We start from the raw sequence: 288,358 nt of genomic DNA on the forward strand, positions 1-288,358 counted from the left end.
GACTTCCATGTTTTGACTGACCATGTCGGCCACGGTGGCCAACACAGGAGTAAAACAAAAGCAGAGGGAGAAGGCCTTTGGATTCATTTGATTTTGATTTGTGTTGTGTCAGGAATGCAGACATTTTATGCCTGTTGTTCACTAAAGGCAGCCAACTTTACCTCATGGCTCAGATATTTGAGGGTAGGCAGGAGGAGAACATGTTCAACACTCCCACTATGAAGCCGTGTGTTCACTATTTGTATGTTTGTGCATACGTCCGATCTGTCAGTGGTGACTTAAGGCACATTTGGTCTCCAGTAAGTGAATATGTGTGTACAAGTGTTGTTACCTCTCAAGACCCTCGTGTGTGTGATCACATCTTGAGTTTCCCCGTGGAGGTCCCCGGACCTGATACTGATCTTTATTTTCATAACTGCCGCTAATGAATGCTCCCTTCCAGTTGCATGCACATGCACGGTTAAAACTCTCCCAGTTTGTTGTGCCTGTCACATTTATGTGTTTGAGTGGGTTTTATACAAAGCTGTTTAAATTTGAATCTATGTGTGTGTGTGTGTGTCTGTGTGTTTGTAACGGCAATATTATAACATCTATTTGATCTCAGTCACAATCTGTGTGTGTGTGTGTGTATGTATGTGTGTTTGTGTGTTTCTTTCGCTTTCTCTTCCCCGGTGGTGGTGATGGTGGCAGTGGTGGGATTTTGGAGTGGGTGTTTGCTCCCTTTCAACAGTCTCTCACCATGGCCTCCTGCCTCCTTTGTCTTTTTATAGCCTCCTTCTGGGAGAAGCTGCACTCTCCCCGAATGCAACACAAGCCAAAACACCTCTCAGTTCCTTCGCCAGAACCTGTTACCCAGGGAATACTGCTATTCCTCCCCTACTTTTCTAAACACACCTTCTCTCATCTCTCACTACCCCCCACCCACCCCCCCACCTCCGCTCCTCTCTCCACCCTGGGCTGGACACAGATTTTTGTTTTTGGAGCATGAGTATGAAGGTGATATGTGAATCATAGTGTTACACTTGAAACTCAAGCCTCGGGTAAGTTTAACCTCATGTGTTCCTGAATTATTACTGTCACCTTTCAGTCATATTCATTTCATCACCTTTATCTGGTAGTGGAAAGAATGTGGATCACTCCTTACACTATGAAATCTTTCAGACAACTTTGATGATTTATCCTAAAAGTATGCTGACCAGTAATGGGCTTTATACTACAGTCTTCCACATGGTATTTTTGTTAGCCCCCCCATCATTGTTTTAGAAACAGATTTTCTCCAAAATCACATTTGCAGTGTGTTTGCTCAGTATGAAACTGTGGTTTCAAGGCCATTTTGATGTGGATGAAACATACCAGGAGGTACTGAATATACCACTGTATTCCTCATGATTCCTTCTTTCCTGACATGTTAATTTAACTTCATTAGGGTCTGTGTTCACCAGGGCTTGTTTTCTTGAGGTATGTCTATGTTATATGCCACAATGATCTGTTTCTGTTGACCTGGTAGGGCTTACATCAGTGTTACTTCCTTGAAGTTACCTTTCAAAGTACATGCTGTCATCTCACCTTGTAAAACTGGGTTGTCTCCCCTGAGCTCGTCCCCTGGTGGATCTGTGTCACTGTAGCAAGAAGGAAGCTGTGACTGTTCTCTCAAAACTCTTCACCCAGCAAAAATGTGAAAGTCTGGATAATGCCAGCAGCACTGTGCATTTCATATTATAGCACTGCGAGGGGGCAGCGGTCCAGACGAGCCGACTCTGAGAAGAAACTCATGACATCGTCATTCTTTCAGTCATTAAACAAAACTTGGGATCATCAGTCTGTTTTGATTGGTAAATTGAGAATTTTGTCTTCAGCTCTTGCTAGAGATGGACATGAAATTGGTGGAAATCCATGGTGAGTTAATTTTCACGCAGTCTGATCAATTGTAGTAAATCAATCAAACAATAAATGAATTGAATATTGTGTCTTGGGAATCGTCAGTGATATAATAGAGTCTTCCAGGAGCACGTCTGTCAGGTGTTTTCCTCTCTTATTAGCCACATAAGTTGTTGCTTATTTGTTATTTCACATGTCTACATTTAAGTAGACACACCAAGTACATATTCCTAACCCTCTGGTCTCCTTCCTGTCTCTGTCCCTCACCACACACACACACACACACACACACACACACACACACACACACACACACACACACAGCCCTGTGTGGCATCACACATACAGGCATGCCACTGCACTGACATGGTCGTTTGTCTTCTGACCGCTGTGGCATATGGAGGGGGCTGGCACTGCACAGATGTCCACTAAGTGCTGATGAAGGAAGTGAGGAATGGATGGGCTGGGGCTAAGAGGATCTTTACCGGTGCTGCTGGAGCCTGGTACAGCTCCACCCTGCTGCTCTTATTAACTTTACTGGGCTGAGGAGGGAGGGAGGTGATGAGGAGATTGAATAAAGTATGTGCGTCCAGATATAAGCGAGTCTGATTTGGCCTTTACGCTTGTCCTCCCTTACACTATGAGTGTGCCTGCTGAAGTTCTAAGCCCCTTTCATGCTCATTCTGCGATGTCTCCAGCATCGTGCATTGCATAACAGAGGCGTGAGGTATAAACTACACAACCCCAATGAGCTGTTCCAGTTGTCCCTGTTAGACAGATGCTGATCTGCTGCTGTTACCACTTCGGCTGCCGCTTTAGAGGTGGAACTATCAGTCCAATTCTGTCTCTGTATACTTCTATCCAGGCGGCGAGGCATAACCGCAGTGTAATATTCCCGCATTGAAAAGGCTGTGTAAAAAGGGGCTCTAGTGTATGAAGGAGAAGGAGGGTGTGGATTAAAGTCGTAGGTAGCGCAGAGAGAGCCTGAAAAGAATAATTTGCAGCTTAAGGCCAATAGCTTCAAAGTCATGAATCCTCATGGGTGAGCCAGCCAGGCTCTGAACCTGTCAATGGTAACTTACTCCTAGGATAGCACGCCAAAGACTTCAATAATGACATCACCCAGGCATGGAGGTAGAGGATAGAAGCTGGGGTGGGGTAAAGGAGAGCTGAGAGACAGGCCAGCTTTCCGGGGTGCGAGCGAGGCCCTTCAGAGCACTTTGAAGTCCCGCTTGACGAGGGCTTTGCAGCTGCCTGATACCGGCCATGTTGCTTTCTGCATGGATTGGCCACAGAAGCCACCAGGGTAGCTTATCAGATTTATTGAGGCTTAACAGTTGACGTTCAGAGTGTGTGTTAGTGTGTGTGTGTGTGGAGGAGAAACCGGGTGAATAGGGAAAGGGTCATCCCTTTAACAATCCACTCGTCCCAGTTAATTTAGACAGCGCCCTTGGGTCTGACTGTGAAGAGGCACCACCCCTCACTAGAGTCCTCAGGACTTGAGCCCAGACAAGCACTTATGTAGCTTCTCACACAATCTTTTTTTTCCTTCTTCGTCTTTGTTTAATAATGCTGTTGTGGTCATAGTCGTGAGGTGGAATTAAATTGGACAGGGCTGTATTTATCTCCCCGTGTAGACCTACTGTATTGTATACTATTGACAACCAGATTAAATTCTCTTCTGCCTAATACAACAGTCTGCCTGCATTCAATTGGTAAGTTCACCACAAACTAATAGGATGTGGATATGTTACCTTGAATCGCAGTGCTCTTGGAGAGAAAAGTGCGCACCACAATCTCGTCTTGTCAGATTTCCAAAGCTAAGGTTTCAGACACACACTTCAAAGTTCCTCTAATGAGTGGAAAGCTCCTGCACGACATTAAGGGGTGCCATTTTTTTATTGCTGAATTGTATTTCACAAGCCTTCCCTTCCATGTGTTAGCAAATCATTTTCACCTCCAGCACAAACAAACAGTGAAATATCGCCTATTGTAGCAAGTATCAAAGGCAGCATTTGTTAACAATAAAACGCTGGTTTGAAATGACTCCAATCCAGATTTTTTTGCTCAAATGCAGGCCAACATTTTTTTTTATGCCACAGAAATAAAAAAAAGTAAAGAAATGTCTTGAAGAAAGTAGGCAATATATAAAGCATGTAAAGAAATCGCCAAACAAGCCACACGTGACATATTTAAGTTTCATTTAATTGCTCAATTGCGCAAATGCTTTGTTCTTGCTGCTGTCATATTTTCAGTTAGTTTTTTTAACCTGTCGTTTGGAGAAGTTGGACCCCATTAAAGGCGTATCGAATTTGGGACATGCTTCCCGGCCTCCGTAACAGATATGGAGAATCGATAAGAGCATTACAAGACTGTGACAGGACGCGCCCCCCCCCCAAACCACCACCACCCACCCATCTCCTCTCATGTGTAAGAGGACGGTTGTGTGACACTAGGTCTTGCTCATGGTCCTGAGATTCTATCCAGAACAGATCTCATCATCTGTCAGGTGGCGTAAGCAAGCATTCACCCTTTAATGACTCAGCGGGCAGAGAAAGGTGACTGTTCCTACCAATTTAAATGTGTAAAGCCACCGATCTAAAAACATGTTTGTGTGCTGTGTTTCTGGCCCCATCAATGTCTCCACAGTCTCCCTCAGCATCAGCACCAATTCCATTTAGGGATAAAAAGTCAAAAAATCTCTCCTTGACTCATTCCCAGGTGGTGTTTGTGTGAGAGAGAGAGAGAGAGAGAGAGGGAGCGGAATAGTTTAGCGAGACATTCAAAGAGACGGAGAGGATAAAAAATGAGCAGTGGGGTTTGTTCTGGTTCAAGATGCATTGTGTCTGTTGGCAGCTTGTTGGGCCAACATTGTTTGACGTTCTACCCCTAGTGCGTTTGTGAGCCTTTGAGGGCTTTATGGCTCGGTGTGACTTTGCCGCCAATAGGTTCCAGATGCCGCCGGTGTGGGAACCGGCGAGGAGAGTGAAAGGGGAGACAAGGAAGAAGCATAACCAGGTGTGACCCATTGCAGTCTGGGATGTTCTCCATAGATATTCAGACTAATATGCATGTGTGTGCATGTGTGTGTTGAAGAATTTCGGGCTTTTTCCTATGTTTTCAGTCTGACCCTTGACAAACGGACAGGTAGACAGAGTTGTGGAAACACGCAAACACTTTTATAAACACTCTGTATTCACTGCATACTTTTCTATTCTTGCAAGTAGCCCGGGCAAAGACCCTCTGCCAAGGCACGGAGTTCATGGTTTGAGGTGCACTGTTCAGCACATTCACTGCTGGCATCAGTGAGGTCCAACATATGGCAGCACTCTGAGCCTTCAAGCCCAGCACTGGGGCTCCGAACAGGACCTGCCAGCTCCACAGTGGCCGACTCTCAGAGAAAATTGTCAGCAGGACCATTTAAGGTCCCAAACCACAATCACTGATAAATGTCTGAATTTCTCTATGTAATTACCTTCAATCTGGTGTCCCTTTTCCAAGAGGCCAGGGAGGAAACAACAGAGTAACTGATGGGAGGGGAGGGGGAGCAAAACAAGAGAAAAAAGAATTGCTCTGCCTGCTGGCTAAATTAGGTATGGTGGTGTTGTCTGTGATTTTAACAGAAAAAAAAGAGTGTGGAAGAGGAGGGAGGAGGTGGAGTTGAGTCAGCCTGTTTCTCATTTAAGAAAAGGTACAACGTAGGAGAGAGGAGACCTACATCACCCGTATCACTAACTACAATATGTATATCAGTTTATATCACTCATGGACCTCAGAAGAACAAAAAAAAAGAAGTGAAAAACAAAATATTATTGGAAAACTGAGAAGTGGACAATGTCTTGTTGTTATTATCCTAACTTGATTCTCTTAACACATCTGCTGAGCCAAACCTGACTTTGACTCTAAATGGAAAAATGTAAACACATTTCATAAAAAAAAAAGTTGATGGGCTGATGATTTGTACCAGTTTTTCAGCTCACCCATCTGTATAAGCTCATAAAAGAAAAAAAAAAAGGTTAAAGTGGTTTCAGGGATTTTGGATGAGCTTGTATTGCTGGAGGGATGTCTTCCAGATCTGGGTTGCGATTTCATGGTTTTCGACCTACATGATTTAAGTACCATTTGTTTTCTTTTGAGGAATTGAAAGTTCTTAGCAAGAAATATCTTTCTGCTTATCTTGATATTGTGGAAAAAAAGAGTGAAAATCTAATTGAACAACGATGTGATGAGCCTTCTGTCAGCTAACTGAGGAGAAACTTTCTCTGTGCTGTCGTCCTCTAACAGACCTGTTCAAAAGTGTGTTGTCATAATCCCTTCCTTTTCAATCATCATCTGCAAAATAACCCCCCCCCCCGCTGCCACACACACACACACACACACACACACACACACACACACACACACACACACACACACACACACACACCTGTCTCACTTTGAGGGGTATAAGGGCCCGTTAACCTGCTCGCACAGGCCACTGGCTCGGCTCGCCAATTCCCCGCCTCTCTGTTTAGATTATTTCCATGGAGGCGGGTGACTCTCTTGTGTCACTGATAAGAGCGCAGTAGGGTGGTGGCAAGAGGGTCAAACCACACCGGGAATACAAACTCAGGAAAATACCGGAGAAATATCTTCATCCCCTAGGAAAAAAAAAAAAAAGTACTTTTCCCCCCCAAACTTCTTCACCATGGCACAAGGCTATTACACTGATAGAAATTCTTCTCCCTCCCCGGCAGTCTGGCCCTGAGTACGCGAGGGGCCAGAGTCTTAGCCACATCTCAAGCTAATTTACAAAGATCCCGAATTATTCTCTTATCTTGGGCTTTAAAGGTTGTAAGGTTGATTAACAAGGCCCTGTCCTGTTTATCAGTTTGGGGCTGGGTGTGGAAAATAGCCTGCGATAAGTGCACAGACCATTAAACATTCTATTTCCCCTAATATTTGTCGGCAACCATCTGCTTAACTGATCTCCCTTCACTTTAATTAAAAGGGATTCCCGTCTTGTTGGGGTCATTATGTGCTGGCGGACGCCAGGAGAGGGTTTTGTGATGAGTTCAGCGTTCCCTCTGTCCCTGGGTTGCCAGAGGGCTTTTTTCATCCTCCCTTCCACCCTCTTCTGAGTTAACCCCTTCTTGTCCCGCTGCACTTGCACCTTGTTATTTAAGCGGACTTACTAAATCCACAAATTCTAAAAGAGATCCAGCTTGTGTGTGTGATGGTGCAAACTTTTCTCTTCACTGGGGAAGTGTATAGATATTCACACTATCTCCCTCAACTGCGGGGCATGAGACTCCGGCTGTAATGGTTTGATTTGCCCAACACTAGTTGGATCGATGCGGCTGTTTACAGTTTCTCCCTCTCTCATCCCTTTTGTCTTTTTTCTAATTTAGTGTTCCCAAACCATGGTCAGGGGTCTGAGTCTGTCTGCTGCGCTTGCATCTTCGCCCTCCTCCCCACTCTCCATCACTGTCCATTGATGTTTTCCCCCTCTTTCTTTTCTCCTCTTCCTCTCTCCTTCCTTGGTTGGGCTTGGAAAAAGAGCTGCATGCCTCCACACTTCTGGACAAGACTGATGGCTCGTCAATAGCATTAGCCAGCATTGCAGGCCTCACTGGTGTACAACCGAATCAATAAGGCCCACTAAAAAGTCTTATACATGTATGTGGTCCATCCCAGCCGAGGCTTATGTTACCACAAATTAGTTTTTATAAGAATTCAGGAATCACCATCGATTTGAATCCTTTAATTAGACATTTCCTCAGGAATTCACTAACATTTCTCAGTACTGCTGCTCACAGTCATCCAGTCTAGGTCAGTGAATACCCTCACCTCGAAACGTGCCAGGTCATACATGAAAACGTACATGTTTTGATTCAGCAGCAGGGATAATGTGGTACCATGTTCTTTTAAGCATTTCTCAGATTTTTCTCTTAATTCAGCTTCTTTTCACTCTAATTATATTGAGTAATTACGATCAATTAGTTCTCACTGGAAATGGATTCCTGCCTTTAGTGCAGTGTCTGGATCATGTGTGCGTGCCTGCCTGCCTGCCTGCGTGTGTGTGTGTGTGTCGTGCTTTACAATTGTGTGGCACTACTTGTGTACCTGAAAGTAAAACCAAGAGATTTTACTGGAGTTGCAGTTTCTAGGATGTCAAGTACGTGATTGGTATCCAGGATCTGTATGTGTACAGTCTTCATGATGATGACGCTGATCTCATTCATGTAATTTTTTTCAGAAAGTACCTTTTTTTTTAAACAACAGAAGGTACCGTAGAAATAACACTGTCCAAAGCATTAAGACCATTAACCTCCTCCAGTTAATGTCCAGTCACAAGTATAAGTCTAGTGAACTGTGCTGACATATCACATAACCTCAGTAAATGTCACTCTTTTGTTCATTTTATTATAAATATGTGCCCTTAGAGGAGAAGTACTACATGATGGTGTATTATTACTCTACTTAAAATGTCATTCTAGTTCCAGCATGTGATTATGGGACTCTGACAGTGAATTAATTCCTAATCTTAGAAATGGGTAAGGTCACATAGACCAGCAGGCCAGCTGGATACAGGGATCGACATTGTTGCCCCTGTTAACCTCTTGGCCCTCTCCCGCTGGCAGCGGTCTCTCCAGTGCAGACACAACAAAACATGTCCCGGCTGTGTCTTTTTGTCTCTATGAATTCCTCTTCTGCAAAGATCTCTGTCTCTCAAGGGTCAGTGGAAGGCCAATATATTGGTCAGGCCAATCAATGGGGTGCCGCAGTGAGAAACACGCTCCCTTATGTAGCCGGGAGGTCATTCCAGTGACGTACAGCGCCCACTGCCTCCCTAGTGAGAGATCGCCACCAAGGGAGGAAGTGTGTGTGTGTTTAAGATCTCTGAGGACATCTGGGAGACAGGGGGGTATCTCTTACTATCTCTGCATATAATCAATACCAACCAGCACTGTTATGCTGAAAGTGTGTGTGTGTGCGCGTGTATGTGTCATGACATCGGATCAAGGAACTGGCGTGTGACAAAGAGGAGTGGTGTCTAATTCAAGGTCAGTAAGGTCTATGTCACTCCTTCACTTTCAGCGAGGGGAGGGGGGAGGCATTATGTTCCTGTTGGTTACCAGAGCAAACATGACATCCATGCTGGAGCACATATCAATTTGTAACTCAACCCCCCCCCCCCAACACACACACACACACACACACACACACACACACACACACACACACACACACACACCCCTGTCACAGCAAAATGATGTCAGCACAGGTCACTTTTTTACAAAATGACCTTTTGTGTGCCTGTTGTCATCATCATTTTGTTCTTGTTATGTACACAAGTTCAGAGTTATTTTATGCCATCAAAGAAAAGAAAAGTGCTTTTCTGACACAGCACAGCATTCATAACATTATGACTTCTTTATTTTTTCCTTAACTGTATTAGAAATGAAGACTTTTTCACATACATCTATTCTGCATGTAGCCTCAACTCATGCCTTCACAGGTACCTTTTCAGTAATTTAATTTAGGCATATGATCAGACAAAAGCACTTCATGTCCTATTTTTCCCTCCTTCAATGACCAGCTTACTAATTTGCTAACATCAGCACTACCGTCTCCTCGTGCCCGTACATCTTTTAATAAGTCTATTAATCTAATCGTCCACTAATTGGTCAAGATAGCCATTTCCCTAATGATTTTTATCACAGGGTAATTAAAGAGCCCTGAAAAACCTGCTGAAATCACAGACTCTTGTTAAAAATGGCTTGATTGACACATTGTTCCTGTGCTCTAAAGAATAGCGTATTTTCAAGATAATTTTCCTAATAAATGTTATTTTTAAAAAAAGCAAAAACCCACAGCCCTGAGCAAGAAAATAAAATGTGATGACAAAATGCCAGTGACTGATAAATCTTTAATATAAAAATTGTACAAGAATTCTGATACAAATTACAAGAGGTATTTGGACAAAATATGAATAAAATTCCATTTACATCCCAAAACCCTTATGCATTTTATGCAAAAACCATAGAGAGTTATGATACAGAAACAAATACAAGAAAGGCAAAAAAAAAAAGGGAGAAAAAGAAACAAGAGTCTTTTCAAAAGAGGACCTTTTTTTTCTCCTCCTGTCTGCAAATGGGAAACATCTGTTTAGGTAACATACAGTATTCGTGAGGCTTCCGAATCACCACTTTGACACCATTGTGATACAAGCTTCTCTACTTTCCTGTGCGACTATGTAGCCATGCAACGCTGCTGAGGGCCAGTGCTGTAACACTGGCAGACAGACACAAATGCATCGGATACACAAAAAACTAAAATCTAAATTCATCAGGTCCTCAAGCTTATTTAAACTTTTAAAACTGTAAAATATGATTGGCACAATGGAAAACGTTACAGTCTGAGCAATATGAATTTACAGTTTGTTTTTCTCTCAAAGGATTGTTGACATTTCACAGGTTCCAGTTCAAATTAATGACGTTTTTTTTTTTTGTTTTTTTGTTTTCCTTTCCTTTAAGACACATGAGACACATGAGACTGAAGCATCTATACAAACCTACGTTCGTGTGTTTCTCTGCATATTTCTCCCGGTGACCCATCAAGCTTTTGAATCCCACTGAGCTACATTAACCTTCACATGCAGTGTCATTCACTCGCTCACTCGCTCGCTCACTCGCTCAGTGGTGTGAAGTAAAAAAAAAAAAAAAAAAAAATCAGACAGTGATTAACAGGTCAGCCGCTTCAATCTTTTACCCCTTCTCCCCTCTGTGTGCCAGGTAGAATTACAGAATAATTGATGTCTGACGCTCTTCTAATCAAATATTAAAGATTCACTCCAGTAGTCTGGGCCAATAAGAGGCTCTAAGTGACGGGTTCCTCTGGACCCTCAGCGTGGTCCCTAGGTTTCACCATGCACCTGGGCCCCTGTGGTTGGAGAAGTAAGAATGACAAAGATTGGATTGAGGGCTTTCTCAAAGGAGAGAGGGTGTGTGTGTGTGTGTGTGTGTGTGGGGGGGGGGGGTTCGATGGTCATTTCTCAGAGTAACGCAGGGCAGGGCGTAAGGGGGTGAGGGCTGGCTCGATCACTCTGTGGCAGGCAATCAAGAAGAAGCTGGAGATCCTGGGGAGTCCCAAGCCTGCTGCTGCTCTCTCTTCTCCCTAGACTTGTTAAGTGACTGCCGCAAGGCTCCAGCCAGACAACTCCCTAAACCTCCTTTCCTCTTTTGACAGTCCTTTGCATTTATTTTTTTCGTTCTCAGCTCTATTTCCAGTCTCTAACAGCTCTGCTGGCATGACCGGCACCATGCGGAACTTTAGACCGTAGTTTATGAGGTAACAGAAGGGTGTTGTAAGGGAATCTCTTTTATGGTATTCAGTTTCCTGCCTGTCTCATTGAGAGGTTATGCCCTGCAGTCGCTGCTTGAGAAATGGGCAGCGATGAACAGAACATAAAGAATGTCAGAGTCTGAAGCTTGTCTGAAGTTTCTATGCAGCGCATGTTCTGATGACTTTTGATATGTTGTGTATGCACAGGGTGCTTCATTCTCAAGAGTTTAATGGCCTTTTTGGCAGATTTACATCATTTAATCTTTAATTAGCTGTTAAAAAATGTTGGATTGGGATATTTAGAATGAAATATGAATAATAAGAGTGTTCCATGCCTGGCTCAGTGCTAGATGGCACCATTCTCCATACTGGAATGTGAGCTCAGGGGCTGTAATGTTAACGTTAGATGCAGTTTCATTTCCTGTGGTGAGAATCTATTTTTCTCCATCACTAGAGGCTGAAAAGTCACCAGGCTTCTTGTCTTCCCTCCTAGTGGCCTGGAAGCCTAATGTAAGTGTGTGTGTGTGTGTGTGTGTGTGTGTGTGTGTGTGTGTGTGTGTGTGTGTGTGTGTGTGTGTGTGTGTGTTTTATATGGCCCTGTGTTAGAGAGACAGCTGTCAGCAGGGTTCCTGGACTCGCACTTTTTTATTTCTGCCAGAGCGAGGGGCCGGGGGATTGAATGAGTGAATGAGGCAGCAAGCGCCTCAGTGAAACCCGCTCCTGGGAGCAGGCAGGGGTTCCTGTACTCAATTTTCCCTTCACTTGGGATAAACAGGCAATTACCCATCCCTTTTTCCTATGCCATGGCCATCCAGTGAACTTAAGCATGCACTATTAGTGTGTGTCCCTGTAGGACCTGCGCTGTGGGGTGTGGAGGTGGTCAGTGAGTGGCGGGTTGAAGAAATGGGTAAGACAGTTGTTAAATGACTCTGCTCAGACAGACAAAAGAGGGGAAAAACTGAATGGAAAAAAAGCTGAACTGAAGAACCGGTGACAGTGATCAGAATAAGCACGCATGCAAAACTGAATTAGTCCAATTGAATTGTTTTAAAGCTCCCACTCTCTCTCCTTCTTGTTCTCTTTCTGTCAGTGTCACCATGCTGTCAGCAGGCTCGGTGCCTGGCAGTGTAACGAAGTGACAAGTGAGTTATTAGACAGAAGGAGCTGGAGAGGCAGGGACGCCTCCAGGTAATGGAGAAGCAGCACATTTTAATGATCGTTGCTGTCATCCTTTCCTCCCTAGTCAGCCTTCCACCTCCGCAACCTTTCCATCAGCCTCAGCTCTCTGTCCTGTACTCTTATCTCTTAGAGGACTGAGATATAGGTAGAGTCATTGTTTTTTTTTTAAAAAAAAAAGAGTAAAAAAAAGTCATGAAGGTTTTTTTTTTTTTTTAAACTAGAATAGGTCATGTCTGTACTGCAAAAAAAAAAAAAATGGCTTTAGCAGAAACAAATTCTGGATGTGAAGAGTAGTGAATACTGTACATAGACCACACCACATAACACTGCATATTTCTCCTTCTGTGTGTAGCACCAGTCAAAGAAGACAAGATCTCCTTGTATAGTAACACATGGCATTGCTAATACATTGACAAAAAAAAAAAAAGCTGAACATGTCAATTTCTATTCTTTTTTTTTTTTTTTTTTTACAAAAAATATTCTGGACAAAAACATCTCCATGAGGTTACATCACCCAATAAATACCCCGTCCCTTGGCTACTTTGACCAGTGGAACTATTTGTACCATAAGACAATTCATGGACATGTTTAAAAAAAAAAAAAAAAAAAGAGCCAGGAAATAGCAACATTTTTTTTCATAGAGTACATTTGTAACCCACACTCAGCAATGGAAACTGATACCTAAAATATCACAGCAAAAGATTTAAGACTCAAGTGCATCATATCAATCCAATGGGGCATGATTTAAGTACAATGTTATACAGAGAAAGAGCGAACGCTTTTTGGTCACAGTTGAAGGACTATTTTCCTCTTTTTTCTCTCTGTTTTCTCCTTCTTCTTTTCAATCCATGGAACAGTCAGGATTCATTAAGATGCCTTTTAGTAAGACAGAACATCACTCCTTGCATTGATAGCCTTTTTTTTTTTTTTTTTTTTTGGACAATGTCGCAGTAATTTCATGCTTTAGACACATTAGTTACCTTCCAAACCTCCAATCTAAATATTTGCAAAAAAAAAAAAAAAAAGAAGAAGAAGAAGAAGAAGAAGGAATTAATGTTGAAATCCTTTGTGAAACAGCAGTTTAAACCTGTATTCATTTTGACACTTTTCTCAATATCTAACTTGGTGATGGGGGCAGAGGGGGTTCAGGGGTTTTGTTAACAGAGGACATTTTTCTTTTCTGTTTTGGTGCAAAAAAGAAACTGGCACAAGTATGGTTGAAGGTACTGTCATTTCCCCTGGCACTCTAGCCATCAATGACCCCCACCCACCCCCAAAAAAAGCAACGCCTCAACTCACCATTGCAAAAGTCCTCACTATAATAATATTACACATCCCCTTGTATAGATGCAAAGTGCAAAAACTGAATTGGTATACTTAAGCTCATAAACATAACAGACAAAAAAAATCAATAGAAATACAGAGAATGATATCAGTGTAGGAGCCTAAAAGAGCATGCCGGCAACCTCTGAATATCTAACAAGTAGATAAAACAAATCACATGATATTCTTTTTTTTTTTTTCTTTCCTAGGACTCTGTTTAAAATGTGTTTTTGAAGCTAACATAAATGAGTCAAGCTAGTAAGATGCTACCTCTTTCTTGCCTATAGCTGGAAGTATTGTACTGGACTGTAACATAAAACCATAAGAGAGAAAGAGAGAGGGGAGGGAGAGAGAGAGAGAGAGAGAGAGAGAGAGAGAGAAATGAAGCAAACAACCATCAACACAACTCTTTTACACCAAAAGCCTCTTGGGACATTATTTACAAATGAAGCTATCATGCTTTTGTAAGGGGTTCATTTAAAAGCTATCATTACACAAATACAACAAGAAGATTTTCTCTTTTTTTCTCAATACTATCATTTCTGCAGGCAAAGTCACAAATAAGAGTTTGAATAAATTCTTTGGAGACGCACATGAAAACAAACTGGGGAGAAGTTTGAAAGGAAAGATGGAGGGACTTATGAAAAAAAAACAAAACAAACAACTGGAGTTTTATTATAAAGCAAACTCCATGCTCGAGAGTGTCATCCTGTTCTTCCAAAGAAGGAAAAGTCAAATGTCACAATAATAAACTGTATTTAGAGTCAATGAATTTATAGAAGGACATAGGAATGCCTTGCAATGACTTAACAGAGGATGGGCAGGGGGGCTTACAGGCATCTAGCCTGTATTTGAAGGCCCTGGGCTGGGGTTAAAAGCTAATTTGAGGAGGGGGCGATAAAGGGAGGAGTGGGCAAACTGACAGGAGGATTGAAGCGCAAGTCATTTTTAGTCTATTATTGAGGAGAAGGGAATGTTTTTATGGAGGTTGGGGTTTTGAGAGTGTCGGTTACGGCTGCGCACAGAGCTGAACACCATATTGCAACCGGGGATTTTACACTTGTGCATTTCGCGCAGGTGCACAGTCTTGTAGTGCACACGCAAGGTCCCTTTGTTGCTGTACATTTTGTGGCAGATGTTGCAGAGGATCCCGCTGCTGCCATCATTACTGCCCCCAGTGGACGAAAGGAGGAACGGTGAGGAGGAAGATTCCAAGCCCTCACCTCGTCCTCTTATTTCTCCAGTCTCATCCCGATGCCTCCCATCAGCCCGCCCCTCAACACGCTGGGAGCAGTCCTCCCCCTCACTGTTGCCCTCCTCCTCCTCCTCTTCTCCCTCCTCCTCCTCCAGGTCATCCAGTAGGATGCCTTCATCACTGCCCTCGTCTGACTCGTGCGAAGAGTGGACGCTGCTGCTGGACTGAACACTGGATGTGGTGCTCAGGTCCAACACCACGTAGTCGTCTGGTTGGCCCCGGGAGAAGCCGTTGCTGTGGTGGTGTTTAAGTTCTTGGTTGAGAGGGTGGTGGAAATACTCATTGCGTGTGGGGGAAAGGGCGTTGTGGCTCAGGCCGATGGGCCCGAGACTGGCGCCTCTGAAGCCCATAGGGTCCAAGCCCATGTGATGCCCCGCATAGATCTTGGCCAGTAACTCGGCACGAAGGTCCTTGGGCAGTGGCGTGAGTTGGGGGTCCAGGACAATGTCGTCCAGCTCTTTGGTCAGCAGTTTGCGGTGCAGGTTAATGTTGGAGCTGTGCCTAATGTGGAGAAATAGTCATAGTTAATGAATGCTGCTGTAGGGGGGGGGGGGGGGGGAATTCCAAATATAAAAAAAATCTTCTGCATATGTTTAATCATCTCTTTCATTTTCATTCTTCTCTGGAAATGTACACAGCCAGGGGTTTTCAAAGTCTGAGAAGGTGGGCCTCCCCTTCGAAAAAGCCTGGAAGCTTCCAACCCCACCCTCCTTACATTACTTCTAGTTTCATTTATGGATGCCATAGTCAGTCAAGTATTTAGCCAAGCTTAACGTTGCTGTTTTACATAGAGGACACCAAAGAAAAAGAAGAAAAGACAAAATTCCCCACTAAACTTCTGCCTCTGTCTTTAACCAGGTCACATAGATTTATGCTGTTCTCCAAGATGTCCTTTTTGACAATAATATTTCATTGTCTCCATTCCTTTAGCCTCTCCTGAAAGTGTCTGGAAACCCCCTCGTGAGGCCCACCTTACACTTAGAAAACCTCTCAGGCCATGAAGATTCAAGCTACATGTGTAATTGTTATTACTATTAGATACGCAAATGGTCACATGGTTGTGGAGAAATAGACCCTGAATCTCTTCTCAGAAAAGTGCACGAACGTAGCACACAGAGAAAGAGAGAGAGTGCATCCTGCTGGTGTTTACTGCTGTCAGCATGTCTGCACTGCACAGGCCTCAAATCCAATAGACTCTGACTCAATTAAATACTCCACCATATTGAATGGGAGTTTATCAATTGATTCGAGCTGTGGTAATGTGATAATCGAGGGGAACTGGATAGCATATTAGCACTAGGCCCTGCCAGCATTATCGCATTTGTTCCCTATTGGAGGTGGCTTAATCGAGCACTTCAATGAACATGTCTTTATGTAGCTCTGGATTTAATTAAGATGGGCATTTTTTCCCCAACACAAGGCAAACTGTATCACACCATGTGCTACAGCTGATGAAAGAAACTAAGTAACAAGTGCCATGCGAAAGCCAGGATACGATTAGTGAGGTTTTCAGCTAGCACACAAAGCCATGCTAAAGGATGCAAGGTGAAATGGGCCGGAAAAAATCGAATTCAATGCTTTTTCACTCCAATTTCACAGTTGCCAAGTTATACGAGGGAGAAAAGGGACCACCACCACACATTTCATGATAAAACTGCATAACATAGAAAGGAAACAATATGCAATATATGTCGCTTAAGACATACACAACGTCCACTTCTCTCATTTCAGGTCAGCACTTAAATCAAATATGCAAACACGCAGTGCCTTTAATGTGAGGGGTTTCCATGCAGGGAGGGCACATGTGTGCATAACAATACAAAAACAAAACAAAAAAACAAAACAAAACAAAACAAAGGGTCATCCTTATCAGGATGGGCAAATATGGAGTCACAATGGATAGTAGAGCTTACCAGCAGTGGCAGGGTTGATGCAGTCAAAAAGGGTCCCTTTCCTTTAATTATTTACTTCCCTATCCGACATTGTCCTGCAAGAGGTAAAAATACATTCATTTGAGGGACCCTTTTCTGTGAACCAGGCAACCAGGAGCCCGTCCACTCGAGCATCGTCAGCATTGAGGAGGGAGAGCGTGGCCAATCGATTGGCTGTGGTTGTCACTGCATATGTGTGTGTTTTTACGTGCTTGAGTCTGTTACTGTGTGTGTGTGTGTGTGTGTGTGTGTGTGTGTGTGTGTGTGTGTGTGTGTGTGTGTGTAAAACCAGAAAATATACTACATCCATACAGTGGGACTTTGATCAAAAAGCCTACATAAATCCTTTGTTCTTTTTTATCTTTTGATAGTAAAGCTGCACCCATATGTTGTTAGCTTATGGCTAAAATATGGGAGCCATGATTTAAAGTCTGTGGTGTTGTATCCCAGCCCAGTCAAATACATGTGTGCCTGCCTGACTGTGAGAAGCCAGCGTCGGGTGTTAAGTGTGTAAAGAAATGGGTAAAATGTTAACTGCAGGGATACCAACCACCAGGCTTTGATGTCACTCAGAGAAGCCATAGATTTGTTAACCCTGAATTTCAGGATGCTGTTGATGATGCTCAGGTAGGCAGGTCCTTTGCAACATGTTTCCATCTCTATCAGAACACCTTCTCACTGCTAATAAGCTCTAAATTAACCATTTTCTAGCTCAGATTTAAGACATTAAGGTCAAACATGCTAAATGTCATGCAGTAAGTAGTCTGTGCTCATTGTTACAATATTAAAAACAGTATCTCATGAACAACATTTATCTGCTCAGAACAAAATAGAGTCAATAATATTAAAAGCTGCGGAGGAGGAAAAGAGCCACATTCTGATGATTTGCAATGTTTAAACCATGTGTTGGCACTTAGCTAAACAAATCAGTAGCACACACACAGACAAACACACACACAGTTGATATTATGCATGTATCCCTTCATTTATCAGACTTTTTTTTACCCAATCCCCTCCATTTTGTCAACCTCCATCACTTAACTTCCACCCCCACCCCCTCCACCAAATCTATACCCTCCCTTCTTCTATCTCTACCTCCCCGTTGGCCAGTAATGTGGCTGGTGAACCAATTTGACAGTCTCATCTTCGCCCAAAAGATGGGGGAGGCCTCCAGAGAACCCATTCTTGACTGTGCAGAGGAGGCAGAGCACGAGTGTGCCTGCCTGTCCCAACCAGGCGTTAATCATCTTTAGGTTCATCTGATGGCCCTTGCCCTTGTTTGTGTGTGTGTGTGTGTGTGTGTGTGTGTGTGTGTGTGTGTGTGTGTTGTCTAAATGACTCATAATGTGTAAATGAGATAGAAGACTGAGCGGTATTGAACTGACACCAGTGGTTCTTTGTCTTTCCTGTCATTTGGGGTGTGTTATGAGGTTTCGGGTGTAAGTGGGAGGATGAGAGTTTGGTAACATTTATCACTCTCTTTCACCCTAGCTGCTATTATGTATATCTTTGGACTAACAAAGGCTGCAGTGATTTGAGGAGTAGAATTATTAGGGTTAAATATGAATTAAATATCACATACATGCTTGTACAAATTGTAATATACTTGGAATTACTTGAAGTGTTACATTTAATTAGAACTGTGTTGAGGGCAGTGTGCTTGACTAATTGGGCTTGTAAATGTCATTCCTTTAAGAAAATAATAATTCCCCTTATTCTAACAAAAATACTTCACACAGAAATTGCAGATGACTCACCAAAGGGATGAAATATTCCAAGTTTGCATGTTTTAATCTTTTTTTTTTCTTTCTTTCTTTTTTTTTTTTTTTTTTACTTTGAATGGTTAACATATTCTCTCTATAAGCAGCATGCCCTTCATAAGAGACAGTAAAGAAATACAATATAGTAAGAAACAAACAGAGGGTTGATTGTGAGGCAGTGGAGCCATGCCCACATGCCGTGAGGGGACTGAGGGAGTCAGGGAGGAGAGGAAAGAGACTCTCCAACATAATTAACCTTCACTCTCTCCGTTTGCAGTGGCCCATGCAGGGACCACGGGATGCGCACTACTGCAACATGGGAATGTGGAAGAGGGAGGACACCTAAAGTTCCAGTACGGACACAGTTAAAAAAAACAGAAGGTGATTAAAATGTGATAAATTGGAAATATTACTTTATATATATATATATATATATATATATATATATATATATATATATATATATAACTGCAATGATAAATGGGTCTAATAATGGTATAATTACTGGTACATGTGCCTTTCCAGCAGTTAATCATGCAGTGTCTTCAACACTTCTGGTGATGCTGCTCGAACACCTCAGTAAATATGCAATCATTTACCTCTGTGAGGCAGACGGCCAGGAGGCTAGGAGATCCCCCCCCCCCCACACACACACACACTCTCTCTCTCTCTCTCTCTCTTTCTCATGTTGGTCTGTTTTTCATTCAAAAACATACAAGTATTGCACACTTGCTCAAGTGCACATTACATTATGTTCTACTGTTTTCCTGGAGTATGGGACATTCATGTGCACATTTTTTAGTGTGTGTGTGTGTGTGTGTGTGTGTGTGTGTGTGTGTGTGTGTGTGTGTGTGTGTGTGTGTGTGTGTGTGTGTGATGTGCTTGTCATTCTACAGTCTTACACTGTATTATACTGTAACTTGGGCATCTGTTGGTCAACTAAGCAACACGGTCTTCATTTGGATGCAGGAGCTTTTTGTCCATGATATGTTTATATGCCTTTGAGTAAAAGGGGGTTAAAATATCTAAGAATCTATTAATTAGCTGAAACAAAAACAGTAAATAATTACCTTCCACTTATTAGATTGAATAGGGGTTCTTATTTCTTAGAGAAGCAGTGGAAAGCGCTGCTTATTAATAACACTATTGGCTGAAACTCAAATTAGGAGAATTAACTCATTTACATTGAAAACATTATTTTCTGAACATTTCTTTGTATGTGCATTTTCTTAATCTCATCAGACCAAATGGTCTTATGAAAACAACTAAATTACATTCCCATTTTATTGCTACCATTACACTCAAACATGCATTATGTCATTAGAGGATTATCCAGGGACAGATTTGATGAGAGCCCGGCTTGTGTATTGACTCGTCTCAAAGCCCCAGGATTGCTCTCGCTATGCAATGTTCTTTTTTTTTTTTTTAGTTGTTTGTTCCATTTGAGTCAGCAGCAGAGTAATATGTCCCATATGTTATCAGGAATTTATCCCCCACAGAAAAAGTATGGAAACAATACTGTGCTTAGGTCTCACCCACCCAGAGCTGCTCTATACATCCCTGGCTCAGTGATACATGTTGTTCGCAGCAGCAATTGTTTCTCCTCGCAACAAAGTTATCTCTGCCCCCCGTATGTTCTCCCACTTTTTGTGTTTGAATTATGTTGTTTCTCATCATTGAGTTAAACTGTCTCACACACACACACACACACACACACACACGCAAACACACACAAGCTGGCACAGTGTGTGAGTGTGAGTTCATTTTGAGGTTTTACCTTTCCTCCCTGCAAACTCGGATTCCTCTCTGCCTTTCACCTCTTCTTAATGACCTGATTTCATATTTATGGAAATACACTTTCCCCACACCATCTTTTAATTTTCAAATGATTTTTTTTTTTCTATCGTCTGTTTCAGGGCGTACTCATGATGTCATTGCAGCAGATGCCAGTGTATCATGTGAACAACAAAATTGCATCAGTGGAGCAAAAGGCATGTGCACTTTCAAGAATTTAACTTCCTAATTCCTTCCTGAAAAAACAAATAACTGAGCAGCAGCTGCTTTTTCCAGTCGTGCTCTTGCCATGTGTGAGCAAGTTTGTGAGAGGATTATTCTTTTGCTTCAGTTTACAAAGCTCTGTGTGACAACCACGGAAATCATTTATCATGTTAAATTTATGCACACTATCTTCTTGGTATTTGAACACTGAGATAAGCAAAAGTCATTTCTGATATCAAACAACTGTTTAACAGCAGTCGTGGGACCATCATTAAGAGGTAGTTTGAATACAAGAGCACATAAATTGCATTCTCTCTTATCTGTTTGTATATGCAAGTATCGGCGTGCATGCACGTGTTTCAGCAGTCATGCCTAAGGCCTTCTAAAGCCTCATCTAAGGAGGTGAGGGTGCTAACAAAAGACAGTATTACACCACATACTATAATTACAGTACCAGTCTTTTTGCTCAGCTGTGTCAGGTAAACAGCAGGTTTGCACCTTCACTAATGCTAACTTCTGCTCTGGTTCCCATTTTTCCCTCCCACATCCATTCTAATAGAGTCCCCGAGTCACCCGCTTTATGTACATGTTGCTAATGAAGAAACAGCGATAGTAACGGATGCAATGTAAAACAAACCCCAATATAATAAAAGCTTTAGATGGAAGTTGCACTTGTGGAGAGGTGCAGAGCCAAGAGTGTAGATGAGATTAAAAAAAAAAGATTTGTTTGCAGATTGGAAGCTTAATGTGAATTGTTCCCTACTAGAAAAGTGTCATGGATGGGTACGCAGTGTTGTTTTTACCATGAAAAGCAGAATGAGTAAAGCAGCTGGGTTCTATTAAAGAGATAGTGTAAACCAGAGAGGTGTTTCTTAATCTTAGTGTAATACCAGTTCTGTGTATTTTAGCGATGGCAGCACAAAATGTACTTTGCTGTTTCAAGGGACATTTCCTTCCCGTGTCGGGTGACTAAATACCAAAGTTGGTTACATGACTGGCACAGGGATATGAGTTTCTGTGTCAGCAGGACTGAAATATTCATCCTTTATATAGCACTATATAAAAAATGGTGAAAGAGAAATTCTTTTCATAAAGCCTGACTGAATGCTGGCCAATATAACACTTAAAGGTCACTCCAATTATGCAAAAACACTTGTTTGTAATCCTTAGGGAGCCTGCGCTTGCCCAGGGCACGACTGATGTTATTTACCTCCAACTGGTGTTGTGGCATCAGGCGGCTCTCAGTGCTGCTTCAATATATATTCTGTGGAATGAGTGTGTGGAGCAGATATGTGCTAACAAGCCCAGGTGAGCGTGGCTAGCCTCACCTCCTAATGCGCTAATAAATGCAGTGGTTTGACAAACCGCTGTCTATGTAAATGTATGCGCCTTCACCTTTCAGTGACAAGCTGCGGTTGTGAGGGCAGGTAAACAAAACTGCAGCTGGAGGCTTGATGGCTACAGCCTGCTGCATGTCTGCATGCATGTGTATGTGTTTCTCATCCTGACACCCTCCTCCTCTGAACATTGATTTGACAGGGAGCAGATGTCTCTGAATCATTTTTTCCTGTTCTATTAACTGCCAGATGTGAAGTGCTAGCATATCCAGGTAAACGTAAAACAGTAATCAAATACTGTAGTTTAATTGTATTGAAATGACCAAAAAAAAATCAAGTTTCTGCTTAATTACACTGTTATGATGCTTTAGAAAAACACTGTGTACTAAGATAAACAGCATATTTGTGGATTTATAGAGTGCCACTTTTTCCAGGTGGAATAGATGATAAAGATTGAACCAAACATTTTCATTCAACCTACCTGCTACTGTTGGAGTTAGATTAGAATAAAATGATCTCATACAAAGATGTAGTACTAACCTGTCTCGGCTCCGCCGGGAAGGGAAAGCAGCATTGCAGCCAGCAACAGTGCACACATGCATCTCTTTGAGGTGCACATTCTTGTAGTGCAGTTTCATGCTATAAGAGCTCTTGAAGCTCTTTTTACACACATAGCAGATCTTGGGGTCCGGACTTGAGCATGGGTCTCCATCTGGCGAATGAGAAGTAGGGAATTTGGGTGGGCTGGCACCGTAGCCCATTGAAGAGATGAAGCTCTCGTGCAGAGCAGCCATGCTTGCAGCAGCAGCAGCTGCCGCTGCCATGCCTCCATTATAGAGACCGTACTGGCTCATGCAAAACATGTCGTAAGTAGGATCATTGAGTTCTTCCTTGATCTTGATAGGGGCTTGATTAGGGGAGGGTGAGGAATGGCTCTTGCCTTCCATTTCCTTTCTCAAATGAGCTTCCTCACTCCCCTCATCATCCTGCTCCTTCTCAAGCCCCCTTCCACCCTTGCTGTGTTTCTGCTGTTCCTCCACATCCATCAGCTCATCACGGTAAAACATCTTGGAATCAGAGGTTTCTGACTCATTTTCAAAGTCTCTTTCATGGTCCTGGTCCTCAGAGGTGAAGCTATCCATACAACGTAGCTCACTAGAGCCTCGAAGATCCCCCCTGCTGTCACTACCAGTCCCTTCCCGACATTCATCCTCACTTTGTCTCATCATACCTCTCAGAGCTATGCCAGGGCTCATCTCATCCTGGCAGGGGGACTGCTGCCCACTACCACCACTGTGGTTCCCAGTGCCACTGTTGTTGTTGCTGTTACAGTTTCCGTTAATTTTGATGTTGTTGTGAAGAAGTGATGAGTGGTGATGGTGGTGATTGTGGTGGATGTTATCGTCATCATCCTCATCTTTGTCCTCATATTCATCTGCCACATCAATAACTTCCTTCTCAATTTTCACCGGCATACTAGATTTACGAGGCTTCTTTTTGGGTGTGGGGTCACTGCAGCCAGTATTGTGGTCCTGATTGGTACCAGGTAAAGGTAAGCAGTGCGACATGGGTCCTGCCTCTGACACATGAACATTGTTGTGCGATGCCACAGCTGCAGCCAAGATCTGCTGCTGCTGGTCCATCAGCGTGGTACTGTTGGTGGTAGTGGGCAGAATTGGGCTGGTGGGCAGTGACACTGGAGGACTAACTAGGTCTGCAGGGGACAGTAGTGTGCGGTAGAATGGGGGCACGGGCTGGACTGGCTGCACTGACTTCAAGGAGGGGAACACCAGTGGGCTTTGCAAGGGTGACTGAAGCATAGGATCCACTGGAGGAGTAGTGAAGCCAAGCGGTGGCCTTCCAGGGCTGGTGAGCGTGAACCCTCCATTCTTGGTGCTTGAGATGACAGGTGTACCAGAGGTCGAATTGGCACGGATGAGGTCCTTGTCACGGTTGTTGCGCAACATGGGCATGTGCAACCGTGGATTGGGATTGGCACTGTGACGGTTACGGCTGCGTAGTGAACTGAAGACCATGTTGCAACCCTCAATGGTGCAACGGTGTTTAATCTTCAAGTGTACAGCATTATAATGTATCTTAAGTGTGCCTTTGTCATAAAAGGTTTTGCCGCAAGAATTGCAGCACACGCGACCCTTCCGTGAGGTGGCTCCCATGCGGCGCATACGATGCATCTTAGAGGAAAACGAAGGGTGGGTGATAGTTTTAGACTGCTCTTCCTTTACAAAGTGGTGGTGAACCTGGTGGTCACTTAAGTTGTTGGATTGCTGAGATTGATTTTGGGAATGCTGCTGACTCTGCTGCTGAAGCTGTGTCTGTTGCTGCTGTTGTTGAGCCTGCTGGGTGGAGGGGGATGGCGAGATGGGGGATGCCCTGTTGTTGGGCTCTGTTTTTGGTTCAGTGTTGTTGTTCATGGTTCCAAGGGTTCCACGACTTGGACTCTGGCCTGTACGGAAAGGTGACAGGGATACTTCTGACTCACTGGTCTCCACCTGTTCAACCTGGTTAGGCAGGCTGGGCTCCCGCAGCCGGAGAGCAGATTGCTCCATCGGCAGGCCATTGGGAGGCAAGCCAAGCATGGGGGCTGAGACCGGGTTGATATACTGGAAGGGCAAAAGGAAGGCAAGGCTGTTGGGGATATTCTCAAAATGGTGAATGCTGGATGGGCTACTGTTTTCCAGATGAGTCAGGAGCCCCGGGCTGCGGGTTCTGTTGTTGCTTTCTATGAATGTCCTAATCCCGGAGTCTGTCTTAGAGGAAGGAACTGTAACTGCTTGACCTTCCTTCTCTTGAATGGCCATCAGCTCCACAATAGATTTGGTTTCACCAAAGCGCAGGAACTGCTGCAGGGTGATGATCTCCTCTTCTCGGGACATGATGGTCCAGCGGTCAAGCACCTTGCCTGCAGCATCCTACATGCCCCAGAAGAGACAAGAGAGGACAAAAATACCAACCATTATTGATTGTGCATAATCAGTGTGGTCAAAGGAAAAAGAGCAAGGGTTAGTTTGTAAGGGCAACTTTTGTGCCTATTAAATTCAAGGACCCCTGGAGCAACAAGAACAGAGCTTTGTCGTAAACCTCCCCCCTCCACTTTTCCCCATCCACCTCTCACTCATTAATTTTTTTCCCAATAAATCTGCCCTACAAAGATAATTAATCACACGGTCATGAGAATAGTAAAGAGATTAGTTTTGTCCAGCAAACAAATTTAAAGTAGTGAAACAGGGCTTTTAACAGGTGTTTGGCACTCCGCAGCCTTGTTAGAGATGTGAACTCTTGCCGAGACTCCCTATGTACACAAAGTTTACCTAGGGAGTCAAAGAAAAATGACAGAAATAATAGAATAATTAATGGAAGCCACTAATCATGCTTTTATTGTCTGGCATTTTTCCACTGTGTTCTTCTTATGTAAGATTGTGAAATTCCTCAGGGAGGAAAGGGCTGCTGCAGAAAAACATGTTTTTTCAAGGTTATGTGGAACTGGAGTTCCTTAACCTGTGTATTAATACACTTTTTTAGCAAGATTTAAAAAAAACAAAAACAAAAAACCTTCTTTTTTTTTAACCATCGATTTTAATCATATTTTCATGCACATAAGGTACTCTGTCTGAATTTGAATTAGTTGACAGTGGCTGGCAGTAAACAGGGGACAGAAAACATTCTGACTACAATCGTTTTCAATTATTGCATTTTTGAAAGGCTTGGGAATGGCCAGATACAAGAAACCATAATTTCGCTGATAGCTGAAATAGAGAACTACTTGGCTGGTGTCTTTCTGAGATGTGCTGCAAATTTCTGAGAAATAAAACTTTTGCAAATCCACTTATCATCAAAAATCTTGAGATGCTTCAGTATTCTGGGAGAAGAATATTGGCAAAGCTTTAGCATAAAATTTGCGGTTGAGTCACTAGGTTAGAAGCTCTGAAGGGTTGACCCAGTGTTCTCTTGTGTAAATCCATATCTCCTTCTGCTTCACACGTAATGAAATCATCCTCACACTGTACACTAATGTTGTTATAAGATTTTATGGGTAGAAAAAAACAGAAATTTAGTCTTAATGTGACTTTTCACACACACAGCTTCCTTGGAGACCAAGCACAAGTGACATCAAGGGAATAACACAAGCGATGACAATTAGTCACAGTGAACTTGTAACATTTCATATGTAGTCATAGCTGCTGGCATCTATAAATGATAAATGGCAACTCTGGTGAGTAAAAAGCTGTAAAAACCAACATCACAAAGCACAAAGGGCCTGTAAGGAGAAAACAGAAGATAAATGTTTAAAGAGAGACAGCAAAAGAGAGATAGAATAAGAGAGACACAGCGGAAGAAGTGCAGAAAAACAGAGAAAATAAAAGTGTGAGGGATTTCATATCATGCCCTCAGATATACTGGAGAAGTAGATTCTTCTGAGACGAAACATCAATAGTCACTGGGGTATTTGTTGTTAAATATACATTAAAAAACATTTTACACTTTCATTCTGTGCGCGCTCTGGAGTTTTTGCCTGGAGGTATGACTTAAAATTCTAGCCTGGGCACTATTATTTCATACTCCACAGCCATCTGGGCATTAGTACTTTCATTTGATTTAGAAAAAAAAAAAAAAAAAAGGAAGAAGAAGCAAATTAGAAAGTGAATCTTTAAATAGTTTTACAACTAGAAATGTTCTAAGGAAATTGTTATTGTAAGAAGTGGATCTTTCAATATTTTTAGTGACAAAATGAGTTAATTTGTGAGTGTTACACATGTAGATGTACGAGGATAGCCAGTAATTACAGTGCTTATAATAAGTGTGTAAAGACTCTAAATGTAATTGATGTGTATTTCTCCCATGAACAGGGTATGTGCTTTCTGTTAAGGAGTACATTTAAATAGAGAATACTTGCATTTTGTGGATGACTGGAAGGCTGTGGTAAATTTATTCTAAGCCAGTATAATACATCTTAATATCAATTTACTAAATGTTCAATTTGTTAAGATGGAAAGATATATCAAGAAATTGAGCTATGACTCAGATCAACAAGCTCTCAGGGAGCTTTAATAGTCAATGTTAGGAATTAGTCATAACCTGTACCATTCGTAAAATCAAAAGATAAAATTGTAAAAACCGGAATGGTTTGATGCCCTGGAAATCCACACCAATTCATCATTTCTTTTCTACTCAGAGCCTTGTTTTTCCAACTCCATCCATCCATGCATCCATTTTCTATACCGCTTATCTGTTAAGGGGTGGGGGGGTCAGAGCCTATTCCAGCTGACATTGGGTAAGAGGCGGGGTTCACCCCGGACGGGTCGCCAGTCCATCACAGGGCCATCAGGAGCAATTAGGGGTTCAGTATCTTGCTCAAGGATACTTGGACAAGGTCACTGGGGGAAGTGAGGATCAAACCAGTGACCCTTCGTTTGCTGGACAGCCACTATACCTCTGTGCCATGCCGATTTTTTTCAACTCATGCAGCCAAATATACACCATAATATAATGATGCAGGCCAGACTTCAACCTCTTCACTGGAACCAGTGTGAGAGAAGGTACCACTTGTTCCCTGGTCCTGGTCATTTTTGCTGGGAATTGAGTTGAAGCAAAGTGTCTACGTTCATGTAAAAACTGCTCTATAAAAGGACGTGAGGAGACGTAATTCATCAAGATTCAACTTCAAACGAGCCTTTAAGATGTGACCTTTTCCTTAAAGCAAGCATTTATTACACCACATTTAGCATCTCAAAATATCAATGATGGATTCCAGATAACAATAATAATAATAGTCACACAGGAAAAGTGGTTATGATCAAAAGTGAAGAAACTATGCATTGACACACTTGTTGACAAATACTGGCAGTAATGACAGCATGTCTCACAACTCTGCACCCCTGCATTGGCTTTGTGATGCTGTGAAAGAAACAAATAAGCCATTAGAAGCGCTTTTACAAGTAGGCACTCATCTTCCAATTAGCTTAATGTGGCCCTCTTTCCTTTATATTTTCCAGCCGTGCCCCACCTCTTCTTGTTCACTCCCTCCAGTAAAATCTCATCAATCCTCCCCTCCCCCTATCTCCCCCAGTGCTATGACATATTAGTCTGTCATTATGCATCCCAGAGTCCTTTAAACAATACAGCTAAACCTCTGTTTGCCAGGTTAATGACTATTAGCCAATAATTACAGCAAAGAGACGATGGGGTACCCACTTTATCTGGTGGACAGCCTGCTGCTGTTAGTTTATTTTATCTGCCAGCCTCCATGTCTCTCAGAATTAATCTAGCAATGGCTGTATTTATTAATCTCTCTGCTGCCGCAAAGCATTCTTAATTCATGGACATCTCCATTGCTGGGTGCTGTTTAGTGGGTGTGAAGCAGTGTATCCACCTTGCAAATTGCTGACAATGAGGACGGGCAAATGATGGCCTTGTCATGGGCCGGGGCACAACTGTCAGTAAAAAAAACAAATCAGGCAATTATGCAATTAGTGGGCATGTGCTGGGCTGTATTCAGACCTTCACTGTTGTTAGTTTAATTAGTATATATGAGATTAAAAACATTACATGTATATTAGCAATCCTAATCTGTGTGAGTCTCTCTGGTAAGAAATGGAAAGAGGAACGTTGCAAGAAGTAAAAATACTGATATGTTGCAGTGACCTCTGCCTGAATACAGTAAGTCCAATACAATACCAAAGCCAATTTTTTTTAAACATTATTATATGTTGTGCAATACTGTCATCAAAATAATCTCACAATTATGTTTCTTTACTTGTTTACACATAGTTCTGCCCCCACTTATGATCTGAGTGTTCTGTGAGGACATGACCTGTAACACCAGTGTGGTTCTGCTGTTACAGTAAAAATGGGTCATAATGGTGAAAGATTCTGTCCCTCCATTCCGTCTCAGTGTATTTTTACACAATGCCGAGGCGTAGTAACACTGCTTGTATTGAGCAGGTAGCCATGGACTTTCTGCTATTTAATTTTCATGCTACAGTGTAGGAACAGAGTGTACGATGACAGCTACAATGGCTCCACATCAACATAAGGGCAGTTCAAGCGATCGAGAGTCAGTACCACTTGCATTAGGGATGATCTGTTCTCACTGTGGCAAAGTGAACCATGGGAACCACATTGATTCGCCAATCACCTTGCAGTGAATGCGATCTCCACCAAGCCTCCAGGGAAGCCTCATTGATCTCCAGTCCTGCTTTCAGATCTAGTTCCTTAAAAAAAAAAAAAAAAAAGATCTGCTGTATCCCTGTGTTCGCCACTTCAAGGGAGGTTAAGCAGGAGTTCCTTGTGATCTGAGAAGGTCTTGAACCTTGGTTCTTCTTTTTCCATATTCTGTTTCTCTCTCCATCCCATCTCGGACCACATGAATAATGCAGAGGATCTAGTGGCTAGGGGTGCCACGGGGGATGGGTTCACGCAAAGCTCACTGCCTGGAGCCATCACATCAGAGGCCAAGAGCTCCCAAGACACATACTGTTCCACCATTGGTTCCCCAGTGGCAGTGCAGAGGTCATGTGTGAGCAACCAGCTCTGCTTCTTCCTCTGTGATGGACCACAGGGAAATCAGTAGCTACGTCTAGACGTGGGTGGAGGACATTTGTAAGAATCACAGAGGTTAAAATTTGCACCCTGTGATCATGGTAAATACCTTATTCAGGCTCTGTGCTTCAAAAGAATTAGTTACTTTTGGCTGTGACCCAACAGCTTGTGTATCTTGGATGGTTTGACACTTTGCTGAACTGATGAATATTAATTCATCTGTACAGCAAGATGACAGTGAGCATATTCTAAGAATTAATGTGGCCACTGTAAAAAAAAAACAACAAAAAAACAAGTTTTACAATCATCAAGAACAGGTTCAATCTGGATTCAGTTGAAGGCATTGATGCAAAGTGTTCAGGTCTAAGAATTTGTCCACTTGTAATTACGTTTAGGTGCTGACCTCACATATTTAGGTCCATAACCACTGTTCTCTTTATATGATTCCTTGCTAATTTGTGTTCTCCACAAACTTCAACATAAATGCCAAGTACAACCATTTCAACACTGGAAAATAAGAAGTGTATTTGTAGTGAGTATTCATGACTCACTTTAAACACATTGGAATATTCACTTAAGAGCTGGCATATCAGTGAGAGTTGTTTTTTTTGTTTTTAATCTTTTTACAATAAAACTTCAAAGGAAGCAATCGTCAGTGCCACAGCAAATAAACAAAAAGATTTATTACCAAGTTATGTTGCTGCATGGGTAACAGATATTACACAACTTCGTTCCTATTTTATGTTTTTTTTGCTAATCTTTTTTTCTTTTGCATTGGAAGTATCAGATACATGAACTAAATTTTACAAATACACTTGGACAGGTTTTAAGCACTGTTAGAGAAAAACCCTCCTGTCATTTATGTCTGGTTAAAGAACATGTGTAGCCTCATAGTCACAAAAGCTAAACCTGCCAAAATAGTAACACCTTGCAGCTGATGTGGAAAAATACAAGCAGTTCTTTAAAGTCCAGCCAGATCTCTCTGCACAAGCTCATATTCCTGATTACAACTTGGACCAGATCTCTACAAGTTTGATTTTGACTTCATCATTTAATTAACAGCCAGGCAAAGGGCACTGCCTTGGTCAATAATGCGTGCATCAATGCCAGAGAAAGAGGGCTTGCTGGCCTCTGGTGTGAATAAATGTGAAAGAGCCACAAGGCTGTTTCACTGGGCTCGACGCACAGATCAACCAACAGGGTGCAAGATAGCCTGCCTTCACCTCTCAACCTGATTTAACTCATGGCTGTGGTTAAAAATTCATGACTGTGTGTTAGTTGTTGCTAAGGGGACACTAATCGACTGGAGTGAGATTTATAGTGCAGTGGAAGACCATGAGGGGGGTCGGGGGGGTTATTATAGAGGATTTTACCACAGATGGGTGAGTCACATCCCATTTTCCAGGTGGCCTTAGGTAAACAGTCCCAAGTTCTTTTCCCACTGTTACTACGAACAAAAGAACTCCTGATGCATCTGACCCCCCTGACCTCTATCACCACCCTCTTTGTCTTAAAGCTGTCTCACAGTATCTTTAAAAATCAGAAAGGACAGTCGTTTGGCCACAGCCCAGCAGAGATGCAGATGGGGCGGCACATGAAAGCCTTTTCAGGCCCCAGTGCTGTGCACAGCAAAGTCAGTTAGCCTCTGAGTTCAGAACCTCTGCAGAACCGCCTCACGGCACTTCCATGTGAGCATTGTCTGCTCTCAACTGATGTATCGATTGCCTGTCTCCTTTCACAGAGCATAGACAATAACGTTAGCTTGCCTCACCCAACTGTGCGAAGGATCTGTGGTCATGTAAAACTCAGTGGACCTAGCACTGAGCTAGAGGGAATGCCTCCGAGAAACAGGGCTGGAGCGAGCACAGCGGTGAGGGAACGCTTGATGGTTCACATTAATTGAGGATGATTCGTGTGATCTGCTGGGTCTGGATGCACCAGCCAGGTCTGTCGTGGGCCTGGGAGACAGATGTGGGTGCTCCCTCCAGGGCCAGTCGAGAGCAGTGAGGCGGCTGAGAAATTGTCTGTCTGTCCAGTGTCTCTCCGTGTTTGTGTGTGTGTGTGTGTGTGTGTGTGTGTGTGTGTGTGTTGGGGGGCTGACAACCTGGTTTTCTCTCCCTCATACATCACGTCTCCTTTGTCTTGATTACTATTTTGGCAGGAGGCCGGTGCAGAAAAGGTGCATTAACATATGCTCACAATTTGGCAACAGAGCTACATGTTTGTACTGTGTCTCCATGTAGCAGACATTTCTATTCCTCTGTGGTGTAATACCTGCCCCCTATCACATTTTGTCCCCAGGCTTGTAATGACGAGCACAACACAGTCTTTGGTGAGTTTCACTGCTACAAAAAAAAAGAAGAGAAAAACAGAACCTGATATATGTATGGAACCCTTACATAAGATATTCCACTTTCAGAGAAACTTTAAGAGCTGTGAATATTTCTCTTGATTTTTACCGGTCCTCTTAACGTTCACACTGTGGTTCAGACTGTCACTCATACTGATACTGTACTATCTCCTACACATCACTGCAATGTCACAAAATGTTAAAATGTTCCGCATTTTTCCAAATGCTCTACTCTCTGTGAAAGGCTGCTGTGCCCTGGTTTGGTCCAATCACATTCAGCAAACCATAAGCGTCAATTTTTCCATCTGCATTCTGCAAATCAAAGGCAGAGTGAGGCGGGTCTTTGCTCCATCAGGAAATTAATACAGAGTGCTGTCATTGAGCAGTTATGAGTCAGAATTGGCACTGCAGGTATGCTAGTTTTTCTCAGCAGCGAAGACATGCGAATTAATCTAAAATGTCATGTTCAAATAAAAGAGAAGCCAGTAAAATTTACCAATTCAAAGAGCAATGAACTGAAAAATATGTTCATCCTCCCACACACCTCAAAAGAGGATTCTGCTGCATTGATTCTTTACTTTGCACCACAGACACAACAACAACAAAATAGTTCAGGAAAGAAAGAAGTGAAACCATCTTATATATCTAGAAATATTTCTGAAAACATTCTATATATACCTGGATTTTTTTTTTCTATAAATTAGGTTCCAAAAAACAAAACAAAAATTCCAATCTTACAATTTTAAAGCAAACAAGTAAAAGAAGAACCCTCCATCTGCAGTCCTATTTATTTTTTTGGTACTTCCTCAGCTCATGCGCGACTCCTCCATCATGTTTCAATGAAAATGAGTTTGTGTAATCTTGCTGACAGAAAAACTGCAATGGCAACGTAATCTCTTTGGGCTGAGTTTTATGTTGTTTTTTTTCTTTGGAAGAATCTTGTTGTGGTTTAAGAGTTTGACTGACCTTAATAAACAAACTTCTTATTATATTGAGCATTTTCTTTGTGCACCTTTAAGATTTGTGTTTCTGCTCTGCACTCAGTCAAAATAACCCTCACATCACTTCCATGGTACTGGGTAAATGGAAATAGATGTGAATTGATAATGGATGATAGTGAAGCTAAACCTCCCGAATCATTGTGTATTGGTCTGGCTGGGAAACGGATGGAGGTGACAGTACCACACAGACACACCGCATTAGAGGAGCCTTTCAGCTTCCTCCTGTGCTTTTGCTTTGGAGCATGCAAGAGGAAAGAGAATAAGCTAATGGACTCTTTACTTAATGTGATCAGAGCCATTATTGACATGCTGCCAGGAAGATGCAAGACCATTAACTCTAGCGCCCCCGCCCTCTCTATCTTTCTCTTTCTCTCTCTGGTACCTCACCTTTATTCAACAGTATTTCACTGCTTGCCTAACTCACTGATAGAGCGAAGGGCTACTCTGGTCTGGGAGTCGTCAGAGGAGTCTGTGTCTGCCATGTTAACTCAGGATCAGACTGTTGGGGCAACTGGTGCTGCTCAGAACCTGGCAACTGTATGATGTTAGCTTTTGTTAGCATGGAGTTAAATGAGGACCAGACACCAGTGAATGCCGAACAGAAGCTCAGATTTAAGGCCGTTTGTTCTGATAGTTTAATTGGGTCGGCAACTCATTCAGTACCCTCAGCCTCCATTACTCTCTTTACATGCTTTTCCTGTTTTTTGATACTTAGACTTGTTAATAAAGCATGAATACGTGTTTTTGAAAGTTAAAGACATTGTGACAGACTTTCAGTTTAAGTGTGTTTCCACTTACTTCACATTCTGATTGCCAACAGTACTGAAGTATTAAATCCGGAAAGCAAAATATTGAATCAGGAAAGCAAATTTCCAGTGATGAACAACACCTGACTGGTTCTCCATGTGGGGTTCAGGGACCACTGGAGGTCCTCAAAGGGGTTCCAGGGGGTCTTCATAAAATGTACCCGTTCTTAAACATCAGCCTAACTTCATTTACAGGGGATTGCAACAATTACAGAATCTAGATGAATTAGTGTTGTGATCATAGTTTGAAAAAAGCAAATAAAGTAGGAATCATAAAAAGTGAAATAAATTAGAGTTTGTTATGGACAATGTTGAAAATCACAGCATCAGTGTGTGCTAGAACATTGTTACTTATCAGAGTCAAATGGTGAACTGAGCAGGTAAAACGGTCCCAAATTACAAGCAGTGCAATCTCCTTTATTTTTAAACTGCCTCGGTGGAATTGCTGCCTGGCATGTAAGTTGGTTCATTCATCTTGGAGGCGGAGGGGTGCCAGTGTGGCTGCAGTGTAATTTACACCATCCCATCCTATGTGCCAGAATACATCTATCCCTGTGGCCCGGGGGGCTCACATCGCCGGCGGCCCAGAGGATGTTCATGTTTATGTGTGTGTGAGAGTATGTGTGTGTTTATGATCATGTGGGTACAACAGGAAGTGGTGCTTGGGTCTCTCGGGGCATGGTTCCAGGTCCCTGGGCCTGTCTACTGTCATAAGTTCCAAAATGGTGATTACTTGCTGCAAAAATAAACACCATTACCATCTGGTACTGCCTCTTTGTAATGTAACGTATACACCGAGAAAAGCTCTAGACCATCAAAACACACTGAATGGAGAACAATAACAGAAAAAAAAAATCAAATCTTAACTGTAAAATTTGAACACACTTTTGATTCCCTGTACATCTCCAACAGCGTCTGCCATGCATTAACTCAGATGAGTAGCTTTTTTCATTTTGAATATTGAAAATAAAACAATATTCAAAACATACAACTCTGGATCTGTATGAGGGGGTAGAAAAAGAAGAACAAAAGATTTACTGGGACGTATGGTGAAGAGAGGTTGGATGATGGGGGTCATTCAAGACTGTTTGAGGCTTTGCAGAGCCAGCAGATGTTTGATCCATCCACAGCACATCTGGTCCACAACACACTCAATCTATTTCACTCCACTTCTCATTTTTGGATATTCATTGTTCCACATGGTCCACTAAACTCCACGTTCCCCCCTGCGGCCCACAAATATTCATTCACCAACATTCGTACACAATCAGATGAGTGTAATTTCTAACTGTTGTTCTGCATGTGATTCGAAGTCAACTCAAATATTTGGCCCTTATCAAACATCTGTACTTTATAGTCCCAAAACTGCAAGGAAGTCCTTTCTTGAATAGCTTTAAAATTGTAACACGCAGCAAGGAACTTCAAACCTAGTGGCACTCAGTAGGGAAATGAAAGCTGTCATTCTTATTGTAGTGAGCCCTGTGAGGGTCATACAGTCTTTAACAACTTCATTTTTTTTCTTTTATTGTTGGAAACAGAGAGGGGTGTGTACTGCACAGGTTTCTGAATTCTGGACTGAAACGTGACGAGAGGACTGTCAACTCCCTGTAACTCGCCATGCAACTTCCTTCAATAAATGTCAACTCTATGACCCAGCAGCAAATCCCTGGCAGGGTGGGTGGCTCTGTCAGCAGGCCCGGTAGGCCACACAATGTCTGGGCTTGGCCTCTGTGACACGAGGAAGCAGAGTGAACCACTGCTCTATTTGTTCAGAGAGGCAATGCAGAGCCACCTGGAGGATTAGGTTGAGGATCACCAGACAAAAACATGACCTGTGTTTTGCTATCAGATGTTGGGAGCTCACTTGTTTTTGTTTGTGCTTCTGTACAATGGAGTTTTGTCTCAAAGGTTGTGTGATGATACATTAAAAATCAAATGCTTGGCTGAATTTGAGTGCAATTGAATGCATTTGTACATGTAGATGACACTCTCAGCACGCCCCCCTTGTAGGCCTATGTGTAATGCAATCTTCCTGTGTTTGTGTCTGGCCTGTTCTTACAGTGCTGTGCAGTGCAACGTTATTGATCCATAGCCTTGTGGTCTACAGGGTTCCTGTCAGTAAACCAAATGAGCAGGAGCACCAACTATTCCCCCTATATGCCCTTTGTAGCGCTACAAGCTAAACAGCCATCACAGAAACTCAATACAGGCAGGCTGAGCCCTGGTCGTAAGCTAGCAGCAGTACCCGACAAGCTCCCACGAGGCTCTAAGTCAATTTAGTGTCAGTGTAGCATCTCACCTCGTGGACCTGTTGCTAGCCTAATATGTCGCGCTAATACGTCTCTCTATACAAATTACAAGACTGGCTGAGGATCCCAGATGCAATAAGTATGGATTAGCTAATGTGCAGCTTCTGTCTGCATGGTGTTAGGATGGCGGAGGAGCTCGCGGTAGTGATAGCTTCTGACAGGGTGTCTGGCTGTGGCCTAGAGGTGAGATGGGGGCATACAGACTTTTGGGATCTCTAAGGAGCTCTGGGAAATAAAGAAAAAGAAGAGCTGCATCGAGAAAATGATTAGAGGAGAGAGAGAGAGAGAGATGGAGAGAGTGTGATGAGCTGTTAATGCTTTTTTCCCTGACTATTGAGCAACCTGGCGAGAGGCGTTTGGGTTAAAGGTCTTGAATACCTGGTCGGCTGTGTGTGAATCAAGTGATTTGTATTGTAGTTGCATAGTTTCCCTTGAGTGAAGGCCAAAGACATCTGACAGAGGAAGGATGGGAAAAGGAGCAGCACTTAGAAACACAAGAAAAACAAAATAGCAGGAGAGGAGGTGAGTGTGTGGTCAGACGAGGGCGTAATTAGGAATCATGTTACAACTAAACTCTATATATTGATTGGAGATAATTCACACACACTATATCTTCCCCTTTGCCAATGCACATACACTGTAGGTGATTTAATAATTCATGATGCATATAACTCTAGTACATTGCTACCCTACGCCCATTTACAAGCTCATGAATGCTTGATTTTGAGGCACTGTTCAGAACAGACAAAGGGACTAGTATTAAAAACACATGTTTGATTATTATTTTATCATAAAATGTTAAGTGTGAAGTAGTTTTATAACTGACAGATCATATAAGAAACCCTTACATGCAGAGGTCATGCTTGCCATTGGCAATCCCTGCAGGCAGATGTGGAGTGTGTGCCAAGAGCCTCCTGAGTTAGTAGGCCAGCGTGCCCCTCGCTCAGTGCTGGGCACAACTTTGAGCTGCTTTGATGTATGTGTGTGTGTGTGTGTGTGTGTGTGTGTGTGTGTGTGTGTGTGTGTGTGTGTGTGTGTGTGTGTGTGTAGTGAGAGGTCAGTGAAACAGCAGAGGGACTGTGTAATACCCTGACATGCCTGTGGAAAAATACAAGGATCCCTCTCACAGAGGCTGAACTAAAGGCTCAGAGGACCAGTTAGTGTGTACACAGTTTCATGCGTACTGGACTGTCAGGCTGTGTGGCGATACAGATCAACACAAAAACGCCACACATACAAGCATTGCACCGACATATGATTAATGTGCATTGCATAATTGAGTAATAAGTTTTTTTTTTTTAAAAACCTGGTCACTGTCATGAGCTTATCATGTAAGTTGCAGCACTGAGCTTCAATACCACACACACACAAGGAAACCCCCCCCCCCCCCCACACACACACACACACACAAACAAGGCTGGTAAATTTTACATTAACAAAAACAATTTTCCTGTTGGAACAGAGCTTTGGCGAGGAGCGCTGGCTCTCTATTTTGCATAATTGCACCATACATTTCCTTTAGTCTGAAGGGATGTTGACTCCTAAACAACGATGGGAACCAGGTCTGTTGATAATTCGATCTTGGCAGGATTACCTGCTGCCACATGTTAGCGAGGCAGGAGTGTGTCTGTGCACGTGTGTGTGTATAAATGTCTTCATTTCAACAGTGCGTCGCCTCTTGAGAAAAAAACAAAACCAGGGTGAATAAGAGGACATTAAGCATATGAATTAGCCACAGGTCTAATGTGAGCTGTGTGAAACAATATGCAACAAAACAATAGTAGACATTTCATCTTCTTATTGTCTAATCGCCCATCTGACTGTCTCTATATTTCCCCTCTTAACCCTGAGATACTCACTAATAGCCCTCACAATGGAATTATTTACAACCCGTGGCAGGGGGGCAAATGGGTCAAATTGTGTGTGCGTGTGTGCGTGCGTGTTTGTGTGCACTTGCGTCCCTTGCAGTCAGAGTGAATGAAAGGGAATGATGGAATCATTGAAGCACGCAGTGACTGAGAGAAGACGAGAAAAGAGAGGGGGACTGAAGGAGGTGCACTGAGTGGTGCTTGCTAAAGTGAAAAATCATGCCATGGTGCACAGGGGCCCCGGGTTTGTCCACTGGGAGAGGTGACTACATCTATGCTGGCACTCAAGTGCTCTTAAATACTCTATCCTTCGCTGTCTGTCTCCCCTCTGGCTGCCTCTATCTATACCCCCCACCTCTCTCTGTCCCTCTTTATTTCTTCTCCAGCTCTCATAGGTCCAGTACAGGTACAAATGGCAATTTGCTGTACAAGTCCCTCAACATGTTTGTGTCTGCAAGTGCTTGTCCCTAACAGCATGTAAAATAAATAAAAAAAGAAAGTATTCACATATTGCTTCACAGAATACAAAGGACTCCTGAATAGAGATGTCAAAGTGCTATGAGGAACGACTGCATGGTAACAGTCGTCATCCAAATGTCTTCATCTACATCTTACAAAGTATCTCATCATGAGCTGGCGTCATTATAATAAGGATTTCGTCTTTTTTTTTCTTCTTTTTTTTGTTCCTGCTTATCCTGTTTGAATATGTATCAATAACAAGTGTTATTAACGTATATAACAGGAAAAGTCAGTGTAGTAAGTGACTGACGAGACGGGGAAAAGAAGGATCGTTTCACAGTTTCACATTCTGCTCAGCCCTAATTGTGTCATGTTGAGACAAAATGCTCACTTCTTGATTTAGCCCCACTAAATCAAGAAGTGAGCATTTCGGAGATGAAGGCTTGTCTGTGTAAAAGGAATCAACAGTGCTGCTAAGTGTCACCTGCTGGGGTTAACCCTGCGGTTGCCAACACGTTCAGAGCATAGAGATGAAACACAAGAGCAGACGAGCCTTTCATTCTCACACCTACAGCTACAGCAGACTTTCTGTCAGCGGCACAAAATTGTGTGTGTGTGTGTGTGTTTGTACAGGGGTGCCTGCATTGTAGACATATTTCCCCCCTCTAATTAGCACAAGGGAGTCCTGGGGGCAATCAGAGTTGAGGTTAATGAGAGGGGGAGAGAGCGGAAGGGAAGAGGTAGGGGAGCAGCAAGTAACGCACACCATGGTGCACTGGTGCTACATTATAATACACCCTCCTTATCACGCTGTCACCCTGAAGGGGCATCAACCTCACGGCGCCCACATTGATGTGTGGGCATGTGACATATCACATGTGTGTATGATGGCTCCTTTTTCTGCACCCCTACCCATTTTTTGTATCGTATTATCGCTCCTCATGGCCCAGATGTGACACCATGTTTCCCATATCAGAGAAAATTGGTACACGGGAGAGAAAAAAAAAAAGGGGAGCAAGACAGAGCTGCCACAATGTTCTTGGCATCTGTCTGTTCTCAATTGGTGTGCGGCGGCGCTGGTGGGAGAAAAGCCACTCGACCAGATGTCATCACTGCCCGGGCCAGTGTGAGTGCTGACTCACACACTGAGCCAGTCTCACCAGGATAATTCATCCTGGCAGAAAGGCTCACATTACAAGGGTTTGATTTATATTGCGGATATAATATAAATGATTTTGAAATAATTTAAATCAAAAAGAATTCTATTGGCTTGATGTCTTTGCTCTCTACCCATAGATGTTGCAAAACATCTAATGGCTGCACATTTTGGGCTATTTCCAAAGCTTTACATAGTTGGATTTATTTTATTAATTTCTTTTCATCAATGCACTCTACTTCTCACCTAAAATACTTAGTCTCAAATAAACGGCACATTTTATTTTTGTAAGTAATAATATTGAGATTTCGAAAAAATTATTCCTTCTATTAATATTATGGCATTTTAACCTTAATTAAAAATAAAGAATATTGACCCGCAGTAAACTCACTGAGAGGAAGCGAAAGTGCACGAAGTGAAGCACAAATACAAAGCCCTGCAAAATAAGACATTCTGGTAAAACCCATCCTCAGTTGCACACCAGAGCCAATATGTGGATTAGTTGAATCGTTTTAATTCAACCTCTTTTTCTCATCTTTATCTGTTTTTATTTAAAAATCAATGCACAAATGTTAGTACAGCTAATTTCATCTCCCCTCTTTTCTTTCTGTGCATCTGTCTGTCAGCATCATATCACACTCCCACGGGCATTGGGTTCCCTTCATCTCTGTGTCTTGGTGACCCACGGCGGACAGAAGTGGCTCATGTGGCTGTACATGATGTGATTGGGGTGGGGGGGAGAAAAGAGGATCCTGAATTATTAAAAAGAGTTCTGCCATTAGAGACATTTATACAGTAGAATGATTCAATCACACTATAGCACAGATATTCACATCATGCTGACGTATACACACACACACACACACACTGACCACTGACCTCCTAGCCTCACACTAAACATTTTCCAGGAACAAATGACAAAGATTTAAGTCAGTGCTGGTGAGGGAGTACACAATTAAACAAATCACTGCTTTCAGACATTTTCAGGTTATTAGTGTTAAATTTTAACTCCCCTTCATTTTATACTGTCTCAACATTGCCAAAACAGGCCTCAAAGCTCACTGTCATCCAAGCAAAACATTGCTTTTGCTCAAAGATGAAAGCTATTGGCTGTGCATTTACCTCGCTTTTTTTTTGTCTGTCACTATATCATGTCACATAACAAAAACAGAGTAATTTTCTCCCGCATTTCTGTGCAGAGCTACCTTTCCCCTTTCAGTCTTTTGGCTTGTTTTGGTATCTCTCACCCGTTAACAATAACGCTCGGGGCAAGCACAGATGTAAGACATAACAGCAAGGAGAAGAAAAGACGAGCGGAAAAAGATAGAAGATTAGACAAAGGGAAACAGACGGGTAACGCTGCTCACAAGCATCACTTGTCAATTTACAGCCGTTGCTCCCTGAACCGCACTGTATAAATTTCCAATGTGACATCCGTTTCTACTGCTTCCAAGCCGACGCAGACTCAGTCCCACCAGATCTCCTCCCCAGACACGTACTTGGAAACTTTAAGCACAGACATTGTGCCAGATGTAGCCTGCCTTTAGTTTTATTTATTAATTTTTTCAAGTTTTGAAATGATGGCTTTTTTTTCTCCCTGTATAAGAATCATTGTGGGAGGAATGAGAATGGATAGGGTAATGTCTCACAGGAGCGCTGCTGTAGTGTATTTGATGTGGCCGCTGCCATGCACTCAGAGCACATATGTGGACACACATTGACTCGCACGCATGCATACAGGCACACACAGGAGCATATGATAGTAAATCACGGGTGTGATGTGTGCGTGAGTGGGTTGAGAATGAAGAGAAGGGCCAGAGAACACCAGGGAATGTTGTGTAGCCAACGGATAGAGAGAGACCGAGCCTGAGTGAGAGGAGCTTGGCACTGCTCATCTCTGAGTGATGGCGGTTCTTCAGTTTTGAAACAAGGCCTCAAGAGGAGGATGGCTGAGGGGACCAAAGGAGAAACCTTTGCTGGGTCTTGTGCCAGATTGATTTTTACTTCGTATAATTTCTATCTTAATGAGATCATTTGAGCCTGAACAAGCCTCTGTGCATCTTGTAGTCACGTTGCTCTTAACCTGGCAGAGGACAATATACAAGACAAAGTGTGTTCCAGTAGAGCTCCAGCACAGCCTCCCATCTCGTTCTTTTAGTCATTAACCAAAGTTCCAGACCATGGGTGAGTGCTGGAGAGTAAATGAACTCAGATTTCACCCTCACCTCATGCTAATGAGGTTAGCATTTGCTTGATTCTTCCACCAGAGGTGGACACCCTCATCATGCTGCCCCTTATTGATGAGGAGTATTTGTAAAGCGTGTCATACCTCACTTCCACATACTGTACAGATGTCTGGTGTCTGTAATTTAGTATTTCGTAGACTATACCCTCGGGGACTGATAGAATCTTTCGCTGATTAACCTAGGATGAGAAGGTGATTTTCTCTGGGTTTTTTTTTTTTTTTTTTGACAGCTGGCATGTGCAATATCCTCATGTACGTTGGCCATAGCAGAAGAGGTAGCTGTTGCTTAGCTCACGCCTAACCTGTTAGTTTGTTAAAGCCAGTGCAGTGTTCACCGTCTATCTGAACTCTAAGGCTAAAAAAAATTAACAAAAACAAAGGAGCTTGAATGAATGGACTGAGAGCCATGTAGAAATACAGAGTAAAACATGACTGCAGTGGACAGAAAACATATAATATGATAAATCACACTCAAACTGCCTTTTTCTTTACGCTTTTGATTTTGCACTAACACAATAATTCTTCACTGCTTTTTTTGAATTATTGACAAGGCAAGTATATCTGACAACTAGCAAGCTAATCTTACAATTACATCCATATCCAAATAGCTCTAATGACTCTAGTCTCATATGAAACAAGGTGTAGGCCTTGTAGCCAGCAAAGGAATCTGCAAAGAAAACACAGTCTCACAAGAGTTTGAGCTGAAGCGCTTGCACTAATACAAGATTGCGTTATAAGTGCAACACCTGTTTCGACTTAAAAAGTAGAGGCCAGTAGCAAGATTAGCGAAACATGCCCATAAAGGGAGAAGGCGGCTGCACTTACACTCTGATAACAACAGAAAAAAAAGTGACTCCATCCTGGGTTTATTTCAAAGAGCTAAAGGAATTGATGTGGTCATAATGCTGTGGAATTCATTCCACTGGTACACAAAAGCAAACGTCTGTCTCCAAGACAAGTGCCCAAAGTGTTCTATTTTTAGCTTCTTTTTAAATTAACCCACTGCTATATTTTAGAGTTACCAGCCAATAAATAGGGAATACTTGACCCTTAAACTGCTCCAACACTGCAAGTAGCATAGACATTTCAGTCAGTCAAAGCTTTGAGACTTGTTCAGACTTGGGAATCTGGGAAATCAATGGAATCCACAGAAATGTCTTTCCTGAGGGACATTAGGTGTGCAGCTCACTGTGCTAAGGAGACTTGATCTTTGAGTTTTTACTGCAGTAATTAGGTTTGTCAGCTTGGCAAAGCGAGAAAAACGCTTTGTAGTGTGTCACCTCAGTGGGCTGGATTTTTGTCAGGGATCAAGTTCAAGACAGAACAGCCCGTGCCTAAGTCAGCCGCACTGCCTGACAAAGCTGTGATTCAGGGCTTAATGTGAGACACTGGAGCTGGCAAAGTCATTGTCAAATTGTCAGGGGCTTTCACACATTGTTTAGTGACTTGCTGTGATTATATCGTCAGATCATTCTGAATCTGCACGCTAGGACGGCTGGTGGCAAAGATCTTGTCATGAAATCAGAGTGGGGTTTAACACCTCTCCCTGCCAGTCTCCTGTAAAGCAGCCAACGGTGTTAAGAGCTGCAACACTGGCAAATGGCGGTGACACACAAACCTCTGAGCTGCTGTTCCAAGAACTCTGCCCCGCAACTGGCATTACATAAACACAAACTACACACACACATACATACAGCCACGCGACTGTGGTCTCTCAGTAATAGGTTTGTACCTCTCGGGGCCTTGCACTGAGCGTTCCTGCTCTTATCTTTGTTTATGTGGAGGGTAGATCATGATGTTCGGCTGTGTGTGAGCGGCCGTGCACAAACTCTTGCAACAAGGTTGTTAAAAGTGCACGTGTGTGTGTATGTGCGTGCGTGCGTTTGTGTGCTTGTGCTGGGGATGGGATAAGGCAGCGCCTAGCACCAAACCACCATTTGGCACGCAGCCTTAGATGCTGATGATGATAGAGAGGAAGACTTAGTGGAGCGCATACTTGAACTCACACATACAGAATAAACCAGAGGTTTGGTGGAGACAACACACAGAAGATTGTGCCACAAGTATTTAGTGGTGCATGCGTCTGAATGCGCATGTTTGTGTTTGTGTGGTTGTAAAGACAGAGTGTGTGTTTGTGTGTGCACGTGCACGCACGCTCACTGAAGTCAGTCACCTGTAGCAGTCTATTGATCTTCCCTCTTTAGACAGCTCTGCTGTCCTTGTTGATTACTCCCCTTGCTTTGTCTCATACACTCACACACACACACACACAAACACACACACACACTTACACTTTACCACCTTACATTGACTTACATTATCTTAACCCAAATATCAGTTCCTATCGGTTAATTGAGACCAGGTTTTTATCCCCCCAACTCACACACACACACACACACACACACACACACACACACACACACACACACATTGAAGTTAGTGTTCTGAGAGGTTATAACTCTGCATCTCTGACATCAAAATCTAAGACCAGCAAAGTCTTGGAAATGCTGCTGGCAGGCTGAGCAGTGAGTGCTGGACCTGATGTATCATTCGAGTATTAAACCATCATTTCTGGTGACCCTATATCATATCCTGTCTACGCCTGCGGCACTCAGCCCACAGTGGGTAGTGTGCCAGTGACAGCACGGCTCACTCGGTGGTCCCTGCACTCAGCCACTTACCCATTTAATAAGACAGTCTTTAAGAGGACGGAGCCAAGCACATGCACAGTTTTCCTTGACTTTTACAAGAGCCCTTTTTGTAGGAGGCCCAGAGGCTGGCATTCACCGAGGCTGACTGTGTATGTGTGTCTGCTAGATATCCATTTATTCATTTATTACGACTATTAGTCCCTTTCTCACTCTCTCTCTCTCCGGCTCTCTTTCACCTTTGTGAAATTCTAATAAACAATCAGGGTAGCACCATGCTGAGATGCCCTGTAATGGGCTCCTAATTAGCCACTCTAAACACAGAGAGCGCCTGCTTCACGCCTCGTTTTCTGCACTCATCTGCACAAAACTGGATGAATTGATTCCATTTGTGTGCCACTTAATGCACTGATTGTTTATTGGCATGGCTGGGAATAAAAACAAACAAACAAACAAAAAATGTCTTTAACCTTGCAATGAATCCTAATATTAATCAGCATTAAAAGAGCCTAACTTACAACTCTGATGTTTCTCGTTGAAGTACAGCTGTGCTTTCACACTGAGGCCTGACGCCACCCCCCCCCACACACACACACCCGCCTCCACCTCTGCCCCTCAACCCTTCTGTCCACCTCTCTTCTCCTGTCCTGGTGAAGTGAAGCCAGACCAATTGCTAGGGGAGAGGTAGTGTCTCTCTTTAGACAGAAAGAGCGAGAGAGAGAGAGAGAGGGGGGGTGTGTGAGGTAGTCATAACTTTCTCCTCACACCTGCATGACAGGTCATCCTGCTTAATAAAGGCACTCAAGCTCAACACGTCAGAGAGAGAGAGAGGATAACGAAGGAGCAGAGAAAGGTGAACTGCTGCTGATGCTGCTGCTGGGTTTGACTTGTTTAAAAATTGCCAAAAATATAAGGTTGTCAATTTAAAATAAGGGTGCACTGAAGTCTAAAATGAGACTTCCTCAAAATGCATCTTTGTTTCTCCCACTAAGACAGTTTTTCTGGTGTTTTGAAACTTTAATCTTTTGCAAAATAATGACATACAGTGAAAGAGGGCCTTCCCATCTTCTCTTTGAGTCACTGTCAGTGTCACATCTTATCAAATTCATGAAATAATGATTTCATCACACGTCTCAATTTAAAAACAGTGTCTCATTTGTTTCATGTTGTGCACTCGCTTGTGTTTAAACACAGTCTGGATGATCAATGAGAGCAGAAGCAGATGATGCTGCAACCATAAAATAATGTTTCAGTCAGCCAGGTTCGGTCTTTCCCACCCCTCACCAGATGTTGGCTGTGTTACATAGATGTTATTTGCCAAGTTAAAGGGAAAAAAAAGAGTTGGGGCAGAACAATTTATTGAAATTTTATTGAAATCGCCATATAACCAAATGCAATATCCAAATTGCAGGGATACAATTTTTTTTTTTTTCGCTCAAGGCTGAATTTGTGTCACCACTCGAAATGAATTATTCCGGCGCTTCAGAGATATCCCAGCTCCCAGATTTTCAAGCTTCTTTGTCTGATACCAAACTCTGCCAAAATCCCAATATCATTTTGTTATGTTTTAAATGTAATTCATTCAAATCATGCTGCAATAGCAGTCAAAATAATTGCAATTAGAGGTAAATTTTTCTAAATCTTTCAGCCCTGTGGTTGTTTATGATTACAAATGAAAACACTGGACATAAATATTTTCCCAACCAAGTAGAATTCAGACAGCTTTTAGATGCTGTCTGAGGCTCCATTGTTTCTTGCGTTCCGTGATGTGTTCCAACAGGTGTCTCAGTACCGGTGTTGGTTTACAGTTGAGGTCATTTAACCTTTTAACTGTCACCACGCAACCCACAGAGACAACCCTGGCTGTGTCCTGCTGCCAGTGACACCTGGAGAAACACAGGAAGTCAAACATACCTGGAACCTTTGGTGAAAACTTGAGAGGCACGGTGCAAAACGCAACCACTAAAGTTACCAATTCCGTGTGTTTGTGCGTGTGTGTGCGTGCGTGTGTGTGTGTGTGTGTGTGTGTGTGTGTGTGTGTGAGGTCCTCAAGTGTGTGTCACGCTCCTCTCCCTCCACCAATCTGCCTAGCTCATTTCCTCCACAGGCTGCCTCCCCGCTACTTTATGAGTGAGAGCTTCTACAGCTCTCACCTCAGGACACACTTGAGCGTCTAAATGTTTCCATTTGTGGGGGAAGTGACACACATTCACTCACACCGCAGGGCACCTACCCATAACTAAGCAGCTCACATACAAGGAGCAGTGAATCAGGAATGTGATTGCTGAACATTTCGAGCACTATAAATGGGTGGGTGTATTTTTTTGAGGGATGTTTCCACACTTTCTCAAGTGGTATTTACAGTATATCTATACTTTCAGCAGTTATATTAGGCAGCAGTCATAATGTGGGGGAGCAGTTCAAAATCTTTTTGTTCTGTATCATTCTGTTCCTACTTCGCACCAGATTTCTTATTTTTGGTGCTGTTATTCACTCGGTTGTGCTATTTCTCTCCACCTCTGAGAGTGTCTCCAGTCCCAAATCACCGTTTATACTACACTAGTGATTTCCGCCAAACTCCCAAACAATTCAGTGTGACAATCAATGAGGGGCAAAAATCTCTGGTGCAGATCGATATAGCGGGATGCTGCCAGACAGACCAATGCTACACAAGATCAACACCTTCCCACACTGTCATTAGTGTCACTGACCTTGAAGTAAAATTCAATTTCCCTCTGCAACAACAAACCCTGCTACTTCTGAAAAGCCACTTCAGAATTCGGAATCCATTTCCTCCTCCCAGTGCAGGCGAGACAGGATATTATAACTTATGAAAAGGATATATGGAGCAAGGGACATAAAGAGAGGTATTCTGTTTGAGAGGGTAATTATAACATGGCCCTTTTCTGAAAGAAAAAAGGCCAAAGCCTTTTTTTTTTTTTTTAGGTAAATAAAAATTCCAAATAAGCAGGCTGGCAGATTCCCAGTTTCAATTAGGGTGCAGGGCTGACTATGAGAGCCTCACATGCGTGGGGGTGGGGGTGGGGGTTTCAGCAGCACCAGGACCTGTTGAGTGAATTCTCTCAGGGCATGGACACTGGGTAAAAAGAGAAAGGCAAATGTGCAGTGAGAGGACAAGAGATCCCATTACACTGATCAGTGTAGCACATATCACATGGAGGAGGAGGAAAAGGGTGTTCAGAGGGGATGAGGAGAAACGGGGCCCCATTAACACAGGCAGAAAATTCTTTTTTATTGTAATTATGACATGCCAGCAGACCATAGAGGGCGAGAGGGAAAAATAACTGCCGGTGGCCCCTTTCCCTTTACTTAAATTTGGAGACACACCGAGGTGGACAAAGAAAGATGCTTTTATCACATACAGAGTGAATGTGAATGGAAGAGGATGTGTGGTGGGGGCCATGGGAAGAGATGCAGCCAGTGAATCAAACCGGCATCTTGGATAAAGCTGCAGGATTGGCTACTCGACTTTGAAGTCAGCCTTATCATGGGGATTTGAGAGGGAAATGTAAGAGGGTGGCACACATACTGTGTGTGTGTGTGTGTGTGTGTGTGTGTGTGTGTGTGTGTGTGTAGCCTAGCTGAGCATGGTTTGATCAAACCCTTACAAGGATCCCATGGGAGCCTCTAGACCTGACCATGTATGTTAAACATATCATTTTCACTTCCAATGTTTGCCCTCCACAGCATGTCAACTCCCCAATCAGATTTTATTAAAACCCCTGCACACACACACACACACACACAAACACACACACACACACACACACACACACACACACACACACACACACACACACACTCACACGCACGCGGGCCTCTTACTCCCATATGTTTTTGGTGTGGAATATTAATGATCTTTAAATATGACCATATAGTGGCTCACCCACTATAAAATAACATTTTGAAATATACATGTGGCCACCAAGCATGTAATGGATGCATTAAAAGGGCTTCCAAATGTGGTGTAATTACCTAAGTGTCTCTTGAGGAGAATACAGTCGTACGTATTGGTGCTTTATCATCTTCTGTGATCCAGCATCTTAGACCACCGTGCACTTAAAGCCTGCTCTGCCTGTAAGAACGTCCATGTCCAAATTTTAATCTATGATTGCTAAATTAAAATAACACTGTTCTTACAAACAGGTATAAAATTTGTCTTCTGTTGGCTGTAAAAAGACCAGGATGAAAAAGTGTATTTTATGTACCAGGGTGATGGTCTCACTTTCAAACAATATAGATAAATGAGACAACAGAGAAGATTAGGTCAGCTAACGCCAGAGTACACACACTGAGAAAACATCCTTTTCCACTCATGACAGAGATGAATGACAACAGTGGAGATATTGCGGAATATTGCACGTTGAGCTTCAGGAGGGGTAAAAATGACAAAACACGTGCAGGGGAGAGAAAAAGCAAACTGACTAAGAACTGTGAAAATAAGATGGAGTTAGAAAGAAAGACAAATCATGCACCTGCGAAAACCTCATGTACACACTGACATGGAGGGTACGATCATATGGCAAACAGCAATATCTCCTGCCATGCCTCCGCCGTAAAAAGGATCAGCGGCCATCAGTGCCACCTAAACCCTTTCACAGCCAAGTAAACACAAACCCTCCACTTAACAACATCTGCATCATCCACGTCTTTAAAACTAGACAGCCAACTTAATTTCATGTCACTGTTTATCACTATTTTATTTATCATATTCAACTGGCAGCTGCTTGTGAGGCTTTGAATATTTGGTAAAAAAAAAAAAATCTGAATTCCCCTCAAATCCAATATAAGGGGAATTATTTCCCAAATTCCTGCATACTATGTAACCTGCTCATAACCTTGCTTCTCCAGCTTGAATTCATTTGAGGCTCGGGTTCGGGATTCAAAAGCGAGGGAGTGAGGATTTGGCATGGGCAGGACTTGTGTAAGGAGCTTGCTGTGAGCTTTGCAAGCTGTGAGAAAAGTGACAGTGAAGAGGCTCATAATTTCTGCAGCATATACATCACTCGCGCGATTCTTTCTTGATGGTGAAAAAAATAAAGTTTCTTGTTTAAAATGTGTTCTCAAAACTTTGTAATGCCAACTTGATGAAAATGTTGAATGTCTCTCCAATTTTCAAAGTGACCAATTGAGAATATAGGATATATTGTAAATTAACTAAGAAGAATAAGGATAAGACACATTAAGGAGCACTAAGAAGGACAAGTGTTTGCGTGCGTGCGTGCGTGCGTGCGTGCGTGCGTGCGTGCGTGCGTGCGTGTGTGTGTGTGTGTGTGTGTGTGTGTGCGTGCGCGCATGCGCATTGTATGTGTGTGCAAAGGGGGTAAGAATCACCTTGATTCAGTACACCGGCCCTCTTTGAAGTGCTTGGAGGCCTGCTCGGCCAGCAAAGAGCAAATCCGAAAGCCTTCCAGCAAAAATCGAGCCTGACCTCCCCACCAAATCATAACCATATGAACGTAAGAATTTCCACCTTAAGAGAATACTTTCTCCCCCGTCCATCTCCCAGGGTGAGGCATTAAGTAGTGATAACAGAAAACAGGTTCTGAGAGAGAGGAGGAGGGTTGGGGGGTGGGGGGTTGAGGGCTCTGGGAGGTGATGGAGGGTGGAGAGGAGGACAGGAGGACAGGAGGAAAATAGGGGTTACAAGTGTGCCATATGGAGGAGATTGGAGAGGGGATTGTGTCCAACAAATGTTGTTGCACAGAGCCTGACTACCTAAAATGGAAGTTTCTCAGGCGAGGATCAAGAGATATGGTGACCTTCACAGTTGACAGAGTGAGAGACTGAGCGGGAGAATGAAGCGAGGGAGAGAGAAGGAAAAAGACCAAAATTTTGACGCAATAAATACCTTTCCAAACCACTATAGAGGAAGGGATTGGTACGGCCTCAGGACCCACCTGCAACTGGAAATGGTTTCCTGTCTTACACTAACACTGTTGCACTCCAATCCATGTAATTGCATCTCATAATCCACATGTGTAAGTACACATGTACAACATTACAGGATTTTTTTTTAAAATAAAATCACAGGCCTCCAGCAGTATTCCAACAATAAAAAATGCTCATTAGAAAAACGATATATTTACCAAATAAGAGGCTTAACATTTCAGCAGAATAATTAAGCGTATTAATAATTCATACACACCTCCATGTCCAGGCATGTACCACTGAAACAAAGTCTATATTGGAGGGCTGTTGGGGTAGACGAGAGCGATTTTGTGGCTGTGTGTGTGCCTGATAGTTTGAATAAGCATTCCTCTGAGTGTGTGTGCAATTAGGGTTAAGACTGTTTGTGTGTGTACAGTGTGTGCGAGTGTGTGTGTGTGTGTGTGGTTGCGTGGTGGTGGTGGGAGTTGTTAGCGGTTCCATCTGGGTCTCCTGGAAGCCGTGTGGAGTCAGGAAAACCACATCTCATAAAAGCGGAGGCAGCCCAATGTTCTACAAGGACAGAACATTACTGAGAATGTCGCTCAGGAAAACCCTGGGCTTTAGCCCATATGTTGGCTGCAAAGGCTCTATCTTTCTCTCTCTCTCTCTCTCTCTCTTTCCACTCATTCTCTCTCTCTCTCTACTTATTTTTCACTTGGTAAGGGATAAGAAAGAGGAAGACATAATAGACAGTGTGGAGTGTGGGAGACAGAGGCTGAGAGAGAGAAGCCAGCACTGATAGCAATTCCATCTGTCTGTATTGAACAGAGGAGTGAGCAGTGACAGGCTGTGGGATGGGTGGGGCGGGTGGTGGGAGGGTTGGGGGGGGGGCATCTGGTGCACATTGGCCGCGAGTCTGTCTGGAAACAACCATGGGAGAGGAGAGAGGGATGAGTAGATGGAAGGAGGGAGAAAAGGATGAAAGGCGAAAGGAGCGGGGAGGTGAAAGTCCTGCCAAAGCGAAGGGCAAGGAATCCTGGCTGGGAATAAACGCGTCTGTGTTGCTCACATATTGCCTTGGATTGAATTTGAAGTAAAAGTTGTGTGTCTGTGTATATTTCTTTAGGGGGGGGGGGGGGCGTAGGGACAATTAGCTGAGAATTAAAACAGTGCAAAGGCCATAAACAAAACATTACACACATAATTTTCTGTCGTCAGTTCGGTGAAAAGCGTATGGCTTCAATTGTGGGGAGTTTTCGGATTAGAACCTCAGCAACAAAAAAAAGCCTTTCTCTAATATCTTTTTCTTGTACTTGAACTCTCTTAAAAAAAACCTGTGTGATACTGTGAGAAATACTATACAGATTTAGATTACAAATGAAAAAGTGCCATTGTTGGTAATAGTATTTTAGTTAGCTGTGTTTTTTTTCTTGGGGCGGCTGTGGCTCAGGAGTTAGGAGACGGTCCTCCACTCACCTCACCACTCATTTCTTCATGTGTTCCTTCCATTGTAATGTCACATTCGCAACTTCCTCTTCAGAATAATTGCACATGTAATTATTCATCCACTAATAATCTGAAAACTCACTTCTGTCTCTGATGTGCATCAGCTATCAAGCATTATTTTCTAGCTGGCCGTATTTGCCGTGTGGGATTTTTTAAGGACAAGTCTCCTTGTGGAACACTTTACAACACATAAGCCAGACAGTGGTTAGGGACATTGCAAAGGTCATTAAATAACTTTTAAACTATAACTCTTAAAAATGTGATGACAGGCTCTTCTAAATTGTCTGGCAGCAAAGGTACATTTGCAGAGAACTTTAAAAAAAAAAAAACCCTCCAGACTCATTACCTGACTGCTTGGATGTGCAGTTGTATGCATTCATTTTGTGAATCAGAACTGAGTTGTGTTTTTAAAATGCTCTAAGAACGTGAACTGAAGGCAACAAAGTCTACAAATAGTTTTGAGAAGGATAAAAAGAGACTGAAAGCCAATCATTTATTTTAATGCTTATTGATGCCATGTGTAATTCCTCTTCTTTTCTTTTCCAAATTTAAATTCCAAACACTTGATAAGCCATTGAGCTTTTAATGATATTGATTGATTTCTTCAGTTTGAGGAGGCCCATTACGAGGTAAATTGCAAATTGTAAAGCATATTTAGTCACACCTGAGTGATGTATTTACTTTAGTTCTGCTGTGCGCGGCAGGCAGAACGTAGCAAGGCAAGGCTGAGCTCAGGTGCTCAGTGAAGAACGCGGTGGCGCTTTTACCTTCACCGCAAAGAGCATGGACTCATTAGAGCAGAGTTGGTGATGATGGTTAATTAGCGGGAATTAACACGAGGTAGCGGGGCCATTGAGACTGCGCTTGTAAGGCATCGAAATGTGTTGTGAAAAGGGCATTGAAGATATCGGAAATATTCAGAACCAAACCAGATGAGTCCTGTTGATCCAATCCTGCAGTGAGCTTAACGCACAAAGACACACACGTTCCTCACGACGGCAAAGTTAGACAATCGCGCTAAGAATATGTGAGGGTATGAAGCAGGTGAAGTACACAGTTTGGAGCAATGCAGCCACCTGTTTCTGTAAATTAAACATTCATTAAACTGACAAATGTTGAAGAGTACAAGGTATTTGTTTATAGGGGTCTTTACTATGTGTTTGTCAGGATAGATGTGGGTTTCTGTATGTTTGGTAGAATAGAAAATCGCGTTTTCCTTTTCTCTGAAATGCTTACATTCAGAGGTCGGGCTCCAGAGGAGCTGCTGAGCTCTGTGGCGCATCACTAACACGCAGGACATGTTTAATCCACTGCACACACATACACACACACATACACACACACGAGACACATTCCTCTCAGCCCAAACTCTTGTATGTCATTGTGAGTAAATATCAAAAGAGAGCATGATTTCAAAACAATGGTTTGCTTTGTAATCGTGTCATTTTTGTTTCATATGTCATTAAAACTACTGAAAAGATTATTTTTTTTAAGTTCTAAAAAAAAGGTCAGTGAAAATGAAGCATTTGGGCAACTGACTGCAAGGGTTATGGTGAAGTAATTATCACCAAATAATGTCACTTGACTTCAATGTCAGACAGATAACTTATTCTCTATTTCTACAATACTGCTCTCCTTATTTTTGCTCTCATTTAGCGCAGCGTAGTGGTGGGGAACACACTCCTGACACAAAGCGTAGCCCGGAGGCTCGGGGAAGATGATTGAATTTCATAGCTACTTACAGGCTAATAGGGCCATACAATGACTACTTATTGTCCTTAAGTGACTGGCTGTTTCTTCGCGGCCGCAGACCCTTTGAAGCCCTTCTGAGGAGATCTAGAGGATTTAGTCAGTAGCGTGACATGAGGCTGAGTGGTTGAGCAACAGTGCTCCCACCAGCTGACTATTAGAACCAGCTGATAAAGAGACAGAGGATGTATCTGTGAGAACCACAGTCCTGCACAGGAGACCAGGCTTTCTCACACTGAAGATCTGGAACCTTTTTTTCAATGAAAAAACTAAAATTGGAATGTTTTTTTTTTTTCCCAGAGACTTTCAACCAGAAAAGAAAAAGAAACTAAAAAAAAACAACTGAGATACTTTTAATTGTTAAATCAAGCTAGAAATGGAAATATCTTCTCAAGTGTGAAGTTTTGCTGCTCTACTTTGTTTTATAGAATTTAATTTTCAGTTTTAATCTCCAGCTGCTCTAAAACTCCAGAACATATTTGGTTGTTTTAATACCACTTGAAGTTTCATGAGCTAAACCTTAAATAAATGAATCAAAATATAATTATAATAATAATCATAATAATACCGATAATTGTTATTTACAGCACCTTTATTTAATTCTATTGGATTTTCAGGAATAAAAATTAAGAAAATTGCTTAATGTAAGAATATAACATGCCAGTAACACTGTGTAAATTGCATTCCAAATTTCATACTGAATTTCTTTAATATTCCAGGTTTTCACATATTTAAATTTAGACATTATTTATTACTACGGATCTGAAATGACACACCACGTTTAATTTTTTATCCAGTGTTAGCAACAGTTACTATAAATGCAGTAAATATTACAAGTTGTTATTTCATGTGTGCGCGCGCGCGTGTGTGTGTGTGCGTGCGTGCGTGCGCGTGCGTGCGTGCGCGTGCGTGTGTGTTCTTTAAGAGAAGAAACCTGGATCTGCGAGTGTTTTACTCACAGAAGCTGTTTCCACATACAAACCACCCTATCCTCACCATGCTGTTCCACTTACACTCTTGGAACACCAAACCATATATGCATACTGCATAAGCACACAACAGACACACACTAACTCACAAAGCAAACCACATGCACATGTTCACTCGCTCTTAACTAATTCATTCAGGAACACTTTGGGTTTCAACACCAAAACCTCCGTATGTTTGATTGAGAAATGTGTCTGACTGCAATTATGTCGGAGGGAGGGAGGGAGGGAGGGAGGGAGGAAGTGCACTACAGTGGTTTTATAGTTTGCTGGCATGACATTTTTCTCCACTTTTTTTTTTATACCTTTCCTTCTCTTGCGGAGGGGCATAGTGTTGACAAGGCAGGAAAAGGGGGCAGACTGAAGTAGAAGTAACAGCAGGGAAAATGTGAGGAAAATGGATGGGCAATGGGACTGAAGTGGCCTTGATTGTCACTGTTGTGTTTTTGACCCATACTTCTTGAAATAACTGCAGCGCCGGAGAAATTTGTAGATACACTTGGTGTGAAAGTAATGGCAGGGATCACTGTGAACATTATCCCCACTTTCTAAAACAGTGGAAAATTGCTGGTAAATATAAATGTAGCTGGAGAGATGCATTAGCGGGTGAGCACAGAAGCCCTAATATTTGGTCTTTGACATTTATACTAAACCCACATGATTCTTTACATGTGTTTAGCATGTGTGTGTGTGTGTGTGGCTCACTGACCTGCAGAATGTAGCCCCTGACATAGTCTCGGAGGGTCCACCCCAGACCGTGCAGGATGTGCAGCACCTCTTCTTGCTTGAGCACAGAGAAGAGGCGGTCCAGGAGGATCTTAAGTCTGACAGGTACGGCCTGGGTGCCGTACAGCATCAGGCTGCTGATGTCGAACACCACATTGGACTGGACAATTTCCACCTGGGTCGGGTGGTAGAGGTGCTGGGTGCTGAGCTTATCCAGAGCTGGGGTGGAGGACCAGGACCAAGGTGACAAAGGGAGAACGGTGGGGAAATACACAGACACAGGCAGGCACGGTTAATGACTCTTAGGAATATTTGAGAAAAGAGAAAGAGAAACCTTTGCTGGCTAGTGCACAGTCAGCACTGGCTGATAATAACACATTTGTCAGATAAAAGCAATGACATTAACGTAATCATCTGACAGTCTTTCAATTTAATCTAATCTAGCGCTCTTCCACATCCCACTGCCCCTGGATCCCTGCTTTTATTCACCTTTTCTATCTGCTTTTTCTTTTTTATTTTAACATCTCAGTTTAATTTCTTCTGTAGTGGCATTATTTACATTAATGTCTAACTTACTTTATCACACTGAAATGGCGTGACACTTGTACGGTTGGTTTTCTGTATTATTCCCTGCATTTGTGTGATTTTTAATCAGTCTTGCCCATAAAATTCAATCTAATCGCTCTTTAAATGACATTGCAAGTTCAGCCGTGTGTTTTAAGAGCATTGTCCTGTTAATTTTCTTCAAAAGGATTTTTTTATCAATTAAAAACATCCCTCTTTTCCACGCATGAGATGTAGGTTCATCCGCAGTGTCTCTTACGCTGTGTCCACTCATCACTGGATACTGCAAGTTATGGCGTGCGTGTGCGTGTGCGTGTGCGTGCGTGCGTGTGTGTGTTTGTAGCCTCCAAGGCAAAAATCAGGGCAAAGTAGTCAGCCACTGCTGCTCAGTAAGCTTTATTGTGAACAAAAGGTCGATTTTGTTAGTGCCCCTGTATTGCAAACTCAGTCACCACTTCCTCCTGGCTGTCTGTCTGGGTGACACCTGGTCGGCTCTCTCTTCCTCCCTCCCTCCCTCCCTCAGTCTCTCTCTTTTTTTTAACCTCCCTCCCCCTTTCTCTGCCTGTCTGGGTGACACCTGGTTGGGTCTCTCTCTGATCCTGGGACGGCTTTTTCCTGCTGACGAGGGCTTTGCCTGACAACACAGCACAGCCAGACACGAACATAATAAAAAATGAAGAACTACTTGTCAGAGTCCCTGCCAATGCTGACATGAAATGAAAAGTGAGGGAGAGGAGAGATGGGTGCCTGACAGTTCAGAGGGAGAGGTTAAGAAATATTCAATGGGGTCCTGTGCGAATCGCTGAAGGGCCCAAGGCCCGCTCTTGTGCGGACGCAAGCCAAACAGGTGTTTTCTTTTATCTTTTCCCCCTCCTCTGTCTCTTTGTACTTTCTTGCTTTCTTTCCCCTTTTTCTTATACCCGCGTTAAAAACTCATAAGGTGTGGTCTCCTGCTTCTCTATCTGTCTTGTGGTTGTTATTTTTTTATCTGAAGTACAAAAACAAGACTTTGAAAGCAACAAAAAAAAAAACTACAGAAGCAAACAAAAATACAAAGTTGCTTTTAATATAGGAAAAGAGTAGCAACCTTCACAACCACAGATAGAACATACATTCTGCAGTTAATACAGAGAATACAGTGTACTGTATATGGAGATATGTAGGTCACGAAAGCAGGAAGACGCAGCTCAGGGTCAGTAAGTTGATTCTGTTTTTTACAAGCAGTACTGCCCGAGATTATCTTGGAAAAAACAACTTTTTATGTCTGTTTTTGCACCTTTAATTATACAGCATAAAAAAGCTAAAGAAAAAGATACTCTTGACTTTAAATTTATTTTCAGAAATACTGACCACGGAGGTCAATCTTGCGTTGAGGTCACATGAGTATCACTGCCAACAATCTCGACCTTGGGTCTTTTCATCGGGCTGTGATTGAGGAACAACGCAAGGACAGAAGCCTCCTATATAAACTGAGATTAGGTTACACACATCAATCAAACAGTGAGCCGTTCTTACCGTGAGCTACCCATCCGTGTTTGCATTGGTCACATGTTCGTAGGTGAATCTTCCCTGGCTGGAAACACTCACATGTGCAGTTCACCAGTGTGCAGCGAATGGCCTGCAGGGACAGAGGACAGAGAGACAAATCCAGGTCAGTCACTGCTCGGGCACGGAAAGAGACATGAATAATAAGGAAAATAAGAGAAACTCTGAAGTCAAAGGCTTCACTGATGACAACCATCAAAACTAACTTGTTTTACAAATCATATCAGCATGTGCAACTCCTGCCATAACATTATCTTAAACTCCATCAACCCTATCAAGCAAATTGACTCACGACTTCTTTCACGCCACTGCGTGAATCTGCTTCTTCATACTATCATTTAATTTACCAAAAGTTCATGTGAACCAACAAAGGACTTCCCTTCCTGAAAGCACAGAAATGTAACTTGTTTGACTGAGGCTCAATTACTCAGTGCTGGAGCTGCACTTATTCTGACCCTGGAAAGCTTTTAGCAGTGAGAGGTTAAGTGTCCAGACATGATGAGGGCATCTCAGTACAGCATCGTCTGCTGTAGGCGAGCGCCATCACCAACAGCTGTATAAAAAAATAAAACAAAAACGCAGGTACACTTTACAGAAGGTCATACGATCCTGTTTCACACTCTTAAAACGGTGACGAACATGTACAGTATGGAGAGAATGTATGATATCCACACAAATGAAAACAGCTGTATCATCCAAATGAGTGGAGCAGCTGCAAGCTGTAAATTTCACACTGACATGGAGAAACAAGACGAAGGAGTAAAAGGGGTGAAAAGAGGAGTTAAAAAGAGAGAAAAATAAATTACAAGCATTAATCTTAATAAGCATTGGCTGCCCCTTGTTTAGCAGACATTTTTTACATTATCAAGATAAATTGATGACTAAAGATAGTAACACTTTTGCTCCGTAAACTGCCCAAAAGGGAATCTGCTGCTGCAGTAGGACTGGTGCAGCAAACCTTGCTTATGCAATGAAAATATTTCCCTCTTTAAGCGCAGAATTTATTATTTCTATATGATAATATTGTGTTTCCACTCTAATGCCTTTAGCCCTCTAGAAGATTTTGAAGTCTTAACTGATTCTTTGGTGAGACCGCAGACATCACCACAGATTTATTCAATTTGTATTATTTTAATCAGTTGATAGGCAGGAACAAACATTTAGCATTTATTCTAAACACTTTTCCGGCGGCGATGCCAGAGACTCCCATCTCACAGAAACATGTGTGACTACAAACATGGTGGTAAACTGTCATCTTCAGCCACTTGCAGTGTGTTGAATTCACTCCATCCATTCCTTCCATCGGTGTTCTCCTCTAACAACAGGACTTTAGACATAAATATGAAACGCGGTCTGATGTTTGCTATGTTACAGTGAGAAAAGTGAGAAACTTGGCTTTGTATTTACATTTGGCTAATATTGAGTTACCTTAATTCTGACTGAAGGTATTTCTAATTTTTTTAAAACTGCAATGAATAAAATTTCACAGGAAATAATTTTTAAATTCAGTCATTTAAGGCAGGAAATTGGGTGCAAGAAAAGAAGTGTCAGCTATTTATTTAAGAAATGTCCATTTTTTAAAGAAATATATGTAAAGACAGAGAGAGAGGAAGAAATTGATTACAAAGAGTGTTTGTTCACGCAGACAAACTCAACTTATCAAAGCATTTATGAATTTACAATCTGCCATCAATGTGCTGTCTTACTCTTGTGCTCCTAGAACGATGGTGTCACAATACCGTGACACCGACGTGAACACTCACGTCAAGGGTCAGAGGTTGGAGTCCAGGTCTGCGCTTGCAAACTATATTTCACAATGTCAGAGTAAGTCAATCGCCCTATAGATAGATACACACACCAAAACACACTACTGAGCTAAAGTGTGTGTTCTGGTGTGAAACAGCAGCGAATGCGGATTAGACCAGTAGCCGGTAATTCAGGATATGAAATGCAGCTCACTCATAATCTACTAAGGGACCATAAAATCTATCAGAATCCCCCCTCTTTGCCCTAAGGTGTTGTAAACCAGATTAGTAAATGGAAATGTCAAAGTGAACACGAGCTAATCCAAGATTAAACAAAATTACACCACTTCTAACCATGTCACCTCTCAGTTTGACACCCGGTGAGACAGGAGACAGAGATCATTTGACTTCACGCCATTTTTTAAGCTCTCCAGGTGCGAGCACAGCAATCCTTGCAGTGTGTGAGGATTATGCACCATGTGTCAGATGGAGTGTGCATGTATTATGCACCGAGCTTGACGTTCTTATCCAGGAGAATGTGCAATAAGGGTTCCCACAAGGACACTTTTGCAGCAGACTTGGCTGTTCATGAGCATTCACAGGCCGTGGCTGAGGTCGAACCTGTAACCTTTTCCAAACAGTAGACTCAAGATGCAGATTCCTGCTGTGTCCTGACATGACTTCAACTGTACTCAGAGAAATATTTGCTGTAAAAAAAAATAAAATAAAAAAATCTGTTCACTGTTTTACTCTGAATTTATAGGATGTTTTTATGAAGCAACATCTATGTTCATAAAGTTGTTTTGAAATAAATTGCTCCTCACATTCACATGCAGCTTTCGCTATTGCCTTAAAGTAAAATTCCCACATATACTGTAGCCCACAGCCTTCTCATTTACATTTTACTCATTTGGCAGCCACTTTTTATACAAATGAGGATCAACATTCATGCTTGACGAGTAGGAGAACTTGGCCTTATGTTCTAAATCTATTCAAAAGACCAAAGCACATAACAAGCATGTAACTTATGGCGAGGGATGCATTCAAAGTGACACGAAAAGTGTTTTCTCAATATTCAACTTGGGCTATTTGGTCTTCTTTTCTGAACCCTCCTTAATTTTTAAGACTCATATTTGAATGGTATTGCAAAAAAGAAAAACAAAACAAAACAAAACCAGTAAACTCAAATTTAGAGCAGGATTAAACAGACTTTAACACACTGGTGTCACACAGCACGGCCTCTTCTCTTAATTACCTTTATGTGCTGCAGCACTAACAGCAGCAGACGGAAATAAACAAATGGAAATATCAAATGCACCTCTGCTGTTTACGAGCTGGGGTCTGACAGCTGACAAGATAGTTAAGGGGCGTCTAATACGGCAATTAGAGCGTGGCACTGTCTGCGGGGCTGCTGCTGTGACAAGGCGCCCTCTAATCACTGACTATTACGCTGGCTAGCAGTACCTCTCATATCTGGCCCATTAAGCAGACAGCGGCATTAAACATTACAGCAGCAAGCCCCCTCAACTGAGGAGGCACTGACGGGAACGAGGAGGGAAGGGTGTGTGTGTGTGTGTGTGTGTGTGTGTGTGTGTGTGTGTGTGTGTGTGTGTGTGTGTGTGCGTGCGTGCGTGCGTGCGTGCGTGTGTGCGTGTGTGTGCGTGCGTGCGCGTGTGCGTGCACGCGCACATTTCTTTGGATTGATTTGTGCATTGTTCCACATTCAGTCAATGAGAAGAGTAACAGAAGAGATGTTTGGCATCAAAACTGATCTTATGCATTCAGCTGAAAGAAAACAGAAGCATATACTATAGATGTGTCATAGATGGCCATTAAAATGTCTGTGTGTGTGTGTGTGTGGGTGTGTGCGTGCGTGCGTGCGTGCGTGCGTGCGGTTTTTCAGAAGAAAGAAACACTGTTTTTATGATTCTCACATACTCAACTGTCTCTGTGGCCAGTGTGGATATACATTGCATTTGGCCGTGGTTTAACCTGGCCTGGGTTTGGTCAGGGACAGCTTGGGCCTGGATCCCACTGCTACACTCGCACATATTTGTCACAGCAGGCCGGGGGAGGAGGTTGTGTTATCTGAAGCTGGGCCAGATACACAGCATTAGTCACTGTGCTAGCGTCTCGCCAGGGTTTCCTCTTTGGCTCACAACTAGAAGACGACGGTGAGGAAAAGGACAGAGGTGTGTGTGTGTGTGTCTGTATGTGTGTGTGCATGGAGTTTTTAAATCACCAGAAAAATGAGCAGCAAGAAAATAAAAGCTGAGAGAAAAATCCAACAGTGATTTAACAGCTAGACATTGTCGTAGCTGCTGCTTTACAGCATTTGAGGTTCAGAAAGTATAATTGTGAGCTCTTATCTCGCTCAAGTGTGTGTGTGTGTGCGTGTGTGTGTGTGTGTGTGTGTGTGTGTGTGTGTGTGTGTGTGTGTGTGTGCGTGCGCGCCTCACTGCTGGGTTTTGTTTAGCTGGAGGCTTGATGTTTCATGGATGTTTTGCTTGGCTCGTAGTCCTTGTCCCAGCCCTATTGTAAACACTTCCAGTCAGCAATGGCCACCATCAGACTGGGAAGGACTTTAAATTACCAGAGTGTTAGTGGGACAGATGAGTTGAAGAGCAGCAGGAAGTAGAAGCTTCAGAGTAAAGATGGTTTCAGCTGTTCTCTCGCAGTCGGCTCAGAGAAGATTGTAAACAGACAGATGAGGAAACAGGGTGCATCGTCCAGAATCAACGCCTGTACATGCAACTCAACAGCAGAGACACCACAGAGAGGAGGATGATCCTTCACTAATATCCTGCACAACTGTATTCCTACACTGACATTTTTAAGGCTGACATTGTAATTATATGCCACTGAAAACACCAGTTGCCTTTCTGTATCCACTCTCGACAGCGTGCCAGCCCAGACAGCTGCTGGATGCTGGGTGGGTATTGTTCCTCCTACTTTAATTGAAACCTTTACCATGTTCAACACACTGCCACAGACCACATTTCTTGTTTGGTGAGTTAAGCAAAAGCCGAGATTTAAATGAAAACCCCGTGTGCATGTGTGCGCCTCGGCTCTGCAGCAGCAGCTTCAGATTTAAATTTGTCTTTGCTTAGGGTCGCTGTAAAACACTGGGAGCATCTTGTCCTCTCCTCCACCCACAAGATATTATCTCATCCATGAGTTAGCTGCTGAAATGCTGTCAATTTCCTGCCAGAAATGTGCAGACAACGTGTATAGGAAAAGAGCCACAGCAGCTTTGCGTGTCATAAAGCCGGCCCTGGCTCCGTCAGATAGATCAGGACTTCACGATGTCCATATTGGAAACAGGTGACAAATAAAACATGCTGAATTAAGAAAGTCTTTGTAGTCAGGCAAGCACGCCACAAAATACAGGGGAGCAAATACCTTATGCCAAGGCTAATTTTTGCTTATTTGATTTGGATTTGACTCGAAACAGGGCTTTCTTGCCTCACAAAGTGGTACAAAGTAAACAACGATTAATAATTTGTGCACTGACCTCAGCGTGAAACACCATTATACTGTACAGGGGTAAATGTACTCGACAGAGAAAGCTTGTGTCTCTAAATCCCCGCAGTGTAAAGTCTGTCCTCCTTGTCAATTCTGGTTTTGAGCCCAGCGGCTGGCAGTCACAGAGCCAGAGGTCCCTGTCCTTTGTGCAGCTGTGCATCTGGGCTTTGACACGGGGCAGAGCGACCAGAGCTATGCTAATGGGAACCAAATGGGGCGTGAGTCCCCGGTGGATTACAGGAGGAGAAGAAATGCATGTGTTTTCATGTATTCATGTGGAGACCTGGGACCCCTTGCTTTTCTTCCTTTCTTTCTTTCTTTCCTCTCCTTTCTTTAAGTCAAACAAATGGAAGCAGCTCGGTCTGCTGTTTGCACGCACTCTTAATTAATACCCTTTCCGACTTTCATTGTAGGTTAGAGGATATACTTATCAAAGGATTGCAAAAATAATGTCACAATGTTTCCTTTTCGCCCTTATTCCAGGTGCATTAGTAGCACTTAACCTAAACATCCAGGGAAGATTTAATTGCGATTTGTTGCTGTTGTTTTTTTACATAGTAAGTCTAGGACAACGTGAAACATAAGTTTTCGAGATTTTTTTTTTTTTTTTTTGCAGGAGCTGGCCTTGTTGCGCTTACATCTCACCAGTTTTCACGGCAACAAAATGTGTCCTGATGCAGCTGCGTTAAGCTGAAGATAGAAGCAGCAGGTGTAGCTTCCAACACGTCCCATTTACATTGTTTAAGAGAGAAATCTGTTCTAGAAAAAGTTATTTTACTTATTTTACATGGTACCCTTTGTTAGCTTGTTTGCAAGATGAAGTTGTTCCTGTCTTTTGGTGTATGACTTAAATGACTTCCACAGGCACATTTACACCAACACCAATGTGATTACCCAATGAAAAAAAACAAGTAAGGGAAATTTTAGCTTCCAGCATTTTTGTCCTTCCTCGCAGGGAGTAAATCTTCCCATGATGAGCAAAGCCCCCCCCCCCAAATTCAAATCCGATCAGTGACGAAACTCTCAGTCCGACTCTCTCACATGATAAATCTTGGGGCCTGTGCTCCGGGGCAGTCATGCTTGTTTATGGAGCGGACGGATAACTGAGCCAGCTGGTTTAGATATTGTGAAACAGAGAAGGAAGGAGAGTGAGAACCGTGTCACTCCGGACCAGAAACATATCGCTGTGATCTCACTATCATACACCACAGTGGAAGTCAGTGCAGCTCATAAAGATGGACAACTGCAGCACACTGGACCGACACCTTCAGTTCAAATATTCTGAGCACCAAGAGAGAAGCGCTTTCTCCCATCCTGTGTGTAGAGTCGGGTCCAGGCTGAAGCCCCTGGTCAAGGCCCCTGGCCCTTCTCAGTTCTCCTCAAAGCATTTTCCCAGCCAGAGATCAAACCATCTGCCCAGTGACAGACCTCTGAGTCCACAGACACAAGGCCAAGTTCAAAGACGGGTGCCGAGGGAGGCAGGAGGAGAGTTGGAGAAAAAGAGAGAGAGATAGAGAGAATGAAGGGATATTTGGTGAAACGCTAGAGAAGTGAGATAGCAGGGGAGCAGGGAGGGGAGTGGGGGGGGCGGGCAAGCAGGTGCGTCAGGAGGGTGGGGAAGAAGTGTTGCAGCAAAGGTGGAGGAGGCAGAGAGAAACTGATGAAGGGAGGAAGGACAGTGCTATACTTACACACACACACGTACACACAATATAGATAGATAGATATACATTATATACATACATTTGTGTGTGTGTGTGTGTGCGTGTGTTACCACTGAGCTGAAGGAGAAAATGATTATTATTGTTTCCAACAGCTTGACTGATACTTGTAACAGGATATATCGCGTCAAGACATGGAGCAACAAAAAAAAATGTTCGAGGGAAAATATGAGATGTCAGTTTGAAAAAGTTTATTTTTTCTCTTCGAACTCATGTTCATTGCAAATTTTAAGTGATGAAAAGGTGTGCCAGTGTTACTTGTTAACAGATCAGTTATATTGCTTGTTTCTATTGTTTCTTCTATTTTCTTTACACCTCCAACTGATGTTAATATCAGCCTCAAACATCCAGTAAAGCTGTAATATTTATCATCAAGGTTTTTCTTGATGAATCAACTGGTATATGAGTGAGAAATGAGAGAGTCCAAGGCGGCCTCGTCTGGTCCAAACTTACTTCCAGTCATATGAGCAACAGAAAAGTGTATCACACTAATATTAGATGAATTAGCAAGAAGCCGTTTGGCATTTTCACTTCAGTATTAAGTCAATCAAACCCCCAAATTGTTCATTTGGTTTCTCGTGTCTTAAGAAAACACAATCAAAGCCAAGAATCGCTCCATAAGTTGTAAGCCTTCTATTGTTCATGGACACGCTCCCTTATCACTGGGCCATGTGGACAGGAAAGAGAGGACAATAAAAGAGCCCATTGTCGTCAGTACATACTGGATCTGCTCTAACCTTCAGCCTAGCGCAGGGAGTGACCTGCCCCAGATAAGGACAACTCCCTGTCACACCTGACACCTGCACTCTCTGGCCCGCTGAATGGCAATATCAGAGAAACGGCCGGCACTGGAACACCGCTGTCTAGAGACCTGAAGGAGTGACATGACCACACAGTGCGACCAGACACATGTTTGAGCGAGAGAGGAGAAAAATGTAGTGTGGGAGTTTAAAAAAAAGGGGGGGGGGGGTGAGAGAAACCAGAGAAGTGCATGTGTGTGTGTGTGTGTGTGTGTGTGTATGAGTATGAACTAGAGAAGGCGACCAACATCATCTGCTCTTTACTTCTCTCCCCATACACAAGCTAAAACAAACACTGAGTACAGCGCTAGCCTAGACATATTACTGACCCCTCTCTGCAAGGGACATCTCCATGGTGATTACTGGTTGGCGTGGGCGGTGGGACACATACACACACAGAGTCACAAATACCGGCTTGACAGCAGCGTGACGACAGGAGGCCAGCACTGCAGAGACTAGCCCCCCCCAAATTTGACATTTAGTCATCACACTCATCTACAGGGTGGGACTCTGCCTCCTGAACTACACACATGCAAGCGCCCACACACTCTCCCACATCCCCTCTAATGCAAACACACACACACACACACACACACACACACACACACACACATACACCCACATTCACATGCAGTGAATTCCCCTACTCCAACTAGCTTCCAGCCAGGAAAATCTTGGAAGCGGTCCTAGATTTAATCTTGCCAATAGCTCTTTATTTTCTTTGACCATTCTTAATGTAAAAAAAAAGGAAGAAGAAGAAGCCTGGACTAATTGTGTGTAAGCAATCTCCAAATTATGTATGTGTTTTTTACACCTAACACTACGGTAGACAGATTGGCTGCTATTCAAGACACACGACCGGGCAATAATATTTGTTTCTTTCCTTCGAGTTTTGTTCAAACAGTGTGTCAGCGTGGTGGTTTACTTGTAAACACCTGGGCCTGCACACTCGACAGCTGTGGAAATACACAACTATGTATAAACTATGATGAATGAGGGATAATTGTTCTGTTCAGATTATTTGCAGCCAAGTGCCACATTCAGTTGGACCTTTGCTTATTTGTTGCATAAACAACGTTTCGTCTATTAAAAAAAAAAAAAAGGAAAGAAAAGAAAATATCCATAAAGGTGACAAAAAGAGTCGTTGTTATTTACAGATATTGAAGATAATTTACCTCAGCCAGCATTGTGAGAAGACTCTGGAGTCAGTTTTGTAGTCTTTGTATGTAACACTCCAAGAAAACACTGCACCCTCCATTAGGTTATACAGTCCCAGTCGGTGAAGACACAGAGAAATAGGACAGAAAAGACGGAGATAGAGACTGGGAGGGGAGGAGGGAGACGGAGAATTGAACCAATGGCTACAATACTGCAATGACAAGTGTGTGACTCAAAGACACTCAATGAGAAATACTTGTGTGTCTGTGTCCGTGTGTGTGTGTGTGTGTGTGGAAAGGAGGGAGGGAGGGAGGGAGACAGCACACCAAAGGAAAGTCCATCTGGGGGTGTTTTTTTGGTCTTTATCACTCTTACAAAGTTCACAGATAGAAGAGCTGAAGTGGAAGCTAGACGCCGTTCCAGAGTCACAGGTCACAAAAGATGAGGGTTCAAACAAGTGTAGGGGAGAAAAAAGAAGAGAAAAAAAAAAGGGACAGAGCGTAGCGTGAGGAGAACAGTGACTAGCATCGGTGATTGCCATTTCTGCAATCGACCCGACCAAATTGGAAATTCCCTCTCAGGAACCCTCCAAGTCCACTTCATTTGGCTAAAGCCAGAATCCTTATTTCTGCAATTATAAAGCTATTGACTAATTCGACATATGTTAGCATGTCTTCCAGCCCTTGAGTGCTGGTGTGCCATTGAGTCATTAACTTTGACAAATTGTGACAGACGTTTTTATTGCCACCCAATCATGAGAAACAAGACTGTGGCAGAGGAGTTAATGAGTGGCATGTTTCTCCTCTTCCCTCTCTTTCTCTCACTCCCCCCTACCTTCCCCACCATTTTGCTTTCTCTCTTCCCCACCCCTTCCACTTAGATTCCTGCACCCCCCCAAAATCCCCCTCACCCCTCCATATTTATAATTTTACCACATCCTAACAATAACACGGCCGGTACTCAGCACAAAACATGCATACCCTGGCCTAATGAATCTCATGTCTTTACCGCGGTAAAATGGCCAGTAAGTACTACCAGCTGCGACACTCTCACTCTTTCTCTCCCTCCCTCTCTGTCTCTCTCTCTCTCTCTCTCTCTCTCTCTCTCTCCTTGGCAGTGGCATTGAGCTCAGGAGCGCAGGGGTGGTGGTGGGGATGGGGATGGGGATGGGGGGGACCAGGCAGACACATCTGAGTGCAGCTGGACCAGGGAGAGAGAGAGGGAGGGGGAGGTTGAGGGATGAGGAGGAGAAGTGGGGGAGAAAGACCGCAAGTCTCCGTGTTTCCAGCTGCCTTTCTCAGGGGCTCGGTTTTCTCTCCCTCCCCTTGGTTTTTTCGCAAGGCCCTTCTGGTCCCAGGTTACTTGAAAAATCACAAACACACATACAGAGGGACACACACACCACACACACACACACGCCCTGATCCACCTCCCCTCCATCCCTCACATTCGGCCATCTTTGTTTGGACAGGGCTCAGGAGTTCCAGAAAAGCTCTCTCAGATGTGCTGAAGTAAGGGAAAAACAAAACAAACTGGCCCTCACACACACATACTCAAAATTTATGTGATCGCATAGACACCAACAAGTACTCACACCCATAATAGCGTGTTGTAAGAGCTTCGCACTAACACACATGAGCCATTTCACATGTGGAAAAGCCAAACTACCAGATTTAGCCAGAGAAGAAATTTGCAAAGAAAGAGAGAGAGAGAGAGAGAGAGAGAGAAAGAGAGAAAAGTACATTTTTCTTCATGGAGGTAGGCAGCCTACCGTTGAAGGCATGCATTCTTTTACACTGTGTGTGTGTGTGTGTGTGTGTGTGTGTGTGTGTGTGTGTGTGTGTGTGTGTGTGTGTGTGTCCCAATCCTGGATCACAGCACCACGGCAGGCCTGAAGCATACCTCGACATGTGTTACCTCTTTGTAATATTGACTTTGTTATAGCTATACGAGTGGGAGAGTAGAGCCAAGAGCCCGAGCCTTGCAGTAGTGGGGCCCCTGAGTTCGCTAGAAAACAAATACCCGAATGAGCCGTGAAAACAGAAAACACAGTACCACAATATCAATCTATAAAAACAGACCTTTGCATTTTCACTCTTGATATTCAGAATAATATTTCTGAATTCATGTCTGCAGCTTACAAAACTGTGGGATTCTTGGCCCGACTTCCTGTTACACCGGACCACGTAAAGGACAAGAATCCTCATTTTCTCAAGCTTCCTGTTTCAACTCTCTAACAAAACTGAAATCTCTCAATATCATCAATTGAATCATTAACAATTATTGTGACAACATGTTACTTAGTCAGGCCAGAAAAACAAAAAACAAACTGATATGATATTTTTCCTGCAAAATAATAAGGGCAGATGTCAGGAACCGTCCAATTTCAGATGACACAAATAAAGAAGCTGTAGATGAAGGGAAAGCACATGTTTATTTGATTGCTTTGCAGAAATAAAAGATTGATTATCATTTTCTTCTTCCCACTAGTGTGAATCCCATCTTATCTCCTTCCCCAGTGATGAGTTTGCTTATACATTTGAATAATGAAGGCAAGTCATTTGAATATTCCCTCTGTATTTAAAAAAAAAAAATGTTTTACACGATGCAGCAATATTAGCCATGTTAATTGGGCTCTTTGGACTTTCCCAATAGAAAGGCTAAATTAATTACTTATGTCGACAAAATGTCAGACACGTCGATCTAATAACTACATCTGTTTCCAGCGGTGTTTTATTTTTTAGTGTCGCTCGGTGTGTGTGTGTGTGTGTGTGTGTGTGTGTGTGTGTGTGTGTGTGTGTGTGTAAACTTAAAAACACTTGTCCACCAGCCTGCGATAGTTCTAATGAACGAGATGGGAACAATATGCTTTGACATCCTGCCCATGTTTCATGGGTGGCTCTTGAGAGTCCTCCAATATCCATCCCCTCTCCTCATACTAATCAGCCGCTTTGCTTTTGACTGTTTGTGCTTGCTAAGTGTCTCATGCGTGTGTGTGTTTGTAAGTGCGTGTGTATGTGTGTATGTGTGTACACACTCATCTTTTATGCTCAAACCTGCCACCAAAGTCCACTTTGTAATTAAACTTGTAAGAAAAAGTAAATTATTTGTAGGACGTTAAGTGTGTGTTTGTGTGTGAAATGTGTAATGTGATCATTAATGTGTACCCACCACCACAGAGGGCTTTGAAGTTCCACTTTTTTAGCTTTTGGCTGTTTTTCAGTCTTGAAGAAAATCTGTATCAGCGCATTTTCCTCAAGTACGAATAAACTAAGAGTTTGGGAGTGGAGGCGATGGGGAGAGGAGGATGTGGAGGGTGTGTGAATGTGCGACTATTCGGATGGTGCAAGTGTGTGTGTGTGTGTGTGTGTGTGTGTGTGTGTGGATGTGCACTGGTGCGCACATGCATTTGTACAGAAGGCGAGCGCTAACAGAGAGGCCTGCTGATGCCATGTTTCCGACGACCCCTTGAAGTGGAAATGAGATTCCTCGGTCTCCTCCGTTAACTAGTCCGTTCTCACAAAGTCAGCAAACTCAGTCGCCCCTCTGAAGTAACGCCGGCACCCAGTCATGTGGTCAGCATGCAGGATGAATCCAGCACCAGACCCTAAGACACCCAAGTCCGTCCGATTTCATTTGCTTTGTGTTCGATGTGTGCAGGTCTACAGAGTGGAGGAGGGGCGGCTTCAGTGTCTTCTGGTGTCATTTGTCTAGACATTTGTAGCTTTCAACACTAAAGGTTAAAATGGATAAAATCAAATCTATAAGACTCTCAAGTCGTCACACGAGGCTCCACCACCCTGTTCGCTCCAGAAGCTGAACTGAATACCAAAGCAATGTTGTTGTCTCCTTAAAATGTATATTAACTTCCCCCAGCTGTGCTGCCTAACAGTTTAATTTAATAATGGAACCATTTCAGTTGGCACGAATTCAGTGAAGTTTGCAGAAACATTAAAGTCTCAAGTCGTAAGTGTGACAAATTAATATTTTCATTTCTATGAAAACGTTAAAAAATCTATTGATTATTTGAATTCAATAAATGCATATATGTCAAATATTTGACAACTGAACATTATTTTACCCAGACTGAAAAAAATAGAAATAACCAATAATTGGAATTCAAAATATTTATAATTATTTGCTGAAAGATGAGCACAATCTCAAATTTGTGATCTGATCCGTGGATGTGAGCCTGACACAGATTTCTTGTACATTTTTTTTTTGGTAACCGTTCTCCTGATTATGTTTTCTTATAATATGTGTATGCATGCACCTCATGCAGTCTGCACACATGCAGGCTGCTGTTTGAACTTGTATGACCACCTGAGGGTCCATCCCCAGTCGTCCTCGGAGCGGGGAGCGACAGCTGTACGGTGATGCTCTAGCGATAGGCATCATCGGCTTGCTGGAGACTAATTGGTCCACAGCGCTCCTCTGAGTGGCCTCGCTAATTAATTAGAAAGGCAGTGGAGCTGAAATTTTTAATCAGGACACCAGGCTCTCCAGCAAGCGGGGGGGGTGGAGAAAAAAAAAGACACATCATCCCATCATTCCATGTAATCCACCTGACACTGATCTCCCATGTTGTCATATGAAGTGTGCTGTGTGTTTAGGTATTCAGATGATCCGACAAGGGAATAAGAAATATATTTATTACAGCGCTTGTTAAATCATTTTAATTATGAGGAATTCCAAAACGTGGTGTCCTAATACAGTATGCATATATTACACGTTTCGTCCCCTAGAGAACAAAATTAAGAGGCCCTTTCCTGTCTGAGTGTGTGTGTGTGTGTGAGTATATATATATATATATACATATATATATATATATACAGTAATTGTGAACTCCGACTTTTTTTTGTGGCAAGCTACAGATAATAAGTGGTAACAAATATGTTGTTGCTAATCTGGAAGAGATGAGTGTTCAGACTGACGGATGTGGCCATGTCTAGCTTCTGCACACACCTATTTTTTTATTTTTATAATCCCTTTACAAAGCGAAATATTATATTTCCGTCTTCTCCCCGTCTGTACTTAACTAATTAAAAGCAGTCACTCAAACCGACATGCTCCATCATATTGAAAAGAAACTGTAGAAATCACAATCTCTTAGAAAAATAGTCTCTGGGTTTTGTGTTTCTTACACTGAATAGGGAAAAAATGACTCTGAGGACGCACCACTGTGGGGGCACATTTAGGTCCCAAAGCTGCATACAGCACACCACAGTGATTTGTGGTTAAGGGCCGAAGTCTGGGAGGAATCAACCAGAGACCAAAAGACAAGAGGCATGCTAAAATGAAAGCTACGCTGGTCAGCCACTTCACACAGGAGACAAAGGAAACAACATGTGTTTATCATCGCACTACTGGGATTACAAACTTACGCCGCTGCCTTGAGTTACAATAACAGGAAAATCGTGCTGTACGGTCGTGAATCAGGAAATACTCATCAAGTTAACACATCGATAACAAGCCAACTGTGTAATAAATACATTCTAGTCAGTGGGTGAGCTCAGTTTTTGAAGTGTTAGATAATTAAAGGAAATGTATACAGACACACACACACACACACACACACACACACACACACACACACACACACACACACACACACAAGCACCTTAACCTTATCTGGTGACATACATTATCTGTCTGGTGTCCTCATATTTGGAACCACTTTGTCCAGCGCTAATCAGCCAACCCGTCTTATCAGCTCGTTGCCTTGGCCAAAATAAATACGCACCTCCTCTTTATTGCTTTGTTTTCACAGGTCATTAGGGGAAAGAGAGAAGACGCATTGATTAGTTTTCCAGACGACTGGATTATTGTTGTGTTATGACTATCATCATTAAGTTTCATTAAGTTGTTCGTGTTTCCAGAAAATGAAGATGTTGCAGGAACGGCTGGGTTGACTGAGGAGTGGACGGCGTGACATACTAATCAGGAATGTGAGATGTTTGTTTGAAGTGGTGAGATGTCAGTCAAGGGCGCCAAAGATGGAATGGAGAATCCCACTTTTGAAACTACATTGAAATGAATCACTATGGTTTTATCATTCATAGTTTTCATGCTGGACTAAATTCCTAATTTTTTTGAAGAGCATAAAAGAAAACATAAGAGCAGCGTAAGTCCCAGTCCAGGTCCTTGCAGTTTGCTCTTAAGCTGCATATATGCTCCCAAAGCACAAAGATTCTGGCTCTGTCGCAGCGTTAATTAGCATGTGTTAGCTAGTTATTCAGAGGGCGGCCTTGTGTAATGTGTACTGAAGTGGAGTAAAATTCTGGGGCAAGGACTGTACTAATGGCCCTCTTCCTCCCTACGGGGACCCTCCCTGCAGCTCTGCACGTGCTGGCATCAGTGCAGCCACGGGGCACCCACAGGGCTGCCACAGCACCAGGGGCAGAGGTGGGCACTTGGCTTGGCTCGCATCATTTTCACACAGTGCTGCGCTCAGTGTGTGTGCTGCGCAGCGATGTAACAGCAGGTGACAATGACACCCGCTCGCACACACACCAATGCATACAGGCAAAGTGAGAGTGACGTGCAGGCTAACAGATTCATCAGCCTATGAAATAGTTCAGACAGCTGGGGCCGTGGCGCTAGCTAGCTGCTTGGCATTTGCGACTGCATTATTTACAGGAGGAGCCGGAACATTAGCAAGCTCTTTGGCACTTGGTTAGCAGGCGTAGGTGGTGAGCACCAGCGGCGGGTGAGTGTATCTCTGTCAGTGTGAGTAAACAAACAGTGGGGACCTGGTGTGACAGAGCGAATGGCGTGGCATGCGAAAACACATGCACACAGACACATGCAACTCATCAGGGAGCCAAAGGACAGTGGGAGAAAAAAGAAGAGGGGGGGGGGGGTTGTCATCCATATTTATAGGGCCTTTCTAGCGTTTGTCCCCAGGCCAAATTCTGTGACTATACTCAGCTAATGTCAGAACAGCACTTAACCAGGCATTTCCAGTATGTCATGGGCAGTGGGGAATACAGGAGCAAGGCAAGAAACATAGAGGAGGAACAAGGATGGAAAACAAACAAGGTGAGTCTCTACTGCACCTGAACAGATCTTTAAAGCAGCTGAGAGAAAATATCACATTCTTACACAACTATCATCGCTATATCGGCTCCTGCTGCAACTGTGTGCCTCTCTTTAAATCTATGTGATACACACATTTCATCATTCCTACTCATTCTTCTTTTCCATAAAGGACAAAAAAGTGAGCTGTCCTGATTATCTTCCTTTGCACTTTATTTGATTGCCTTCAATTTGAAGTGAGAACAATGGAGCCCAGAAAAGAAAAAAAAAGGATTCGCTATCGACACCAGTGTTGACATTCTTGTTGGCATGTCATTACTTGAAAACACGCCCGGAATTTCATGAATGGTCCGTTTAACTTTGGTCACCTGTCCCCAAGTTTATCATGTGTCAGCCGGGGCATTTGCTGGGCACACTGGGGGAGGCTGAGGGGGGGCCTCCAGGCTTCACAGGCATGCCCGATTTCACCACAGTCACAAACGGCATGATACCCCCAAAGAGAGCTGACTAAGTGGGTAAAGTAGCTCCTTTTAGCACGATCTGTCATTATCTCAATTGGCACGTAATCGTTTTGTGTAGCGAGATCCATTATGCATCCACTGAGAGCAAGGGCTAATTACGGAGGCTTACATTTATTCATTTGTTTGCTGCCAGTTGTCCTACTATATTTTTGGGGAGGTGCAATAAATTCCAATGTTTCAGTGTTTTTAAACGGTCAGAGCACTCAGGGTGATGTGGTAAAAGCCAAGGTTCCTTTTGTGCTCCCAAAGGAAGTCGACAATCAACACGAGGCAAAAGATTGAGATGTTAAACATCCCAGTCACTGTTAACACTTCACAAACCAGGCAGAATAATCAAGAATACACTGGTGCTATTGACTGATTCACGTCGTGTGTGATATTACTAATACACTCTGCAAAAGCATGAAGTTGTACTTTTTAGAAATGGTGCTCTTAGGGCACTGGGAGGTGAGTATTGACAAGACAGAAAGAAAGTCGAGACAGATGAAACAGATTCATTAAGTTCGTGCAGTATACGTGTGTGTACGTGAGTGTGTGTGTGTGTGTGTGTGTGTTTGCACATACCAAATGAACGTTGTTAATCTTGATCAAAGGTTCTTTCTCTCCTTCAGTCAGTAAGGATAATACTGCTAAAGCCCATGGGTTCAACACACACAGATAATGAAAGCAAGTGTAATTAGCAATTAGATTTGACCAAATTAAGGCAAAAAATCTGCATCAAGGCCACTAAACATTATTATGGCCAAAAGGTGTGCTTAGTATGTGTGTTTTTGTTCCTTAAAGGCGTGTAGAATTAAGAGGATTGGGAGCAGACAAAGATAAAGGATGAGGAATTGTTCTTTTTCTTGCCTTATTTTGTCTAATGACACCCTCTCTGCATCTTGTGAAACTTTTTTTTTAATCATTACGCTACTTCTGCTTTATCCATAATTGACAAGTCCACATCATTAACAAAGCCACAAAGTTTATAGACAACCGTGTTTCCCAGGCTTGGCAGTCGAGGTGAGACAGCCACTTAAACCCCCTTGCACACATATTATTAGCATTACCATATCTGGGCCTAACTGCAGCTTTGGGGAATAATGTGCGTCAGGAGAGTGTAAAATTAGAACCAAAAGCAACACTGCTCTTTAAATCCACTTTCCAAGTCCCCACTTCCTTCCTTATAGCCAAGCTTACTTACAATGTCAAACACTAATAAGCCTGCTAATTCAATTAGGACTTTGCTTCTTTCAAATTCACAAAAAAGAGACTATGTGAATAGAGTCCTACACAGAATTCTTCATCATAAAAAAGTTTGCCTTTATTCATAAGCTTCAGTGTACAAGAGAGGGAACTTACTGCTGAGCTTGTTAGCAAAATACCCTGATCTAAGGGCGGGAGATGTGTGACTAAAGCTGGGTCTCTAAAGTGTCTGTCACCCTGATCTAACCCGCGGAGAGCTCTTTGTAGGCTGTGTTTTCTCTGTCTGTTTCTGTAGCTGCGCTGCCGAGTGACTGGGGATGAGCCCCGCCGTGTAGCTGCAGGTGACAGGGAGCCCTTTTTTGTTGTCAAATCCTGACGGAGCTTCCACATGAAAAACATTTCACTTGAGCGCTGCTTCTGCTGTCTTTCTCTTCCTTCCTCTCAGTCTCTCTCTGTAGATCTCAAAGGCTACAGCAACAGCACGGATACCAAGCCAACGAGTCAATCTCTCTCTCACTCCTTTGCTCCCTCGTTTTCTTTTTGTTGGGCTCTGCTGAAGTACTTCCCACCTCCCTCTTATATCGTCTCTCTTCTCTGACCATGCCCCCCCCACCCCCCACCCCCTCCGGCTTATAGAGCTGAGTTGGATCTCAGGAGGAAAATACAAGTCAAGCCATTGTCATTTCAAACAGCGTGATAACCAGACACTGGGCTGCCCACTGACAACTCAGGGGAACTGGCCCTGGCTTTGCCTGTTGGCTTCACTCTCTCTCTCTCTCTTGCTTTCTCTCTCTCTTTTGCTTCCTGCTCCTACGTTTTTCTCTGAAAGAACCCCCCCCCAAAAAAAAACACACCACCCCCCCACCCCCACCCCCCTGCAGGAGACTGTAGCCAGTTGTTTGTTACTTGCCGCTGCTGTGTCTTGCATCTGCTCCTCTCCTCTCTCCTCTCTGTGCCGTGGGGGGCCAGGGGAATAGTTGTCTTCGTGCATGTACCAAGGTCAGTGCTCTCCACATGACAGTTCCCTGCCTCTCGACAAGGCGGGAAATCAATACTTTCGGACTTGTGGCGCTGCCCTCAGTGTAACAACAACACTGTCCAGTGTTCAGGCACCTGACACATCACAAGCTACCCCCCCCCTCCTCCCCCCTTCCTCCCTCCAGGCCCCTACCAGGGAACCCATTCCACTCTTACTGTGTTTCTCTTTAACACACCTTTCCTTTCTCTTGTCTTTATGTTCAGCATGATTCTATAATGTCTCCTGTTGCATTATGAGCTGTGAATCTATTGATACATGTGTTCTGGAGAGGGAGCGTGTGATGTATGCAGAGATCAGAGACAGTTTATCAGAGACGACCACAGGGGATCTAATAAATGAGAGACGTGCTAATTACAGAGAAGCAGAAGATACATATACACAAAGAAAAGCTGAGCCAAGGGCGACATTTTTAATATGGCACTAAAGCCTAATATGCCTCTGTATGCTTTTTCATTGCCAGATCGACACTCAGACAAAAAGAGAAAACACTGGCATCCCACACCGATTGTTAAGCTTGCCTCTTGGCCTGCCTCTATGACGAGAGAGAGAGAGAGAGTGAGTGTGTGTGTGTGTGTGTGTGTGTGTGTGTGTGTGTGTATGTGTGTGTGTGTGTGCGCGCGCATAAGGCCAATTACAGCTCCCGTCCTTCAGCAGTCAAACAGAGTAAAACTCCCTCGCTCTCGCCCCATGTGGAGAGGAGCCACAATCGACCTGAGTCCCCCCGGTCTCTCTGAGGGACACCAACAGGCACACACTCAGCGCATTTTGTGTTTGTTCGTGTGTGTGTGTGTGTGTGTGTGTGTGTGTGTGTGTGTGTGTGTGTGTGTGTTTGTTCGTGTGTGTGTGTGTGTGTGTGTGTGTGCGCGCGCGCGTGCGCACGTCTGGATGTCCATCAACAGGCCCATCTCCCCTCATCCCCTGGCTTGTTCCCTTGGTTCAGCTGGAGTAAGGAAAATGCATCAAATAAAACAGCCACTTTAATGAATTAGATATTGAGCTGTTCATTAAAAAAAATCAAATTCCCTGAAGTCAGCAGGCGAAACACAGTAACAGAGTGTAACATGGGGATGAGCGCGACTTCTTTAGAGGAGTCATAAAACACCGGGATGTGATGACTTTACTGAATGTTAGCCAGAAATGTCTAATGTTCAGGAATTAGGTGACTGGAGAACAATGTATTTTCTCTTCTTCCTAGTTTGCTGTACTATTACTCTCTTTAGTGGTAAACCTTTAGATCTGTGATTGGAATCCAAATAAATGAAAGCAAAAAAGGGGGGGCTGGTTGAATTCTTAGTTTGACATGAAGAAATCCCTGGCAAGAGTAAAATTATACATCTGTGCAGGAAGATATCTGTTTTTATTGGCCAAAACTTCAGGTAGTACTTAAATCCAGCAGCCTCTCCCAGCACTGCTGACTATTAGGGTTTCTACATGGACTTAAAAGACAAGAAACATGCTCCAAAGCACAGATCATTGCCTTCTGGCAAAGAAAAATAAGAGCTGTGAAAGGCCACTCAAACAAATGGCAGCCACGATCACTGATAAAGATGGAAATAAGGGATGTACTTTTTTCCTCCTGTGGTTTTATCTCAAGCCAGCCACCATCAGACCCATTTGATGGAGAGATTTAAAGGATGCTGTCCTCGCTCTCTCCTCCTCCTCCTCCTCCTTCTCTTCCTCTTCTTCTAAACAACCACATCTCCTTCTGTTTTTTTTCTCTCACAGTGACAGCCTTTCTCATGAATTAAAGGAAGAACCCATTGATTTTCCCATTGCTTAAATTTGCAACTTAATCCCACAGATATGTCTAGAACGTACTGCCCTGTCAATAGACGGCACCGCCACTGACGACGAGCAGCCCTGGTGCTCGCCGGGAGACGAGGAAGAAATGGATGACAAGACAAAAGGAGCGGAAGAGAAGCTAGCTTAGTGGTGAGCACCGTGGTCTGGCCATGGGCTCCAATTCTACAATGCACCGCTTGAAAATGTATGTTGACGGTTAACACTGACTCGCATGAATTACCACAAACACAACACATCATCGAATCCGGCCACCAGGGGAAGGGCAGAGAAGCACAACCCTGCCATCTTACAGCTTTTGTACGCTTTTGCAAAAGATTCAAAACACTCCACAATCTTTCTGTTTATAAGGCTAATAAACCAATCACCAACCTACATCTGTACAGTGTAACCAGCCTGCCTTACAACGATCAAATATCGTTATATAACGAAAAGCCAACACATGGAAATAAGTTGTCTGGAACTGAGATGGAAAAAGCACACTTGTCCCCTCTGAGTGAGGGGTTTGAGGAAGTAACAGGATATCACAACCTTTCCCCACGAGCAAACAAGGCAAAGAGCCCATGCCCTAATTCACAGTAAGCACCATAATGTTCTCGTCTGACTTCTAATGTAGTCTATAAATCTACTCTGCTCTACATCAGTGTAATGCTCGGTATTAATAGCCTGATTTGTACAATGAGCGCACAGAGCATTGCTTTTTTATCTCAACACGTACAAGATGAAAACAAAGTCATTATTGAGAAACGTGGAAGAATAACTGGACTTAGTATAGAGTGCAACGCATGATGACCCTTCCAGAATTCACTCTTCTACACTCCATCTCTGGTTGTAGCTCCTATCCCATAAGCCTCTGGGGTGGTATGGCTCCTTGCCAGTAGCCGTGCTGTTGTTGGCAATGGATTTCCTTTGTGGCCTCAGTACTTACTTGTGTAGGGCATAACATGATACACATAAAGGCCGACAAGAGCACACCAGCATGCGTTATCCCCCACACACACACACACACACACACACACACACACACACGATCGGCTGTGCGCGCACATCAACACACGTAATTATGCACAAAATCACTATTCTCACCACTCATCCAGAGAAGACCCGCAGCCTCAAAGGAAACAAGGAGGGTAAAAAAGCACAATGTATCCTTGACGGGTTCATCTGTTTCCAGTTTGGTGCAGATGCTCAGGTTTTATTGCAGCAGTCTAGTATTTCATGGCAGATTTAGCCAGTGGTTTGGTTCTCCGCTCACTACGGTTCTTATGGTGGCACATCTCTTGTAAATTGTGGCACACCAATAACCGTTTGTTCCTTGATTCCAGCATTTATTACAATGAAAACACACATATACAGTGGAGAACATGGAGTTAACAAACAGGTAACGGCTGGATTAGATATTTGTCTTTTTTGTTGTTGCTTCGAACAAGGCTGCCGAGGCTGGAACTTGATATATAAATGATCACATTTACTATGCTCCTCTTGTAATGGTGAGTAGTAATATTTTTGACCCCTGTGGTCCCTATGTCAACACAGTGGGTCTCAAATTTTAAAAAAGACACCACAGGGTTTAAGAGTTGTCCCACAAAGCAACTGCTCTGATTTTGAATGACCTTTTATTGATTGTTGTGTTGGTGTTAGAAGGCAAAGTTGCAACAGTGCTGCTTATCGCATGTCCTGCTTTTACAATGACAGCATTGTATTTGCTGTCTTGTTTTTGTCCTTGATCGTCTGTGGCGTACACGAGCAGAAAAGGTTGAATCTGAGATTGTGGTTTGTGGAGAAACTTAACTGCTTTTTTTTTAAGCATTCAAAATATAGATATATGTAATGATTTAGTGTCTCTAATCACAACATGGTGGTGGCACAACATGAACCCAGCTCCCTCATCAGAAACACAGCTGACTTTCACACGCCACACTCATCTCACTCTCACTCTCCCTCACACACACGCGCGCACACACACACACACAAAATCTGTTTGCCCCTCTTTGTGTGTCAGTGCCAGCAGCGTGCAGGCATTGCCTCTCCGTCTCAAGACACAAGTGTAGCGTTGAGTGTCTCTTAACTGGCTCGTTTAGTCCTGATGGCCTAAATGATTTCATCACTATTAATGACAGGGACCGTGCTCCCCGTGACGCGTTGCCAGATGCTCGGGGACCACTGTGATTCCCGTTCACTTCTTCCCACACGCACACAACCAACCTCCTTTGCTCATCCCTCCTTCTGTTCACTTTAATGATTGTCCTCCACATGCCCCCTACCATCCTATTCTTCCTGTTTTTCCTCATCCGCTGTGGCCTCCTATGGATAGTAAAACATGGTGTAGAGACACAGTGTTGGCACTTGCATCACATGAGTGCAGGGTCAGTGCACTGCTACAACGCTCAAGGCTGTAACACTGTTAACAAGTCATCCAGCCAGCTCGGAATCGTCATGCATATCTATACCAAGTGCTGAGATATGCAGTGAAAAGATTTCCAAGAACATAACTTCCCTCACTTTTTTTTTCTCTGGGCAATTGAGCGAGCCAACAAATCAGCTATCAGCCCAGTTCCCGAGCTACTACGGAGGTCGGAGGTCAGGAAAACAAGGTCAGCTGGCACCGGACCAGGCTGCACTCTGAGGTCTTCCCTCCAAATGGAATCAAAAGACTTTGATGGCTGCGAGCTATTGCACCAGCGTGCCACATTTTTCATTAGCTTCATCACATGAGTTAATTTGGAGACAGATGCACAATCTCGTCGTGATGCATTGATGTGATTTTCATTCATCTAGATAATGAAAGTGTAATTTTGGTCTCCTTTTTTCTTGTTTTCTCTTTTGTCTAGCTGAGCTCCCTCATATTAGTAAACTGTGTGTGTGTGTGTGTGTGTGTGTGTGTGTGTGTATGCACGCGCACACTGCTCATTGTGACCTCCAAGCTTCGTGAAATTCACAGAAGTTGCACAACATTAAATAAAAGATCCCTCAGTTAAAAAAAAAAAAAAAAAGGTGCTACACAATCAGAGGATGATTTTCCAATGTATACATTTATTGAAGTCGAGCATATGACTGCAAAAAAACCGAGGAATGCCTCCTGCAACATGTGTTTTCACTGTTGTAAAGTGCAGGTACAGCTTCATCACATATCTGGCCTTTGGACATACTACAGTCACTGATTGCTGCTTTTAAGAACTGCCAATTGTCATGCACTGGTTTTTGTTTCACGGAGAAACTGGACTGTAGGTGAAAAGGAATAGGATTCCCTTTTACCTGGAAAAAAAAAAGAACATTAGAACTATTTTAGCAATCCTCGCTGCCAAAGCCTTTCACTTTGAGATGGAACGTATATGCTATTTTTCAGTTCAGCTGGCAATTCGAATAAAATGGAGTATGTTCATATTGTTCTGGATGTAACCATGTGTTTGTGTGTGTGTGTGTGTGTGTGTGTGTGTGTGTGTGTGCGCGTGTTTGTGTGTGTTTGTGTGTGTGTGTGTGTGTGTGTGTGTGTGTGCCTGTGCATGCAGTTATAATTTCCCAGAGCTTCATTGATTCAGATGCTCTTGTCTTCCCAAGAAACAGTGTGAGGATTATGCCTTTAAAACGAGCTTTCTCATTGCAGATATTAGGTCATTAATTTCACAGGCTTACATATAAAAATATTGACTCTTCCCAGACATCCCACTATATCCCCAGTTCCAGCCGCAGCCTTGCAGAAATAAATCTTTTCAACTATGCAACATTGATATGCCATTGATTTATTAGTTTGAGGATCTAATAAATAAGCAAATGTATTGAATTTTACTTTAATTACTTAACTTCTCAATTGATTTTTTTCTCTTTTTTATGGGAAAATGTTTTGCATTGTATGTGCTGTAGCAGAACATCCCATTATATCAATAAAATATCAATGTTTAGTTTGATTTGTGTTCATTCTGTATCTGGATTCCATTTATTTTATCTAGAAACCACAGTTGACGTGACTTAAAATGTGAATGCGACACCACTTTTTCTTACGTCAGGTCCTTATGAGTTCCATTTCACTGAATGATGCATCTCAATGAAATGCAAAAGCAGCCATGACACAGTTTTTCTTAGAAGCCTCAATGACTTGTTGTTCTTGTAAATTAAATAAAGCTCTGAATCACTGTGTAGACGAGGGACCTTGAAGAGCAAGACTCAACATGTACAGTAAAATTATCCAGGTCGCACACAGAGACACAAAGAGGCACGTAGTCTCAGAAACAGTCATCCAGTGGGTGGGAGATGGGCTCAGCTTTATGTCCCTACATAGCGTTCATGGGATGGGCAGGCATCAGGGAAACAAAAGAAGCAAGGAAGACAGAAAGAGCAAAGGTTGTCACAGGCTCGTCGCAGGAGGAGGGGAAGGGGATAGGTGGAGGGTGGAGGGGAGGGTACGTTCCAAACGCTCACATCTGTTATTCGTTTGTCCCGAGCTGGGAAGAAAATAGCAGGAAGCGTTCTGGTGGTGGCGGAAGATGAAAAGACAAGAAAATTGAATAAAAAAACATGTGTCGCACATGCACTGTGGCTGATTGGATGTGTCCCATGGATTATCCCCAGGAGGCGCTGCCAGCTTGTAAAACATGCGGCGCCCACATACGTACACGCACACATACACACAAGCAAGAAGATTCCCCCTCATTCATAAAACAGCTTGGCATTCACTCCTTCTCTGTCTACATGGCAGAGAGTCAGTGTCAGATCTACGCCTGTGGCCCTGACACACTGGTGTCTAACCGAAAGACCCACTTTTGTTTTGTCCATCATGACACTCGCTGCTGTTACAGCTCCAACTGCACAACTTCATTTGCACTGAAGCACTTCAGTCCAGCAGTAAAAGCTTGTGTTTGTTCGTCAGACTAAGTGGCAATCTTTTTTCTTTGTTCATTACAGACACACAATTTGTGTTCAACAGATGCAAAAAAAAACCCAAAAAACAGATGCAACAGTCATCGAAAACACGACACGACAACGTCAAGTGGCAGCCATTAAAAGCTCGTCACTCGCCCACAAGGTGGGACCTCCCATCGTTAACGAGCTGAAATGTGGCGGGACACAGACAGGTAGGAGTAATGCCCCCGCAATTATGCAAAGTGCGCGTGTGTGCATAAGTCTGTGTGTGCGCACGTGGGTGAGAGTGCGTGCGTACATGTGCCGTGCCACTTAGGGCCCATCCCACAGCTCATTAACAGTAATAAGTGACTGCTGCCACTTCTTTTTTTTGTCAGTGGGGATGCAAGCCAATCAATAGGGTCATTTAACATCATAACGGCTTACCAGAGCACATTATGGCACTTGTTCATGGCTTGGAATGGCTGCCATTAGTGGCATAGCCAGATTAGATAAGGGCTGGGTGGGTGAGGGGTGGGAGGGAGGGTGCAGATGGAGAGAGAATTAAAGAGGAGGAAAGAGAGAGGTGGATCAATAAATGGATAGTTATGGAGATAACATCACAACAGGGTGTCTGGGAAAGGTAGTGTATTACAGACTCCTGATTTTTTTTTTCCTTGTGGGAATGAGCTAAAGGTGGGTGTGTGAGGCTGTGGAAGGTGTGTGTTTGCTCTTACTCTGATGTGTACGAGCACTTGTCTATGAATGAGCCCATTGAGTGTGTGTGTGTGTGTGTGTGTGTGTGTGTGTGTGTGTGTGTGTGTGTGTGTGTGCAAAATCTGAGCATGAGAGTATGAATTACACAGCAATCTACTCTCAAATCTGCACCGTGCTGCGTATATGCACACCCGCGCGCGTGTTTGTGTATGTGTGTGTGTTTGTGTATGTGTGTGTGTGTGTGTGTGTATATATATGTATGTATGTGTGTGTGTGGGGGGGGGGGGTCTGGAGGTGTGGAGTTGCTTGCTTTACTTTGGCATTTGCGTGTGCAATCCTATTTAATTACAGATCAGGCTTTGAGGCTGAGGCAAACAGTGCTATAATTACAGGAAACACCTCCTTTAATATTTTATGGAAATCTACTCTGTGTGTGTGTTATAAGTTGCACGTATTTATTCAGCATGAGAGGAAAAGAAGAAAGAAAATCGGCAGAGAAAGAGAGACGTATGTGACTATTTGTTGTGAATGACTTCAGGTTCTTTCCTCGGGCCTCCTCCCTTCCATTCCTCATTTACTCTTCACAGTCTCTCATTTCAGATTTGTGTTTCCAAATGGGTTCGCTAAATGCCCCCTTTTTTCCCCACTTTTGAACAGCTCGCCCCTCAAATATTTATACTCCCTTTTACAAGGCCAAGAGACAGAGGGGTGAAGAAAAGTGGGAAGAGACTTAGAGCTATCTATTAAAGATGAGCAACATCTCAAATGCATAAAGAGCGGTGATGAAAACACTTAGTGCGGGAGGGCAAGGTGTAAGCCACGGCTAAATGCTAACAGACGCAGTAAGAAGGAGGTTTTACTTTTGATTAGCTACAAGAGAGAGGGAGCGGGGAAACCAGATGATGTAAAAGGATAAAAAAAAATAGGGAAGTGACTTAGCAAAATTAAAGCAATAGTTCTTATTTTCTGCAGATTTGAAATTAATCTAAATTAGCTTGTCTATCATAAACTACTGTTTTCCAGTTTTCAAGAAAAATCTGTATCAGCAGCAGTAATGCCATCAAATAGAATCTAGGCTGAGGCCAAGATGAACACATGTTCCTTCGCAGGTTATGCGACACATACACATGCAAACACACACTGGTGATATACTAACAGCCTAAGACTAAGCCAGTTCCCCCTACAGTGCCTGACACACTGGGGGACTGGGAGCAGGCTTCACTGGTAGCATGCTTTACTACTCTTTGATATGCACCAGTCATTAAAAATAGATGGCAAGCAATCATTACAGGCATCAGAATTAATCTAATTAACCCAGCGCATAGGCCACTCTGGTATGGAGAGGGGGGGCATTCTGCAAACAGAGCCACCCGGCCACAAATACAGTGTAAGCAGAGAGGACAAGGATGCTACGGGGCTGTGGGGAGGTGTTGGCGGTGGTGGTGGGGGGGATAATCCGCCTTGACTTATTAATACGCGCAAACAAGATTTAGCTCCTCAAAGCAAACAAATGAACCAAGTGCTGAGAGGGACGGGGAGGGACGGGGGGCAACATGGAGAGAGCAAGAGGAGATGAATTATTTAAGCCTGTGTGGACCGTACACAGAGCTGCAGCTACACGGGGTAAAAATGAACACAGGGCCAGATGAATGTGTGCTCCTCAGTCTGTAGTTGCTCCTTTTGTAATGTGCTGTAAAGATGTATAACTGTACTTAGAAACACTTTGGGAGCTGCAGCAGGTCCAACATGGATCATAAACTGCTGATTAGTTAGCACCTCTCAAACACCAACAACATTCAAACACCTTCTTATTTAAATAGGTTGCAATAAGGGTCATTGTGGACGGACATGAGACCCTCCATGGAGCGCTTAGTCCACCTACCCTCTCTGTCTTTGCCATGGGTAATGGCCGCTGCAAGGGGGTATTATGCATTACAAGCATGGGAAGCTCACAGTTTTTAAATGGAAGCTAATGGCTTTCAGGCCCTGTGCTCAGCTGAGGACGTACAACTACAAATCTAGATTGCCTAGAAAACATTGCACGCATATGGTCAATGAATGTAATCTTTGAAGTCTGGTTTTCTTGAGACTTTTTTATGAGTTTGAAAGTTTATCAGATGCTGAAACATGAGGTTGGACGCAGGACTGGTGAGCGCGCTGTAGGAAAAGTTGAACTTTTTTTCACGCTGCATTTCTATTATGGTATTTTCATTTTTCGTCATCAAACAATTTTGTGACTTTGTTTATGTGCTCTCGACGTGTATCTGTCCATCCTGGGCAACGATCCCTCTTTTGGGATTCTCCCAGGGTGTTCTTCCATTTTTTTTCCTGTTAAAAGGGGATTTTGGGTGGCTTTTCCTCACTGGAGTTGAGGGTTTAAGGACATCCATAAAGCCTCCTATAGATATGCTTTATAAATAAGATTCTGATTTGATTTGACTTTAACACAGTGTCTGCCCTTTAATCCAATGATATCTTCTTCGGCACTTTTTTAAATTTTAAAGTGTGTCAACATTAATTTCAGTGGTTTTCAGGACAGAGGTGGTGGTCCAGTTTTCTGGCCTCTGGCTCAGCGCAGGGCCAAACACTCGCCTCTCGTGGGTTTGTTGGTCATTCTTTCATCCCGTCTTCTCTAATGCTAGCAAACGGCCATTACCATCTCTTTGATAGCCGGGGTCCCAGCTGTGTTCAGGGGTCTAATACCCCCTCAACCTCTGCTCCATATCTACCCCTCCCTCCTTTATCTATCTCTTCATCCCTTCCTCACACTTGCCGGTGTCACGACAGAGAGGGAGAGCTGATACCCAACCTCAGATGACCAAACTGAGAGAAGATCAATCAAAATTACCAGCTCAGCAAACAAAACCTGATGAGGAAAGAAGATCAAGTATTACTTAACACACGACTTCACTTTTGTGGCTGCAGTGCATCACACAGGATTCTTATAAAAATATAGCAATCCATAACCTCAGAATCATGATACAAATAGAAGAAAAGAGGGACTTGCACCATGGGTGGTTACCATGTGAAATCTTTTTAGCTATCTAAACTTGGAATCTATAAATCAATATGTAGAATTTGCTAAAAAATAAAGTGGTCAGATACCAAAGAAATCTCCCTGTCACCCTCCAGCACATATTCAAAACACAGTCTAGATCTGTATGGGATTGATTTTTATGAATAAGATAGGATTGAGTATAACATTGCACACCAGGGGCTTTGGCTTATTCAACAGATTTAAGTCAGAAAATATGAGGAGGAAAAATGGAGACGAGGTCGGAGGGAGAGAGACACGACTATCTGTTTATGTTTGAACAGATGGTATCACAGGGAGTCAAGTGCAGTATATTTTTCAAAATGAAAGCTGTTTCTGCTGTTGTCATTTATTGCTCTGTGTATACACACACACACACACACACACACACACACACACACACACACACACACACGGAAAAAGAATTAAGAGAACTATATAGGTGGACTGTAACTGTAGGTGCTGCCGAAAGACACAAGCCAGAGGAAAACAGAGAGACAATTTCAGCAGCACCTCACTCGCACAAGGACATAATAGCGCTGAAAGCAAAACGGCTGAATGAAACAGGAAAAGTGTATTTCTTGGAATCCACTTACACTCAAATTACAGTGACATTCTTGGCAGCGTTTGCAGCACACGGGTAACACAATGTACTGTAGCAAAAAGAACTTTTGGGACACTTATCAGTACTAAACGACACCAAATATGTTAAAAGAAAATTCACAGCAATAGAACAGAAAAAAAAATCCAGGGCCTGTTTTCTTGGCTTTATTTGAATCCAACTTCTTTGATATTTATTTCTGTTTCTCCCTCCTACTCTCCGTCACCAGGTTAAGTTACAGACATGAGGTGAAGGAATGAGGGAGGCAGAGTGGTAACATACGGTACCATGAGGAGTGAGATGCCGGTCCTCCCTGACATGGCGTGCACTGAGCAACAACCCCTTCATGGCCCCTACAGGCACACACACCCAGCAAACGTACGATATATATACAGACCAATCTGCCAAATACAAGCAGATGATATGATTCCATTCTCCCGAGTGTACACACACGGTAGATAAACACACACACACACACACACACACACACACACACACACACACTCTTTGCTTCACTTCCTTCCTCCCTCCCTCCCACTCTGCATGTGTCCTGTCATATCTCCTTCAGCCCATAATTGTCCCAACTTATGGTGTTTCTTCCTGCAAGCCACAGTTTAGGGGAAGTGAAATCCTTCTAAGTGACTGTCACAATGCATCAGCCTCAGGCGAGGCGATGCACACCCGCTTGCCCCCACACACCCCACCCCTTCACTCCACCAGTCCCCCTGGCTGCCTCCCTCCAACCGTGCTCGCTATCTCTCACTTTAAGTGTTTTTCTTGCTGAGATGCTCCACTTGTGCTTTCACTCTAACTCTCTCTCTCTGTCACTCAGTCTGTTTTTTTTTTATAATGCGGTCACCATCCCATCACACTCTGTTCTCCGACAGTCACTCCTCCTTTCGCTCACTTTCCTGTCTTCACCCTGCATTTAACCTGAAGGGAGAGCTGTAGTCACAACATCACACTGCTGTTAGGGCCTGCCTGAGACCTGCTCTCCGCACAATCCCTGTTCCCCTGACTACACTGGCTGACTTGAAGTAGTTTCCTCCCATTTCCTTGGAAGGGACAATCGCTCCTTGACACACTTTCAAAGCACACACACAGGCAGAAGCTAAAGGGGATGGGTGTGTGTGTGTGTGTGTGTGTGTGTGTGTGTGTGTGTGTGTGTGTGTGTGTGTGTGTGTGTGTGTGCGTGTGTTCTCTGGACAGCCGAGGGAGACCTCTGTTGTGACCTTGGCATGTCACAACCCTATGATGCATGTGTCACTTCTTCTCTGCCTCTGGCCTTGGTGCTCACGCCTCTGTCACCTACGCAGGCTCTCAACACACACCTCTTTTTATCATGTTGCACCTCACAACTGACAAAAACTGACTTGTCTGCCTTAACAACCACACACAATCTTCACTGTCTATTTTTGAATGAGAACTATGACTGTCACTATTTGTTTCATCTATTTATATGCAGGTTGCTTTATCGTTTGGCTTGTAAGATTTCAGAAGATATTGAAATATTCCCAAGTCCTTGTTCAAATTTCTTTTTTTGGTCCAATCAATAGTCCAAAATCTGAAATAGTATCAAGTTTCTGTCATAGAAGGCAGAGAAAACCAAGCAAGACTCCAAGTTGAGAAATGTCTGGAGATCTTTCTTGTGAAATTATGTGAAAGATTAATCATTTCAATGCTAATTGTTTCAGTTCTTTTGTGGACACAGTGAACCCAGACCTGAAAAAATAAGAAAAAAACAACAACATTACAATAAAAGCCTGATGTCACTCCGACCGGAGCACAGGGAGGCCCTACGAAATCATGTGAACACAAGAAAAATCAAAAGGCTGAAAAACAGCAATGTGGTTTCTCATTAAACTAGCGAGGAGATATGTGCTTATTTTGGGCCACAATAATGTGTGTGTGTGTGTGTGTGTGTGTGTGTGTGTGTGTGTGTGTGTGTGTGTGTGTGGTTAGGTGCTTTTCCCTGGTAGGTGTTTTTCTATTAGGCCTGTCAGGACCAGGATCAGTGCTTTATGAAGCATTTTATTGGAGCTGTGGACAGACAGGCACCCATCAACCTTTCATCGACCAATCATGTGCAGCGAGGGGTGGGACCTGGGAGGTCTGGCAGAGACGGACACTCGGCAGGGGAGGAGGGGGTGGCGGTCGGTCACTCACTCATCACTTGGACACAGTCCGACCCTCAGTATGTGTATATGTCTATGCGTGTGTGTGAGACAAGCCAAGGGTCAGGCATTGGTCACCAGATGGTTACTGTTTGGGCTGGACCACAGCAAGCAAGAAAGAGGGGGACAGTCTCATTACTCCCTTTTTTTTTGTCTTGTGCTTTTACACACACACACACACACACACACACACACACACACACACGATTATTACAAGCACACTACACAGCTAGACACAAACCATGTGAGGGATGGGTGATAATGGAGCAGACACTAACAAATCTGCAACTCTTGGCGAGAGGCCTTGACTCAGACTCAGAAAGCAGACAGTCTGTCCGACTCATAAGCCCAAGTACAACACACCACTACCTACTCAGCAGACAGAGGGACCAATGACCCTTACTGTACGCCGCTTGGGTTCCAGAGGCACTCATTTGTTGTTAAATGACATTCACGCCAGTGGAATTCGCTGCGGTTAAGAGGGAAGGCGGTGTGGATGTAGAAGTCATTGCTTTGCACTGCAGGAGTTGGTTGAGGTTTAAATACAGAGAGCTGAGCAGGACCTTGTCACTGTGTGTGGCCTTACAATGTGCAGGCTACTGCTGCTCTGAATATTAGCTCCTCTGTATGTCTGGCTATTAAATACCAATCCCAAGCCACACAGACGCACACACACCACTTCCCTTTCAGTCTCAAAGTCAGGGACGTTTTTGGCTGGCAAATATTGTGTGGGCTACAATACGAGGGGGAGAAAAGCAATCGTTTGGGTTTTTGGTGTTTTTTTTAGGAAACTGTCCAGCTGGACACAGGAATGGGGGTGAAGGATGTCAAGCATTTTGCTAGGACAACCACTTGTGAGAAATAAAAGGGGGTGGGTGGGGATAGGGGGGAGTCAAGACCTCTTATTGCCACTTGTAAAGAGTGGAGACAAAAATCGGCGTGTGAAGCAGAGGATGGAGAGAGAGAGAGAGAGAGAGAGAGAGAGAGAGGGATTGAGCAGGAGAAGTTAAGAGAGCAAAAAAAGGAAAGAAAGACATAGAGAAGAAGAAAGTGAAAGAGCCAGCAGCTGGAGTGCCTCTGCTAATTCAGCACTTTAACAAATCAATGCCACTTGAGGAGTACAATCCCCACCCTGAGCTCAGCTAGACGCTTCACTGAGACTGTGTGTGTGTGCCTGCCTGGCGGGGCTGGAGTGTGGGGGGCGATGATGATGGTGTGAGGTTGTCCACAGTGGTCCACATTAAGGTCCAGTAATGTGTTAATTTATAACTCTATCACCCCAGAAGCCTGTATTATCCATCTGTGTCACACACTAGGCCCACGATATCTATCATCCGGGGGGGAAAAATGACCAGTCCAGAGAGATTAAGTCAGCGGTCGCACAATTTCTGTTTTTTTTCCCCTTCTTTTCTTTTCCCTTTTGCTTTATCTATTGGTTCCTTTCACATCCCTCTGCTTTTGTCCTCAGCCCCCCCCAACCCTCAACCCAACAGTCAGGGTGATCAATTAGGGGTTTGACAAACCTCTCAGTCCTGGCTGGCCTCCGCAGCTCCACAGGCCCTGCGGACATCACTATCTTCCCAGAGAGAGAACACTTATACAGGGCTTTAACACCCTCTCCCTCCCCTGACCCTGGAGGCCTGTGTGTGCGGCTGTATGGATATCAGTGATCAGAGTCGGAATTACACTTTGCCCCCCCACCCCCACCCCCGACAGGTTCTTTGTGAACTCCAAATGTGTTTTCAATTACAACAGATTGACATTGCAGATTGAAATAACAAAGAATGTAAATGTGTGACTGTGTGTGTGCATGAGCTGAGAGGACAAAAATGGACTTCATTTAAAAAGACCCTAAGCTCATATAAATCAGTGACACATAACGCACTCCGTCATAACACTACTGGAGTTGTAACTTTACAGGTTTCTACCACCACTTCTGGGCAATAATGTTGATATTTCCATAAAATATTATGTAGCAGGAAAGTGTACATTTCCCTGTTGACGCAATGTATTACAGTTTTCAAAACATGCAAACACTGTATTTCTTGGGTAAACATCGTGCTCTGCGTATGAGTGTGTGTGCGTGTGTGTGCATGGACGTGTGAGTTCAGTTTGTGTTTGTGCTGGTGGCTCATGCTCTCTTTGTCAGGAGCAGCAGGCACTAATAACACACAGGGGGAAATGATCAATACTCACCCTCTCTATTCAATTTCACAACATCACTACTATCACCAGACACATACAAACACACACACACACACGCGGACTCGGGCACACATGGCCGTGTAAATACACCGACATGAATGTAAAACAAAGGACCTTTGACAAACAGATGTAGCCAGAGGGCTGGCTAAAACAAGAGAATTGGCTTTGGTGGAAATGCGAGCGATGCATTAATATTTATATCATTAGAAATACTCTTCTCCATCCTCTGAGAGAGGTAGTGAACATGAGATTCAGAGGGTAAAGGAGGGGTGGGGGATAGGAAAGACAAGCTGGCAATTCTACCTTTAAAGAGTGCAACAGTCATCACGAGGGGAGAAAGGGAATCTGCCCATTAAGACTAAGTGGATGTCTATTAGATCATGGAGGTAAGGAGGTGGGCATTTACCATCATTCCAACTCACAAACAACCTCGCCTGCCCTGGACTATGCCACCAGCTACTTATAACATCACGTCAAGATCATTTAAAGTTCTAAATATTTTAAAATGAACGCCACCTCAAACTTTAGCCAGCTTCTATTTAAAATGGTACAAATAACGTATGCGAGGGCCATCACCTCTGTGAAAATGCAGGCAATTAAAAGACTATCAAAGTCACCACCCAGTCCTAGGAGATCAAACAAACCCTCTGCCCTCTTTCTATTTCTTTCTGTCTGTCCCCTACCTCCCTCCCCCTCCCTTCTTCCCCAGTGTAAACCCCCCCCCCCCCACCATTCTTATCACGGTGGTACAGTTAATCCTTCCTCTCTCCTCCTCCTTCCATCGCAGCGTCCCTCAGGGGGGTGCGCCAAAGGCTAAAAGGAGGGAGCACATTTGCCACTTGCCTGCGACACATAATACGGAGCAGGCAATCAACTTTGGCTTGACATGTATTTGCTCATCTCTGGGACACACGGCTCTTCACCCCCCCAACACCACCACCACCACCACTACTGCTGGGAAATTGAAGGGTGAGGGTGGGAGTCAGTCGAGGGAAGAAGAGGGGGGAGGGGGAGGCCTAAATTAACACTTGACATTCAATACGGTCAGGTCCTTAATTGGCCGGGGCCTTCCTGAGAAGGCAATTTTCTATTCCCCAAACTGCCCCCGCGCTGCGCCATGTGCCAGTGTCATCTGTGTATATATGTCTACATGTCTGTGTGTGTGTATGTGTGTGTGTGTGTGTGTGTGTGTGAGAGAGAGAGAGAGTGTGTGTGTGTGTGTGTGTGTGTGTGTGTGTGTGTGTGTGTGTGTGTGTGTGTGTAAGAGGGAAATTGCATCTGTGTGTAAGTATGTGCCAGAGAAAAAATGAGACATTGTGTGTTTGCATATATCTGTATGTGTGTGTGTGTGTGCGCGTGTTTTTAAGCTCGGGCCCTGTCCTGAGAGAGGCCCTCTGGTCCCTTCCCGCTCTCTAATGAGACTGGATGAATTAGCGCTACGTGACATGATTTGAACAGCGGTGCCACCCCTCCCACTCTCTTCCTCCCTCCTTCCCTCCCTCCTCTTTGTCCTTCTCCTCTCTTCATCCTTTTTTCTTAAAGCAGTGGCAGGCATCTGGTGGCCGAACAAATGCCAGGAGCAACCCCGCGGCTCTCGTCTTTATGCTCGCTGCAACTACTTTGTACTGCACGCGCGCGCGCACGCACGCACACACACACACACACACACACACACCTAGACCTAGACATACGACTACAAGCAATGAAACTCTTTCCTCCTGTTCTTTTTCCATACACACACATACACACACACTCACAGACTCACTTGCACTTCCCTGCAGATCCAGTTACACTTGATGTTATTACAGCTTTCAACCTGAGAGGTATTAGGCTTCCTTTAACAGATCTGACAGCATTTACAACACAGGCAAGTCGACGCCTCTAATCGCCTCTGTGACTTCAGCCTATTACCAATTGATCTCAAAGCGAGCCTCCTCCTCCTCACCTTCTCACGGATGCAAAAGCTGTCAGCTCCTTTTCCTTTTTCTTTGTCATAATGCGCTATCTGTCTTAGCCGCTGCATCCTGTAAACTTGACTGATCTTTAAGTGCTCTCCTTTCACTCTTTTCCTGCAATAAACCTCACAGTTGTTTGTGTATATTTGTCTTATTTATCTGCTTGTCCATACACCAGACCCAGAGGATCACCTTTGCCCTCCTGGCCTCGTTTTTGCCACAAGCAAGATGGTAAATTTATGAGCTGAATGGTCATGAAGAAAAATGCCGGCAAATCTAGGTGATAAACAAAATCCCTTGTTGCCACCTTTTACACAGCTGATCAACAAGCACTGATGTAATGGTGTTAGAGAGGGAAACAAAAGCTACAGTTATTTTTTTATTTTTTTTATATTTGCAGGAAACATATCAAATGGATTAAATGCCATGAAATATTAAATACCAGTCAGAGTCACACACATCATGCAACAGACGGCGCTGCAACAATGCACTTATCGCTGAGTGTGTTTCCCGACAAAGGACGAGGCAGATCAGGCCATTTACTGAGGCAACATCAACACAGACAAGAGCAAGTCTATCTGCACGCAGGTGTGTGTCAACACAAAATACATCTTCTGCCTTCAACACACATTCAACACAAAAATTGTTTTTGCTTACAAGGATTTTCACTTTGTCCCGTTGTTTAAAATAAAAAGAAGGGAAAAAAAGGAGTAAATCCCACCGTAAAAGTCGCAAGCAACGAGGACGTGGAGTGGTGGCAGAGGTCATACACAGTGACCTCCCACCCATGACTGGTTGCCGTAGATATGGGGTCAAACCAATTGATGTCTATCACAGACGGCTAATTAGATCATTTGTGACGTAATTGACATTACAGATTGTTAGAAGTGCAGAGCGGCTCAATATGTGATCAGCTCATTTGCAGAAGAACTCAGCTCTGAAACGTGAGCTGCTGTGTGTTTATTTGAGTCGCATCCACATGATTCAGCTCAGTGGCAATGCTGCCAGCTCAAACACACACACACACCCCCACACCCACATACACACACACAGACACACACATAGGGGTCATTACACTACATATGCACACAAACAAAAGCCACCCAGTGTCTCAGTTTGCCAGAAAAACACGAGCTGTGGGATGCCAAGGCAGCTGCATTTAACAGTGGCCATTAAATGTTATTAATCCAACAGCGCAAACATCTTTACAAAGTCAGCAGAGAGCACAAACAAATGCTTACACATGTTGCTTTAACACTTTGCTCGCAACAAAAGGTAGCTAATGAGTTTAGAGAGGGTTTTCAGAGGGTTAACACAGCAACATTGTTAGGAAGAGATTTACACAATCTGTTTAAAGAAAAGACAAAATAGGAGTGTGCGTATGAAAGCAGGTAACTTTGCCTGTAGGACCGAACACACACTGTGTGTGTGTGTGTGTGTGTGTGTGTGTGTGTGTGTGTGTGTGTGTGTGTGTGTGTGTATGTTGGCTACAAGCCTACCACAGTCTGTACCACTAGCCTCCCTTCTCCAGAACCTCCCTAAAATCCTCCCCGGGCCTCTAGCAATCAAATCTCCATGGTAAGCTCGAACAGAACAGAGATACACTGAGAGTAAAACATGGGAGCGAAAAAGACAGAAGAGAAAGAAACGAAGCAGAAAATAGGGTAGAAAAAGCCTCTCCCCTCCTCCTCCTCCTCCTCCTCCTCCTCCTCCCTCTCTCGCATAAGCCAGAGTTCAACACATATGCATTAAGAGATGTAACATATTTATTCTTGCTTGAGCACAAGTTCTCCTCACCTCTCATGCGAACCGTAGACATGAAATCAATGTTGGAAAACCATTTTCTTTGCACAACAACTTTGGTAATTTGCCAGTATATCTAAAAGTACAAACGCACACACAAACACACACACACACACACACACACACACATATACACAGAAGTACATGTCGGATTAACAGGGGAAAAGAGATGGAGTCAACTGTGAGCCCTCAGCAAAATTACCATCATTATCCATAACCATAAATAAGCCTGATGATGATGATGGTTTTAACAATAATAATAGCAATTCACCCAGAGTGCTTTTTCAAATAACAGTGACAGCATTAGTCACATCGCCAACAGAAAAATGAAAGGTTCGGTGCCTTGAGAGCTCGTCTTCTTTGCCACTACTGATGGGGCAAATTGGCAGGCAGAGGGAGCAGACAGGGGTCCTTAAAGATGGATGTAAAAATAGTAGGCTTTTGGTTTTGCCCGTTGTGCTGGCACAGCTCCAAAGAAAACAAAATAACAGGAGTTGAGGAATAACAGGAAAAGGGAGAAGCCGCCGTGAAAGTATGCCCAAGTTCCTGTCACTTAGCACAGGTCACACCTAATGTCACCTTCCTCTGGATTCAGACGGGAAAGAACAGACTCTCACAACAATCACTCAGCCATATGCGCAACACTTAAAGCAAAAATATGTATGTGTGTGTGTAATATATATATATATATATATATATATATATATATATATATATATATATATATATATATATATGCTTCCTCTAACTCATTTTTTTTTTCATGTAAGTCAATTAGATCATCTTCTCTACTGGAGGTCAGCCCTTCTCAACAACCCTGCCGCTCCTGGTGCTGCTGCTTCACACACACACTAGTGACATCTGCTGCATTCCTCAGAGTGTGTGTGTGTGTGTGTGTGTGTGTGTGTGTGTGTGTGTGTGTGTGTGTGTTACTGCCACTGGCTAATAAGGGGGGGGGGGGCGTACAAGCAGCGAGCCAGGGGCAGCAACACACACACAGGGTGGTGACATCCTGAGCGACTGGCCCTTCAAACACTTCAGGAAACTACCCAAAGATAATAACGAACACACCTCTTTCACTAGAAGAGAAAACAAAAAAAACCCACAAAGGGAAAAGTTGCCTAAACAACCAGAAAATACCATGTATATGGCAAAACTAAAATATAGCCAATTAATCTTTGAAAGACGTGTATTCATTCCATTCATGGTATATTTTCTGAGATGTAATCAAATGCAATATTGAAGGCTGAGTTTAGTAATTCAATTGCGACACAAACACTGTATTTATTAAAAACAAATCAAATATAAATATGCTTTTCATCACGCAGCACAACAGCCTGAAATACAACATGAATCCACTTAAAATCACATGTTGAGGTTTTCTCTTCAGATCACTCGTACTTTATTGATTATCCTGTCAAAAGTGCCTCACATTGTAAAAACAAATCAAGAACAGCGAAAGAATATGAATATTGTATTTCTCGTCTTTTCCGTGCACGTGCCAACGCATGACTAAAACGACGTCCCTGGAAAAGAGTTCAGTAGAACATTTCAGCACTCAGCCCTCTGATAAGAGCAGAGCAGATGGTTCTGCATTTCTGTCGTTCCTCAACGCTCACACACAACCGAAGCATGATACACTGGCCTGTCTGAGACACAGTGTTATTTAAAAAGCCTTTTTGACTTCCATGATAGCTTCCTGACACGGTTCCGTATCATGTAGCCATTATTCTGGCAGTCACCGTATAGCGGTGAGACTGCCGCCTCCTCGGGACAGAGAGAGGAAACAGCTGACATGGAGACTGTGAGTGATGCTCACATGATGCTTATTGATCGCTGGCTGCCCCGGGTCGAGCACGCAGAGTCAGGGTCGCCGCTTACCCAGAACACTGGTCCTGCAGGGCATAGCAGCATGTCTGACCCGGGACACACATGATCAAGACCATGTGCAGGATGGGGGAGTCTCTTTTTTTGGCAAGATCATGCATATAATATAGAGGGAGTGTTTCTTCACATCAGAATTATTTCTGAGTTCATCGAAGTAGCAGTGTGAGAGTGATCTCCTCTGACACTCTGATACCTTCTGAAACTGGTCAGACTAATCTAATGGATGGAGAGTATATGCATTTAAACATACACAAAATATATGAGATAAATATTCATTCATTGGCGCATAGACTGAGACCGATTTTCAATTTCAATTCAAATGTAAGAAAAGAAGTAAATGTCAGTGATTCGATTCAAAATCAATTTTAAAGAAGATGATTGTAACTGATTTTAGGTAAAAGAGTCGATTTCATATGTAAGTGGTTGGTAGCAGAACATGAATGGAACCTTCTACATCTTCATACCTGATACTTGATGGATTCTTAATACTGCACACGCACCCGTACACACACACACATGCACAAACACGCGCTTACATTATAAATATACAAGTAGCTGCAGCCACCTACCCACTCACTCCTAACGTTCACACTTCTCTGCTCTCTCTTGCAGAAAGAGTGCTGCCTTCAGGAAACATCCTCACACTCGCGTATGCACAAACACCACCACCGAACGCCACAGTGGCCATTCTCAGGGCTGCTTCTGTTATCTGCACCCTCCAAACTGGCCCGTGGCGTTACAATAATTGTATTAGACTGTCACAACTTTACAGTTATGTGAGCGGGCTCCTCGCTCCTGGAGGAGAGGAGGAAGAAGAAGCCTTTGTCATTCACAAACCAGACCAAACAAATGTGATGCTTAACGGAGAGACACACCCTTCCTCTCGTTGTAGAAATATTACTCTCTGTTTGACACTTGTCCATGTGCCCTTTAATGAGCACGCTGTGGTTCTCAAGAGCGCTCTCTATAAAGACTGTAGCTGTGGAGTAAAATGGTTTGATTTAGCATCTAGAAGGCTGGTGATGGAGACTGAGATTTAGAAAGAGCTGATAAAAAAGAAGTAGGGTAAGTGTGTATGGGGGGTAAGAGGAAAAAGGAAAAGAGCAGAAGAAGAAGCAGACAGAGATGTAGTAGAAGAAGAGGAAAGAGAAAAAAGTAGTAATGGGGGAAGTGGTGCGTGTCTTTTCTGCAAATCTCCTCTTTCACCTCTGCTCTCCTCCAGCTCTCCAGCCAAGGCCAGCCAAGAGACACTTCACCTCGCACCCGCACACACATGGAACCAGAGCCAACACACATGCACGCACGCACACACACACACACACACACACACACACACACACACACACAAAACTGCACTCACTCACGCACTCTCATGCACGCACACACACACACACACACCCACTCACACAACTGGCATTTGAGTATTTAGCCACCCACTCAGAAAAATAAATGGCAAAAGCAAAGACACGAACATGCACACACATAAACGCAGTGTCAGAGAAAAACACACACTTGACACCAGATACATGTGCGTATAGGCATCCCATATGCTCTGTGTGCAACGACCCATCAAAGACAGACATGGAAATAATAACAGTTGAGTGTAACGACACACACACGTTCAGTCACTGTGGATAATTCTACACATATGCATCAAATCACTGCCTTTCAGTCCCATGCAACGCTAAGAAGTATAGGCACCACATATGCAACATGCCTGTGCCTCACTGCGTAAAAACACACACACGCACACACACACACACACACACACACACACTCATCGTTGTAAGTCTACTAGTGTGTTAATAGTCAGATTAACGCGCTGTGTGATCGCCACTGCAGAGGATAATGTCAACCCCATTTCTTTTGGACTGTCCTAACCTGAGAGCGGAAGAAAAAAAAAAGCTTTTACTTTTAAATGTTTAGCGGACAAAGATGAGGCGACACACTGTGTTACGAAAAAAGTGAAATTGGAGAAAAAAAACAAACAAAAGATGACAGCAAACAAAAAAGTTGCAATGTGAGGATAGAAAAAATATTTAGAGATTGAGATGGAAAAATGAGGCCAGATATTTAGAGGAGGAGAAGAAGATGGAGAAATATTGCAATACCCTAACATTCATATGAATTAAATTGCTTTTTCAAAATATATATGACCTTTTTACGTCAGTACGAATCACAAGCCGTTTTTTCTTTCCGTCTTTTTTTTTCTCCTTTGGTCCAAGAGGAGGAATTTAAATTAATTAATACAATTATTATTAGTCATATTTACAGAACAGATTTTTTAATCCATTATTTAAAGCCAAACTAAAATGTCTTGTTTTTAAGTCCAAAATTTTTTTTTTTTTTTTTGCAGGTCAACAAAATGCATACCATTCAGACAATATAAAACACATTGCTTTCGTGATTTAAATTATTTCCAGACATCAAATAAATGTCCCTGTATTTATTTGACATCCCTAATCCTCCAGTGTGGACCCTTGTGTTGATGTGTGGACATAAATCTCCGTGTGAGATGAGACAGGAGAGCAGACAGAAGCCAGGCAGGCTGTAATGCCACTGTACCTCTTCCAGGTCTCGGCCCACTGTCGACCTGTCGCACTTCAAAGGAAGCCGCGTTACAGCACCCTTGCAAAAAGAAAAGGAAGAAGCTATTTTAGAGGTGATCAGACAGGACACTGCTTTTACTCTTTTTAGTAGTTCCCCACGTCTGCAGAGAGCCTGGGTGGCAGCATCCGATCCTCAGGTGGAGGTGAGGGTGTTTTTCTTTTCTTTCTTTATTTATTTATTTTACGAGCTACTCTAATCCTCAGTGGTTCCCCGCATTCCTCCGATGTAAAGCGAAGGAACGAGAGAGAGAGAGAGAGAGAGAGAGAGAGAGAGAGAGGGGGAGAGAGAGAGGGAGGGAGAGAGAGAGCGAGAGAGAGAGACGCGGCCTGCAGCTGCTTTATTGTGAAGAAAAGATCCCCTGATGAACCAAGTGGGCTGGCGGTTTTTTAAACTTGCAAGGGTCGATATTCACAGACACGCAGCGGCTCAATTAAAGCGGCCAACATCATCACAGTGTAATGTTCGGGAAATAATTCACCCCCTAATTAATGTTTGTATTTTTCCCTCCATAAAACAATTATAAACGCTCCTTCTACTTCTCTTTTTTTTTGGAGGGGGGAGGGGGCGTTTTGCAAAAAATGTGAAGCAATTTCTGAACTTTGAGAAGCTGAGAATCCATTTCATTGATTTCATTTAAATTGCATGCTGTTTATGCTGTTGACACGTCATTCATCTCTTTCTGTTGGACTCCAAAAAAAAGTCGATTTGAATGTTAAAAATGTCTTGTTGTGAAACGTGTAAAATATTAACAGACATTAATCAGCACTGTCGTTCATTTTGGTTATTGTAGTTTTTTTGTTTTTGTTTTTGTTTTTAAAGCGCAAAATATTAAGAAGCGGTTGCCTGCACGCGGGTTACCAACGTGACACTTTGAAGTTAATGAAAGATAAGAGAAAAATCCCTTTCATTTGCCTCTCTAATTTGGAAAGCTCGTCATTTCTAGTCACATATTTTAAAGGCAAAAATGTCTTGAAAAATTACAAAAACGTCAAATTAGAAATTTCTATTAAAAAAAATCATTCGCTATTATAAAGTCGGAATTAAACTTGAAATTGATTGAGAAACAAGAGCGAATAGGAAAGGAAATCAATAAATTGTGAGGTGCGACAACAGTTTTTGAAATTATTTGCTTACAGTCTTTTACGCATGATGACGCAGGTGCTGCTCTTTATGGTTTCATAAAACTCCGAGAGGAAAAAAAACAAAAAAAAAGAAGAGATCCAACAATAAATCTCTGCATTCGCCTCATTTTCAAGTGTTCCCTTCACCGGTTGGTGACGTTTGTCCTGAGATGACGATGGAACGCTGATGATGATGGTGATACCTGCAGCAGCTTCTTTATGTCATTTAAAAACAGGGAGAGAAAATACGTGTGTATGTGTTACGTGAGTGTGTGCGTGTGCGTGTGAGCGTGCGCGCCCACGTGCGTGTTTTATGTGATTTACAGGGGATTTCACCAAAGTTTCCGAGTGTTCTGGCTTGGTGATGCCCAGCCTCTCACCACAGCTGCGTCTGTCCGGCTGCGCAGAGCTCCTCTGCGTCTCTATCGATCACATGGAAATATAATTTGGCCTAACAACGATAAAATACCGCATCCCTCGTGTCACCTAGTTGATCTTTAAGGGAGAGAGGGGAGGTTTGGAAACACGAGCCCGTAACGCATTTCTTTCAACACCCCAGGGTGCGCCAGGCTGGGCAAACACAAAGTCATTATCGGTTAGATTCCAATAAGGCGAGTCTGTCAAGGAACCGGCTTCCTTCGGAGAATTTATGTCATGCCTACTAAACATGGGAAGATGTCTTCTAAGTGGTGCGAGGAAGGATAAATAACAGCGAGTCCCACAGCTGATTATATTGAAACAACGGTGCGCATTTGTAAAAAGGATTGGGGATGCAAACGTGGGGGTCCCAGCAGATGCTGAGCGCAGGGGCCCATCCACCTGCTTCATAGCGGCAGAGGAGGAGGGAAGAGGAGCTGTGCAGCTCTCCGAAACTTCCGCCTCCTCATATTCAGTTCCTCAACTCTTTGAATGATAATTTATTTAGGAAAAATACCGAATGGAGGGTCGTAAAAATACATTGTTGCATGAAGAGTGCAAGAAATCAAGGCGTCAGGAACTTTAATTTGGGACTCAAAATGTATTTTTTGGTCAGGAGCACAGGAAGCACCGATCATTTTTATAGGACTATATTTTAACCTCAACGAATCATTTTCTTTTTCATTATTGAACAACAAGGATTTTTTCTCTTCCTTTTAAATATCGATAAACGGGCTCCAAGCACCGTCCAGGTGGCAGCACAAGTTTATCATCCTTTCCAACACAGAAGCGCCGCGAGACTGTTGCGCAAGAGCCGCTGTGGCCTGAGTGCGTAACAGCGTGTGCATGGCACGAAGAGCCTGCAGGTCCCGCTATAATTAACTACAACCTAACAACCATCCTCTCTCTTTACTGTCTCCCTCACACACACACACACACACACACACACACACACACACACACACACACACACACCCGTGCGCGCGAACGGACGCACACACACAAACACACACCTGCGCAAAAAATAGACTCCTCTTCCCTCCTCTTACCTGACATTTATCCGACGAAACCACAACAGCCCGTCTCTTAGAAATAACGTTTTTTTTCTAACTTGGAGCTACTTGGAAGAGAGAGAGAGGAAAAAAGAAGAAGAAGAAGAAGAAGAAGCTGGAAAACAAAATAGAAATCTCCGCGATGAGAAGTGTAAGGAGGGAGAGTGCAGGGTCTCCAACCGGTGCAGGCTCTCCGTTATCACCGTTACTTTTCCAGGCGAGCCTGTGTTCATTCACGGCTCCTCTGCTCTTCTGCAGCCGTGAAAAGGCTTCCTGCCTCGGCCACATGAAGTCAATTAGCCGGTCCCAGAGGGGTGCCCCTTCCCGAGTATTTATCGGCACTGAGGTTACCAAAACACTGCTATTGCTTGCTTTTAAACTGCACACCGCTCATGGAGCAATTACGGAGACTTAAGCATGTATGTAACGAATCCGGACAAGGGTTAATCCATCAAAAGGAGAAATAAATGGCTCCTAATATTTGGCATAATTCGGCTTTAGAAAAATAGTGTTTTTAAACATGCATGAGATGTGCCATTTTCATTAGTTTTATAGAAAGGAGAATTATCCATGCATCGGATTAGTAAACTGGAAACAACACACAGGCTGAATGGATGAAGACACTTGCAAAACATCATGACATCCACTCTGAAATATTCCAAAAGCCAGAAAAAAAGTGGTTGAAGATGTGTAATTTTGCAATATCATAATCCAGACATTTCCTACACACAGACACACAAACTCCAACCCTCAAATTACACACACCATCTCTGACACACATACACACACACAAGCTTGACACTCACACCAAGATGTATTGCCAACTTCCGAACGCACACGTACAAGAGACGATAAATAAAAGTCAGAATACAGAGAGGAGAGATGTGAGGAGATCCAGAGATGGAGAGGATGAGGGCGAGCAGCTGCACACATACCTGCTGGGACATTCTGTAGAGGAGGTTGCTGTCAGTGCTCTGCTGCTGCCATGTCCCCATGAAGCCCGGCTGCTCAGCACTAGGCGGTCTGGTGCTGAACTGCATGGAGCTTTCGCCTGCTCCCTCAGCGCTGCTGCTAACGATGTTAATGCCACCCAGACCACTTTTGCTGCTGCTGCTGCTGCTGCTGCTGCTGCTGCTGCTACTGTGGCTACTGGAGGGGTTGCTCGTGCAAACGCCAGTGGTGCTGTTGGGTCCGTTAGCCTTAGCTGGAGGTGGCCTGGGCGGCTCTGGGTCTGTTCTGGGCTCTGGTGGGACTGTGTCACACTCACTGCCTCTCACATCAAACTCTGCCTCCTCGGACTTAGACAGAAAGAGGGAGAGACAGAGAGGGAGGGCAGGAGGGTTGTGAGAGTGTGAAGGAGGAGAGAAGAAAAAAAAGTAAGTGAAGGTGGGTTCTTTTGGGGTCGTGTTGCTTTTTTTTTTGTCTTGTGTGCGTCCTGCTTTTGGAGGAGGATAACAGGGAGAGAGGAGATGAGGGAGTAGATGTGTGTGAGGTTTCTTGGCAGCCCTGGTGGCAGAGGAGTTTTGTGGAGTTAATTCTCGTAAAGAGCGAGAGAGAGAGAAGAGGGCTTGCGGTGTATTTCCTCCGGGGCCTTGTGTTGGACAGGGCAAGATGAGCGGAGTGTTGGAGTCGAGGGGTGACGAGGAGATGGATGGAGGTGAGGTGGGGGCTGATGACAAGGTAGGCAAGGATGGAGTTAAGAAAAAAAAGTAGATGGGTTATTGGAATGAGTGTGGAGGAGTGCATGATGCTGCTGCTGCTGCTGCTGCTGCTGCTGCTGCTGCTGCTGCCTGTGGCCTCAGATTTTGCTTTAATCCATCTGTCAGTCATTTTGTTCTTGGACATGAACTCAGCACACTTACACCCAAACACACACGATGAAACACATGTTTCACCTGCGTGCACGTGCACATGCACAAACATACACACACACACACACACACACACACACACACACACACACACAAACACAGTCATTTCCACAAACTAAGAAAAGTGAAACAACATGGGAAGTGCTATCAACAAACTCAAAACTGAACAAACACAAGCAAACATGAGGCTAAAAACTAATCCATGCTTTTCTTCATACTGTGTGATAACAAAACATTCTAATTAATCAACAAATCTTAAAAAAGGTATAAAATGACTGCTAAGTGGAAAAGCAAATGTAAAGCAAAACTGAAATGTAAATCAAATGTTTTACCAAAAAGAAAATGTAAGGCGGAAAAATCTGTGTTAAATAAAGTCAAAATTTGTATAAAAACAACAAAAAAAGTCCCATAAAAATGTTCAACAAAAATCAAATGACTGAGCCAATAGCATGCATGAATATCTCTTACCATCAATTCTGTGCCTGTCCCAGCAAAGTGAAGATGAGGTGTGGGAGTGAGCCACCAGCTATCCAGCTCTCCCTGCCTCCCGCTTCTCTCTCTCCTCTCTCTCTCTCTCTCTGTGATTGTGTCCCTTGCTTGACGTCCGTGCTGTGCCGCCTGTCCACTCTCTTTTCCTCTCTCTCACTCTCTCCCTCTCTCTCTGTCTATCTCTCTCTCTATCCCTGCCTCCTCTGTACTCCACTGCAGCCACTGAGGAACTGAACTGAGCGCCTGAGCGTGTGTGTGTGCGAGAAAGCGAGGGCATGTGAGAGCGAACGAGAGAGAGTGAGTGAGAGAGACGCTGACTCTCTGAATGTCTTGTGTGTGTGTGTGTGTGTGTGTGTGTGTGTGTGTGTGTGTGTGTGTGTGTATGTGTGTGTGTCTGAGAGAGAGAGAGAGACCAGCAAATGAGTGAGTGAGTGTGTGCCGGCCCGGTGGAGGCTCAACTGAGTCAACTGTGCCGCTCCACGCTGAGATGCTCAATGACATCGTGCTTTCTCACACACACAGACACAGACACAGACACAGACAGACACACACACACACACACACCTCCTGTGCTAGGGGCAGGAAGGTGGGGGCAAGCAACATCGCAAAGCAGGGGGGTGGGAGGGTGGGAGGCATGTGTCCCCCTGCCTTATTACCATTCGTGCTGCAAGCGGCCGACGCGTCTCCGAGCAACTTAGTTCCCCTATGGGACCATCCCACCACACACACACACACACACACACACACACACACACCCACACACACGCACACACACAAGCACACACATACACAATTAACCAAAGCAAAGTTTCTACCAGAGCTGGATGAGAAGCGTCACTGATGCTGACTGTGGTCAAGTATTTGTTTCTTTGTTTGAAAAACAAAAAAAACAGGGTTGTATTACACAGAGAGTTTGTTTGATTGCAGCTGAAAATGGTTCTATTTCTGATTTGTAGGACACGCATCAAAAACAAACCAAAATGCTGCAAAAAAATCAATAGACTTGTTATGCCCACAAAAAAAATCTGCTGCCTTTGTTTGATTTTCACCGACTCTAATGAAAGACTAATGGAACGCAGGCAATCTGCCACCAGCGTATATATGATCACACACACTGTAACACACACGCATACACACACGCACATGCATATGAACACACAAACATAGAGGAACCCCCCCATGGAGGCTCTCAGATTTTAATTAAGAAAAAAATGAAGAAGAGGTTCCATTTTAGCCAAATTGGTCCCCACAGCAGCAAAGGTAAGGGAATAAAATGAGGGATGGAGGAGTAACGGGAGGCAGATACATAGGAGAAGGGAAAAAAAGACACACGGGAGGATTAAAAAAGAGGAAGGAGATCTGTGCTTCCTTTGACACAGAATATGACACATCTGAAACAATGAAGATATCCTCCCCTCTCTCCCTTCCTCCCTCCCTCCCTCTCTTCTCCTTCTTTCCTCTCTTTCTCTGTAATTCTCCTCTTTCTCCACCCATCGTCTTCTCACCCCCCCCCCCCCCCCCCCCCCATCATTAGAGAAATGACGGACCAGGTGGCTCGGTCCGTAGTCATGGAGGGAGATGTCACTGTGATCTCTCTACCGCCAAAGGAACAAAAGAGAAAGGGACAGATAGAGAAACTTCTATATATAAAGTCACTTCAAATTTGTGGTAAATTGCTGTAGACGTCTGCTTGGTTGCCTGTAAAAAATCTGACGTGCGGTGCTCTAACGGCAGGTTTACCGCTACCTTTGCTGAGATTATCACACCCGTAGTAACAGTTAAATACAAGCCTATTCTGCAGCCCAGAGAAGGGACAAAAAAGTGTCCAAAAATGTTATTTTATTTGTCTCAAGCCGAGTTAAAATCTGCCCCCCCCCCCATCTCATCCTCTATTCTTGTCTTCATTTATCTTTTGCATAGTGGCCTTGTCAGGAGCCACATGCAAGCTTGTCATAAAAGACATAATGTGTCACCCCCTGTCAAAGTAAAGCGTCCTCCCTTAACAACTTATTGAAAAGGTAATGCATGAAGCTCCAGCTAATTATATTAAGTGACAATTTAGCAGCTCAGGTTCCTTTTTGCTTTCTCGCTCAACCCTCTCTCGCGCTCTCTCTCTTTCCCTGTCTCCCTCTCTCCCTCCCTTCTTCCTTCCACCCTTTCGTCTGTAAATGTGCTAGTCTGTGGGTTTTTCGAGTGGCACTCAGTGTTTCAAGTCAAGCTGGTGGTTCAGCTTCTGACCTGGCTGGTTAATGGCTGTTATTTGTGGGAGGGAGGAGTGGATTCTGCCAATATTGCTCCCTCCACATCTATCCCTCTTCCCCTCCCCGTTTTTGCCTCTGCTGATGGTAATAGACGTGATAACAGTGGAAATGAAAAAGAAAAGCAGAAATACGGGGATGGAGAAATTTGGAGAGGAAACAAGGGAGGAAAAAGGAAATAGGAAGATGAAAAATGCTGGAAAGCAGGAAGGAAGGATGCGGGAGATCCTCAGGCTCCTTTAATAAAACTATTATTGTGCAGGACTTGAGAATTCCCCCTGGGGCAGGGGTCCATGACGAAGCCCTTATAATTAACTAGAGGCTCAGCTACGGATCAATTACCAGACAAGCAAGTGATAGCCGAATCAATGGAAGATCATCAGGCTCGTTATCAGTGTTGCAACTCATTAGAGGAAAAGTGAGGTAGGGAAAGAGGGAGAAGAAAGGGGGGGGGTGATGGGGGAGAGTATGGGTGAGGCAGGAGAGGAGGGAAGGGTCGTGGCTAAATGTGTGAGTCCAGAGGAGGATGGGTGCGTGTGTGTGTGTGTGCGTATGTGCGTGTGATGTGCTGCCACTGACTGGTGACAGGGAGAGCCCTGTAAGACAGAGTGCAGCCGGCTCTGTAGCAACAGTCACTGAGGCTTGTGTGGATCGATACGAGTGTGTGCATGAGGTTAAAGCTCTGCCACAGCATCCGTATTCCCCCGTGACTCACTCACTCAGTCTGGGGGAAAAACCCCAACAAGAGTAGTCAGGACAAAAATGACACCATGGAAGATTCATGACTGGAAGTTACTCAAAAATGCTAATGTGTCTCAATTGTCACTGCTCTGTGGCTTTGTAGACATTAAAAATATCAAATCAATTGCAAGGATGGACAATATTGGGTTTTTTGCCAATATGTCAGTGTCTTCCAGCTGATATTGGCAGATAACTGATATTCACAGGGATCAGTAAAACAAGTTCATATCATGTTTTCATCTTGTATGTACTGAAAAACACATGTAAGCCTCGTGAAATTGAAAAAAAATTCCGATTCAGATCGTATATTCATTGTTGCTTCCTCGTGCCGATGATGAGCATAAGTGGAAAATATTATTAATGCACGTCCCTAAAATTTCCACAGTGATGGCCTGTCTGAAACTCCAGTTACTCTGCATTAAGATCCCTCCTTGAAAAATAACAGCAGAAATGATCATTAGCTCACTGAAAATGGCTGCCCTCTTGACCTTTGGCCTTTCTCAAATGGGGGCTAAGGGTTGGGGCTCTTACTTGGACCCTTTATAAAACCGCGAATGATTTGAACACAAACATCCCGGTCAAAGTTTTTAGATGCACTCTGACCCCTTCAGCGACATCATTTTCATCCATGCATAAGGACTTTACGTCAAACTGTGTGTTTCCAGAATAATTTCTGATTCAGTGCAGACTCAGCTTTACTGGCTAAGTATGTCTGCACATACCAGGAGTTTGACTCTGATTAAGCACGAGTACTTGTAAGGACATTTAAACACATCAAACCTCTTCTTTCAGGTGCATATACTGTACATTTTTATATGCATGTATGTATGTAACCAACATTGTGGAAGACAGTGAAGCATGCAATGATGAGAAAAAATTTGCAATTTTTGCAAAAATATATACGCATCAAGGAGATGGACCTTTACAATGGGGCTGAGTGTAACGCTCTGATTAGTTAGGTATTAATGGGGAGAGCGAGTAAATAATGAAAGAACAAAAGACAGGTAGTCAGGCCAGAGAGTCGGTGCAAGAAGCAAACAGACTGAAAACTGTCTTGACCTCTTAACACACTTTTTGTCCTGTGATTGTAAGCTACAAGTGTGTTTCAGAAGGCACTAAGCCCACATTATTATCCCCCTCAAATCTCTCAACACTGCTTGTTTGCTTTGTCAGCTAATGGGTCAAATAGACCAAAAATTGGGTGCGACAGCTCTGAGTTGTTCACAGTCTCAAGAGAAGAATTTTCTTCTCTTACAATCTGACGTCTTGAGAGGCAAAGTACCTTACTTTCAATTTTCTGTGCAAAGTGAGAAAACCTGCTCAGGCGAACAAGAGTGAGAACAAAAACAGATGCAGGGGGCATCAAAAAGTCATAATTACAATGCTTGTCAGCTGTGTTATGTTTTGTTTTTCTTATTTCTGTATTTTTGGAGGGTGGGTAATTTTTCATGGAATGAAATCACAACTAAGCAAAACCCAACTGAAATTGGCCTTTTTATACACTGAAACAAGGGCAAATGGAGGGACAGAAGAGGGAGGGAAAGGAGACTGGAACAACATAATTTGTGGAGTGATGATGATTATGTGCTGCAGAAACAAACGATTAAGGACAGTAGGAAAAAAAAAAAAGAAGGCTGATGAGTGTGTCTGTTCTGAGAAGGATGCTTCTCAAATGCAGAGAGAGAACGATGGTTCATTTCAGGTGGTCATTTAAAAGAGCCACCTAGAGTTCATCAGTGTCCAGCCAAATCGAAGCAGGTCCCTGAACCAGTACTGGATTTTAGAACCTGGGGTTCCTGTTTACAGAACCAGCCCACCTTCTCACCAGCTTCGAGCTGAATCATTAGGTCAAGAAAACGTGGGCAAACAATAAAATATCATTTGTCCGCTGACAGACAAAATATATGAGATGTGATTAAAAAAATGATTCTTCCATTCCTTTGGCTGACACACGGGTGATGCTACACGACTGGCCGGGTCTTGGTGTGGATCACGTGTCCATAAATCACGTGTACCACACAGGAAGGAGGGCCGGGTTCAAAAGGCAAAAAAAAAAACCAAAAGCACAATATTCTTCTGTCCGTGCTGTAAATCTGTCTGGGGTGTTTGAAATGAATTAAGTATTGGTGAGAACGCTAAGAAAGTTTCAAAATAAGTATTGCGAATGTTTGTAGGAAAGGCCGATTGTCAGCTGCTTTGTCATCAAGACTTCCACCATCTTAAACCTGCCGAGATTCTCGTCTATTGCAGGTGAAACAAAAAGCAAAAATCAACCGTAACACGGTGGTTTAACGCAAGTGGGAAGTGGCTTCAACCAAAGGCGTTGAGTGCATTCTTTGTACAGTGCAGGAGCACATGGTTAACGGCTGCTCCCGCTGTTGACCTGATTTACGGTCATACAAGAATGCTCACAGATGTAACTCACACTGTGTGTGTGTGTGTGTGTGTGTGTGGTTGTGTCTCCATGTGACAAGGGTTGGCGTGTCGATCAGATGGCACAGGGATAGGACTGTCACTGTTTTTCTACCACTACAGGGCCACAAGACATCATATGACAGCGATGGGAACAACCTTCCGCTTGTAATAGCGGGAGAGAGAGAACCGTAGAGAGAGAGAAAGGCGAGGGCACCCAGAGGTCTGAGCGTAATCAGCGAGAGCCACATGATTGTCTGTGTCATCGATCACTGAAATCTGGCCTCCGCTAATAAGTGCACCTTTGTGAAAATCAGAGTTATAAAAAAATGTCAGCGCAGTGTTAGCTGAGTCTTATGAGTTATTTGTGCGAACATAGACTGGTAAAATGTTAACGGCCGAGAGCACAAACTCCTAATGGCAATTCATGACCTGATGACACATGTTATCTGTTAAGCTGTCCTCCAGCTAGGTTAGTTTTCCAACATGAGAGGGTTTTGTCAGGTGACAAAAACTACAATTCGCAGAACCAACCCAGACGCATATTAGAAGCCACGCACACTAACGCGTACATGCACAAATTATACACTTTCACAGCATTACACACACCCTTCAAACACTTATTTCAACAGACGTATATATCAACACAACGGTGTTTCTTCTCCATGATAATGATAATAATAATTGTATCAATAACAGTGTATGAGAAATTCGTGCAACACATCCACGTGACACCCCTAAACCCACTGCTTCATCAAGCAAGCAGTCTAATGTCAAAAGACATAATTATTCCGATTTCAGAGACAGGAATTAAGGAATTTCTAGCTCTTTTTTTTTTACTTAAAATGACTTGAAATGATTTTGTAATTATTCACATTTTTGTCATGATATTTCTGTGGATCAACTCATCAGTTATTCCTCCTATACTCCTATTGATTATGCTCATAAATTGCAATTTTACGGCCATAAAACTTTCTCACAGTGCTCTATAAATCCCCTTGATAATCTGAATACAGCGATGTCCTTTCAGATGTTTGGCTGCCATCGTCCACAGTATGAAGCTGTGCATGATAACTGTGTTTCAAGTGTTCTGACTAGGTTTGCAGCCCAAGTTCAACTAAATATAATTTTGGCCTTGAGTTTGCTGACCTCCACAATCTGTATCGAGTGAGTTTCTGGTATTGACAGAAGCGAGAGCAAAAGTATTGCTTAAGAAAATTGTCATTTGTGAATTTTCGATAACTCCTTTCTGTGATTGTTCATATTCTGAGGTGGTCTGCTGTATCCGCGATAGTTGTTTGTTAGTTGTGATTTGCTCTGCTGTTCTTTCTTAATTCTGCTCTGGGGCAACTGTTTGCCATTGTGTGATTGTAATCGGGGCACGTTGGACCAAAATAAGGGCTTCATACTGTAGGAACCTAGTGGTGTTGTAATGTTGGGGTGGAAAAAGAAGACGTGAAGGAAAAACTAGTTCCATCACTCTCCTAATGACCAGAGTTCTTTCAGGGCATCCTTCTGGTTTTCTTGCCTCTTCCCTCCTCTAACTCTACAGCCATCTGCACTCACACTTGGATAATTCTCTTCTAATCATCTCTAGCTTTTCTCCTCCTCCACCCTCATTTACTTCCTTCATGTCTCCCCCGCCCCACATCTCCTCCCCTTCCCTGCTACTATTTCCTTCTCACCTCATCAGACAGGCCTCCACCTCACCCCTCCGTTGCCTCCATCCCCTTCGCTTCTGTCCTCTTTCACTGACCCGTGCTTCCCCCCTAGTCACAGGGCGTTGTGTCTCTACCTGCCAGGCTCCCTGACAGCCCCACGTCCCCCCTCACCCCTTGAGAGGAGGCCGCCTGCCCATCCGGAACGCTGCCGTGGCAACCCCTGCCAGCACCCCCATTGTACACCTCACCACCACCACCGCCGCCAGGCTGATCTCCTCCAAACCCAGCAGTGAGAGTTCGACAAAGTGCTTCTCTCTTTGTTAACTTCCTGCCTCTTTACTTCTGGTTATTCTGTTTTTCACCCTGCATCTCCCCCACTCTCACTTTTCGTTCTTCTGTTGTGACTAATATATCTTTACCTACCTAAACTTAACTTAAACTTAACTTAACTCCTTACTTGACACTCGCCGAAACAGTTTCTCATCTTGCTGAGGCCCAAATAAATGAAGATGAGATGTTAGCAACTCTTAAGGTGACCCTCATAAATGTTGCACACTTTGGTGGGCTAACAGAATGTTTAATTTACTCAAAAGTGGTGCTAAAAATCCCACCATAGTTTAGGAAATCATATTCGAGAAGATACGGTAATGATTCTCTTCAAAGTCTAGAGCATTGCATATTCTCAGCATACCCTAAGGAACATCACCTTATCACACAGCACATATGAGGGTGATCACCAACTGTTTTGGACAACTTATGATTCAAGACCTGGCGTCTAATAAACAAGTGTCAGGAGAAGGGAAGTGAAAATGTGTGGCTAATCTGCTCATAAGAGTGGCAGGGAAGGAAGCCACAGACTGTGAGTGGAGTCTGGAACCTTTGACCTCTAATGACACACTTAACGGGTGATCTAAACATTAAAAGCTCATCCCATGTACAAGCAAGGTAGATACTAAAGGATCAGAAATATAGTGATGACTTTGTTTCATCTGGAGGTCCAAGTGGACGTCCTTTAGTCCTGACATCATCATATGGTCTGAGGAGTTTAAAGAGAATCATTGAGATTGAACTGATGGTCCTGCGGGAAGGCAGAAGCGATGAAGCCTTGGAGAGAAATGCCACCAAAGTACCAGGACCAAGTCCAACAATGCAAGGACAGCCAGCCTGGCTTATCCCGGCTGTGATTGGCTGCAGGGGTTTCCTGGCGCTGTTCGTCTGGAAAAATGGCAGAAAAGGAAAGGAAGATAGCTGCTTGCAGGGTTGGGGAGACATTGGAAAGAGCCTCTTTTTGGCTCTCGGAGCGGAAGAAGAGGCTGATATGGTGGCCAGGAGACGATGTGTATTACACTACACATTACAGATTACCTACCAGATGACAAAGGAAATTTGGATGCCACCTATCATTACAGACGCTCGGCCAAAAGCAACAGTCATAAGTGTCTGAAGGCGTTAACGTCTAGATTTATCAAACAACCAACACCAAGCTACACAAAAGTCTTGAATTAAGAGTGGGGAGGGGCCTTACAATCAAAGTCTTACAGTATATTTGAGCCAGCACAGTAAATTATAATTGCTGTCACACTGTTTTAAAAAAATCGAACCTCACTTTTGTTTGGGTATGACTGTGTGTGCAGATGTGTTTGGAGAGAGGTCATCAGTAACCAGCTGTGCATCTGCTCTGTGGTGGGCTGGTGAAGTAATAGGAATCACACATTATACCGGTTAGCCTTTGTGAGTAACAGGGAAGTCCACGACTGCTTTTGATATAACAATAAAAAAGAAAAAAAATCAATGACTTCACAAAAGCTGAGACACATTCCAAAAGATCTGTGTACCATCTGAGTCTCGAAACAATGCAGAGCAGGGAAGGAGGTGGAAACAAAGAACATGTGGGTTACATTAGCCAGGGGAGTCTTTATTTATGGCACACACATGACAAGGAACATAACCGCTAACAACACGACAAACACTTGTGACTCTCCCCAGACCAAAAAAATCTTCCAAATAAATGTCACACAAAACATCCTGTTGTTGTAAAAACCACAAACGAGCAACAAAGTTTTGATTTGGGACTTGAGTTCCATGGAAGGGAGTCCCCCACCCCCGAAAAGTTCAAGCTCAATTCTCATTGTTGCTCTCTGTCTCTGTCTTCATCTGTGTGTGTGTGTGTGTGTGTGTGTGTTTGTGTGTGTGTGTGTGTGTGTGTGTGTGTGTGTGTGTGTGTGTGTATGTGAGCGTGAAAAGAAAAAAAGGAAGCGTTTTATTTTGAAGGTTCTGGATGATGTCTGCGTTAGATCAAGTCATTTTAGCGTCTCTACCAGTGAGCCCACTGAGAAGTTGCGAGGCACGTCCCTGCCCTCCAATCCTTCAAACCTCTTGTAACTGAAAACTATTCCACAGCCCAAATAAAAGCAGAATGCTGAAAGACGAAAAATATGAAGAAGCGTGTGTTATTCCACCATCAGGTTTCAATTACAAGGGGGGGGGCAGGGGGTTAAGTGAACATCAAGTCATATTTAAGTATATAGGAGGCCACTGGCATTGAGAGACTTTGTTGAAAGCTCTTGTGTATTAACAGACATTCTTACAAATGGCCAAGTCACATTATTTGATTATTACAATAGCCACAGGTTTGGCGTGCAGACTTTGAGATCCAGCTCTCTCGCCTTAGAACCACTTCCACAGAGAAAAGGAACCATTCGTATGAAAACAGGGATGAGCAAGAGAAAGAGAGAGAGAGACAGAGAGAGAGACAGAGAGAGAGAGAGAGGGATCTGTCTACATCTGGCAGGCACAGAGGCCAGAAACCCAGCTGTGCGTGTGTGCGTGTCTTTGTGTGTGCGTGTGTGTGTGTGTGTGTGAGGCATAGGCGTTTACACCATCCTCCATGTCTGTGTTGAATTTCTTTAGGACACGATGGAAAGATTTAATGACAGAATGAATGTGAGACTAGAGCCCAAGTCCCCAGGCCAGAAAACCCTCTAAAACCCAGGGTTTGTCTGCAATAGGAAAAGATTTAATCGGTATTCTCTCTCAGTCAAATGACTCTGCTGTAGACATGGATATTTCTGTATCCGATCAGCACTGATGGGAACCAAAAGGCCCGAGTGAAGGCAGTAATTTGCAGCCGGCTTCAGGCGCTTCTAATCTTGGGGCCGCATAAAACAAGAAACCGGAGCTCCATTATCATAAAGCTTGTCACCTCTGCCGGTAACTTCCGTGAATTTTTTTCCCTCTCAGCTACAAATTTAATCTGTCAGCGTTAGGGTGTATGGTGTATTCTGTCAGCGTTGAGTTTGAATAACAGACTGGAGCAAAAGATACAGCAGGGATATTGTCGCTGTCCTCCACGCTGCTTTTGCGACAGCTGTCGGTGTACACGGGTGCCCGTGGGAAGATGTCACGTGAAGAGAACTTGTATTGTTAGCTTCATGTTAAGAAAGTGGCTGCTGATCATTACCTCCCGCTCGCTCCTGACTCCTATAATTCTCCGAGCATTAATGTTCACTCTGCTGTCTGTCCCACTTTCACCAACAGTCAGTCTTTCTCACTTTGTCCTTACACACCACCACACCAGATTCTGTCACCTGTCTCCGCTTGTTCTATCATTCCCAGAGAGGCTGGGTGATGGCCTACACATTCCCAGAGGCAAGACATAAAGGGCTGTGAATGGATGGATGGATGGTGAGGGGGACGAAACCAACGACTAAATTATTAAGTGACACTTCGCTTTGCTTTGAGACACACACACACACACACACACACATGCAAGGCAGGAGGGTAAACGCATTAGAACATTTAGCCCCCTGAATGCACCCGACAACTCAACTACATGCTAACTCTCATCAAAATCATCAAACCAGGCCTGGGGCTCTTAAAATTTTTACGCTGCTGCTGGAAGGGACGTTGTGGAACCCGGGAGGGTTTCTGAGAGTGAGTGGCCCTGTCATTGCAGCCATCGCTGCAAATAAATAAGTAAATATCTGAGTGGATTGGCTGACCAACATCGCCACAGAGTTGACAGCACCTATCCACTGTGGCCCCATGTGTGCATCAGCAAATAAGTATTAGCACCTGTGCATGCATGTCTGTCTGTGTGTCCTTTAGCAACCTCGGACAAGCTCCGAGGGGGGGCTTACTCTTGCCACCATCGCCCCAGCGCGAATGTGCCAAAGTAGGGTTTCATTCACTTAAGTTCCACCTGGCCTTAATTTCCTCTGGACCAGGCTGGAGCTGTGAGATAGAGCTCTGGTTTAATTTGGTACACGAGGAGTCAGAATGACGGGCCGTTTGGCTGCCATGGCCCCCTGCGCTGTGTTTAGGGTCTAACAGGCGGCTGGAGCCACTTCACTTCCCTGTATGGCTACCAGCTTCAAGACTAACAGTGCTCTCATACACAAAGACAAGCAACAATTGGAACTTTTTAGTGACTCTGCTCATCCAAATCATAAAAAAAAAAAAAAATCACAATGGAGATGAATGGAATTTTGTTTGTGGTGTTTTGTATAAAAAAAAAGTTTCCATTGACAGCTGCTCCAATGAAAACTGTCTACGTTGAAATATGTGAAATATGCAAACTAACCACCACTTTGTCATTGATTTTTTTTTTCTAATCGTCAATCCTTTGAGCACCACAAGACGACCTACTTGCCTCTATTGTTATAAGGTGGCAACAGAAATCCCACAAAGATATCTTATTGCTTAGGCTGGATTTAAATTACATTGGTCAATAATCATCAAAGTATTCATTTATTCTTATTTTTAGCTTCTCTTTACTAGTGCACTTCCTGTTTAAAGAACTTAGCATGAGTATTTGTATGTCTTACAGGGGGAAAAAAATTTAAATCCCCTTTTGACACGAGATGAGTTAACTACAGTTAAAAACCGTTCATAAATGTTCTTCCCAACTTCCAAAAAAAAAAACCAGAGCAGAATCTGTACCATCTTGTACCATCAAATTTCCAATTTTTTCAACACTGTATGAAAAAAAGGGTTTTCTGGATCACAGATCCTACGTGGATGCAGAAACAGTCTTATTTCACTTGGACTCAAGCAATTTGCTCAACTTTTGTGTGAGAGATGTCCATAAAAACCAGCTGGATCCTGATGATGGTTTAGCACAGTTTTCAGGATCCAATTCGATCCAGATCACTTTTTCCTTGAAATACAACCTATATTTCCACCAAATGGAATCAAAATCTCTTTATTAATATGTAGCGTTTTTGTTAACCAGACATCTCAAAAGCTGACACAGTGGTAAAAATGACATGAAAGTAGGCTCTATTTCGGCATTATCTTTTGTGGACAATCTGTTACACTTGGCCTAGTAAGAAGATGAAATGGTATCCTGGTGCTGAAGTGGCTGCAGTGCTTGTTTGTGGCCCTGTAAATGTGCTCACACTTTGGAAGTATCTGTATCGGTGTGTGTAAATGTGTGTGTGTGAGTGTGTATGTGTCTATCTGTGGGTACGCTCATTGTAAAGCCTTCTAATTGCAGTTGAGACTCCTTTAATTAACACAAAGAGAGGTCTCTTGGGTCTGTATGGGCACTGTGAGTGTGTCACGAGTTTATATCTAGCTAACCTGTGGGACACAACAGCCTAATCAGAGCCTTTTAAGTTCTGCCATGCTTACACTGGAGGATTAACTGAAGACACACTTTAGTCGTGGAAAATGAGACAACCGAGGATCCTGTTGGTCTGGCTGACAAAACAAGCAAGACATAAAAATACCCCAAATGTAGCGTTAGAAAACCAACACTTTGAACTAATAATGCTGGCAAAAACAAACAAAACAAAACAAAAATCAGGCTATTGAGCTGGAGAACCTTTTTCAGCTTAAAACAACACGGTTGTGCCCCTGCTGTTTGCAGCTTGATGGTTTGACACCGATTCAACCTCAGACTTCTGCTTTGTCCATCCACCTTCATCTTCATTTACTCACCCGCTTTAAAAATAACTTTCTTTCTTTTTATTATTTCTGCCAATTTGGACAGGTGCCCTGGTCAAAGACAGATTACACCAAGTCGCATATCAAAGCTAATCAATCTTCAGCCGCTGGAAGGCATCACTCTTCCAATGAATAATTACAGCAATCCAGTTATGAGCTACCGGTGCCAAATCGTTGCCACCGCCATCTTTTTAGGATTCTGCTGATTAACCGGTGAACTTTGAGAGGAGAGTTTGTGACTCTGTGTGGTCAGAGGAGAGGCAAATTCATCCCGGTCATCAAGTGCTACTTTAATGCCTTCCAGAATGAAGTCATTGCAACTCCATTAAACCCCGAGGGGCACCTGAGGTATGCAGCTGGAGAGGGATCACGCATGTTCTCCGCTCCAGGATTTAGTCTGGCAGAGTTGATGTAGTCAAACAAAGTCCAAACTCAATTTGGCTTCATCTTTGCTGCAGCTCTCTCTTACAATAGAAGAAACATGCTACACCACCCTCTGCTGCTAACACGCACACAAACACTCGCACACACACATACGAGCAGCTAAAGATGATTAAAAGGAGAGAAGGGGATATATGGTGAGGAGGAGGGAGGAAAGATAAAAGAAGGAAGAGAGAGAAATGGTAGGAATGAATGATGAATGAAGCGATGGCCTGATGGTGAGGGCGCTGTTATCAGCGGGGAGACGATGCTCCAGTCTGTCAGTCAGTCATTCAGCCAGTGACATATGATGTATGAAAGTGCGCAAGTGTGTGTCAGACAAGACGAGATTCTTTCATCAAGAGACATGTTCAGTGGAAAATATTGAGAAAAAATTGACAAGGAACTACTTTTCTTCCACACGAAAGAGGGAGAGAGGGAGCGAGACGGAGAGAGAAGGGGAGAGAGAGAAGCCACTGGTGTGCATGAGAGGAAGTGGTGGAGACTACAGGGAGGAAACGAAAAAGGAGGGAGAGCAGCGAGTGTAACTGCAGGGCAGCTGTATTGAGTGGAGGAGGGTGTCATTTAAAAAGTGGCTTGCTCAGCAATGGCCATTAGTAGCGCTGTGACGCAGTGGACCATCAAGCAAACATCTTAAGAAGCAGCAAAGATGCAGGCAGACAAGCGGCTAGAGGAGAACAGATTAAAATGAAGCAGGCTGCAACTAATGTGTCAGTTTTAACCAGTAATCCATTAAAGGTTTAGTCTTCCTAAAAAAAAAAAAAAAGCCAGAAAAAATGTCTGATAGTAATTTCCCAGTGATACAACACTTGGGAACCATGAATATTGTTCTTTATGGGTTTTCTGTCAATTGACTAATCAATTTCATTGACTCAAGGCTGCAAATTAGCAGATTAACCTGTTAAAAATAAAGAAATATATATAGAGAGTAAAACTCTTTTAAATGAAGACATTAAGATATACAGTGTACTGTCAAAGGTCCAAACTGTAACTTTACCAAAATAGGACCTTGAAAAATACTGTGAGCATACTAATATTTATACCATTTTGAGTAATATGATATTTTAACCCAGGGAAGCCTCTTATAACATTATGGTGAAAGACTAGATACTTAATACTGGGATAATACCGCCATTCCGCAAACCACAAACTATCCAGCGCTGTACCGCAAATGACTATCATTTTAAACTAGAGGCAGTGAAAGAGGGAGGAAAAAAGAGGTAAAGAAAGTGAGAAGGAGAGACATAACTGAAAATTACTCAAGCCCGTGAAATTCCTTAGACAGCACAACTAGCAGCGAAGGCTAAACACACCAGAGTCTGAGTGTTGGCAGATACTAAACACTGCCACACGATGAAGTCTGAGGCTTCAGCGTGCACCGAGGGCAACCTCTGCTGGGGCACCAATCAGAGCCAGGATCAGAGCATAAGTGATCTGATGTAGCTTTTCTCCTAGAAGCCATCAAATGTCACTCCTTCACAGCTCTTGACCTGGCAGCGTGTTGGAAAATAACAGACACACTCCTGCTCTCAGCTTTCTTGCTCATTTGTGTCCAACAGTCTCAATAAATAACTTTTAGGTGAAACGTTACAATCATGCCTTATTTATTTGCCTGAAAGCAAATCTGGGCTTTCATTTCACTTTCCCACTGGTCTGTCCAGCTGCCCACTGCCAGAAAGTATTTTGCTGGGGACAGTGTGGTCCTATTGGAGCGGCAGGAATTCACAAACAGAGGGGGCAAACCAAGGTTACTGAGACGGAGGGCCCAGGCACGCTCCCAAACGAGGCAGGCGGTGAGGCAGCCAGCACAATCTGGGGTCCTTCTGCTGACTAGCCACGCTAGGACTCATGGGAAGGGAATGTAAGGCCTTGTCACGGGCCAAGTTTGGAGGAGTGTGGAGTGAGAGACAAACTGTTTGAAGAGAACAGCGTTAGCACATGAGAACTCTGTGTGTGTGTGTGTGTGTGTGTGTGTGTTTAAAATCCTTGACAAGTAAACTCTGGCTGCCATCACTCATCACTTCTTTATGTTGGAAAAGGCCGCTTTGCCACACCCTGCAGTACTGCCGTGCAGGCCAAGTCTTATCCCATTTCAGTGAGGAGACATTAAGGAAAGAATAATCACTTTAGACACCAGCTGCCAATTTAGTCTGAACTTATTTATCTCATTTAGAGTCAGTTTGGAGGTGTATACACATCGCAAATACTGACTTCACGGATCCCACAGACAGTCAGAGAAAAACCGCTGGCAGGCTTGATAATATTCCTCCATTGAGCTTTTCTTTACTGTAACAAGAGAGGGGGTGACAAGCATTTGCCAAACCCTGACAACTGCAATCCTGTCACTGCTCGCTGCCAGTTTATCTGTGGTTTTCTTTTTCAGTGGATGCTTTACCCCTAATTCAATTTCTCCTGGTGTTTCAAGCATTAAATTTTGAATTAGAAACTCCTGAAAAAAACAAAAAAAGCAAGCATACCTTAACAAACAAAGTCACACGGACACTGTTAAGAGGACAAGAGCCACCGTAGGAGCTGGTTTATATTAACGCACGTAATGCAGGGACCTCCCAAAAAACTCATATCTGACAGGGCTCCGGCTGTGCATACTAACAAGTCACCACGGCACCCAAATGAGGTAAAGTCATGCAACTGGAGATGGCCTCTCTTTTCATGGAGGTTGCACACATGTGAGAACACACACACACACACGCACATTAGGATTAGTCTAATTAGCACGGGTATTTTCAGGGCTTGTTTGTGCAAATTGGAAATGTGTGATATGAATTAAAATATGGCCGAGGTTTTTGTTCCCAATAAAAAATAGAAAGGGGTTTCACCTTGCCCCTTTGTTGAGGCTCATACGAAAGTAATTTAGTCCAGAGAGAGAACGAGTGAGAGTGAGACAGAGAGAGAGAGAGAGAGAGAAAGAGAGGCAGTAAAAAAGAAGGAGAAAAGAGAGAAAGAAACAGAGGAAGGGGAGGGAGATACATTCCGTTTGGCCCAGAGTGAGAGGCACTGTGGGTGTCTGAGGGGATTGGCTGCCAGTAATTGCTTCCATATAGGACTCGTCCATGGTCACACAAACACACACACACACACACACACACATACACAGATGTACACACAATTTGCAATGTAAAAAAAAGACACTTTTACACAACAAAAAAATGTACAAAAGTTAATGATACATGCATTTCAGATGAGGATGTGCATTTATACAACCATTCATCTTATCGTGCGAATGATCATTAAACAAAACACGAGGCGCGGCGCTACTGCGTGGAGTACCAGGTCAACTGTATAAAACATACACTCATATACACTTCTCCAACAGGCATATTGGGCCAGGCAAGGCAAAAAAGGAGCTGTAGCTTCACTGTATAAAAAAAAAAACAGCATAACTTTTACATTTCTCAACAGATTCATTGAACTGTTTTTTTTATATTCAAGGGTTAATGGTCTGCATGGTGTATGGAGAAAAATGTTTTGTCTTCGGTGAATTGGAGCCTTGATATTTAGGCTTTAATCAATCACTGCAATGCTCTAGAGGGGAGTGTGTTACACAAACTGAAATACTTAGTGGTGTAAAGTTATTCGTTGTCAAAAAGGATCACAGGAGCATGTTTATCAAGCATGGGTATGGTTTGGTTGGAATATCGTGCAGAGTGCTGCAGTGATGCCATGTTTTGAGGGCCAACGTGGAAGTAAGCGTCACCGTGAGTTCCTTCGATCAGTGATTTTCTGTCATTGCAGAAAATGTGACAAACTTAAGTTTATGAGATTTTTTTTTAAGCATTTAATGGGAACAAAAACGACTTTCAGACAAGGGAACCACACACTCAACAAAAATTACATACTTCTGGGTTTTAGGACTTATTACTGCGCCACTTTTTAAGTAATGGAAGAGGAATGTTGCCTGTAGAGTGGGGTGGATCTCCAGTTCAGCCTGTCCTCCTGGTCTATAAGCTCAAACCAGCTTGATTTTATGACGGGATAGTGTGAAAACATCATTTAATGGTACCACACTGCATGGGAGACGTTGCTGAAATTTCAACATTTAAAGCAAAGGTCATAGTTGCGACATTACACCACTGATGCACTGAGTGACTTTAACAGGTCAATGAATACAACATAGAAGACTTGAATAAATATTTTTGGTGCTGCGCCTTGTAAATGGCCCTTTGCGTTACTTTGCCAGGATTTTACAAGAACAGTTTTTTTACGAGATGTTAAAGTTCTAATCGCGTTCCTCTTATTCAGCAGGTTAAGATCTGTGAATATATTTCCGGAACTTCAGTCTTCGTGGTCAGTGTTACAGCAGTAGCACCCTGCTCTCTCACCCCATTAAAACCATGTCACATTCAACCGTACACTGTGGGACCGTCAGCTTCAGCGTTTGTGATTCTCCTCATTTTTCTGCGACTTGTTTACCTGTTTGTGTGCAGAGGGAAAGCGAGCGGAAAGCACAGAGATGCGGAAACTGGCGTAGATAAAAATTAATATGCTCTTCTTCTCTTCTCGTTCTCAAAATAGGTGCATTCACAGGGCCCCCGTGCAGCCGATCATCAGGTGTGATGTCACGAGGAAATGCAGGACCAAGAACCAATCCAAACTACACGGGTAAGTCAACCTTTTTGCCTCATTGCCTACTTGCCTGGCAGGTACTGCGATTCTTCCTCTGAGTCATGGATTTGCACGCCGAGTCACAGATTTACCATCCATGTAGAAGACTCAAAATACAGTGGACACTTTAGAGCTCGGTGAAGGAGAATGTCTTACAGTACTTTAATAATAGCTCGTGTCACTCTAAATAAAACAATCTTTTCCCACTGTGGGGAAAAGCGTGAAATTCGACTTTAAGTTTCAGATCTATTTTCTCTTGTTTCCTGTGTTCTTGTAGTATATTAGTATATTGTGTGTATAATACAAGCTTGGCGTGGGCTCCATTTTCATGTATTCAGGTTATTGCGTTCTCCGTGACACATACCCTCCCACAGCCACGCATACACATGATTAATAGGAGTGAGTCTGAAAGGGGCAACAATAGTCATCCTCTGCTCCGCTGCCAAAAGTAAACACTCACAATAATAGACATATGTAACCACAAGTGTTTGCGGCACCATGTATTGTCATGCACTCTCTGTCAAACACAAAGGGCGAAAAAGGAAATCTCATTTAACCATTTTTCCTCACATATATTAACGTTTCTGTAACATAAAAAGACAGAGATTGAATGCAGGAAGACAGAAAGAGACTGCAATAAAAAATCAATGAGATGGTTCAGATGGAGGAAGCAGGTTAGAGGAGCGGTAGATATTTTAATCTCAGTAATATAAGGAAATCAGTTTTAGCATTTAAACCAGTTACAACCACTTTACCAGGTGTAAATGTGCATAGCAGCACAGAGAGCTTTGAACTCGGGCAGAAAAAGAGCCAACTATATAAAAATCAATCTTAGCTTTACTGGGTTCTACTGGAGTTTAAATAGCAGATGGACTCTGTGTGTGTGCACGTGTGTGCGTGTGTGTGTGTGTGCGTGTGTTTGAGGTTCAAAGCATTAATGTGACTGAGACCATTTGAGGGGGTTAACATGGTAGGTTGAACAGGTGCAGAGTGAGTTTTCAGCCTCTAAAATGAATGAAGTCACTAAGCTTGCTTTACACACGCACGCACACACACACACACACACACACACACACACACACACCCAAATATCCATAGTTCCCACCTGAGCTGTTATTTTAAATGACTACTAGCCTGTGCAACTGAATCGACTGAGCTCACAAATCAAAGGCACATGGGGTTAGTAGAGGATTTTCAATGAAGTGGCAGTCACAAGTGTGCATGTGCTTGTATGTACCCGGTGTGTGTGTGTGTGTGTGTGTGTGTGTGTGTGTGTGTGTGTGTGTGTGTGGGTGTATTTGCGTATATTTACACATGTAGATGTGTGTCCACATCCAATCTTGACTAACTTGGAAACTTGAAGCAGCTCAGATGTGACATAATATTTCATTATCTGAGAATAAACATTATAAAAAAATTTTTTTATTGGAAACGAGAAGGGAGTCTGGTCTCATCCAATATTCCTAATTATACATATTCAGAGTGATGCTCTTTCATTTGTATGAGCCACAAAGTCACAAGCCAGGAACAGACAGGGCTGAGATGTTGGGACATTTGCGGTCACTGTTCTGGGGGAAAAAGTGTGTGAATTTAGCAACATGTCGGGCCGATTTGTGGCCGTTCTGCTGAAAAATGCGAGTGAATTTAGTGACATTTCAGGACATTTGCAGCCGTCGTTCTGTGGGGGAAAAAAGCGTGTGTACAAGTGAGACGTTGCAGCTGTTGTTCTGCCGACACAACTGGACATTTTGCATGAGGTTCTTAGACAAAGTTGTGTATTTGTTTTTAAGTCAAGATATCACGCTAATATAAATCTGCCCCAACATGTGATGCCGTCCTCTTTGACCCCGGCTACAACGCTCCACTGAAAAAAATCATCTGGGCATTTCTTGCATCCTGCTTACAGATAAACAAACAAACAAAAAAGCAGACAGGACTGAAAACATTACCTCTGCAGAGGTAATAAGGAACTGTGCTATCATCCCTCTGCCACCACACACAAACACACACACTGAAGAGGACACACAGGGGAAACTCCTGCTGATTGGTGAGCGCCGCCAGAATGGCATTGAGCATTCTGTGGGTATAAATGAGCGTGTCCTGGAGGAATGGCTGTCACTGTATCAGTTGCCACAGTAGATAAGGCAGTGTACCGCAGTGGTGCTGGTAATGATGCTGGGACCGCTGAGCCAGGCGGAGGAGAGGAGAGGTGTCTCTGCTGCTTCTTGCTGATCTCATCACATCACACAATTTTCATCCACCGTCTCACAAAAACACTCTTCACATACACACACACACACACAAAAGAGAAAAGCGGCACGTCCGACTAAGCGCTGAGAACATTTCATTTGTTTTTGTTCTTTTTCATTTGCCGTTTTTAGTTTTACTGGCCAGTCACATTGTAAAGAGTTGATTTAACTTGTGTTTTCAACAAAGGTACATTTCGAAGTATCGCATGAGAAACTGTTGATGGAAACTCCCTCAACGTCGCAAAAAGGAAAAAATGTTTTTAAAGTTGTTTGAGGTTTTTTTTTTTGCCTTTTCTTTTTGCTAAAAAGAGTCTTTGTGCCAAAAGTCTGATGGTAACAGTGTTTGCACTGATGTAGCAAATCTTTAAAACACATGATTGACCAGCTGTTCCTGCTGCTGGCGTCTTCCTGGATATTCCCAAACTTTGTCTTTGACATGAAAGAACAATTACAATTCACTCAACTGAAAGTAAATTATCAAAACCTCTCTCCACGAGTCGCCGGTGCGCTGACGCTAACCCTAACCCACCAGGATCTTTTCATTTTTTAATGATTTTCTTTTGGGGTTTTTTTCTTTGTGTGTTAGCTTTCACCTACGTGGAATCTTCATTTCCGGTCATTTAGTTACGACATCGTGACGTTTCTTTCAGCTTGACCGTCGTGTATTTTCAGTGTAGACTCTCACTCTCACGTTTCCTGTCTTGAACTCTACTAGTTTTGATGAGTACTTCCTCGTTTTACTGCCTTGTTTGTTTGATTTTCCCAAACTTTTTTTCCCCCTCTGTTCGTCTATGTCTTGTTAGTCATTCGTCCTCTGTGTATTTACAGCATCTTTTTGAGAGGCTATTTTGTCAACGTTCCTCCGGTCATTTGCGGTTCCTTGTGTCATTGAAGACCAGCCACCTTTTCCTGTTCCTGCTTGCATATTAACCCGCTACTTAGGACTTTCTTGTTTGGACTTGCTGTTGGGATGTTTCTGTTTATGGACCCACAACAACCAGAGAACAGCTCTTACATTAAAATATGAATTCTATCCTACCAGCTCCTGCGCCTGCATTTGAAGTTGGCATCTACTTTTTTTGAGAAGGTTCTACAAAGTTCTACTTTTTTCTTAGATGTCTAGGATTTTCTTTTTTTTATCTTGTCTGCACCAGATAGAAAGTTGAAGAGAAGTTCAGTGATCAAATACAAGTTTTTGGTTGACATGATTGTTTTAAGAAGAGGAAGGTGTAATAAATACGGCATCACTTTGTTTAATTCAGGACAAAACTGCTATTTATTTGATCTGTTTTCTCTCTTCATTTGGTGCAGAGGGCAGCTTATTAAATGGTGGTGATCCCTGGATAAACTGGATCTGAGCACAAAAGAGCTGAAAACAAGACACACTGATATTTAATAATTTAATATATAACCACAACCCACACACACACACACACACAGTGAAGGATGGAGCCTTTAGACCAAGGTGTCTGGTGCCTTTGCAATCATGACTTCAGTTCAGAGAAAATAAGGAGACCACACTGATTTAACAGACCAAAAAAAAACAAAAAAAACCCCTCTCTACTTTTTCTCCTATTAAAACACAGAACCGGCATCAGATGTCAGTTCTTTATTTCTGATAGCTGTTATTTAGGTGCCCTAGTTGGCTGGACTTCAGCGTTTGGCAGGCGTAAGAACCTCCAAGGAAATAAAAATCAGGTTCAAAATCTACACGTATAAAACAAGATGAGCTGCTTACATTGCAAACCTGAAAACAAAAGAAAAAAGGAGGTAAATGTATTCATGGGATTAAAGACATATATCTCCAATGAGGGGTGAACAAAAAAAACATAGTCATTTTCTTCTGAAAATACTATCTTCCCTACCAAGGGTAATTTTCCTTCTGTTAAGAGTCAAAAAGAGGATGTGGTAAGTAGTTAGAAAAATCATATAACAGAAGCCTCCACTGTCCTATGCCTAACCCGAAGCCACTGGTGTTTCCACATGTAGTGTTAGAGAGGTTTGTGGTATAAACGGGTCACGATCCAGCAGGAGCAAGACTTGGGAGGACATCAAGATGCACTCACTCTAATCTAAACTGCATTTCCTACCTTGGGTCAGACAAAGGAAGCCAAACCATGGAGTGTCTATACACACTGTCAGGACCTCTGTGTGTGTGTGTGCGTGTGTGTGTATGTGTACACTGTGGAGTTGTGAAGATAGCTAGGTCAACCTCAATCAAGAAGAGAATGACAAGAAAACAAGCACAAGCTCAGCTAAACAAACGAGTGTGTGGGGGGGGGGCAAGAGAGAGGGAATCCAAACAAACTATAAGATTGATATAAATGAAGATTAGCGGTGGTGCTAGAAGTAAAGTGGGGATCCTGTTTGTGTGTATGTGTGACACATGCACACACACACACACGCACGCACGCACGAACACACACACACGCACACGCACACACACACACAGAAACACCCTCAGGTGGCTGTACCATGCATACTGCAGCTAGAGGTTGCCAACAAAGCCCAAACAGTGGGATTAGCTGAACACAACACTGACGCTTTGGCCTACGTCCGCATAAGGAAGAGGGAAGACACTGTAAACTGTTTACAGGGGAACTCTGGGTCACAAGTGTGTGTGTGTGTGTGTGTGTGTGTGTGTGTGTGTGTGTGTGTGTGTGTGTGTTTACGATGCAGTATTGTGGCTTTTTGTGATGGGTTAACTCCTCTCTGATTGAGACAGGAGACAGTGGCATACGTTCATACACAAACACACACGATGTTTACAGTTGAGGAGCTGGATGCTTAACATATTTAGCACGGTATACACACACACACAGCTGAAATTGCGATGCAAAATGTATTATAACTGCTGCTTTTAACTCGTCTTTTTCGTTTTTTTCTTTTTTGAAATCAGAAAATGTGATTTTGTAGTTTTGCTCATGTTCAAACTACTTGTCTTGAGAAGTGCAACTGTATAATCACACCTCCACTTTCTCCTAATATCTACGTTAGCCGTCGCTTTTAACCCATCTTGACTCGAAGCAGTCACTGACTCCAGGGACCCTGGTGTCCACAGAGGAGCATAAAAGTTTATAAATCCACAAGTTCAGTTTATTACTGAGTACTCTAGTCCATCATAGATGTGCACCCCACTATTTGTCATGTTCATTTCCACATTCAAAAAAATATAAAAGTGTTTCTCGAGACGAGAATGACAAATGCAGTCACCAAATAAATGTAGATTACAGGTAGAGTTAATGTGTTACTGTGTTTTGTGTCAGACATAACGCTACAGGCAGGGGTTAATATTGTTTTACACTTATTTGCTGACAGCTGTTCTGTGAATTTCACTTTAAAAAGGTTTAATTATGTGTAAACATGATTAATGTATGCTTTTAGGCACAAAAAAACATCTGGGCTTGAGTTAAAATTGTGAAAGGCATTGTCGTCAAAGGGACTTGAACACCCGTCTCTGGCATGTTGGACTAAAACACCACCTAATGCAGACTTTCCCACATGTCAACAGTAATAACCGCTCACTATCCCGTTATACCGGTGCAGTCATAGTAAGTGCTTCCACTTTAAATGGAGTTTATAATTGTAAACAGACCAAGTTGCCTTATTAAATTGCATGTTTAAAGGTATGAGCAGGTGAACTCTGTAGTGAATCCAACCTTCGTGATGGCTCAGCCGAGATAAACCAATTTTTAAAAGTCATCATTTTACATGTTGGGGGAACATCCAACTTTTCCTACGGATCCTGCTTCTGTTTCACTCTCTCGTCTAGTTGTTCTCCAGTTTCATAAAGCATATGGTTAAATACGCGAAAGCCTGTTCAGAGATAGATTTAAAACTTTATCTCTCTGTGCCTTCAGCAATCAAGCCACAGTGGGAGGAGAGCGTTTTGTTTTTTTCAAAGGAATCTCTACATTTTTTACACCCTTTTGCTCAGTGGCACACATATAGACAAACAAAACTGTCAAAAATGTACTGCCGCAAACACCAGTTAGGTTCTTTTTAAGTGTGCCTCACATATTGCTAAATGTTTGATGGTGCCCAGTGCCTCGCAGCAAGTGGAGCGAACACTATGTCTATGTCTATGTCACTGCAGCCTCTGTTTCTTTTCCTTTTTTAAAAAGAATAAAAGCTGTTTATTGAGCCACATTTGCTGCGTTACATGAAAGCATTTCCAGGTTCTGGTAGCAACCCCCCCCCCCAAAAAAACCCCAAAACAAAACAAACAAAACCTACAAGGCAGAATAAATGGGAAAGCAGTGAGATTTGAGTTAGGCCTGCTAGCTAACAGTGTCTAACTCAGTAAAAATTACCCCCAGTGTTCCTTTTCAAAATAATGTAGCAGCCACATGCTAAAGCAATTAGCCCCCTGAACGGTCCCGTACAGTAGGAAGCTAAACAAGTAGAGAGGACTTAAGAAAATGGCACGGGTATATTCAGTGCGCGGCTGTTTGTGTGTGTGTGTGACAAAGTGCATCCCTCGGAGAGTGAAGCTCTGATTGTACAGACAGAGTGGCTGTGTGTGATAATGGTTTCCATTAACCTGGGCTGAGTTGAGGGACCTGTGAGACTCTCCATTCATCCTTGTCTCTCTCTTATTCTCTCTCTTCCTGCCTCTCTCGCTCTCTCTTTCTCTCTCTCTCTCACACACACACACACACACACACACACACACACACACACACAAAGGACTACACCACAGCTAAGTAGAGGGATTCTAATTGTGACACTAGCTACTGGAGAAGGAGGCTATTCCATTGTATGACGATGCACAAACATGTCATAACGCTATCAAAAAACCTTAAGAATCCGAAAAAAAAATGAGCAAACCATTAGGTACTTGTCTGAAAGATGGTGGACACAAGAAAAGTGCCCCCTTTACTCATTTGAGAGCCTCTAACTTTCTGCATCAATGAAGCTAGTGACTAGACCGGAAAGGAGAGGGTGAGGAGAAAGCTAAAGAAATGCAGTAGAGGGCAGGAAAGAGACTGAGGCAGCAAAAAAGAGCCCATTCTTTTCAGAGATTTTACCTGGACCCGCTCTATTTGAGTAATAATTGTAAAGCACAATGCTCTTCAGAGATGCTTTGACTAGAACCAGGATGTGGACATGTACAGCAGTGGCTCTAGCAAAAGCATGTCATGTAGTAATGAATAGGAACAGAGGAGGTAGTGTAGCAATTATTGTCAAGAAGCCATTAAGGGCCAGGGTGGGCTTCTTTGGGCTATCACGGCAGCTGACTAATGGACAACCTTGTTTCCTCGCTCTCTCACATCCTGGATTTATCTCTTCAGGCTCTCTTAAAAAAATCCAGCATATAAGCAGAGGTTTTACAAAGCAAAACATGGTTTTATTATGTGTGTGGACAGTTGTTGCCTCCATCTAGTGCAGCTTTGGCCCGAGGGCAGTGAGTCCCCAATGCCACTCCTCTTCTTTCTCACCCTCCCCGCGTTCTCCTTAAATGCTCATGTACTGTGTTATTGCACAAGGTGTGATTGCAAACTGGTAAACAAATACTGGAGAACAACATCAGCTCTGCAGGGTAGTCAGGGGTCGCACAGGTCTGTTCCTCAGTGCTCCACTGACATGGTTGTTTTGTGACAACACTCTTTGACAATTAGTATCATTTAAGTCACTTTATGAGGAAAACTAATTCAAAATGTGGTTTGAAGATACACAATGTGTTTATCTACTCGAATAAAATCACTGATTCCATTATTATTAAATGAATGAATTATCATATGAATGGAGGCTCGTATTGTTTTGTACTCTCCACACATTAAAAATATTTATTTACAAAGTTCTCCAGTTGACACCACAAACCTCGCTTTTGGTCTCTGGAGACTAGAATAAAACACAGAAGCTGGTTCTGTTCTCGCATCACAATCGGCAATTACCGACAAAAAAGATTTGTACTTTATGAGCGTTACAAACCAAAAAAAAAAAGGTTTTTTAATATGACATCACGACTGTTGAAGTCTGGTTTAAGAAAAGATGGACAACATAATGTGAAGGGACAGTTTTTGTTGACTTTGACGACCCCTGTGGTGTTTGGAGAACCATCGCCTCGCATCAGAAAGATCCCGACCCATCCGGCTACATGGCTCATTTGTTTTGGAGGCAAAGGTTGCAACACATTTAGTTTGCAGGATGATGGTGTTATTTTTCTTATTCGTGGTTATGTGAGATAAATGAATATGATGATGGTGAAACGTGTAAAACAAGTGACCGTTGTTTTCGTAGCTTTTAGTAGTATGTGGCGTGAGGTGCAGGTGGTGAACACTGGATAGAAATAGACTGCATGTAAGTAATGTAAGTTTGGGAGAGAGTTAATGCAACTTTCACCTTCTTGAAAAACCAAAACTCCTCTTGTTTTCACTGGCACTCCTTAGTAATGAGGCACCGGCAGGTTTGCCAACCACCATTAAGAAGAACATGTTACTATTTTTGTCCTTTCTGGTCCTGTGAAACAGTACATGCTGACCTTTCCTTCTAATTGACCTGTGCTTCATCTAAAGTGCCCTGATTTCACTTTGTCACTATTTAAACAAATTGAATTGGAGCATCAGAGCGCTGTTAGAGTGCGAGTAATAAACGAATAAATGCCCCATTACATATTAAATGGTATTTTTTAAGCACATCCCTGCTAACAGTAGCAACAAAACCACTGTTGCTCTAAAATCTGATTTTGAAGGGAAATTGAAAATACGGATATTTTTATACTTTCTAGTAAACCTTTCAGTCATAGAAATGGTGAACCTGTTGGATGAGTCCTCATGTGGATCCATGGGATCTTTGGGTAATAATATTAATCCGTGAGTGGTAGTACATACTTGTACTGGTATTGGGTGGAATACTGTATGAGAGGAGCATTCGATGAGTCGGTCCTTCACTGTGGCCCAGGTTACCCGTGTGTTGACACCCCTAAGAGGAAGCCCAGATCACCCCCCAAAAGTGGTCCGAGGATTCGGAACTCATGGTGCATCCTGGGTGCACAGACCTGATCAGTGCCCAAGTCATGCACAGCCCCGTGTTCACACACTCAGTGTGCACATACAAAAAAAAACCCTCCTGAATTGTGTTTGCTGAAATGACACAATATTTACTAGTATTTCATTGCCATGGGTGCCTCTGCAGTTTGCCTTAGGCACCGCTGCTGGCTCAATCCAGCATCAGACATAAATAAAAAGAATGGGCAAAGGGGACGTGGAGAGTGAGAGGATGAGGGGCAGGGGACATTGAAAGTGAGAGGATGAGGGGCCGGGGACATAGAGAGTGAAAGGATGAGGGGCAGGGGACATGGAGAATGAGAGGATGAGGGGTAGGGGACGTAGAGAGTGAGAGGATGAAGGGCAGGGGACATGGAGAATGAGAGGATGAGGGGCCGGGGACATAGAGAGTGAAAGGATGAGGGGCAGGGGACATGGAGAATGAGAGGATGAGGGGTAGGGGACAAGAGAGTGAGAGGATGAGGGACAGGGCGCATGGGGAGAAAGGATGAGGGGCCGGGGACATAGAGAGTGAGAGGATGATGGGCAGGGGACATGGAGAATGAGAGGATGAGGGGTAGGGGACAAGAGAGTGAGAGGATGAGGGACAGGGCACATGGGGAGAAAGGATGAGGGGCCGGGGACATAGAGAGTGAGAGGATGATGGGCAGGGGACATGGAGAATGAGAGGATGAGGGGTAGGGGACAAGAGAGTGAGAGGATGAGGGACAGGGCACATGGGGAGAAAGGATGAGGGGCAGGGGACATGGAGAATGAGAGGATGAGGGGTAGGGGACAAGAGAGTGAGAGGATGAGGGACTGGGCACATGGGGAGAAGGGATGAGGGGCCGGGGACAAACAGAGTGAGAGGATGAGGGGCAGGGGAAGTGAATATTGAATTGGCAGGGACATGGGGAATAAGAGGATGAGGGTCAGGGACAAAGAGATAGGTTGAGGGGCAGGGGACATGGAGAGTGAGAGGATGAGCGTAGGGACCAGGGGAGTAAGGGCACGAGAGTAAGAGACTGAGAATTGATGAGCTGAATCAACAGGCCTGGACTGAAACTGGAGGTGAATGTGGAGATGACAAGCTCCTGTTGGCCTTGTCCAATCTAGCGTGAGAGCTAACGGTGCTGAGGTTCGAGGGTGTCATATTTACTGTTAAGTGTATGCAGGGAGAACAAAAACAAAAGAGACTTACCTTCATAATGTGGACACAGCAACAGCAGTACATGAAAAAGAAAAAGAAAACAACTGTTACACTTCATTTTATTTTATTTTGTTTTTTTTGCTGTATTTTTGCTTTTTTCTATTCATTCAGTTTATAATTATGCCAAAGCTTAAAATGCATGTCTGCTGTTTCTCAGCTTGTCATCCATAGTATTTCCCGCTGAAGCCTGAGCTACACAGTGGGGCTGTATAAAGGTAGCGAAGGGTTAACATGGAGGTACATATTTCGGAGACAACCTCGCTTCAAATGAGCTGTGCGGCTGCTCTTGTGGCGGTAATGGGAAAATTGCACTGAAAGGAAGGACACACGCAATTAGAATCTGGCGAGTCGGTCGGTGGTGGGTGGCAGGCGGTTGTGGGGGGGGGGGGCGAAGGAGATGGAGAGAGGGACAAGGAGGAGGGCCCACCGGAAAAGAAGTGATTTAGTTGAAAGCTGGCTTTTTTGTGCGCTTCTGTGCACTAAACACTGCTGTCTGCCTGGTGTGGGAACGTCCTCACTCGCCTTGGTGACAGCAGCCCAGATGTCAATCAAATTAGCGCCCATTTACAGCTGATTTGCCCATGTCATTGGCAATATCCCCTCTCTGGCGCTGATGGGGTACCACAGAGAGAAGGGAGTGATAGAGGAAGGGAAAATGGGAAGAGGAGGAAATGGAGAGAGAGAGTCACTTTATTGCAGTCTTTTCTCCGTGAATGTCATCTGCCCACTTATCGTGTGTTCCAGTGGGACGGAGTGAAGAAGGAGGAGACGAGGAAGAGAGAGGAGATCCTTCGTTCCGTGGAGTGGCTCACTAGCACATGCAAATAGGGCGGCAGCGTCAGGGGAGAGGCTGGCGCAGGTTTTAATGGAGTTGGGGCAAACTCATTTTACAGCAGAGAGCCACAGAAGAGGAGGATAATAATATCAGTGTGTGTGTGTGTGTGTGTGTGTGTGTGTGTGTGTGTGTGTGTGTGTGTGTGTGTGTGTCTGGGCCAATAGAGTACTTGGTGAAGTTCAAAGTAAAATTGTCGCCTTTATCATACTTCTGTTTCACTTCACATCCAATTTTGCTTCCTGCTGTTTATGTACCCTGGCAGTCTGTTTAAAGACACCAAACAAAAAAAAAAAGAAAGGAGAGGAAAAAGCGAGAGTGAAAGGGGGAGGAAAAAAAGGTTGTCCTGATTGATGCTGTTTGATTCAATTTCCAGCGTGTGGAGACATTTCAGGGCCCCGGGGGCCACTGTGTCTTCACAGAAGTAAAGCAGGGGAAGATGGTGATAGGTAGGAGAGGTGGGGGAGGGTGGGGGATGCACACTAATTTGAGATGTGCCTTTCAACATCGAAGGGTGCTGATGTTCAACTTACACCCCAAATCTGTGCTAAGAGAAAGGCGTAATTGGCTTGAAATGGAGAGAGACGGAGAAAAAGGGGAATAACAGAAGAAGAAAAAGCTTATCTTCAAACATTTGCTGTGTGCCAACCTCTCTCTCACAAACACACACACACACACACACAGACACACACACACACACACACACACACACACACACACACACACACACACAACAGGACAGGAAATGTGCCTGAATATCACACATCGAATCATCTACTTTGACTGATCTCACCTTTTCATTGATCCCCCCATATCAGAACTGATTGGTGAGAAATGTAACCCTCCATGACATTTAGATGTGATGAAATGTTCCAAATGGTGTGATGATTGATAAGCTGATCTCGAGTGTGTTCTTCTGCGCCTGCTTCTTGACACGTAAGTGCTATAAATGGAAATTAAATGAACATGCATTTTACTACACGCAGCTACAACTGTCATTAACATAACATGGCCACAGCGAGATGAGCAATGGGAGAAAGTGTCATTCAAGTGCCACTCAGTTGTCAGGTCCCAGTGAGACAGAAAAAAATATGCATATTGAGGCTTGTATTCTGGCTTGTACACACACACACAAACACACACACACACACACACATGGGGAGGGTTGGGCCTGTCACTGCTCCGTCACTGACTCCCTCCATTTAATGCAGGTCCTGTCACAACAAGACAGGAACAGAATGAAGTGGATCACCTACAGGCACCACACCTCGCTCACCCCGTCTCCCTCACTGCCTGCTGATCTGGCTGAGCACAGACAAGACAATGTCACCCTACGGTTCACATCAAACGCACAAAGCTGTCTGACTGGCCTGGATGTGTTAGGTCCTGAGTGAAAAGTTGTCGCACCCAGGGAACGGGTCGAGATACAGACGGAGCGAGAGGTAATCACACGCGCGTACATTTCCCAAGTTGATTTCAGTCCAATCTGTCTCTCTGTCTCCAGAGAGGAGAAGAAGAGGCATTCTGCATCTATTGACACACAAAAACACACATTCTTCCTTTTCAAATGCCGTCACGCATGGACAACGCTTCTCCCCTCCATCGTCAACCCCAAATTTCCTTAATGCATTATTAGGAAGGCATGAATTAGCAGACATGTGCTTTCAGTTTGTGTGTTTGATTGCTGCTTCACCTCAACAATGGCTGTATCGGGCCTTCACGTATGGGCAGAAAAGGAAACAAGAAAGAAAGAAAGAGCGAATGAGAAGATATGAAGTCAAGGAGGTAAAGAAGAAAGTTAATGTCAGGATGTGCCCCATAATGACTAGTATAAGCTCTAGTGGGAGCTTCCTCTCGCGCCAGTTCCAGAGAGGGTAGCTTGATTGGGGATAATTGGCTAGCCTTCACTAGCGGTTAGCATCCAGGCGTGGAGACAGGGGAGGGCACAGGGGCTTGGCAGACACACACCCACACACACACACACACACACACACACACACACACACACACATTATATACATTCATTCATACACTCAGGAAAAAAACACATAGACACACAGCACAGACCAGGGGACCAGCATATCAGGCTGGGTTGCACAAGAAAAGACAATGTCCAGAAATTAGTGAAAGAACTACCAGCTTTACTGCAACTTCTAGTCACATGTTCATGTAAGACCACTAGACTAAATGTACCATCCTAAGAACTATCTGTAAACTCTGTGTAGCTCTTGCACAGAAAACAATATATAGGCTGTCAATTTAAGATACGTTACAAGCTTAAACATACTACTAGAGCACATACCACAGCGCTGATTGCATTAGAAGAGGTTGGTTTTTTTGTTTTTGTTTTTTTTTGGGGGGGGGGGTTGCATTCTCTCCTGCACAGCAGCAAATGTTTAATGGATCTGCAAAGTTGCATTTCTCTTGATGGCCTCCTCAAGCTTCTATTAATCACAGTCTAAAAGCAAAGCTAGAGACGGGAAGGAGCACTCGTAAAACACACACTCCCGTAGTTACAACCACACACACACACACACTCACACACACACACACACACACACACACACACACACACACACACACACACACACACATTTTCCTTTCAAAGAGATAACTTTAGAGAGCCACCCACTCCCGGGGCCCTCTGCTATGGAAACCGTGGTTCCATCAGAGCTTTTGTGCCCTCCAGCTCTGGTGACTGTACCAGCCACATGTTGACAGCAGCTTAGCAGTGACTCAAAGAAAGAGCGAGTCACCCTTAAAGGCAAGAAGGAGACTGTCTGTAACAGAGGAGGTAAAACACTGACGGGCACGCACACACACACACACGCACGCACACAAGCAAAAACAATTATAATACATAAATCTGTAATAAATGATAAGAGTCAGATAAAATTATGCTTTGTTAGTGCCACCAAGGAGGTAACCTGATCTAACTTTTGACTTTATGCAAGATAACTCAAAAATGTGTGGAAAAAAATCATGATTTGACATGATAGGATGATATAACTTGGGCTGAGGAACATTGACCAGAAACCATTTCAGAGCAGAATGGAGACAAACAAACAAGACTTCAGAGCACTGAGATGTAACTAAAAGTAAAACATAAGGGCAATCAAACCTGTTTTTCACCAAAGTTTTTAATCAATCGTTTTGTTTTGGTTTTTTTTCTCAAGTTTGAGTTTTAGACGTTACACTCACTACTCTGACTTTAACAATAACCAGTAGCTTTACTCCTGAGGTCAGAGATTTCTGTATTTCCACTTTGTCACCATGCAACATCACATTGTCCTCAACGCTGCTGTAATCAGTGGAGTTCACAGAGAGCTTCCTCTGGCCAGCGTGCACACACACATACTCATAAAATAACAAGGGTCTGCAGTCACACCCCTCACTTCAAGGACTTCAAGGAGGTAGACAGAATGTGAGCTTGCAGTGGAGAGGCGACCTGGGCTGTTCTGAATGGCAGGAAATCCCTGAGATGTTTTCTGTACTCTCTGCCACAACCTAAGGCCCAGCTAAGGTTGTGAGGGGAAATTGTATTTTGACACTCTCAATGAGGACAATGTATTCTTTCTTTCCTTTTGTTTTTGTTTTTTTTCTATCTGTTTTTTAATTTTACCTCTCTTTTACCCTCTCACACAAAAAAATACATAAATATGTCTTACATAAACACTCTTTCTGTAGCCAGATGTCCTGGGAAAGGGAGGCCAATGTGCCCTTTTTCTTAAAACATCACTCTCTCTCACACACACACACACACACACACACACACACACACACACACACACACACACACACACACACACACAGACTCGAGTGTCAGTAGGCAGGGGAGTGTCCCTGTGCAGGAATGCGGGGATGATAAGTTGTGGAGGTGTCTGGGGAGGGACCCATGCTGTTACAGCCAGACACCTAAAAACACTCCACCCAGCTTCCAACTCCTCACTGATTCTTGAATCCATTTTTTTTAACCTTCCAATCTGTTTTTTTTTTTTCCTCTCTCGATAAACCCTCTAATCTGACGGCGGTTACTTACTGTACTCCTGTACGTCTGTGTCTGTTTGTGCCGTCACCTCTTCCTCTCTCCTGGATACTGCTCCCAATCCCACTGTCTGTTTAAGCCTTTCCCTAAAGACCATTTCCCTCTTATCAGTCCCTCCTAGTGTTTTCTTCTCACTACACAAATTCCTTGGCTGAGTGTCAGATCATTGGCTTGCCAGATGCATCAGATAATCCTGACGAGGACAGATTTTACTTCAAATTAATGGAATAAAGGCTGACTGTACATTATCTTACAGATGCATTTCTCTATGATAACTTTTGCACATATTTTACAGTCCAGCTGACTGCTCTCTAGCAGCCAAAACACACATCAATGGGATGGCATGGCTGTCCTAGAGCTGACGCTGCTACACTGACCACGGGAGCCCTGCTCACCCCGGCGACATCTCAGAAACTACATGACTGTGTGAAAAACATGTAGACTCTCTTTAGAGATGATTAAAATGAATAGCTCATGTTACCCGATGCATTGTGGGGTGGCAGTACAACCGTGTGTGTTTGGTGGGTCCGCTGAGGTGCAGTGACACCGTTGGATCTGTTTCCAGATCAATTCCAAAATCTAGATTGTTCAGCATCCTCTCAAATGTAATCAAAATCCATCCACACCTCTTTGAGCGATTCTGCTAACAGACCAGCTGAGGCTGGTGGTGACATGAGCTCCTTGTCAGAGGTAATAAAACAATCAAATCAACCCTGAACCTCGAGTTCAAGTAATCAATATACACACAAGGACGGTGATGATGTCTGTGGAAAAATACTGAAACAAGGAGCAGCAGCAGCACCCTGAGCATTTCCTCGTCACCTAAATATGTAGCTGGCATAAAGCTGCACGCAGCTTCGGGCAACAGGAGACTGAATTGGTGTAGCAGCAAAAACATACAACTCCTCCCATCAATGTGATGTGCATACTGTGCCTGGTGTACACTTCATTATTGCCACACCTGTGTTACCTGCACTGTGTTGACAAGCACGGTCCCACCCTGGATTCATCCTCGCGTATGACAAGCAGATGTGCAGTGGCTATAACCCGCGGGCACTAGCATCTTCACCCACACGTTTCTAAAGGACATGGGGTGAGGTTTACTCACTCCGAGTGATGTAGCTCACTACACCCAAGAGCACAGCTACAGTTCAAAATGAGCACGTTGACTGTTAAACAGTCGCAAAATTGTGTGATTTTGAAGGAAATGCTTCCTAGGTTTCAGATTCAGGGTAAGAGAAAAATAATACAGACTGGTAAACTGTTGGTGGAAACTGCTGTAGGTAGCTAGCTATTTGACATCAGTTCAGTGAGCCTACAGGTCGTGTTTTATTCTAAAATGAACAAATATCAAATCAACTTTCTCCTTTAAAACCACTTCTTTTGAAACAACACATATTTCTCAGTTTTTGGTGTGAAAATGATGATTGTTCAAGTGTTGATAAAAATGAAACAGGTGACCCTTCAATGAATTTGCTGTTTGTTTGTTTAAGAGCAAATGAACGAAATGCTGCCGATGGCTTAAAACTTCTTTTTAAACACTGGCAGGCAAAGAGTTAATGCCCTTGCGTCTCAGTGGAGAGCTGAGAATCATATCACTGTTCTTTTGTCCTAACATAACCCTGCTGGGCTGTTCAGTTTATTTTTTCAATTCTAACATTACTGTACAAGTGAAAAAGGAATCTACTGCAGATGCAGTCCTATCTACACTAACGTAGACTGTTGTTGCTGGAGTGTAAAACTCTCAATACTACCCTGGACATTTCTTCACACATTGGAGAAATACTACATTTAATACTAGTACTGCATCCCCCCTGATGGTCGATCAAATGTCAAATGATGAGTAAAGTCACACAAAAGACTCTCACTAGGCAGGGCTTGATGCAATCTTATTCCATTGTTTAAGGGGCGCATGAACCAAATTTTATGACCGTACCATATATTATAATGCATTATACTTTAAAAACACATTTCTGAAGTCTGCCTTAGCTCTTTACCAGACTGTTCTGACTGGAGCGGTCTCACTCTTTATGGTTCCTCCCTTCCCAAGTCATGGTCCCACATAGAGACCAGGTCATGGTGACATATTGGCCCTGCTTTGACTGCTGCAACACATATTCTAACTACACAAACATTAAAAAAAAAACATTGTCTCTAAGTAAGTTCAGTTTTGAGTGTCTTTTACAGTAACTGTCCTGAGTCTGTAGCATGAGATGTCCAGCATGGCCCAGTTATGTGTCTAAAGACAAGAATATAGCCGATACCTCAGCTTTATGGACGCAGTAATTACTGATCCCCATTCGGACTGTTAACACTTTATCAGCCCATGCTGGATGCTGCTTTCTGCACAGTTTGAAACTTGGACATTTTCAGCGAAAGGATTATTGTGGTGCTGAATTATCTACACTAATTGAAACGATTTATCAAAAATATGAGCTACAGACCAGGTATCCTCTCTTGTGGGACAAAATGTTTTGAGTACTCACTCCATGATATAGTTTAGTAGAGGGGGAAGTCTTAATTGTCATTGCACATGGATACAATGAAATCTTAAACCCAGTGAACAACTGGATGTAGTACTTCAGGACAAACTCCGGATCCTCCACCACTGACAGAAACCCACGCACACAAAAGGGGAATATGTGAACTCCCCACAGGGATAACTGGGACTCGAACCCGCGACCCTCTTGGTGTGAGGTAAAGGTGCTAACCACTGAGCAACCACATGTTAAACTTGATTTACAGTTGTGCGTCATCGATGCCGTATCGTACAGCGTAGCCTGACATGCATCTCCTTGGAAATGTAACTACGCATCACATCAACGCAGACTGCAACAGCTGTGACTGGTCTGCCTCGCAACATAATATTTCCCCATCCACATTTCTACACGCTTGCTTCCACAGTTCCTCCTCTGGCCTGAGTACTTTTTCAGAGTTCTACTTGTTTCGTTAAGTGCAACTGTTGTTCAGCTTTTAGTAGATCAAACTCCCAAACTATTGTTGAATGTACAAAATGTCAACACAGTGTCACAGAAGCCCCAACAGAAATGTATAAGCTCATCTACGCCATAGGTCACTTGATTAGGCTACAGCGTAGACTCAATGTACACTCGTAAATAAAGCTTTAGTGAGAGGATACATGCCATGACAATGCATTGCCCTTGCAGGACCAACAAGCACACCTTAAGTTCAATCACTGCCATTTTAACTCCCCTTGCTATCCTTTTTCACACCTCTAGAACCATAAAACTATTAGGCTTTGCAAAGACTAATTGCTAATACAAGTCAGGCTTGTACCTTATACATTTATTGGCCGGTTTAAGGAAATTTGGTGAAATTTTGTTGTTCCCTCTCTTTTTCTTTATGCATGATGGTGGGAGTAGAAAGCGGCTGGCAGTAGCATAAAGGGTGAGTCATGCCAATAAAGTCTATTGAATAAAAGCAGATGTTAAAACTTTCCCTGGTAATTAAGCATCGGATAAATGCTGAGAAGTCATGTGAAGATTAGGGAAACTGAGCTGTTTGTTCCCAGGCTGCTATGATTTCACCTGGTGTTTTTGGTCCTTTTTGTGGCTAATGACATTGAAAGGAAATATAACTTTGTGTTCAAGTGTGTGAAAAATATTCTTTGACGTAAAAGTGCGTGTGGACACTTCAGTGTGTGTTTTCCACCTGAAGCGCATGAGATCTCAGGAGGCAGTGGGGATTGGGTGTTAGCATTAGCATCAGTGACTGAGAGGTGATGTGTTGAGACCTGTAACATTGTACGACCAAGCTTCTTTCTGGCTGGCTGGCTGGCTGGCTGCTGTCTCACCCCACCCTGTTGCAGAGGAGAGAGTGTCTGAGCTTGTACTTGGTGGCAGGACAAGGTACACAGTGCACGGTTGTGGATTCATGAGCCACGCCAACAACATCGACTGCACAAATCATTTTAAAATGAAAGTAGTTATCAGGGGAGACACTTTGAAAGAGCTTAAACACATGCGGAGACATTAATGGACGGACACCCAGCAGTTGTGGTAAATTCCACTGAGGCGCAGTTTAGCACACTTTTAAACACGCAGACACACAATGAGAGGGTACCGCTTTTTTATGGGCTGTCAACGAATCTCTGAGCATCTAATAACAGTGCTAGGGCCTGGCGGTGGCTGAAGCATCCCTTTTAGCCCTTCACAACTTAAGTGGCTGGAAGAAGAGTTAAAGCAGCAACGGGGTGACGAGTGGACGTGAGGTAATTGTCCGAACCAGGTGGAGTGGTTGCCAAATAGGGGGTAAAGAAACACGGGTGAGCAAGCAAGAGGATGGACGGACAGGTTTATCATCATGACAACAGGCGCTCCATTCCATCGCAGCGGTCACCTCTTGGTAGTCGTCAGTGGGGCATCAGTGCAGCTCAATTGAACGCGTCACAGGGAAATGAATGGGTTGCCCCTGACAACTGTCAACACCTGGAGTTGGACAGAGTGACATAAGGCAAAAGCTTTGGGATGGGTAAAGAAATAAAGACAGGACTGCTGTGAGTGAGAGGTATGTCTGAAACAGAATGGAGCAAATGGGATATATATTTCAAATTTTTAATGAAAAAAAAAAGCCTCCCACAAACTTGGGTTCGTGGGTCATTCTAGCTTCCTGCTACGCTGTCTGCTGGAGTTGTTTCATACTGTCCCAAAAATTCAGGCCACCATTCAGGGTGTGATGAACAGAGCGGAGCGATTATGTGGGGAATAAATGGATCGATATTTTAGTGGCAGCCCCCAGTCCACTGATAGATGCCCCTCTCCTCACTCTTGACTGTAACCGTGCAATTACATGCACACACCACTTCCTGTGTGTGTCCATAAATCACAGCGCTCACAAGACAAAGAATGTGACACAGAGAGCAGGCAGGGAGGAGCGGCGAAAAGAGGAGAAGTCTTGTGAACTGGGGCTGATCATTGCCAAAGTGCCTGAGGAGGGGTTGGGCGGGGCGCGGTGGAGGTGGAGGGGGCAGATTGAGACGGTGGATAAGACTGACAAGGATGAAATACCCCCACTCCAGCTCCTCTACTCCAACAAACATACGTAAAGATTGTGCAGTACGGGACACATCTGAGGCCTCTGTCTTTGCTCACACTCCCTCCCTCTTCACTTCCCTCTTGGGGGGGTTGCTGGGGAACATTCCTGGGCTCCAGCTCCTCCACTCTGGGCATTAATCCCCTACAGCTGTGCCCCTTCCTCCCTTCTCTCACCTGCCTCCCCCCCCCCCCCCCCCCCCTCTATCTCCTCTCCTACCCCAGCTGGCCTGTACAAACTCTTTATACATTTTTCACAAGCTACTCACAAGTGACACATGTAAAGCAGGCCGGTTCAGTTCCTCCATGTGCACCAAATGACATACACATTGCCATGGTGAAAGACACTCATGTGCATACACAAGTATACACAGATAAAAGCACGCATTTTTTTATATGCAGCTTAGAGTCCCCTGAAGATAGAAACAGTGACACACACACACACACACACACACACAAGCACACATCTGCAAGCGTACACAGAAAATCCCCTCTGGCTGTACCCTGAAGCCTCTGCAGAGAGACTAGGTTGAGGGCCCGAGGCCCAACATCACACACCAGGACCTTAGGATAGCCCAACATGACTTCTCTCCCTTCCTTTGAGACACACGCCAGCTCCTCCCTCCATATTTAACAGTGAGACAGAGAAGAAACTCAGGGAATAATGTACACGGGGGCCTTGTGAGACACATGAATTATGGAGGAAATATAGGAGATGGAGATATATAGCACTGAAGGTATATGCAGGTCACGGTGAGTCACTCAGTTACAAAAATATATATTTCATCACTTTCTTCTAATCTGAGAGCATTTTATTTGCTCTCTGAAGCAGATTAAATCTGATTTTGCAGTAACTGTGTTGCCAAATTATTACAATGTGGTATCTGACCAATTTTTGTAGAAACAGAGAGTTCATGGTTTGCATGAGTCTGTGTATATCGCCATGACAACATGTTTTGGTTGTTTGTGTTCACCATGGTGCTGAAGATATCCAAATGATTGACAGTGTTCCAAAAATCGACGTGACCAGACCACACTAAGGAATGTGGTTCGGAAGTGACCCCCCTCAACACACAAACACACACACAAACACACACACACACACACACACACACACACACAAAATCTCTCTGACAGACAGGAGCAGAGTTAATAAGCCATGTCTCAGGAGAGGGTGTGTGTGTCTGTAAGTGTGTGTGTGTGTGTGTCAGGATACGTGGGCTCACAGGAGCACAGGAGTAAATTAAAACACACTTTAATAAAGTGACCAGAGGCAAGGCCTGTAGGCCACCCGCCTCAACACACATACACACCTCACACACACACACACACACACACACACACACACACACACACACACACACACACACACACAGACGTTCAAGAACACACAAAGACGGACACACTCCTCTGGGACAGGATGGAGAGGTATCCTCGGGAAAGGAATGTGGACAAACGAGGGGACAGCAAAGGGAGAGAGAGGGTTGAGTGGGGGGGGGGGGCACGGAGGTCAGGAGCAGTAGGCTTATAATGTTTCAAGAGTCTCCACGAAGGCCAGGTGTCTCCCGACCAAATAAACCATTTGACTACATGCCTGTACCTCCCACTGTCTACAGAGAGACTTCCATACATTGAGCTCCAGTGTCATGCCTCATTCCCTCAACTGATGATTGGGACAGAAACCAGAGAAACCAGATCATAAAAAAATCTGGAAGGCATTTATTAGGAAACTCATCAAGAACAGTTTTTTTTCTGAAATGTAAGCAACAAAAAAAACCCTCAAGACAGCTGCAAACACTTAACATTTTGCCTAAAAAAAGAAGTTCTTCAACATTCTCACTTCAAGATCAATGAATCCAGAATTCACCTTATTTAGAACTATTCCTTCCTGCTCTGGATTGTGTTGTTGCCGTAAGGATCTGATTGCTGCTGTGACGATCTGGCCCCATTAGTGTTGATAGTTTTGGAGAGGGTTGAGCAAGTGAAGTTGAACCTGTGTAGCATTGAGTTATTCTATTCTTATGTCGGTTTCTCAAAACTTCAGGGATTTTTCCCCTGAGTAGGAACCAATGACTGGAGCAATGACTGAAGTCGTGCTCACATTTAATTTTTCAAGTAAATTCTAAGCAAATCAAGGAAATCTAGCAAAAACAGGAAAATGAGGATTAAAAGCATTTCCTTCGACTGGTTTGAAAGGATTACACAAAGCTACACATTATGTATTTTTGTCAAAAGGTGGCAGTCGAGGCAACTTTGGGCATGGCTGTAACGCAGCCAAAAAAGAGGAGGTTTTCTTGGCTATCTACCAGCAAAAAATGGAGAGGTCTTGAGGAACTACCGTATGTTGTTGTGACGTTGTAATTGCTTTTCAGTGCAAGCTAACACTGTTACAAGATAAATCCTACACAGCTAGTCAGTTACAGGATTTAAAGGTTTGCTCCTTCAGTTTACTGAATAGGGGGTTTCTGCGTGTTAAAGGCCAAAACTACCTTCACATTAAAGCGTTTGTTTTTTTTTTTTGTCCATCATAATACAATGCTATCAACCCGATTTGAGTTTTGTTTTTGCGGTGAACTTTTCCTTCAAATGAACCGTGACACAAATGAGAGATGGGAAGAGGCTGTGTTCCGAGGGTAAAGTATTGTTTGCTCCTTAATAATCTCATTTTTGGTGTATGAACAAAATAACTCCCACACACAGTGATCCTGTCCCAACTCCAGTACATTCAAATGGTCCGTTTCCTTCTTGCACACACACACACACACACGGAGACACACACGTACACACACACACACACAGACAGTGGGCTGTGGCCAAGTGCTGGGGACTTCCACTGTCATTGCTGCCAAGTGTTCCTAACTTCATCCAAAGAAGCCTTGAGATAGCAGCTTCTCACACACACATACACACACACACACAAAGTTCTACAAACACACCGCCACCTCTATAAAAACCCCTCCAGCCAGCAAATCATGTTATGCTGATCTGACAAAAAATAAATGTCGCCAGCCGGAGATACGAGCGACTCATCTCCCATGTAGTTTTCATGTGTTCGAATGAAGTGTGTTTAATTTAAGCTGCTTTGCATTTGACTGTGGGGCGTCACAGCGTGTGATGAGTAATCACCTTTGATTAAAGCACCTCGCCTCTTGCTAAGGGCAGAGTCTATCTATCTATCTATCTATCTATCTATCTTTCTATCTATCTATCTATCTATCAGCTACTGTACTTGTTATAACAGGTCAACACACAGGAATCGATATCGACATTTCTTGTGCGTTCTCGAACTGACTGACAGCTTGTGTGTTCTGTCCAATCTTACTTTTTTTTTCCAGCATTGTTGCCGTGTTCCCATATCGGTGCAATTACTTTTTATTTACAAAGGAAATAATGCCCAAAACTACAACTAAAACACAAGCTGCAATAAATTTTACAGGTCCTTTTATATCTACCCTCCACTGTACTGTGAAGGCAATCCAAAGTGGTGATGGTGCAGTGTCAGGCCCTGCTACGCTCCCCCCTCCAGGTGAAAGGGGGGCCCTGGGATGGGCCACATGCGAAACTCGGTCTCTGGAGCTGTGGAGGTTGACACAGCGTCCCCACCCTGAGTCCGGTGGGTGTTTGTGAACAGTGGGCCTGTTTTGGAAGAGAGTGTCCACACCACAGCTGTTGAACAGTTCAAGGCGGGGAGTCCTTCTGGGCAGGGGGACTGGGCGGTAATGAAAATTCCCCAGGAGAGAAGCAAGGGGAATTCTGCTCTGTTATTTGTTATGGGAAAAAGGAGAAGACAGGGACAGGAGGGGAGAGAGGGAGTGATGTGAGAGAGGAGGGGAAGGAATCAGATGAGACAACTTTGTGTGTTGCTGTGTATGTTTGTAGATGTATATGTGTGTGCGTGTATGTGTATATGCGTGTGTGCTTGTCTGCTCAGGTGGTCAAGTGGTCCCTCCCAATGAAAATGAAAGCGAGGAAAGGTAGAAGGAGGCAAACAGTGAGAGACAAAGTCAACAGTGTGTGTCAACAGGCGTTTCATCTCATAGAGACCATTTCAAATGCCAAGGGGAGTCACAATTAAACACACATCCTCCCAACATACACACAGTTTTCAACTTTGTGCTCCTTTTCCTTTGCTCCAAGATATGAACTCCTCATTGCAGCTGTACTACCTCACAGACTTGTCCCCATCTTCTACTTGTGTATATTTAAGCGAATACAAGCACAACCACACCAATGAGCTTCTGTTTATAATGAGAGGGTTCCCTACTGTGTATGTATTCAAACTTGGCAACACACACCATCGCCATTCCTGCAGAGTCCAAACACCCTTGCCACCCGGCCGCTGCAAGCGCGCACAGACCATGGTTCAAACTTCACACACATACAAATGAACACACACGTCACTGCAATAATGCCGAATTGAGGCAAAGTGAGAAAAGCAAGGCCCCTCCAGCCTCAATGGCATAACAAGCAAGCTCCAAAGGCTACTTATCAACCCAATGTGTTTCTACTTTTCTAATCTGCATCATTTATTATGGGCAAAACCAGAATAGGGAACACAGCCATAGTCAATATTATGTCTTGGCAAAGTGACTATTACAGAAAAGAACTCCGCTGTCCTGAATACACATACATGTATGCAAACACACACACACACACACACACACACACACACACACACACAAACACACGAAGCAGACATGTGCTTGCAGAGTTTCCTCCAGAAGGCCTCTTAATAAAAAAAACCTTGCATCCTTCTAAGAAAAATATAGTTGTTATGGGGAGAAAAAAAGCTACTCAACATAAAATATAATTATGTTTGCCTTCACAGAAATGTACAAGAGCTGATAATGAAAACAGCATAGCACATGTTAGATGGAATCATTCCTCCTTCTCAAACTCTAACAAACACACAGACAAGTCATTTGGAAGTAGAGTCACCTGGAGAGACATGGAGGAGGTTCCTGGAGTCCCAAATAACGAAGAAAACACACATAAACACTTAGAAATGAAGGCAAACTGGATAAATGTTTTTGAAAAGTACAGTTTTATTGCATGTGTATGTAAACGGGGTGTAGAATGTGCTGTGTGTGTGTGTGTGTGTGTGTGTGTGTGTGTGTGTGTGTGTGCGCGTGTGCGCACGCGCGCGCTTGTGAGTGTGTACGTGTGTGTGTTTAAGATAGGGCTGTTTAAGGGGCCTGAGGTCTCCGAAGGATTAATGGTGGCAGGCCAGGCAGGGTAATCAAGACAGCGGATAAGTCCTGGTCATCCAGGCGTTGAGCTGAATAAACATGAGAGCCTGGTGATATCTCCTACACATTCACACACACACACACACACACACACACACACACACACACATTCACACACACACACACATACACACTCCTACACATACACACACAGATAAATAATCACACGCATGCACACACGTCAGCCGGATCTAGAAGGAGCCAGGCTTGTTCCAGAGGATGATGCCAATCAGGAGACTATGTCGCATGTGCTAACACACACACAAACACACACACAAACACACACACACACACACATGCATACACACATAATAATGCAAACACACAATATTCTCCCTCATGGCCTTCCACTGAAAGTGCTCTCTCGGGTCATTGAATGTGGCATGTTCCTGTGTGCCATTAGGCCTCTGATAAGTCTTCGCCATATGTAGACAGCAGAGTATAAAACATGCCCAGACTGGAGGAAAGTCATCATGTGTCCCTCATCCTACTGCCAAAAGTTCTTCGTGTTCAAAGGTCATGCCGTATATACTTGATAGGACCATGTATGTATTTGTGGAAAAACCTACATTTGTTACACTTAGCTGACCATTTTTAAAAATGAAATTCATAATGCAACCTAACCTCAGTTTATGAGCTGCAAATTGTGTTTTTTACAGTGCGCTTGTATGAAACAAGTGTTTTTCTTGAAAACCGCTCTATTAAACTGTATTTGGTCCTCAGTCAAATGAAGAGAATTCCTTGGTTTTACCACAGAAAGTAATGGCTCTATTTTACCACAAGCAACATAAGATAAAATAACTTTGTGCACACTTTTTTAAAGTTGAGAACCAAGCTGGGGACTATCTGAGAATGGCTGTGCTTGTTGTGGCCGCACGCCAAGGGTAGGTATGCAGCCCAATGGACACCATCTGCATGAACACATTTTTAAAAGCTAGCATTTCAAGTGTGTGTGTGTGTGTGTGTGTGTGTGTGTGTGTGTGTGTGTGTGTGTGTGTGTGTGTGTGTGTGTACATGTGCAGAGTCGGAAACCAGGAGCAAATGCTTCACGCCAAATCGGGGGGACGAGGTGGGAGAGCAGGACATTCCTGCGAGATGACAAGCCATCACAGTCACACACCAGCACAGGAATGTTGGGAAAACAGACAGGGTGGGTGGGTAGGAGGTGGGGGTGGGAGGATGAGTGAGCAAGGAAGGGGGGTGAGGGGGTGGATGGGACAGAGAGTGAGACATGGGATGAAGAAAGAGTGTCACTTCATTAGACCTAGTAGTCATGGGTTTCCCAAAAGGAGCGGAGGAGCTGCTGTAATTAGTTTGCACTCGCTGAAAAGAGCAATCAAAAAAAGGGAACAAGCAAAGAGATACACATGGAAGGAAAAAGGAAGAAGGAGAGGTGAGGATAAGAGAAGGCTGACTCTTGCTCCCCATCACTGCTCAGCCCCCCCCCCCCCCCCCGCCCCAGCCCACCCCTGCTGGTGGTTAACTCCAATTTCTGTCATGCAACTGCAAAACCACTGGAGGGGTGAAAGAAAGACGAAAATGAATGAAAACAAATCTCTGCATGTGTGTGTGTCTTTGAGTATTAACGTTAGAGGTGGGCTCGCCATAACGACGACAAAGGGCCCTGAAACGAGCTGGAGGAATGTGTCTGGTGGCAGCGTCAGGGATATATAGAGTGCCAGCAAAGAGTAAGAGTGTGAACACTGGTGAATATGTGCTCCAGATGTGTCGGCCTGTCACACTGCAAGTAAACACCCTCGCTGATGGACAGCTCGGGACTGGATGGCCTCACCGTCTTCCCCCTGGGGAGAGAGTTGGAGAGGGAAGGAGGGGAGTGAAGGAAGGAGGAGGAGGAGGAGGAGTTGAGGGGACGAAGGAGGAGAGGAGAGGGCTCTGTGGCTGAGGGACCCGAGCCAAGAGCAAGTCACCCTGAGGACCTGTGTAGCCTGGCAGGCTGGTGGAGACAGAAGGAGAGGAAACGAGAGTAAGGGAGAAAGAGAAAAAAGAGGGGGAATGGGAGAAAAAAGTACATGGGAGAGAACGAGAGGGAGGACTGGGCCTGATTGTTCCCCTCCTGTCCCTCCTCCATGTGGCCTCCAAGGGGGCTCCTGCAGCCTCAGCGAATTTCCGTCTGGCACAGACCTGTGAGCTCCTGGGAGCAAACTGAAATATGAACTGCTAGAAGAAAAGACGGGAGGAGAGAGAGAGAGAGAGAGAGAGAGAGAGAGGAAAAGAGAAAAGAAGAGAGGAACAGAGACAAAGGATAAGAGACTGGCAGAGCCGGGATGAGTGAGGAGCTGCGGTGGTCCATCTACTGATGTTCTCACATACGTACATGCAGGATGATCTCTGCTGTTTCTTCTCGGATAGATGTAAAGGGTCAGTTCACCCACGTGACCAAAGAAAAGAAACACGATGGAACATCACATGGAAACATGTCGTCTTACCTCTATTGCTACCAGGCAGCTTTGATATGTGTCTGCCTCCTCAATGAAGGTGAATAAAATGGGGTATTTTTGTGCTCGCTGCATTTGAGACAAACAAACAAAGCATCTTCTTCCAGAAACCCAGTTAATTTAGTTACTCCACAGAACATGCTCTCACCAGTGAGGTCATGGGGACTGTGTTTTAGCAGAAAAGTAGTTCCAATGAAAACTACTCACAGGGAGAGAAAGAGGTGTGTTTTTGACTACTAAACCTAATCTGCATAACTACGCACACCTTAGGGGGGGATTCAGACCTGGTTCTCCGATCTTGTGACTTGCTCTAACTATCCCTTTCAAGTAAGCTGAGAAAACAAAAAACATGTGAACAGTTAAATGCTCAGAACCCCATGTTCACCTTGAGCGGGCGTACCTTTCCTTTTCGCTCTCATGAAACTTGTACTGGGCAGTATTATTCCAACTGCTCTGCTGTTATTTTAGCTGCAGCAGACAGGAGCACTCCAGCAGAGTATGAGAGAGAGAGAGAGGGAGAGAGAGGGAGAGCGCATGATTGGATGACTGCGCATACTGCAGTCAGGTGACCATCACTGGCCAAGAGGGCACCCCCCAAGCGTAAGATGGGTCGCCAAGTAGTCACCAAACCATGAATATGACGAGCACGAGGGAAGAATGAAGAGAATAAATACGGAAGAGGGTTTTTGAGAGGAATGTTGAACATAACCTAATACAAGGATGAAAGAACACTCGTTTTGTCGTAGAGAGCTACACTTTTAAACTTGACAGCGACAAGAGCGGGAAGTGAAAAATGATAGGAACCGTGTTTGTAATCATGCACTACAAATATGATATGTCTTACAAGCATGCAGCGCAAATGTGATGTGGCACACTTCTAATACACCTTTACTGGGGTCTTCCAAAATCACATTAGTCGATCCGCTAAATGCGGGCCGCTCGTATGGTGCGGATACATTTGAGTTCTGTCAAGTGCAATGGAGCTGCTATCAGAAGGCAGCGTTGATGACACGACTGCATTAAGCAGCTGTCCACTCCCATGATCATTAGTGCGATATGGATGCAGCGGAGCAGTGAACAGGATGCTGGTATTGCTACTAAGGCAGGTCTCCAGAGAGGGTGGGTGGGGGCAGGGAGATGGGTCTAAACAACATCAAGTCACCACAGCCCTCAGAGACGGGGTCAAAACTTTTACACACAAATATACAGAAGCCTCCAAAGATATCTGTGCTAATCAAATCTTATTTCACTCAGCTTCCGCACATTTCAGGGCCGGATGTTGTCATGGTAGAGAGGCTGTTTAGCAAAACCAGCTTCTTTGGTTTTAAAAAAAAAAGAAAGAAACTGTATCTTTATGATTTTCTTGAACAAAGAGGATAAAGCAAAGGCGACCGTGTCTTAAAACCACCAAGCCAGGACCCACATGTACCGCATGTTGATACACGCACAGCATGAGAGCAATATTTTCAACGTTTAGCACATCGATCAGGTTTATCTTTCAACACCTCCGTCACCATACCAGCGTAACTGCCTATGAGACACTTCAGCCACATAGGCAGTTACGCTCATGTTGTAGGAACAGTCCTGGCCTGATGCAAGGTCCTGTGCAACGACGCCAGTTCACCGTGACCTATCAAACTACGATCCTTCACAAATACTAGGTGTATGAATACATAATCTAAGCTAAAAGTACTGCAGTTGCAGGAGAGCCGGTAAATGTTTCAACCTTGTATCGTACCTCTTAGTGAGTTAGGTTACCAGGGGTGATAACCACCTTCAAAGTAAAGAAAATTCCGATTCAAGCCTGCAGTTTCCTCACGAACCACCTAATCCTGTGACATAATACAGACTCCAGGTCAAGCTGAGAGATGATATCCGAATAACCTCATACAGTCTTTAAACAAAAAGACATGTGACACTCCAGTACACTGAAAAACAAAAATGGATTCCAAAGGGTTCATCTTAACTTTTCTTTTAAATTCGTGGAGAATAAAGCCATATTTTGCTCACCATGCTTTGCTCTGATAAGACATGCTCATGTTACCTTCCTGGTTAGCAAGGTTAGCCACAGCAGCCTTGAGGACCAGACCTGCTCGCAATCCACAACCATGAAAGATAAATTCCATGAAGCTTAAACACACACACACACACACACACACATACACACACACACAAAAGCCTTTTGAAAATAACCACACAGCAGATTAAAGAGGAAAAATAGATCTACGAAAAAGTATTTAAAGCTTGAATGACTGCGGTGGCCTTTAGCGTTTATCAAATTCTAACTCTGAGATGTAACCTTGCTCTCTGAATATTCCCACTATCACAGCAAGGAGGTGAAACTGCGCTCAGATACAGTGTCTAATTAGCTTAATTATGAGTTTTAAAACAGGGATTAAAAGATAATATCAGAAAAGGGTGAACAGCAAAGAGAAACAGCCCTTTTTCAATCAAATTGGCTGCATGAGCTATGTGACCTAAGGCTATTGTTATATGGTCAGAGATTATTAAAATTATAATTAAAAAAATAAAAGGCAAGGCCAAAGGGATAGATGTGTATATTAATTTAAAATGTCCATATTTAGTTTGCTTCCAATAGTTTATGGTTGCTATTTTTTTGTAGTGGAAACTACCACTGTCACTGAGGGAGGGTGTGTTATTATTATCTCATTAACTGTGACGTAGATAAAGACATTCTTTCCTGCCACACACACACACACACACACACACACACATATCCAAACACTCAGAAATACACCCTAAGATTTATGCACATGCATGTCGTACCTGGGGCAATCATAGACGTGGACAGGCTTTGGTTTGTGGAGTGCTGAGAAGTTAAGGAGCCATAAGTGACCATATGTGGATGAGAGGGTTAATCTGATTGAGATTGACCGACTAAAATGGACTTGTCAATCACAAGGAGGCCACGCCCTCATTTTTGAACACCGAAGAAGACTTGAATCAAGACAATACACTTCCTAGACCTTCATCCACTCTTTTATACAGTCTATGACACAAATCTCTGACTCCCGCTGCGTGTGTGTTTACTGAGCTATGGATGGCTTCTCCCTCAGGTTCCCCCTCAGAGCTGGAGGTTGAGTGAATATTCCTAGCACGTTGGGACAGTCCGCAACACAGGGCGTCCCTGTAGACCCCTGCCTTGCCTGCCTGTACCCTCTGATTTGGACAGAGGGCAATCAAGCAGACCCAGTAAACACACAACGAGGCCACAGAAAACCACAATAGCTCCTCAATGTATTCCTCTCCTGTCACTGTCCAATCACTGAGAGAGGCAGAATGGAGCAACTATTAAAACGATCAAGGATGCTGCTTAATGGCAGGCGGAGGATAGTTGGGAGCCAGAGATGACATGTTGTACTGTGCTCTCAGCGTTGTAGAGAACACCCTTTAGAGTGATGGCCCATAGGAAGGATATTTATAGTGGGGTGTCAGTGGCTGCTTTTCAAAGGTATTTTCTTGTTTATTTTATCCGAGGAATGCCTCCAGAGATCTCTGTGGATTCTGAGCCAAGAGGAGGTGGGGGGATGGGGGGGGGGTAGAAGGGGTTTCTGAAGCCCTTCATGTGGCCACCCTGCCAAGGGAAACTCCACAACTCTTTTAGGACAGCAAACAGTCAACAGGTTGATGAGAGAAAATCTTCAAATACACCCCCCAACCTCTCTTTAGACGACACAAGTAAAATAAAAACATTGGAGAGGGAAACATTCACAAGCAAGAAATGCAACAAGTCCTCCAACTCAACTAAATTGATAAATTGGGTTTGATCACCTTCCAAAATGGTAAAAGATTTTCTGATCTGGGAGGGCAGCATGGCTCAGAGGTAGAGTGGCCGTTTAGCAACTGAAGGGTCGCTGGTTCGATCCTCACTTCCCCCGGTGACCATGTCCAAGTATCCTTGAGCAAGATACTGAAGCCCTAATTGGTCTTGATGGCCATGCGATGGACTGGCGACCCCTCTCATCTGGGATAGGTTCAGTCCCCCCACCCCCGGGACCCTTAATGGATAAGCGGTATAGAAAAAATGGATGGATGGATTTGTATGTAACTGGATTCTTACATATGACAACAATAATTTAAAAGGTCATTTCAAACCCCCTCCATAAAAAGTAATAATTCCATTTCCTAAAATAGTAATTCTAGCTGTTATCACCTGTAATCTCTCATTTCAACTTTTGGCAAAAACAAAAGTGCTTTCTGAAGTGAAAAAGATGTGGTTATGTTTCAAACTCTTCAAGGATGAGATGCAAACAGCTGTTTCCAGAGTCAAAAATCCAATTCCATGCACACCAGCTTACTAATGAAACGTCTGCATGCGTCATGCTTGTGAGAGACCAAAGTCAGCAAATTAACCTCCTACAGCTCATTTGTCAGGAAAAAGACTTTTAAGAGACTGCCTGAATGACCAGCTAGTTCCGTTTTATGAAACACCACAAGACACGACAGAAAGATAACAAATGTCCTTTTTTTCTGTCTTTTCTTTATGTGTTGTGTTTGACACAGAAAACTGCGAATACGAATCTACATGACTGGCTTCTCCTATAAACACAGCAGAAGAAAATCTACTCTTTTCTGTTGTGTTTCTCTTTCGGGGATCATGACTGAATTGAATCTAAAGTGTCATCTCCAGACAGAAGTAGAGGAAAGAGAGTTTTCCACTCACATGAACTACTGCTGCATTGGCAAATGATTAGGCTGCTGAAAGCATCTCATTATCAGTATTTATGAGGGAGTGCGCCAGCCGGAGTAATGACAGCTTTACTCCAAAGTGGCACTCTCTCTTTTCCCCTCTCTCTCTCTCTCTCTCTCTCTCTCTCTCTCTCTCACCCTGTGCTCTCTCTCTTTCTTACTTACACACATTCTGTTTATCTGTACAGGAAGTATAGATTGCACAGATATGGAAAGATTCAGATGCTGTAAGTGTTATCTTAGTACATTAGTGAAATACTGTCTTCCTCTGTCACTTTGACCCTTCCTATGTGTTGAGACACTTAAAAAAAAAAAAAAGACCTTTTATTTTGGTTGAGAGCTTGTGTGCTATCCTGTGTTTACTTTTGCAGCGAATATGTGAGACTTCAGAATAAGGACATCTTAGCAAGATCTACATCTATGTGATTTTTAAAAATTATATATATATATATATATATATATATATATATATATTGTGTAAGGTTAGACATGCTCTAATGGATTCTTTTTGGGTTAAGGAAAATGTTCTGGAAATGTGTGTGTTTGGTTATTTCTGTAACACCCCCCAACCCCCCGCCCCAATGAGATTGTACCCAGCTGTATCCATGCTGTTAGGCTGCATTACACCACAGTGAAGGAACAAAATCACACCCCTTCAGGTATACACACTCACACACACACACACACACACACACACACACACACACACACACACACACACACACACACAGAGCACCACCACCACCTGTGCAACAACAGCCACAGCCAATCTGAGACATTACAACATGTGAACACAGCTGCCTCTAAACATATGAAACTGATAAATATGAGCACCACCATTTACTTGTGAAAACAACTTGTTTCCACATGTTTCTGTTTGTTCCTTTTTCTTTTTTTAAGTTTTCCTATCAGTACAGCAACCTCCATCCGACATCCATCCTTTTGTTCTCACTATAGAGTAAACATTATTTTCTTTTACAGGCAATATTAGTCAAATTTGAGTTCTCCGTAACCAGCTTTAATATAAATTATAATTTTAATAGATTGCAAGCTAAAGTGTAGTTCCTGCAACATCCAGTCGAATCTTGATTTTATTCTTTATTTCGAATCTTGATTTTATTCTTTATTTCGAATCTTGATTTTATTCTTTATTTTATGAATACTGAACCACGCAATAGAAGAGCAACCCTGGATATGAGACATCACGGTATTGAGGAAAAAGTTAGCTTTGTTTTGTTGAAACTTACTTTTCCCTGTACACTCCACTTCTCTACACCTGCATTTTTAGACTCATCCACTTTGGAGAAGCTTTTTTAAAAGATCAATTTTCAAGAGTGAAAAGTGCAAGTTTTTTTTTTGTGAGGGCCAAAGTGAGAGGGAAAATATGCTTTCAATTAAAATGTTCTCATTGTGAACCAACATGTTGACTTATTTGTCAAAAGTATGAAGATTTAAACTGATAAACTTGTTGAAAAATCTGGTTTTGGTCTGCAAATATTTTTTATAAATATATATATATATATATATATATATATATATATATATATATATATATATAGATATAGATATATATATACTTCATCTGTGCACTCAACCCAAGAGACTAGAGCTATTTCTTATTAGTCTGGATGCTTTTGCCTCAGGGGCCAGAACGCGATGAGATATTTGACCAAACGCAGAAACCAATAAGGGGCCATCGATTAGGAAGGATGAGCACCAAATTGGAGACACAGGTGGCAACAAAGAAATTAAAAAGCTGCAACCAAGAAATGGAAGAAATCTAAACTGGAGCATATCAAATCTCTTGGCCATAAGTTGTGGGTCTGTTTCTTTGTTTGTGTTTGGCCTCAGCTGCCCAGAAGGTCACATCGGTAAACGAGTGTAGACCGTAAAGGGGCAGGAAGAAGTGATCCGTGTGCTCCAGACAGAGATCAGTGATGTTCAACTTACCAGCCGTGTTGAGCTTCGTTTCAGATCTGTTCGGCACAAAATCAGAATGAATCTCCATCTCTACAATAACACACCTGAAAATGTAGATTTCATAACTACTGGTTCACACACAGGGTGTGCATGAGCTAAACAGGAAGCAGATGGTGTTTTGTGTCATCAGCTGCAGAAAATACTTTACAGAAGAAGCAGGACGAGAGATTTCTTTGCTTCGACCGACAGCAAAGTGGAACTACTGCTATAAACAGCACCATATAATGCTGAAGAGAGTGGAAATTTAGTGTGGTAGTGGTGGTGTACTGTGCGTTTGATGATTAGCTGCTTTTTTACGAGTGTTTAAATGTGATGTGGACGCAGGAAGATGTGACAGATTCCCAGACTCGATCAACTCATCAAGGTAGTCCCTGTTGGAGTCTTCTGTCCTCACTCGAGTGAATTCATATAATGTACACATAACTTTACATCCACAGGCGCCCTTATGTTTGATGTCCCACAGACGTTGCGTCCTCCTATCCAGGCAGTGGTAACCTCTGATGGACAAGGCTGATGTCAGTTGATTTGGTTTGGTTTGTTGTTGTGGGGGGTTCAGGAAAGAGGGACACGGAATTTCCTGAGTTTCAACAAAAATTAATAACATCACCCTTCAGGGAACTTCATGTGGCCCCCATAAAAAAAGGAATCCTAAGTTATTTACACTGGCAGCCATGTAATTCTAACACATTGTTTGCTGTCATCACTGTAGTCACTTAACGTTCTGCAGGCTCTAATCAGTGGCCCGTCCTCCCGTTGCACCGGCTCTAAAACATACATCTACCACTGCTTTATTCGTAGCCTCCGCTTCTATGAATGTCTGTCGAATTACTGTGTTATTCTATATCCTTAAACTTGGACAAATATGCACAGTCGCTGCAGTTTCATGATAGTTTGTATTTATTTACACAATAAGTGCAGAGAATTCAATATATTACCCTACTATTGTAAAGACCAAGTGAAAAAAACATCCCAGCTACCTCTCTGAAAGTTATCGTCTATATTTAACTTTGGCACGAAGGCAAGATTATGTTTGTGTTGTAAATACTAAGTGTGCAGGGGCTATAATATGAATTGGCTGCAACTGGATACTTGTGACTAGGGGGCAAATGGATCTAATGGTAGTCTTAATGCTGGCCTTGAATAATGAGGCCTTTGTCTAATAAAACTGGAAAGCCTCCAAATACCTATAGGGACCTCAGCTAGTTAGAGCAATAACAGTCTATCAAAAGAGAAAGCAAAGTGATTACTTAGAGGGTAATAAATACAAGGTCCATGCTGGGGAGGGACTGGGGGTAAGATTGAGAGAGAGAGAGGAAAGACAGAGACAGGGACAAAGCAAGAAGAAAAGAGCCTATTAAATTAAACAAACACTCCTCTTTTAACATATAATGCTTACAAGAATGAAATGTTTCTCAAAAAACAGGGTAAGAAATGTACGTACGCGTGACATTCATCTTAGCAGCATCTTTACGCGTTGCAGAAGCAAGCTCCTGCAGATAAATGCATGTATACCTTCAGGTATCAAAGCATTCAGGAGGTTTGTAATATCTTTGAAGAACTCCAAATCATGTCATCCAAATTTCAATTGAGATCCAGGGAAAAGTTGGAGACAAAAAAGAAGAAAAGAAATGCTGATAAAAGTTTGAGCATGGGGACCTTGAGCATTCTGTAGGTGACAAGTATGAAAATAAAATATTGGAACTTCTCAACAGTTTTTTTTCTTTCTCTGTTTTTTAATTCTATTTTGGAAGCTACTTCAGATGTGCCCTGCAAAATAAATAAATAAATAAATAAAAAATTAAGCTGAAACATACAAGGACCACCAAACACAGAACACAATCAAAGCCACTTTGCACATTCTGAGGGTGGCCAAGGGCAAACACACCACTTGAGATAGAACATGTGGTTCTGAGGAAATATTGGGCTTCATTCATCAAGTGTTCTTAAGAAAAAATAATTAATATAATTAATAAATATATATATGAATAATTAATACAAAATTATCGGTTCAATTCTCATCATTTAAACTTACCGGAGGGCCCAGGTCTAAAGGCTCAGTCTGTCCCCCCTCCAACGACCAGCATCTTGTGGTTTGACCACTGCAGGTTACAGACTGAGTCAATGCATATTTTTGCCGGCTGGGCGGTGCATTGCGGATTGGCGCTGGGAGACCAAACCATCTTTTTACCTCATCAGTTTTTGCAGATACAGAGTTCACTGAACAGGAGTGAGATCATCCCCTACATCCACTACCGATTAAATATGACAAATCGTTTTTCTGATCACTTCCTGCATCTGTACCTTTAAGTATAGATGCTTTTCTGATGTTTAACATCCGTGCTTCATTGTTTTTAGATCTTTATTTGGGGATACTTTCTCGGGTATTTTGCAGATTCTCTGTCTGACGTATGTGTTTGCAGTTTCGTGGCCTTTTATGGCGACTGGCAGTGGGTTTATTTATGCTAATTGTGAACAACTGGCACTAACAGGGACAATGGCATTCATCATTATAAGAACACAGGTGCGAACAATTCTGCGGTTTAAGAGTCTGACGTAAACTTCTCTTTGGACCTGTGTAAAGATCACTATTAATATGACAATAAACAGAATGAGGCAAAATGTTCCCTTTTCAAAATGTCAAAGAAGAGTTCAAGCATCATAGTTTTGGATTTTGAAAACAGATTCAGTCACCTTGAGGACTGGAAGAGACTTAAGGAAAGTGGGTAACCCTGGTTTAAGCTCTCTTACACACATACAAGAAAGTGCCCACACACACACACACACACACACAAAGTGCTCCTCACTGTCTTCCCTATTTCCAACGTGTCTTAAATGGCAGAGTAATGCTGACCTGGAGGAACGCCTTAAGGGCCAGAGAGCTGGACACAATAACACCACCATCAATTATAGCCCCGAGAGAGGAAATAGAGAGGGAAAGAGTCCAATCAGAGAATTAGAGAGATGTGGAGCAGACAAGTGGATCGACAGCCTCCAGGCAGAAGGAGAAGGTGGAAGGAGGGATGACGGGGAGGACAAGAGAGGGAGACAAGACTGCAGGTCACCGCTCTGACTAAGTGACGGGATGAGAATAATCAAGAGTCAGTCACACAGAGCGAGTGCCGGCGTCCAAGGGGGAAGAGAGTAGGAATGAGAAGAACTGGTGACAGAGGTGAGAGATGGACTTCATCAAGGAAGCTGCTGCCTGATAGTCAGAGTTCAGACGGCTGCTCTGATTCTGCCCCTCGGTCTTCTGGGCAGGAAAAATGTGTGTGTGTGTGTGTCTGTGTGTGTGTGTGTGTCTGTGTGTGTCTGTCTGTCTGTCTGTCTGTGTGCGCGCACACATGCGCGCAGGCACGCGCGCACTAGCTCAATCTTTCAATGACAGGTGAGCGATTCATTGCCCCCCACAAGAGTGACCAATGCCTTTCCACTCCAGCTAATGTATTACCGGAGGAGCATCCCTGTCCACTGTCTGCTGACTGAGCTGGACTAACTTGAACACAGCTTTAGTGGGTATTTACTGGACTGCACTGGGCTCTCCCTTAGTGTTCGCAGAGCAGCCAGCTAGCTATACCCTTCATCATAGGAGGACAACTTCAATGTGTTCAGAAACAGCGTCTTAAGAAAGGTTGTGGCTTAGGTTAAATAACACTAAGTTTCTCACGTTGCCTGAGAAACTGGGTCACTGTGATTGTTTCTGGAAAGTAACCACTGTTGCAACACTTCTCCAGAAAGAGGTGACACAGAGTGATGATGACGATGATGATGTTGATGAGTGATTTATGGGCTATAAGTGTCTGAAATGTCAGAGAACTCCTCACTAAGTACGTTGTAAAGGGCTTAAGGAATGACTGAAAGAGATTTTGGATACAACTCTCTGGAGATATTCTTTGTCCCTTCGGCATTGTAACTTTTATTAATGTTGCGATGGTCATTGCAATTAAAGGTGGACTCTAATCAAAATCGTTTTTAAGCCTTCATACACAGACCTTTCTCTGTAATGGGGAGGGGGGGTGTTTTCAGATGAAGCAGCACACATTATTCCAGCCAATCATTAGTTTCTGTTTATTTGTGTCTTCGCTTCCTCTTTCTGCCTTCATACTCTAAAGAACTGTTAACTCTTTGGCCTTTATTAGTATGTGCATTTTTTTCCAGTGTCACAGTTGCATCATTTCATTTTCTTGTATTCTGTTGTTGTTGTTTTTTTAATGTCTCCTGGACCAAAGCTCTTATGTGGACTTAAAACTAAATCTCAGTGGGAAAGATATCAAAGATATAACCCTGCTGTGTTTGAGGATTCATGATAAACTACATTCCACCATAGCACTGTCTGAGGGTTTGTTCATGTTTAAGTTATCAGCGATTATGTTCTCGATATACACTGCGTGTGGCTGTTTTGTTCTTTTGGTCAGTGGGCCCAGGTATTGGTGTCGTTGCCATGGCAATGATCGTCAGTGTCTTTTGTGGGAGTTTTTTTTAGTTTGGCTGTTGATGTCAAATATCATCAAGCATTCTCCAGCGATCTACCTTTGATCAGATGTCGAGGGATATTTTCCTTCATCTTAGTTCAAAATATAAGAGGACAGCTTATTTTTCAGTGTCCTTTACAACTGGGGTCGCACAGCTCGGTGTGCAAGCAGGAAGAGAGAGTAAAAAGTGAGATAGCAAGCATCCTGGTGCAACCAGCTGATGAGGAGGAGGAGGAGGAGGAGGAGGAAGAGGTACTGGCCTGTCCTTCCTTGGGGATCCAAACTGGCCCTCCAGGCTGCTCAGTGCAAACAAAATTCCAACACAAACTGTTTGTGTTTTCAGTTAAACCCCTCCAGGGCACTGCTGCCACAGCATAAGACAGTCACACCACCACCTCTGTCCTCTGCTTCTCTCTGCATGTGTCTAGCTTTTCCATCGTGACTAACATACCCTTCCTTGTTCTGTCCGAAACCTCTCCACGATCAACATGTGGCACATGTCCTTGACAAGTCAAGAGGATCCTTCACCATAGGAGATGGGCGGCAGCGCCAACCATTCACCTTCTTTTCCTCCCTTTCCCCTTAGTTTCCCCTCATCCTGCTGTCCCTCTTTCACTCTCCCTCTCTTAATATTGAGTTGCCGGGGTAAAAGGGGGCCAGAGGAATCTAATAACTGTGACAGTGGGGCTTTTGGCATTGTTCCTGAAGCTGTGCAGACACACACAGGGCTGTCTGCTGGCTCTAATGAAAGGTTAAATGAATAGGACAAAGTGACAGGAGGTACAATAAAGAAACAAGAAGGAGGAGAGAATGTGTGTGCAAGCATGTGTCAATGTAAGTGCGCGCATGTGTGTGTGTGTGTGTGTATATGTGTGCGTGGAGGCCAGCTTCCTTCGCTCAGAAAACAACACGGACAACCATGGTCCTCCACAATGCCACAATATTCAAAACAGATTGGTCTGTGACAAGGAGTGTGTATGTGTGTGTGAGCGCATGCATTTGTGTGTGTACGTGCATGTGTGTGTGTGCGTGCGTCTTGCTTCTGTGTCATGTATGTGTGCCTTAGTGACTCTCTCACTAGGACACAGATGCTTAAGAGGAATTCCAGCATGGGGTTCTTTCATAAATGTTAAGGTCACTCACAGAGGGGAGGGAGGGAGGGAGAACGGGTGCAGAGGGGGAAGAAGCAGAGGGGGTGACGAGGGGGGACGCATGTCTCGTCTTGTGCCTCTGCCTGCCTATGCCTTGGTGGAATGCAGAGTCACATGAAAGAGGCCCTCTCTCTCTCTGGTTCTCTCTGAGACTTGTCTCTTGTGTCTGTCTCAAAAGGGCCACTGTCCCCATCCTCACACACTACCTGTCAGCAGATTTCCCCCAAACTAAAAATCACACACAGCCACATTTGCATGTTGGCATAACCACACACACAAACACACACGAACACACACACACACACACACTCAGACAGATGAACCCTGCACACCTTCACACACATTCCCTTGGTTTCCCTCACACAGGGAAAGTGAACTAAGATGCAAACAAAACAACATCCCATTCTCCGTAGACTGCTTGATTACTATGATTATCACTTTAAATGGCACCTTTGTCACAAACAATCCTAGAACACTTCTGAAGGATTGTCCAGGTCTGTGGTGAAGCACTGCATGGCACAGCAAACTTTCATATACACTTCATAATCTCTCCAAACTGGAAGATCGTGACATAGATTCATGTCACACTAAGGTGTGTAATGTGGCATCAGACCCACAGAGGAAGCCTTCATTATTGCATAAAATCAGTTCCACTGGGTCAGTCCATGTGTTCCTGCACAAGGGTGATTCACTGGATGACCAGGACCAAAAAATGAATGAAACTCCATGTTGTTTAAAATGCATGAATGGTTGAACTCCTGCACTTTCAACAGACCACGAATTCCACTGAAATGCCTTAAAAAAAAACAAAAAACTGGCCTTTAAGATACATCTTTATGAAATGCTTCAAATGTAAGTGGTGGGAAACAAAATCAACAAACAAAATCTGAATTTCTGTGCGGCTTCACCACACTAAGTTACACCACTGTGCTTTCCATGAAACAATAAAAAAAGGACAGTAACACAACCGTAACGTCCAAATTTCCACATCCTGGTGATGGCTGAGTTACAGCAGGCAGTGATGTGGCATGACATGTCTGTTGTGACAGAATGTTTCAATTAGAAGCATATAAAGATGCTACGCTGGTGAGAAGAAAATAAATTCTATTAGGAGTACATTTGCCTTCTGCACATCGCTAAATGTGCTACTGTACTTTAACTTTCCGTCATAATGGAGGTATTTAAGAGCAGGGGGGAAAAAATTGAAAAAAAAATTGAAGTACTCTACTACAGTTATTCTGCTTTGCCGAAGTTGACCCATATCCGAAATTTAAATAATATAAATGTTTTAACATTTTTTTGCACAAAAATAAAAACACTTACTTCTTGAGGGTTACATATAAAAAAAAAACACATCAAAAAATTCTCTTTCAAATGAATCAGAGAAGTGTAACAATTTTAAGAGCACTAAAAAATACCACACAGAAACAAACGAAGCACCTCAACAATTGAATTAATCTGAAGTTCCTTTTTTACCTCTACCTGGGAGGTCATGTGATAGCTGTCATTGGTTTGTCTGCTGTTGGCAGGATCACTCCCAAATTTGTGGATGGATGTGATGAACTATCGATTTGATTTTGGAATTGATCTGAACCAAATCTGAATCTGATGATGTCACATCAGCTTGGCAGAGGTATTCGCTCCCTAGTGCTCTCAAGTTAATTATATGTATACGCATTTATGGAGACATTTTTAGCTTCTTGGCCATGTGTATGGTTCCCTGTGGCCAACATGTAATTTTTATTTCATATCATACCAGCCCAACTCTCTACAATACATTTTGATAGATTTGAAGTGATATCCTACACACTGGGGCAGCATGACACAGAGGTAGAGTGGCTGTCTAGCAACCGAAGGGTCGCTGGTTCGATCCTCACTTCCCCCCGGTGACCATGTCTAAGTATCCTTGAGCAAGATACTGAACCCCTTATTGGTCCTGATGGCCCTGCGATGGACTGGCGACCCGTCCAAGGTAAACCACGCCTCTCACTCAGTGTCAGCTGGGATAGGCTCCTCCACCCCACCACGTGACCCTTAATGGATAAGCAGTACAGAAAATAGATGGATCCTACATGTTTTACACCTAACTTTCTTTTTTTCTTTGTCTAATACCACACATACTGTCAGGTAAAAACTAATCCTGACAATTCCATTTTATTCAAGATGCTGAAATGCAGTATCAATTCGGTGAGAAAGACAGGAAACATAACTGGCTTGGCTTTCAAACAATATTTTTAATTTCATTTTGACTTCAAGTATATATAATTTGTTAGGAATTAAATGAAGGTGATACCCTGTAACTAGCAGTCTAGCATACAAACATTCTAAAATCGCTCTTGCAAACACACAGTTTGGCCATTCAAGGCTAACCCACCAAACCCCTCTAAAATACATGCTGCCTCAGCAACTTGAGGAGCTGAAGGTACCAATATTTGGTTCCACCTGCACAAAATTAAAATAAACCAAAACTGTATAGAGTGCTGCTTATACTGGCTATATTTACCTCTTCACTGCAATATGACCTTCGCGCGCACACATACAGTACATGCGTAATGTGACTTTAACGCCCACCTGCAGCAGGAGGCCAGAGGGCAAGTCTGTGCACACTGAGACTCACTGAAAGCAAGCCAACAAGACCCTCGCCTACACTTTGGAGAGGCAAAAACCTAAAATTGTCAGTTGTTACAGATCATGATCTTGAAAACAGAAGATCCAAAGGATGAAGGAGCACAAAGCATGTATAGTTCTCAGCACCTGGAACCATGACGGTCTCATCTCCAGTCAAGTGACATGGAGGGATGTAGTGGGAAGGTTGTTGACATCTAACCACTACTGAGACTGCAGATAAACGGTCACAGGTGGCAGAACAACTGATGCCAGTGTTGTTGGGAGAGGGAAGCATAGATCTGCGAATATTAGGTGAAAATCATCTTTTCAAACATTCATCACTTCCTGTAAGATTCGTAGTAGGGGTGCAGCAATAACTTGATCTGTGTTAATGAATCGACCTGATCAATCCTTATGAATATTGATGGTATCTGTGTTTGTTAACACACGTGTCCCACAGTCACCAATATCCGTTGTATTGGACACTCACATACACGAGAAGTGGCAGCTCGTGGCGTTTGCTTGTTGCAGGCAGCCGGTTGAAACTTTTGCTTGCTTGCTGGTGTTTGCTTTAGTCGGACATGTACGTGCAAGTCATTGCATTTGCACTTCTCAATGATGACGTCTGTAAAATATTTATGCACTAAGACATTGTTTATTACGTCCATGACCACTAGGGGTGCAGCGGTTCAGCAAGCCCACGGTTGAGTCTGTATTGCAGTTTTGGTTTGTAGAAGGAAAAACAGCAAATGACATTAAACACAGAGACACACTGAGCTGAATAGAATAGATAATGGATAACCATCCGGTCGTTGCTGCTGTGTTTTCATGGTTGCCATTGCACAGGTGCCTGTATCTTAGTTGCACGCTGGGATACTTGTGTGTGCAGTCACAACCTCATATTTCTTTCCTTGTAGAACCAAAACAATTTTGGTTCATATTGGTAAATGGAACATTTTTGAACAAAACACTTAAGTTTGGAGTCCCTAACGACTACTATATTCTATATTTCCTAAAAACATAGTCAACTCCAGAACTGAGTATGGAACTGATACTGTCATACTTTAAAGTTGCATCAAAGAAACTTTTTAAGTATCATAAATCATTGGATCGTTGCTCAAAACAATCAATTTTTGATTGAATCACAATGAAACTTTTAATTGACTCCCCCAACACCTGGCACATATCACCTGCAGCAATGGTGAGACCAGGGCAGGAGGGCCGTGTCTGCAACCAGTGCTGATTTCATCTGGGTTTTTCCAGTACTGACTCTGTGTGTGTGTGTGTGTGTGTGTGTGTGTGTGTGTGTGTGTGTGTGTGTGTGTGTGTGTGTGTGTGTGTGTGTGTGTGTGTGTTGTGTGCGTGCTGTCCTGCCAAAAGTAAATGGACAAGACTTTAAAAAGAAATGTTAAACAGACAAAACCTTTCAGAAATATATGATGTAAAATCACTAATCAGGTAATTCAAGCTGAGTATCCTCCACAGTAAATAGGCGTAAATATCAATTGCAGCAGAGAAGAGCAGTTACTGATCGCCTTGCTGTGCTGATTAAGATTCCTGAAGAGGAAAATGTCTGGAATGAAAGCCAGAGTATACTTTGTCAGCGCACTGGACAGTACATAAGCTGGTTATAACTTAGAAAATTCTGCATAGAGGAGTCATTTCAAAGGCAATTCAGGTAAAATAACATTGTCAGGCAAAGTTACTTGCAAAGAACAAGACACTCAGGGCAATAATTCCAAAGTCAACATGCTACGTCTCAGTCCTCAGGAATTTTTCATGAGCCACCACTTATCTTGTCATATCAGATTTCTTCCGCCAGCTTTTTTGGAGGGAAGAGAAAAGACACCTTCAGGGCAAATTATTCTCTTTTAATCAAATCACTCTGTATGGCCTGAGGAGATCTTTCCATGCCTTTTGAGTCACTGGGACATGGTCCATTAATGCACACACCCACAAAAAAATACACGCAGTCATACAAACAAACATCCTCATACGTATGGAGAGAAGTGCTCGGTGTCCTTTAACTGAAAGTAAGAAACGAGACTGAGCAGGAAAATAAAAAATACAAGAAGAAAGAAAGGAACAAAGTGGTGTGTGCAGTTTCCATCACAAGTGAAATCCCAGATTTTCTCACTCACTGTTCATGGAACAAAATCGAACAACTTTATTCTGGTGTGCAGTCGGTGCATAAGGGAGCTATAAAATATAAATTATACCACATAACCCTATACCTCCCAAATGAGCCATTTGGTTACAACTGTACTCCTGTTCGTTACACAGGTCCAGTGTCTCTGGTATTTCTATAGTGTCGACATGAATTATATTCTATCCTGGCTGAAGAACGTATGGATTACAAGTGAAATGTAATTTCCCTACCGATTGGACAATTGCCACACGGTGACACTGAAGTGTTTATTTTACACACTTGCTGGTAATTAGTTCTGGACAGAATTAATTAAGGCCACCCCAAATTACAGGAGAAAAGGGTAAGAATCATGACTTTGTCTGAGAAGATTAAAAAAAAAAAAATACAGCCATGTACATTGCTTAAGTCTGAGTTTGGCAAAAAGTCTTCCATCATTTCTCATTTTAAAACAAACAAAGAGAGGGAGTGTGTGGCTTCTGCACCCACTGGGTGTGTTCATGTTTAAGACCAAAGTTTTCCTGATTCCTTCCTTGAGGAATATGATAGTGTTTGGATTAGCATGTGAAATGAAGCTTGAAGGGGGGGGGGGGGGGGGGGGGGGACGACGACACATGAACACATGTAAGTACAAGTATCAGATTACAGTTCAAACACAGCTTGTAGTACCGAGCCTGATTGTAATCTGATTAACTCACCATTACCAAGTGTGATCTATCCCCTCTGCACCTTGACAATACTATCGTTTAGCAGATTAAAACTCTTAAGAGCTATCAATCTGTGTGATCGCACAAGACTAAACGCATCTAAAACCCTCACGTCGTAACAGCTGTTAACCTGATTCATTAACTTCTCCTATTTATTTGGCTTTTTCTTTTTGAAAGAAAACTTAACGTAACACAGACCAAATTCTAAAATGTATTCAAAGGAAATTGGAGAGTCTGCATGTGTGTAAGTGTGAGAAGATTTAGTTTCTTATTCTGTGCGCTGAGGTACAGAAAGTAGAATTATGTCTACTATATGTGTATTGTTTTAAATTATGAACGTCTCACACTGTGCCCTTTATTAAATTAGGAATCCTGCAATCCAATTTGTTTGAACGTTTCACAGTGTCTTGCAGCTTGGGTTACACTGTCTTGTTCATCTCAGGCCGCCCTCATGTATTGACCCCACTCCCCCTTTCAAAATATTACCTTTACTGTCATTGCCAAAGCACACTATCGGTCACCTGAGAGATTATTGGGGCTGAAGATGAGGGCCAAACCCCCACAATGATGACCTATCCCCCAAAGAACACTGCAAGAATGTTGCTTTGATGCTGTTGGGGCATTACAGGAACATCTATGAGTGTTATGTGGATAAAATACATATTTCTATGAATCTAAAATAAATGTTTTTTTCCCCTTTCCTCTCTGAATTTTTCACATTTTTTTGTTTCAGCGCATCGTTGGGGTTGACTAAACTAAAATTGCACAGAAATATTGTAGGGACATGAAGGTCAAACAGTGATCGTCTCCTCAAATGACTCACGTAACATGAAAAAAAAAGCACAAATGAAAAGAGCCAAGAACCCAGTGGAGTGAATATATAGAAGCACCACATCAAAGGGTGCTTTAGGATCTTAGCACACTTTTATTTTTTATTTTTTTCAAATAGAGAGAAAAGGAGTGAGACAGTAAGAAAACTGGAGGGGGGGATATGGAGAGGATGAAGTCAGCAAAGAAGAAGAAGAAGAAGAAGAAGAAGAAGAAGAGGAGGAAAGAGTTCTGGATGTGAGTGGTAATCAGAGGAAGCCAGCAGGGGGGACAGGGAGGGTTGGTGGGGTCAGCGCAGAGCACCACTAAGCAGCCTTTCTCTTCATTAGCAGCCTCTCTAAGGGGGGCGTCACAGGCCTACCTGTCCAGCAGATTATTGAACCGACTAACCAGTGGCTCCAACCCCGCACACACACTCTCACACACTCTCCCCTCTCTGATTCCCACAGACCCAGAGCGATCACGACCTAGCTGCAGCCTCGTTGACAACTTTAACTTTTTCTTTAACCTCACGTAGCAGCGCTATAGACTGAAGCACATTTACCTCACCATTGTTTCACGAGGAGTTGTATTATCCTACCTTTTTCTTGCCGTTTCTCAGAATACAAATACAATTTTTTTGCTGTTTGGTTTCCCTCAGCAACACATCAAAACTTTGCCAACAATTCTGAGATCGTAAAAAGTGTATAATTATCACGAGAGCGAGACGAGCACAAACACACAGATAAAAAGGAAGAGCGGCATTTTGACTTTTTCTGACTTGTATGGTAAAGAAAAGTGAGGACCCCTGACTTGTCTGGCAGGGGGAGAGCAGCATGGAGATAAAAGTAATGAAATGACACTCCTGGAATGTAAATTGGCATTCTTCACTAGCAGCACCAGCTCAGGCTCATGAAACATCCCTGACACACACTACAGACCAGGCCAAAATACCGTGCTAGACATTAATCTCACATACATCTCACTGATGAAAGTGTGAAGGTACTTTTGTAGTGCTTTCAAGTGGGGCCATTCATCTCAGTCTCTCTCACTGTTTCACGTCTCTACCGCTCTCCCTCTTTCTGTGCTGTCTGCTGCAGCATTCAGATATGTGCATGCTGAAATGTCTTACACTGACATGAAATGCCTTTGTGTGTGTGTGTGTGTGTGTGAACGCGTGTGTGTGTGTGTGTGTTTGTGTCTCATTGTAACAAGTTGGGTTCTCCCTTAAAGTTGAACCATGACGTAAGTACACACGAGCAAGTTAAAAAAGTGCGGATCAACAAAAACCACTGTCACATGAGTTGTATAAAAAGTAAGAGCTGAAATAATCTAAATCTTTTGTTTACTAGAACTACTGCTGCTTTTTTAAATATGGGCTCCATTCTGAAAGATTATCACAAAACAATCAGCTGTAACAAAACCTTAAATATTTCAAGAAATCAATACAATATTGGAGGAAAAAAACTGCATTCTACACAAGATTCTTTAGACAGATGGAGCAGGATTTCCAGCAGGGTTTTTTTGTTGTTGTTGTTGTTTTGGGTTTTTTTTAGGCCTGAAAAAGAACTAAGCAAGCTATAAAATGAAGTCTGCTTAAATTTAGAAAAGTAAACACAGCCAACACATTTATATCCATTTCTATGTGTTGAAGCTATACTGATGACTTTGCCCAAGTTAGAAACTCAATTTAAGTAGTTTGCAAATATCAAGACTTGTTGTGTGAAGAGTCTGACTACATTCATATCATGCATGCAGTTACGAAACATTTGATTAATCTTTACTCTGTTACCACAGTTCCACTTGTAGCTGCCCCAATGTCACATATTAATTTAGTCCATGGGGTGCAGAGAATTCAAAACTTTCATGTTTAAACAAAGTTAGTGAATTTCAATAACTGAACACAATAATTTATTAACTTTTTTCTTGGATGTCAGTGGTTGTATTTTTCTATATTGATATATGGCCTTTTAGAGTCTAAGAAATGTCATTTTTCAAAACTTTAGGGGGAAGAGAAAAGCAGATTAAAGATTTAAACAAGCAAAAGAAATTAGTTTCCTTTTAAACACAGACATACACACAAAGATGGCAGATGAGTCACAAAAAAAACGACTTGGAGAAATGAATTACTCAGGAAGGATTTGGTTGACTTAATTCTCTGCTCTTATGTTCAAATAACAGAAGTTAGACAACAATCGAAAATATAACACCTTATTTACTATTGTGTTTGTTTTATCCAAATTAATTCAGTAGGCACAAGCTGGAAAGTCATATTTACCATTGCTGCATGTTGTATCTGACAGACCCCGGGGCTCCTGGCACTTTTCAAACTTGGCGTCCTCAAAAAAGTCTGATTTCGCCCTCAAGTGGGGAACTTTCTCCTCTTCAATTCTGCTCGCTCTTTTCAGTGATTCGGCTCTCGGTGTTCGTTTAAAACACTTATCATCGCTTTCTGTGACACTTTGAGGTACAACAGATGATAGAAGCCGCTCTTAGGATGCCGACAGTCACCGTGCCCAGGCTGCTGCACCGGGGGAAAACCGCGCGTCAAGACGTTTGGAAACTCGTCGGTCTCATGGACAGAGACGCATGATCACGACACTCTGTCCCCCTTCTTCTTTTCCTAAAAAAAAAAAACAAAACCCTAAAGATGTCGATGAGGCAACGGGGATCGGCTGACGGCCGGGTTGTAACTGCTTGTCCTACCTTGAGGAAAAACGCACACACAAAAAAAAAAAACGCCTCCCTACACTCCCCCGATGATTTCCTTCTGCAGAGTCAGCGCAGTGCGCCGAGGAGAGCTGCCGACGGTCCGGGCTGGAGAGAAGGTGTCTGCTGTGTAGTGTTGGGTGAATTCAGACCAGCGGTTTACACGCCGTGTGTGACTTTAACCCCAGTGGCTGTGGGTCTGGGGAGATTCAGGTGCCCGATGAGTTGATTTACGATGTTGTGTCAGGATGAAGAGTCACATCTTTGTGCGACCAAAAAAAAAAAAAAAAGTGCCAAAAACCTTTAGCCTCAAGACATGAAATCGACACAGGCACTTTACATTTAGTGGGGGAAAAGTAAAAGCTAATAAGAATAAAAGATATTTTTACTCACTGTATATTTAGTAGATACATTGCTGTAGTCTTATTTTAAACAAATGCGATGATTGGCCGAATGGAAAAACAAACACACACACACACACAGTAGATGATAACCTAAGTGATTTTCAAATCCCTTCCATCCAAAAGTTGTATGACGTTTATGTTCTATTTAATTTTGCAGTCAGCAGAACTTTTTTCTCTGCCTCTGCATGAGATGTACACGCACGCCCCTGCACGCACACACGTCTGTGCTTGGAAATAGTTCATGGTTTCTGTGTGTACTGCAGGGATGTGACACTGATTTCCTAAGTTGTGTCCCTCAGATCCCTCTCAAGTGGGCACCCTCATTAAAGTTTCATTGTGCACTTGTTTTTATGAGGATTTGCTCAACATTTGACTGAGACATCTCAAGAGTGAAGAGTTGAAGGAGTGAGGGGTGTGTGTGTGCGTGTGCGTGCGTGTGTGTGTGTGTGTGTGTGTGTGTGTGGATAGAGTGAAGCAAAAAGAGAGACGTACAGCGCTCCTCAGAGTGACTGCCTGCCTGCGTGGCTCCTCCACTGGGGTGAAAGAGGCAGCTGAATCCCAGGGCAGTCATTTCTATCAAGTCAAGCGTCTGGAAGCCCCACTTGCATGTTTGGTCAAGGGGTAAATAATAGATCGGGGATTAGGCTTGTGTAGAATTCATTCCAGGGTAACAAGCTACTGGGGTCCCAGGATATGCATATTCATTCCTTGGCCAAGGCCGTGGGAGAGAGAGCACCATATGCCTGTTTGTCAGAAGGCTTAGATTGCTAATTAAGTGAGATATTACATACTTATGTGAGCAACAAAACAAAAAGCCTTTAAAGGATTGCCTGAAAATAAATAGGTATTTGAATGTTGTTCCTGTTGTCTTTGAATACGTCTTTTAATTCAACTTCATTTAGTGGGCAACAGTGATTAATGATTTAGACATTGGTGGAGCAGAACTGCACATAAAAAAAAGATAGAAACATGACCTTTATTTCCCTCCACTCTAAGCATCATAAGTGTCAGATGAAAAATGTTATGACACACATGATCCATGGTAGTATAGTGTGTGTGGGTAGCCGTAATCTATTCTCAGTAGTTTATAATTGTTGGAACAATTGTATTTCTGTGCTTCTGGGTGGGCTGCTTTAAGCGAGCAGGGTCAACTTTCACTTTTCTTGTTAAAGCCACAACAAACTTTGAGTTCTATGTGTAATAGTCTAACAAAGTTATACTGTATATCGGGGTGGGGGGTGTTCAGCCACTTTTAGAGACATGAAAGACTCTAAAGACTAGTTAGCTGGGTAGATGGCCCATGTACTTAGTAAAAAAAAAAAAAAAAGTTGTTTCCCCAGTTGATTTTTTGGTAAATGGTTGAGATTAAGTAAGAAGCGGTGAAGTTAAGTCTCCAGGAATAAATACAAGTCTATGCAAGATCCTAAAGGGTAGTTAAGTAAAATTTACATTTAGATAACGTGCTAGACAAATGGTGTCGTAAGTTTGATAACTCTCTGTGTAAAATTTGGATCATGTTACCAATAAAGTCGTAATTTCTGATACATTTTTACAATTTAACTGTGTAACAGTGAACCGGTTTGATCTCTTGTTATGTGTCTATGTTATGTGACACTACTCACTGGAGCTAGACTCATAAATAAATCAGTTTATAAATATCAGGCGATAAGTGACGAGAAATTGCGGCAGCCTGAGGAGAAGATATATGCCATAAAGGTTGAAAAAGACACTTGTCCACACAGTATAAGAAACAGTCTCCAAAGTGTCTTTCGTCTTCATGCCTTTTTTATTCTGTTGAAACACATACAGTAGTAACAACAATTGTGTTTTTGGGTGTGAGTGGTGCCAAATGCTAGTGACCTTAGAGGTCCTGCAGATGCAGTTCGATGTGTCTCTATCACTGCGTAGCCACACTGTTAGAGACATTGGTTCTGTTACATAATGTGTCCACCAGAGAGCACTTACATTTTTCAGTGTCTAAATGTTCTCTCTAGTACACACACACACACACACACACACACACACACACACACACACACACACACACACACACACACACACACACACACACATATTATATATATGTACATATACTGTGCATCACACAACACTCATGTCGCCACTAGCAACCTGAGCATTATACGGAAGGAGGGAATGTGTTTATTTGTCCCTGTGACATGATCCCACTGTTCACTAATTAACCAGCGGGACCACTGATAATGAGCTATTGAACCTGCCACTGAAGTGCTCGGCCTCCTGGGACGGCCATCAGCTGCTGCCCTGCACTTCTGGATTCATTTATCAAATCCACAAAGATTCTCCTGTTCATTAAGTTCCAGTCACAACAGAAACATATGAGGTCCGTAAAGGTCATGTTCACCATCCCAAAGTCCCCCTGTGGAGTTTCCATACTGTAAATCCTCCTCACCAATCAGGAACTAATGTTTAAAATGCCTAGCCTTACTCAAGGTAACAGTGTATTTTATTTAGTTGCCTGTCAGTGGATCCCCTTTATCCCTCAAGTTGCTGTGATATGTAATATTTTCTCTGATGCAACAGCATACTTTATTTTTATTTATTTTTCAGGCATTTGGAGTTCACATAATTTATGGATATAGTTCATTGCTGGGATGTGCTATGTGATGATGTGAATAGCCATCAAGCTAATGCATAAACTAATGTTATAATGAGGAAACCTTGTTCAACATTGTGCTATGATACAAGACATTTTAGGAACATTTTTTTACTCGTATTGAACAAGTGTTGGAAATACTTGGTTATCTAAAAGCTGCTTTTAGACAGGACACGATTTACTATGGGCGATCAATGTCCCGTGTACTTGGTCCTTTCTTTAGTACTCGAGGGAAATATGATCTTAAATACAACCTCGCCACCTTAATTTACCCTTTCACCAAGCAAAGGACAAGCTCTCTCGCTAGATCCTGGGGGAAATTGTCTGACTCCTTCTTCCCACACATTCTGAGGAGCGGTAACCAGGCTTCAGATGGCACGCGAGTTTGGTTCGCCATGAGAGTGTGGCCCTGCGGTTCATGGCTCAGTGCATGAGTACTGACACACACTGCTGCTGTCTTCAGGAAATGTGTTTTGTGTGGATCAATTCCTCCTTTATGAGGGCTCTTGTCTGTTGAGGATAGGACCAGAAGGTCAGCAGATGGGAGTCAAACAAAGGTCCATGCCGTCTCATTGGGGCCAGGGTTAGGACAGGAGCAAAGGGGCTCATGCACACAGCATGAGGGGAGGGACTTCTGGTAGGTCAGCGATATCACATGCATACATGAATGCACATGACGGCAATGGAGAAGAGTGTGAGGTTTGTGGTGAGTGAAGGTTTTGAGCCAGAAATGTCTGATTTAGGTGCAACAGATAATGTATGTCTAAAGGCTGAAAGGGGGAAGAGAAGTAATAATCAATGGTTTCTCTGTCCTGGGGTTTTGTAAGGCAGTCCAAGGTCTCACAGGATTCAGCATGAGGATGGCTCATGCTTAAGGTCAAGAGTTCCTCCACTGACTCCAGTGAGAGATGTAACATCCTCCTCAGGGTATCTCTGGAAAATAAATTTGTACAATACAAACAAGCCTCCAAAAGTTAGTAATTGAACACAAATTGGCTGAGCAATTTTAAAGGTGTGTGATGGCAAAGTCCCTTTTAAAAGGCACACAGTGAAGCTTATCATTGCTTAATCTCATTCTAAAATTCATTACAGACTTAACAAATAGAGCCATCAGCCATGCTTTCAATGTGACTCGTCTTCAAAGACTTTACTTTAACTCTCACATGTTAGAGCCTGTCTCGTTTCCTTCCAGCGGGAATGATGTTCTACTAAACACTGTGAGAGTTTGACATCCCAACTGGCATTTGTACAATCAGTGTTCTTTTAAATCTAGGGGCTTGTGACTTTAGTACCTATTGTCATCTCCCACACTTCTCAGGTTCTTTCCACCCTCAGCATCAAAGCTAGGCCACATTAATGCAGACGATATCCCCACTTACCTGAGGCAGCAGGCGGAGACTGTGCTTTCACAATTCTCCATGGAGTGTCATGTTTTTCCCCGGGATGTGCCTCTCTTCCTTTCCCTGTCAGCACTGGCAAACCGGGGCTTGTCATTGGGTTCTTGAATTTTTCATGCAGGTGCATTTGCATGATCACAATTCTGTGTCACTTCTTCTTCTGGTAAATTAAATGCTGCCAAGCACTTGAACTTCCCCGTGACTGTGCTGAGGCAGAACAGGAGTGAGACAAGCATGCTTATTGGGATTGTCAATGCAAGAGCTGTCTTGTTTCAAGGGGTGGCTCTTCATATTTTAACAGTTGGGCAATTAGACATGAGAGACCACAAATACAGCTTCAAACAAGGATCATTTTACATTTGCTACTGAGTTGTTTATATTTGCTGCTATACATTTGCGATCACAAACCCTGCTCTAGCAATTGTTGTGAATTTTTTTCTTCTCTTGTTGTATTGACTACATTTAACACCGTGGGAACCAGTGTTATTTACACAGTTCATTGTGACAAGAAAATTGAACCATTCCTAACAGGGGAACAGCTCTACTTGCTTTTACCATTTAGCTTCAAACGCATCACAGATCATAGCAATTAATAAAAGATCAATTCATCTTCAAGCTATAATTTATAAAGAGTTATCGATGTCACAGATCTCAGTTGAACCTAGAGGGGGATTCTTCCTGGATGAGTCTCTTTTCAGTATCAAACCCACAATGCTTGTAACCATGAAGAGTCTATGATGGAGTGCTGAATTAAAGATTCATTCGTAATTCATGGTTCAATTCAATTACTCTGCTTGTTTGCATGGTACATTAGTTCAGTATATTATCACAATAATGTATATTAAATGTATGTAAGATATCATCTGGATAAGTCTAATCTTCTTAATGGGACAGTGGAAGTGCAAATGTAAGCAATTTTCAGCCTGTTTACTCTCCAGTGGTGACTTTCTTTAATAAAACTGAGGAAAGCCAACTTGAAGAAGCTTATGCTGCTCATCAATGCAGTGTCTCTTCAAATTACTATCATTTACATCAGTATCAATATCAGTATAACTGTGAAAGACAATGAGTGAACTGCAACTTATACACAAGTTTATCTATTCTGTTTGTATGTCTCCACACTAGCAACAGCCATGGGCCAGAGGCCTTATGGTTTTGGGCCTTGAGGGAATTTCTTAAAATTTGGCACACATGTCCACCGGGACTAAAGGATGACCTAGAATCATTTTGGTGATTGAAGGTCAGTGGTCAAGGTCACTGATTTTGGTGGATGAAGGTCACTGTCATCTAAAGTGAATGTGATATTTGTGTAACACCCTCAGGAAATTTCTTCAAATGTAGTACAAACGTCCACTGGGACATAAGGATGACCTGACAATTTCTTGTCATAGGTCAAAGTCACTGTGACAGGCATACATCCGCAGAGGCATACAACAGTAATGCAGCATTTCTCAGGTTGCCTCTCAGTTCTTGTACAGGTCACAATGAGCTTGAAGTGGCCAATACCTTCACTGTATCTTAGTAGCAATATAAAGTGTGCTGTGCACTCCTTGTACAGTGTGTATTCTTCTTTGTCAGGATTATGAGTGACATGTTTTACACATCCAAATAAATTGAAATAATGACGCAAAGTTCACCTGACATAATTAAATATCTTTTTTTTTTCCAGTAAATACAGGAAGCACGTCACTGCAGTTATGATCGAGAGCTCTGCTTGATCTAATTTCATGTGCCTTCAATGCTCTTAGATCTGGATTAATCTATCATTAGTGGGACAGACAAAAAACACTTGAAAGAGAGAGACGCAAGCTGGCTCGGCAGCACCAGACGTTGTAAAACATGGTGGAACATGTTGGTGTTGAACATGTAGGCAAGTGGAAGTGTTTGAGCCCAGATTATATGTACGAGACGATCACAGGAGGGCAAGTAGATGGAGAAGATGAGGCCTTTATTGAAAGTTGCGTTAATGACCAAATTTCATCACATGATCTCTTTCTTTCTGTAGTTAATCAGTTTGATGTGACACTCAACCTCAAATGTTGTCATTTACTAGGTTTCATCTTTCGTATTTCAAATCTGTTGATGACACATTGACACAAAAAGGTACGGTTGCAGGGACCAGACTTGAAACCCTGTTACAGATGCATGATGGTCATTAAAATAATCCCTGTGACCAGAAATCCGGCAAGAGAGGAGTAGTCATATGTAACGTGTTGGTTTGTGTGTCTGAACAAGAAGCAGGGGGCAGGCAGATGTTGCACATTATCTACCAGCCTACTGCTACTAAAATTGTTCGGCAAATGAGGGTCTTAATGAGAGGCTGTGTTCGTGGGTCAAGAAACAGTCTAATCATTCTAAGTCAATTGCATCTCTTTCTGTTTGGTTTGTGTGTGTGTGTGTGTGTGTGTGTGTGTGTGTGTGTGTGTGTGTGTGTGTGTGTGTGTGTGAGACACAACAAACAGGCCTTAAGACCAGATAATTGGGGACCGCATACATAATTTGAGACAAAGGCCATGTCCAATAAGAAAAGGCAGATATCAGGTCAGTGGCGTAAGGTGAGACAAATAGTGATTCAGGAAGGTATCCAAGAAATGAATGCAAATCTATGACAATACCCCAGAAATGACCAAAGTAAGAATGTGTGTGTGTGTGTGTGTGTGTGTGTGTGTGCGTGTGTGTGTGCGTGTGCGCGTGTGTGCGTGTGTGCGTGTGTGCGTGCACGTGTGTGTGAAGCAACAAGCAGATGAACCAACATTTGTCTGACGGACGAGTCAGTGCCAGTCCTCATATTTCTTCATTTTCCTCTCACCCTAACCCCCAGATCTGGCTGGACAGTTAAGTACATTAGCAACACAATATGGAGTTGTCCTGTTTCTCCTGCAAAGCAGATGTCAAACACACGCCTTTGTTAATCTCTCTTGCTTTTCTTTGCTTGTATCCAGTTCGCAAAGCTTTCAATATGGGTTCAGATTGTAAATTGATAATGTTTCTGACTTTATAACTGTTCAATTAAAATAAACAAGGCAGACACCAATGGGATTAGGTTACAGTTGTTTCTTTTCAGGGAGAACCAACATGTGTACATAAACACAATATATAAAAAATCAATTCATATCACACTATCACATTACTTATCATTCATGTGGCTGCAGAGCTTTGATGTAACAACAGGGAGTTATAGCCTTGTAAAATTGCACTTGACGACACAAGTTAATCTTCATTTTATGTTTTGGTTGTGTGTGTGTGTGTGTGTCTGTGTATTGGGTCTGGAATAGCTTTACAACACATCCTTATTATGTCGGCATATTTTACAATGTTACCACAGTTATATGACCTTTTATTTTTTCTTTTACACCAATATTCTTGAGCTCTGTATAAATACATATATAAATAAATATAAAAATCACAGTAAAATAATATGAATTACAATGTGGCAGTTGTATTTTGTTCAACCTTTTTTTTTTAAAACAAAAACATCTCTCTTTCTCTTGCTCACTCTCCCAAGTGAGTTCAACTTGGATATTCATAGTGCCGTATACGAACATAAACTGTCGTGAAATGACGTGATGTCATGACGCACAGGAACAAAAACGGTAAGCAGCGGGCTTGTTTGAAAGAAGGAAGAGGTTCAACTACAAGAATGGCTCGGCTGCTGTTAACAACTTTCATACTCACTGCGAACGTTTCTTAAAATTGTCTGCAAAGGGCTGAAACTGTCACTTTTACGGTCTCTGAAATGTTCTCATCTTTAGTGACGCTGTTGTGGGCGCTGACTTGTCCGCGGAAGGTTGTCAACAACAGAGACATGAGTGTTTGTTAGGCGGCTAGCTAAGTTAGCGACAACAACACACTCCTCTATCAACTCCTTATATATCCTGCCACAGAGTCGAAAACTGCTTGGTTAGGAAGTTCTCTAATCGGGTAAGAGACAACTTTCCGCCTTTAGCTTGCTTGTCTCATCCTATTAGTGTTGCGTTCATAAGTGACTCGTAGCTAACGTCACTGAATTTAATGCTAATATCTCTGTATGTATCGATGAAGCAGCACTTATTAACGTTTTATTCACGGATGGACTCGCATGCTGATACCGTGTGTAACCACTTATAATATCACAACTACTGCCACTGATGTTTCCTGTGTGACCTATTGATATTTTGTTCTACTTACAGCCTCACAATGTCCTTCAGAGACGCCCCTCGCATCATTGAATTGGAGGAGCAAGTGAGGACTTTATCAGACGAGTTGATACAATGCCAGGTAGTTATCTGCTGTCTGAATGGCATACTGTCATATGATATTACAATTAAACGGCTGAAACTAGAGATAGATATGGGTTCCTCTGTTTTGGGTGTGAAGAATTGTTTACCATAGTGTGTCCACTGAGCAGTTCTCTCAACGGCCATTTCGTCAAGTGTTGGTGAAAATTCATATTTCATTGTACACAAACAAATGAGAAAAAGCATACAAAATACAGATAATTTTGAAATGTATATTTCAGTTCAAATATACAAAGACACTAAAAAAAAAAATCCATATAACGTAATCTCTGTAACATATGTGCAGTCCCACTCAAAGTAGTATATTTTTTTCCACCTAGTCACATAGTTGCACAGGCTGACATAGCAATTGTAATTCAATTAATCATGCAGCACTAGTGTCACGGTAGGATATAACTCTTTCTTTATTATTAGGGCCTGAGCCTGAAGGTACTTCAGGTGAAGACCTATTATGTTATTGTATTTGTAATATGCTGTCATGACATATTGTGACTAAAAAGGAAAGTACTACTTGAACAAGTATTAAAGTGGTACATTGTTCTCCACTTTGGATAATTTTTACTCATTTTAAGAGGCTTGATGACATATTTTGGTGTCTATCCTGTTTCTCTCAAATCAGGTACAATGGAATGAATTTTTCTCACATTTTACATCCCTTGGATTTATAATTTTCTGTATTCCATAAAAATCAAGTATTCAGAGGCTGAATCCACTGTAAGTGTCTGTCTGTGCGTGTGTGCAGCGTGAAAGGTACATTGTCATTTAGAACATGAATTGTTCATTTATGCTTTTGGCCCAGTGTACCTACACATGAATCCCTCGATGAAGCACTCCTAGCTACACCTGATAGTTACGCCCCCTATTTTGTACATAATGCAGAGAACTGTTTTTTTTCCCACCATTTGTCCTATCTGTCAGACCTTGATTAAGGCCCAGATTTTAAGCTAACAATTTATTCCTCAACTTAATTACGGTGAACTTCTTTTCAGAAGGGCTCTGACTCACCTAAGATATATATGCCATATGTCTCTTTCCTGGAACATATTTCGATATAAAAGAGGGATTTCTGTGAGATCAGAATGATGATGGAAAGTACATTTGTTGGATTTTTTGGCTTTCAAAAGACATGCATTTGTGAGTGTGCATTCATTGGTTACGAGAAGAAATGATTCTATTTTCAGAAAACAATGACTTATTTGATTTGCAAAAAAAATTCTTGAATTATTCTGTTGTCACTAGTGTTTTTTCAAAATCAGTAAATAGCATTAATTTGAATGTTCAGCCAAATCCTTCAATAATCTGTATCAAGCATTTGCTCCCACAATAGATTTGAAATGACTTCACCACCATGTTTCTTGTTCAAATAAATGCACAGACACAAAGTTCTGTTGAACACATGAGGGAAGCTGTCATCCTCACTTTGTGAAGCAGTGGTAGAGGGATGCTGTCTGTGCATACTCACCACCAGGTGGTGCCTAATAACATGTGAGCTGATCTGAGCATTTCTCACTTTGCATATGCACAGTACCTTGCTGCACAGGTAGACAGACAGCAGCTTACTCCAGCAGATGATGTGTGACTTTAAGGTTTTTATTAGACTGTAGATACCACCTAATATGTGGGCCAGGTTACAGTGCCGCTTGGCTGTAAGTGCATGTGTACCTGTTATTTATTCTGTCATTCAAGATGAGTTTGACTTCTGAAGTTTCTAGTCTTTCAACACCTCCATTCCATGAAGCCATAAGTTACCCGTGCAAACTTGGGGAGTGATGCAAATCTATTTAACTGAACACAAAGAAGTCTTTTTTTTCTCAATTACTAGTAATGTATCAGTCTGGCTGCTAAAATTCAAACATTTTAATCTTGGCATTCATTTGCTAGTTCCAGTATCTCACCTGGATGTATGTTTAGGTCAAGGCCTTCAGAATCAGAATCAGAATCAGTTTAATTGGCCAAGTATGTTCACAACATACAGGGAATTTGACTCCGGCCGTTGGTGTCACTCATGGAATTCGCAGAATAAACATAAAAATAAACATAAATAATAGAAAGTATATACATCTATATCTTCGGTGGTGGGTCTACTTGCTTGCATATACTGTCTAGTTTTTGAACTATGGAGAACATATATATGTGTGTGTGTGTGTGTGCATATATGTGTGTGTGTGTGTGCATATATATATGTATGTGTGTGTATGTATGTATGTATGTGTATATATGTGTGTGTGTGTATATATATATATATATACAGTATATACACGTGTGTGTGTGTGTGTGTGTGTGTGTGTGTGTGTGTGTGTGTGTGTGTGTTCACCTTTGCCAAGTTTGCTGACAGGTGGTGGTGTCTGTTAATTGGTTTGTTTTCTGGTAGCAGGATTATGCAGAAACTATGAGGCCAATTTTCAACCAAATAGAGAAACAGTGCATTATGAGGAAGAATCCAATCAATTTGGGGGCACATCAGTCTTGATGACAAGATTTATGGGCTTTCCTAAATGTTTTAGAAATAAAGGACAACATTTTTTTGTCTTACATTCCTGGGGTGTACATGTGTTTTTCAGTAGGTGCAAAATGCAAATATCATATGAACTTGTTTTTAAATAGAAAATATTGACATTGTTACGTAGTGTCCATAGTTGTAAAATATTGGCATGTCAGATAACTTCAATTGTGCATTTCTGCACTGAAGTCCATCTTTTTCAAACTTCATTATGATGACAATTCTATAAGGCCTTAAAACATCTACCAGCTGAATTGAAGTTCGAGTCATTGCGCTACCGAGTGATTACAGGGTGGAAGCCTGATGTAACACACATCATTTGAGTTGCATCAAAATAACACTGTTGTCTTAGTGTGATGTACAGTGACATAATATATAGTGTAGGAAGTGTGTGTTCTCTAGCGCCACCAAGTGGACACAGGAAGTGATATTTGCACCGCAGTGCACTCAATAATCTACCCTTTTGCTCTACGGAACAGTGAAACAACGACATGCATGGGGGTGGAAACCCCTCCTCATCACCGCTTGCCTTTTAATTAGGGTCTCTGCATGAAAGCTCACCTTGGCTTAAATCTGTTAATTTCAAGGTTTTACTTGACCATGAAAACACGATAAAATGCAACTGCATCATATTGCTACCCCTTCAAAGCACATATTATGGACGTTGCTGATATAATATGTTTCATGACACTGCTGTTGTAGACTTTTTTTTTAGAGAAATTTGAGCATGAAATTTGCCTTTGCATTGTAACACCTTGTGAATTTTTTTCTACCTTCAGACACATACTGCATCATAGTGCTCCCAGTTTGACATGTCAGACCGTTCCTCTGCTGCAGCACATTGCACTGACATGGAAACCATCTTTGGTGGTCTTGTCTGGGATGTAACATCAGAGATTCTGTCCATCTAATCGAAACCTTTAGTTGTGTAGTATATCATTTAAATAGTGGCATTTGAATACCATTGATGTCTTAAGTCTCTGGCAAGATGTACTTCAGGACGGCCATTAACTACAAAGACACTTATCTGTCAGCGAGCAAATGTTCCTACTAGGCCATGCTAATTTTATTAATATGTGGCTGAATTTCAGGGGTTCTCTTTGGTATGTTTAGCCCATGGTGTTTCAGTGTCTAGATTTGAAATGAATAATTCAGCGATCATCAGACACTTATTCAGTGCATCTTTAAGTACACACAGCAGAGGAGAGCTCTTGATGAGGGTCTTGACTTAACTTTGTAATGTCTAATGGCAGCCAAAAGCCAGGCAGAGGGAGGCCACCTATGTCAAGTCCAGGCAACTTAACTTTCGTGGCACTGCTGGGCCATTTTGGTGAGACATCTCTTTCACCCCTCATATACGCACACAGATACAGACACATATAATCTACAGTCCTTCCACTTTATATGTTCACTTCATGGTCTTATCAAGGTCTGCTTCTGCCATTTTAGTAAATAATTGATTAGACACTTTTGAGTTGGGGGTTAAAATTCATGTACTAATTGGAGACCAGTAGATTCCAGTGGGAGGGATGACTTTTATCTTATGATGATGTGAACATAATTTATCAGATAATTTTATATTAAGTCGATTTGGTATAATTCTGTCTTTTAATGTCAGAAAATGTACTTTTTAGATGTCTCTCATTAAATGTAATGTAGCTTAAAAATGTTTGAAAAACCAGAGAGACAATTTGAATTGGAAATGCGTCAGGGGCTGGCTGGGTTCTTCAGCTCGAGGATGACTCTCTCTGTCATCAGTTTTTGAGTTTCTTTGGGGCTAGTTACTTTGGAGCTGCGGTGAAAAACATATCTGGAGTGCAATTGATTGATGAAGAAAATGCAAGCGTGTGTGTGCGCCTGTGCGTGTGTGTGTGTGTTTTGATATGGATCCTCACAGTCATAAATAGTGCATAATGACAAGTGTCAATGCTTGCTCCCCTTGAGTCGAAGGTCACATCTCAGTGATGGAGACAGCTGTTAAGACCAGATCAAAAACTATTTTGTAACAAGATGTTTAAATTATTGATTGGCTAAGCCTTCTCTCATATGCTAATGTCATTTGAGGATCCTATTTAATTTTGTTTTTATCGTGAAAAAAGCTGACATGTTTTGCAGCTGTCGTTATGGCCTCGCTGTATATTGAGACAGCCTAGAGGAGAATTTCACTGCTGTTTCTTAAGAAACAAATCATCATCTTATTTGGAGATGAAGATGTATTCTGGCATCTTTTTTCCTAACTTCACTTTAGCAGAAATGAGGAATTAAGGTATAACTTCCAGTGTAAGACAAATTATCTTATCCAGTTTGAGAATAACATTTGTAATCTAAGATTTATTTTGCTGTTACACACATTACTTTGGACTTGATCACTCGAAGAATTTCTAATATTGTGCGGACTCATTTAGAAGACAATTAATTTTTCTTTTTAGATCTGTGTTAGGTCAAGTTCTGATTACTTCAGACACATAAGGATCAGTATAGTAAGAGAGATTAAAAATGACTATTTCAAGAATTTAAATGCAGATTGAGATAACAGGGAAGCTATTTCTTGGGAGCCGAATTTAAGATATATGAGAAAATGGTCTCAGATTGATGTTGAAGTGTACCCAGTTCTGTTCTAGAGAAATGCGCTGGACAAAGAAGAGAAAATATTTTAGTTTCTTTTTTCCATCTGTAAAATGTAACTATCACAATTATGAACAACAGCTGTTGACTCCCTGAATCCTTTATTTTCACAGGCAGATAAGGAGTTTGTGTGGTCCCTATGGAAACGCCTGCAAGTGGCAAATCCAGACTTGACCCAGGCTGTGAGTTTGGTGGTGGAGCGGTGAGTAGATTCATCTTTCAATTTGCTACCTGAGAAGCTCAACAGCTGAAAATTCCTTTTATCTCACAAGTGAAGAGAAATATGTGTGAAAGTCGTTCAGGGTGCATTTAAGGCACCTTTGGCCGTTCTACTGGGGTTATGACGGAATCTGGCGCAGATGCTGATTTAAGCCTTCTTATCCCCGGTCTAGCAGTTCAGCCATGGAAACCCTTTTAATGAAAACAGTCTTCCTGTATTCCTCATATTCTGGACAGTTGAAACACTCCTGCCAATACTCGTCTTTATCGGATAAATTGGGAGATTGAATATGACCTCTTTTGCAGGGTGGCTAAGCTACGCCAAAAACAGTGGCATGGGAACTTTCAGAATAGAACAGAGGTGCAGTTTTTTTCGTGATCATGCTCTTTTGTATAAATCTAATATAATACAGGATTCTTCTGTCTGGGTGTATATTCCACAATCATGCCAGAACGAAAAGACCCAGAGATGGGATGTTTTGCAATGGATTTGACCTCCCCTTTGAGGTTTACCTTTGGGGTAATTATTTTTGAAAATTCACTTCTTCTTTTTTAAACCCCCAATGGGAAAAGCACCAATGTCATCTAAAGCATTCAGTTTTTCTGGTTATGTTTTAAAATGTCTCTTTATTATCATGCCCCAGTAGCTCATCTGATAGAGTGTGTAGCATCAATCAAGGCTGTGTCCTCTCTGCAGTGGCTGTGTCTTGAATTCAGCCCGGACCCCTCCTCTATACTGTCACTATCAAATGAAGTGGACTGTACCAAGAAAAAAAAAATCTATCATTTGTTGTACCCTCATGTGAGGATAAATGAACCACTGATGTTTTCAAAATCCCACTTACAGAAAACCGCATGGAAGACAAGTTTCTATGATATTTACATTGTGTACCTACTGAAAAACATAAACATTTTGAATTTGGAAAATTAAATGTTGTTCCTTTATTGATGAAACATTTGGGGAAAAATGCCTTTACTGGATATTTACTGGATTATTTGCTTGTCATAAACAACAAAAGCTGTGAAGAGAAAAAGAGATATGAGCAAAATTGTGCTAATATCAATATCAGACCAACACCAATATATTAAATGACCAATGTGTGTCCGTTCACATATTGCGGTACATCGTGACTTTTAAGTAATTAAAGGTGTAAAAAACAGACATAAAACAATAGGTTTCCTACACAATTGAGTTGTCCTGGTAGTTGACTAACATTTTTCTTAGTAGGGGGAAAAAAAAAGACTTGAAATTGTCTGTATGGCTGTAGTTTGAACGTTGTCTGTCTTCTCCTACTTGCATGTGATTTAGCTGCTATTGTAATACATGTGATGCTCATTTTTCTCTGGGGATACATTTGCCTTCCGTGGTTGTGTATCACATATATTTTTAGGTCTGTCAGTCGTCAGTAGACCCCTAATAGCGATAAATCACAGTGCATCAGTGTGCAGAAGGTTCCTCTGTACCTGCTATTCCTTCTCCATACCCTCTTCAGTTCCTTTATAGCCCCACAGGACACCCATCAAAGTATGTTGGTCCGCTGAGACTGGAGGGGGAACATCCACCCAGAGAGTGCATGTGTATCGCATCACCTGATGCACAGGAGGATATTGACATGGTAATTGTGTCGACTCCAGTCAAGCGCTGGTACCCACTGGGAACTGCTATTCACCCCTCCCCTCCTCTTCCTGTGTGGATTTTGTCAAGTGATTGGTTGGTTGCTCAGGACATGGTGAACACAGCCCAATATACAAGGAGATAGAGGTAGGCCAGCCCGAGTTCCAGCTCCTCCAGGGACCCCAGATACTTATTTCAGTGGCTATCAGGGGAGAGGACTGATCAGAAGAGGTAAAGAGACGAGAGAAAAGGCCTTGAAGATAGGAAGTGTAGAGGGAGAAAGTGATGAGAAGTGGGGAGGGAGAGAGCCAGGCCCTGGTGGCTTAAAGCAGTTGAAACAAACAGGTTCCCAACTGCTGTTTTTGTCTCCCTAAAAGTTGAAATGATAAAAGAGGCGCGATGGGGCTACAAGGAAAAGTTTGGTGCTACGGTTGCTTCATTGATACTTTCTTAACAGAGTATGCATTGATGTGAAAGTCAAGTTTTCATAACAAATGGATACACAATGAAAAGAGAATTAATTGTCTTTATTCAAACAGGTTAAGGCTTTTGCTCAGAATTTTCCTTTTAAGGCTGCCTGAGCTGTCAGTGAACTCAGGTGTCCAAACCTTTTGATGAGCTCCTTTCATACAAATGGCACTGTGGATTATACAACATCTGCAGCAGAATCTTTTCTCCTTGTTTATTGCTGATTGGATTAGAAACAACAAACACGTAAACAGGGGCGAGCGCGCCTTGAATCTTCTAGGGTGAGCGACATTGTTGTGTAGACTGTCTGCTGATACGTAGAGCAGGTGAGGACATCCTATCACCTCAAGAGCTGTATAGTTGCTGGTCTTATTTGCCAAGTACAACAGGTGCAGAAACATCTGAAATTGCGGCAGGTGTCATTCATAATATTATATTCCTCTTATCAATGTATTTACCCAGTACAGAGTTTACAATTTATGCACAATCAAGCTTTTTAAATGACCACATTAAGCAATGATCTGGTATCTGATATTTAGGGCCTGCTGCATCTATTATGTATGCCACGTCTCTGTAATGTGCAGCGACTGTGATTCACTTGCACGGTATCTGTTTTTTTAGGAACACTCTGTTGTTCTTTCTTCTTTCTTCCAGTGAGAAGCATAAAGCCGAGATTAAGGACCGTAAAGTGCTGGAGATCCTCCAGTCCAAGGACTACAAGATACAGGAGCTGGAACAGGTACAGTCCAGTTTGGCTGTGCAGCCTCTTAAATTCCGTGTTTGGTGAGGATCTGTGAAATCTCACACACAGCAATAGAGGAAGGACATTCAACCTGGTTTGGAAAACCAAGTTTTACAAAGGCTGCAAGATTTATGTTGTCAGATAATTTAGGAAAAAAATCCAATTTGGACTGTTTTCATAAACTCAGTCTGTCTCTTATATTCATCTTATTCACACATATTAAAAAAAAAATCATGATCGGCTCTAGGAGGCATCAGAGAGTGAATTTGACTCAAGCATTAGGTGTGAGGTTCATGAAGAAGAAATTTGCTAATTCCTTTTTTTAGAATTTATAGGACTTGTATTTTCATTTTCAGGTTTTAGGTTTTCTTTTGTACGCAGTTCATATATCTATTGAATGGCTTGTCAAGAGAATTTGTTTATTTTACCACTTAAGAATTTCTCTCTCTGTTCACCTGCTCTATTTGCATTGCCCTTCGAGTCATATTTCTTGAGGGCATGATGGCTAACGATAATGACATCACTAATGAAATTTACTCTGAATCATCATCCCTTTGCTGAAGCATCTGTCTGTCTTCCTCATTAGTGTCCATACAGAATCCCGTTCGGACCTAATGAGACTGGCCGTGATGGAGTCATCAGCTCACTAGTGGTGTCTGTCTTAGTTGTTGTTGTTGTTTTGTATATTTTTTTATAACTATCCTCAGACATCTTAAAACTGATATATTTGAGGTAACATATAAACTAGAAGCTTATTTGAGAATAAAATAGATATGATATTATTTGCATATAAATAAATCATTATTTGCACAAGGGTTAGATACAAGGCTTGTTTTTAGAGATCAGGGATGTTTTTATAATGGCGGCTCCCAGATTATATCTCCCATGTTCTGTAGCATAACTGTGGTTTGTGGTGTTCTTGATGTGGGTGTGAGTGTTGATGGAAAGCACTGATGATGGCCAACTGGCCAGCACACTTGATTTTTATAATTTTTGGATACGATGAGTTGAGAGTGAATAAAAGGCCAGGGTAATGGGGCTGCTGATAAACATGAAAACCATATAGGGTAAAGTTTTATAACCAAAACAGTGTGATAACAACATGCAACGTACTCAGTAGAAATCCAGCGTCTATATCAAAAGAATTTTCAATTTAACTGTGAAATAAAATCATAATATACCACCTTTTTCATCCGTCCATAGCAATATTTTAGCCTGCTTAAAACTAAATGTGTTGTCATCTATTTTGCTGTAAAAATATAATTCATTGTGTTAGCCTGCTGTATTATTATGCACCAGGCAATTCGTATACTGTATATTTCTTAAGGATTAATTAGTGTAATGAGCCAATTTGAACATTGAAGACAAGTTTCTATCCAATGTCTGGATTTTCCCAAAAGCTCTGAAATTAAAATATTTTAATAGCAATATTCTGATTAACTGATAACAAAATGATTTTGAAATAGTGGTTTCAGAGCTACTGGATGGGGACACATTTTTATTGACCTCTTCATCAATTGTGTGAGTGTGTCTTTGATTCATTAGCCAGCCTCCATAGATATTGATACAGTAGAATCTACTGAAGTTAGTTGAGTTCGTTGCTACATAGCTAAAAGCCATCATGCTATAGGAAGAAGTTCAGTAAAACCATCCTTTCCATTGGCTGCTGCTTGTAAAGTCACAATAACTGTTAAGATCTCTAGTCCACAAAAGTTTTAAAGTTTGTGTTTTAAGTGTAGATCGAGAGTATTCACAGTATGTTAAATATTTGTGCTGAATCTAAAATGTAATTTATGGTAATGAAGTAACGCCTCGTATTTGAAACTCTCCTTATTAGCTCTGTGCTCCGTCATCCTGGCCCTCTGACAATGTGTCATCATCGTAGACACAGTCTTGAGCCATACATATCAGAATAGCGATTAATTGCTTTCTCTTCTTTTTTGGAGATGTGATGGTCTGCTGAGTCTACACAGGATCTTACACTTCTCCTAATGTCTCAGTTCTCCAGCTTTGATGTTTTTTCCTTCCTCGTCTTCTTTTTTCTTCCACTTCTCCATATATTTTCCCTCACTACTCTCCATTTTCGTAACATAATTAGCTTTCATTTTTGAATTGTGCTGGGAATTTTCAAATGCTAATCTTTCTGTCCTAAACCTCTTAACTTGGTGAAACCCCCCCCTCTTTTTTTTTCTATGAATTGAGCGCTAGTGGGGTTCAAATTGTTCTCGCCTACCTCATTATCAACGTTTGAATTTATTTTCTGCTCTCCACTATAAATCTCTATTAAAGCCCCTCTGTTCTTAGCACAGTGAGCTAGAAGTAGCAAGGAACACTAAATCCACTATCTGGATGTATCTGACATGGCAATTAATTGCATCCCAGAGCACTGTGTTATTTGAGACGAGGATGTACCCACAGAAGGTTGTGGATTATCAGCCAATGCCAAACCCCAGCTGCTTGTGCTGAGAGGCCAGCCTCTTCCTAGTAAGGCCACAAAGGCTGCCAAAAACATGAAATGAACATACAGCAGCATAAAGTGCAGGTGCGCATTAAAATAATTTCATCATTTCTGCCAGTTAGTGAACCTTATGAATCACTAAATTTATCATCATGGAGTTGTATGATGTTTTGGGACTCACTAAGATTTAAGATTATTACAGTTTCCACATACCCAATGCTTGCGTTGTCCTATTGCGGTAATAAAATTGTTTTGATATTTTCATACTTTTCTTGTATATGATTTAGTTTGCTTTGGAAAATCCAGTTGTAATGCCTGGTTAATTTAAACTGGTGAGTTGCATGATGTTCAGATCCTGCCAAGGAATTTCTAAGACTTGAATATTCACTTTTTGTCCATCTCTCTCTTCCTGCGACTCTTTTTCTCTCTGTCGTGTATCACAGAAAGCGACAGTGGTGCAGCAAGAGATTCACCGCTGGGAACAGAAGAGGACAACAGTTGATGAGGATGCTTTAATGAAAAAGGAGCTGACAGCTTTGCATGAACAACTGGTTAATAAGAGTGAGGAACTTCAGGTTGGTAGAATTAATTTTCTGTGGCTGTCCAGCATTAAATTTGAAAAGTCCCTTTTCAGCGTGGTACCAAACACGACATGTCTCCTGTGGCTTTAGCCACGGGCGTTTGAATCATTTAAAAGAGAAATAGGATTGCTTGGGCCCGCTTGAACATAATCACAGTGTCTTTGTGTTTTTTCCTCTTGCTTTTCACCCTCGTTCCTTTGGCTTTCAGCTTTCTTTCCTAGTACTGACAACAGAGAATACTTAACAGCTGGTACGGGTGTGTGAGTGAGAGAAAGAGAGAACGGAAAGGAGGTTGTTAACTTGCAGATAAATACTTAATGATCGCTTCATGGGAGAAAGTGAAAAGAGTGTGTATGATGGTGTGGCTTCCCCCTAATTATGCTTAGATGGGACCCAGCTATGATTAATTGATAAAGGAATGGTCCTCGCACAGTCTTGGCGAGGTCTCATGGCGAGGGAAATCGTGGGGGACAGCATCAAAGGAGACCTAGGTTGAGTCTAATGGGTCTTGCAGCAAGCACCATTCTCATTAGGAGCTTGTCATTAAAGCAGACATACTGGCCCTTGTACCTGCATGAGCCCGGCTCTTGCAGCACAGCTCAGCCCACACGGCCGACATCATGCCGCATGGGCCCCGTCATACGGCACAGGTGACCTTGGCTAATCAGTGGCCCATGCAGGCGTCTCCCGCAGCAAAGCCGTTCCACTGTTTACATATTCATTTCAGCCTCAACCCCATGGGTTACTTCTCTTTTTCTCTTTAGCAGTTTTTCTTTTTCATTTTTTTTCAGTTTGAATAGCTTTTTCTTTTTCCTCTCCTTTCGTCACTGTTGTTTATTTGGCCTTCATGACCCTCACTCTCTTCTCCTCACACACACACACCTCTCTTATCCAGGAAATGAAGACTGAGTGTAGGAGGAAAGAGGAGGAGGAGCAGCAGGTGGTGAGGGCTCTAGAGGAGGAGAAAGAGGGATTAACCTCCCGCTGCGTCGCCCTGCGAGCTGACCTGGAGGAGAAAGAGAGGCAGGCCAACAGCCAACAAGAACAGAGGGATGCTGCTCAAGCCAGAGTCAAGGTTTGAATATCAGGACAAGTCTAGGGGCACACACACACAAATGCATCTCACGTAAAGTTGGGCACGATGGGTCTTGTCCTCTAGCCTTCTACTTTTCTGTGTACACCTTGAAATCTTAGGTCCCTCACACCCTTGTTTCTACACCTTGTCAATGTAAAAAAAAAAAAAAAAATCTGTTGCAAAGAAGAGTCGAGAGATGTAGGGAATACATTCTGTATAGATGTTGGGATAAATCGTATGACCACAATTGAAGACTCCATTGAGGAAACCTGTCAAGTCATACGCATTTGTGCACGCAAGACTGAGTAGTTGTTGTCATCTTCCTTTCATTCCTTCATGGGGCAGACTGTGATGAGACAGTGTCAGCACAGCACTCAAACTACCATCACAGTCCTTGAAGATTTTGACCTTTCAGCTTGCTACCTTGCCACTCCCTTCTAATCAAATACCTACCAAACTAGAGTCGTAAGACGTAAAGTCAGAGCAGCAGAAGAACCTTATACGTTTCCCGTCCCCTAACTAATTGTCATGAAACACATTGCTACGCTAGCCAAATGGAGTCTGACAGAAAGTCTTGAATAAGTCAGTGCTGCAGAGTAATTACACTTGGACTGGACAGAGCCCAGCAACCTGTCCATGCACATCCATCACAGCGTAAGACACCCCACCTCGCCCTCATTTTTTCTATCATACATTTATATGAAAGATGGAAATGGAGAATATGGGATGTGCAGAAGATACATCATGCCAATTTGTTTCACATTGCAAAAACTGTGTTCAGGAATCTATCAATTATTAGAAGATAAGCTACACTCGCTGTTTAATTAATGTATGTCCTTCAGTTAAACAAAAGTAGGAATTCTAATTATGTTTAAACTTTTAATCTTTTCTCACATTTATGTGTTTGATGTAATACATCAATCATCAATTTGCCTTGTTTTTTCTTGTGCAGTGAGCAGCAGCTGCTTTCTCCTTTAACCATTGCCATCACATCACTTTAATGTTCTGTGGTGGAATGTATTGTTAAATATCCCTTTTTAAGGTTAGGTTATTCATTCCTATTTTTCTGAAATTATGTCAATTTGGTTATTAATCTGCTCCATCAGGAGCTGGAAGGAGAGTTGCACAATGCCTGGCAGGAGTTGTCCAGAATACAGAGTCACAGTAGCAGTCTTGCTGCCCAGCTTTCTACCAAGGAAAGGGACGTGGCAACCAAAGAGGACCAGCTCAGTAAACTTCGGTGAGCCTAAATGTTACATGGTACTGTGCTTTATTTTAGGGCTATTATATTGTTTAAATGAAGCATCTATGTGTCCTCTTTGTATGTGTATACACATCACCACACATGAGATAGAGTGTGGATCACGGCATGCGGTAAGTACTGTATATTGCTCTCTATGCCGTGAGGCTTGGGGGTGACACAGATTTCTTCCACCCTGGCTCACCTAAAGCCACTTGATAAGCCCTGCATAGTGGATGTGCTTTAAAAGAGGGAGAAAAGGGAAACTGGGCAGGCTTTGGCTAAGCTTTAGTCGATATGATAAAAACTGTGAGAACCGTAGGAGCCTTAGTGGTAATCTCAACCTTTTTTAACTACTTTTTCTGTTTTAATGGCAGAAGCAGTCTGACATGTCAGTCACATATGGGCTTGAGACCATTCTTAAGGTTTTAGCTAGGTGATTAAAATGTCTTTTCTAATTTGGAGGTGCACTTTGAAGTAATTCCGCCAGAGACATTGACATATAATTTTAGTGTATTCATTCAAGAAAGCCGGTCCTGTTCCTTTGTGTTGATCAATGTTTTTTCATCAACAGTCACTCAGTGTATATTCAGTTTGATTTTATATATTATGCTGTGCCTGTGTGTGTGTATAGTTGTGAGTTTGCAGAAGTGCAAACACTGTACAAGCAGAGCACAGAGCATGCAGCGGAGCAAAGCCACCTCATCAAGCAACTGGAGGGACTCAACCTCGACACACAGAGAGTCCTGAGGAACCAAGAAGAAGCACATACTGCTGACACCACCTCCTGTCAGAGGGTACACACACGCACATGCATTTACACACTCCAAACCTCTAGCTCATCATTATTATAACCACCTTGTTGCACTCCACTCAGGCCTTACCATCTGTGGTAATTCATTTCCAAGCTAGCTGTACCCTACAATTATTCGAAAAGAAAGTCCTCTCTCTTTATATCTTGTTACTGTGAATGAGTTCTCCACCTAGCACTCGTCTGTCTGAGGGCTGTAGCACACTGCCATATGCAGAAATACACTGGGAAGGGGACAAACACCTTTGGGGTAATTTGTCATAAATCACTTTAAAGTAACATATATTGTCCCACTAAATGTGAGTTCTTCATCTCTCCATTTGTTGACAGCTGTACAATGAGTTGAGTCACTGCTACCAGGACCTCATGTCAAGTGAGGCAAAGCTGCGTCAGAGTCACCAGGAGCTCAGCAGCCAGCTGGCTCAGAGAGACCAGCAAATACAGCAACTCCAGGCTGAGCTGCAGCAGCAGCAGCAGCAGCAGCAGCAGCAGCAAGAGCAGCTACAACCACAGAAGCAGCCAGCTCAGTACACAGTGACTCACCCTTCACACAACAGACAAACCAACCTGAAGGTGAGAACCCCTCTTAATTCCGTCTGCCCTACAGAGTGCTTATCCTTTCAGAGGGTGTTAAGTACACTGCTGCAACGAGTTCAGAAGTAGTAGTGCAGGAGTCATTGAACCCAGCTATGAATTTGTATGGGTATCTGCAACAAAACATCTATGAAAGGATGATTTGCATAATAAAAATGGATGATATCTTAACTGTCCTGACAGTCACCTCTCTTACAAGCAGCTAATGGTCTCTGAGCAATTGGTAGGCAAAGTAGTAACTTATAAGCTCCTGCATGGCCTGTGGTGGTGGTCTTTTAACTGAGAATCACTCTTTGGATTTCACTCTAAGTTCACCCTTGATCTGTCAGTTTCTCTTAGCACCAGTGTTTTTTCTGTCAGTTATCTGATCTTCTCTTGCTCTCAATACAGGCCATACATGTGCCCTTTGACTTTCCCTCTTCATCTGTCTCTTTTCTCTCCTCCCGCCCAAGACCCTGTGAGTCCTTTTACCGCACACTGCCCCGATAGCAAAGACAGATAGGAGGTGGACAGATGTTATAATTGGAGCCAAGTAGTGTCTTGATGTGTTGATGAAGTAGGACTTATACTTCTGCATCTGTCTTCAGCACTATGGCTTAGCTCACTACCTTTGAACTGTCACCCCAAGGCGATAGAGGGTTTAGTCGTAAAGTGAAGGGCTGCTGCCCCATTTTAAGTTTGCTTTAATAACTCCTAATGATATGGTGATGGTGTTTCTTGGACCACACAAGACTTGGTTGAGAACAGGAACAGGACTTTTTTTTTGAATTTTTTTTACTCACACAACACTGTAAGGCACTACTCCCGTTTTAGTCTGTTATGTGCAGGAAGTCTTTCACTACTTTTTTTTTTTGTAGTTAAAACAACCCTGCAGCAGATGCTGGGGAAGATAATATATTTGCAGCAGTTGAGTAATTTCTGGGCCTCCTCAGACTGTAATTGTTTAATTTGATTGGCTGATAATATCTGACAGTGCTGCCCCCAGACTGTGGAAGTTAAAAGATATCAGCTCAAATGTTAAGTGAGTTACAATCGCCCTGTATCACTTAACCCTGTTAATTTAACCAGCGGTGAAATATAAATGGATCATTTAGTCAGTAATTAAATGCAGTACTGCAGTGTTCCCCCAGTAATTAATACTACATTTAGAGGAGATGCAGTTAGTGGTGTGTGTGTGTGTGCGTGTGTGTGTGTGTGTGTGTGTGTGTGTGTGTGTGTGTGTTGCATGCATACTTGCATGTATGGCTTGCCATGGCTTGTGTGTATGTGAGTTTGTTTTATCATTCTGCATTCACCCCATGTTTCTTCCCCAAAAGTAAGACTTAAAAAAACAAATCAAATCTCTTCAGGGCTGAGATGTAATTACAAAAATATCATGTATATAACCTATGCTTCGAATTAATATGAACTTTTATTTACCGAACACATGTAGCTCCTGTCTGGCTGATTTGTTTCTTTAACTTTCTTACCTACTGACATCAAAGTGAACAGATCAGGTATCCCAAGGTATAACACTCAGTCAGGAGGGCTTTCTGTTTCCCACTCTGTAATTTCACTGACAGCTTGCGAGTATGTGTGTGTATGCGTATGTCTGCGTGTTGGACTAAAGGTGTGTGTATTCGAGCACATAATCGCAAATTCTCTAACAACTTCCTCCCGAACACCTGTTAAATTCTAATGCTCAGGTTGTTAAGGCAGATTTGATTTTAATTTTAAATGTTTTGGTGGAAGTTACCATCAGAGGTGATCAAAGTGCTGATCGCAACGGGAGCACAGGGGGAGACGCAGCGCTCATTTGAATATGGACCAGAGTGACGGCTTTGAACACTCCTCCCGCAGTGGTTTGGGGGGGGTGGGTGGGTAGAGGAGTGGGTGAGAGAAATAACACCCATTGTGTGTTATACTCATGCTTTGCACCAAGATTGACTGTTCTTTAACATCTACGCCAAGTTAACTCTTTACAGGTAGCTTGGCAAGACTTTACAAAGGTTTAAATTTGATCAATATCTGGTGTCCAAACAGTTCTGCCTGGCAGAAGTTAATTAATGTCAATCAGGCCCAGTTTCTCTTTCAGTTAAGGTCAGCAATAGGTTAAGAAATCAATTTAGATTTTCATATTTTTTAAAAAAAAAGAGTGCCTCTGTTTCACAGAAAAAATAATCCTTATTGTTTATTAAGCTTTTGATTATTTTAACATTTTGTCCTGTTTTGAATGACAAAAACCACTACTTATCAAGTTCAAATAATACTTACAGAGAAGAAACAAATGATACTGTGTGTGTATGTGTGTGTGTGTGTGTGTGTGTGTGTGTGTGTGTGTGTGTGTGTGTTGGGAGTATGAATTTGAAATGTTAAGATTATAAGACACATTATTTACTGATATCATATATCAGCCAAGTCAGCCATGCTACTATATGATTGTCTTCAGGACCCTGCAATCTATATGAGATGATGTACTGTATGTCCATTATGACAATCAAATGCACATATATTATTAAATTGCAAAAATCCACTAAAATTCTGTTTATTAAGTTTGTTTAATAATTCCTTAGAACTGAAATCTATGATAATGATACTTTGAACATACAATTAATGAACAAATAGAATTGAATGAAGCGTATTGCGAAGCTGTGGGCAAAGTATGGTGAACGTGATGTGAAGTTAATTTGGTGTATCACAAAATTGATTTCAGATTTTGCATCAGTTACATACTATTTTTGGTCCTTGATCTATTGTTGTATAGATACAGATGTACAATGTAGCGTTACGCCCCTAGTGTGTGTGCGTAATGAAAACAGAGATAGCTCCATCATGGAACTGGCCTCATGCCCTGTTCCACTTGCTGTAGGGGCCTGGCTGATCATCACCTGGCACCTGGGTGACCCCCCCCTACACACCCTCACTGATGTAGTCTGACCCAACTGCCAGATGAGGGGGTTGAGGTTGCCAGGTTGGGTGGTCACCATCAAAATCTAGATGCAGGGAAAATCTCTCATTAGTGGCTTGAAAAGTAGCTGGAATGAACATTTATTCATTTACAACTTTCTCCCCGACTGCATCATTGTATTTGTTGTAGTTTAGTGTTTGGCTTGTGTCAGAGCTGTGCGGTGATTAAAGACCATCATTAGAATCCCTAGCAGTCTTCAGGCTTTTCTGGAACCTTCACCACAGTAAATGAGTGATAAGCTGTTCATTGTGTGGGCAGTTATTCAAAGCACGAGTTATTCTCTCATCAGCATTGAAGAGGGCAAATCAGGCATGTTCGTTCCCTCCAGAAAAGTTTCATCTAAATGTACGAGTCATTGTCTTAAAATGCTAATGGAAACGTTTTTTTATGTCTCACACTCTTAAATACACATTCGTACACATGTAGTCTTTTCTTTTAATTATGGCCAAACCACATGATTAAAAAACAAAGACATACTTTAGAGAGCGGAAAAAGGTTATTACGCTTTAATATGAGCGTCCTTCTAGAATGTTACACACAAATAATGGTAAAATTCGCTGATATGGGATTTTTTTTTTGCTTTTTGTTCTTGTTTTAAACATGTTGTTTCTCCTTTAGGTTGTACAAAATTGTTTTTACTTCTCCCTCTGGCTTGTTATTTATGTTAACCAATCTAAATACCTTTACATTTATAATTAAAGTGATAGCTACTCACACATACACACACAGACACACGCACGCACACACAAATACACCCACAGTTTTGCCTGGCTGTGCTTGACTTAGGTGAGGCTCTTCTTTTGATCATTATCAACATCATCATTACAAGCAACCATCAAGTGAAACCCTAATGCTACAAAGAAACATGGAAATGAATTTTTCAACGAAAAGCTCAACAAACAGAATCAAATCAGCCAGAGCTTCCTTTGTGTATTTTTATGCGATGTTAAAACTTTTTAGTTTCTGCGACCTCTTAGTGCATCTTGTAATAGTGTAACTAAAAAGGAAATTCCAATAATAAAGAAAGATTCATAATTTCAGCTCATGCACGATTTTTACTTTGCTGGTACACCAGGGTAATCTTAGTTTTCTCGGCTAAAGATCAGGATAATGTGATGAAAGGCTCATACTTTTGATAGTATCATATGGGTCTTATTTTAACACAAGTAGTAGACAGTTTCCCATCTGCCCTGGAGTACCACTTCTTTAGCTCAACTGTCAAAGTATATGTTGAAATCTGCAATCTGCCAATTTTATTTCTATATTTACACACACACATTTTATTAATTCTCGCTCCTTAATATATAGTCTGAAACTTTAAGTTGATTTATATTGCTGTTTTGTGTGTGCTGTGTTTTGTCAGTAAATTGTGTTGTCAACATGAGTTTGTGTGTGAGTGTGCCTCTGGAGCTGAGCCATGTCCATGGCCAGAGACATACTAATGACATGGACTCCAGTGGTGTGTTTTACCAACTCAACTGCTCTCATTAGATGAGAACCACTGTTGTATCACAGCTCGCCTCATTAATGAAGCACAGCCATGTGCTGCTTCAGAAACATGCATTTGTTTAAGCACATACACACTCGGGTCAAACAGACTGTGTGGGAGGACTCAGGGCTGTGTACATGCACACAAAAACATACGCACCCTACATCCCACTCGCTGTGCGCTGTCCTTCTATAAAGTCCCTCTCCACACCAGTTAAAACACACACTCATACATATATGCACACACATATTCTTTGAAGAATCACCATCTTGAATACAAAGTGCACCTGGCCTGGTGGGGGCCAAGCACCTTCTAGCCCTTATTTCTGAAACCTTCCCAATCACTTTTTAAAATCCCGTCCCTCCACAGATGTGTGTGAATGTGATTGAGTGTGTATTTGTGTATGCATGTTGCTGTGTGTGTGTGTGTGTGTGTGGCAAGGGCCCCTCCTGATTATAGCTGCTCCATAATTAACAGTGATCAGATTTGTTTTGTGGCATAAATGGTGCATGTGTAGAACATTAGGCCTGGCAAGTCTCATTTCACATTCAGCTCAAGGGCTCGGCAGCAGACGGGTCACGAGCTTCAGGGAGCACAATCACAAGCCTCCCTCCATATGGTCTTGCCTGCCGCATCCTCACCAGCGAGGGCCGCCAGTGCCAGACAAGTTCCCCCAAGAACCTAATCGTGTTCAGTAATTACCAAGACCGTCTTTTTCTCTTTTTTTCCCCTCCTTCCCTCAGTCCCCCCTTATCTCTTGCTCTTTTTTCTCACTGCACCTGCATGCTCTCTTCCCTTCTCACAAGCTCATGCTTACTTCCCCATTCATTGCTTTCACTTCACTTTTTGTATTAAGTATTGTTTTCTCTTTCTTTCCTCCTTTACTGATGTATTATACGTCTGTGTCTTACTGAATGGATACTCAGTTAAAGGACAAGATAGATTTTGGGAGGAGAAAAATTTCACACACTCCCACTTCAGCTAATTCCTAAATTGCTTTATGTGGCTGATGCCGAAAAACCCTGTCTGTCCTCCTGACTGCCTGGAAATTATAAATAATTGTAACAGATGCGCCAATATGGCCGGCCTCCAGTAAATGAGGCCCCAGATAATTTGACCAACCCCCTTTGACAGGCCAATTTAATAAAACATGAACAAAATCTTCTTCACTAATAATTTATCATCCCCTCTCCTCCCCTTTGGTTAAAGTTGATTACCCTGGCAGTTAACAAGGTCACGCCCAGATGCCAGGTTTCTGATAATGCAATCAGGACTCGTTGGGAAAAAGGTGATGACATCCTGTTCAGTTTTCTTCACTATCTGGCCTCCCAGTCAGACGCAGTTGTCAAGGCCTGTTTTTGTCAGAAGGCTGGGATTTGATGTGTTATGTAGAAGTGTTGTTGACAGCGGCAGATGTGGCTGTTTTTTGTTGTTGTTGTTGTTGTATTGTTGTTTTTTTTTAAATCTTCCACACCTTTTTATGAGGGTTTTAAGAGAAGAAAGGTGTGAATGTATGCAGTAAGGTGATGGAGTCAAGATGTAGCTGGGTAAATGTCAGGATTAAGGGCTCAGACATCAATAAAGCTTATTTAAAGATTTTATATCCCCTGTGACAATAAAGTGTGAGTTTACTGTTCATAAAGTCTCAAGTACATACACATAAGCTTGCTTGTTCTTCAAAGAAAGAACTTCACACTGTAAACATTTTTTTCCTAAGGTATCTTAAAGACAAAAAACATTTAAGCTTAATTTGTACTAAACACATGTTTGTTAGATGCATTAATAGTATTAATATTCCATAAGATTAAAAAAAATATGGACTCCACTAATTCCAACAGTCAGAGTGACTTAAAGCCTATCTTGTAATATGGCATTTAACAGAAGATAAGATAAGATAATATAAGAAATGTGCAAGTAAAAGTAGCACGGGAATCCAGCAGTCATCCTCAGTGCAAAGGACAAATACTCACTTGATTTTGAGAAATATTGAACCTGGTTGTTGTTGCTGTCAAGCAGAAACCGATACTATTTTATTATTGGTTGTAGAACATTTTATTGAGCTCTATATTTTTACAGTCAGATTAATGGCCTGTTGTTCACAAATATAAGCGATGGGCAATGAAAGTGAGAGCTGACAGCTGCTTACTTCTCTTTAACTTTTGATCCACACGTCTTCTTACCTACACACCTGCTTCTCTCACTCCATTTCTCACCTTTTTGTCTACAAATACGCACACGCTGTGTCTGTCTCTTTGCAGGCTGTTGTGTCTAAGCATGTTGCTCCAGCAGTGTTGAGGTCTAGTTCTAATTCTGACCCCACCTCAGATCCCAGGCCAGAGGACCTTCAACACACCTCTTCTGTTCGAAGGCAGCAGGTGGGTTAGCATCCATACTAATGGTACTGTTTCTGGTTAAAACAGCACGTGGAAGTGAAGCGAACTCGCGCGCATGTGTCCTTTATCGCTTTGCTGAGATCAGATCAAAGCCAGAGTGATATGAAGGAAATGGTCTGTTGAGAATCATGTGATTCTTCAGACCCTTCCTCTGCCAACCTTTGTCTTGAACGCCCCAACAGACACACACACACACACACACACACACACACACACACACGTGCGCGCGCGCACACACACACACACACACACACACACACACACACAAATGCCCCTCCTCCTGTGACCAGGCTGGCGTGTGCTGCTGGTTTCACGCATGCCTTGGGCTCAGGCACTGGCTAATTTACCGCTTCAACAGTACATTATGAACAAGAAAGAAGCTTTTGATCTTCTCAGTATTCCACTCAAAAGTTTGGCAGGACATGTTTCTAGATGGCCTCACCCTCTCTAAAGCTGGCCTGAAGATACATTGTTTGATTTATACTGCTGTCCTCATTATAGCTTCAGTGGGAGTACCTCGATTCTGGCAGTTTATATGTGTAATGTAATTATTTTGTGCAAAATAAATAAGTAGTATTGACATTTTTGATGTGCTTCGCTTTTCACAGGCTTCTCTATGTTTGCCTGAGGACAAACTCCCTCATAATAGTCTTTTGTTATACAACTACTGATAATTATTAAGAAATGGGCCAATTTTGATTCACTTGCTCTTATTCAAAAGTAGAGTGACTGCAATGCATGTCTGACATTTACATGTTTGATCCCCATCTAAACTGAATAAAAACATGCAGTAAATCATAATTAGATTTATGAAAGTGTAAATCATTGTCCATGTCATTTGCTGTTCCGTTGAGGCCAAACTTAATTTAAACTCTCAAAAATGTCTGTTTAATTTGTTAAAACCATATCACATTTTTAGAAATTCTTCAGCTGGTGCACGATCACATGACAGCAGCTTGGCTTGTAGAGAGAGATTGGAGTTCATATAGATCGAATCAGAATTGCAAATTTAAATGTCCTGGAACCATTAAACTAAAAAGTGATCTAATGAATATTTGTGCGAATCAATATATTTAGCATTTTTTTCTATGCAGTAATAGAATCAGATGAAAAATGGAATACAATGGAGATTATAATACAGTAGCTTAACAATGACTGAGTTTATGATTGAATTGGATGGCAGTTTAAGATATCTTTTTAGTCTCAGTTTTTCAAAATTCACTTTCACATAAAAAAAAAATGCTGGATTTTCATTGTCTGTTGTGATTACATACCATTACAATGCTGCAGTGGACAAACAGTTTTCAGTCAACCAGCCATGCAGATCTTCTTCTTAGCATCCGCAGTCTCAGTCTAACCCTTTTACATTAATTAGAGGAAAAAAGTAAACAATATATATCAGTACACAATTGATATTCCAACACGTTTTACATTGACCTTGAATTTTTATGCCTCAAAACAGGCGACAGACAGATTTGTCTCCCTACGTCTGTTCCACGATCATGAATATGATGTTTCAGAAATGACATGAGAGAATTTCTTCAAATTGGTTGTAAACACTCACTTGTGCTCAAGGATGACCTGAATAGATTTTGGTGGTTAAGGCCAAAATAAACATCCCTCCCATTCTTGAGAATGTGTTCTACTGGGGACTTGTGAATGTATTTTCATTATGACTGGTTCAAATGAGCAGGATTATGTGGTCAAATGTGACTGTAAACTCCCAAACACGTTTCTGGCCATGGCTCAAGAATTTATATGCATATTAAACACATATCCCACAATTTCACACCGAAGGTTGAAGTGATGAAGGGGTGACATTATATATCCAAGAGGTCAGCTTCACTGTGACATCATAATGTTATGCAAACACACTCCTCTGGCCATTATTGGCTGAGGTTTACGACCTCGGGCGATAATTCTCATTGTACTCTTTGGATAGACTTCAGATGTGTATTTCTGTTGTGTTGTATGGGCAGACTTGTGTTTACACACTGATGTGTGTCTTTTCCTGTGTTTGTATGCATGTGTAAAGCCTTCCTATTCCCAGAGAGCCTGAACAAGTTCTGCTTTGAGAGCCCCAGACATGCTCAAGACATGCTGCTGAAATCATAAAGAAGCCTATTGATGACAGTGACCCCTCTCTCTGAGAGATGGGGAGAGAGGGTGGAGGGTAGGTGAAGGGAGGAGGGAGGCTGTCGATGAAATGCTTCTTCTTTGCCCCACGGGCCAGCGATATTGACCCCCTCAGTAAATAAGAGTTCAACGCTTGTTTGCACACAGGCTGTTTTGATATGAACCTCTCCTCATTTCCCTCTCTGTATGCCATCCTTCCCTCCATCTGAATCACACACTCATGTTTGTAGAGCCATTACAGGGTGCAACGTGCAGGTCGGGTCATAGCCGCCAACCAGCTGCTGAGCTGAGGTAGACAGTGGGAACATCTTTCTTTCCCTCATGTTCTCTGTTTTCTATCATTGTCACAACATAGAGCTTCCCACTCAAACATTCAAGGCCTGCATGTCTCTTGATGACTTGCGTCTTACAGCGATCCAACTGGACCAGAGGGAACATCTGCAGAAAATATCAGCTTGTCAGTGTCGCCATGTCATCGTCCTTTGTACGCCTCCACACACCGCAGTTTCTCATCTAGTTCTCATAGGAACAGCAATGATGGAATATTCAGCTCCTCTAATAGTATATAGGAAGTTTCTGTCTGTTGTTACTCAATCATGCCGAACCAGAAGACCAAGGGACAGGATTTTTGGCACGTATTCTCGTCACCTGCAGCTCATTGCGGCTATGCTAGGCGACCTCTGAGGTCACTATTTTCAAATAGGTTTTTCTTGCGCTTCTAGGGGAAAGCCCCAAAGAATGTCTCATTGAAATGGTACCATCACTGAGATCATGGAATGCCGCTTAAGTGAGATCAGTTGAAACAGTGACAATAAAATGCTTCATTCATTTTATTTTCACTCTTTGGTCTTGCAGGGACTTGAGAGCATGTCAATAAGACAAGGATCTTTACTACTACTGCCAAAATGGGAAAATGAACCTCTAAAGCACCTCTGGACTGATTCAGTCACTTTATTGTCACTTTCTACCATAGCAACACTGGATATCCCTGCTAATTGTAAAATAAATGCTTCCCAAAAGGTACACTTTATCTACCTGGAATCTTTTTCGTTCTTTCTCAGTAAGTTTTACTTTACTTTTTTACTTTTAATCGTAGACCTTTCATTTGATTTGGATTGCCCTTTTGGCCTTTCTGTTGGTTTGGCCTACGTATCTGTGGGTTAAGCCAGTTGGCGTGCCACTCCTCAGGAATATGCAGATCAATCTGCTAATTAGTTGCATAGAGTCATTAAGGCTGAGTTGGAGCACATGGTTGGCATCCATGCAGGCATGGCAGCAAAACCAGGGGCACCAGGTCACTGGAGTCAACTGTAGCCCCAGGGCACATTCCCACACACACACACAACACACACGCACATGCACACACTGGTAGTTTTGTCACAGGCCAATGTTTTTTACTCAAAGAAAAAAAAAGAAACAAACTCTTAAAAAGAGACACCAGGCAAGTGAAATAAATGTGTTCTCAATGTGATAACCCTAAAAATGTTCATAATCTTAAACATTACATTTGAAGATATTCATTCAGAATATAATTTTTGTACTTTATAATGTTGTAGGTCTGTGAAAGACTCAAACAGTATGTGTGTATATATTATATAGACACACTCACATATACCCACATGGACACACAGGAAACCATCCATTTTAATACTGGACTTAATAATACAAACACAAGCTGTAGCATATATTGGTCATTTTGCGCCAAACATTGGAACCCGTGTCGTTAAAATTCACATGCAGCCATGTATTTTGCTAAATCGAGCAATATTTAGTTTTATAACTTAAACACAGATTTTAACAGCCATTACCACACATTTAGAGAAGGTGAGGTGTTATTGATCCACCATCCTATCATAAACCTCCTCCACCTGCATACCACATGTACTCCAGCACCGAGAGCTGATGTGCATTTAGTCCCCCTGCATATTTTAGCCTGCCATCTGGTCAGCCCTCCTTGGCACCACAGGGGGCCTCCCATCCTCTCATATTCATATTCCGCTAGCATATTGTTCCCACTGCTTTTCTACAGCATGGCACCAGCACTTCTGCACTTCTTTATTTCTACAGAAGAGCCTGGCTAGCAATTGCACCCCCCACCTAATCGGTTGTCCTATCAAGTGTAACCTGGAGGCCCCTAGTAGAGCAATTAGAGCGACCTCCCTGCCCACCTCTTGTAATGAAGCCCAGCACATTCTGGAATCTATAGCCCCTTTAGTCTCCCCTAATGGGACATCATTATTGTCAAAGAAACAATGTAAATGGAAATGAACATACTCATTAGCCAGTCGCAGAGAGAAACCTTTGCCGCTCTCAGCTTGCAGCTTTCGCTTGCAAACACATTCACACATACACACACATAAAACTGAACTTCCTCCCTTCAGCTTGTGCGGACTGCTACCCCTGCTGGCTTTTTTTCCTCTGGTAGCATGTCTCTTTGTGTGTGCACCAAAGAAGACCATGTGGGTTTCTCCAGGTGAAAGGCAGATGGAATGACCATTGATAATTCAATTTTTTGATATTCATTTAAAGCCTTTTTGCAATGGTTTCTTCATGTCTTGGTAAGTCAGTAAGAAAGTAATGCTCATGTTCTAACCAAGTATGTCTTTGCCTACTTGTTGTAGGGTGAAACTGTGCAGCGATCCAGGTCTCTGTCTCCAGCTAGCAGTGAGAAGTTGGGTAAGGGGAGGAGAACAAGAGCAGAACAGAGGATACAAGACCTTGAGGGGCTGCTGCAATTGAAGGTAACAAGCTAGCCTAGATAAATACACACAATGCTTCTACACTTCCCTCTTCTTCACTTCTTAGGGGTTTATTCTCTCTTTATGTCCTTAATGTCCTACAGCTTCATCTTCTGTCTCAATTTTCTCCCCATATAACAGTGGCTGTTGTCTGTCAGTGGTTTTGAACTATTTAAAGAACAATGGTATAGTGATTCCGGTCTGACGGTGGGAACACCAGACAGGCCTAATTGAGCTGCTTGTTGTGGTTGGTGACTCACATATGATTGCTGCTATCAGCGACTGGATTGTCCGAACATCTGCAGCACTGTAACAGTCATGGTCTCCAAAGGGTTCAATTGCTGCCACTGCTTCCTCCCTGACCTCCTCTAATAATGTGTTCCAGAAACATATTCACATATCTATTTTGTAGCACAGGCACAGGCGGTTGAAGCAGTGGGAGATTAACTGGTTTAAGAGGATGCAGCAGGATTTTCTCTGTTCAACAACCTTTAACCTTCACATGCTCGATGTCATATTTCTCACTCTATTCTTCATTCCTGTGTCCATTTTCTATGTAAAGGAATCCTTTGTAAGGGGATAATTGTGGCCTGGACAAGGTAGCATCAGTCTGTCCTGTCTTGTAATACCGCTTTGGTTCTCTCAAGGCAACAGTAGCACAAAGGAGCCACAGCTTGCTTCTATCTTTCTCTGGAGTTCTTCCACCTGCGATAGGTGTATCCCTGTGGCAGTGTGAGGGAGCACTTGCTTAGGCCAGCCACCCTGATGTGGTTCACTCATATCCGTGGTCTCAGTCATCCTGAAATCCCATGACCACAGGTGAGTGTTCAAGTAACAACAACAAAAAAATCATCTGGTAAATCTAGAGTTTGATCTTTCCATCGTCTTATTATGGGGGGTGGTAACTGGTCGCTATGGCTCTTGTCCTTGCAAGTTGTGTTTGATTGAACTCGTCCAATTAAATAGTTTTGCTCAATTTTCCGATCGAAGAGGGAAGTATTTGAAAGACCTTTCTAACTTTTTACACAAAGCTGCCATTGACATCCCCAACTCCATGAGCTGAGGGGGATTTAAAGGATTTAAGGGTTTGCCATTACAAGCTCTAACGCAATGCATCCTGGTTGATGTAGGCATAGCACTGCTCTATGAGCAGGACTGGAACACAGAACTCATTTAATATTGCAGGATCAGTGAAATTGACTGCTTCAGCCCACCATATTTCCCATCAAGTCGGGTGGATATAGACCATAGTACAGTACATTTTTGGAAAACTCTTCTGACTTTGAATCCACTCCACTCAGTGACTTTTTAATGTCACTTATTTGCATTGTTCTTTTTAAAGGAAAAGGTACAGTTTCTCTGTCAAAACCATAAAATGATTTAATTTGATTTAGAAAAAAATATTTGCAAATAACCTGTTCAAGGTCTCTGATTTTGACTTTGTATATTTTCCTCAGACGTTTTCCTTTTTTATAATATGGACATTTCCCTGATGTGAACCTCCTCCTTGCCTTTCTTTATCCTCCCCATCTTTCAGGCTGACCAGTGATTGAGTGATTATGCAGAGGTCATCTCCCTTTGAACACAGTCCCAGGAACACATTACGCATCATTTTCTTGTCAGATCTGAAGTGTTTGAATTACATCAGTGGCAGACACCTAGTCAGACAGTAATACTCAACAGAGATCCAGACGACACGCATGACTGTCTAAGTTAATGGTGCCATTTGCGTGTCTGCTAGTTGAGGAGCATTTAGTAAAGGAATGCACAGATATGATTGGCAACTCATGTCTGTGACCACATTTAATGAGGGCATTAGTGCAAAAGCACGATTTGGCAGTTATGCCCTTTTCCTAGATCTTGCATTGAGCAATATTCATCCATGAGCTGCAGTTCAAACTTTACCTCCAGCATCTTACTATACAATATTTTACTCTATGTAATATGTTCTCAAGTTGATCCTACCCAAGGCTTTCCAATAGAATGCCTTTCAAATTGGGAACGCCAGCCTATACCATTGACATGTTGACCTTAGCAGCTAACAGCAGCCGACAAACAAACAATTCTCATAATAATGGCTTTTTTTTCTTCCACTCGCTTTCAAGTAAACAGTAGCTGTTGCTGTGTAATTATTTTTCAGCTTGAACGTCCACAGATGTGTATGCTGGCAGAGTAAGGGGGTGTATTGATCTGTGGGCAAGGGGCTGTGGCCTGATAACCAGAGCTGGGCTGCCCAGGGGAAGCTCTATAAGGAGCCTGGGAATCCATGATGTGGCTAATGCCCTGCCACTTGCTCCATTCCGACCCCCCCTTGATCAGTCTGCCTCAACTCTTCTGTGTCCTCCCCCAGCTCCTACTTCAACCAGTTAACACTGCCCTGGTCTGGACCCTTTCATTAGAGCCTTGTTTTTGAGAGGTTGTGGGCTGCTTGAAGGGGCCAAGGATGTCTTGCAGATGTCCTCTGTGAATAATCCGCACTAGGGAAAATCCATACTTGTCACATTGGCAGTGTGAATGGGCAGTGTGTGTGCACACGCCCATTGCCCGGCGCATGTTTGTGTGCTCTCTCTGTTCTCTTTGTCCTTGTTAATAATAACAGGGCTGAGGGCTCGCATTTCCCTCTCTGCAGGGCAGCCGTGTCATATCAGCAGTAAACAAGCTCCTTCCCTTCAGAAAGCCTCGACAACTCTCCCTAGCCCTGGCCACTCAAGCAGAAACCTGTCCTGCACTCTTCTTTTCAATTTCTCTTTTGCTTCACTCTTTCTTCTCCTCCTAATTCCTCTGTTCTCTCTTTCTCTTCTCCTCTATTTTCATCAGCTGCCTTTCTCTCCTCCTTTGCTCTCTTTCCACCTCTGTTTGTCCTGTCTGTTGAAAGTGTTTTCTCCATCGCCCTCCCTGTTAAGGTCAGTGTGATGGGGAGGGAGGGGGGTGCTCCTGACAAGAAAAATCTATATGTTGTCTTCTCTTACTCCCTCTTTAAATCAGGAGCCCAATCTGGCTGTGTTTTAATAGCTGTCAACAACAGTGTTAACAACAAACCTACCGCTTCAGCCCCCACCAACACAACATATGCTGGTCGTCAGTTGGATAACTCCACTGAGTTTCCCTGCTAGTTAAAGAGGTGTATATGTAGGCCTGCTTGGTGTCCTGTGGCCACATTGACTGGTCATGGTCATGTCATATTTAAATCTTAGTTCATTTATAGAAGCAGTTGTCATGGAAGAAGGAGAGGGGAGCATATCTTAACCTGCCTGCTTCTGTCACGCTTACAAGTTTCAGGTGTTTTAAGGGTGACCTATTATGGGAACCTCAACCACAACATTTGAACTTTGCAACCAAACTAGTTCAGCAAGTTGAGTTGATTTATTTTAAAAAAACAAACAAAAAAACCCTTGTTTTTTATAAAATCCTTATTTGTCCATATTTATGTCTTTTGTCCTTCAGTAAGTTTTTTTTTTCAGATTCTCTGACTTTATTTGTAAGATTTAAGCACATTTGTGCATCAGATCATGTAATTATGTGGATCATGAATACAAATTCTTACGCCGTAAGAAAGTATTCACAATTCAATCACACATTTAATGAAGTGAATATAAAGCAATGGATTTGTGCTGATGCAACACAACATCGAAAAATATTTTAATAAAAAAGATTCTTTAATACACAGGTGAGTTCAGACATCAGCATGAAGAAGTGATAACTTTTGTCTTAGCTGGTTTGGAAAAAGCATTTTACAGTATTTTTTCCCCCCATGTTTATGCTAACAGATGGTTTGATAAATTAATCTGATTGGATTTTTACTCATGACTCTTTTGATTGCACGTACAGCAAAGAGCTTTGATTTGAGTAAAACTCTTGTCTTTCACTTTATCTAGTTAAATGTATCCTTGGTACTTTGTGCTGTGTGTGTGTGTGTGCGTGCGCGCGTGCGTGTGTGTGTGTTTCTGTGTGTGCACGCCCTATTCTCAGTGAAGTTCCGACACAGACAACAGGAGCGCAATGAATGACACAGAAGCAGCTTTTAAATAAATTAATATTTTATGATTTACGGTTAATTCAATATGTATGATCAAATTCTGTATTTCGTTTGGAAAAAATAGGGCCCAATGAAAAGTTTCTCCTTGTAAGTTAGTGTTCCTGGATTTGTGGACATGCTGTGCCAGGAGCAGATGACCGCATTAAGTCATCGTAACAAGCTGGCATCAGCCTGACAAGAAAATGTCCAAAGCTCCAAGGATTTAAGAAGCTTGAGCTTTTTGCCCACAGAGATTACAGTACTTAGGTACTTTTATCTTACTATTTGAAATGTTCGCTGCTTTACACATGCAAATCTGAAATTATAGCATTATGTATAAGCCATATAACAAGAAACATAATTATTTATGAAGAAAAGGGTCCTTTCTGATGTACCCTACCACACTGCTGGACAGGTGTGCAAAGAAGCCATTTCCTCTCTTTGTTAATTTTCATTTGGCTTGAACAGGCTTTTAATGGCAAAAAGGGTCTTGTCTGTATTCCTTACAGATGGAGGAGAATGAGGAGCTGAGGAGGGCCCATGATAAGCGACGAGAACGCCTGTGTCTTATTCAGAAAAACTACAAGACTGTCAGAGACCAGCTGAATGAGATGGAGAAATCAAATGGCCTGTGAGTAAAGAGTCTGTTTAATAAACTCCTGTCATGCACAGCACAGAGAGTTCATCCATATTGTTCAATCACACAGGACCTATTTGTGTACACACACACACACATAAGATTGGTAAAACACACAGGACCTGTGAATGCACAGAAAACAACTTGGATAAATTCCAGTTGCATCTAGCAGCTGTCAGTAAGAGACATTATAAAGTACATAATTCATATTGCCTTATGTTAAAAGCCCTTGTGAAACGCTACAACCCTTTGAAATCATTCACAAATAGTCTTAGGGAACCCTTCCTCTCCACATGTTGTCTGACAAGACCTGAGTGCTGGATTTGGGAAGAAATTCCTCCCTTTGCCTTTGAAAAGCTCAGAGGTTTTAAGCCAAGTCAATTTGGGCCGTTTTGTGCCAAGTGTGTGTGTGCTTCTGCGTCTCCTCTCCCTCAGTGTTCATTAGGATGTGAGAGCCAGAAGCTGGAGGTGTCTAGTCCAGGGGGGTGCAAGGTGTTTGAGAGGGCTTGTGGTGGGAGGAGGGAAGAGGGCCATTTCCTGCTTTGACCTGTTATCTTCACCAGAAACGGCAGGATTTTTACACAAAGTGGAAAATGTGCTAAAAATGTCTTTTATATTGAGGGTATTGTTCTCTCCATTGACTCCCCCATTCTTTCCCTAGTTGTTCTTTCTCTGTCTCTTGTTCTCTAACAGCGTCATTGAAGCCATTTAAAAATGTAAGTAAAGGTGCATATGGTTGGTGGCTGAACAGGAGCAAAGTGTTGACCCTGTCAGCTGTTTTCTCTCCGGGTTAATTAAAGAAAACAGCGGTGCAACGTGAGCCCGTGTGAAAGTGGAGTGAGTGAGAGAGCGTGTTCAGCGCTCGGCTCGAATCGGCTCATGTCAGCTCAGCACGGCTCAACAGCATGTGTCTGAGACAGTGGGAACAAAGACAGAGAGATGTAGCGAGAGAAAACTCTGAGTCAACACCAGTTGTGCCGCACGTTTTAGCAAGGCATCAAAGAAACGTACGATCTGCTGAAAAAGTGTACTTTTGTCAAAGACTTGATAAAAACTTTGATGTGAGCAAAGTACAGGGTTCATAGGGTCATGGAAAAACTGGGAAAGCAATTTCCAGACCTGGAGTTTTTGAAAAATACAGCACAAAAATTTAGTGCAGTCTTGCAAATACCCACCTAGTAAGAGTCAATGTGATTCAGTTAAGATTGACTGAGAAGAATGTCTAGTTCTCATTAATATTTGATTACTTTATTACATGTTAGCTTTCATTAATTTTAGGGAAATGTAACATCGCAAATTTTGACAAGCTTTTATTTTTTAAGTTTATTTTCCCAGGTAAAGAGATGTTAAGAGAATATATGTTTCTGAACAGTTTACTCCAAGGTGTAGAACGAAAGTGCTTAAGATTCCTGAAAATAAAAATGTATATTTCTACACTAAGACAAACAAAACAGGTGTGCAGTTAAGAAGTAAGAAGATCCAGAGCTAACAAGTTGTTATCGTTACTCTCAATCTGTATTTCATGAGTGATTTGACATGAAATTGATGAAATAGGCAGCTTTGCCCTTTTCGGTCAAAGCCCTCCATGGCACCAGCCAGTCACTCAATGTTATGATCCTGGCATTCATTTGGCATTAAGCCCCATCCTTAAATAGCTGTTAAACCCACTGGGGTAATGCCAGCCTGAATGAGAGACAATAGAAAATGGCTTAAATGTTCCCATTAGTGCTGGGAAATCAGGGCCCTAACAAGTCAGTAGGGATAGGCGTTGAGTCTCATTGCATTTGGAGCTTGTTAGGGATTTCTCTGTAGCTTCCATGCTGTGTTGTTGCCTTTTTGGAAAGATGCAGGGGGGCTGGTTTTGCTCCCTTTTCCTGTGCAGGACCAAAAGATATGTCAGTATTGATCTTTCACCTGCCACATACATACACTCGCCTCTACTTCCAAATAGGGCTTTGTATGCACGCACACACACGCACACACACACACACACACACACACACACACACACACTCAGAAAATATGTGATTAGACAGTTAGTTGCTGTCCACCCAGCTGCTAAGTGACATCACCAATGTGTGCTATAACTAGTCCCACCCAGGCTAGAACTCCAGCCAATCACAAATCATCCACAGGCTCATCAGCATGCAGGCAGTGCACAGTTGGCCAGTCCCAGTGAAACCACCCTGCCATTCAGCATTACCACCATATTTTCTCAAAATGGTATGACGGAGAGGGTGAAAAAAGCCAACTTCTTATTTATATTAGAGGAGGGAAAAAGTTTTTTAATCATACTAGGGATGATGGGGGTGAGCAAATAAAATTAAAGGTTATTAAAGCATCCGTACTCTGATCAAAGTTGCGCCCATAAACAGATTCCCCCTGAATCAGAGCAATTAGCCGCAGCAGCGTGGAAAAGTTCTCTCCATTTCCTCCTGCTTAATAATGGAAACTAGGATACCGTAGGGGAGGAAGCACTGAGGCCTGAAGAAGATAGCTCTCTCATGGCTCCGTGTTCAACAGCTTTTAGACCCACTGTAAACAAATTAAAATGTATAAAGCTTTACTGTGACTTAATAAAGCTTCGTACACCTTTCATAAGAAATACAGTTGATACACTTCATATCGAGATATCATAGAGAGGGAATTAAAACAGAGCTGAGCGTAAAATTTGATGTACAGCTCCGGCCAGGGTCGATTTCACTCTATGCTTGGAGTAGAGTGAGTGAAAATGTATCAATCTCTGTGACGATACAGTGAGATTATTTGTTAAGTAGCTTTGCACTCTGGGAAACATACCCAAGCCTTCAGATAACACACATATACACTCACACATATTTGCTACAAAGAGGTTCAAGGGCTCCAAATTGCTCACAGGGGCATTAGTAGTATTAAATGAAAACATTTGCTGTTCCTCAGAAGCCTCCAACTCCCAGGCACCGCGATTTAACTAGTATTAGCGTAGCATGGCAGCGTCTACATAGCCAATAATGGTTACGGGGAAAGGAGCAGTGACCCTCAACAATCCTTTTCCTCACTTCTGCCTCATTGATTGGGTGAAAATGAGAAACTGTGGTATGTATGTATGAGAGAGTGCATGGCAGTGTGTGTGACAAGAGGAGTATTCTCCTCATCTACTACTTTTGCATTTCTCGCTAAAAGCAGTTTTAGTTTAAAAATGAGAGGCTAATTGGAATTGAGCGTGTTGGGCTAAGACTGATTGATGAGTTTTGTGTGTCCAGGGAGACAGTTGGGGGGCTGTTGGTGTGTATCTGTGTGTAAGTTGAAGGGTAAGTTCAATGGAGGAGGCAGCCACTGAGCACAAAGTGTCATTAAGTATTCATAAGTGAGGTGTAGACATTTGAATGACCTCGTTTGCGAGTGTGTTTTGCCATTATTTACATTTGCAAGGCACACAGGGAATGCTCCACTGCCCTGCCACACAGGCGGTGCCCTGGGCTTTAACAAACATGCATATGTGTGTTCATGAATTGCCACTAAAATGTCAAAGTCAAGGCTGCTCATTTGAATACCGCTAAACATCTCTGAATAACAAAAACAGGGTAAGACCAAGGGCCTCATTACCCCATGTGAATTAGCCAGAGGCGGCAAGGTGATGCACTGTACCAACCATTTTCCCCTTAGTCGTAGTATTGTTTCCTTTTCATGTGTGTATTTGTGTGGGCTGTGCTTGAGGCTTCTGTTTAATTTACGTTTGTTGGCTTTCCAATAAATTTGTACTTTTATTTTGGTAAATGTGTGTGTTTTTTAGGCCAGGTGGAAGGACACAGCGTGCCGAGCCATGGCAGCTAAGACAAGAGAACAGCGATGCAGTGTGGAATGAACTTGCCTACTTTAAAAACCTCACCAGGAAGCTCTCCATCGAAAAGTAAGCCACCTTCTATCATAATTGCATCGCTGACACTTATCTCATACTAACTGACACCCCCCCCCACTGTCCCATCTTGTTTGCGGGTGTTAAAATTTGAGTGTGCCCTTCCCAACTTCACAGCATCCACCTTGCCTGGTACATCATTACCAAGCAGCAGGGGCCAAAGTAAGATCATTAGACTCTGTGCTCATTTGTAATTAGCTGCCCAAAAATTCACACATAAAAGTACAGGAAATAGAATCACATTCTTGGAATTTCTAGCTGTGTCTTTGTGAAATAATGTAATTTTTAATGGAACATTTAAGCCAAAGTATTGTCCTGTTGCTAGTGTCATGTGAATATGAATGAAGTCTTGAAGCTGTGCCAATATTTGGTAAACACAAAGGTTTATTGTGTTATAGTGACAATTTAAGTAATGATGCATTTTTTCTTTCTTTTTTTCTTCATTTTTGTTTTATTGTCTCTTTTCCTCTTCACTTGCCTTTTTAGTTGCGTTATTCATTCATCCCTGTGTGTGGTGTAGCTATTGTCTTGTATGTTCTAGAGAACCCCTGTAACAGTACCACTGCAAGTGAACCTCTGACGCTACACAAAGCTTTGCCTAAAGCCAGTCTTCATTTCTCCCACCTCCCCTAGCCTTCACCTTTCCTCACCTCTTCTCTCCTCTATCCTACACTTCTGTACTCTCATCTTTCCCGTTTCCTGCCTGTCTTCATGGTTGCCTCCCTCTGGCCCTCTGTGATGCTGCAGTAGGTAGAGGTCTGAATTCTGGTACTTGCCCCCCGCCCCCTCCACTTCTTTCCCCTCTGCTCACCCCCCTGCCCTGTCCTCCTAATCCCAGCTGAGCTCATTATGATATAGCCCGGCTGCCTCTCTCCAAGCCTGAGCTGTCCGAGCTAATTACAGGCTAGCAGCCCTAGTGCCGCCAATGCTGCCTGTTAAGGGATGTCCATCCGCCTGCCTGCATGCCTGCCCGGCCACGACTGGAGCTGAGCAGTGCATTGGATGGTTTGGGGGTTGTGCATGGGGGGCATGCAGACTACGGTGAACATGCCGGGTCCTTGAAACTGACCTGCAGGGGAAACCACAAGGGATGAGGAGTGGCTGGCCTCGTTCCTAACTGTGTAACTGGCCTGTCCTCTGGGCTTAATGTTGATCCCCTTCATGTGCCCCTGACCAGCTCCACCTCATGCCCACCATTCCCACCCTTAGGGCCCCTCCTCACCCGGTTGGCTGGTGCAAAGTAAACTTGGCTGAGGTCTTTAAACTTGTGTTTTAGAAAAACTGTCTTATCTGGGGCACGCATCTGCACGCACGCAAAGCTCAGTGTGTTGAACCAAGCCAAGGCACGCTGCCCATCTCTACTCCATGCTCACTTTGTCTCATACCTGTTGTGAGAAGGAGCAGAAGTGAACAAGTTGAATTGTTGAGACGTTGGACAAAGCCAGCCTAACCAAACAGCTTCGCCTCACTGAAATGCAAATGTTTGAATGGCAACAGAAAAGGCAAAAGTGAGTTCATCACTGAGTAGCAACAACACAATTTCCTGCAAGTCTAACTGCCAGGAAACTCTCGGGGTAAGCAGTTACAGCTTGCTGTTCCGTTGACCGTGTTATAATGATTATGCATGTGAAGGTTATGCTAGATAAGTGTAAGCAATGATCTACTAATGGCTAATTAACTCCTGGCAGCTGACAAATTTAGGGCCAAATACAGAGACCCATTATAAAGCTTTAAATGCCCAGGGCTTTAGAGGAGTCTCTTTAAACTCTCAATTTGTCTCTGACTTTCTCTTCCTCATTGTCATGATATTGTGCACAGATGCTTCCTATCACCACATCCAAAAACAGCACTTGTAAAACACTGTCTTGAGGCCCAAATGACCATTTCCCAGAATGAATATTGCTGGGATAACTCCTGCACAGTGGGTCCCCACCGTGTTAAGAGAAGGTTATCAGGCCCAACCCCATTCGTAATCTCTGCACTTGAATGAAAGGTTGAACAAGAACATGAAGCGGGTCTGTTCTGCTATTTAGCTGATATACTTGCTTCCCGTGGCTCCATTTGCATCAAAAACACATTATTTATTCTTTTAAATGAAAATATTGCAGAATTATTTATTTTAGGATGATCCCTCTTCAGTTTATGTGCATTGTGCCAAATTATAATAGGGTAGTCGATGCAATAGGCCACACTCTTTGTAAGAAACCCAGCAAACAGCGGTGAGAAAAAGAAATGCCTGGGAGAGAGAAGATGGGTGGTGGTATGATGGGGAGGGCTGGAGGGTTGACAACATGGCACAATGCTATTTATGAATAAGGTTGTGTAATAGCTATACCACAGCAATCATTATCGTAATAATGATGGTGCCACTACCAGTGAAGATGTTGAGAACTTTGGAACAGAGACAACAGTAACATAGCGGTAAAATGCATTAATGAGAAGTGAACGCATACAGATGGAGAAAGGAGCTCATCCTGTGCATCATGGGAAGTCTGTCAGAGGTGGAGATCTATAGCAGCACTGACCTCTGGTGCTGTTGCTGGGTTTTCTCTTAATTTTTCCGTAAAGCACACTTTTATTTAATACCCTTTTGTTTTCAAACATGGGATTCACAACACTACTAGCTTGTTTGCTGGTAAAAAATGTGTTGCTTTTTTAAAATAATTAACACATTGCAGTTACCTTATTTCCATTACAGTTATATTCAGATATGACATTGGAGGCCATGCTTCTGCAGTGTCTCTAGGTTTTGAGGAGTTTTGGCATTTACTCATCAATGTATTGCCTAAACTAAATTGTAAACACTCAAACACACACACACACACACTGATATCAGCTTATCAGTTCTTGGACAACTCTTGCCTGTTGTTTCTTAACTATAACAATAATTAACCAAAGTACAGTTACACAGTTAATTTCCTCAAAGGTTGTACTTTGAAATCATGATATAAAGGTCTTAAAGGTTAGATGCACCAGTTACCATTGTATCACAAACTAGAACATGTCACAGAAGCCTGTTGGGGGTGCATTCAGGGCAGATGGCACAGGCAAAGAAAGTAGTCGACAAAAAGCGTGACTTTTTTTGATTGAGATTTCCTCCTGATGATGGTAGATGGCTGGTGAGCAACCCCGGGCATGGTGGGCTACAAAATCCTCAGTGGGATCGTTTTATCTTGCTCATTATGCATCCACCTCCACTCTGTGTCCGTGCTTGTTAATTGTTGTTAAAGGTCTGTTGGTTAAAAAGAGGCAGGGATTATTTAGGCCCCATAAGCAGAATAAACACATGCAGTGCACTCTCAGACTTAAGATGCTATGCTCAGACGACATCAAAGCATAAATTAGCTGCCGATTACTGCGGAAAAAGCCTTTGAGATCATTTGTGCTGCAGCAGCAGTGAACGCTCCTATATAGAGAGTGACCATTATGGACATGGAGCCCCCAATAAGCGACGTTGACTCTAATTAATTGTAATAAAGTTTACCCTGATGTTCCTCCTATTCCTCCATTTCTTTTCGTTTCATCTTGATTTGCTAAAAGGTATTACTAGTAATGAGAGTCTTTTGCCCCCCGGACCAGGGCTTAGTTGGGGGAGGGACACATTTGCACACACAAACAGAATGTTTTATGCATGTTTTTAAATTTGACAACTAAGGTTTTTCCTTCATTAATTATTTGGGAAATTAATTATTGTGGAGGGGGAAAAAATTGCTTTACACTTAGTTAGTAATGATAATTTAGGCTTCGGTGCGCCATCGATTCTTAGTTGGTGTCACCAGAAGATAAATTAGTACATAAATAATGCTCTGGATTTGAATAAAATCCAACCTCAGAAAAATAGTTCACTCATAGAGCAGCTAATGTACTGTTCTTATTTATTCTCATCTTCAGTTATTGACTGTAAAAGGGTGTCTATTATTTGCACAACTTTGTCTTTCTAATATTCAATGAACATTATGGTGTTTTATATTATTACATCTAGAACTATCAACATGCCTCTTAAACAGGGACCATTATGGAGGTCGTTTACCGTTAGACATTGGTCCGAATATACCTCATCTCCCTTGGCTTGTGGCTGGACCACCAAATTCTCTCTATTGCTCCTGCTGCATCGCCTACAGCTAAAATCCAGCAACAAGCCGTGTTAACGCTAGCAGTCACCATTTCTGCTGACAGCAGTGGCTCCCTCTAGGAGTGAACAGCCCCCAGCTCCAGATCGACTATAGGGGAATCCCCCAACACCCCCTCAGAAAACAAGATTCTTTATCTAACAGTGGAACTGCCAGCGGTGTTTTCACTTTCTCGCCTAATTCCCTACTCTTCCTGTGTATTTTTAAGTGCCAAAGCAGCAAGAACCCAAGAGGAAGCCAGTTTGTTGAGGCACCATGGCTACAGATGATGTTGTACACCCTTGTGGATAGAAGCTTAGCAGTTTGTGCTCTAAGCTGTGTTAGGTGCAGCACAAGTAGAGATCAAATGACATGGAGTGGATACCTCTGCGCTTTAGTTCTAGAGCTGCACAGGACATAAAGATGTGGCCAAAAGAGCAGCTTGAAGCTCACACTTGGGTTGCAGATGGGATCATTTCACTGTCTTCTGGCTTTAGTTTGTTCCTGCGTTGAGTTCTTGGGCTTTTATTACTGCTGATACCGAGAAGCGGAGAGTTTAGAGGGAGGAGTCGAAATTTCTCTGACTACTTTCCACCAGTTGAATTATCATTCAGATTTAGAAAAAAAACCTTCAAATCTTTAAAGTCTTTTAAGTCTTGAAGAGAATGTTGTGTCTGCTGTGGTAGCTTGGAGATAAAATACTGTATGTCGTGAGACAGAGTAAAAGGTCTGGGAGTGTTTCAGCCTTACGATGTTCCTCCGAACTACTTGTTTCCCAACACTCGATAGAAAAATTCTCCCTCATAAGGAAGAAAACTGTGAGAAGTGTGGCTGTAAGGAAAGATAGGAGCAAACACATCTAAAGAAAACGGTTGTTTTTAGTCTTCTTTTTTTGTTGTTGACAGTTTTTTAGTCCATGATAGGCCACATCTATCGGTTCTGTCAGTCTGCTCCACACAGAAAGAATACATTAAGAATCCATTACATTTGGAGCATTTTTTTTTTGTAGTGTCAGAATTCTAGTTGCTCCTATAACACCTCTTGCACTGTAAATTCATTATCCATTACTGACAGGGGCAAACACACAGCAATGACTGATATAGTTACATCTCCAGAATGTTATGATGTGAAACTAGAGGCCAGTAAACACTATCTGCAATCTAATCCCGTTCATGCTTATCCTTCAACAAAATTGAATATTTTGCAAATGAATTTTGGTTTAGCATCAATACCATCAGCATCTGAAAAGGCATAAAAGAGAAACATGAGATGAAGCAGACCCCCTCTTACATACTGCACATTTCAGCTCATTTGTCCCATTAACAGCCTGGACACATAAGGCAATGCCGGTGCCTCATCGACTTGAGTTCATTTATGGAGAAAAAAAATCTATAGAGGAGCGACACATATCCATCCGCTTCTTCACCCCCCCTCAGGGAGAGTCATTTGTGTACTTTATTTAAGCTGAGGTCAGCCATTAGACCAGGCTTCCACTGGAGTGTGTGGGCTAAAAAGCTAATTACTTTCCTTCCCCATGCTATGGCTATAACTTTTCCCAAGTCGTTTTCCTGGTGTTTGTTTGGAAAAACACATCTCACGGTGAATCTAGTAAAATTAGATTGGTTGAAACAGGTGTCTTGTTAGTTAATTGCCATCATCATCGTCGTCATAGCATAGCCACAAATGTCCTGTTACTCCTGCAAGTCTTGAGAAGTCACTGAGCAGGAGGTCCTCCCGTTGTAATGAGGTTAACTGAGGGAAGAATGCCACTACACTAGCAGGAGCTTGTTTCTAGTGTTTCCCTCTGACTCTGTGGTGCAGAGGGGAGGGAAATTAGGTGTGTTTTTCAGGTGTGGTTGTCTCAGTGGGCTTGTGCATATCCTCGGTAGACTTCAGTTGGTGTCCTAATAATAACTTGAAAGTGCTAAGTCTTGAGCATGGCTCCACATAATTAGCCTTTAGCAGGAATCAAGCTAATTGCAGAGTGGTAATTGGGCACACTTTCCAGTCTGTTTGTCTGTTATGATACACACATCCGCATACACACACAAACACACACACACACACTCACACTCACACACAGTGTACTCCCTTACCTTGGCGTTTCATCTTGCTTGTCACTTTGATTTTCAGATGCATTCAAAAGTATTTTAATTAATTTCTCCACATGTCATCTTTTCTGTTAGAAAGAGGAGCCTGTACACAAGATTTAAAATAAGACATGTTATAGAACTTTATACAATAATGGAGTCCATAGTGGGAACCAGGGTGGTATCTGTGGAGGAAAAAGCTTCTCATTATACTGTGTGTGTGTGTGTGTGTGTGTGTGTGTGTGTGTGTGTGTGTGTGTGTGTGTGTTAGAAGTGGTTCCAGATTTTGTTTTCTCAATTCCATTTATCAATATATTTGAAGAATTTGTATTGTAAATGCTGTGTGCAAGAAGGTTAAAAAATGTGTGTGACTGCAGGGCCAGCTTAGAGGAGGAGATGGACATGCTGCGAGTCCAGGCTGCCATGGACCGGGCCACTGTGAAGGAGCTCCACCTGTGTCTCACTAATGAACATCAAGGTGAATCTTTTTTCTTTTTTGTCTTACTCTGCAAGTTTGTGGAGGTGGATTTAAAAATATTTATTTTAACCAAGGTGAGAGCTAGTTTTTCCTATATTCTATTCCTTTTTGTTGTGCAGGAAATACTACATTTCTCTCCATCTACAGTGCTACTCATGATGTAAAGCCCTGGAATAATTACCTGTAAAGGTAGAAAAGGATATATGCTTAACACCTTATAGCTGTACCTTTACCTCTGGGCCATGTGAATTGGAGAGCAGAATTAATAAGACACCTCTTATTGGAATGAGTAGGACAACTCAATTAAGACTTGATCAGGCCCCTGCAAATTGATTGGGAGATCAAGCAGTGTTCATCTTGTCAGCCTATACCATTCCCCGGCGTTAAAAAGCACATTGCTTTGAATCCAATCTGCAACCTTTTGTCAGACGATGACCACCACAACTGCAGTGGCTGTAATTAACCAGTTCAATAACAAATCTGTCCTAGATCACTTTAATTTTCTTCTCAACCAATGATTGTGTCTGTTGGAGATGCAAGCGTGTGATTTAAAGGATGACACTAATTAAAATAGTGGATCCTCTCTTATTGACACTTGAGTCAGGGGTGTTAGAAATGAGCTCCTTTTACATCTCAGACGAATAATCACTCAGTATAAATGTTACACAAGAGCCTGAGTATCTTTGTGTATCTTAGTAGCTTTTGTGTTATCATACAAGAAATGATTTGCACATATTAGCCCATGTAGAATTGATCCGATTTTGTCTTGGCCAACTGTCAAAACAATTATTTCAAACAAAGGCGTGTTTAGCTTTGCCGATGTGAAAATGGCTCTCTGTGCTGCTGATGTTAATATTGTATTCGCTCTGTATTAATATTCACTTTCTGTGCATACAAAATATGAAGGTGCGTGATGATGGTTTATATAGCTATATCCTCCTTCCTTGTGATTCTGTAATGTTGACCTGCTGACACTTGGAGCAGTGACATCAACCTCAGGAGTGGTTTGAAGCGTTTGGGCAGGGCCGATTTGTCACAAAGAGAGTGTCACAAAGGTTTACAGCTGCCTAGTCGAGATCAAAATGAACACTTTGAGTTTGAATGCTCACAATAATGTAGTCAACATTGAGTTTCTTTTCGTATATATATTTAGAAAAGGGCGTGTTTCAAACGTACTACTTTACAAATGTGTTAGTATTATTTTGTACAACAAAAAAGGCTATATCATTTCTTAATAGATTTTTTTATAGTTAAACTGAGACAAATGGGCAATGTAAAAAGTAAGTTCAATATAGAAAGGAAAAAAGTTGTGAATGGCTACAATACTTACTCGTGAAGAACCTTTGTGACCCGATCAAAGGGATGAGGGGCTGAGGCATTCACACCAGGATTACACTAACTAAAGGCAGCAGATGAAAGCAGCAGGGCCTTTGTACTGCAGCCCATGAGGAAACGTGGAAGGGACATTAATGTATGCTGCAGTGCCAGGACCTCCTCCAACCATGGGTGACTAGGGAGCCACCATGTCTTCTTATCAAGGTATTGCTGAGGTGACAACTCCCAAGCCACCATCTCCGGCACTGGATAATTTACTCCCAACCTGGTTATGTACCCAGCGAACACGGCAGCTCTCCTGTCCTATTTGGTGCTCCGTCTGATTAAATGTGACATGCTGGGAAGACAAAAGAGCAGGCTAATTCAAAGTAACAAACTTCTCTGGGCAAAACATCAATGCAAAGCAGGAGAGCCCGGGCTCCTCACAATGTAGCCCTCTCTCTTTCCTCTTCTCCTTCTTTGGCCTCTTTTTCTGACACTGTCCAAAAGATAAACTGACCTGAGAAGTCAAGGTCCTGAATATTTAATGTTTCCAGCCTCATTGAACAAATTATTTTGGCTGTACTGTCATGAATGTTTAACAGAAATGAATGAAAGGCAGGTAGTTTGATAGTATTTGGGGTTTCCTTTGCACTTTGATTAGAAGGAAAGATGCTTTTACTTCGTCAAACAGTGACACTGTGGCTTGTTGCATTGTGTATGAATATTTGTGCATCACATCCCCAAGCTCTCCTGCATATATTCTGTTTTCTCAAAGCATAAATTTTATATTTGCAAAGGCCACTATTGAAGTTCTCAGAATAAAGCAGCATGTTAGTCTATGGAGATAAGTTGTCCATTGGGGAAACCTAGTGGACTACAAAGCAGTGCAGCCTGGGGCTGTGTGTTCACAAGAGATTCAAGCACTTCTCTTGGTTTGTTTAAGATCCCTAGAGGGAGGTTGCACATTGCATGTGCCAGTATGAGCTTTTTAACATTGTTTTCCAATTTCCTCATGGACTTTTAAATAAAAGACATCTCTGTTAATCTGGATGAAAATGGCTATTTGATACAATTTTACCAACGTGAGGTGGATTTTAGCAGCAAAAATTCAAGTTTCTATGAAAACTGCATTAGTGATTCTACTCCCCCACCGACTTGATTGACAAAAGAAGGAAAAAGGGGATCTTCGTAGAAAAATTAGACCTTAGTAATGCTAATTGATTTAATGTACCGTCTTTATTATCATTCAATTGATTGTGCAGCCTGAGTTTGACACATCATGTCAGAATAACAAGCTTTGTTCTCCTGTGCAGAATTGCTTCACAAAGTGGTAGAGGGGTGCCAGGTCAAAAGCAGCACTCCGAAAAAGCCCTCTGTTTCTTCTGAGCGAATGGAACAGTCATTTAAAAAGGTACAGCACTATGCCATCACTAAGTGTTCTTTGTCATTGCCAATAAAAGAAACCTGACAGAGCCGTAACTACAGCACAATGCCTCTCAAATCGGGCTTTGCTCTATGAAGGGGATGTGAAATTTCCCACTGGTCAGAATTTGGTCAGTTTGTCATTTCAAAGTCAAGTGTCACGTAGAATTTTTTTTATAAGTGGAAGTGCTACATATAGCCACATTAACAGCATATTTCCGCTACCTTGCTGCTAGAGCGAAGTTAAAACTGTTGAGAACTCACTATATATTCTGTATCAACTCTGTTTTTATTAGGCAAATTTGCTAAAACCTCCTCTTGAGTTTTTGGTTGCCCCCTTCTGCTTTCATTGTACTGAATCATCATGTGTGGGATAGCCATGTAATTTTGTTTGAAAGGTACCAGGCCTTACTAGCGGGCAGAGCAAAAAACCAAATAAAAGGGAAAAATTGCCTTGAGGCACAAACCCAGCAGGCATCCACTGCTCTCTTTAACAGTCTCCATGAAAGATCTAACAAATAGACTAAGTGCTCCTGGTTGGTGTCTACTTAGGGATGATCAGGTTCAAGGGGTGCCAGTCAAGTGTCCACAGAGCCAGGATGTGGGGGTTGCAGCCTTCTAGTTCAGTCATCCGTGAAGCATACACACTTCAGCCCCAACATTAACGACACTGACATCACATTTAATCCTCCCTTCATAAAAATTGTAATGTCCAGTTTTTATTAAAACTGTTATCTATTGTAATGATACTTTGGAGGCTTTTGCAGGCAGGACTGTTGTGTTATTCTTCTGGCAACCTGCCAGTGATTTTAATGCTTTAGCATTTGCTCATCAATAGAGTAAATTCAAGTCGGCACACAGTTTTCATGAGCAATACAAGATGGGGCATATTGAGGAATTTTGAGTATTTATTGTAAAAATGGCAGATATGCAGTATTTAAAAAAAAAAAACTGAATATGTTGTATCTTTGACTCCTTCAGATAGAGCAGCTAGAGCAGAGGATGATATCCCTGGAGGAGGAGACAGACAGGCTGAGGGAAGAGAAAGAGCAGCTCCTTGAGGTCAACGAAGATTTAGCCCACAACTGCTGCAGACTCCAGGCCTCTTTGGATCAGCTTCAAACCCAGGAAGCTGTCCATGAAGAGAAAGCCCAGGCAGATGCCCTGGCCAAGGGGGAACTGCATCGCAGGGAGATCATGGTTCTTGAAGCACAACTGGCCACCTCTCGGAAAGAGGCTACAAAACTTCATCAGCAGTTGCTGAAGCTGAGACAGGAGCTGGGGATTCTCAGGGCAGCCAGGGACTTCTATAGGAACCGTGCCGCAGGACCGGCAAGGACAAGTGGGATTGCAAACACCATTAGCAGCAAGGCCAAATTCAAAACAATTAGGCTCAGGGGTCCGCTATGCCAGAGCAGCCACCGAACAGTCAGCCCCAATCAAGCCATCAGCTGGCAAGGCCGCAGCCCCAGTCCCACTAAGGACGAATGGGAGGACATGAGCATAGATGGGTAATGATACACACACAAACACACTCATTCTCACTACCTCCCACCTCATTATTTTTAGGCAGTTGGAGTTGAGCGGGTGGGCTGGTTGAATTGAGGGGGGCCACGCAGCATCGAGGGGACAACGTGCATATGCAAAGTGTAAGCAAATGGGTGATTGAATTTCATCGTCTGTCTAGTTGGTATTCAGGAGCCAAAAGAAGAATGCCAGCAAGAATGATAGAGAGAAGGAGAAAGGAGGGGGGAAACTACTGTCAGATCCTTTCAAATATCCTGGGACGCCTTGCTCGGAGCTTATTGACTGAAATTTGCATGCAAAATTAGCCACCTCTCCATTCAAAGTTGAACCAGTGCCAGAAAAGCCCAGGGATAAGGGGGCCGCCAAAGCCTTGATACCTTTCGGTGATGCCATTTTTATGCACAAGAAATGCAATCCCAAAATTGACAGTTTGGCAGTTTGATTTAATATACTGGTCCTTTGCATATTCAGCGACCCCCCCAACACCACTAAAGATTCCCCTGCAAGTACTAACCCACCCACCTTCCCACAAGACACACACAACCATACTTGCACCAAACCCCACCCCGTGTCTAGTCATGGTGGTTATCCTGTGGCATGTCAATGCACAAATGTGTACTACATTTATTTCTGCCAGCCACCCTGAAGTACAAACACATGTGCACACACACTCCTCTCGCCTCTCCTTTCCTCGCCTTAATTTAGTTAGATAAATTTTGAATGACCCTACTCGGCTCTGTACCAGATGTCTACAAGCTGTTTAACACCCTCTAAATTAAGAACCATCGACAGTAATTATTTCATGTATGTTTTATGCAAAAAAGCCACTGAGCCGTTTATTGAGTGATGGTCAGAATGATTTGATTTCACTCAGAGCTATTGCAGATATTTATTAGAGCCTGACAGATGCTGGATTTTTGGGGCCGATTCCAATGTTAGGGGATAAAATAAATTCTTATCTGTATATGGGCTGATATTTGCAATAATACCACAAGGGAAAAACGTTCAATTATAACGGTTAAGTCCTGCTATGGTGCAATTTTTAGTGCTATTATTATATTAGGTATTTCATTTTAACATGTTACATGTGAGCAGCAGTTTAATACCATCATGGTACAACTAATCAAGGAAATGCTACTTTTGAATTGTCCAACCTACAAACAGTTCTTACCTTGAATAAGGCATAAGTACCTCTGAATTGTAATTTTATCGTAAATGTTAGATTCCGCCATTGCAAAGATAAGCATTACACATGATAGAAGAGATAGGAAGGTTTATTTACTTCCTTGCATTCAACTCACCAACGCGCTGATAAGACAGAATAAAGTCACTTACTTAACGGATTGAATCCCCCAATACAATGTCTAACAGCTGTGATACAGCTGTGGAACAATGTAGTTGCAGGATAAACTATTCAACTTGACCATTTCATAAAGCACCAAAGCATATTTTCTGCATTATAAACTGTAAAATAGAAGTTTTCACATTTGCACACATCTGCCAACATAAACGGCAATCATGATAGAACTTCCAAAGCCCAAAATCGGCCGATGAATCAGTCAGGCTGGAATATTTATTTCCCCTCAGTTTCTCTCCTTGCCTGCCTCGCTCTGTCTGCTCTCCCTTGCTCAGTCCTACTAACTCACCATCTCTTCACCAACTAATTCATCAGACTGTAATCCACCCCAGCTCTATCCACATGAGGCCATTTAACAGGGACTGGGTGCAGCTATGCCCTGCTTTCCTAATGCCCCTCCATGTGGCTAATAAGCAGCAGTCTAATATACGCTTAAACTGAGAGGAGGATCTAAGTGGATTTGTGAAGAGGGGTCTAAACTGAGATGTTGTCTTATTTAAGGCACCTGTCAACTGATTTGTTACTGTAAAGCCTTCTGCGTCTCTTATCTCACAGGGGTCTTCTTTAGCAATATGTCTTGTAGGTGCTCTCGAAAATACAGTATTTCTACCTAAGGAAGTTTGGCGTAAATAGTGCCAAATAAAGATGTCAGACTCGTTAAGGGTGCTGACAAGTCTTTGTTTTTTCCTCTTTCCCTTTTTGCTGCCTCTGGCTCCCTCTCTCAAGTTTTAAGCTGCTTGAGGCAGCTGACTATTTCGAGCAAATCAGCAGTTTGGTAAGAGGACTGGACAGAATGAGAGCAGGGGGGCATTGAGAATATCTTATAGAATCATTCTGATTGAAGGAATAAATAATGTGTTGATATGTTTCATATGCCCTTGATTGCTGACGCAGTTTAATTGGATGGTGTCAAATTATCGGCATGGAAAAATGTGACAAGTTTGAAAAACAAACTTAGCAAAGTGTTGGTTCTGTGCACCAGAGGAACATCTTTCCTGTTCCTTTGCACATTCTCAGACACCCTGGAACGATACTGGAGTGATATAACACCAGCTCAACAATTTCCAAAAGACTGATAGTAGAGTTGGATCCTTGATTGTCCCTGTCCACATGATGATGTATCCTTACATCTTGAATAGTGTATGATGTTGTACAAGTGAATGGGTGAATGAGAAGTGCTGTATGGGTGCGGTTCCTTTAGCATTTACTGCATGGTGGTAGAGAGCAACTGCCCATAGTCTCCTAAAATTGTCCAGCTAGGCTGAGATCTTAGCATGGAATCTATTGCAATCTCCAATTTAGATCTAATCTGCAATTGCACATACATACACAGACATTGGTTTGTGTACTTTATGGGAACAAAACATAAACAGCTAAATACACATCCATTAAAGTGCTGCCATGATGGCCAGCACAACATTCTGAACTCTTTACAGCATTTGGATGCAGTTACAGTGATTCATGCTGGGAAGATCGTTATGTTGTAATTAATATTGGGGGGGATTCAACATTGTAATTGCAAAATTAAATATTGCCGTTTGAAATTATAGCACATAGAGGCAAGCAATGTCATGAACCCCAGTCTTGGTGGTGATTAGTGATCCTCAGCAAGTCCCTGTGCACCCTCCAGACCAGGTTTAACCCTAACAAGCCCCAAGCCTTGTCATGTTCCAGTTAGATCCTCTTCCTGTGGTCTTTACCTCTGCTGCTTCTCCCAGGCTCCACCTTAATAAACCCGCCAGCGTAAATGTCACTGCCTTCCACCTTCACGTCAAAGGTCACTGTCAATAAACCTGTGTGTGCCTGTGAGCGTGTGTGTATGTGTATGTGTGTGTGTCTCAGGAAGGAAGCCCTTACCGTGTGTCCATCAGATGCAACTTTGCTTGGTTCTGCTCAGCCGTGCCTCTCACACACGTCTGTCACACACAGAGGGCTAATGAAGGCCACAGCCGCTCTCATACATGTTGATGCATTCACTATCAGCAACACATGCTGCAGTTTTTCACTTAATTTACACCCACATTTACACTTCCAGCTCAGAAATTGGATGTGACATTGATTTTCTGTTGAAAGGAAGAGGTGGGGTGGGTGAAATGCACATATTTTGCTTGATGTCAACTAAATCAACCATAAAAGGTAAATTGGATTTTTGTCCAAGGGTGGTACTTTCAGAACCAGGCTTGTGAGTTAAACTCCTGTAATAAACCCCTTCACCTTTCTCAACAGTGACAGTGGTGAGGAGTACTCGGACAGTCTTAACAGTGTGCCCTCAGGGACCAGACCTCGCAGGCAACACATCCACAGAAAGGTTGGTTTGCGCTCATCTTTTACTTATTTTGGAATTCAAATAAGGCATACATTTTATGCAGATATTAACATTTAAGTGTGTATTCCTTTGCAGGCTACCTCTGCAAGAGCAATACTTGATTTCATTTGCAATAAATGTTCATAATTTGAGGAGTCCCTGTCAATTTTGTGACATAAAGACACCTCCTGAATCCTCAAAACAGGGTTCTGATGACCAATATTAACGACTGCTTGACAATACCAGAACATTATAAAAAAAAGTCCCTATTTTTCATTTCATTTTTTTCTTTCAAATCTTTTCTGTGAACTTATGAGAATCTTTCAATACAGTACATTCAGCAAAGGTACAGGAACAACGTGTGTGACCAAAAACCTCAGCCCCCTTCTTCATCCCACACGATCACTGAGAAAACAATAACAACATTAATGCATTCATAGAGACATTCAGGTGGTTGATGTGCAAAATAACATAACAGATCATGACACAATAAAAACAGGTCATGTGAGAATGAAAAGAACAGAAAACCTGACAATCCACAAGAAGCACACAGTAAAAATCAGATCCTGATCAGATTTAGGGCCCTGTACTCAAATCACTTCAAGGGACAGTCCAACAGGAAAGAGCAGCTCCTACCCCGGACATATGAGGTCAAAGCGAGAGATAAAGAGGGGAGATATTCTGTTTTTCTCTTTTGGGGTGTAGGGTAGAAAGTTCAGGGGTAATAGTGGATTGTTATTTTGCATAGTGAGCTGGAGCAGTGAGCTGCAGGGGCTGCTCCTCTCAGATCTCCTTTAGTTTCCTCGCTCCAGCATCAGTAAATGTGCCCCTCAGCTCATCTTGGGCTGATTGCCATGACAGCCCTGGCCCCTTATGTCGTTCAGTGACACAAACCAAATGGTTCATCTCCTCTCATCTTTCTGCCACCATGTGATCAAACAAGGCACTGATCAAATCCTCTAACCTGATCCCTGCAGAAAGGAAGGAAGAGGGGGGAGGTTGTTTCTTTGATGTCACTACAAACGATGGTGCAGCTGGGAGGTGTCGCACATACACACTTATGAAAACGACTATATAGTCATGTGATTGTGTCATACTGTAGGAGTAAATCAGGACTGGTAGACAGTGATTGAACAAAGGTGGCAAATGCAAGCTTCTGTCAGAAGTAATATTATTGCTGGGAAGCGTTTGAATTGAAGTTGGCTGAACATGCTCAGGTGAATTATTAAAGCACAGGGTAATTTGTCATGTTGTGTTAAACTGAGAGCACCCTATGATCGTCGTGTCATTATGAGTTGCATTCCAGGAAGTGCAACATGTCATGTGGTGGTGTTGCATTATACAGCTGCTTTTCATCACTGTCTCTGACTTTTCTGTGCTTTTAGCTCGACAGGTGCAGACTGAATCCAGACAAAGGAGCACTTGCAGCGGCATCAAGCAGAACAAAACCTGATGCTCTGGCTCAAGGTTGTATAAACTTTCCTTTTTTGCACTCACGCAAAACTACAAAAAGTTAATGGACTATTAACTGAAGCAGGAAACACTCAAGTGTATGCGTATATGCTGTACGGAAACAAGTACTTGAGGAGTTAACAAGCTTTGTTTCACTTCTGAATCAGTTATAAATGGGAAATAATTAATCATTCAGGTTGTTAAATATATCACAGTTTTCACACAAGTGAAAACAGACACTTTTACATATGCCTGTTAACTCCCAGCAGAAGCTTCTAAATAGGGATTTGGGGGTTTTCTGTGCTCTTGTCAACTCTGCGGCGCCTGCGTGTACTTCCTTCTGTTAGTTGATAAACAGCATGAGCACAGGGAGCCAGGGACCAGAGGAGCGAAGAGGAGGAAGATGATGCGGAAAAAGGCCCAGCAGTGCTCCTCCTCTTCTTTGCAGCCCCGTATAGAGTCCCTACAGCGTCACATTGACATACTGCGAAGTGCCAGGAAAGATGCTGTGCTTTCAGCCAGAGAGCTGCGGAGGGCCAATGAGAAGATCACGGCAAAGCTCAACTCCCTGACTGAGAAACTCAACAGCAGCAAGCAGCTCACACAGGTAACTTGGGAAAAACATGAGGACGAGTAAGTGGGAGAATCAGTTGTCAGGGTGCCGAAGTTTGTTATTTGTCTGTCTGCTTTCTTTTGGGGGTTGTTTAGTATTTGCTTGGGGCTGAGAGTGCAGCAGTAGCAGGTCCTTTGCCCTTGTTATGATTAATAAGTGTGGTTGACAGACTCAGCCTTGTCTGTGGAGGTCAGAGTCATGGAGCATAAGAGACTAGGAGAATTTCTATCATACCCTCTTTGACACTGCTGTTGTCTCATCCTGCTGAATGTTTCAACAAGCCAATTCTCCACAACGGTCTGTCACTAGCTGTTGAGTTTCTTCAACTATGCAGCACAAACCTCTTTTTTCTGGAGTCTACTGCCACACACCCACTTAGTTATTTAGTACCGCCTTCCAGGTATACTTGATTGATAGATGAAGCATTTCTGCCCTAAACACTATCCCATCAGGGCCTCCTTGTTCAACCCAACAAATGAACACACATATATACACACATATACAGTAACAATGCAGACACAGTCGTTAATCTGAGAGGCAGGGGACCTTTTTCAGTCACAGCGGCAGCTTCCGAAGACCCACTGCAACGCCTGATTAGGTGTTTGTCTCAGTATGTCCATATATTTACTGTGTAGAGCTGTATAGCTGCATTATAATGGACTGGAATACACAGGTCAGAGTACAGCCCTCATAGTGATGCTACCTAGGAAGTGGCCCTTGTACTCCCACCCAGACATCTGATTGCCAACGAGACCTCATACTCAGACACTGCAGTACAGGTACACAAGTGCGCGTGCGCACACACACACACGCTGTTGTGTGAATGAGTGGACGAATGGGGAATTGTTGTCTTCCTGTTTGTTTCCTCTTTTCTCCTGCAGTATTAATGCCACTCCACCAGAGAAAGTTGGAGCCGCCTGACTGGCCAAAGCCAGGTCTTGTTGCCTTCTCTGGAAAGGGCAGGAGGTGATGGACTTTGGGCTTGTTCCAGCCCGTCCTGGCCAACTCTCCAACTAAAACTCACTGCTTGTAATTGGCTTAGGACAGTCTCCACAGGGGCCATCATGTGAGAAGTAGTGTGGCAGTTTCACAGAAACTTGTTTCTGTTCTGTCTCCTGATCTGTGGGCCACTCTGTCCTTTCCTCTCTCCCTACTTGTTTCCTTCCAACATTAAACAACACCTGTTTAATCCCTCCATTCTTCTTACATTTTTTTATACCGTGTCTTCTGTTAATTGAGTGAATTTATGAGTTGTAAATGTTTTAATAACTACTATTTTTTGGACATAAAATCTGCCACAAGAGTGTGAAAAGTGGCAGTGGAGAAGTGGGAAACTCGCACTATGAAACTGTTGTTGTACGTCTTTTATTCCATTTCCTTTGTTATACATTCATCTCTAAGGATGGGTATTTTATAGTTTTGGCCACTATTCCCTTTCATAATGACAATGTTCTCACTAAAATAACTTTTTTTAAGCAATGTGACAATAAAGCAATTTAAACTTGAAGAAAACACGATACTGTACAATACTGACAGATGTGGCATTCAGTATTTTCCTGAGCTGATGATAGATTAATCTTTTAGCGATGAAGCCATGATTGCATGCTCTCAAACAATTTGAGTACACTTATTGGAATGGATATGACCCCAGTTTCATAATCATACCATCAAGATCAGAGTCAGGAGTTGTCTCGTGTAGATCAGGGTGTTTTGCAACAAGATTAACAAGCTCCTCGTTCATGCTGCCGCCTTTTTCTGCTTGTTGTCTTATTATGGGACGTCAATAATGACACAGAAACACTTGCAACATGAAATGTGAAAATGTGCTTACCGCAGCACATTACTTTCCAAAGGCACCTGGTGGAAACCTGATTTGATTGGTCAGGAAATCATTTTCATGTGGGAGATTTCACAATAAACAGTATATGTCTGGATTTATTTTTCTTCTCATAAATGGTGTTATTTTGCACAAGTATTCCATTGGAAAATTGTGATTTGTTATGACAGGGCCTTATTTTAAGTCTCAGAAGTTCGTTTTTAGACAATCTAGAGCAGTGGTTGTGATCCTGAGGGACACAAGATTATTTTGGGATTTTTTAAAACAAAACAAAACAAAAATTGAAAAATTAAGTAACATTTTTTAGGTTGGGAACTTTTTTTTAACATTCTCTTATCTTTACCAGTGATATCATTTATCTTGGCGAATTTTATTCAGTATGTGGGATTCAAATTCTGCCTGCACTTGAAAACTAGTAGAAACTATTAAAAAAAAACAACTCTTAAACTAAGGCATCTTATAATGTAAAGTTCTATTTTTAAATATTAGTAGGCTCAGTTTACCTTAGTAATATGAGAGTATATTTCCTTGCATTATTTTACTTGAGCCTCAATTATACATGTTGATTCTGGGCAGTCCCTGAGTCAAAAAGGTTGTTATTGTTACTGATGCTAATGATGGCTAAAACATCCAAAATAAGTTAAAAAAAAAATCTGAGTCGTCCCCCCCCCCCCCCTTTTTTTTTAAATGGCATAAGAAGCTTTAAGAACCTCAGGTGACAAGTGAGGCTTTCCCTCTCTGTTCCTTCAAAGCCCAGAATTTGACAAAATGCACTTGTCATCCATATCATCCATGTACAGGATCATTTGGTTGCCTGGATTACCTCTCTCAGTTGCCACCCCTTTTACTTGCCGCTGCATCATTTTGTGACACCGCTCACGTTTTACCTGCCCTTATCCCTTTTAAGTGTGCCGTGTCTTACCCTCCTCTTTTATGTAAGGTCGTGGGATTACCACAGGATTAGAGGATGCAGTAGACATAACTGATGGAACCAAAAAGCTGACATTACATACATTTTATTAGCTGCACCTCTTATCACATGAAAGTTTGGCCTACAGGATGAATAAAGTGAGGAAGTTGTACAATAAGATGCTACACTAGTGTTTACCCATTTATGTTGACAAATTCACTTTGGTGTGTGACTTCATATACACTCCTTGGCTTGTGGCTGTTTCAGCAGTCTCTGTTTCCTTATTTATCCTGCTAATGATGGAGTATCACTTGGAACAACATCAGTGAGACCACTACTCCGAGGGGAGAGAAAGAGAGAGGTGTCTTCTCTTCCAACCTAATGGACCACCAGTGTATCAGTCCATGTCAGTGTCATCTCTCACTGGGGCTGAAAATGGCCTGTGAAATCAAAGCCTGTCTTACAGGAAGTGTCATCAATGCCACTCTTAATTCGTGGAGCACTGCCACTGCATCCGCAGAGTTACTTCCCTCCCTTCCACCCCTCCCTCTCTCCATCACTCCTCTGTCTCTCTCCCTCCCTGGGGATATAGCATGTGTGTCTTCAACAGAGCACAGGAAACCTAAAACAAGAGGGATTCTATTAAAAGGTGTCAGCCAGCAACCAGATATCAATAACCTCCATGTATGCAGAGCAGAGAGCAAACCCGTGGGAATCTGTGGTTTCACTTGCACGTGTGTGTTCCAGCATTGACTCCGTGTGCAGCACACATCTTCATGTATTATGTCTCCTATTTGTGCCATTAAGCATTCTTGATTATGATATGTTATCAGATCAGTTAATTGTGGCAGTATTGAGCCAAACTTACAGATGTGTTTATGCCCCCCCCCCTTTTCTTTTAATAAGCAGCCGAAGAGCTTCACCGCACACGTGGTTAAAAGCATTCACCTTGAATGCTTTTGTTTAGCACTACTGATACACTGCACATAGCACATGATCAGCCAGTGCCATTATCGTTTATCACTCCGAACCCAACCACTCACCAAATGCTGAACTCCCTCTGTCCCAAAGTGCTCTCAGATTCTGCTGGATGGCTTTATTATGCATGCCAATCACAGTGAGAATTAGGCCCTATCGACCAGGCAACATCATCATCTGTCTTCTAATTAGCATAAAAAAGGAGGCTTATCACAAACGAGATATTAAAGCAGAGCCCTCAGCTCTCCAGTGGCTAAGGCATACAGTATTTCAAACATATTGTGTTTACTTTATATCTGCATTTATCTTATCCATGAATTATGGCTTTGAAATAAAGATTTGTTACCTTCTATAACCTTAAAGCATGTCTGCAATGGAAGATGGGTTTTAGTCAGACTCAAACTTTTCAAGTCATATTTATCAGTATATAATATGTTCCAATCTCCTATACCTTCCAGCCGGTGTTTTTTTGTTTTGGTATCACCAGTTGGCCAAGCTCACCAATTCTGTCTGTCACTCAATCTACAGAAACTGACCTCTGACCTGGCTGGTGTGGAGCAACAGAAAAAGGTCCTGGAGATGGAGCTGGAGCAGTGGAGGCAGATCACGCTCTCTCGTCAAACGGCACCATCAACAACAGCACCAGCAAATGTGGAGGGCTGCTGCCAGGGCAAGACCGTGTCCGCCCCGGCTAACCCTGACTCCCAAGCTCTGGAAGCTGAGGTCAAACAGCTTCAAACCAAACTCAAGGTTAGTGGTTTCTGAGTTCCGAGCAGAACTCCAGGGTTAATGAATTGCCTTCATACTTCATTTCATTGTGCAGGCATTATGAGGTAAATCTCTTAATAGGATGATAGTATTAAGGATTGTGTTCATTTCCAATTTCATCCACTGTGATGCTTGAATGGCTAAAATCATAAATAACAAGGAACATTTTCGGAGCATCAGTGTTAATAAAATGTTAAAAACGCTGCATTCCTGTTCATACTGTATATACAGTAATACACAAGACAAGAATATCCCCAAGAGTAAAATGTATCCTTTTGTAAAAATTTTTTGGTTTTTCTTTTTGTTTCTTCCTTGATACATTTTATGCAAACAGTGGGTCAGTCTTGAAATCCATAGGTTTTTTTATTTTAGTAAGAAAAATTAATGTCCCTGGTATTTGATCAAACCTCAATATTTCTGATTCCCTTTTAAGCATCTCACAGGTTTGAAAATTCCCAAGTCCTTGATCAGTCTAGTAGCGCTGAAAGAAACTGTCAAGGTTTTACTTTCAAATCATGTAGTAAAAAAACCAAAAAAAAACAAATTCTTGAGCCTTTCAATTTATGCTTATCACCTAAAATTGCATGTGATTTCGACATGAATTAGCATTTCTTATCATTTGATCTTATTACGGAGTACCTGTCAGAATGATGAGAAATGGAGAATAACAGTAGAGACGTGCCCCACACCATAGGGGAAGAGGTGTGAGTGGTACCACAGCATTATCACCCTCTCCTCAGCCAGCTCATCAGTGTCACCGAGCAGATTGCTGCTGTCGTTACACTCAGTCGAGGAAGTCATGTCAGGTGACAGCAAAAGGGAAGGAGGCGAGGAATACACTGTGGGGGTGCGCACACTGAGCGAGCGCATTATCAAAAGCTTGTACTGGTACCATTCCCACAGAGACACAGAGCCCTTTAAACCAAAGTGAACATGCACATTCAAATATCCATCAGTCTCATGATCAGAAGCCAACCTGTTGTCATTGGCCATATGTCTGTTACTTATAAAGAAAAAAAGAGTATAGCAAATAAAAAGGAAAAAAAGGTGTATTTTACTGAAATCTCACCAGATTTAAATGTGTTTTTTAAAAGGTTCATCAGTAGTAATGCAAGTAAGAGATGTAGATTTAACGATAGCACCTAAAGATATAGAAGGTTAAAAACTGCTAGAATTGGTTCATGTCCAAGTCATGTGATAATACATACTTTTTTCAATATCTATTAAAGTGGTCTAAGTCTATACATTGTTATTTTTCCTAATTACTCCCGTATCTCATCCGCTTTGGAAAATACAGTTTTCCCTCTTAACCTCTTTTAGCACCTTCTACCCTCCTGCTGTAACTATAATGAGGAGGCATGCTGGGCCTGACCTGTCATCAGCCGTGTCGTGAACACCCTCCCCACCCCCTATTGCACATGCTGAAACACATTAACAAACACACACACCATATGCCCTCCCCCCAGAGTGCAAGTGCCGAGGTCACGAGGCAGGTGGCAGCTAACAAAGCCCTGCGAGGCCAACTGCAGGAGAAGGAGGACAAGCTTCGTCAGCTCCAGGACAAGTTAGTCTCACCATACGCGTCCATTAGTGTTCATACTTCTTTTGTCTTTCTTCCTCTTGCTTTGCGCTACAGCCCTTGCTTAGCTTGTCTTCCTCCTCCTGCATCCCTCCCTGTCTTTGTTTCTCAGTCTCTCTGTGTCTACATATTTTCACCTTCGCCGCAGCTCTAATCTGTAGTGTTTGATTCCACCATGTGGTAGCAGCACGCAGGCTGCTGCACTCCACTTGCACATGCTTCTCTTCTGCACAAATCACTTGTGAAATTATGCATGAGCAAGTGAATAAGAACTACTGAAGGAATTAGTTTCTGTATACATGTGTGCATGTGGGTGTCTTGTGTGTCATGTAGTGTGGTGTTGTGTATGTGGGTAGCTGATGTGGAATGCTGATCAAAGCAGGGTATTGATTGTTTGTGTGCCGCAGGAGGGACCGTTTTGGCCCATGACACTGAAACCCACACAACATCACTCTGGCCTGTGGGCCGCAAGCCCTAATGAGTTACATGGTACACCTACTGTAGCACCCGGTGCATAACATATGCAGAGTGTGTAGCTGTAAACAATTCACCCATGGAAACTGTTGAGTTTTGAACATTGTTGTGAAAGGCATATATCGTCATTCTGCATTAGGATTTCATCTTTCAACTGGGAGAGAGGTACAAAGAGCAACTTGGCTTCCCTTCCTCTCATTCTCTTTGTCTAGTATACTGTGTCCTCTGCCTGCCAGTCTCAATAATGCATCCAGGGCATGTGTACAATCACAGTGGTGGTGTATTTGTGTGTGACCAAAGTAAAGCAGATCACAGTCAGACAGAGTGAACATCCCTCAGCTGAGTTTCCACGACAGCCTCAGACTCTCCTCAGGCTCTTGTCACACACTCCCGTACTCGAGCGCACACACACACGCGCGCGCGCGCGCACTTGAACTCGTCATCTCTTCTAGCCTACCACTCCGTCTGCCTCCATGGAGGGACCCCTTCTCAGAATGAAAGACATGTCTAGACACCTCTGAAATATACATCTCAGCACACACACAGGGACCAAGGCTGCTTCGCCTTAAAGAAGAGAAGGGGGAAAAAAAATGAATTTCAAAGTACACCGGCATGTCCTCAGTCAATATCCGGCACTATGGCCCTGCCTTATTTATGAAGCTGCTTCTTTCATCTTTAGCCCTGTTGTCTATCAGCCACATGAAACGTCCACCCATTCTTCATTCTTAACAACATACACAGAAATGTACGTTCACGCTCCCTCCTCACACACTCCTCTCAAACCACTGAGTGTAATCATTACAATACACGCATCTTTGATGAACAATATTGCCAACAAGCGCAGAACAAAGGGAACAAACGTGCTAGTGATGGGGATATAGTTTGAGGCTCACTTTCTCTCTTTCCACTAACACTCATAAATAGAGATCATACGCGCCAGCAGAAGCACCATATATCCTTCATTCTTTTTTATCCTCTATTCTTTTTGGGGCGCAGAAGAAGAGAACATCTAAAATAAATGTTGTCCATCTAATTGCCATCAGCATTGGGGCAGAGGGAGCTGCTGGGGCTCTTATTGCTGCTCTCCGTCTTTAAGTCAACTCCAGACAGTCATCTGAAAGGTTCAATATGGGTTTTCTCATTAATGGCCAAATCCATGGGGTAACCAGCCGGCACTACTTTGCCCCAAAGTCCCCAGGCAAGACTCCTCTCTCATTTAATTTAATGTCACTCCAATAGGACAAGCTCACATTTATTTAGCCAGTCTGCCCTTAGGCATTTATCCACCGAGGGAGACAGGGACATTTACTTACACAAAAGCATTTGCTCTAGCATTGCGTCATCTGTTTATTTAAAACACACAAGCTATAATGGGTGGGGGCGCTGAGAAATCCACTACATCTTTGAAATAGAAGAAAAAGAAAAAAAAAAACAGTTTTAATTAACTGCATCCTTATCTTTATTCTATTTGTTCCTGTTCCCCAGGGTAGAGACAACCATGAAAATCCCTCATAGTTGCCTTTTATGAAAACAGAATAAAACATGCTAACATACTGAGCCCATTTAAACAAGACCTTAGTATAATATAATGCTGTAGAGGGCTGTAGTATTAAACAAGTCAACACAGCAGGTTATTGAAAAAGGCAGTGACACACAATGCATTTTGCAGCCGTTAAAATGGCTCATAATGCCGACACCATACCTCTCTGTAGGGAATTATTGTCAACACAGTATGGCATATAAACAACATTTTTTTAAAGTGTATTCCTGTCATCATCTGTCTTTCCACAGCCAAGTCCCTCAGCTGATGTGTTTTTTTTTATATATGACTGGTGTAATTCTGGAAGTAATAAACATTTAAATACTTGATTACAGCCTTTCAAGCAGTGTCACTGCTGATTCAAAACGCCGTTAGTCAAAAAGGTCTCCCCAGTCACATTTAGCGCAGCATTCCCCGCCAGAGCACTTGTTTTAATACATGCCAGTTAGGATTATGTATGCATCCTTATTTCACCCCCCTCCACTTACCCAAACAGCATACCAGTGTGTTTAGTTGTCATAATGAGCTGTCACGCCTGACTCAGTGCATGGGGGACACTGGGCCTTCTCAGCTTTGTGTGTGCCTGTTTATGTGTGTGCACATTCAATAACTCTGCTAGATGCAAGAGAGTGTGTGTAGGATGTATAATCATCAATGCCAAATATGACTTTTGCTTGTGTTGCATAATTTTTTTTAGAGCAAGTCACACAGAGCGAGATGTGAACATGAAGAAGCAGCTGGTGGAGGACCTGAAGACCAGGCTGAAGTTCCTGCAAGAGATGGAGAAAAGTTACCGTGGACAGGGGGAGGAGTTGGAGAAGAAGGTACACAGGACAGCTCACAGTGACTACAAGCATTATAGCCATCTGTGTCACTGTGATGTGGGCCTCAGATTATGGTCAAGGCACAAGAGCAGCGTGGTTGGTCTCACTGGGGGCCTAGATTGTGTGGTGGGTGTCTCCATGGTCACCTAATATTTTGTCCCTGTAAGTGTGTATAAAGGGCTTGAGCTGTGACATTGTCAATTTATTAGGTACGCTTGGAAAAAAGACAAAGGCAAGATGATACAAAAGCTCAGCAATAAATCCTCCCGTCATGAGGATTGCTTTGTTTAATCTGAGAGGTGTTTACATGAATTATGGTGACAAAATATAAATATCAGCACAGTGTTAGTGTAAATCTGATGCGGTGATTAGTAAATACTGTCACCCAAATAGCTCTAAAATGGAAAGTTGCTAATATTCCTGTCTGCAAAGTGCAGAGCTGTGCTGCATAAACACATGGCACCACAAATCATTGATCATGTCATTTAAACACTATTTGATATTGCATTGTTTTAGTCATGATCACATCATATTGCACTCCATGTGACAAAATGCATTTGCACCGTGATGCGTTTAAGGAATACAACATGAAAAGTCATTTAGCACAAAATACTTGTCGGAAGGAGAGAATAGCTGGATCGATGGACCCCAGTCATCCAGTGTCTCTCACATTTAAGGAATATTGAGTTATTACCGACCAGTCTGATGTCGAGGTGTGGGTATTTTGTAGCAGCCTGGTGTCATTTGCTCCCAATTTCATCAAGGTAAACAGTGGATAGCTGTGCATAATTGCTCTTCACTCCAGCACAGCACTTCTCCAGTTCCAAGGCTGCAGACTTATCAGAATATCGGTCCTGCTGCTGGGATTTAATGAACCAAAGGGGAAGGTTTTCAAAAAACAAATACATACAGTTTATTTATAATTGCAGTTTCTGTTTAAACTGTTGTTTAAAACTATTGTTTGGAGAATGTTAATTCGGAGTGAACCACTTTCAAACCCCTTTCTGTCATTGTTGCACATTCCCTAATGCCAACTAAGTAGAGCTTGTTCCAAAATATAAACATTGGACAACAAGATTTTCATGGCCCTTAACTGGTAAAGCGGTGTGTCTGTCTGTCTGTCTGTCTCTCTCTCTCTCTCTCTCTGTTTCCCTCTCTGAAGTATATATATATATATATATAGACACAGATATATGGAGCAGCTGGAATAAAGAATAAGCAATCCTCCACGACTTCTCGATGACTTAAAAGAAACAATCCATTTGATTTAATTTATAGATGGTTTGCTTCAAAAGAACACCTTCCTGTCTCCTCTTTACTCTGCTTCTCTACAGGTGAAAACTTTATCTGAGGAAGCCATCAACAGGAAGGCCCTCATTGAATCTCTGAAGAGAAGACTGAACGTAGCAACAACAGAGAAAAGCCAGTATGAGTCCTCCAATGCAAACCTGAAGGAGGACCTGCAAAAAAAGGTTGGAACCTGCCACATAACCTGTCAAGAACAGAGAGATGAATCTACATTTTTGATTGTCAAGTTGTTTTGTTGCACAGTGAGAGGCAAAGTTTAGTACAGTAATTGACCAAAAATATCTCCTCAGAAGCATCACATCACTCATCATATCATCTTTTGTTTTCCAAATATGCTCTGTAATAAGTCAAAAGAAATTAGCTGCGATTTCCATCATACATTTTAACACCCAACTGTTAAAATAGAAAGTTTCATCGCTATTGTTGTGCAGCTTTGGATCACAGTTGGTCAAATAAATAGCTCTTTTAATTGTTTTCAGTCCAATCTAGATGTAAAACTACGAGATTCGATGGAAATAAACCTTTACTGTTAGGGTTGCTTTGGTCCTTATCAGTGGATGAGATTCCCGAATATTAAATTTGTCATCGCTATCGGTGAATCAGACCATGCCATTTTTTAAATATTTGACACTAATATTTCATAGGGAGATGGAGACACTTCACTTTCTCCTGAAACAAAACAAAAGATTGTTTGGTTTCAGCTGACCAATCCTGCCTGCTATTTTGTCTTTGCAGGAGCAGCGCATTCATGCCCTACAGGCTCGTGTGGGAGCCAGTGAGAAAGCTTTAGCTGCACTGGAACAGACGGCCGCTGAGCAAATGGAGGGATTGACCCAACAGAGCTCTCAGGCCTTAGACAGGCTTCAGAGACAGCTTGGCCAGTCCTTCTCCCAGCTGGAGCAGCTGCATTTGTTCATCAAGGTACTGTAACAAAAGGCCAGCGGTGCAGACATTATGAGTTTGTACAGTTAAATAGCTCATCTTGAACAGGTGTCATGGTTACGCAAATTCTTCATGATGATGTTTTGTGTGTGCCACTTGCTAAATCATACCACTACTCATTAGGTTCTGTTAAGGTTGGATTTCAGGAGGCAGCTTTCCTCAACCCTCCCAACTCACTTGTGCTGTGGCCCCCTCCCACATTTGTGGTCTACCAATCAAACACACAGCAGTTGTCTGTCCCCCACAGCACACTATCACTGAATGTCTGTGCGGACTAATGGATCTCTAGTAGCTGTTTATTTTTCATTTATTTACAACTATTTGCAGAACCGCTCTACATTTTTTACACCATTTTTGATACGTCATTTGTATATCTGTGGCATTTTCTACTTTAACTTTTGGCTACTTAACTTTATTCCTACTGTTATACAGGATTTTACTTTTTTTCAGTTGATGTTACAATGACAGTCATTTTTACAAAGTACATGGTTTATTTCATAGACTTTTCATAGGCCTATATTCAGTTTCAGCACTGTGTATGATCAAACAATGGCTGGATTGAATCAAATGTTTGAATGTGTAATAAATAAATATGTAGGCCTGCAAATGTTTGGATTTTTCAGTTTTGGCTGCCTTAGAAATTGAGTTTGATGCCCCTGCTTAGAGTGAGGCTCACCTCTGAAAATAGTACTTTTGGGGATGGACTCCTCTGTTTCTGGAAAGATTCAAGAGACATAGAGGAGTCGCCAGTCTTTCCATTTCCTCAAAGAATGAAGAGGCCTCCTTCTGAGAGGCTCTGATTTCCTTCACAGTTTTTTCAGGGTGAAGAGTTTGAAAATCCAGAAGGAGTTTTGAATTGAGCGTTTCTTTTTGCATTGAAAAAAGATTGTCTGAGCAGCGGCTCAGTCTGCTAAGTGGTTAGAGTTGGGACCCAGACCTTGGAACACACTGCAGGGATCCCTCATTTCACCTGTCCTGTGGAAGCCTCCGGATCTACCAGAAGCTGTTTGGGGATGTGGCTAATGCTACCTGACTTAGCCTGCAGTCACCAGAACCTGGCTCCAGATTAGTGGCAGCAAACTAATAATATGTGTCATTATGCAAGGAGATAAAGGCCATCACGGTTCGAAAAGTGTGTGCTTAGAGGGAGTGGGACCAAGTGTCTTTATCTAGGCCTAATCCATCACCTTGAGGTGTTTGCGTGTCTATGTGTGTGCCTGGCAGAGACTGATAAAGGCTGTCCCTTAACTCTGCTCAGCTGACACCTGTCTGTCAAAGGAGAGATGGGTTTGGCATGGTGATGGTGTTTTTTGCACACACACATAAATCAAGTGGCAAGCCATGGACAGTGCTGTGGCAATTTTCCATTTCTTTTTATTGCGTGCATGCGTCTGAAGAGAACTTTTGGTGGTAGGGTGTATTTTATCGTTAGCATCGAATGCTAACCACAGAGTGATTTCCTTTGCACAACTAAACCTTTTACCGTCCTTCTTTCCTGCAAATTTTCACACATTCTTAGAGCGAAGACACACATGTATGAAATCTACATGTATCCTAAAAGTAGAAGCTGCATTATTTGTGAAAACAGAGAAAATGCAGTTCAAGCTCATATTACTCCGTTCCCATAACCTTAGGCTGGTGGGGCCATTGTGTTGTTGTTGAGGATTCACATCATTGTTTGTCTGCCCCTGGCTCCTGTGATCCCCTATAAGAACACCAAGCCCTTTGATTGGACTGCCTTACGTCCGGAGGAGATTTACTCTTGTCATGTATTGATCAGGACTGGAGGGCTGTGCATCTGTGTGTGTATAGATGTGGCTGTGTGTCTTTATGAGCTTGTTTTTTTTTTGTTGTTCTTTGTGCCTGTATGTGCATCTGTGTGTGGAGTTTTTTTTTTTTTGTTTTGTTTTTTTATTGTGTGCCAGCAAACCCTTTTGGCCCCTGCACACGCCCCAGGCTGTAAGCACTGCTGTTGAACTGCTAAACAGTAGCCCTGCATGGAGTGACCACTTCATAACACACACACACACACACACACACTGGAGGTTGTTCTCCTGCACAGAATAGGTTTGCTGATGTCATCCCTACTGAAAACTGCCAGATTGTGCTGTTTGTTTTATACATTTCTTCTAAGTGGAAATGAATGCATACATTGCCACAGGTATGAGGTACGCTGCACTTACAACTATGATGTAACTAGATATTTACCTGTGTTTAGCTGATATACCGCTCTATTCTGGGAAATGTGTTTTGACAATTGAATATCTCATTCATATCTGCAGACTATGAAAAACAAAAAACATTTTCATCACTCAGTGCCTACATAATCTAATAATATTAAATACTTGTATCCTCCTTAATGCATCTTGTATTTTGAACAGCCCTTTGTGTCCTCGTGTGTGAAAAGGTTTTAGAAGGAGCTATTTATTGTAGAGGACGTCTTTTTAGCTGCTCATTTGATCCCCATCTCTATGCCCTAATGCTCGTCCGTCTAAATTGGCCCTCTGGCTATTGTGATAGTGCTACTAGCCAAGCAAAGAGCTCTTAACAAACACATACAGATACATACGCACTTCCATGGGTGTATTTGATTAGTGTGGGGGGGGGGGGGGGGGGGGGTCTTGTATTGTCCCTCCCGGGGCTGAGAATGAGTGATAAATTCACCCCCTAATCTCTTTCCGGATTATTCCACATGCAGGGTTTAGGTCAATTAAATGTAACCCTTGACTAGTGACAGTGAATGTCTATTAGGCTGTAAATAAAAGAATAGGATCGGCGTCTGTTAGTTAATGAGCGATATATTCCTTAAGGGTAAACACAGTTCTCAGATCAGCACAAACAGCTAAAGCTGCCTTCCTTTATCTGGAAATTGACAATGGTTATGATTTAATCTGGGTGCTATTCTGCTTATTTTACACCTACACAGAAGTCATAGGCCACATGTGGCTCTGCAGGGCTGCCTTGCAATTTGAGATTTAGTTATTTGAAACTGATCATACTTGTATTATCTAGTCTAAATAAGCCCGGGAGTTGCAAACCTCAACAACTAGCAATCCCACCTGCCACAAGTCAATTTATAGACACCATTGTTTTCATCATTTTAATTGGTATGTTATTTGTTTATGATCTGTTTTTTTTTCTCCTTACATATCTCATTTGAATTTCTACATGTCTGACCTCTGCATGTACAATATATATTCAATCTTGCTAATAGATAAATAACTCCACACACTGTCAGCTGTAAACCTCCAACTACTCACTTAGGACTTTGTTGCGAGCACCACCAATAGGCTTTGTAAACTGCACCTGGTCCACCTGTGTGAAATTAAGCGAGAGGAATGGAGATGTAAAGACGTTTCTGAATTATTCACGTGTGATTACCCTTGTTACTGTAATGCACTTGAGTGTTTCGTATGTTTTTTTTCTTAACTTATTTGTGTGTGTGTGTGTGTGTGTGTGTGTGTGTGTGTGTGTGTGTGTGTGTGTGTGTGTGTGTACTTCTGACTTGCCTGGTAATACTGTGTTCTGTCTGTCCAAGAACAAGTTGTACTTTGTTTTGTTTTTTTTTTTGTTTGTTTGTTTTTGTGTACTGTGAGTTCTCCTGTCTCTTGCATCCCTCGTCTGACCATCTATTCCAAGGTCAGCTTTTCAGCAGGCTTACAAGGGAATGATACAGAAGATTATTGCCTCGATCAATAAGCTCAAAATGAAGCAAAGGGGAGTTTACTTTATTGACTTCCTCGTGTACAGTGGCAGTTTTAACATTTAATTGTCTCTCTGTATTTAGAGCAAACTCCCATTTAGTGCCCGACAACTGTGCCATCCCAGGCCTTCCTCGTCTCGCTTGCCATTCACTCGGGCACCATTTGAAACAGCCCCTCGTAGCTTAATTATTAACAGTGTTATGCTGCTCTGTTGTGCTGTGAGACATTCAGAAAGCAAATAAATAAATGAATGGCTGTATTTTCAGTAGCTCTATGTCTTTCTCTCTCTGATGCACGATTCTCTGTCTGTGGAGATTTTAGCAAAACTTGGGGTGCGTTTGATATCAAAGCTGTGTTCCCGCAGCTTTCAATCGACAGGGCAACAAACCCTCAGGTCCTCATCCCTACAAGGGAGCGTGAGGCAAAACCGAGGAGAATCTGAGTGTGTCAAACTCAATATTCCTCCATAATGTACTAGGCCTCTCTGGCGCATGCTTGATCAATTTCATTTATTCATCTGCCAGGCAGAGCTATCCCATCTCTCTTGCTTTTCTATATCCATTTCATCATCCTCTTCTCTTTTTATTCCTTTTTCTCCTCCCCCTTCAGGCCCTGGCCAGTGAAATACTTTTAGACGTTCAAGAGGTCAAGCAGCAGTTGATGAAGAGGAGGAGGTTGAGGCAGGCCAACGCTGTGGCAGCAAAGGGCGGCCTCTCAGCCAAGTCCATGATCAAAGCCAAGTCCATTGCTGCCTCCATCCTCAATATGTCAGAGAATGATCTGGCTGACATAATGGACACAGACCAGGTAAGACCACAGGAATGTGGGTCATTACTTTACACAATCACTAACTTGAGGATCCATAACAAGACTCGATGATGCCCTCAGCAATCAACATACCTACAATAGATTTTTATTTGTACTGTGGAAACATCCTAAAAGTTTTGTCTGGATTTTATTGGTGATTGAACCAGAGATGGAAAAGATATGTTTTAAGTATTGCCTCATTGTTTTTAGGTGTCTGCTCTTGTCACTGGAGACCAAATTCTTTAAGTCTTGTATATCCTCTGGGAGACTGTATATTAGTGTTGGTGAAGAAATAAGGAAATACATTCTTAGTTCATTTCACCTTTCGCTACAACTACTTAGCTTGGCGTAAATCGTTGCCTCTTTTCACCTCCTCTTATTGATAGGTTTATAGACGTGGGCAAGTAAGCAAAACTGAATTCATTATTTTTTATTTTGTAAAGGTGAATCAAACAGATGTAGCACCATGTTCAAGACATTTGTTCTTGTTCTAGACAGGATCAAATACACCATATTTAACTTGGCATGAGTAGAGTAAGAACAGCTTCTATCTCTCTGGTTAAAGTAGTTATTGTACTTAAAATCGTTGTCATTCCCTGTTGTCCACTTTCAAAAGTCTTGAGTTTCACTCTCTTTTCCAAGTTGGTGGACCCTTCACCATAGATCATACCCCACCGTGTCATCAATTAGCAACTCCATGTTACAATCAACCTCCGATCCCTGGAGACTTCCTCCCATCTATCACAAGATGAGAGTGGGTGCACCCGGCACTTACTCACACTTGAAACCAATTTTAGCCCTTAGAAGTTCAGCTCCACCCAGCAGACGACAGGGAACAGTTTCTCACTTGACAAAAAGTCCCCCTCATCAGAGCTGAAAGCTCTGTAGGTGATATCACTCTCCCACTGCTTGTTTCCTCCACTGAATTATTGGTGGTTAATGGCTGGCTGCTTGGTGCCTTAACATGGCCGGTAGGTTTTCCTGTTTGGTTAATCGAACATCTATAGATCTTGTTGATCGTGCAGGGACCCTCCGGAGAATCATTGTCATAGAGTGGATTTAAAGGTTCAGGTGTGCAAGAAAATGATCACAAGGGAAATGATGGAGGCCACACACATGTTCGGGGGGGGCATAATTCAAACTAAATGGTGAGCTGTGATTCAAAAACAAACACATTACCTACTTCAGTCTGAGCAAACTGACGCCTTGCTCGAAATGACACTCCCTTGCCCAAGTATGAAAAACAAATATGTGCGTTAGGGATCGTACAAATTTAGATTACATCGTCACCTTAATGGTTAAAAAAAAGCAAAAAACAGAATCAAAATAAATGGACTTTAAATATCACAAATCTTGCATTTCTTATTCCCTCTCAGAACTTTTACCTGGTTACTGATACTGTACATTGCCAATTACAATTTACCACTTACAAACCAACTTGTACGTAATTGAATGTTAGCAATTTTTATTTTCCATTTCACCTGAAGAATACAGTAAGTTTAGCCGCAATTTTAATTTATGCCAGTCTGTGGCAACATGTTAAAAATTGTGTCAAATTTTGTTTTTTTTTATATTTCTTTCAGGATTTATTCCTCACTAAAATAAAAAAATTTTAAAAATCAAGAATCTTGGTAGAACATGTGTTCTTTTTCGGACTTCAAGAAATGACACAAGGTTATCAGGATGTCTTGGTGGTCTTCAACAAGTCTAACGCAGCAAGTGTATTCATTTAGTCACTCAGTTGTGTAATACCAGGGTGATGAATGAGATGTAAAGGCTCAGTGAAACTTCTTTAAAGTTTTGGTTTTACTTTCAAATAAGAATACTGTTGCATTGCTACTTTTCTTGACTTTGTCTGTTTAAGGTATTTGCAGGAATTTTCCACACTGCAGGGTGCTGCTACCTGCTTTTGAAATCAATGCACTTTTGAATTACAGACTTAACAACATTCTTGAATGCATTATTCCTGATATTATGACCTTCACATGATGCCCACCACCTTTTTGAAAGGCAACACATCCTCTTTCCTCCTGAGCATTTTAGTATAAGTTGGTTGATGTTCTTGGAGATGTTTTACTAAGTAAAGTTTGGTCATTGACAGCAGAGTGCTGAAAGTTAAGTAAGCACTATGTTCTCTCATATGTATGGAAATGGAGAAATCTCTTTTCTATCATTATCTGTCCTCATTAATTGTTTTTCAAACCAGTTTAAAGTCAAATTCAGAGCCGTGCTATTCGACAGACAGATACATTAACACACAAAACTGTTGGAATGCTGGGAAGACTTGTACCACACTTTCTCCCACACATGTATTATCCTGCTTATTTGCATCTGCCCATTCCATAATGTGCAGTTGAGGATCAGAGAAGGCCAACCAGCTCCAGGCTCCCTGGGCAGCTTGTGGAGTTAATGATCCAGAAGTAATAAGGCTATAATTACCAGATCGGTTTGTTTTGCGCCTAATATTAAATGCAGGATAAGTACTTTGTTATGTATCTACCAAGGGTGGACATCACTCTCAGGTACTGACACTCTATCTCACAGCCTGTTCACCTCTGACAAAGGTTGGAAGTCACAAGAAGGCACTTTCAATCACTCTCTTTCTCTCTCACCGTCTTGTTGCTCTTTCTCTAGCTCCCAGTTACTCTCAACACCAGTCACTAATTAGGCATACACTGAAATTAGACTCACCCCAGTGCTATCACCAAGGATCGCACCTACTGTTCCAGGAAGCTGGGGAAGGCCTGGGGGAAACACATGCCTAATCTAAACATCAAACTATCCAGAACTGGGGATTGGACCCATGCAGACTTTGTTAATACACGCTGTGATACACATTCTGCAACAAGTCGGAAGTGAACCACTCCCATCCAGTTGCAAGAATGCATTAGGATTAAACAGGATGGTGCTTTATACCTTGCTAATTTATTTTTTGAATGCCATTTATGCCATTTATTATATGAATGCTAAAATCCTACTTTTAGCCTTTTATATGCCTTCCTTAGTAATCTGAGAAAAGGACTATTAAATACTATCTGTAAACACACACACACACGTACGCTGAATTAACGCCACCACATCTAGCTTATTTTATAATTTAAGGAATGTCATTACAATTGGTAAACATCTGATTTATCACATCTGCTGTTAATGCAACGTGTGTGCAGGCATCTGTTTCAGCCAACAACAAAGACTTTATATGACTCTTTTGTGTTGAGAAGCCCTAAAGCATATGAGCTCCGATCGACTATAATCCAACATTCCTCTCTCTAACTCACAGCAGTTCTGTGAATACTGTGTGACCTTCAATACACACTCTGGTGACTCTATGAAATAAAGTTTGCATGATGGCCCCCCCCCCTTGCAGACATGTCAGTGGACAGCTCTGGCACCTGGGACTTCACAAGATTGTGCCTGTTAAGTCTGCTAGTGCTGCTTGTGTGTCTGAGCGAAAGGACTTTAGGATTCAAATACACATTCTCTCTCTCTCTCGCTCTCTCTCTCTCTCACTCACACACACACACACACTCACACACACTTTCCCCTACTCCTGTACTTCCCCGTGTCCCGGTGGACAGTACAAGGCTCGTCACACCATTCCGAGCAGCAGCACCTGGGGTTTGTAGTGAAGAGGTAGGACATTAGTGCTGAGATTTACATGGCCACACAGTCGCTCTTCTCTCCTTTCATTAGCAGTAACAAGGCTACCACACTGTTAGGTCATTATACATGAGCAGCATGCAAACATATACTGCCGTCCACTGAGTCTCCAGAGGGAGTCTTCAAGGTCCTGGCTGGTAAGATGCTACAGTTTTGCCCTCAAGCACGAGACTCACAGAGGCCAGTGTTCTGATATAATAGCATATTCTTATTTATCACCTCTGATTCTCTTGAAATTTGCACAGTACATCCATTTATGAGACTAATATTCCCATGATTTGCTGCTTTGTATTCTCTCTCAACGTTAACATGATTTTTTATTCTAATTTTGATATATTTGTTTGTTTGTTAGGGGACAGATGCTACCTCAGGGAGACCCACAGACCAGGAGTGGCTGGATCATCTGAACCACATCCTCCAGCAGAAGGTCAGACTCAGTCATTTATTTACTACGTTATCTGTCGAGCACAGCTCTTAGTTGAGCCGCAGTTGTGCAGAACAGTTTCTGTCTTTTGTATCAAAAGGTTGAAAGTTGGCAAGAAAGCATTATTTCAACTCAAAAATATGCACTGAATAAATTTGAAATAGATCTCTAATCGACATTCATTTAAAAAAGTAAAAAAGCAAATTGGTATAACACTGTAACCCCATCGTCTCTCCCACTCACTTTCACAATTAGTGTCAGAATGGGCTTGGTTAGGTTTTTAGATGCTCAGGATACCAAACATTAACACTCTAGTTGCACTGATTTTTCACTAGTCAGGGGCGAAGAATTTGCAGTCGTAAACATAAACTAATTGGGGATAGAATTTCCTATTTCCTATTCAAATGTATCTTCTCTCAGTCCCCACAAACTGCAATGATGCACAGATAAAACAAAGAAAAGCAGCTGCATCCTGGCTGTGTTGAGGTCTTTGTGTGCACAGCCACTCATCTGTGAGTGCTCTGCTGGAGCTTTACTCGAGTGCTGTCAACGTCTGTTCGCTGTGATATGTGTATGATTGAGAGTGTCGAGTGCCCGTATGTGTGTCTTGTCTGTGTTCTTGTCAGCGGCTGCCGCAGGCACTCATGCGTCGCCTCCGCACCACGACACACACCAGGCACTGTTCTCTTGTTCCCCAGATCTTCTTCTGACCTTTCCACCTTCCTCTCCCCCCTCCCACACTAACACACACACAACACTCTCCTGAATCCATGTTTTTCCCTTCTAGCTGGACAGCTCTCAGTCCCTGTTCTGTCTATCTCTGCCATCCTGCACTGTCCCACATCTCTCTCTCTCTCTCTCCCTCTCTCCCTCTCTCTCTCTGGCTCAGACCCCGAGGCAGCTTGTTAGTGGGGAACTAAATATTGATTTGGCGGGCCTGTCGATGCCGGGAGAATGAGCTAGTGTTCACCAGAGACCTCGGCACCGGCAGCCTGCTATCGACGTTTTCCGTGGGCAGAACAGGGGTGATGGAGGGGGGGTGGACTGGAGCTGGTGTGGGGAGTGGAGGAGGAGGAGAACAGTGGAGTATGACAAGACTGAGACTCACCCCCAGGTCCCTTTGGGGACCACTGGGACCATCACAGTCATCCCCCCCTCACTGCTACAGACTTTTTCTATCCCCTTTCAAGTCCATCTTTTACTGTTTTTTACTTATTTATTTCATTTCTATTTTTTCTCTCTTTTCTATCTTGCGAAGGCCTTGTATTGGTTATTACAACCATAATGTCATATCAAGGGAACCAGGACTAAGCTTTATATCTGCCTGTGTCACTTTCCTTTGAGGTGGTGACATCCTAGCTTCTACAGGGAACATTGTTATTAACACAGAGCGACTGTTTGTTTGTTTTTCTATGTGACATTTTGGAAACCAACTATAAGACACAGTAACGATTCTGAGAGGGAAACACTTGAAGAACTCACAGGCTGTACTGCATGGCTTCTCTACGCTCTGTCATAGCTTATGAAAGGCTCACTAAGCAGAACATCTGTGAAGTAGAATGGCCTGGCCTGTCACCCTGCCAGTGACACTAATAACATACTCCCCTAATAGTGATATGATCTTACCCCCAGAGCTGCACTCACTCACACACACTCTGACACACACGCACTTCTTGAAATAAAAAAAAAGACACAGAGACAGAAATAGGGCCCAGTGAAAGGAAAGATGAGAGGGAGATCCATGTCCTTAACTGGCTGGCTGTCACTGAAAGAGGATGACGATGTGTCCATTTGTGTGTGTACGCGCGTGTGTGTATATGTCTGGGTATGTGTACATTTTTGTGTGTGCATGTAGACTCTCACGACAACCTCATCTTGTCACTGTCAGTGTCTAATAGAGCTGCCAGTGGGACAGCACTTTATTATCTCAGTGGCCCTGTCAATATCAAACCCATCACTCACTCAGAGAGAGAGAGAGAGAGAGAGAGTGTGTGTGTGTGTGTGTGTGTGTGTGTGTGTGTGTGTGTGTGTGTGTGTGTGTGTGTGTCTGTGTGTGTGTGTGTGTGTGTGTGTGTGTGTGTGTGTGTGTGTGTGTGTGTGAAAGCGTATGTTTGTTCGGATCATTGTTTGCCATCGCTGTCATCTACTTTCACATGTCAACATAACAAGACAGCCGCCAACAAAACATTGGCAAATAGTGGAGGTATGTTGCTGTGCTCAGTCTCTGCTCTCCTCATGCCAAAGGAGTGGCATAGATTTCTGGAGTCCCCTTACAGGTGCCCCACATGTCCACTCAAAACCAAATGAAACATTGCATTCATTTCCACATTCCTCACCTCCACTGGTGAGTTAATGAAATCAAACCTTACGCCTTCAGTAGAGAGCCACCACAAGCAGCACTCCATTGCCAGGATCAAGGGACGGTGCTATCTAATAATCATGAGCAGGCCAGGGGGTGTACTGTATGGTTCCACCGCAACCCACCATGAATAATGCCAGCAGTGAAGATGGAGTGTCCATGTGGGCCATGGGGTCCAGGCACTGGCCCAGGGAAGCATTGATTTAATTGCCTTTGGTTTATTTGTGGAGTCCTAATTATTGACTGGAGGTAGAATTTAATGGGCCAGGTCTTTATGAAGACAGGGAAATGACTGGCTTCTGCTGCTGGCCAATAATGAAACGGACAGCCATGTGCATGCAGGCGAGTGCACATGCACTCAAACACACACGTTCCCTCCAGATCATTTTTCAGACTCATTTTGTACACACACATACCCATCTCGAGCCTCATGACAGCATAATAACATTTAAAAAGTCATTGACTCTGTTGATTTCTTTATGAGAGGACAGTGGTTTGGTTTACTGGTATGGGGTGGCGCTGAGGGCCTGCTAATATTTACCCCACAATCACACCCCAGGGACACATCCAAGCATCACTTCTTATCAGCCTCCAAACTATAACAAGCAGGTGAAGACCGAGGCAGTGGTAGAGACAGGCTGGACCAATCTGGACTGGACTTGCTATAAAACGTCAAAGGTGTTTATGGATTGACTACAGGGCTGAAATAATTCCTCTAACTTCAAAGCCGTACTGAACTTTGGGGAGTGTTTGCTACTGCTCATTGATACCATGGTAAATGGCATAAGTTATCCAATGTTAAATAAAAGACTTTATTCATATTATTTTTTGTCAAGATGTCTTGACATATTGGTAATTCCACAGGGCATTACATCATAGCGCCTCTCTATGAAATATATCAAAGACTGGGCTCCTCAGTGCTGATGTACTGCGAAACTTTTCTATTGTTGTCGACTCTGGCAGGATGAGTGGTAGTGTGTTGTTGTGTGGCTCATTATGTCTCTGTAATGACAAGGAACAGCTCTGAGTCCACACTTCTCTCTGAAGGAAAGTGACTCTAATTAAGCCTCATTTAATTATTGAACTAATTAAATCAGCCATTCTTTCTTTCTTTTTTTTTTTTTCTTTTTTTTTTGTATGCATGTGGAGGAGACTCGAGCCGATGCTTTGTACTGTAGATGTCACTGGAACAATGGCAGGGACGAGGAAGGGGTCCCAAGAGGGGCCTGTTAAGAGTTTTTGTTAACATCCGCAGCTCACTGTGAGTTAACTGGCTTTTTTCACACAAGTAGACACATCAGATGTTTCTTCTGGATGCCATTAAACGGTTGGTGTGGTTACCTAGCCTCACAGCTGTATGAAGCAAACAGCACGTTTCCGCAAGTTAGAGTTGTTAGAAGAGCCCAGCAGAGGAATCTTATTATTTAGTCTGTGATTTCACCTCATCTGGAGAGGAATCTGATATATGGGAGGAGGAAATTAAAAAAAAAAAAAAAAAAAATTCTAGCCGATAATTCAGTTATATTAAGCAAAAGGTCACAATTATTGTCGCCAGTGTATTCTCTTGAGTATCACGTGTAAAAGCACTTATCACCTAAATTTCACAGTTTAGAGTATAAATGTTAACTTTATTAGCGTGCATTCGCAGAGTGTTAGTCGTTATCAAGCTAATTTAAATACATCATCTTTACATAAATAACTATGGATATATAAGTAGGGATGGCGCGATGTCTGATACTGATACCAACTATCAGTTGATGCTTTCCCTCCAAAGACATCTAAGCCATTAATATGTTCATATTGTTGCATTTTGCTTCATCTGCCATTAAAAAGAAAAAATGGAAAAGAAATATCCCTCCATATTCCCTAATTCCATAAATGAAGAAATTCATGCAAGCTGACTCAGTTATACAACATTTGATTCATGCTGCTTGTTTGTGTTCAGCCACTCCTGACTCTTCTCTCTTTGCATTCATGCATTTACATGGGAATTGCGGCTAATGGATTGGATCGTATTTCTGATGCCGATACAGTGACTGGAGCCGGTATGAAGTATCGGATTAGCACGTCCCATGTATACACATACGGTACATTATCAGAGGGCATGGATCAATTCTAAAATCTAGTAAAGTAGATCATTCCACAACTTTGCTCATCCCAGCAAATTTCATCAAAAATCATCCACAACCTTTTGAGTTATCTTGCTAACAGATAAATCAACGCCGTTGATGACATGAGCTCCTTGATGGAGGTTTTTTGTTTGTTTGTTTGTTTTTTTTTACTGATTGGATGTTTTGCATAAGCAAATGAATCTAAACAGTTTTCGTATCAGTGCACATTGTCCAACATCTAAACCAAGAGAAAAGCCAATGTTGGCCAACTCTGTCTGACAATAGCGTGGAGCTGAGTGGACTCTGGCTGCCACGTCCTGACTGAATAGATGGTCATGCTGTGTGGATTGATTGAGTCCCCTAATGTCACTAAACAAACATGAGGGCAATAATTTTAACAGCTTCTTCTAATACATGTGACAGTGAGCTGCAAGCACAGCCACTTTTGTTGATCACAGCTGCTTCCCGGTACATTACCCCAACCAATGAGCCCTACTGTTAATCACTGGAATGTTCTTGATTACTAAATTCTACCTAAAGGTTGCATCTCTTTTGTATGGATATCACCTTTCTATATTTAAACCCCAGTGGTGCCTGAATCACCTCATTTTCACACCTAATGAGTAGGAGCCTGAAACAAAGACCCGGTGCGTTCCTGTGTTTAATCTAGGGTGTATTTAGGTCAGATCCCTAACAAATGCATGTTGCACACTGAAATGATGTTTCCAAACAACGTATCAAGAAAAGGAGAGATTTTTAATTACAGTATATGTGGCCCCAAGTGTCCAATTCCCTTTCATATCAGTCTCTTGTGGCCTAAAGGGGGGAGAAAAGAGAGGGATCTACTCCGCTGCAGGCGTAGGTAATTACGAAGGAGAGAGAGAGAGAGAGAGAGAGAGAGAGAGAGAGAATAGGCTTGTCGGTGCTTTAGTGATTTTCTTACCTGAGCCCCTCTTTGCAAATGTGACATATTCATTATCGGAGATAATCAAATGCAAGACTTTTTAGTGTGGTGCCTTTGTGCTTGGGATTTTTTTAATCTATTTATCATGTTGTTGTTGTTGTTATTCCCCCGTTTGATAAATTTGATTTTCAAACAAAAGTGAGAAGATCAAAGATCAAAGAGCTGTTTTCCCCCTCTGTGATAAAACTACAGTAACTACTTCTCCTTTACCTTGAATAGTGGCCTAGATTGGAGACAGGCTCACAAACCAGGGACACAGATTTCCTTTGCCATGCTGAAAATGCTCTAATCTCACTATTACTGTTTATTATGAAATTTAAAATAATAGTATGCATCATTGTATAACACCAAAGCGTAGTTATGATGTAGGTATTTACAGGTACGTACTTCTGCAGGATGTCTTGCATAGAAATGTAGTTGAATCAAGAACATCGAATTGCAATGGTATTAAATTACAGGAAGTTTTAGGGTTAAAGTAGTAAACAGTAGTCACTTGAGGAGAGAATGTAGAAATTTAGATGATGTATCCCCCTTATGTCTGTTTCTGTTTCTCAGCTTCCCCCCTCCCTTTCCATTCTTACTTTAGATATTCAGCAGCCTGACACAATCCCTACTACTACACACAAATTGAGCCCTTGAAAATAATTGAGCTAACCCGTTCCAAGGGAGAAGACAAAAGAGCTGGAATGATCGATCTTTTAAGAAAGAAAAGTTGGTGTGTGTAAAGCCACTAGCAGACAATGGTCACTGAAGTGCTGCAACTTTGAGCTGCTACTTGCCTCAGGGTGTGCCCCAGGCTGTGGAATAGCAATGTCATTTAATTGGCTCATAAAAACACCGTTTGCTTGCAGCCGCTGTCCTTGTCCTCACACACACATACACTCACTTGTCAGGGTTAGTGGCTTCATATGTCAGTTCACTTCTAAAACATGTTCATGAAATCATACCTGGACAAAGGGTTGCTCTGCGGGGCCTGTTGAATAGTAATAGATGTGAGTTAGCATGGCTTAATGCTGCGGTAGCTATTTTAGTGTTGCCAAGGGGGACAGGACCTCTTGCAAAACAGAGGTTGTGTTGCTTCACGTGGGTGCCGGTGTTGGTTTGCTCTGCCAAAGGGGACACAAGCCCAGCTAAATCAACTGTAGCATAACATTAGTGCCAGTTCCTAACGCCGCCTTAAGCAGCCCAGGGGATGCAGGATAGCAGCTGCATCACTGCTCACCTCCAACCATCCTGCAGGGGTATTGTCCACAGCAAATACAGCAGTTAGATGAAAGCAAGTGAAAGTCCAGCTTGTCCCGTGTTGGTGCCAGAATTTACTGGAGTGAGTCGCTTGTTGATTGGAGAAAAATCAAAACAAGAGTGGAATCATTCATCAAGCAACACTCGCTGTACTTTATGACACGCATCATGTTTTGCAGACACTATTTTAAATTCTGATTTCTCGTGAGTTGAACACAGATTAGCTTCTGTCTCTCTTGCAAACATCTAAGAGATAAGTTTAATCAAGATCATGTTTACCTGTTATTGTTGTTTACCCATATTCCCATATCGGTTCTTTTAATGATCCAGTCTCCCACTTTGCTGTCCCATTGAGCCTGGCATAGTGGCTGTGTCTCTATTTTAGTGGGTTTGTTTGCCTAGTTAGTGGCTCTAAGTGCAATTAGCTGATTAGGAAATTGTGTGTGTCTGTGTGTGCCTAAGTGTGTATGGGTTTGTGTGCGCACTTGCGTGTGTGTGAGAGAGAGAGAGAGAGAGAGTGAAAATTCCCAAGAGGACAGATGCAGAGGGAGATGTCTCAGCAGTTGCTTCAGTGTAGTTGTCCTCAGAGGAATAGCACTGTGTTTGATGCATCCAGTGCTGCTGGAACCAACTCCCTCTGCACACATGCTCAAACACACTTAGACACACACACACACACATTTCCTGGTACATGGGGCCTTGTTTTTCTGTTACCTTTAATGTAGAAGATATTGGTTTCAAGAGTCAGGGAGGAAGTGACATGGGACTTTTTCACTCTAGAAAAATTCTGCAGAGTTATGGTGATGATGATGATGATGATGATGGGCTAAATACTTGAAATCCTTAAAACATGAAGAACTAATACCAGCAGTGTTGTGAATCCATGTTAATCACTTCAAAGATGATACCTCGTATTCCCCGGGTGCACACGAGTTTGTTGCAGCACTTAGACTTGTGTCAGCTTGTTTTTCTGTGCAGGGTTGAATAGCTTATGTTTCCATATTCTCTTTTAAGAGATAAAAAGTGAGATTTGATAATATTGAAGTCACTATTTTCAGCACTGCCAGGCCACGTCTCATCTCATTCCATGTGATTTGTGAAATTGCTCAGGGAATTAATTTGTTTCTCTTGTAAAAAGCTGTACATACTTGAAGTAGTATTTATTTGAGTGATAAAGTATGAGTGCCTGTCTTTGATCAGGCACCCTAATGACCATGAAATCCTTGTGTGGATTAAAGGGAAATTAAAATTAGCCAGTTTCTTTATTTTCACCTTTGTTTCCACGACAACAATGTAGAGAAGACCTTAAGAAAGTTCCTTCAAAGATTTTGGGTCTCAGTCATTAAACCTTCTCATGCACAAATTTGTTCTTCGACACACAAGGACATGTCATGCCCTCAGTGTAGTCTTACTGACAGGAAGCAAAGCCTGACATTGTGTACCTCTCGTCTGTAATTTCTCAACAGGAACACAGTGGATGACAGGAATGTGACATCAAATTTGTGTGCAAGAACATTTCATGAACGTGGGCCAATCTGTCCAGTCCGTTATGATTTAGTGGAGTCTTCCTTGTGGAGACTTACCTTTCCAACATTGATACAGTCCAGTAGAACCACAACCATACTGCTAATGTCTCTAGTGATGCCAACACTGTTATAAACATGCCTCAAAGCGGAAAAGTGATCAATTTATGCCTCAGCATAGTGCATGTCATCAAAAAAAAGCAAAGGTTGCCATTTTCCTGCACTTAATCCTAAGGGATCATACATTACCCTTGATTGAGAAAAGATACTTAGAAAGTGAGGGATTTTGGCTTTGAAACTACTGCTGTGAAGCAGATTCTGTGATCTGCTTTGTCAAAATGGTCCCTCTAAAGTTTAACAAGTCCTCAGGCACAAATCTGAGGTTCTCTTGTTTCACTCACAAAACAGCAAACAGGCTCTCTGAAAAGCCGCCAGGTGTCAGAAATCTGACTTTTTTTAATAGAGGCGCTTGTGTGTTTTCCTCATTTTCTCTAACCCTTTCTTCCACCGCCCCCACACCCTCTTTCTATCCTTCCCCTCCCCTGCAGATCCCCTCTGCCGTCCAGCTAATGGAGGCTGTGCGTGTGAAGATGAAGGAGAGGAAAGTGCTGACAGAAGAGCTGGCCACGCTCGCAACACCAGTCAGCGAAAAAGCCTGACTCCCTGGGCTGAGGCTGGGAAAACTGTCATCCTCTTCTTTTTCCCCCTCCCTTCTCTCACCCTCCCTTGTTCCTGCTCAGTGGGAGCTGGGCTGAGCCAAGCTGAGCCGGGGCAGCAGAACCAATATTTGTGAGAAAAGCGCTGTCGACTCACTCGGCGCCACTGGCTCAACGCAGCAGCCAAGCTTTTGTAAATGAGCCCTCGACATCTGTGTTAGTGCTCAGTGCGCTATGTCTATCAGAGAGGGCCCTTTAGCACCTAGCTAATTTACAATGCAGCGACTCTTCCCTTACTCACAACACACACCTGGGGTGATAAGGTAAATGCTTACGCTCATGTTTAAGGTAGATTTCTCTTTTACCTCTCTCCCTAATTTATTTGGCACCTCAAGGACTGTAGGGTGCAGGGACTTGACCTAGCAATGCCTAGTCGACACTTCGAGAAAGTCAAGAGTGCAACACAGAGCAAAATATTCACTGAGGGGGGGTTAGATCCATTTATCAGACCTTGTCCAATGAGCGAAGCCCAGATTATTTTACATATTTGTCTCTGAAGGGAATTAACTTGTTGAAACTTAACATGTGAAAAGCTTCTGCTGTGTATTTGCTCTGTTGATTTATTAAACTTTAAATGCAACAATGCGCTTCTTAAAATGGAGATACACTACACAACTTTTATACAGGATTGAAAATCCTATAATCTGTCCTAATCTGTGCACTTGTTTTGGTTTTGCAAATTGACACTGAAATCTGTATGTTTTTCAAGTGGACAGCCAGTTAGTGTGTACTCATGACTGGTACAGCTGTGAATGCGTACCATCAACAGCGAATGAAAACAGACTGTTGCTAACCTTTTTCCTGTGCCGTTATTAACTTTTAATACCATTTCTGTTGCACCTTTTTGTGTTTGCATTAGCCTACTTAGCCTAGCCTTGCCTCCAGTATGTATCCCCAACTCCCTCTGCAGGTCATGGAGTCCATTCTCCCCTCATCTACCCCTCCACCACTTTTCTTTTTTTAGCTTGGTTTGCTGCAAGTGATAGTTCCTATAAAACCAGCTGCTAGCTCTCTTGCTTCCATGCTTGTTTACTCTACAAACTCTTTTTTTCTCCAAATGTTTTTATGAGCGTTTGGTGTGTTCAGTTGGCTTCAGTCTGAGTGAATAAAAGAATAAAAGCCATTTCACCTGGTTTTGTCTTTTGTTGTATTATTGTTGTGGATTTCATGGTTTGATAAAATGTTTTAATGTGCTCTTGTATTTTGTTCCAGCTCTTCAAAGGTCTGTCAATCAGTCAGTTGGCGACCACTCTGGTGGACAGCAGGGTTCTCACGCCTCTCTTGTGATTGACAGTTGCCTGTTGGCTTGGTGTCAGTCTGTAACAAGTGACCCCTGCTGTAGACATCATTAACAAGAGTCCGCATGAGCGTATACACACACACACACACACACACACACACTCATCACAGTGGTAAGTTTCAGAAGTGGTTGGTGACGTCCTACCTCCAAACCTTTCTGTTTCTCCTCTCCTGCCTCTCTTATTATTCATCTTGAATATTAAGCCGTGATCCTGGTCTCTCCTGTCCTTGACTTGGCATCATACACAAGAGACCTCTCACTCTCCTCTCTTCAACTCATCTCTTTATTTTTCTCCCTTATTTTTTTTTTTTTACCATTCCTAGTTTTTTGTTTTCCTCTTCTCCTCTTTCTTCTCTCACTTTTTACGTATAATTAACAATGGTATGAAGAATCCTCCGTTCGCGAATTAAAAAGAAATAATTCCACTTTTTAATCCCCCTCCCTTCTCAAATATATGCTAATGATGTCGTTTTCCTTTATCTTTTTATAATAAAGGATTAGGCCAGGACTGTCTCTAGCTGCAACTCGGGGACCAATTTAGCAGGGATCCAGGAGAGACGAACCCTGGTGGTTAATTACCATTCATTAACATAGTTTGCATCTTTTCTTCTCCAATACCCAGGAGCCAGCTATTGTCAATATTTGTCCCATATAAATTTCTGCAGTTTCTTTTTTTTTTTTTTTCCCCTTCCATCACTGTCCTCCAGCGCAGTGCTGCTAATGACAAACATTAATAACTCGGAGAAATCCGGTGGCACTCTGGGTATAGAAGAGCAAAGCGCTGGTGCCACACAAATTATCAGGGAGCCCCCCTCAACACACCCACCCCTCGCTGTCTGACTGTCTCTCTTTCGCTCTCTTCCTTTTAGCGTGTAATGCCTAGTCAACATGTTTGCTTGCCTGAGCCCTGCCATCCGGCCTTGGCTCACACACTCGTGCTATTTCTGTGACATATTCAAATGCAAGCCCCCTTAGCTGGTACTCCCACGGGTTTAATTAACCTGGCCTTGCCTCTGACGCTCCCTCAGTGAAGACGTTAAAACGATCTTGAAAACACCCTTCACCCCCAACGCGCACGCACGCACACACACACACACACACCATTGTTTTACACCAGGCAAGACATCTCTCTTTTTTCGTGTTGGAATGGCATGCCATAGCCTTTTTTCTTCTGTTTCACTCTCCTTGTCTTCCACTCGTCTTTTCTGGTACAGCTCTCATTAAGAGAGAGTTTCCTGTGGGAATTACTTTGATCAGTACTTCCAAATGCAAAGTTTTCTTCTCTTCCCCGTTTATTCATTCCAACACAGTCAACTCTGTGTCATTTTTTTCTTTCTCTAGCTCCTTCTTTCACCCCAACGTCTTTTAAAATCTTCTTTTAAAACTTTCTTATATGCTCTCCTGTCCACTTATTCCTGCAGGAGGTTGTTCCTGGAGGGGTAGACGAGGTCAGGGTCATGGGTTGACTTTGAGGTCAATCAATGATTTTTGTGTATGTGTGAGTGTGTGTGTCTGTGTGTGTGTGTGTGTGTGTGTCCCAAGGCTTCTCTGTTGCACTTTTAAGTTTCTTCAGTCTGATGTGAGTGTGTGTCATTTGGGTAGGAAGGCGGGGTAGCCCCATAGTACAGAGACTTTCTGCAGCCTCCAACTGATGCACAATTAGTCCTGGTAGATCTCGTCAGCCAGCTGTGTAGTGAACAGAAAACAGCCTCTGGTGATTCCCCTCACTACACTGACACAGTTTCACACCCTGGCTATTGCTGCCAATACACCAGTCTGCTTTGATATCACAGACACAGACGCTTGGCACCCTCTTAAATAACAAGGTGCTCGTGACATACAGCCAAATGTGTTTTTGACAAATGTATAATGCAACGTGTTTTGATTGTGTCTCTCTTCAACCACAGGGAGAAGGTTTAGTATCAAAAGGTAGATGCTGTTGAGGGAAATTTCTCCAAGCTGTTTAATGATAACTGTATCTGTCAAAAAAAAAAATCATTTTCATTAGATGAGATACACGAAGAAAAAAGGAATCGCGCTCCTTCGCTCGATGCACATATGATATGTATACAACCTCATTGATCTTCACTTGATAAGTCCCTTATCCTCCTGTACAGCACTCCAGACATGAAACGGCTGCAGATTATGAGTAGATGCGGCCCGCTGTGGGAAGCTGGGGAGCAGATAGAAAGGCCAAGGGGACTAAAGCTATGTTTTGATGCCGTGTGATAAAGCAGAAGCAGAAGGAATGAGAAAGTGAAAGGATCTATCCATCTCTCTCTCTCTCTCTCTCTCTCTCTCTCTCTCTCTCTCTCTCTCTCTATATATATATATATATATCTCCTCCTTTTTTGATTTTCCTCTCCCCCCCCGTCACCTCTTTGTCTTGTCCATCGTACCCAAAGCTGTTCCTGCACTTTTATTGTTCTTTGACACTCACATTTCCTCCGTCCCCACGGACTGTCCTAAGCCTTGCTCATGGCAGCTGTCTCTCTAAAGCCATGGCCTGAGCTCCTGGGGAGAAAAAACGGAGACTGAGAGACAGGTTGATCTGGTCTCTAATCCACCTTCTCTCACAGCGTAGGAGGGAAGCTGCAGTCCTCAACATCACCTCAGAGAGAAGCAACTCTTTGGTGTCTCCTAGAACCCTCTGGTGTCCATGTGACTAACCAGAATGGTCTGTGTAATGTGGGGACTTGGGGCCAAGAATTACAGTCATACTTGGATGTGTGATATTGTTGCCTGCAAATATGCCATGTCTGAAGCAGGAGATTTGTGTTTTTGTTCTGATTTCATTTATTGGCACCCGTAGTTCAATTTTTTTGTGCGTTCAGAATCGTAAAGAGTACCATCTCATATTTACTGCAATGAAATCGGCAGGCATGCTTTGTTTTCTGCTCCGGCATATATAATAGCACCTTAGGCTGGGGTGTACGGCTCCTCAAAGCACCTCTCCACCTTGACTAACTTTTCCAGGCACTCATTAGCGGACTGGCTAAAGTTTGGAGGGTTTGAAGCAGGCTGGCAGATTACCCCCTGTAAAGAAGTACACCTCAGGTAATCACACTAATGAATTCAACCACACCTTACTCCTTTCTCTTTTCCCCCTTTTCCTTACCGTCTCCCTTTCCTCCACAGTGGCGGCTCGGTGCAAGAAGTGCCAAACAACAAAGAAATGTTTGTTTGCATAATATTAGCACTGCACGCTCGCACACAGTGGCGGGGGCCTGACTGCAGGACTGACTGGAGGCTTCCCATGAACACAGGTGGAGCAGGGCGAGCATCACTGGGACCAATTAGAGCAGAGCACAGGTACATTAGCATGTTTGAGTGGAGTGGGATGGAATGGGGATTGGTTCGGCTTTACAAAACACAAACCCATTGACCACAACCTGGCGTGCGTTTGCTGCGGCTCTCCCAACGACGTGATGTGTCGTAGGCGTGACAAATGACCCTTGCTCCGCTGTCAACGCCAATTGTGTTTCCATCTTCAACGACACGTGCAGGTTTTGATTAAAGATACATTTTAAGCTTTGTTGGATAAAGATTATTCAGTGCTTTATGATTAAAAACCTATGAGAAATATATAAAGTGATGTCAGCTTTAAGGAGCCAATTAGAGCCTGAGGAAGATTGATACATGTCATCTTTTGTGTGCAGCTGTAGTCACGAAGATGGAGGTTGTTCGCTAAATTTTTGTTGTACATTCACTTCAATTTTTTTCCCCGTAAAGTTCCCTCTTGTCATCTGTGTTCATGCTGTATGGATAAAAGAATGTGTTATTTTGAAGTGGCTGAAGATTTTTATATTGGGACATTATACTTTTTAGGTAGATTATTGTGATTCTCACATGTTTACAATTGTTTGTAGAACTTGTTCCTAATTCGAATCATCTCTTTTTCACGTTTCTTTAATCTCATTGCTTATCAAGCGTTGATTTATGGAACAGGGAGTGACTGAGGGAGTGTTGAACAGCATGGGGTATTGTGTGAAGTTATTTGAACTCCACGTGTAATTTACCCATGATGTCTGTCAGCTCTCACGTTGCTTTGGACCGTTACTCTCTCTTTACAGGTGTGTGTGTGGGTGTGGTGGGGGTGTGATGATAATCCCTCATAAAAGCTTTGGCTGTTTCCCACAGACATTACACACAATTATTTGGAGTGCGTTTCAGATGTGAGAAGTCTCAACTGCTCTTGTTGAATCAGTGATGGTAGCTTCGCTGCGCGCGTGCGTGCGTGCGTGCGTGCGTGTGCGTGCGTGCGTGTGTGTGTGTGTGTGGCTAGAACACATGAGTTACTAGCACATGTTCCAGTGGGAATGAGAATCGTTCCTTAAATGAACAAGTAAGCAATTCTTGACTGACTTAAGTGGCTGTGGATAAAATTTGTTGTTGTTCTCTTGAGGTTTTATCACCCCGGAATCCTTCTCAAAATGACCAGAGCTGCAAGAACCAGCAGAACACAAATGAACATCGGCCGAAAAGTACATGACCAGCTCCTGTATCAGACTGACATCCTGCACAAAGTGTCCCTTTGCTGCCTGATCAGATTATCCAAAAATGATTGAACTTTTTGGATCTACTAATTTAAAGAGCATTTTTACCCCACAGAACAACAGAGAGTGATTTTGTTGTGTGTTTGTTGGATTTACAACATCATTGAGCCTTTTATTATTATAATGTGTATGATGATGATTATTATTCATGTCTGACCTCAACAGATCTTGATACATTCATTATCAGGGATCCTTCATTTAAAAAAAAAAAAAAAACAACTTTGTTTTTAGTTTTGACTTTATAAAAAAAAAAAATCATGCTCTCTAATTTTTATAATTTTTTTTTTTTGGTCTATTATCAATATTATTTCATTTTACCTGCTGTGCCAGATCAAACATCGTGGTGGACAACCTTTGGTAGTCGTGGTCCAGATGCTGGAGAGAGACGAGGACGATACTCAAGACTCAAGTTTGTCTGTGTGTCTTCACTTCAACCATCCCGAGTGTCTCAATTCACAGAGACTGGAGCCTAACATGAGTTCCTTTATGTGTTCTACTAACTTGCTGGTGTCGATCATTTTATTCTTGCCACGCGAAAAAAGGCAATAACATCCTACAATCTTAGTGTGTGAAGTGAAAACATTTATCTGCAAGTCCACTGACGCCTTGAGAAAGAAAGAGAGCGAGAGAGATCAGTCTGGACAAGTAAACTTCAGATCTGGCTGTACAGTGCAGGTGAGATTTATTGTCTGAAGAGTTTAAGACAAATAGAACCTCCCCTCAACCTACACACACACACACACACACACACACACACACACACACACATCTTTGCCACTGATATATCTAATAAACCTTCTGTGGTCTATTTCCACTGTCAGCTGGTGTAGAACGAGTCAGGCATATTTGCTGCTCCGGATTGAGCTCCTCGTTGCTGCATATTTACCCACCACTAGGTGGAGACAAAGTATCAGTTTTTAGGTAGGGAAAGATGAAAATTGTATTTGAGATATAAAGATAAGCCATTTTTAACGTGGATAAATTACCATCAAAAAATATCTTTGGTTATATAGATGTGTACACAAATGATTAAAAATGGGATTAAAATCTCAAACTGTGCACAATCTTTTGTTCCCTTCTATTTATTAATGGAAGGCTTTGTTCTCATTAGTCGTACGCTGGCCAGCACTGTATGCTAAAAGTGAACCGCTGATTCGAATTAAGAAGAAACCGATTTTATTACCGGCGTGAATGAATACGGATAAAGAGGATCCGTACTCTTTTTGCTCTGACAGCTTTCTGCTTGTGTGTGCAGAAATAATCCACAGGGTGGCGCCGCTAACCTAACAAATGCGTATCTTCAACCAGCGTCGCTCTGCGCTGGACTCCAGACGTCACAAGGCCGCAGACTGCACTTGAATAACAAAGGAGACAGAGGTGCATCCAACTGATGTGATGACAGCAGGCAATCAAGATCTCCCGAATGAGCAATGACACAGGCGTCAGAGAAATAGCAGAGGATGCAGAATTGGTGTGTATGTGAGCTCCTCTCAGCTACATAAGATGATTGATGATTTTTGCACTCCCTACTAACTTCCCTTACATCCAGGAGTGATTGTGAGGAATATAAATCCCAACTAGAGGCAAATGTCCTCAGCATTTCACACATTAACATTATTGTTCCATGTTCTGTTCAAGCTGCCTCTCGGGGTCAAATGAAAAGATGTGCTGTTGGAATGTAGATGCAGAGGAGACCGTGACACTCACTCTGCACCTGCTCAGTTCGATGACTTCCTGCCTGCAAAATAGGAACTCAAAAGAAAGTTAACGGCACGAGTTGTCTTAGGATGCTTCTGTTTGCTTCGTGTTGATCTACGAGTGTTCCTCAAATCACTGTTTTATAGGCAAAAAAAAAGACTGTCTGCTTGTTTGTCTCACTATCATGTCTCAACTCCGGTACAGTGTAGAAATCAATGTACTACATCATAGCAAGTCATTTATTAAGAAAATATAATGGAAGACAAGTCAAATGTAGAGATGTGGCAATTAATATTTTGAGAATGCTGGTAAAACATTCAAATTGTGATACGTTTAAAAATGGAATAAATCTATTGGGCACATGAATTGACGATCTTGAAATGACTCAGTGGAGCAACACAAATTCAGAAACAATAAAACACGCAGTGTGTGTGTGTGTGTGTGTGTGTGTGTGTGTGTGTGTGTGTGTGTGTGTGTGTGAGAATGTCTGTTTAGATAGTAAAGATGCCACAGTTACTGATTGCCGTGTAGCTTCTTTGACCTGCTGCTTGTGATTTATTGGGAAAAACAACTTGGTTCAATTATATTGTAGGCGCATTCTTGGATACGTGATTGTGTTTGCAAATTTGTCGTGGGAAAACTTCCTTCAACTCCTTTTACGTGGCACAGCTTTCATTATTTGGCTGCAAATGAGGGTTTGAGTTTCTCGGGTTTCCAGCTGTCTTTAATCAGATTTTAATTGAAGTGTTCATGAAAAGGGCTGTGTCCTACCCGTGTTGTCACTTCATTGCAGTATAATTTGATGGCTTCCCCTCTTTTTGTCATGAAGTGAACAAGAAATTATCATTTAAAGCAACATTACGAAGCTTTTTTTTTTGTGTGCTTTGCTTTGAACTGGCAGAATAGAGCCTCTTGCATTGCTCCTCCTGTGTGATGCTCTCAGGTACTCGAGGCCCGCTTGGAAATCTCACTCGTGATGAGGCAAAAATCTGTTTGAGGAGAAAGCTGAAGAAGGTGGGTAGAACCGAGGTGACGTGTTGAGACTCAGTTCCTGAAACTCCAGCTGGTGTAGCGTCACCAGCATGACAGCCGCCGATCCCTCCTTGATTGGGGATCATTTGCTCTGGGATCACATAGAGCAGATCAACTGTGTTATACCACTAGTGTTGACCCACCTGTTCTTACCGCCACAGCCCTGGTTGGTTGTAGGTGTAGAGACAGCTCATGTTGACACAGTGGTCCAGCCCCAAACTGGTGAGAGCATGGGGTGGTTCAGTGGACAGAACTGAGCTTCAGAAAATCCTCAAGGCCACCAGTGCTGCTCTCAAGAGAACGGTACTCAGTTTTGAATACTTCTTGACATTGATAAAGACTAGTTACAGTTGTCTGCAAATGGAGAGACCGAGTTATAGCTTGTGGCCTCAAAATATCCAAACTGAGGAAACAAGTTATATCTTGTTGTTCAACATGTCTACGTTTTGGGAACAGATTATAGTTATGGGAGTTAGATTATATGAGCAATGTATGGTTCATTGTTACAAATGAATTAAATTGAGTGAACAAATTTTATCTTGTGGCCTCAAAATATCTCAATGAGGGGAACAAGTTATATTTCATACATTTATGAAAGTATATTTTCTCTTCGTGGCCGCAAGAAATACAATTCCAGAGCTCTGTATTTTTGCTGTGTCAGTGATCACATAATGTGTGTAGATTTTGTTACCTTGTGTGTGTGTGTGTGTGTGTGTGTGTGTGTGTGTGTGTGTGTGTGTGAGAGAGAGAGAGAGAGAGAGAGAGAGAGCTGTCCAGGGTGCTGGAGACGCAGCTTCAAATTACACTAATGCACCGGAACAAATTTTTTCCTCAAGAGTTTTGTCGTTTTTCCTTCTTTCTATTGCAACTGTAGTCCGTGTGTGTAATCCGGGATTAAGGCGAGATTAGACTACCATTTCCTCCGCCATCTCCCAATGACTGGTATTTCAGTCTGCATCTATACATTGATCCAATTGTCTAGAAGGGGAGGAATGAATTCCTGTTTCTCTTCCATTAACGATTAAAACCAGCGTCATCATTGTGGCCCACTTCGCTCATCTTGTCGCTCGTCGTGCTTCTATTTTTACTAAACAACCTTAGATTAGACATCCTCAGCCTCCTTTAGGAGCCCCGTCGTGGCGTCGTTCGTAGTTGGGGGAGGGGGAGGGAGAGGGGGCGGGGGCGCCGACGTCAGCGCGGTGTTGGACATGTGGCTGTGACATCCAATAGCCTGATCAGGGCTCCAGTCAGCCTCTTTCTCACAGGAGAGCCCTCCGGTGAAGAGCAGCGGATAGACAGCTAGCAGCGACTGGAAGATCATCGCTCACCATCCGGACCCAGATTTCCCGTCACACGCCTGCAGCATCAGCCCAACGTCCCGGCTAGAACCACCGTGTAGCGACCATGTCTGTAGCGGGGCTGAAGAAGCAATTCCACAAAGCCACTCAGGTAAAATGACGCTGCGTCCTGCAGCCACGTTAGACTTCGATTATCGAATATGTTCATGATGGTCGAGCTGCACTCACATGTCGCTGCTCAGTGCGCGTCAGTTGTGTTGTTTCATCCGGAGATAAATGGTGCAGCGTTGCGCCAAAATATTTATTTATTTCTCACGTTTTACTCCGCCGCCTCCGCTTATATTTATGCAGGTAGTTTGATGCATGCTGGGATATTTTCTCCGTGTGGGAGGCAGATGGCAAAACGATGGTGATGTCAGTTCCTCTCGGTAGTTTACCCTTCAGATGACATTCCGCTCATGGAAGGCGCTCACTCTTGCAAAGTTGTATTATCCCTGAATGGAGGACTGTTTAAATCGGTGTTCCTCTCAGCCAACCGCGGCGGGAACTCCGAGCATGTTACGCAATCGTTAAGTGCGCCAGGGCGGAAATCCGCTTCTATCAGCAGCAGCCGCACGCCATGACCTCTGCGCCCTCTAAACGCACTGCTTGTGCTGGACACCAGGGATGAAGTAAGACACCTTCACCTAAAGCTGAATCATCACAAAGAGCTGCAGAGGAGAATATTCAAGGTTACCAAGAACTGCTTGACCAGCCTCACCAGTGCTCTTTACTGGGACCATCATGGTCAGATGCAGGGACTGATCTGTCCCAGTCTCCCGCACTTTGTGTGATTTTTATTTCCGGTGTACTCTTGGAGCTCCAGGGGTCTGAGGCTTGAGTCACACTGGCACTGACAGCCCACTTCGGTCCCCTCACAGCAGGACGCCGGGGGCCTGGCTGAGTCACACACACGCATCTCCTCCTCCTCCTCCTCCTCCAGTCCACTCAGTCTCTCTAAAGGCCTTTCCGGTCCAAGCCATCCTTCATCTTGAGGAGGACTTCTAATGACTTGAGTGTGACAATAACAGCAGCGCTTCAGATGAAGGTCGTCAGGCAGACATTATAGTTGCAGACGGCTGAACTTGCAGGAGGAAGAGCTGAGATTCATTCACGTTATTTTGGGTTCATTTACACCTGTTAGCAGCCGTGAAGAGGCTTTTATTTAGATCTCGAACGAGAGATGCAGCAGTCTGGCACCTTCTCAGTTCTGTTCTGGCTCTGTTTCCTTGAATGTTATTTTTACCTTGTGCTTCTCATTAAAAGAGCCAAATAAAAACCTCATAAATGTAAGAGAAAAAGGGGGGAAATAATTGAAAAAGCTGCCCTGACATTTGTTTGTTGTAATCGTGAACTCATTTGATTCGATTGTGAGTCGACAGCAGCTCACGCTGGGCATGAGATGGCTGCACAGATTGTGTTAATTCAGTGTGATGAGTCTATCGTTGCCCATTAGCAGAGCTCTCTCTCCCTGCACATGCATGGGTGAGGTGAGCTGTGTGTGTGTGTGAGAGAGAGAGAGAGAGAGAGAGCATGTATCTGTAAATATGCATGTGCGAGTGAATACATAAAGAGGTGACACACAGAATTTGTAGATCTGCTCTGTTTTCTACATCCGATGAAACTGTTAGCTTTCAGGCTCTGAGTCTCGGTGGTGTCATCCCAGCTTCCTCTCACCACCCCCCGCCCCCCGCGTCTCAACACGCGCCAGTGGCAGAAGGCTCCCCACAACCCTCTGTTCCCGTGCCACAGCCCTGTAATCCAGGCCCAGACTCACATAGGCTGCAATCTGCCTCCTCACACGCACATACACACACACATATATATATCCTCCAACCAGACATAAACCAGAGCCCCACACCAGGAGAAGGAGGGTGGGCAGTAGATTAAGTGATTTAAAGGAATCTTGGCAGAGTGAATATCTACGCTAATGGAATTGAACCAGCATTGTTAGTTGTTGGCTCTCCTCCCAGGAAATGTAGTTTTAGATGGAAACACAAACTCAGCTCACGAAACAAATACACCAAATTAGTTGTAACACTGACGCAAACATCATAACCTGGGATGGGGTCTGTTTGTGTTGCACCTTTCTAAAGCGATTCAGTGTTTACCTCACCGACGCTTTCACAGGCACTGGTGGTGCAGGCTTCCTTCTTCATGTTCCGTACGGCAGTGAGAAGCGGTTGTTCAAAACAACAGCAGAGGTTAGCTTCGACGCCGCTATAGCACCAGGTACATCAGAACTGCTTAGTATTTCTTTGAAAGTGGAGCAGAGAGCAACATGTTTTTTCCCCCCTGACAGAAAAGATGTCGCTCTCTTCTGAATAGATTTGGCATCTATGTCAGTCTGATGATCTCACTGGTTGAAGTGGTTGATGATGATTGACAGATGGTGCATCCGATCACCTGCCAAATTTTGTTTTGTTTTGTTTTTCTGGAAAGGATTTGTCCTTTTCCAAACCGTTTGGAGACTTCTCAGATGGTTCTGCGACACAGAGCATTCAACCCCAACCTCCCAATCCTGAGCAATGAAGTTGTTCTTGCTCAAGGACACTTCAACAGGGTTGTTTTGTTGTGTGTGATGTATTGTGGTGAAGGACAAGGTGAGAAGGTCAGACATCCATGAGGGACGCAGAGTAGAGCCGCTGCTCCTTTGGTGTTTCAGTCATCTGGTCTGGATGCCACCTGGGCATCTCCCTGGGGAGGCCCGTCCACCTGGGGGGGGGCCGAGGGGCAGACCGAGGAACACCTTGGGATCCCTTGGTCAGAGCTGGACGTGTGGCTGCTTAGGGTTCCCTGCTAGAATTGCTACACCTGTGATCTGACTTTGGATAAGCAGTTGAAGATGGATGATAGATATTTTTTAGTAATATTTCTGAAATGTAACGTCAGATGATGGAATATCGCTCGCTAAAACCTGTCCTACCTTTCTCACGAGACCAAACCGCTTCAGCGAGGCAGATTGTTTATCCAAAAACACGCTGCTGACCTTCCGGCGGTGCTAATTAGCTGAAGCCAGTGTTCAGGCTGCTGGAGGGAGGCTGGTAGCATTTCTTTATTCTCAACTTTAATGACTTTGCTTGGAGAAAAAAAGGCAGAATACAATGAAGGAACCGGGGTTTTTATGGGGCTCACACATGCACACACACAGGCTGAGTTTCACTTTCCTCCGTATGCCACTGAGCAATTTATTTCACTCAACGGTAATCACACTTGTCTCTGACAGGGGACATCTCTCTCCACTCCTTCAAGGACATCAAAACGGGAGCCATTTTAAAAGGAAAGGGAAGCACATGAAGGCTAAGCCCCGCAGCGACACCTTTTTTTTTTTTTGTGTTTGTTTTTTTTACATAGAAATCCATTATTCATTTTCAGTGTGGACGACTTCATGAAGCGATACAATTCCAATAAAACAACATCCTGTTACAAGACTTTACATTTATCATCACGCGGAGCTGAGAAACCATTTAAGTCGAGGGATTGCTCGCTCGTTACGTCACGAGTCGACTTCTCCTCACAGTCAGATGAGTCATGCGTAGAGCAGATGCCACGGTTGCAATGGCTGCATCTCCACGGAGAGTTGTGCATGTGCGTTCCATGTGCATGCATGCATGTGTGTACACTAACATGGAGTTTTACTTAGGACTGTTTGTCCATGTTTTAAAATAGTAAACAGCCACGGGGGGGGTGGTGTTCCTACCTGAAGAAACACATCAAGGTTCACCACTAAGAAGTCAAAGTTATTAATAACCAAAGGAATTTCTGATTCTGATTGACGAAAACTAGACTTAAAGAATCAGGAAATTTCACTGAGATAAAATTACAATGCTCAGATATCCAGGCAACTAAATCTTGACTCGGTAAAATGGAATGAAGAGGCTAAATATGATAAGTCACAAGGACTAAATTAAAGAATGTGGCGGCACACAAGATTTGAATTCGGTTGATTTGCATCTATAATAAGCGCACGTGCTTTCAGGGGTACATGTGCTAGTCGGCCTCATGTAGGGCAGGAAATGAATGCTGGTTTGACATCATATCAGGTGTCGCTTTGCAGTAATCGAGTAGAAAGCCTCTTGAATCAACCTGCTTGAAATGTTTTTAATGGAGTGTTAATTTACAGCAGCACGGCCTTTTAAATGACCTGCCTGAGAATCCGCCTCCAGTCAGGAGCGTTCTTGTTCCAGCAGTTTATGAGTTGAGCCTCCGTGTAGATGATGGATGTGCAGAGTTTCACACTCATCGCTGAAATTGTACATTTGCTTCGTGCTCGTTGAAAAATCGGATATTTTAATCATCATGGATAGTTTAAAAGTCAATCCAGGTCCAATATTCAGCACATTCACAATCAGTATAATTTGGAAACTTAAAACTTCTGAGGTGCAAAAACAGGAAATTGACTTCATAGTGAAGTAGGACACATCTCACCTGCAGCGGTTCAACTCGTGTTTCTTTAAATGAAAGTGGACTCTCTTACACTCTTGTGCTGTTGTAACATCTCATGGAGGAGAGCTGGAAAACACAGCCAGAAGAGGAAAGTCTACGTGAGCAGCATGGAGACTTGTTATCACTTGTGTGTTGTGTATGGTAACACAATTAAAGCTACACCCATGCACCGTGGAGGTTGCTTTACTCTGTGGTTTAAGGGGTATTTCTTACACAGAGTAATGAACCAATAATCCCGTATTTGGTAGTCAGTGCCAGTCTGAAGAGGTTTCCCAGTGTGTGTCTGTACTGAATACTAATCAATACCACACTTGTTTAACCCTCACTGTATTGTGTGTAACATTATTGTCATGTCAGTTTAGTTTGACACTCATTATTGTGGATGTGTTTTTTGATTGCAGTTCCAGCTTGTGTGTTTTCCTTAGAAAAGTGTTTGCAGCATTGTTGGAGCATGCATACATGTACGTGTGTGTGTGTGTGTGTGTGTGTGTGTGTGTGCTCACGCCAAGGAACAACAGCGGGTCCTTGGATGTGGCTGAAGCCTACAGGGCTTTAGGGCAGCAGATTGTGAGTGGGTGACTCATCCAGCCTGGATCCTCACTCGGCCTACTGCATCGCAGCGTAAAACAGATCCAGCTGGGAGATAACAGATGGAGCGGGAGGGCCAAAAAATAAGAGTGAAGCAAGGAAAGAGAGATAAGAGGAGAGGAAATGATAAAGGGAGATGGAACGGTAATGCAGCCTTGAGCAGGTAGAGAATGGAGGAGAGATACTGTAGAGGAGACTTCAGTCAAGGTGAGAGTGGGGGGTGGGGGACACACGACTCCTACTAAGATTAACTCTTGTGGGCTTTTGGAGAAATTAGTGCTACTGCACATGCTAAATTGTAGTAAACACTAGGCAAGTCGCTGTTTCTGACAAGCTAGCAGTAGTGCTTGGTGATGCCTATCAAGAGTCCTGGATAGGGGAAGTACATAAACATACAGTATGGCAACAACTGAACTTGTTTAATTATTGATTTTTTACAACATATGGGAGGATGGGAATCATTGTTATTGCTAGGCTAACTTGTCTGCCATATTACCGATCTGTTCCTCTCTGTACATATATACATGGTAACTTTTGCAAACGAATGGGCGACGTGAACTAATCACACGGATGGTAATACGGGGCTGTGTCTACTTTCGCTGAAGGATAAAAGGTGCAACAATATCTTCTCCCATTCACACTTGTATATGGGGAACCAGGACACTCTGAAATGCTAACTTCCTTAGCATGAGCTAAATTTTTGTGCCATTTACATTCCATCCAACTCATGCTAAGGAAGTTAGCGTTTCAGTTTGACAATTAGCAACATGGACAATAAGATATATATACAACTTTGTATCTTTTAAAGCCCAATGTCAGCTGGTACGATTAGGACTTTCAGGTGGGCCCTTGTCTTGATGGGACCTGAATTAATTTATGGTTAACAAGGATATCCAAAGGTAAACCTGGGGCCAGTCAGAGGAACCAGGGGCCCACCAAGTCAGTTCTGCCCCTCGGTGATCTGGAAGACAAATACGTCCATGCAAGTGAGCTATGGTTTTCCTCGGTGAGAGATGTGGTTAAATGGATTGATATGTTGCTTCTCTTCCATTCTCAACATGCTTTTCGGTTGTGTTGCTCACCTAGCGGCTCACATTAGCAGTTCACATTAGCACACTAGTGATCAGGCTTCTCTGTCTCAGTCAAGGTCAGCTGGCTCCTCGAGCACAAACAGTTTTGGGAGAGATTGATGCATTTTCAACACAATGTTTGACATTCCCACAGTTGAATCATATTCAGTTGATAAATATGAACAAGAGTATCAGCTGTAAAAGTCCGTAACAAAACCTCATTTTGGGCCCCCTAAGAGCTGGATACACTTGTCCCTCATCACCCAGTTCATGCAGCTGTGGCCAAGTGTGGTTCAGCAATGCAGTAAAAGATGGTGCTCTGGATCAAGTCCAGCAGTGGAGCACCTGCAGCAGTACACTTCCCGTGCTTTTATCATCATCCATTTCCTCCACCCAGAGTGCTTCTATTACTCTCTACTTTCGCCTTCTGGCTGTGAAGATGTTTTTACTTGACCATAGTAGAGGACTTTTCTCTGAAATGTCTTCATCAGACAGAGACGTTTTCTCTGGGTGCCCCTGCTCGCATTTTCCTGTTAAAAATTTGCTCTGGATCCCAGCAAGTATTGATGGCTGCTCCCTTTTTTTTCAGTGCAAACAGTGCAATCTTTCGCTGATTCCCAGGCACGTTTAGCTATTACTACCAAGCAGCCATGAAGGCTTTTGGATGAGTGTGAGTGTAAAATGTCACCTTATTACCCCACCACCAAGGCGAGTGTTCTCGCTCAGCCCTCTGGTGTAAAACCAATCACCAGAACAGCAACTTTTTTGCGTCTTTAGCTGGTGATAAACGTGCTTTTAGCCCGTTCTGATGTGTGGTTATACACCAACGAGCCATACATCTCACTAACTCCCATATTTATCTGAATTTTTTTGTTGAATGAGGTGAATAAAGCATGTGATGGCTGAGCAGTAGCCAGAGGGAAGAATGCTGGACTGGGCAGTTTAGTGTTTAGTGACGTCAGCTGTGTTCTGGTGGTTGATGGCAGACGGACACTGTCTGTAACAGTCCTATTTTTAGCTCATCCTGCAGTTAGATGCTTCCAGCACATTTTGAATTAGACTACTGGTTTGGTATTTAACTGAATGAGCAACTCATTTGTGAGGGGGGAGGCAGTTTGTCAAAGAAGAGAGAGATGTGCTGAGTGAGGAAAACACCGGCGGCTGATATTCTACAGATTCATTTGACAGCGATGCTCACATGAGGGTTTTGTTTTTTTTCTTGGAAAAGTGAACTGGTGTTCATCGGCGTCTGTGGTTACTCCCGCTTCTTTTTTTTCCCTTCTGTTTTCTTTCCCATCTTCCCTGGCGTTCAGCATCAGTATTCAGGCCACAGATGATGTTTTATTCAGGAGAGACAGATGAAGGTTTGGGGGCTTAAAAAAGGAAATTCTCTGGATGTGTTTTGAAGCAGGTTTGCCTTATTTTTGACGATGCTGGCCTGATTTGCATGAAGTTTAGTCATATTAGCCAGCAAAATAATACCATTAGGTTTGTCTGTATGTTGATACCACAGTTAATTGAGTTACCATTCATGAAGAGAGTGAAGTTCAATTTATTTTTCGTTCATGAAAATGGCTGCAAACATTGATAAGGCTAAATTAAACCAGCAGCCATAGTCACGCGCACACTTCAGGGACATTTGGGTCACATCATTACAAGACAAATCCATAACCCAGAGCTTGCATGTTCCCTTCCCTCTCACTATTCAGTTTGTGGTTTATTAGTTTGTGTTATGGCTGCCAATGTGATGGAGGTAAAATGGAGGGCAACACGATGTGCAGATATGCTTGTGGTTAAAGCTCCGGAGACCTCGCCAAACGCTATTAGCTGTGATAGCTAGCGCATGTGTTCAGGGTTGAAGGTTATTGTTTGAGCAGAGGTCATGAACTTGATTGTATTTTTCCTAAATGACAAAGATGGCCGCTCAGGTCTGTGTGCATGCTGTCATGAAACCAAACTGGTAAAAGGTGATAATGAAATTAATCCGTTATTTGTGGTGCCACCTGTCTAAGAAAATCAGAGTCCAACTGCTTCTGATGTATGTTTCTGCTTTGTGACGTCCTCGTGTCAATGCTCACAGATATTTGTGGGGATGTAAATCTGCTCAGGAGGTCTGGGCCGCCTGATGTCACCGTCAGATCCGATCAGGCGCAGCAGCAGCAGCAGTGGCGTAGACCCCTGACGCCAAGCATTTTCCCCCCCTCGCAAACCAAAGAAATGTGATGGCTAGCGCTGTTTCGCCTCATCAACATTGATCCTTCTCTCATGCTGGAGAATTGTGCTTCCAGCCTGACCTCTGGCACATGTGACTGGCCGGTGCAGCTGATATCAGGCTGCCTTTCTGGTTGACTCTGCTTAACTTTTCTGGGCTGCAGCTAAAGCTTCCCACTCCCAGTCAAATCAATGATAAAACCTGTGTTGTTTTGCAGCAGCATCTGATGATTTTTTTTTTTATGCTAGTAACTCAATCATCTATGAAGTAAAACCCCAAATACCTCCACGCACAGATGCTCCAGCGCTGTGATCATGTGATCTCCTCTGCTTTGGCAGCTGATGCTGAATTTGAATGCATAGTCACTTGAATAGTAAATGTTTGAGCTAAAAGATGAAAAGCTCAAAGGGCAGAAGGAGGTGTCAGACTGTTGTTAGCAGCAGCGGAGCGGCGTTTTTCTGCAGGGATAGGTTAAGGTCATCATGTTAGGTAATTTGTGTTTGTGATGATGTGTTTAATGTCGGGTGACCAGAGATGTAAATGATACAGTTTTCATAGCATTTAGTGGATGCGTGCAAAGGTCAGCGAGGTCATGAGGCTTCACCCTCCATGTTTCTAATTATAGAATCGCCATGAAAACACCACAGAATGAACTCATGCGCTTACTGAAAACGGAGGGGAAGAGGACATTTAGAGAGAGAAAGAATGAGACACAAAACTGGAGATGATGAGGAGAGGGCAGGAAGTCTAGTGGAGAGAGTGAGGAAAAGAGGAGGATGCGGGGAACAAAGGGGAGAGGAAGGATGCTGATCTCTCAGGCAGCTGGAGGGTCATCATCCTCCAACCAAAGCCTCATTTGACTCATGTGGACAGTCCGCCGGAGGTCTTTAGTGAGGGAGTATGTACTTGCTTGCGTCCTTAGTAAGAAAAAAATAATAAAGTGATGTTATTTGATCTCTCGCCATGAACTGGCTCACTCCCCCCCCCCCACACACACACACACACACACACACAAACACACACTATCCTCCCACCAACTTGCAGGGCTGAGACTCAATGGCTTGTCAGGGATTATACTCAGATTAATCAGAGCACAGTGACTTTGCATCATATTGGCGCTGTGTTTGACTGAGAATCGGCGAGCTGTTCCAGTAATCTGTGAAACGTGCTTCATGTGCTGCACCAGACCGCCAAATGTACCATGTGACAGGTCACAGATTCACGACTGTCTCTCTTATTGATTCTGATGCTCATATTTCTAAAAGTCCTTTATGTTCCCTTCATACCCCAAAATTGATCAAATATGTGAAATGTGGATTGGAATAATTAACATAAATAATAATTATCGCTAAACTCTCACTATTATAACTTGTAATTGCCCAAATGTTTACCATGCAGATGAGTAATGAGTATTTAATTACTCTGGTTGCTTTGTATAAACAAGATTCTTCATCATCATCTTGGTTCGTTAAAAAGAGCCAGAGGCTTGTGAGTAAACACATTTATTTTTCAGATTTCACGTGATGTCACCAGCACACGCATCTTTGCTTGAATACTGATGGAAGATGGAGGGATTTTTGTTTGTTTTAGGATGGGGGCCGTTCATGTAGGTGTGTGTACTTGCGCACGTGGCTTTGCAGATTATTCTGTGCATGTCTGACTCAGATAAAGAATTGGATTATAGAAAATAAGATAGTCATGGCAATAAAACGAGTCCAAAAGACCGAGGTATGTGAGTTTTCTTCAATGAGATCAATACATCACTTGAAAAATACACAATATTTTTGAATGTTTTGCTGTACTTTTTCAATTATTTCTGAATAAAAACGTGAATCTTTATCTGAACGGAGTGATTATAGTTAATATTGCTATATTGATTATTCAAGGTAAACAAAGTCGAGTAACAACTGAGCAGGAAGTAGTTGGAATGAAGTTTAAGTCACCCTAAATGTTAAACTGTGTTTGTAGTGTGTGGTTAAATCCACAAATCATTTATACACAACCCACTTTCTCAGTCTGGGTATCAACACAGACTTGCATCATTTGAAAAATTAATTTTCTGAAGCACTGTTGACCAGATGTACTCATACACACTTCCAGCTTGAAGCATTTAAATAATTTCGAGTCTTTTTGTCGCGCTTTTGCTCTTAACACCTCTCCCCTAAGAAAGGATTAAAAGAGATAAAAGTGCCATTTCCATTTCAACTTTTTAAGCCCAAATTTGAGCTTTTCCATTTCCCCTGCTGGTGGGTTTTATTTGAAGGATCTATCCTGTCACTAGGAAAGCTGGAGAAGCTCCTGTAACCTTTGAATAGGTGGAACTGAAGCAGGTTATTTTTCTTGACAAGAGGCCAGCTGTGTTGTCTCTTGACATATTAGCTGAATTTAGCTCTAAATATAGTGAATTTCCAGGCAATGGCAAGATAAAGAACTCCAATGTTACCATCCTAATTTAAAATTTGCTGGGTTTTCTATTTGATCTCTATATTAACTGCAAATTTAAATGTCATATTTTTAGAGCTCTAACTTTTTTCACTATCGGTTAATTTGCTAATTGAATTCTTGATTCTTTGTCTCTAAAAGTGTCACAGAAGGCAGCAGATCGGTGTTTTTACAGCGTTTACTGCTGCTGCAAGAGAAAACTACATTTACTGCCATATTAAGTGTCTATCAGAGCAGTTGCTGGTTAATTTTTTCAAATTTATGATTATTTATGTTAAATTATCGACTCACCTGCCAACTGGGGAGATCAAACTAATGCAGAATTACATGATAAATCCTCTCGCGTGAGGATTATCATGTTTGTACAGAATCTGTATGACACAAGTCTCGACTTATGTTTAACTTGTAATGTTCCTAATATTTCTTCCGTCCATTTGTAAGAATCAGGGCTGACAAATAAAACCTCTCTCAATCAACACTTTTGATAAACAGATTCAATAAAAACATACTAATCCTCATGAAAGGAGGATTTACCGTATTATGCTGCATTAGTTTGATCTAGCCTGATCTAATGTGTCGCCATGTCAGTGCACCATATCTTCCCTAAACGTTCTTTTTTCTTCTCCGCGTTATCCATCGGTATTCTGGATGTTTCTTGTCTGCCTGCCGCCTCCTGTTGTGACCTTTATCATTGACAGGAAACAGAATCAGACCAGGCTGCTGCTGCTGAATAACTAAGAGCAAATGTACAGAGCGCTTCTCTCCTGAGGTGTTTCAATTTTCTCTTCTTTTAATGGTTTGTGCCATCCACTGGACACGAGTCTGTTATTGTTTGTTATTATTGTTGTTATCATTTCTTGTTTATAGGAGGGATTGATGGATGATGAGGAATCAGTTTTTTTCCTGCTTTATTGATTTGAGTGTAACTGCACCTCTGCTGGGTTCTTCCGTGATCCATTATTCTGCCGCCGCCGCCGCCCAACTTTTTAGCTTTCAGTTCGGCGCATAGGGACATTTATCACCATCAACAACGATAATGAATCTGCTTTCAGGCAAAGCGGCATCTGTCTGGAGGTGTGGGAGAGGCTGGTGTGCTAAGGGAGCCATGGTGAGGTGTTTTTATACCCACAGGTACTATCTGCACACTCTATGATAAAAATCTAGTTTTCCTGAACAGTCCCAACCGCCTCTGCTGGAAACTGTGTGTTTGTTATCCTGCCGTTCCTTCTCATCCACTGTCTGTCGCAGCTTCTCTTTCTTTATACGTTGAATATCCTCAGAAACGTCGTGACCTCTCTGTCGCTACAGATGGATCGATGTCGGCCAACGAAGTCTGAGATTATAGATCCTTCAGTAAACACGAGAGTTGTGTCATAAAGTCAATCAAAACAAAGACGCACGGAATGCGAATTGATTGTCTGTCGTCTTAGGTGACACGCCGTGTACGCTAGCTTGGATTCATAAAGTTTTGGATTATTACTATTACTGTTTGCCTCGCTGCAAAATGCCACTTCGATGGCGGGTAATGAGAAAGCGTAGAAAAAATATGAAAATGTTTTATGCATGCATGATTCTAAATAAAACTTTAATGAAATAACTTAAATATTTCAGCATTCACCTTTGTACAGAAGCCAGGAAGTATTACATGCTAGATGCAATCATCAAAGCTCTGTTCATTATCACACGTATTGCGATCTGTAATAGAGAATCTAGATTTTTAATGTTAGTTGTGTAGCATACATCTTTTAGAGAGCATGCTCTCCTCTGTACGAAGGCTCGTTGACAAACAATTTCCCATAGATTTATTTGTCACCAGAGATTTAAAGGAGCTAATGTGGATTATTTCCATCACTGGCTGAGCCTTGGGGGCGTGTCACCTGTGTTCCCTGGGATTTATCTTTGATTAACGACCATTTGCTCCAGAGGAGGATTGTTTTTGACATTGACGGATGGAGAGCAGCCACATGTTTGCCTTAAGTGGGTGTTCTGATTTATTTCTATTTACACAAAGGACAGAGGACTTCTACAGGAAAAGAACGTGAGAGCATATTGTGTGAAAGGTGACGTGCTCCGTAATGAGAGCAAAGCAGGAGGTCCCTGCTTGGAGGCACGTGGCAGCGTCTGAAGTCAGCTATCCCTCCAGGTCTATTTCATGATGATGAACCAAGAAAGCAGCATGTGATCACTATATTTAATGTGTAATAGACAGTTCAGTCACTTTTTAATTGGAAAAACTCATCAGTATGAACATCATCGAGCAGATTGGATGTTATTTAAAAATGTATGTATGCCGAGCGCTTGAATATTGAAGTCCGAGAACAGGCTCACGTTTGCATTCGTTTACGGGGAGGAACGTAGGGAACAGAGCTGCTGCACTTTCAGGCTGGACTGTAATCTTAAGGATAATAGATGTGACTACAGATTATAGACACGCATGCACACAGCCGAGGCGGCAGCAGCAGCAAGAAACTGGGCTTTAATAACTGTCATTAATACCTGTGTTCAGTGTTCATTATCCCAGACAAAGCCGTCGTTACACCCTCACAATGGTTAACCACTAAAATAATACGACTGTGACGCTTCTCCTTCGGTGTAACATGTTGGAGAGGTCGAGTCACGAACCGGCTCCATCATTACCTCGTGTGTGTGTGTGTGTTTGTGTTTGAGTGAATAGTGAGGCACTAACAAGAGGCTAAAGTGTCATTTATTGAATCATGTTCCTCTTCCTCTCTCTCAATGATTTAAATTCAAAAGGAGTTTCTTGGGTTAGGATGAAACCTAAAATGGAGATCAGTGAAGTAGATGAATGGTGTTTTGTGGGAGTTGTATGCTGGAACATAACTGGCTTCAAACAGAGCACTCACACACACCTAATTATCAGACTTGAGATGGAAACTTACCCACTTCAGCAGATATGACTCTCAATATTTTAGAGCTAGCACTCTATAATTCTGAAAATGAAAATCTTCCCAACTTGATGGAGTTGTGTTTGGTTAACAGTTTATTCTACTTGGATTGGTGCATTTTGGCCTTTTTCTGACAAAGACTTAGATCATGTCATCATTCTTAAGGTTTTTAGAGTCTTCTTGGAACATTTTGACTGCAAATTTGGAGTATGCTTCTGGACTCAGAGGTTTTACATCACGCGTTCTCTTTCCTGGCTATGGTCAGATGCAGAAATGTACAAGTTTAACTACCATGTCGATATAACTGAACACTGTCCTTATTTAGGATGTTTTTCTCAATCTAATGTCAAACTAAATATTCTAAAGATTGTAAAAGTCAGTTCTGTGAAAGGGTGTATGTATGTACGTATATTCACGTGATTATTTCGTCATTGAGCAGTTATCAGGGCCAAAAAAGGGCTCTTAAAATGGCAATTTTATCATTCATAACAATAATTTACGGAATTATTTATTATCAGACAAAACTGGTCCTCAGAACCTCCTGCTACATACACAGTTCCACCTGTACAAGCACAGCTTTGCTTTTGATGAAATACTTGAACCAGAAGCTTCAGTGTTGCATGCAATTAATCCCCCGAGTTGCATCCAATCCAGAGATCATCAAATCCAGACTGGCAGACATTAGAATCTCTGAATGTCTGGTTTAAAAACGTTACAACCATTGTAGTTTCCCCGGTCGCAAGCAGTCCAAGCTAAACTTTATTACCGTCAAAGACCAACACATCCAGCAGTCCAATCAATGCAAAGTACAAAGACACAAACATTTGAGATGTTCTGTTTTATGCAGTTTTCAGCTCCATTCTGTAAACACAGAATCTTAATGTGCAGGGTTGTTGATGAGTGAGTGAGTAAAAATAACCGCTAGTTGTCGACACACCAGTGACTTGGACTGCTTACAGGAATGTCACACGCTGGTTTGATCCATGGAGCTCTGAAACTATGTTCAACAGCTACTGTTTTGACTTGAATCAGATATAAACCCAATGAAGGCAACCTCAGAGACACACTCGAGAGAAATCACATTTTAGAAAATAGGTGAAAATGACAAGAGAGGAGAAAAAGGGTGTGAAAATGATACGTAAAGACAAGCGTCACGCAGGTCCCTGGAACAACGACTGTAAGTGGAACTGTCGGTGGTCTGGCAGGGGAACTCTAGCAGACGCTCACTGAAAGCATCAAGAACTGAGTGCTATATTTAGACAGCGGAGAATTAGAGCATCATTTCCAACGGGTGGTGAATTATTTCGGGGTTTGGTGGGGTTTTTTTTGGTCCATCTATTGTCGTCTTCCGCTTATTCCTTACTAGTAAGGGTCTCGGGGGGGCTGGAGCCTATCCCAGCATCTACGGGCGAGAGGCGGGGTTCACCCTGGACAGGTCGCCAGTCCATCACAGGGCCAACATACAGAGACGAACAACCATTCACACTCACATTCATACCTACGGTCAATTTAGAGTATCAATCTGCCTCGTCCCCTCTTGATGTCTTTGGATGGTGGGAGGAAGCCGGAGTACCAGAGAGAACCCACGCAGGCACGGGGAGAACATGCAAACTCCACACAGAAAGATCCCGCGCCCGAGCCGGGACTCGAACCTGGAACCTTCTTGCTGTGAGGCCACAGTGCTAACCACTGCACCACCATGCAGCCTTTTTTTGGTCCATCCATCCATCCATCATCATCTTCCGCTTATTCCTACACATTAAGGGTCGCGGGGTGGCTGGAGCCTATCCCAGCGTCAACGGGCAAGTGGCGGGGTTCACCCTGGACAGGTCGCCAGTCCATCGCAGGGCCAACATAGAGAGACGAACAACCATTCACACTCACATTCATACCTACGGTCAATTTAGAGTATCAATCAGCCTCGTCCCCAATTGCATGTTTTTGGACTGTGGGAGGAAGCCGGAGTACCAGAGAGAACCCACCCAGACACGGGGAGAACATGCAAACTCCACACAGAAAGATCCCGCGCCCGAGCCGGGACTCGAACCCGGAACCTTCTTGCTGTGAGGCCACAGTGCTGACCACTGCACCACCGTGCAGCCATTTTTTGGTCCATTAAAGAAAAAAAAATCTAACTTTTTAGTCATTTTTGTTCCTTTTTCTGCCAGTAAAAGGAGAAAATCAGATGAAAATGTAGCCATGATGATAAAAGATGTTTCAATGCCATGTTATAAGTCAGCATTTTGAGGGGGGGAAAAAAACCTACACATATCGGGTAAAAAAGTAAATGCTTTACTACTAAAAAGTAGAAGTTTACAGGTTAAAAAGTAATTTTAAAGAAATAAATGCCAATGATACTGAATTCCAAAATAACTATGAGATGAAAAAGCCATGAGTATGAGATGTTCCAAAATGATCAGATAACAATAAGAACATAAAAGTCATAGTTAGGATTTACAGTGGGAGTTTCACTGTTCTACTTTTATCTCCTTTTTTCTCTACTGCCGGTGGAAGAGGGCGTCCATAGAAAACCAGACTGAAGTGTGGAGTCACGGTCCGCTACAGGAAACAGACGCGCCAGTATTCCCTACACATAGCTCAGCAAAATCTCAGCATCATGCATATTGTGCGTGCAGTTACTCATCCTCCATCTCTCACATCATCATCATCATCATCACGGTCTTGTTTCCCCCATTGCTCACAGTCATGCTTTCCTCACACACACACAGTGCCAGCTGGTTTCCTCCCCCATTGTCCAAGGGTTGCATGGATGGATGGAGTGTGTGCAGATATGTTGGGTTTCAGACTCACGCCCGCTGTTACATAAGAGCCATGCAAAGCATACAAATCAGATTATGATATCCACAGGCCACACACTCCAAGAGGATAGAGGTCAGTGAAGCAACATGGCCAACCAGCGGACTGATGCTGCCATGTCGTGCTGTCTGGCTGCTTGTCCAATCAGGAGGCGAGTGGATTGAATTGAGTGAAAGGTTTGTTTCCTGACAGGCTGCATCAATCATTGTGGTTGTATATCAAATCAGGTGCACCTCTGATATCTGCCCCAGGCCTTGATGTTCAGCTGGATTAGTATCCTCCTGAAACCGCCCCCGTGTTGGCTCGGAACACCAGGATTTAAGAATAACAAATGGATTTTCCCTCATTCCACGAGAGCGAATGTCTATTCTCAGCTGGTACAACTGTAGGATTGCTCCTAAATCCATGTTCCATTTTGGTGTCTCTGGTGCTAGAGTAGTAGAAAACCCGCTCCTGGTTCGAAATGTTGCATAGTTGATTCCGGTGATGGCAAATGTGGTGAGACATATTGTTGAGTCACTGTCGGGTGGTGAAATATACTTTGCGCAGTGTTGCGTGAGAAACTTGACAATGAGAACAGTGAGGCCTTGAGGGTATTTGGAGGTGAGGAACAGA

General features: G+C 42.7%; 3 protein-coding genes across 9 annotated transcripts in view; 2 read left to right on the top strand and 1 right to left on the bottom strand.

Moving 5' to 3' along the window:
- Positions 1–10,572: 10,572 nt before the first annotated feature.
- On the bottom strand, positions 10,573–172,137 carry bnc2 (basonuclin zinc finger protein 2). Of its 2 annotated transcripts, XM_086211689.1 has the most exons (7): positions 171,681–172,137; positions 103,235–103,597; positions 99,665–99,727; positions 57,326–57,428; positions 55,230–55,465; positions 22,529–24,918; positions 10,573–15,463 (listed from the first exon to the last, which is right to left on the bottom strand). In XM_086211689.1, exons 1-7 carry the CDS (start codon positions 171,681–171,683, stop codon positions 14,656–14,658), a joined length of 3,966 nt encoding a protein of 1,321 aa, XP_086067815.1. In that variant the 5' UTR covers positions 171,684–172,137; the 3' UTR covers positions 10,573–14,655. The 2 variants fall into 2 exon arrangements, with proteins under 2 accessions (XP_086067815.1, XP_086067816.1); XM_086211690.1 differs by lacking the exons at positions 99,665–99,727; positions 171,681–172,137 and adding an exon at positions 104,639–104,816.
- Positions 172,138–180,104: 7,967 nt separating this feature from the next.
- cntln (centlein, centrosomal protein) lies at positions 180,105–262,472 on the top strand. Of its 3 annotated transcripts, none has more exons than XM_086211693.1 (27): positions 180,105–180,137; positions 180,714–180,801; positions 186,060–186,148; positions 188,903–188,987; positions 191,892–192,023; positions 192,925–193,104; positions 194,211–194,344; positions 194,979–195,141; positions 195,486–195,728; positions 202,444–202,560; positions 207,336–207,455; positions 211,977–212,098; positions 215,877–215,993; positions 222,576–222,676; positions 225,307–225,404; positions 226,397–226,926; positions 230,526–230,607; positions 231,990–232,071; positions 232,404–232,663; positions 236,923–237,144; positions 238,629–238,726; positions 241,453–241,579; positions 242,914–243,051; positions 243,623–243,808; positions 248,143–248,340; positions 252,353–252,427; positions 261,172–262,472. In XM_086211693.1, exons 2-27 carry the CDS (start codon positions 180,721–180,723, stop codon positions 261,280–261,282), a joined length of 3,891 nt encoding a protein of 1,296 aa, XP_086067819.1. In that variant the 5' UTR covers positions 180,105–180,137; positions 180,714–180,720; the 3' UTR covers positions 261,283–262,472. The 3 variants fall into 3 exon arrangements, with proteins under 3 accessions (XP_086067819.1, XP_086067818.1, XP_086067820.1); XM_086211692.1 differs by lacking the exon at positions 180,105–180,137 and adding an exon at positions 180,151–180,465; XM_086211694.1 differs by lacking the exons at positions 180,105–180,137; positions 202,444–202,560 and adding an exon at positions 180,151–180,465.
- An 8,682-nt stretch (positions 262,473–271,154) lies between these two features.
- sh3gl2a (SH3 domain containing GRB2 like 2a, endophilin A1) overlaps positions 271,155–288,358 on the top strand; it is a 34,930-nt gene continuing 17,726 nt past the window's right edge. For all 4 annotated transcript variants that reach the window (XM_086211695.1, XM_086211696.1, XM_086211697.1 and 1 more), the window contains exon 1: positions 271,155–271,374. In XM_086211695.1, the coding sequence (XP_086067821.1) occupies positions 271,330–271,374 (45 nt within the window). In that variant the 5' untranslated portion in view covers positions 271,155–271,329. The remainder of the gene's footprint in view (positions 271,375–288,358) is intronic.

Source organism: Aulostomus chinensis, chromosome 8, assembly GCF_037954235.1.
Source record: "Aulostomus chinensis isolate RoL2024-O1b breed Wild chromosome 8, RoL_Achi_v1.0, whole genome shotgun sequence".
NCBI lineage: Eukaryota > Metazoa > Chordata > Actinopteri > Syngnathiformes > Aulostomidae > Aulostomus > Aulostomus chinensis.

What these genes read in the sequence shown, in the direction of transcription:
- bnc2 (XM_086211689.1), bottom strand. An exon ending in TGGGCCGAGACCTGGAAGAG is followed by an intron (nt 57,429 to 99,664) that starts GTACAGTGGCAT and finishes CTGTCCCTGCAG; the next exon opens with GCCATTCGCTGCACACTGGT. An exon ending in ACACGGATGGGTAGCTCACG is followed by an intron (nt 55,466 to 57,325) that starts GTAAGAACGGCT and finishes CCTCCACCCCAG; the next exon opens with CTCTGGATAAGCTCAGCACC.
- cntln (XM_086211693.1), top strand. Translation starts at nt 180,721, where the DNA reads ATGTCCTTCAGAGACGCCCCTCGCATCATTGAATTGGAGGAGCAAGTG. An exon ending in ATAAGAGTGAGGAACTTCAG is followed by an intron (nt 192,024 to 192,924) that starts GTTGGTAGAATT and finishes TCTCTTATCCAG; the next exon opens with GAAATGAAGACTGAGTGTAG. An exon ending in AGCTTCAAACCAAACTCAAG is followed by an intron (nt 237,145 to 238,628) that starts GTTAGTGGTTTC and finishes CCCTCCCCCCAG; the next exon opens with AGTGCAAGTGCCGAGGTCAC.